Genomic DNA, 205,631 nt, shown 5'->3' with positions numbered 1-205,631 from the left:
ATCGATTTCGATGTTGAAGCGAAAAATTTAAAAAGTGACAAGCTTTAAGATATGTCAAATATACATGCTCAGTCGTGTTTAGAATCGTTTCTTGTGGTTCGGGACATTCGCCTGCGAATGTTACATCGATGTACAAAGCAGAATTTAAAAATTTTGAAATTCGAAAAAATTCATTTCTGACAGTTATTTTTAAACTGCTGTATTTTTTAAAGTGTGCGACTACAAGCGAAACGAAATTCACTTCACACATCTATAATAGATTCTTAATAAGACGGCTGATTTGGATTTGCGTTATTTTCAATTTGGGGAAAAACTTGAACTTTTGATTTTTCGACTGACGACGCGAGCGATCGACGTACTATCATTTTCGGTATTAAAAAAATTAATTCCTTATAGTCAGCTGTCAGATTAACATTAATATATATTAAAAACTAATTTTCATGTGCGTTCAAAGTCTTTAAGGGGATGCCGGAACGTTGGCCGAACTCCGACGGGTTAGCGCCCTCATTTGAGAGGAACTAAAATTGTCGATAATTACCGACAATTTTAATTCCGCTATTATCGACAGTAATATATATATGTCAAAAAGCCATTTTAGTGTGTTCAACATATTGAAATCAGACAACATAATATATTTTTACTGTCAAACCATTTCGCACACGCATCTAAGCGTGTCAATGACAATAAAACATACATATATAAATGTGTCTCTTTATGACATAGTTGAACACAATTTTAATATTGCTCTTTTATATATTTTGATGATATATGCATATTTTCATGTATTTTTCAAAGAAAATATACAATCTACTATATATATATATATATATATATATATATACAAGGTGGTTCAAAAGTCCGGCAACGGTCAATTATGTCCAAGAAATAGTGGTCTTATGAATAAAATATAAAAATTGCAGGGTTCAACCCGGGAAAAATTTTTTATATATAATTATATCTAAATAATTATATAATTATACATAATTATATGTGAAATATGTTTATTTTATATATAATTAAATTTATTTATATATAAATTATGAAGTTCATGTATAATCTCATGTCAAGTTATATATGAAACATTATATATATTTATATATGTGAATACTTATTTATTATATATACAATATATATATATATAATATATATTTATATAAGTATATGTATATAAAAAGCTCTTTTATCTAATTATATATAGACATATTTCATATTTAATTTTGCAATTATATGTATAATTTTATATATTTCTATATAATTTTATATTGTTATATATAAAAATTGTTTCTAGGAAAAATAAGATATTTTATGGTGACCTTGACTTTGACGTAGGGGTCAAATTTAGAGGTCATTTCAAGATCAACTTTTATTAAACAAAACCCTCTATTTTTATTAGATATTCTTGTAGCTTATCTCGAGAATTTTCCAAAACACTAATAAAATATTTTTTGATGTACTTATTGAGTTATAAAGGTTTGAAGTGAACAATTCTTTTATAAAATTGACAATATCTTGTAAAACATTCAATTTTCATTATACATTTATACTTTTTATGCACGGAATAATAAGACCAATCAATAGGTAAAGAAAACACAGTTGCAAAAGACGTATGTAGTTTTCAAGAAGCAACTGCCCAGCAAACATTATAATTGCTATATAACACGTAAATAACATGCATGTAACATGTAACATACACGTTAGTTGTAATTTCCCACTTATGGATTCTATTATTTATTGTAATTATAGATAGGATAGTGACTTAGCGAAAGATTATCTTTCGGCATCCTACAATATCGATGCTATCTGGGATGTAATTACAATATATAAATAACATATGTCATATTACAAATGTTACATCTATGAATGAGAAATTACCGTATATGTTACATGTAACATGCACGTTATATAGTATTATATACATGTAACATAGCAGCTATATTTTGTGTTTGCTGAGTGCATTTTCTTTACACCAAATTGGTCTCATTATTATGTGCATAAAAATAAAAAGTATGATAACGTAAAACTGAATATTTTACAAAGATATAATTTTATGTCAAACAATTGTTTCGAATCTTTATAATTCAAAAAGTACTTCATGAAAAAATGTTTTATTATAATGCTTTGGAAAGCTGTTGAGATAAGCTACAAGAATATCTAATAAAAAATAAAAGTTTTTAAAAAGTTGACCTATAAATGATATCAAAATTTGACACCTAGGTAAAAGTCAACACCTTTAGTATTTTTTTCATAAGACCACTATTTTCGGAGATAATTGGCCATTGCCAGATTTTTTAATCACCATGTACATATTATATATATGTTTATGCATGGATATATGCATCTATATACATGTATATATATGTATATATTTCTTACATATATAAATGCATGCATAAATGCATACATATACATATACAAATACATATACACATACATGTATACACATACGTGTATGGTATAAGCATACGTATATTGATATTACCTGTAATTTTCTATAAATTACAATGTATGCAGTACGCACAATTCGCTTTTCTTCTCTTATCAATAATTGAGAAAATAGCAAATATATTCAAATAACTAGCTGTATATTTTTATATAATATAACAGAATATTATATAATATACAAAACATTTTTATGCATATATAGAATGAAATGGGCCCCTCCATCGCCCATTCCCGTGAGAACGCAACCATAATATATGTATTTTTTTCGTCTCTCCGATTTTTGCAAATGAGACATTTGTATTAGACACTTTTTTGCAACAATATTTATTAGAATTACACATTTCTAGTATAATGATAAAATTTTATTAGTTAGGAAAAAGTGACAGTTTATTTTCTGCTATTATTTTTAAGAAATGTTGTCTTATACGTTTAACATCAGCAGAATATGTCTCATTACAAGGATTTTCTCCTAAAGCTATAGTTGTAGCAAATGCGGCAGCAAAGATTCCACAACATATACCATCAGGTTGTGTTTAAACGTTTTCAAATATTATATTATTTTTATTTATTTGTGGATAACGGCAATAAATGTAATTTTTTTCTTTAGCCTTCAATGTTTCGTATGTACAGCTAGATAGATTGTCGTACACTCGAAGCTTGGTGCCGTCAAAAGAAATACATCGCCAGTGATTACTGCAATTTTCTCCAATAATTTGTAAGCTTTTGTCGTTACAACTTGCTTCAATTATATGAGGATATAAAATATCTTTTTTTAATAACTAGAACGCACATGCAAATCGTTCTGGGAGAAGATATTTTAGAAACAACTAACAGACGAATAAATCGTCTCTGATATAAAATATCTTTTTTTAATAACCAGAACGCACATGCAAATCGTTCTGGGAGAAGATATTTTAGAAGCAACTAACAGACGAATAAATCGTCTCTGATATAAAATATCTTTTTTTAATAACCAGAACGCACATGCAAATCGTTCTGGGAGAAGATATTTTAGAAGCAACTAACAGACGAATAAATCGTCTCTGATATAAAATATCTTTTTTTTAATAACCAGAACGCACATGCAAATCGTTCTGGGAGAAGATATTTTAGAATCAACTAACAGATGAATAAATCGTTTCTGATGTAAAATATCTTTTTTTAATAACCAGAACGCACATGCAAATCGTTCTGGGAGAAGATATTTTTAAAGCAACTAACAGACGAATAAATCGTCTGTTGTGTGCCTCGGGAGAGACACTTAAGGGTCGCGCCAAATTGGGATGGGAATCGGGGGCGTCAGGACTTGTCGGGTGTTTGTAGAAAAATGCACTACACTTTTTGTATTAAAATTCTTTATTCAACTTCAACCACTTGGTCTTTATTTTATTTCACTATCAATACACTGAGGCTTTATGAGTGGGCGGCACTGACTTTATATTACTCCGCGTATCGCGCACAACTGCGAGTCGATGCTAAGTGCGCGCGCGGTTAGCGAGATCGTGGTTAGAGCGATTATTTGTGTCTGCGACTGAGCGAGTTGTCGCGTCTCTACTCTCTTTTTATATCGTTGTTTTTTGGAGTTTTTCCCGATCGGAAGGGGTGCCTGGCAACAGGTTTCCCCGGTCGAGAATCTAGGTGCAAGCGAAGCAGATTCAAAGTCCTTCTGCTTTGCTTGCACGTTGACCAATTTCTGTTCCGCGTATATCTCGCATTGTATGCGTTTTTAACGCGGTCATTATCTGTCGTAATTCTGATTTCGCGTATACCTCGCATCGTATGCGCTTTTTAACGCGGTCAGTGTCTGTCGTAATTGCGGATGCAATACGAGTACCCATTTCTTAATATTAGTTAACTTTTAATAGTTATATCTATTGTATATCTTTGGGGGATATAACACGTCTCTGATGTAAAATATCTTTTTTTAATAACCAGAACGCACATGCAAATCGTTCTGGAAGAAGATATTTTAGAAGCAACTAACAGACGAATAAATCGTCTCTGATATAAAATATCTTTTTTTTAATAACCAGAACGCACATGCAAATCGTTCTGGGAGAAGATATTTTAGAAGCAACTAACAGATAAATAAATCGTCTCTGATGTAAAATCTTTTTTTAATAACCAGAACGCACATGCAAATCGTTCTGGGAGAAGATATTTTTAAAGCAACTAACAGACGAATAAATCGTCTCTGATGTAAAATATCTTTTTTTAATAACCAGAACGCACATGCGCGCAAATCGTTCTGGAAGAAGATATTTTAGAAGCAACTAACAGACGAATAAATCGTCTCTGATGTAAAATATCTTTTTTTAATAACCAGAACGCACATGCAAATCGTTCTGGAAGAAGATATTTTAGAAGCAACTAACAGACGAATAAATCGTCTCTGATATAAAATATCTTTTTTTTAATAACCAGAACGCACATGCAAATCGTTCTGGGAGAAGATATTTTAGAAGCAACTAACAGACGAATAAATCGTCTCTGATGTAAAATATCTTTTTTTAATAACCAGAACCCACATGCGCAAATCGTTCTGGGAGAAGATATTTTAGAAGCAACTAACAGACGAATAAATCGTCTCTGATGTAAAATATCTTTTTTTAATAACCAGAACGCACATGCGCAAATCGTTCTGGGAGAAGATATTTTAGAAGCAACTAACAGACGAATAAATCGTCTTTGATGTAAAATATCTTTTTTTAATAACCAGAACGCACATGCAAATCGTTCTGGAAGAAGATATTTTAGAAGCAACTAACAGACGAATAAATCGTCTCTGATATAAAATATCTTTTTTTAATAACCAGAACGCACATGCAAATCGTTCTGGGAGAAGATATTTTTAAAGCAACTAACAGACGAATAAATCGTCTCTGATATAAAATATCTTTTTTTAATAACCAGAACGCACATGCAAATCGTTCTGGGAGAAGATATTTTTAAAGCAACTAGCAAACGAATGGATCATCTTTGGCATGAAATATCTTTTTTTGTTACTACTGCAACTTTATAACTATTATTATTACTATTGTACTATTGTAACTACTATTTATTATTACTATAATATTTCTACTACTAACAACTATTTAAAATAAGCAAGAGACTGCTTTATTTTTCAGAAATTGTTACTTTTAGAAAATATGTATATATATATTATGTAAAAAAAATTTATAACAATTGAACCTCATAAATATTGAATAAGAATGAAGGAGGTGTCATTAGAATATCGCAAAAATTTTATAGATGGAGAAAATCTTGCAAATTTTAGAATCATCTTTATTTTTCGAATGATCTCAAGAATACAAAGTTTTACTGTGGATATCACGTTGCAGGACATCTTGCGTATATATACACATACATACATACATTCATATACAGGGTGTCCCATAATTCGCGAACCACCGGGAATGGGCAGATAGAGCGTGTTAAATTGAATAGAAAAGTCCTGTATCATTTTGCGATATTCGCAATAATTATTAAGTTATTTATTAAAATATCTAAACGAATAAGCAGGTAGAAAGCATTATTTGATCGAGAGGCGGCGTCATGCAGCAAGCGGCGACCAATGTAGTGGCGCCGAAAAGTAAGATGATACTTTTGATACTAAGCGGCATATAACAAATAAGTGCACCCCGACGTGAGAGGCAAGGGGACTCACAATAATCAGGCACCCCGACGTGAGAGGCAAGGGGACATACAATAATCAAGCACCCCGACGTGAGAGGCAAGGGGACTCACGATAATCAGGCACCCCGACGTGAGAGGCAAGGGGACTCACGATAATCAAGCACCCCGACGTGAGAGGCAATGGGACTCACGATAATCAGGCACCCCGACGTGAGAGGCAAGGGGACTCACGATAATCAAGCACCCCGACGTGAGAGGCAAGGGGACTCACGATAATCAAGCACCCCGACGTGAGAGGCAAGGGGACTCACGATAATCAGGCACCCCGACGTGAGAGGCAAGGGGACTCACAATAATCAAGCACCCCGACGTGAGAGGCAAGGGGACTCGCAATAATCAAGCACCCTAAAGGAAACAGAACTTACTACGTCCACGTCGTTGTTTCCGGGTAACGCTAAAAGTAAGATGAAAGTGCTTTTGACCTTGATATGACCTTCAAAAGGTCAGGTCGAAAAACTAAAAAATCCTTATGCTCATGTAAAAAGTGCCATTGTTTAAGAGTCCATTGTCAAGAAACGGATTCTGCGGTCAAAAATAGGGTTTACTAATAAAAAAATGCGTTATAAACCTCAAACAACCTTGAAAATTGACCACAAGGTCAAGCTAGTCAAAGTGATTTACACTTTTACAATTCATTGACTTTGTTTAAGCATTATGCACATTGTGTTACCCAGAAAACCACGTCATTTCAGAAAAAGTACACCAGATCGTTTTTCAGGCATTTCATCTTTATTTTTGACCTTTCCAAGGTCGCAAAAACAATTTTTTTATAAGACAAGTTTGATGTAAAATTTTTCGCTCTTTCAAAATCCGCAGTCAAAAATAGGGTGTCCCATTTAAAAAAAACCATCGTGACCTTAAAATAACCTTCAAAATTGACCTCAAAGTCAAAACCAATGGTACAATTGAATGACCCTCTCTGTCCTGGTCAACTTTTATCTAAACCATTTTTTCGTAGATACCGTAATTTGGAAGATATTCGGGTCCATAGATTAAAATGACTCACCCTGTATACGCAGGATGTCCTGCAACGTGATATCCACAGTGAAACTTTGTATTCTTGAGATCATTCAAAAAATAAAGATGATTTTAAAATTTGCAAGATTTTCTTTATCTATAAATTTTTTGCGATATTCTAATGATACACCCTTTATTCTTATATATATATATATATATACACACACACACGCGCACACACACACACACACACACACACACACACACACACACACATACACACACACACACGCACGCGCACGCGCACGCACGCACGCACGCACACACACGCACGCACACACACACACACACACACACACACACATATATATATACAGGGTATCCCAAAAAGATCGGAACACTGAAAAATCTCGAAAAGTATTCGTTTTACAGAAAAAAGTTTTAGACAAAAGTTATAAAAAATCTATTCATTGATCTGATCAGTTTGACCTTGGACAGTGTTACCAAGGTCAGAATAAGGTAACCTTAAATTTCTTAAATGGAATCCTATATTTTTTATTACATATTCTTTTAGCTTATCTCGAGGGCTTTCAAAACACTATAATAAAATTATTTTTCATAAAGTGCTCTTTGAGTTATAAAGGTTAGAAGCTAACAATTTTTTGACATAAAATATATCTTTATAAAATATTCCATTTTCGATAATCATACCTACTTTTTTGCACAGTATAATAAAAAATCAATTTATTAAAGAAAACAGATAATTGAATATGTAATATTCAATATGCAGCAGCATACTTTTTTTTATAAGCAACTATGTGTTTTTTTACACCAATTTATTGGTCTCATTATTCCGTGCAAAAAAGATATGATTACCGAAAATGGAATATTTTACAAAGATATTTTACATTTTATGTCAAAAAATTGTTAGCCTTTATAAATCAAAGAGTACTCCATAAAAAATAATTTTATTAGTGTTTTGGAAAACTCTCCAGATAAGCTACAAGAATATGTAATAAAAATTATAGGATTCCATCTAAAAAATTCAAAGTGACCTTATTCTGACCTTGGTAACGCCGTCCAAGGTCAAACTGATAAGATCAATAAATACTATTTTTATAACTTTTGTCTGAAACTTTTTTCTGTAAAACGTATACTTTTCGAGATTTTTCAGTGTTCCGATTCTTTTTGAGACACTCTGTATATTTATATATATATATATATATATATATATATATATATATAATATATATACACATACCTATTGATTTATTTAGCAATCTATCTATCGAACTATCTATCATCTATCGATTAACCTATCTATCTATCTATCTATCGATCTATCTGTCTCTTCTCTCTTTTCTACATTGCATTCTTTTATACCTGTATATGCACACGTATATAATAATTTTTTTAAAATATTGTACATTACAAAAGTAAAAATAATTAAATTTATAATCTAAAAATATATAAAAATTTTTTATGAATATAATGATTACAAAGATTTAGTAGATAATTTTTTGTAATAAATAAATTATTTATATGATTTAGTTGTATCTAACTACTGCTCTGTTTTGATAATAATAGCATTATTATGTATTCAATCTCTAAAATACTTTTATATAAATCATTTATTACAAAGAATTATTTACTTTATAATCAATTATAATTATTATAGATAGGCCTGTTTATACACATACACACACTTACACACAATATATATGTGTATGTGTATAAACAGGCCTATCTATAATAATTATAATTGATTATAAGTAAATAATTCTTTGTAATAAATGATTTATATAAAAGTATTTTAGAGATTGAATACATAATAATACTATTATTATCAAAACAGAGCAGTAGTTAGATAAGAATAAATTATATAAATCATTTATTTATTACAAAAAATTATCTACTAAAACTTTGTAATTATTATATTCATAAAAGATTTTTATATATTTTTATATTATAAATTTAATTATTTTTACTTTTGTAATGTACAATATTTTTAAAAAATTATTATATACGTTTGCATATATAAAAGAATGCAATGTAGAAAAGAGAAAAGAGACAGATAGATCGATAGATAGATAGATAGATAGGTTGATCGATAGATGATAGATAGTTCGATAGATAGACAGATTGCTAAATAAATCAATAGGTATGTGTATATATTATATATATGTATATATATATATATATATATTTATATATATATATATATGTATGTGTATGTATGCATATATAGAAAATGTATATAAATAAACTAACCTGTACATCCAGCCCTTCTTGAAGGAAACTCTACGTTTCGAAAGCGGCAAATGTTTGGCGTCATATTTTCGTCCCATGGTGTGGACAACACACAAACTCAAGTATACGCTGCTTTTTACGCGTATGAACGTGCATAGCACCGCGCGACATGAGTGAGGCGTCGCACAGTAGATCATATCAACGTATAATACGCGCGAATTACTGTGGTACATACATACTATTGATACCGCGCGAATACGAAAGATCTGACGCGCATTTTTACGTACATAATAAATCGGAATATTTGATAAAAAAATATATATATAAAATATATGATGAAAATATATATATATATATATATACACACACATATATAATATTGGCATATTATATCTACATACTTTTAGAAAGCATATTTTCTCTCTCTCAAATCACTCGCATACAATTATGAACGAGCAATTTGAGAGAGAGAGAGAGAGAGAGAGAGAGAAAGAGAGAGAGTGTGTCAGAAGCACGGTCGTATACACACCGTGGTCAGAAGACAAGACAGCATGAGAGAGACGAAGATAATATGACTGTCTGTCCTTGTCTAACTGCACGATTGCAGCTCCATCTATCGCGACATCGCGCAACTAATTTTGTGCTCTGTATTATTCCCAAATGTCATTTCGCACATACACATGTGAATGAAATATTCCATAACCAAGATCTTTTTTATTAGACTTCTAAACTTATTTCTGCAAGCTCACTAATATTCCTTTATGCAATCTTTTCCGCGAAGTGGTCTTATTTTGTACGTATAAATTGTGAAACTTTTATACAAGCAAATATTGTTATGACGTGATGCGAGAAGCCAGAAAAAAAACTCGTATTTAAAAATTTTTTGTCTTTTTATCACAAATTGAGACAGCTTCGCAGTTTATTATTGTATTAACTTTAATCGTGGAAAAGCATTTGTTATTCTATTAACGCAATAAAAACTTCTTGGTGTTGGAAAATATAATCGGTTCGGCCGATAATAGTAGACCTCCGGCATCCCCTTAAGCGAAGATAGATCGATTTCGATGTTGAAGCGAAATATTTAAAAAGTGACAAGCTTTAAGATATGTCAAATATACATGCTCAGTCGTGTTTAGAATCGTTTCTTGTGGTTCGGGACATTCGCCTGCGAATGTTACATCGATGTACAAAGCAGAATTTAAAAATCTTGAAATTTGAAAAAATTCATCTCTGACAGTTTTGTTTAAACTGCTGTATTTTTTAAAGTATGCAACTACAAGGGAAACGAAAATTACTTCCCACCATTAAAAACGATATTAAATAATACTGCGTATTCGGATTTGCTTTATTTAAAAGTTGGGTCACAATATTAATTTTCGAATTTTACATTGACGAGGCTTGCGTTCGAAATACTGTTGTTATCCGTATTAAAAAATTAATTCCTCTAACTCTGGTGCCACATTTAGGTTAATTTATTAAAGACACGTCATTTCGAAGTGCGAATAAAAATCTATAAGCGAAGATAGATCAATGTCGCTTTCGAAGAAAAAAATTTAAAAATTACCAACTTAAAGAAGTTTTAAATTTTAATGCTCAGTCGTATTTAGAATCGATTCTTATTGTTTAGAACATTCCCAATCGAAAAATATATTTATGGAAGTAGCAGAATTCGAAAACCTTGAAATATTAAGAGAATCAATTTTGACAGTTTTGTTTAAACTTCTGTATTTTCTAAAGCGTACAATTACTAGTGAAATGAAAATCACTTTGGAGACATAATAAAAATTCGATGATTTGAAATTATGTTCAGACATAATAAAAATTCGGTGAATTAAAATTATGTCGAGACATAATAAAATATGATGAATTAAAATTATGTCGAGACATAATTATAATTCAAGTAGTCCACAGACAAGAAAGTATAGAGATTTTTAAGGGAATACCTGGCTTTAAGATCACGTATGAGCTGTTTGCTATCACCTAATATTAAAGGTTATAGTTGTTCACAATTAAATAACGATAGTTTGCATTCTGAATTATGCAATGCAAAAACTTGCTTTTCGAGTAAAATACTTGCAGAACTTCATAATTTATTTGATGATTAGGTATCCAATTTTATGTATTATATTAGTCGATTGTATTATTTTAGGATTATTTCTTAAAGACTAAATATTTTTCTTGTTTAATATTTTTATATTAATAGCATAAATGTGCAGAACGAATATGTTATACCTGTTATTTTTCTATTGTTTATTTTTTGTTTATAAAGCTGTGTAAAGGAGAATTCTAGTTGTAAATAAAAAAAATTAATTTATAATAGAGCAATTGTAGAAAATAGAAAATGTTTATTAATAATATATTAATTATTGCTTACATGAGTTAAACATTTGATCTTTATAATTCATTTTTAGGCGTATATTAAGTTTTATATTTTAATCATTATCGATTTTTTCTATTTACTAAATTTCTCTATTTCATATTTATTTATTTTTTTTCATTAACAGTTAGAATTTCCTTTACACAGCATTATAAACAAAAGGTAAAGAAAAGAAAAACAGAATATATATATTATTAATAATATATATTTATTGCTTATATAGGCAATAAATAATATATATAATAATATATACATATAATACTTATTTTTTGCACCGTTGTGGGCTATCGCGACTGGGAAGCGTTATTTTTATTTTAATTCGCCGAAATTTTATTATGTATATAATTTTAATTTGCCGAATTTCTGTAATGTACATAATTTTAATTCACCAAATTTTTATTATGTACAAAATTTATATTCGTGAATTTATATTATGTTTATAATTTTAATTTGTCGAATTTTTATTATGTACATAATTTTTATTTCCGAATTTTTATTACGTACATAATTTTAATTTTCAAATTTCTATTATGTACATAATTTTAATTCATTGAATTTTTAATTTCTATTAAGTACATAATTTTAATTCATCGTATTTCTTTTATCTAAATAATTTTAATTTGCCCAATTTCTATTATGTATATAATTTTAATTTCTCGTATTTATTTTATGTAAATAATTTTAGTTTGCTGAATTTCTATATGTACATAATTTTATTCTTGAATTTTCATTGTGTACCTAATTTTAATTTTTGAATTTCCATTATGTTTTAAATTTTTATTCGCCGAATTTTTACTATGTACAGTACATAAGTATTCTTGAATTTTAATTATGCGTTATAATTTAATCATTTGTTTGGCGCGCGCAAAGCGCGCGCTTGTGTTATCTAGTATTAACGAAATTGTCATGCAATGATTATATGTATAGTAATTATGTAATTAACAAGAGTTAGTTATGTTTGTATTAAAGCCAATTAAAGTTACACTATAATTTACGACTTATAATGCAAAAATTTTATGTTCTATTTCTATTGAGTTAAATTACTATATAAACTTTGTTAATATAAAACATTCCACAATCATTATTATTAATTATTAATTAATTATTAATTAATTATTAATTACTTATTTATTATTAATTTATTATTATTATTTATTTATTTATTTATTATTATTTATTATTATTATATATTTTATCGAATTAATACATACCGAAAAATTAATTCGCATCATTTCTATCATTTTGAATTTCGTGACATGTAATGTCGATTATTGTTGCTTGGTGGCACTGCCGCAGTACATCTCGCGTCGCGGTTGCACGTGACTATCTCGCAATCAGCTGATCTCGGACTCTTTCCCGTAATGCCGTTGCGATCTGAGCAGTCAGCTGTTGTGTCACAAGTGAACATCCTTAACCAACAAATTGCACGGATATTCGTCTAGTTCTGGGCGATCTGGGCATCCAGGAACGTGTCAGCGGTGCCGAGGCATACCTCGGCAACCCAGCTGACTAGATAATACGACGAAGGTATGTTCTCGCGTGTTCTCGCGCTGATCGCATTGTTCATCAGTCTCGAGAGACAAGTCGTTTCTCGGCTCGTTTTAGCACCAAGGAGAGTTAATTATTGACGCGCGAGATGTTCGCGGCACAAGATTAAACGCGACGAAATCCACCGCGCCTTATCTCTAATATTCTTGTCGTGAGACCGGGAAAAATCATTTGTCCTTGCGCTCGTTGACGTAGACAGACAGAGAGCGACAGATATAATGCGCCTTCCTACTGGTAAACAGAATCTCAGCATATTATTCGTAGTACGCATCTGTCCTTACTCGCCTGTCACGCGTATTTGTTTGTAGACGGTTTGTGTATCAGTAGTAATTATTCGACATCCGATGTGTGACGAGAGGATTTTTAACGTTTCTATGACAGTTATGTGTGACGGATCTTTTCGTCGCGGAGATTTACTGCTCTGCGTCTTTTGTGCTTTTTCACGATGGACGATGCCACGTTTTTATAAATTATGCACGCAAAGAACATCTAATTAACTTGCAGCATATTTAATAAATTGTTGTGCTATTTATTAATTCTAACTAATATCTTTTAATTCTATCTATTAATTGGTAAAATATAACACGGTTTTTGTCAATCAATTAATTTTATTTGATCTCTTTAAAGAATTTGCTAAAGAAATGCGTATAATATTACTGTAATCTGATAACAATTTTGTATTAATCTTAATTTATTTATATAGAAAAGACTTAATTTATTAATATAGAAATACTATATAGATATTATATCGAAAAATTTTGTCATAGAATATAACTTTGAATATAACTTTCTCTTTCGTGTATATGAGAAACTTATATTTAAATTTTATATATTTATGTTATTATATTATATATATTATTTATATTGATATTTCTATTTTATATTTCATTTATATTTTATAATAATTAAACAAGGTTTATAAATTATTTGTTCAAAACATTACAGCTTACAAAAATAAATTACAAATAATGCATTATTTAATAGATAACAAAATCTTATTCTTTAAATTATATTCTCCTAAGAATGGACTTTGCTTTAATTAAATATATCTTTTTTAATTATTGATCGTTACTCAATCGTAATATAATACAATAGATGAATAATTTATACTTATAACTTACAATGACACATTTTCCGGAGCTACTTTAACATAAGAGAGATAATATTAAAAAGAATGACATAATATTAAAAATACTTATTGAAAGTACCTTACACACGAGAAGATACGATCTTTCTTCCTCGAATCGCGTGTGTCGAAACTGTGCGCATTACATGACTTTAAGATTTTGCAACACACACACTGATTATTCATACATTCTATAGACGCGGTGAAATCGCCAATGATCATCGTGTTTTGTGACTTGTATCATTGCTTCTTGTCAGAGAAATCAGTGAATTAATTTCGACAAAAAACTGTTAAAGATATGATCGAATTCGTAGTTGACGTGCAATGTCGTAGCTAAAATAAAACTCTGTCGCCATTATTCTAAAAGTATTATATCAAATGTGCATTGTAAAACAGATGAGATGAGGATATAGCAGCTATACTGCGATAAATCTAATAAAATAAAAAAATATCTTAGAAACGAAATCTCTTTTTTAACATTTTTCTCGAGAAAGAAACATTCTCGATATTCTTGCCTCTATATCTTTCGTGTTACATATTTTTATTTTAATATATCTTAATATATATATATATATATATATATATATATATATATTAATAATTTTTATATATTTTCTCTTTGATGCTAAGTATGTGTATTTTTTAAAATTTCTATTGAAAACCGTAATTTTAAACAAGATAATTTATTCAATTTATACATGCTTGATTTTAATTTGTTGTATATTAAATTTTCTCAAGGATTTTATTTTTGCAACATACCATGTCTTGGTACCCCAGTAATAAATATGAATATTTTTTTCAACATTTAATGAGAAAACATGATTATACGTTTGTCAGGTTTTTAATTATCTTTATAATGTCACTTATTCATGTCTTTATAATGAGTCATTGAGCTGACAGTGAATAAAAGCAGTGAAAAGACTGTTATTAATACGATACATAATTTACAAGTTTACCAGAGTTTTTATTTTATTTTATTAACATATTCGCGATATTTTTCGTGTATTACATAATTATATATATTTATATCCATCTATAAATTTATATAAAATATTATGTATAAAAAACGAAACGTATTCTCTAATCAATTTATCTTATTATTAATAAAGTTTTGTTTAATCAGCTGTACATTTTCTGAAATTCTACAACGTACAAATTTTAACTTACTTCAGTTTTTGATTGAATTATTTTCACAAATTATTTTCTGAAATTCTGTACAAATTTGAACTTACTTCAGTTTTTGATTGAATTATTTTCACAAATTATTTTGATTATATGACGATTATATAATAATATAATGATGCGTTACACAATGTGATATTTTCTTAAAAAAATTTTTTTAATATAAATTGTGTATTGATTAAAACTTCAAATTATTTCAAATCTTCATTTATTTGTAATTGTACAGTTTGATTGCAAAACGTATTATTTCTCTCTTTATAATTGCGAGTATGAGTCTATAATAACGCTATGTAATATTTTTCAGTTCTTTTTAGGATGTTTAAAGAAAACGATAATGGAACAGGAGGATGCAACGGCGGACCACCTCGTCCTCGGAGACTATTTCCCCGATTTTCCCTGCGAAGATTATTGTATTCCAGTCCTCTCATCGGTCGCCGCATCACGAGAACGCCTAGCGCAAGTAATAGGAATGCAAAAGGTAACATATGGACCCTATTAAGTTGCAAATTACAATTGAAAATAAACTTGATTTTTTAAGATGGAATATTTTTGCGCAGCTAAAGATCAAACGAGCGGCAGGATGACAGATGTTGAGAAGGGAGAAGCCAGAGTAAGCAATGGATCGAGCCATTTTCAATTTCACAACATAGATCTACAACGTGCTTCCAGCAAAGGCTCTGTACTTTCTTCTGCAGGAAAGGTATTAGCCAAATCATATTTATATAGTATGGATGTTGAAAAAAAGTCTTTCAATAGACTTATTTATCTATTGATGTGATCTGATATGATAATCTGATGACGAACCATTATTGTTAAGTCTTTGTTGCATAATGCTGCATAATGTAATTTCACTATATGTCATTTCAGAGTAATGAGAATGGATTAATGGAATGTCCATTGTGCTTGGCCGAGCTACCAATAGAATTTTTTCCTGTTATCCAATCTTGCCATCATCGCAGTTGCTATGATTGTTTTCAACAATATCTGAAAGTAGAAATCTCTGAGTCCAGAGTCAATATTGCTTGCCCTGAGTGTTCTGAACCGCTACATCCAAATGGTGAATATATTATATTTTAATTATATTTGTAAATCTTATATGTTTTTTTATGAGATTTGTAAACTCTTGATATTCACGATTCTCTATGTTACTTTTTCATGTATACAGATATTCGGATGATCCTGAATGATCAAACACAATTAGAGAAGTACGAGGATTTTATGGTTCGAAGAGTCCTCGCAGTAGAACCCGACGCAAGATGGTGTCCTGCTCCAGATTGCAGTTTTGCTGTAATCGCCAGCGGTTGCGCCTCGTGTCCAAAATTACGTTGCGAGCGACCTGGTTGCGATTCGTACTTTTGCTATCATTGTAAAGCTCGCTGGCATCCTAATCAAACGTGTGATGCTGCAAGAGCGCAACGTTCTCAATATTACGAACGTAGTTCTTCCTTAAGTTTCAGCCAAAGTGATTCACAACATAGTAAGTAAATATTATACATTACAAAAAGTAATATTTATTAAACTTGGATATGTAATAATTATAATTCGTGATCCGTTTAGGAGATGATATAAAACCATGTCCGAGATGTCAGGTTTTGATTGTCAAGATGGATGATGGAAGCTGTAATCACATGACATGTGCAGTTTGTGGCGCAGAGTTTTGTTGGCTCTGCATGAAGGAAATAAGCGATCTTCATTATCTTAGGTATTGTAGTTTAATAAAGTTGTGAGTGCATATGCAACTTCTAAACAGATGTTTAAATAACAGACGTTTAAATTCTTTTATTTTGCTTGCAGTCCTTCTGGTTGCACATTTTGGGGTAAAAAACCGTGGTCTAGAAAGAAAAAAATCCTTTGGCAGCTTGGAACTCTGGTGGGAGCACCAATTGGAATCGGTCTCGTCGCTGGTATAGCATTTCCGGCCATGATCATAGGTTGGTTGTAATATTTTAACAAATGTTACAATAATATAGAAATATGTTAACATGAAAATCACACTGAAAAAAGAAAAACATGTTATTACAACTATATCATATATTTTATATTCAAGGTATACCAGTGTGGGTAGGACAAAAATTGTATACAAGATACGAGAAAGCTAACAAGCACAAGAGAAATGCTTTTATCGCTGGGGGAGTTACTGCATCGGTAAGTTTATTAAGTACTTTATATAATCATTGAAGAGAGAAAGTGAGAAATTTAATATTTGAACAATATTATATATCTAGATAATTACGTGATTTTCATAATTAATTAGTATTGCCTATTATTCTAAACATTATAATGTTTCTCTTATTCTTTGAAAAGTTTTTGAAAGTTCAGTAAAAATATAAATAATTCAGCATGTAAATTTTTTGAAAGAAGAGAAGAATAAAAAAAATTTGTTATCTGTACTAACTAAAGTAAAAACTCAGTTTGCTATTCGTGATAACATCAAGGTATATTTTATCCATATAGTTTATACAGAGAAAATGGATAATACAATAATTGTATATAGCGTTAACAAAACAGCGCGTTCTCGCTGAAATAATTGTCGGAAGAAGTTTATCACGGGACGTATTCGGGCAGATGGAACATAACTTTTATGTTTCATGTACATTTCGAACATACTCTACAACTGTGTTGCATGTTCTATAACATTATAATCACAAATCTAATTGATTTCATCTTCGTAATTGTATCACAACTACTTGCCTAAATCTTTAATGACTTGGCACAGCGTAACGTCCATCAGCAATTTCTGTATGAGCAGAAAATTGAATGTGAAAAAATTCATACAGTAAAAATTGATACTTATTGATAAGAAATCAATAATTTTATAACGTAGTTTCTCGTAGAATTTGCTTCCGTATTTATCTTTACTTTCATCAAATTGCAGGTGAACTTTGCACTAGTAGTTAAAATATCATTGTAACTTTTAAAGAGTAATAATCGATAAGTTGTCAAAGCTTACACTAATGTATAATCGAGACATTTAGTACTGTTGAAGCATCGTTTGATCTTGATTAATTCGTTTGTCCTGCTTGTCTATAGTAATCTCGTCGCAAAGAGAAGAAACCGAGAGAATAGCGCAAGTTTCTAATCCATTATATTCTTCCGACGTGCCCTTTTGCAACTATCTTCTTCGTCGCCCGCGTTATTGCTGGCTTAAACCTCCTTCGGAAACACAAAGATTGCATCTTCTACATACATGGGCTATTGAAGTATCTATTGCTTCATGTGAAACTCTTCGCTTCGAGTCACAGCCCTGATAGAAATATTAATTCTTCGGTGCATACGCTAGTGTTAATGGTGGCAGCGGTGATTATGAATCGGCTACGTTCGTCGCAACGATAGCTTCATCTGTCAGTACCCCATCATTGTATAAATCTTCAAGGACATCAATCAGTCGTTGCTCCGTGAGAGGATCACCGAGCGCGACGTCCACCGATCCGATACAAAGTAAAAGCGCCAGCAATTGTGACTTTCTGTAATCCTTGTCAAGATCCTCTCTGGTGTAACCCAAGTCTTTGGGAATATTTAGGCCGAGCCGCGAGCACGTCCAATTCAGCTTGTCCCAGTAAGTGTTCAAAAGCGATTCAGTGTGTTTGCGGCGCAACTCGGTGGGCACTGAACTCACCAACAACAATGCGACATCGTTCGTCGGTCGACTGTAAGTAACCATCTGCCAATCGAGAATGTAGCATTCCGCACTTCCGCAGGTGTCCCTGAAGAGTAGATTATTGCTCCAGAAGTCAGTGTGAGTTATCAACGCCAGTGGACCCTCGGGAGCGAGAAGAGCCGAGATGATATCTTTGGTACGGGGTCGTAGAATCAGGAGTGTCTCGAGGACCGCTTCTAATCCAGGTCTGCTCTCGAGAAAGTGCGCCAGCTGTGGTAAACCGCGCTCCACCAATTGCTGATACGAATCTGTTGCTTTTGCCGTTTGGAAAAGGAACGGATAACGCTCGGATAGAGATTCCCCGTCTACGACTTTTATCGATAGGGAATGAGCGTGTATACGGGCGATGGCGTCCAACGCGACCGTCGCTTGGTCCAACGTCAGCCCTTCCGAGAACTTGACGCTCTCAAAGCGCGAAGCTCCCAAGTCGTCCAACACTAGGATCGATTCCGGCGGCACTGGACTGTCGTCAGTTCCGCCTGCAGGACTGTAATGAGCGTGATAGCATTCCGGAACCGGTAGTATAATCGGTTCCTCCGGACTCGGTCCTAGCTGTCTTCGATTAAATTCTTTCACATCTGGCATCACCTGAAGTACAAAGTACGCAATATGAAGAATACATCAAGCAGAAAGAACAGATTCTAGATTATCTTATCGCTTACCTGTGTATAAAACTTAATCTCTCGGAGGTCGAATTGACCTTCCGTCACGAAGAATCGGCTAAACGGATCTCTAGGAAGTTGTTTTATAATAATGGACAGTCTGCGCTTATCTGACGGTTTATTCGTTGGATCCGTCGTCGGTGCTAACAAATAATTCCCTGTAACGCTGGTGATAGCGCTCAACACGCTCTCGCTGGTCGTACATCCGGGGCTTACATTAAACTTCAATACTTCGACCTGAAGAAATCATTACTATCATCTATCCTCGAATTGAACGTTAACGCTACATCTAAGATTTTCTAAAATTATATTTAGATTTCATATCATTACGTATATCGCGTCTAATGACTAATGTCTCATGACTAACCGCTTTTCCATCGTGGTACTTCGACAATATGCTCTCGAGCCACTCCTTTTGGACCTCCCAATCCGAGACAATTTGCTCCTCCCCGCACGAAGTATCAGTTTCATCATCCAAATCGGACATGATGACTCTTCTAGTTCTAGTTGTCCTTTAGTAGTTTTCTATTAGTTTTTCTTTACAATCAGCACAACTCGACGTTTTTTTTTTTTCACTTGTCAGCCAACTGCGGTCTGGCCTCTCAGCCAGCGTTAACAAGGCATGTGCGCTGCCGAATGACGATGCCCCACCGATGTGCGGCGGACTATATATTATATACACATCTACTCAATTACAATACGTACACATATATAAACGCGTACGTATATATACGTGTGTCTGCCACACCGTGAAATCACCGTCGCTGAATGAAACCCTCCTCGTTACGTGTCGCTGCCTCTTCCCGGTTACGTCCGCCGTCGCCGATCCTGCGCCGATTCGCGACGGATCAGCATAGTTCGACGACCCGGCATGAGAAGAGGAGTGCGGCGGCTGCTTCGGACTCGACACGCCCTCGGAGGGGGCTGCTTCCTCGACCTAGGCTCACCGGGAGCGAGTTACCCTTAATTGCCGCGGCGCGACGTGGACCTCTGAAGAAGTACTGGCCGACGCGACGCATGTTCCATTGTCACTTACCTCGGCCACCGCCGCTGCAGGGTGGAAAGAGGAGATGACGGTGTACGCGCATGCCTACTCCGGATCAATATCCTCTTCCTTCTGCCCCTCCCGGATCTCCTCTCCGCCCCGCGTACTCTCGTCTACGATCTGCGCGTCGCTCCGTTCCGGAATCTGTCAGAGAATCTGAAAATCGGCGCGCCTTTGCCTACATTTCCCGCTATCATCCCTCTATGTCGATGACTGCGCGAGCTGACAACCCTATTGTTCTATTTCTATCCAATTTAATGAGAGAGACATGACAAGAGGGAAAATGTATATCCACGCAAATGCAACGTGCATACACAATGACTTAGTTTTCCGTTCTTTTAGTCTCTGCGCATCTCGCATCTGATAAATAAAATTCTAAAAACATAAGGAATGCGAAGTTAGATATGAAGTTGTTACATCTAGATAACGATAAGATTAGTTATCGTTCCGATAAAACCAGATAAGACCGGGTATTATGTTATGAATGACCTATTTAAATCGATCATATATTTTTTGTCAAGAATACGATTCATAGTTTTATCAAGCAATATTAAATTTTTATCAGTTCTCGCATTTCTTTATTTTCTATCGTCGTAAAACTACATCGTATATGGCCTTCGATGTATCTAACTGCTTCTATTTATATTACTTGACAGGTGTCGGCTACATTTATTTACAGCACAAAAGAAGGAAGCCTTAAAGACACTAACAATATTATCTCTTCTATATAGACTACACTTTGATCATAATTTTTTTTGTCATGACAAGTGACGCGTTATGAGAGATAAAAGTTTTCCCAACAAGGAGAGACACTTATAATAATAATAATTATAATTTTCCGCAGGTTCTAGTGTCACCAGTATTGGCAGGATTAGCCGTGGGTATCGGCGTACCAATCTTATTGTTTTACGTCTATGGAGTGGTGCCGGTGTCTCTCTGCCGAAGCGGAGGTTGCGGTGTCTCCACGAGTGGTACCGGAGTTCGTTTCGATTTTGATGACGAAAACGAGCTGATGGGGGCTCTAGGCGTGCGCAACATAGGTAAACACGCAACATTCGTGCACGCACGTGTCGTCGATTAAATCCTTCTTCGCCACGTGCGAGTCTCACTCATGACTATTCGTACCTCGCATCGAGGTCAATTTTTTCTACGATCGAATCCCATTTATCAAATCACTGTGATGTTGCAGACGCGGCATCGATAGACGTCGCGAGTCACCGGGGCGGCAATCCTTCAATAGGGGAGGCCTCGCTTTCGTTGGGTAGTGGCAGTCAGTTGGAGAAATTGGGTCGGGAAAATGATCGCGAAAGCGCCAGCAACGTGGCCCTTGCTGGCACTAGTCTTGCGGGAAGTATAGCTTCCAGCGTACTTCCCGGAGGTCAAAGGTACATTATTAGTCTTTCGTGCGTGGATTGAAAATACGTCATTTTTTCTGTGATATATCACGCACAGCTATATCTTTACATACACAGGCTGGAGGTCCAGGCTGACGTTACGTCCACGCAACGCTTCAGTTCGTGTAGCGAGACAGCTTCCGCGGCTACTAGTTTGTCAGAAAAATCCGTAAACGCTTCCATTGCTTTAGACGATGGTGCGGCCTCCACAAGAGCATTGGCTGGCTCAGTTCTCAACTTTAAGGTTTAATTAAATATTTCATCTTCATATGTTGAATACATTTTTTATTTTTTTTTGTTATGTAAATAATAAATTTGATTAATTTTAATTGACATTAATAAATTTTTATATTAACGATTCTCTTTTATATGTATATATAGATTGATGGTAGTTCGATCAGTGGTGGCAGAAGTACAGAAGGAGAACAAGCAGCCAGCTCTACTAATGGCGGTCACATGGACTCTGCTGGACAGGCAACTTCTTTAAGTTCATTAGAAGAAGTGGCACCTGGTTTAGCAAAACGAACTCGTCGTAAACTCACATTTGATCGTCAATGTAGCGACTCAAGTAACTGGACTATGTGCGGGGAGGACGGTGGTTCGGAACGAGTACGATTCGATGATCACGTCAGTGTAATCGAAGCAGATCAAGAGAGGGTGGTGGGTGGCAAGTTGGAAAGCTGCGGAATGAATAATCGTTCAACGGGAAGCCGTAAACGAAACAAAGATACAGAACCAGAAACGGAATCTCAAAAGTCTAAGTACGAATCATGAAACTAAGTTAAACTCGTTAAATTATTGCGTTTGTTTATTAATAAATTATTGTGTTTGTGTGTTTAGGAATTTGAATGGCGAGTTGAATGTCGAGAGCCCTGTAGATGAAACTTCGCGGGAGCGCATCAATGTGGCCACTTTAAGAAATGTATTTTTTCACACTTCAGTGGTATCTACAGATCGCGAGAAACGATTGTCTGTTATAGAGGAACCGATACCAACAGTGTCACAGATTTCCGGCAATCAAATATTCACGCCTTGTGACGAAGGCCAAAGCCTTACTAGTACAGACGAAAGCTTGCATTGCTAAGAAATTTAAGACTGAGCCTGTGGATGTCGATGATAGCACGTGTCTCTCAAAACGACGTATGTATAGATGCGTATATACATTGTTGAGTGTGTATATATGTATTAAATTACATAATACATAATGTATAATGGCTGAATGAGCGCGATGATTGTACATAATGACATATATATATATATAACATGCATATACTTTGAATATTACAAGGGAGGAAATAAAAGTACGGTAAAGTAATTTTTAGTGATTGTGTGCATTTGCGCTGTGATTATACATATATTGGAAATTTGTGAGCGTATTATATAAATATATATGTATACGTACTGGCCTCCAATACGTTATAAACAATGAGAGAAAAAAAAGAGTCAAATATACAAAATTTTCTTTTTGTGATATTTCATGTACCGATATTATTATTATAATAGATTAAAAAAATAATTCTATTATATTTATATTTAGAAAATTCTATCTAGATTATTTTCGAATATTATCAAAATCCGGTTTGTAACGAGCGGGCGGGCAATACAAGCTAAGAAAAACTATACACAAAAATGAAAGTTAATGTCGCGAATTATCGTTGCATTTTATAAGTCGAATACTGCTCATTACGTCTCTAAGTATTACATGTTGTTTAATCTATTGGCTAATATACATATAAGAATATTTGAATATGCATATTTCGCAAAAAACCTATCTGTCCTTGCTGTATGAAAATATATGTAATATGACAAATAGTCTTATTTCTATCAAATGTCCTATCATACAAATATCAGTTTTATATATTTTACTCTTTTAAATTGAAAAGATTATAAATTAATCAGTAGTTTTTACAAAAAAAAGAAGTAACTTTATATAATACACACATACCCAAGAAAATCAGATTTTAAATTTACACAAATTGCAGTAGCTTCTTCACACATGTATATATATAAATATAGTATTGATTATATTTAAACAAAATTTATATATATTAAATCAGTAATGCATTTAAATAATAAGTAAAAATATATTAATTTGTAATATACAATATTACATATTAATCGCATGCATACTGATTTAAAAAAATTATATAATTAAATTCTTGTTTTTCCAAAAGTTATGATTTAGAATATCTTTACAAACTTATACAAATATCGTAATTTGAAGAAATATCCAAAAAATAAATTAATTACACATAAGTATGAATATTAAATTTCTAGTCAGACTTTTTGTATGCTTTATGAAAATTTTATAAAATTTTATAAATGTGTACAAATGTATCATGACTCAAAATTAGATCACGCAAAGAAAGATAATTGTAATTTTTAATTAAATTTCTCTTCTTTTTTTTGCAAATATATGTATATTATATACTCTATAATATATGCATATATTATACATATATAATTATATGTTTTATAATATACATTATATAATTTCTTCTTTCTCTCTTAACATACGCTATAATCTTGCTTAACTATATATTCTAATATTCTTATATATTTTTATTACTATAAAAGTAATCTTGTTCTTTTTTTCATTAAAATAAAGTATGTACAAAATTCATCAAAAAAATTTTAGTTTTAATTTTATTATTTAGGACATTCAAGCATGAATGGCACTTAAGTATATGTATGATTCTAAATGTTTATTATACGATTTTTATTGCACAAAAAACAAAAATGTTAATTAGAATTATAATTTAGTTTATTTAGAATACTGGCATATACAAATTTATAAGATTATATAATTTTATTTGCCTGTATTTGCCTATCACTAATATTTAATAATACTAAAATACTTTTTAAATATATATTGTTATTTTACATATTAAATATTGTAACAATTGTATATAATTCTCCAAAAGGCAAAATAAACTACTACAAAAGATTAAAAATAAAGAGAAAATAAAATTTCTTTCTTATAAATAAAAGATTCAGAATATTGTTCTAACTTAATATTAAAGCATCATATATATTTTTAAGAACAATGTGTAAAAAAATTTAATTTTTTATTATTATGTACAAACAATTATATTTGATATTTATTTTTAAAAATCGTTTTTGCATATAAAGGCTTTATATTTTTATTATATCGATCTTAAAAATAAAGGAGATTTTTTAAATAATTCATCTACTTTTATTTTAAACAATTCACTTTGTATAGGTTCATTTAATTGGCAGAGTGGATTTTTTACTACATATTCCAAATATACCTAAAATGAAAAATATACAATTATACATATATATAAATATATTGCTATATTTCCATTAAAGACAAACATAAGTATAAAATCTTACTTCTCTGTACAATTGTTGCAATAATTCTCTCACATTCTGACTGGCATTATCAGTATTTAAAACAAATTTAAGACCTGATGGTGTTTCAAAATAATGAAGAGTATATTTGCTTGTCTTGTAATACAAAAATCCTTCCTTGGGATCCAACGGTGAGATTTTACTCACAAACGATTTTATAGAAAACAACATTCCATACATCAACTTTGCTTCCTAAATTTTGTAAATATATCTTTCATAATTATTGATAGAATTACCGCATTTATTAAATTTTGCAATATTTAATAATATCTCATAATTGATACTTATAATGTAAATACATTATCTTTTACATTTATGTACCTCTTTATATTATTGTTTAGAAAATGCTTCAAAATTTATGACTTCTAATAAAAAATAATGAATAGGTCGTCATAATAATTTATTATCACCAAATATGTCTATAATGTAGTAAAAATTATATTTTACAACTAGATATAATTATTTGCATTCTTGATTACCTCTTCTTTCGTTATCCCCGATTTATTTAACCTGTTCCACTCAGCATAGTACAATAACATTCCAGTTTTCGAAAAGATATACAAGTTATGAATTGTCATGACTGTCTTTTTTTATGCAAAAATTCATCAACAATCGTTTCACAATCGCTTCTCACAATCGTTGTTTTGACGTTTCGACGAGTATTTATTTTTCTCCGCTTAGTAAAGCACTTCCTTAACCTTAAACCTTAAACCATGAAATATGAAAACACCTAGTTCGGCCATCGACTAACAAGCGTGCAAGTGTTTTCAACAGAAGTGCACAAAGTACAAATAATATGTAGTTTTTCATAAAAATTAATTCGAAATAAAAGAAACAAAATATTCGGCATACATTTTTTTACTATACCTTCTACGGTGAGACTAAATATAAAGACGACATTCAATATATAGTCATACATATATGTACATCGTTTACGCGCGGCTACACCATTTATCTACTCATTTGCACGGTGACACTTGAAGAGACAGGCGGCAACGCGACGTGCTCCGGTAGGTTACGCATTCATTTTCAAAAAACAATTATTTAAAGTTCAAAGTATTAATTTAAAATCATTCCCTCTGTCGAGAGATTATATTGAATGTCATTTCGTTCAACGTCCAACTTGTACAATCGATTCAATAATTTGTATAAGAATATATATAATTATACATATTTTGCTCGCGAAAGTGTATATTATATTTATATATAGATATATTGATAGAAAATAGAATGATAAATAATAAAAAAAAACGTATATATATATATATATATATATATATATGGAACGTTTATTGATGCATCGATATTGTATTTCATTGGTATATTTTATTGAATTGTTTAGTGATAAATTTCTATAAGAAATCGAGAGATCATAAACTTGAATATTTTTTTATAATTAGTTTAGTTCATATCATAATCATCAACGCAAATCATTAATTAACTCTATATAAACGATTCATAAGATTCGCGGTATCTATTTGTTAAAATAATACTTTTTAATCTTTATATATATATATATGTATATCTCTTTCTGACAGCTTTGTTTTTAAAAAAATTTGTGCTTATAATTATATAATTCGACACAATTAAAGAAACAAATAATATTAATATACGGCTCTTATCATATATATAATAACAAGATAGAAAGAATATTCGCTGCGAAAGCCTATATAATGCTTAGTAATTCGCTAAGACAAGTCGGCAAACAAAGTTGGCTGAATCGGGAACCGGTTTTTCGGATTGATATATTTTTCTCGTTTACATCAATTTAGGGGGGTAAAGGAAAGGAAAAGGAATTCAAATCTCAATTTCGAAATTGTTCCTCGACTTGTCTCAGCGAATTGCTAAGCATTAGGCTCTCGCAGCGAAAATTTTTTCTATCTTACAATTAAAGAAAATTTAAAAATCGCAAAATTCTTTTTATTCCTTTCTTTTCTTAAAATAAGTTTTAAACAATTTTCGCGATTATCTATATCTTTTTATTTGTTTGTCCCTTCTAAAATTAGAACAATATAACACAATTGAAATAATTTCATAAATATTACAAAATGATCTATTTATTCTTTAATTTTCATATTTGAAATTTTTTTTAGCTGAATATAAAAATGCATTAACAATAAGATCTTTTTAATGGCATAAATTTGTCAATTTATCTTCTGTTTCCAAACATAAGTTTAATCATGAAAAAGTATTAGATTACAGTAATTTAATTTTTAAAAATTTTTCTGTATTAGTTTTACATATTTATCTGCCTTTACAACACAAATAAATGCAACCTCTGCAATTAAGAAACATTTTTAATTCTGATCTTATCAGAATTTATCATTGTGTCTTCATACACATGCGCATTTACTCTTTTATAGATAAATCAGACCTAGCATAATTTTATGTTTAATATTTTCTTTCTTAATTAAAACTGGTTAAAACTGGTTTAAAAAATCGATTATGAATGTTGCGTAACAAACTATTTTATATATTTAGGACACTTAGTTATATTTTTAAATCAAGAAAATACTTGGATATTGTTCTTGCTAATTATTTTGAATATTATTCTAGTTGAGTTAGTTAATCGCTTTAAATATTTAAGGCATATAGCATGTGTGTCTTTCTAAAAATAGATTGTCAAAAATTAATACAAAGATTACTATAATTGCATAATTTCTACTTGAATATATGAGAAAAGATCTTCCTTTATTTATTTGTAAATAAATAAAAACAATATTTTATATAATACTAAATTTTCTTTCTTGATTTCAGTAATAAAAAAAATTATAAAATCAAAAATGCATATTTCTTCGATTTTTTACAACTACGATTTTTTACAAACTATCGTTTTGCATGCATACTTAAAAATTTTACAAAAATTTGATTTTAAGATAGGAAAGAGTAGGCAACTATACATATGTATACATATAGTATATATAACTACTGCTCACCTTTGCACTCAAGGCCAGTAACAGGATGTTTGGTAAGCTGTGAAAAAAAAAATTGTTTTTTAATCACTGTATCTCATTTAGAGATGAATGAACTTTTACGAATATTAATTTGCGAGATCCTGTTATAGGATATTCTCCATAAGATCATATATAAGTTTATGGAAATCACAAAGTGAATGTGATAAATAAAAAGCAAAAAAATAAATATGCGAAACAACACGATGTCTAAATGAAATGGCATTCCGTGAAATCTTCGGCGCGGTATATTTCATTATAACAGTTATACATGATTAACGTTTCCTAATACCATTATCTACATCTTAAAACCATAAAAAATTGGCTTTTAATAACAGATTTATTCGAGTCTATTGATTTGAAGTTTACTTTTCTTTAGTTAAAATAAGAAATTAATTACTTATTTATTGCAGCTGTTTTTTATATCAAATATCTTTGTTAACAATTGTAAGATCTTTGCTAATAATTGTAAGATTTAAATTAAAATTCTATTGTGTGTGAGTAAGTGTGTATAAAGTAAATTCTATCTGAAATTAAATACAATACAGTTTTGTTCTTATTCTATTTTTATTCTTATCTTATCTGGCTTTTATGAATTTAATTCAAGCATAATTCTTTTGTGGAATTTTCTTATAACTTATTAATTTTCACTAAAAGAATTAAATTAAAATCTAAATTGGCTAAGACAAGATGCATGATCCTGCGTTCTGGGAAACACAAGTTGTTTCTTGCGTAATTTTGTGCGCAGAGTCTGAATAATATGAATATAACAAAAATAGCTGTTTTTTTGGGGTATTTTAATGCATTTATGTTGAAAACCTGAAATGATAGAGTCATTTTGTAGCCAGTTTTGGATTCTGCGCACAAAATTACGTAAGAAACGACTTTTATTGTTTCCCAGAACGTATACAAAAAAGTTAAAATTTTGCAAATCTATGGAATTATTAAAATACTTCTGCAGTCGAAAGAATATTTCGAACTATACAAAATTTTTAAAAACTTTTCTAAATTTTGGCGTAAATTATTTGTATATATTTAAGCAGTAAATCATTATTAATCAATTAAAATATGGAAAACAAATTAAATTGTTTTTTCATTCTGATCTTATCTGAATTTATCATTGTGACTTCATATACAATATGCGTGTTTACTCTTTTATAGATAAACAAGAATTTCTAAATCTACTTCTGTTGCTTTTAGCTTTAGCTTATTCAACCGTTAATTTTCCACGAGTATTTTATCGATAAAGAAAGATAAATAATCAACAAGTTTCCTCGTACAAAATACAATAATATTAAATGATAGGAACAGTTTAATTGTAATAAAGTATTTATTACTATAATATGATAAATGTAAGAAATGAGATCAAATATATATAAATATATATTCAAACAACTAAATGTAAATCTGCCGAAGATAGATTTTATAAAATGTCTATTACGAATTTAATCAGGCTACAGATATTTTAATAAATATAATTTAGCAAAATGCTGGCAAAAGCAAAACGTAGAAGATAAAACAAGTGTGAATATAAAATATGGTTATAAATTGATGAAAGAAATCAAGCAGACCTTGACATATAATTTGATACAAATTATATAATTTGCTTTAAATTCGAGAGCTCTTACAGTTTTTTCCGTGAATTTCAGTAGGTTCTGCTAACAGAATGTAAGTTTAACATAATTGGTGTCTGTCTGCTGTAATTATTTTTGTTCCAAACCGGTGAACAAATATTTTCCTTACTACTACTAGGATAATAAAATATTAAATCTTAGCTAGATATAATTTTTTCACATATAGCGCGAAGGACATGCATTCATATCTCAATTAACGGGATAATATCGCGTATCATAAAATTATATAAGATTAATTAAGATAATGTAGTATAGTAAATATAATCACATCTATTGTAAAGGACTCTGAGAATTAATTTTAACTAGTGTAATTACAATATTTCTAAGAATTCCGATTATATTATATACAATTTTTCTTGTATTAGGTATATTGGTGATTTCCGCAATAGGTAATATTTATTGTTAAAGTCAACATTTATTTTAGGTAATTACAATACAAACATGATACTTATTATAAAATGAAAAATATTACTTAAAAGTTTTATTTTTAGAAGACAGGAAGTAAATTTTCCTTAATGATCACCGCTTATTAAACTTTACTTCTAAAAAAAACAATTATTGCGGTTTTAGTGTGTGCATATTGAAATAATAATGAGATAGAATTGGTACTCATTACACTTATCATTTTCTCAATGGATGTTATTAAATGATGTCAGATTTTAATTTTTTATTTTACACTGTACCGCATTATTGTTACATAATCGTGGTCATTATATGTATATTACATCTTTCACTTTATTAACATGCTTCATGTTTCTTCATTGTTTAAATAAAATTTTATACGTATTATCTTTCTTTTTGAATTTTATACATAATATATGCGCGAAAAATACAATATTGTTAGAAAAAAGTAGTCATCAATATATATATGTATATGATATAAATAAACAGTCAATGCATCAAATGAGAAACAGAAGAATATTAAATTAAAAAATCTGAATTTTTGTTTCCTAATCAGATTAATTTGACTTTTAAGTCGCTATTTACTAAATGCAAATCTGATCAAAATTACAATATAACACTAAATAAGATAAATAATTATAGGTATATTTAACTACAATACAATAACAGATCCAACATTTAATCTCAAATACTTTATTAATCAATATTTATATAATATGTGTGAATTTCTTTTGAGAATATCAAAAATTTGAACAATATAATTAATTTTAATAACTAATTTCTTCTTTTTGGATTTTTTTAAAATTGTTAATTAATAAACTTTTAAAAATTAATATAATAGCTTATTATGCAAATTATTTACAATAAATCTCGAGCGATCTATCATTCAAGTATAGTAAGAATTTTGAAGATTTCATAAAGTATATTTTGAAAACAGAATGTGTTTTCTATGGTAATTATATGCCATTAGTATTCCATTAACAATTATAATATAATATATGTAACTATTATAATAACATATGTGAGAAATATGACAAATGTACAAACTCCCGAGTGATTCCCCACTTTAAGATGCGTATAAAAAAAAATTGAAGAGAATGTATATATGTACATATATGTATATATCTATACATAGATCTGTGTATTGCGTCATTATATCTCAATCAACCTATAAAAACTCAAGACATCTCAGGAATATATTCAGTAACTATTTAGTCGTAGGCTTCATCACATTGAAGAAACAGAAATCAAATATGAAGGCGATTGTTATTATATTTGCTTTCACCATTGTTACTGTTCTGGTAAGATTATTTTTTATAATATAATATACATAAAATATAATAATAAAACAGAAATGTATATGTACATGTATACGTATATATATATATATATATACATATATATACACTGATCTTTGTGAAAATTGCAACACAGAGCTAATGTCATATTTATTCCTTCATGGTGTTGCAATTTTTACAAACAGCAGTATGATATATGTGTGTATGCAAGGTATTCCAGGGCCACATTGCACTTACAAAATAATGGCATTCTTGTAGTTATTTGAAGACGATTTTTTTCTCGAGAGTGTCAAGGCATTAATAATTTTCAAATAATAAACAATTGAAAAAGAAAAGCTTCTTGAGTTTTTTCATTTATTTTATTTATATAATATACTTAATTTTTATATATTGTTGCAAATTATTGTAAACGAACGATTCGCACAAGTAATATTATTTGTTTCGATATATACTGTATCCATAATTCATACTTTTATTTTATATCATCTAGAGTCATAAGTGCAGTTTGTGATAAACGATTTTTATATATACGCATTTATTTTTGCATATTCCTACAAAAATAATCTAACTGTTGTGAAGTTATTTATCAGAGAATTGAGTTATATTGGATCATATCTATACGTCTAATTCGATTTGGAAGTATATAATTTAGATTTTGTTTCTGTGTAATTATAATGAATATTATTATAATGGAGTATGTCATATTGGAAACATATGTTATATATACATATTCAAAAATTAATTTTTATAGAAAAGAATTAATAGTTATATATATATATATATATATAACTATTATATATATATATAATATTCCACTAAAAATTATAAAATGACTTTAATATAATTTTGAAAAATTAAAGAAAAAGTTTTTTTGCATAATTTATAGATTCGAATTATCATTGCATACACGCATTTTCTATACATCATTTTCTATAGATCATTATATCTAGATTCTAAGTAAAAAGCAAAAGAAAGTCAGAGTTGTTTTTGATATCTTTTTTCTCATTAATGTTAACAAGATTTATCTGGAAATACGCTCATATGTATATAACATAAAACTAGAGTTTTTAATTAATCAGTTGTTTCGTTTGCTATAATTGCGCGAAACCATATGAGTATATATACATATATATATCTATATAGATAATCTTGAAATTGTATTTATATTTCATCATTTTCACGTTGTCCATCCTTTTTTTATTTGGCTTTTAGTATATTTATTAAAATCTAGTAATTATATTAATATATCTATATATAGAGTAGTTATTAAATATATTTTTATATCTATATATAAAACACTACTCAAAAATATATTTAAAAATGTGTGTCTATGTATACATATATACAGAAAATAATATTAATAATATTAATAGGCAAATGATTATTTTTAGGGTAGTGGTCTCACAGACGAACAAAAAGAAAAGCTAAAACAATACAAAGAATCTTGTATCGCTGAATCTGGCGTGGATCCAAGTAAGCAAAGAATAATATAAGAAAATAATTAAATAAGCACACACATACACACATTGTATATATATATATACACAACATGTATAACTATATGTACGTGTATAACTATATGTATATATATATATACATATATAGTTACATGTAGATGTAATAAATCTACATTAAATATATAATAAATATATAATATATCATAAATCTGTTCACAGCTGTTGTAGAAAATGCGAAAAAAGGGGAAATAGATGTAAATGACGAAAAATTAGCCTGCTTTCTTAATTGCATAGTAAAGAAAATCGGAATTGTAAGTGCGCAATAGTGAATCTCATTATGTCGAAGTGCATTAATTAATAGATAAGTATCGAATTTATTTTTACATACATTTTAGATAAATGCAAATGGAGACATTGACTGGGAAGTAGCTCGTGCAAAAGCACCGTCCAGTTTATCACAAGAGCAAATCGAGCGCATACAAACTAATTGCCAAAATGTTGGTAAGTGCAATAATGTTGATTTAGAAAGATAAAATTGATTTTTATTTGTTTGCTAAATTAACGTCCTGTGTAATCTTACGATATTATGAGCAGTCGTTTAAAATGGAAATAGAGTAAAATAGATTGTTAATATAATATATTGTTTTAGCTGGAAGTGGTTGTCAAAAAGGAGCCAATTTGGTTAAATGTTTCAAGGAAAACAAGAGTTCTGTTTTACATTAACGGATGAGGCCAAACGTTACACAATTTAATTGGATTTAATTAAATTTCTTTTCTACTTTAGATAACATTAAAATGTTATTTTACATTTATGCATTGCTGTAGAATTATGTTAAGAAACAAATAAATAGACGTTCTGCTTTAGCTTAAAAATAAAAGTATTTCTTATTTTTTCAAACCTTTCCGCAAATATAGATTTTTAATTTTTATGGGATGAATATCGAGTCAAGCAATGATCTAGAGTTATTTTTATATTGATAAATCAAAATTACACAATTTATATTTATATAAGAAAAATACCTATTTGATATTTATTGAGTATTGAGATTTGATTGTATTATGAGTAAGAAGAGATAAAATCAGAAGGAAATATAATTATTGATATTAAAATCTACTTATGATGACATTTATGATTATATATTACCATATGAAATTCGTCAGTTTTTTTACGATCTTTGAATCTTGGAAAAAAGAAGATAAAATATATGTTATATTTATATAATACATACTATATATATATATATATATATATATATATATATATATATATAGCGCTATATATTAACAACTCGTGTAATTATAACTCTTTAGAGTAAAGTAGAGACAAACTTTTTTCTACAAAAATTAATACGATATGTGGTATATTTTTCAATTTTAATTTTAGCGATTGTAAATATAATTTGCATTAACTTCGAGTAAATACACTTTATAAAATATAGTTGAAAATAAAAGATTTTTCAACTATTTTTTAAATTAACTTGCTACATGCCTTTAATCTTTAAATATCGATATTTATTTTACAATGTATATATAATTAAAAATTGTGAGTTTTAATATTTTTGCGACAAGAATTTGGTTTTTACATATAATACAATAATTATAGAATATATTTACAAATATAAAGTAAATATAAAATATAATAAAATATAGTGATAAAAGACAGTGATAAGAAATGTGATTGTACTCGATATTTTTTAAATATATGTCATGATTTAAGGAATAACATTTGCACATGATGCATATAAAGTTAAAATTAGTTGATGTTTTGTACATAATTCGGATTTTTGTTGGCAGTAAAATTGATCAATCTCAAACAAGCATATTCTCGAAAAATGTATGTATTTTATTTATAAATATATTAATTCTATATATATATAGTATAATAAAATCTTAAAAACTTAATTCCTCTTCATAGTATTACATAGTATAAAATAAACTTTCCATAAATAAACTTAAGAATATGAATAGAATTTATAATTCATCTTTAATATAAGTCCTTAATTCACGCACACTTCCTAAAAATAATGGCAATTTAGTTGGTTTATGTTCAATTGCGAACATAAATGAACGATCTACGAACAAGTCTACTGGTGAGATGGCACTTCTTTTTAATCTCACTTCAACACCTGCAATCAACAATTTTTCATTGTAATGCTTTGAATATTAGCATCGAATTTTTTTATTATTCGCTAACAGAAAAATTACCTGTTACACCAGCGGCTTCAGAACCTCTTTCATCAAACTTTATAAACACTTTTTGTAACACAGTGCTTACACTCAGAGATAAGTCTGATGAGATACGTGTAAAATTCGCACTTTTTTTCAGAAACATCGTCTTCAAGCCAATCTGCAAGAATTTTAATTTTTAAAATTTAAATAAATTTTCTCTTCCCCGTATAAATTTAAGATTTTACAAATAGCTTACCTTATTTAGAACATCATTCAAATTAATGGTATTTTCAAATTCAAACTTAGGTAAATATAAATTAAAATGGTTAGAAGATCTGTGTGCATTTACTACTGTTTCCCAATTAAAATTTTTTTCTACATCCTTCAGTTCTGCCTCTTTATATGGCAATAATATTACCATTACAATGTTCTCATTCTGTAATATTATTTTTATTGAATTTTATTTTTGAAATTTTTCTAAAAACAATAATTACTTACCAAGTAGGGTATTTCGATAAATTGTGTATGCATAGTTGGAATTTCACCATGAAAATATGTTGCTTTTTTATACATTGTTGGGACCATATATGATGTTTGTGAATCATGAAACCAACGTGGCGTAGTATCATTTTCATTAAACATTTTTTGCCAAGCACATTGAAAGTAAATAGCATTTAGCAACAGAAATCGTGTATCATTATCGATATCCTCTATTCACAAAACGTTAATTATTAAAAACATTTAAAAAGCTATATTTATATTTAAATCTTAATTATTTGTGAGGTATAAGCAACATACTTGCAGATATTACATTCCGTATCTTATGATTTGTCGCTGTAAGAATCCATGAGTTAATAATATCCACAGTACTTGGTTCTCCAAAATCTACTTTTGAAATCAAAGATTCAAAAATATTCATGCATACTGATAAAAAATCTCCCTCTATATCAACTTCCTCTTGAACATATGCTGCATTTCTTAAATACAATGTGGCCTTATTAATATTCTAAAAAATAATTAAATGTGTCATTTTGCAGAAGAATTATATATTGTAATATTATTGTTTTTTATCTTACATTTAATTGGGCTAACAGAGCTTTATATTCACCAGTCAAAAATTCAGTATCGTCTAAAACAGATCTTAGCTCATTCAATGTGGATTCTGCAGCGCCATGAGAAAGTAAGGTTAATATTATTTGTAAACTCAGGGGAGAAATTATTATATTCTCGTCTGTATTTGCTGATAAATTCTGTAATAAAATATAAATGACAAATTAGAAAATGCGAAGCTTACATAAGAATTGAAGATAAAAGTACATTGATTACATACCCTGTACAATTGATTTATAAAATTATTAGATGCAGTAAATAAAGTAATTGACTTATTATCACTTGACGACATTGCTAGTGTATGAAAAATAGTACTAGAAATGATTATCACATACAACGCTGCAATGAATACATTAAAAATTTAGGATACTATGATTATTCAGATAATACTAATAATTTATACACAGTAAAAAAAGCAGAACAAATATATATATAACATTAATGCATTAATATTACCTGTCTTCTTAAACATTGTGGCAATTGTGATTTCATGAGTATGTGCAAAAATAAATATAATACACTGAAGGAAGAAATATTTAAACTTGATATATATCTTATTGTAGCTTTCTCTAATGCTTCCTATATTTTTAATTAAATGCTAATGATTAATTAATATTTTAAATGACTAACTATAGTAATATTTTGAAGAAGCATAAGAATCCAAAAATTCCAAATTAGCCTATTATATTTGATTATTCGATCAAGGCTTTTCTCCATTAGACTTTTCTAGGTTAGACTAAGTGTGCCACTTGTCAGCTGTTAAAAAAACTGTCAAAAAAACCGCGCAAAAAAATATATAATTTTTGTACAAAATTTAAGTGAGTCTCACCTGATTTTTAGAGATAATCTTGAATTTGTTTCAATAGGATTCTTTTTGAACTGTATCCGGAAAAAAAATTTCATATATATTTTTCCAGGACTTTTTCCTTGCGAAACACTTGACTCTACCGATAATATGCCAGCTCATCACTACTATATTTTATGTGTTTTACACACACAATTGTTACAATAATATATATATATATATATATATATATATATATATAATGATGAAAAGTTATATATATGTCTAAAGATTTATGTCTAAAGATAATGTTGAACCGTCTATATATATTATGGCGTATAATTGTGTTGAATTTTATGTGTATTATGTATATACGTACAATTATAAAAATATTTAACTTACATTTAAATAATATAATGCACAACATGAAACGCGACATTCGATGTAAAACATATATACTTATTATATATACGTAACACAACGTTTAAAATTTATTTTTTATAAATGATCTCGAAAATATCGATCATCATATACATATGTAAATAATGCATTTGGTATTAAATATTTATTATATATAATTATATATTATTATATATATATATTTATCGTTAAATATTTATTGCTTTCTGTTTTAATAATAAATTTAAACATTTACAAAAATAACAGAGAATGGGGCATCAAAAAATACAAGATTTTAAAAAATCTAGATTTAATCATACAAAATACATAAAATAATATAAAACTTTTTGTGTGTAAAATATTTTTATATTTCCCCATATATTCCGATATTCAATTAAAATTATGTGTATGAATAAAATGAACTTTCAAATTTATTTCCAACTATAATATATAACAGATTAATACATATGATATGCAGTTTTTTTGTACATCATTTTTTTAAACGTTTTATTAATACAAATAATCAAATAATACAAATTCACATACTACAATAATATCACACATATATTGATACAATTTAATCCTTATATTAATATGTATTCCGCAATATTACCGAAAAAAATTTATTAAATTCGAATAAATATTTATTTCAATACTGTCTAATAAATATCATTTATTTGAAACTAATAAAATTTTGATTTGAAGTGAAAAATATATATAAGAAAATCCTTTCCAGAACAGAGATGAATATTTATTTCAAATAAATTATTTTTTAAGCAGCATAAATAAATATTTATCAATTTAATAATATTTTTTCAGTGTACAAGAAATTCAAAGTGGTTGAAGAAGTCTTTTCTGCAAAACAAATCGAGATTCGGTATAAAATGAAAAATTTTACTCGGTTCCATCTGATATTATTTTTAATTTCTAAAAAAATATATAAACGTTAATGATTCAAACGATATATATATAATACATGGTGTCTGGCGACTAATTTGTGTAAAGACCGGTTTTTAAATAACATTTCCTTGCCACTGACATTTTTATTTCTAAGCGTCTTTTTATATTTACTTTCTATAGAATAAAGTAAAAATATATGTATTAGTAATTAGAACGTCATAATACAATATCAACATATGTAATACGTACATATAGGTATAGGTATAATACATTAGATTTATATATTTAACTTTATTATTTTGCAAATTATATATAATTACCGACAAATATATATACGTAATTATCAATTATTTTAATAAATTTAATAAATTTTATATATGCAGATATACGTATAATTTTACTTGTAAAAATTTGATTTATGTAAAATTACCGGTTTTAAATTAAAGATAAAGATTATTTTGATGGAAATTTATTGTACCAACTTTATTATTAATACTAATAATTTTTTACGTATAATTAGCGATTATTATGCATACTAACCAATTACTTATATTTATATGATAACATTATAATTTCTACTTTTATTAATCATATGTGTTTTGTAGCCCAAGACAACAAATCAAGATTTCTTTTGCTGTCAGTATAAATAAAATTTCTCCTTGAAATTATATCACATCGCATTTATTGTATTTCGGAAAAAACTTATTGACCATGTAAAACATTTAGTATATAACTAAATATTTACTAAATAGAATTAATATATAATTAAATATAATATAATATAAAATTTAGAATATATATAACTAAATATTTAACAATTTTCATATTATTTTATCATTATAAAAATTACTATAAATTTAATTTCCGTATAATTTATTATAGTTTCAATAATGGATTCTTAAAAAACATTAGAATTCGTGCCTAGACGCCGATCAAATCATTAAATATTAAGAGTTAAATGTCTCTAAAATGGTAGCTGAATCAAGATATTGTCTCTAGAATTCTGCAGAAATATTTTGGTGAATCATCTTATATACATAACTGGCTACGGAAATAGATATACATGTCGTTTCTTCATCAATGCCGACGATTTCAAGGTATCTGGTAGATTTAATTCTCAGCTCAAACGAATACTAGCTATTGTACGTACATCTTCTACGTGTTTTTTCTGAAACATTTCGAAAAGAAAAATCATTAAAATCGGATACATATTGTTAGTTCCATCGAACCTAGTAAGATAACAAAACATCGAACGCAATTAAATAAGTGATAAAAATGTTAAAATTGATCTATTATAATTAAAAAATTTTATTGTCGTAAAAGTAAATAAAAATTATAAACAATTTTTATATTTACACTTAAATATATATGTTTGCACTAAATTATTGTTGTTTAACTTTATCATTTATTTAACAGAAATAATAGATATATATTATTGTCAATGTGAAAACTCTGAATAATTTTTCATAGACTTAAGTCATCGCATTGCTATTTATTAAAAAATATTAACAAATAAAAATGTAAGCAAAGTAATACTTAAAATAAGTAAAATATTAATACAAAATATGTATATGTATAATATGGAACCTCTCTTTTGAACACGAACATATTTTTAAATATCCAGCATATAAAGAATTTGTGTGTTTATATGTGAAAATAAAACTAACATAAAAAACATTTTTTTAAAAATAAATTTGACGTGCCAATGGATTGAAACAATGTATGAAAAAAATCATGTGTTTTGGTATTGTGCGTTTCTGCTCGTCGCATCGTCTTCGCAAGACTTGACAAATGACAACAAAGATATCCAATATGACGATATGCAAAATGAATCCAGCACTATGAGTAACTATTGGCAGAATGATAATTTGAAATTGAGGAATGAACTCACAACGCAATTTATAGAAAATCATTGGAATGAGAATCTATTATTGATGCAGTCTCAACAGAGCACACATGCAATCGAGATCAACGATAAAAAGAACTTCACTACACAAGAAATCCACGAAAACGGGATGAAAATTGAAGACGAGAATAGTTCTATGCCCCACGATATTTTAAAAAATTTTAATACAAATAATAAAAATAATTTTGTTCCACTTGAGATGTGCGGCAATATTATCTGCATTCAACTATGCTGTCCTATTGGTAAACATCTAATTAATGGAAATTGCATTGCTGAAGAAAATGAATATATTTTCTCGAATCTGAACAGATATATAAACAATTTGTTGCAAAATAAAAATGAAAGGATGGATGGACTTTTTTACTGGACCATTCGTGAACCGTATGATGAAACTGAATTCATTAATTTGGGTCATTTGAACTATAATGAGACATGGTACACGATTTTTGCTAACGGCACTCTGTTTTTTTCTTATACCAATGTTTCGATTGAATCAACAAACTATTGTCTTAGTGCTCTGGATCAAAATAACTTTGATACAAGCATCCGTTCGAAAGCTTTAAAGAAAGCATATAGAGACTTACTCGACCATGATAGTGACAAAGCAAGAGAACTCTTAAACATTCATATTATAATACTGATTTTGCGTTTGGTATCTATGCTGTTCATGTTAATAACATTTTTAATATACTCTATACTGCCAGAGCTTCGTAATATACACGGCTTTATACTGCGTAATTACTGCGCTTTAATGTTTGTGGCATATATGGCCGATATGATGAACAATGAAGTCAGTGGGCTATATGTGGAGTACCCCATGTGTATTACAATCGGTACAGTATATATTCAAGTCATGCAAAAATATATTTGATGCATATACATTTATAAGATTTCTCAATGTGTATCTGCGAATTAATTTTTTAATAATAAAATTTAAATATATACAACTTGTTAAAGCTTTAAAACACAAGGATTTATAGTGAGTAAATTTGAAATTTTTTGTATACAATCATATAATTTGATTTGTCCGAATATATATTTTTTGTTGTTAAAATATATATAGTTACTTTAAATAAAGTATTATTTATTGTAATATTAATATACATTTTTGTATGAATTATGTTTTTTCATTGTAACTTATCAATAAATTGAAGTAAATTTTTTCATACGTATAGATTATAGTACTTAATAATTTTAAATAAACTCACTAATTGAGACATTGTTTATTTCGTTGTTGTAGCTTTAGCCTGTTATTTTTGTTATTTGGCCACTTGTTTTTGGTTAACTGTGATGAGTTTTGACATGTGGTGGACATTTAGGTAAATTATAAAATATATATATTTATATTCTATATATTCAGTTATTTTTTATACGTTTATAATATATTATGCAACATAACATATACATATATTTATAATATTAACTGATTTATAATACTAACTAAAGCAGACTTTCAAGAGAGAAATATTTTTTTCAATATGTATTTAAAATAATATTTTTTCTGTTTCTTATGGTTAAAAGTATAATACAAATGTTATTTTGCAGAGATTTTAATTCGTTACAAAGAAGCGGAAAACAACAAGAAAGAAAGAAAATGATCTTGTATTCCTTGTACGCGTGGGGAAGTTCCTTCATTTGTACTATAATCTGTGTTATCATAAATTTCATTCCTAACGTGTCGGAATACTTGATTCCGCCAAAACTTGGTATATTTATTTGTTGGTTTAATGGTAAGTGCACACTCTGCTAATAGATAACTTTATTAAGAATGGCATAATTAATTGCAATTAAATTATATGTTTGATTCCAATAAATTATGTGCTAAAATAAAAATATTTATGTTTGCAAAATATGATTTAATTTAAGATTTTTTTTAGAAAATGGTGCAGAATTCATATATTATTGGCCACCTATACTTATCTGCGTTTTTAGTAGCATTTGCTTATTTATCATTACAGCGTTGAAGATTACGCGCTATGAGAAGGATACAGCTCAGCATATGAAAGACTCGGAAAGTCGACTTTATCATAAAAATAAAAAATGGTCTGTATTTAAACATCTTTGCATCACAATATGTAATAATCTGTTTTTATTAATGATATGTAATTTATACTCTGTTTGCTTATAATATTACAAACTTGATCATTTCTTATTCTCGACATGAAAGAGAAAGAAAGACAGGTGATTATTTCTGAATGATATTTTTTATATACGCCTTAATTTCAACTTAATATATATATATGTATATAATTATATCGTTCAAATTTTGTTTAATAAATAATGATTTTCTTAGTCAATACTCAGTTTTTCAGAAAGTAAAATATTAATTAACTTGCAGGTTCAAATTGTACTTCAAGTTGTTTGTCATAGTATTTATTATGGTTGGAGTAACGTGGATTATGGCGATATTATTTTGGCAGTTTTCTGGTTCAATAAAAAGATGGCATCAGTTTCTTATCTATTCAATGGACATGATGCAAAGCTTTGGTATATTTATCATATTCGTGTGTAAGAAGTCGATCAAACAGCTATTGTTGAAGCAATTCGACTGTCAAAATTGCAATGTGTTTCCAAAAACTAGACGGCTTACATCTATTACCGAACAGAATACCAGCACCACTACATTAGGAACAACTTCTTTGTAAAAAAAAAAAAAAAAAAAATTTAAACAAATCGCGCGAAGAATTTGTGTGATCGAAGAGAGACTGACCTTTAATTTTAATTTTACAAATGCATAGAAATGCGACCGTTCAAATATTCTGTAAGCAATTTATGTGTATATATATGGAATAAATTCATTTATCTCACTCAAGCATATTCAACTCTATGTACTTAATATTATACAATCTCAAAAAATTAAATATTCTTTATGTATGTAGTATGAAATAAACTTTCAATTAACTTAAAAATATAATAGAATTTACAATTTATCTTTTATCACTGAAAAAGACTAGTTCACGCACGCTTCCCAAAAATAATGAGAGTTTAGTTGGATTATGAATGTATAATTCCAAACATGAATGGACGATTTACCACGAATTTTTCTGGTTTAATTACTATTCTTTTCATCCTCATTTTCATAACTGCAGTCAATAATTTTCTATTGTAATGATTACAATATTGGCATAAAGTTTTGCTATTATTGATGAATAGATAAATTACCTGTTTCAGCATCGACTTCAGGATTTTGTTCGTTAATCTCTATGTAATTTTTTTGTAACACATTGTTCACTTTCAGAGGGAATTTTGAGAAACGCGTAAAATTCGCGTTATCTTCAAATATTGTATTTAAGCCAATCTGCAAGAAATATTTTAATTTTTAGATTTATCTAAATTCTTCATTTCGTATCAATTTAAAACATATTTTACTAATTGCTTATACCTTATGTGAAACAGCTTTCATATTAATAGTAATTTCAAATTAAACTTAGGTAGACATAAATCAATATAGTTAGCAACTCTGGGTTGATTTATCAATATTTGCCAATTAAAATTTTTTTCTAGATCCTGGAGTTCTATCTCTTTGTTTAGCAATAATATTACTATTACAATGTTCTCATTCTGTAATATTATTATGGTTTCATTCAATTTCATTTTAGAGAGTTTTTTTTAGAAATAATAATTATATATATTTATCAAGTATGTTATCTGTATAAATTTTGTATGCCAAGCTAGGATTTCGTCGTAAAAATGTACCCCTACTTAAAACATTCTTGGGACAAGATATGATTCTGTTTTCGAAACATGAAATATACATGGCTTTGTATTTTTTTCATTAAACGCTCTTAGCCATTCACTTTTAAAATAAAAAGCATTGAGCAACACAGTTTTTATTCATATCGGTTTCATGTATTTATACAAAGTATTTAATTATTGAAAATACTTTATAAAATTTATAATTGTTTTATATTTAGATGTTAAGCATATATATATATATATATATATATGTATATATATATATATATATATATATATACACATAATGTTACAATATATAATGATGAAAAGGTATATATCTAAAGATTTCGGTAATGTTGAAATTATCTATATATTATGGTGTATAATTATGTTGAATTTTATGTGTACGCATGTGCAATTATAAAAATATTTAACTTGCGGTCATTTAATAATGTGCAACATGAAACGCAACATCCCAGTAAACACAATATGTAACTTTTATGTAACTGTTATGTTTCCGAAAAGTTACAGGTAACGTTTATGTTAGTTGTTATTTCTCATGAATGATCTCGAAAATATCGATCATCATACATACGTGAATAGTGCATTTGGCATTAAATATTTATTGCTTTCTATTTTAATAAAATTTTAATACTTACAAAAATAACAGAGAAAGAGAGTATATCAAAAAAATATAAGATTTTAAAAAATGCAGATTTAATTAGAAAATACATAAAATGTTATAAAACTTTTGTGTCTGAAATATATATTTTATATTTCCGCATATATTTCGATATTCAATCAAAATCAAGTGTATGAATAAAACAAACTCCCAAATTTATTTTTAAATATATGTATATAACAGATAATATATGATATACATGCATTTTTCTTGCACATCATTTTTAAATATTTTATTAATACAAGTACTACATTCACATACTGCAATAATATCACACATATATTGATACAATTTAATTCTTATTAATATGTATTCTTCAATATTGCACCGAAAAGAAATTTATTAAATTCGAATAAATATTTATTTCAATACTGTCTAATAAATCATTTATTTGAAACTAATAAAATTTTGATTTGAAGTGAAAAATATTTAATATAAGAAAATCCTCTTCAAAACAGATAAATATTTCCCGCTTCAGCGACTTTTCGGACCTATATTTTTCGCGCCTATTTCTCCATATGTAAGTTTCGAGATTAATTTATATATGGAACTTTGTGATCTCAAACCAAGAGATACAGTTCCGAATAATTAATTTTTCGTGCTTTGGCTCTGTTGGCCGATTTAGAAAACATCATATTTATATTCTTTATATTGAGAGCCGATACAAATATTTATTTCTGAGATAAATATTTATTTCAAATAAATTATGTATTAGGCAGTATTGAAATAAATATATTTATTAATTTAATCATTTATTTCAGTGTACGAGAAATCAAAAGTAGTTGAAGAAGTCTTTTCTGCAAAACAAATCGAGATTACGTATAAAATGGAAAATTTTACTCGGTTCCATCTGATGTTATTTTTAATTTCTAACAAAATATATAAACGTTAATGATGCAAACGATATACATATAATAATACATGGCAACTGGCGACTAGTTTGTGTAAAGACCGGTTTTTAAATAACACTTTCTTGTCACTGTCACTTTTATTTCTAAGCGTCTTTTCATATTTACTTTCTATGGAATAAATTATATAACTAACTATTTAACACAATTTTCATTACTTTGTCATTATAAAAATTACTATAAATTTAATCTTCGTTTAATTTATTACAGTTTCTATGGATTCTTTAAAAACATTAGAATTCGTGCCTAGACGCCGATCAAATCATTAAATATTAAGAGTTAAATGTCTCTAAAATGCTAGCTGAATCAAGATATTGTCTCTAGAATTCTGCAGAAATATTTTGATGAATCATCTTATATACATAACTGGCTACGGAAATAGATATACATGTCGTTTCTTCATCAATGCCGACGATTTTAAGGTATCTGGTAGTTTTAATTCTCAGCTCAAACGAATACTAGCTATTGTACGTACATCTTCTACGTGTTTTTTCTGAAACATTTCGAAAAGAAAAATCATCAAAATCGGATACATATTGTTAGTTCCATCGAACCTAGTAAGATAACAAAACATCGAACGCAATTAAATAAGTGATAAAAATGTTAAAATTGATCTATTATATTATAATTAAAAAATTTTATTGTCGTAAAAATAAATAAAAATTATAAACAATTTTTATATTTACACTTAAATATATATGTTTGCACTAAATTGTTGTTTAACTTTATCATTTATTTAACAGAAATAATAGATATATATTATTGTCAACGTGAAAACTCTGAATAATTTTTCATAGACTTAAGTCTTCGCATTACTATTTATTAAAAAAATATTAACAAATAAAAATGTAAACAAAGTAATATTTAAAATAGGTAAAATATTAATACAAAATATGTATATGTATATAATATGGAACCTCTTTTGAACACGAACATATTTTTAAATATCCAGCATATAAAGAATCTGTGTGTTTATATGTGAAAATAAAACTAACATGAAAAACATTTTTTTTTAAATAAATTTGACGTGCCAATGGATTGAAACAATGTACAAAAAAAATCATGTGTTTTGGTATTGTGCGTTTCTGCTCGTCGCATCATCTTCGCAAGACTTGACAAATGACAACAAAGAAAATGATTCGACAGTGCTATATGAAGTAGATATAAATTCTATGAAAAATTTGGACGACGACATTACAACAATGCAATATATTTTGCGCAAAATTTCTACTAAAGATATCCAATATGACGATATGCAAAATGAATCCAGCACTATGAGTAATTATTGGCAGAATGATAATTCAAAATTGCGGAATGAACTTACAACGCATTTTATAGAAAATCATTGGAATGAGAATCAAATATTGATGGAGTCTCAACAGAGCACACATATAACTGAGATCAACGATAAGAAAAACTTCACTACACAGGAAATCCACGAAAACGGGATGAAAATTGAAGACAACAATAGTTCTACGTCCCACGATATTTTAAAAAATTTTAATACAAATAATAAAAATAATTTTGTTCCACATGAGATGTGCGGCAATATTATCTGCATTCAACTATGCTGTCCTATCGGCGAACATCTGAATCTTAATGAAAATTGCACTGCTGAAGAAAATGAATATATTTTCTCGAATCTGAACAGACATATAAACAATTTGTTGCAAAATAAAAATAAAAGGATGGATAGACTTTTTCACTGGACCATTCGCAAACCATATGATGAAACTGAATTCATTGGTTTGGGTTATTTAGACTATAATGCGACATGGTACACGATTTTTGCTAACGGCACTCTATTTTCTTTTTCTGAGAATGTTTCGTTTGAATCAACAGACTATTGTCTTAGTGCTCTGGATCAAAATAACTTTGTTATAAGCGTCCGTTCGAAAGCTTTAAAAAAAGTATTTAGAGACTCTCTCGATCATAATAATGACATATCAAGAAAAATTTCAAACCATTATATTATAATACGGAGTTTGCGTTTGGTATCTATGCTGTTTATGTTAATAACATTTTTAATATACTCTATACTGCCAGAGCTTCGTAATATACATGGCTTTATACTGCGTAATTATTGCGCTTTAATGTTTATGGCATATATGGCTGATATGATGAACAATGAAGTCAGTGGGCTATATGTGGAGTACCCCATATGTGTATTACAATCGGTACAGTATATATTCAAGTCATGCAAAAATATATTTGATGCATATACATTTGTAAGATTTCTCAATGTGTATCTGCGAATTAATTTTTTAATAATAAAATTTAAATATATACAACTTGTTAAAGCTTTAAAACACAAGGATTTATAGTGAGTAAATTTGAAATTTTTTGTTTACTTGAATGTATACAATCATATAATTTGATTTGTCCGAATGTATATTTTTTGTTGTTAAAATATATATAGTTACTTTAAATAAAGTATTATTTATTGTAATATTAATATACATTTTTGTATGAATTATGTTTTTTTATTGTAACTCATCAATAAATTGAAGTAAATTTTTTCATACGTATAGATTTTTAGTACCTCATAATTTTAAATAAACTCACTAATTGAGACATTGTTTATTTTGTTGTTGTAGCTTTAGCCTGTTATTATTGTTATTTGGCCACTTGTTTTTGGTTAACTGTGATGAGTTTTGACATGTGGTGGACATTTAGGTAAATTATGAAATATATATATTTATATTCTATATATTCAGTTATTTTTTATAAGTTTATAATATATTATGCAACATAACATATACATATATTTATAATATTAACTGGTTTATAATACTAACTAAAGCAGACTTTCAAGAGAGAATTTTTATTTCAATATGCATTGAAAATAATATTTTTTCTGTTTCTTATGGTTAAAAGTATAATACAAATGTTATTTTGCAGAGATTTTAATTCGTTACAAAGAAGCGGGAAACAACAAGAAAGAAAGAAAATGATCTTGTATTCCTTGTACGCGTGGGGAAGTTCCTTCATTTGTACTATAATCTGTGTTATCATAAATTTCATCCCTTGCGTGTCGGAATACTTGATTCCGCCAAAACTTGGTATATTGAATTGTTGGTTTAATGGTAAGTACACATTTTATTAATAGATAACTTTATTAAAAATGGCATAATTATATTATATGTTTGATTCTAATAAATTATGTGTTAAAATAAAAATATATATATTTGCAAAATATGATTTAATACAAGATTTTTTTTAGAAGAGGGAGCAGAATTAATATATTACTGGCCACCCATACTTATCTGTGTTTTTAGTAGCATCTGCTTATTTATCATTACAGCGTTGAAGATTACGCGCTATGAGAAGGATACAGCTCAGCAAATGAAAGACTCGGAAAGTCGACTTTATCATAAAAATAAAAAATGGTCTGTACTTAAACATCTTTGCATCACAATATGTAATAATCTGTTTTTATTAATGATATGTAATTTATACTCTGCTTATAATATTGCAAAGAAAGATGTTAAAGAGGTCGATTTCGCGATTATCGATGGAACTTAAAATTTGAGTTCCATGAGTATCTATGCAGCATATGAGATATAAAAATGATAGCCTTTTTTCCTACTTATGGAATTCGAATCTTTTTTAACATTCTCCTTTGATCATTTCTTATTTTCGACATGAAAGAGAAAGAAAGACAGGTGATTATTTCTGAATGATATTTTTTGCATAGGGCTTAATTTCAACTTAATATATATATATATATAATTATATCGTTCAAATTTTGTTTAGTAAATAATGATTTTTATAGTCAATATTCAGTTTTTCAGAAAGTAAGATATAAATTAACTTGCAGGTTTAAATTGTACTTCAAGTTGTTTGTCATAGTGTTTATTATGGTTGGAGTAACGTGGATTATGGCGATATTATTTTGGAAGTTTGGAATAAAAATATGGCATCAGTTTCTTATCTATTCAATGGACATGATGCAAAGCTTTGGTATATTTATCGTATTTGTGTGTAAGAAGACGATCAAACAGCAATTGTTGAAGCAATTCGGCTGTCAAAATTGTAGTGTGTTTCCAAAGATTAAACGGCCTGCAGCTGTTACAAAACATACTAACACTACTACATTAGGAACAACTTCCTTGTAAAAGAAGTTAACACATTTAAACAACAAATCGTGCGAAAAATGTGTCTGATTAGATAGAGACAGACCATTAATTTGAATTTTACAAATGCGTAGAAATGCAACTATTCAAACGTTCTGTAAGCAATTTATGTATGTAAAGAATAAATCGAACGAAATTGTTTGTCAAAGTAGAGACCTTATCCTTTAAAACAAAAAAAGATGTGAAATACGATAATTTTTCGCGGAGATGCGCTTATTTGAATTTACGCGAAATTTTGATATTAATTGCGTGTTGCGATAATTTTTTTGACCAATGTATATATTTAAATGTGTAAATTTTCATAAGAAATATGTATCAAAGCGTTTTTGTTTTTCATATTACATCTAACAATTAGAGCTTTATATTCGTCAATCAAAGATTCATTATTATTATTATTATAGCCTAAAACAGATCTCTTCTCATCTCAGAGATCTCATCTCAGTGTGGATCCTTTAGCGCCATTAGAAAACATGTATAAATATTATATGTAGGTTCAAAGGAGAAATCATTATATTCTTGTCTGTATTTGTTGATAAGTTCTTTAGTAAAATATAAATGACAAATTAGGAAACTCAAAGCTTATAGAAAATATGAATACATTTTGATTAAATATCGTGTACAATGTACCGTGTACCGTGTAGAAATACAAACATTTACATAACTGGTTCCGGTAATAGATCCGCATCGCTTCAATGTCGACGATTCATCCTTTCTAGTAGTTTTAATTCTTCTCTCGAACGAATACCATTGTATATATATTCTCTGCGCGTTTTTTTCGAACGTAATTATAAGTGATAACAAAACATCGAACGTAATTATAAGTGATAACAATAAAAAAATGAAAATTGATTTACTATAATTTAAGAATGTTTTTATCGTTGTAAAAATGGTAAAAATGGTAATAACTTAGATAAAAGATATATTATCAACGTTACTAATTCTTAAATAATTTTTATAAATTTAGTTTTGTTATTTAAAAAATTATTAAATAAAATGTGTGTAAAATAAAATTATCAAATTAAAACATTTGTATATCAGTAGTTAATATAATATTATTCACTGTATGTGTGTGTTTTTTTGTGTTGTATGTAACCATACTAGAGAAGATTTTTATATGAAATGTTTAAAAATTGTAAAAAATGTTAAAAATAAATATGTAAACCAAAAAGATATTTTAACACGATTTAAAACATTTGCAGAAATGAGATCTACTTTATATCACTCGGTAATTTTAATGAAAAACGAGAGACGTATATAATTTTATATTTATTTTATATATTTACATACTTATAAGAATAAAAGAGATTATCTTATATACATGTTTAATATAACATATATATTTTTAATATAGAATTTTTCAATTATTATTTAATTAAGTAACAACTGTTTGATTATTTAATTACTCTAACATATTCTTAGATTTGTAAATTTTTTGAATTAAACAAAAATTATACGCTTGTCAGACTGAAAAAGCTTTAAAAACTCTTAAAATTATCATGTCAATCTAATAATTATTAAGCATTTATTACATATTTTGTACACATTATAAAAACATTATATAAACTAAATTAAAATGATATTCTTTATTATTCTATTACAGAATGGTAAGCAATTAGCGAAAGTTGTTACAAAAATTATATAATTAAACGAGAAAATAATATTCTTTATTATTCTATTACAGAAGTTTAGATTTCGCTACAAATGGAATACTAGTATGAGACTATGAATTGATAATGAAACTAATGAAAAAAAATATTTTTCTAAACAAATTCAATGTTTCAAAGGATTGAAACAATGTACGGAAAAAATCTTGTTTTTTGGTATTGTTGTGCGTTTTTGTTCGTCGTTTCGTCTTCGAAGCAACAGCAAAACTTGACAAATGACAACAAGAAAGATGATTCGACAATGCTTTATGAACTAGAAACGAATTCTGTAAAAAATTATACCAGCATTATTACAACAATGCGATATAATTTGGATGACAATTTTACTAAAGATATCCATTATGATGACATAAAATATGAGTATAGCACTATGAGTAACTTGCAGAATAACGATTCGATGCGAAATGAATTTGCAACGCATTTTATAAAAAATCATAAGAATGATAATAATCAAATACTGATGGAGTCTCACCAGAGCACAAACTCAAGCGAGATCGACGGCAAAGAAAACTTTACTTCACATGAAATTTATGAAAACTGGATGAAAATCGAAGATAAAAACGGTTCTACGTCGCACAATTTTTTAAACAAATTCAATGCAAATAATAATAAAAATAATTTTGTTCCATACGAAATGTGCAACAATATTACCTGTATTCAAGTATGCTGTCCTCGTGACGATCTGATTAAAGAAAAATGCGTTGCTGAAGAAAATGAATATTATTTTCTGAATCTATACAGATATATAAACAATTTGTTGCGTAAAAAAAATAAAAAGGCGAACGAACTTTTTCGATTGATTATTCGCGATCCATGCGATGAAATTGAACTAAGTTTTTCGCTTGATTCATACAATAATCACATCAAATACATAGTTCTTGTTAATGGTTCTTTATATTTTCCTTATTATAAAATATCGATTGAACCAACATTCTATTGTGTGACCATCGTGGACGAGAATAAGTTTGATATAACAGTCTGTTCGAAAACTATAAAGAAATTTATGAGAAAGGAAATTAGTGATCCTAATAATGCCGCAAGTCAGTTGGTATATAAAATCATGATATTTTGGATTCTACGTGTCGTATCCATGCTGTTTTTGCTAATAATATTTTTAGTATATTCTATACTCCCAGAGCTTCGTAATATACACGGCTTTATATTGCGTAATTACTGCGCTTTAATGTTTGTTGCATACATAGCCGATATTATGAACAATCCAATCAACTCGATATTTCTGGAGTATCCTATGTGTATTACAATTGGTACAGTATACTCAAATCATGTAACAATAAATTTGATGTAACAATAAATTTGATATATACATACATTTATTAAGTTTATCAGTGTGTATTTACGGATTAATCAACTTTTCAATTATAAAATTTGAAAATATACAATTTGTTAAAGTACAAGTTGTTTAAAATACGTAGATTGATAGTGAATAAAATTGAAATTTTTGATGCACTTTAACGTACAATTATACAATAATTCGATTTGTCAGAAAAAATGCCTTTTATATTATATTATTTGAAATATATACACAGTTGAAATATATTATTTGAAATATATACACCTCATAAATAAAGTATTATTTAATATACATATAATATTTAATATACATTTTTGTATGAATTATATCTTTTTTTGTTAAATTCTTAATAAATTAAAAATTAATTTTTTTACAACGTATAGATATATAGTAGTCACAGTTATATTTTAAAACAAGTTCTCACTAATAATTGAAACATTATTTATTTCATTGTTGTAGCTTTAATCTGTTATTTCTGCTATCTGGGAACCTGCTTTTGGTTAACTGTGATGAGTTTTGATATGTGGTGGACATTTAGGTAAATTGATTCTTTTCAATAAAAAACTGTGTTAAATAAAAATTAATCTGTCTATAAATATAAATATAAATTGCGAATTATATTGCATTGTCGCAGAATTGTACTTTACATTGTGTTGTGATGTCGCGCATATATATTTTTAATTAATTTTTATAATTACATAAAACAGACTTTCAAGAAAAAATATTATTTTTTCAATTTGTATTTGCATCGCGCTTTCTTTTATTTACTATTAGTTAAATGACTAATGTAAACGATATTTTGCAGAAGTTTTCGTTCTTTGCAAAGAAACATAAAACAACGAGAGAGAAAGAAATTGATAATATATTCCCTTTACGTATGGGGAAGCCCTTTCATTCTCACTGTAATCTGTATTATCATGAATTTCGTTCCTAGCGTGTCGAAAAATCTAATTCAACCGAAACTTGGCATCTTTATTTGTTGGTTTAATGGTAAGTGGATACTGCTAATAGAATAACTCTATTAACAATGGCATAATTAATTGAAATTAAATTATATGTTTATGATTCTAATAAATTATATGCAAAAGTAAAAATATATCTTATATTTTTCCAAAATATGATTCCAAAATGCGAGAAATTTATTTTTTATTTTAGAAGAGTGGGCGACTATGCTGTATTATTGGCCACCCGCGCTTATTTGTATTTTTAGTAGCATTTGCTTATTTACTATTACAGCATTGAAAATTGCACGTTATGAGAAGGACAGAACCCATCATTTGAAAGATTCGGAGAGCCGACTTTATGATGAAAAGAAAAAATGGTCTGTACTCAAACATCTTTGCATCACAATATATAATGATAATATTTTTATTAATGAGATGTAGTCTTACAAGTAGTATTAATTATCATCGATATTTTTGTTTATCATAATTTTTTATAGTCGCAATACGCAATTTCAGAAAGTATAAAATATAAATTAACTTGCAGGTTTAAATTGTACTTGAAGTTGTTTATCATCGTGTTTATTGTGATGGGAATAACCTGGTTTATGGCGATATTATCATGGCAATTTCCTTCGTCAATAAAATGGTATCTCTTATATATTGTATATTCATTAGATATGATGCAAAATTTCGGTATTTTTTTCATATTTGTGTGTAAGAAGACGATCAAGCAGCAATTGTTGAAGCGATTCAGCTGTCAAAATTGCAGTGTACTTCGAAAAACTGGACAAGCAGTAGATGTTGTAGATTCGACTATCTGTTCCCCTACGTCAGAAACAATTTCTTTTTCGAAAAAGATCAACTTCTTTAAACATTCATATCATACAAAAAATTTGTCTGATAAAATAGAAACTGATCTTTAATAAATAATAATTCGAAGATTTATTATATTATAGCCTAGAATAGATATCAATTCATTCAGTGTTGATGTTTCAGCGTCATTAAAAAGTATGAATAATATTATATGCAATCTTAAAGGAAAAATTATTATATTCTTGTCTTGTATATATATGATGATAAATTCTGTAAAACAAAATATAAATAAATTAGAAAAGCTATATAAGATATGAATACATTGATTTACATACTATATACAATAAATTTGTAAAATTATTACATGCTCTAGATATAGGAAAAGTATTTTCTTTGCTCGATGACATTACTATTATATTAGAAACAGTGCTAGAAATGATTGTCACATACAATGCTGCAAAGAATACGTTTGATTACGAAATAAAAAAGTGCTATTATATTTAGATTTTGCACATATTAATATTAATTTATGACACGCACACGCACGCATACCAGATCGAATATAGCTGTGTATACATATGAATATAATTATATATGTACGTATATTACTTAAAATTATACATAAAATTGAAAATATTCTTCTATTGTAAAGTTATAAATGTTTTAATACATTTAGAGATTTCAATATTGAAATAGAATATGTTGAAAATTTTGTTTATTATTATAACGTATATTATCATTATGTCATACATTATTTTTGCATGCAAAATTAAAATTTAGCTTGTGGTTACTTTATAATGTGAGACACGAGGTTGACAAAGAATTCTTAATTCTATATTATAACAACTTAAGTTGTTATAATATAGTGCATAAACGCGACATAGACGTAACGAATATAACACGACGTTTAAAAATTTACTTTTCAAAATTAAAGTGATTTTGAAAAGCATTGTGTATCAAATATATCCCAACATGTGCAAATATTTTTGCATTAAATGCTTGTTTTTTAATATAAATTTTACAATTTATAAAAATAATAAAAGAGGAGATAAGGGTATATTGAAAAATATTCAATTTTAAAGAATCCAGATATAGTATATTTACAAAGTACGTAAAATGGTACAAAACTTTTGTCTGAAATATTTTTTTATATATCACATGTGACTTCCATGATACATATTTAATCAAAGTCAAAAGTGTACTGAATTAAGTTCAAAGTATTATTTCAACCTCTAAACGTGCGAAAGATATTATATTTAAAAAATATATATCTTTTCAAGCTTTTGACGTAGCAATAATGAATAGTTAATAAAATAGTTTGGCTAAAAATGAAAAATAATTCCGAGTGTTTGACAGAAATTGTATGTAAGTAAAAATAATGTTGGAATTTACTGCATACATTTCGTATGATAAAAAGCTGCGAAAGATATATATATATTTATGTGGGTGGGGATACCTTTGCGGGCAACGAGCAGTGACGGTTCAGTCTTGCTCACAGTCTTATTCTGGCCAGTTCTGGATAGAGTTACAGAAATAGTGGTGTTTACATCGGTTCGATAAGAGTTATTTTTAATAAATTATCCATTTATGAAGGCTAATATAAAAAAAAGTAAATTTCGGTGGGGATAATTAAACAGGTAAACAGTTAATTAATATTAAGGATTCTCATGAAGTTAAATCTCTGTTGATTTTACTTCATTGTATATTTACAAATTTATAAATTATAAATTTTGATGTTAAATTATTACAAAAAAATCGTGATACTTTTTTAAATTTACGATATCAATTATTTGTATGTAGAACATACGTAACAGAGACACAAATAAAACAAAATTCCAGCATTTTGCGGAGATAAACATATAAAAAAGCTGAAGAAAGCATTTAGGAAATGGTATGTATTTAGAACGGAAGTTATCGAGTCGTATTTGTATGCAGAAGCTATTTTGACGTACATACATACCTACACAAGGACTTTAAGAAATATCTTTTATTATGACACCAAAGTAGAACTATCGCAAATGGCATTGTATATATCACAAAGTCAAGAAGAAATTTGAAACGTGGTTACGCCAACTTTATATAAAACAGCGGTGGATTTTGGCACTCTAGATGCAATTTGTTTTGGAACCCCTATATCATACCTAGAGATTTGACTTGAAGGTCTCTTACAACAGTCAAGGTTTTAGATGAGTGTCTAATGAACAACCTAATGTGATTGATGAGTAACAAAAAATGCAAATGATATCATTTCAAGTCATGACGTGTGGATTTAAAGCAGATTTTGCACTTATATATCTTCCTCAACAATTTAATAATAAATAATGTTTTTCACCTCTCATGAAGCATAGAGTGTCGTTTCACTTATTTATATGTTAATTTACTTTTGTTAAGTTTCGTTTTAGTTGATTTATTTTCTTCGTACACATCTGCATAAAATGTTGAATTCTCTAACTTGGAACCAGCCGGATGAATTCGGACGAATTTGACGTGTGCAATTCTCTTCCCTCGTTTCGACAGGAGCCGCCTGGTGATGGAACGCAGATTCAAAGATGCGGGAGGGTGACTATGTGCTTCCCGGGGCGAGAAGATCGATAGAACACATGCGCGTCTGGCCGTGTCGCGAGGCGCACGAGTTTCTCCCAAACGCAACGCAACGGAACGCAACGCCACGCACTCTGCGTTCGCCCTCGAATTTGTGCGCGTAAAAACAATAAGCAAAATCGTGAGATACACTTTTGTGACAAGGGAACGAGGTCGTACGAGATGCGCTAATTTTTTTTCCCTCCGAGTTCGACGCTACTCCGAAACGTCATCGTCGCCTGACGTCTCGTCGTCTACGACGGAATTAATATCAACGCGCATACTGACCTAGAAACGCTAAACGGGTCGTCATCGTTGCTTCTCCCCCAACAGCCAACAGACGCGGTGAGTCTATTATCTCTGCCGAACTGCGGAAATAATAATATATATGCATATAGGTAAGCAGAGTTGCAATTAAATAATTATTTTCAAGTATGTGGATGTAGAAAAAAAAATACGCCCGTCGAACACACGCAGGTGTTGTGTTATATGGTGGATGGCATCTTCAAATTTTGACATTCGATCGCGGTGCTATTGCTTAATCAAATGTCGCACTTTGACTGACCGATGACGTTAATTATGTTAAATGACGCTATAGTAATGCCTATTTATAGACGTGAAACACCGTTCTTCTCACACACACACATACACACTGTTTTCCTGCGCACAGTGTTCTGTCATTTTGACAGACATTCACGCTTGCATTTATTATACAACACTTTTTTCTGTTCGCACGTTAACATGTATTTCCTTTCCATTAAGTGCAGACCTAATCGACGCATTATCGCACGTTCGTATATGTATGTATATAATCTTTATTCTTATTTTAAAACTATATAATATAAATTGTGAGGGTTTAATAAGATATTTGCACAAATAGAAAATATTACGAAATATTACGAAATTATTGTCAAATATATAATGTAAACGAACCCCTTAAGAGACATTTTGTTGTATAAATGCGGAGTAGGTAGAGATATTTATTATGCAGTATCAGTCTTGGTCGTACATGCATGTTTACAGCGTGCAATACAAACCACATGTTGACCCTGAATATATTTTTCTATAGTAACACTAGACTCTTCTTTTTCTGATGATCTGCAGTTATTTTTAAATAGATAAAAACTAAGCGAAGTTTTATTTCATGAAATCTCGTGGAGTGTAGATATTTCATTGATTTTTCTTTATACATGTATTTACGCGTGTAATTTTTATCACTATTGTTCGATAAATAAGATAAATTGTAGAAATTATTACTATTTCAGAGAGAAAGAGAGAGAGAGAGAGAGAGAGAGAGAGAGAGAAAGAGAGTTAACTAATAATTGCAATTTAATGAATATTAATTAATATTAACAATAATTACCATGAATTATATATATCATCAAAATTATGAAATATAAAAACAAGTTCTATTATTTTAAATACTACAGCAATATAATATAAACATTTAAAAAACCTGAAATAAATAATAAAATGCATTGCTATATTTGTTGTATATTTTATAAATTTAAAAATACAAAAATGCAATAAAATTGATTAATCGCGAATTGTATTTACAATTAGTCATTATCAGTAATAGACTTCAGTCTCGTAATGACATATATGTGATTTTTCATCAATCTTGTAGAGATATATTTCAGATAAGTAATTCCGCTGATGACATTGATAGAATAAATAACTTTATCGTACATTTCTTATTGTAGCTCTTTTTGCAACAAATACGCGAAAGATTATTGCTCGATGAAACGAAAGTTATGGTTTTCCTTACAATTGTAATGTCGATCAGTAAAACGTCGATAGTAACCCTGCAAAATATGTATAATGAATGAAGATGCAACAGTTGGATACACGCTGGCTCATTGATTATATTATCTAGTGATAAACGAAAGAAATAGAACACAGTTCTTTTAATAAAAACTAGTTTATCGAAGAAAATAAAATTGCAACTTGTGAAAAATTACAAATAATAAAATAATTTTGATTTTATTTTTAATCAATTTTTTCTCAATTTTCGATAATTGTGTATAATAAAAATGTTCACAATATAAATGTTGCCTTTAATATGCGACAGTTATGGCATATTTAAATGAATAAACGATCAATGTCTATTATAGTGATCACAATGCAAACGGAAAAGAGTGATACCGGTACTGAGAAAAATAAGGTTGTCAACGATGTCACGAATGACGTTACGAATTTGAAGATCGAAGACAGTTCAACGAGTTCAACACCAAGCAGTCCCGGTGCTACTGAATCGGGTAGCTTTTTAACGAGCTTCAAAGCGTTCTCGAAATTCGGCGATTCAAAGAGTGACGGCAAACTGATTACTTTAAGCCAAAGTGATAAATGGATGAAGCAAGCAAAAGTAATCGATGGAAAAAAGATCACTACCACGGATACAGGAATTTATTTCAAAAAGCACAAGTAAGTCTTAAAAAAATTTTAATTTTGTTTATTTTATTATCATCATTGTTCTGAAGTAATGTAACTTTATCTCAAATTAATACATCATTTACTTATATAATTAAGTTTATTTTTATATTTTTGTTATCATTCACAGATCCCAAAAGCTCGGTCTTGAACAATATAAAACATTTCTCGACGAACTGGCCAAAAATAAGAAAGTGGAATTAACAGAAATAAAAAAGAAAATGGCTAACTGTGGACCACCCGGAGTTACAGCTGGTGCCAGTGGAGTACGTATTATACTTATTTATTTGACATTTTAATATCATTTTAGTGATATTGAGATTAACGCTTAAATTTTATTAGATTCAATATTAGAGATATACAACTCGTCTTTTTTTTATTCTTGATTTAACCCTTATTAATGTTGCAAAATTTGTTTTAAATTATAAATATTTAATTTCAAGAAACATAATTTAATGTATAACTGGCCGCAAAAATCACTGATTTAGAAACGTTAATGTCTTGCAATTTTAGTGTATAGAATATTTTCAAATTTTCTCGAATCATGTCATTAAAAAAAATATATAATTATAAGTTTTCTATATACAATTATATAATTATGACTATAAATTGCCAATTTTTGTACGGACAATGTCTTGTAATCTAATCGCGTATTTTTTTCAAAAAATTATAAAACAATTTTCCTCTCTATTTTCTTTCTCTGCATAAACAAAAAAAAGAATTAAAAATAATGGATTCAATATAATAATATAACATTAAGTAAATAATTTTGTGCACACAGTTATAGGTATGCCGAATATGATATATTGTATACGTTTTCGGGATTGCTATGGTTACACATTAAAAGTCAAAATTACATATTTAAATTACAACTTTAATGTACGATAAATTAGAATACTTTAATATTTAATATTAATATTTATTATTTATGAATATTTTTAATATTTAATTATTTTAATCCTTAATATTTTTTTGCCATATTAAATCCTCTATCCTAAAATTTATAATTCGACGTTCTTAATTTCAGATTCGTAGTCAGCCAATATCAAAAAATGTACCAAGTACAAAATAATGCAGATCGGTACATACATAATTATACTTGATGCTAACTATATTGGATCCACTATTTTTAACTGACGTATCGTAGTTTCGTAAAATGAGTGACAGTAAATTATAAAAAATAGATTATCTCTCCAGCTCTTTAAAAATTCATCTATACATCTCAATTTGTCATCTCAATTTGCCTTTAATCTCGTTTTATACAATTTATTTAATTCAATTTATAGGCCGGAAAGGTAGCATCGACAGTTGACAGACTAACCGATGTTAGTAAATATACCGGCTCCCATAAACAACGTTTTGACGAAACGGGAAAGGGTAAAGGCATAGCAGGCCGCAAAGATATAACAGATACATCCGGATATGTACAAGGCTACCAAAATAAAGATACGTACAAGGGCCAGTAGTACTCATCTTTCGATGATAGATATCTTTAAAAACACGCGTATCACAAACATTCGCTGCTCGTTATAGTGGCCTGAATTTTTTAACGTATCGTCGATAATCTGGCAGATATTTCAAAAATTGTGCATTTGGTAAAATTTAAATTTATCATGTTTGAAACGTATTAAGATAGCAATATTGCGCTTAACGATTTTTGCCAGATCGCTGATTATACGTTCGCAGCAATCGTACTCTTATAATACTTCCACTATTGATATTATGTTGCAATTATTTAATTTTCCCGACACAACAGTTTTTGATGAGAATATTATTTTTTTACTAATTAATTTATTTCGTTAATTAAATTGACTTATTCTTCGACAGTTCGTCTGTTATTTACAGATATTCTTGTTATTTTTTTCTGTTTATTTTTGTTAATCACTAGATGATACGAATAATACTATTTTTTTGTATTTAATTTATTTTGTTGGAATTTTACGAAAATGTAGAATATATATAACTTAATATATATATAGAAACTATCTATATATAATTACGTATAAGTCTATACGTAATATAATATGTTTATTATCGTGTCACATGATTTTTTCATTATTTTGTAAAAATGGATTTATTGAAATTTTGCACAATATAATAAAGCAAATGGATACAATCAATTTTGATACAAAAATATGTTTGCCGATACGTTGTATGACATATATAAGACAAAATTATATGGCATTCATTATAAATTTATTATTATTTTGCACAAACTTAAATCGATTATTTTTGCGTTAGAATAATATATATGCAATCTATTGTATATAAAAAAAGATATAAATCTCTTTAACTGAAAAACTAGTCATGTTTAATTCTCTCAATTGTACCTACATTGATTAACGATTTTATTTATATAGAGAATATAATATACTTTCGCGATGAATAAATATAAACACGAAAATTATGCAAAGTAATATTGAAAATATTGATATATATGTATACATGATTGTGGCAATATATATAAAAAATATTTAATATATAATTGGACAAATTATTTTCTACTATGTATATGTAAAAAGTAATATTTTTCTGCATATTAAATATTAATTAAATGTATTAAAACATCATCTTGTTCGCTAACAATATATCAAACTACACATATATAGAATGGAGAGTGTGTAATATTAAGTTTTATAGCGCCGTTACTTTTAAATGCTGAACATTAAATGTAATATCTATATGTAACTAAATGAAGTGTACTTACTGTATCTTTAATTACTGGTGCATTCACCTTGACACGCACATTTGAGACCAAAAATTTTGTAATTTATTAAATCTTATACAATTATTATTATAGAATCAGCTCACATTTAAGTGTACACGATCAAACTTTGTTTTGCTAATTATTTTTGAGTATGAATTATATGTATATGTATATATATATACATACATATATAATTGCAATCGCGATTTCCTCTTTTTTAAATATTTTTTCTTTATTATATATGATTTTTTCTCTATCCCAATTCAGCTGTGTTTTTCCAAATTAGCCTTTCCTTGCTGCTTTTCTAATGTTCTCATTTGTCAAATCATTTATATATTTAAGTAAAAAAGATAAAGGATATTATACGTATCTCACTTGTTAACATAGACATATATGTGAATATTATAAAATTATAAAAATCTTTTTATTATTGCAATGGTAAATAAAAAAGCATCATATTTATATGTGTCTTCTTAAATTATTTTATTTATTTATTATTTATTTTTAAAATTTATTGCAACAATGTCTATGTAATCAAATTAAAGCAAATAAAAAAACATATGTTTTTAATATTTTTCTGTTTATATATATTAAATTTTTTGTACAGAAAATAATTTAATGAATAAATTACTTTACTTTACATAGATCCAAAATACTTCTAGTTGACATTAATTAAAATCATAATCTCGAATCTATAAAAAATTTTCGTCGTCGCGTTGTTTATTAAAAAGTTTTATTAAGAAAAATATTTAAAAAACAAAATTGAACTAAAAAATATATTTTTGAGCATAATTTATGTGGATAATTATTTCTAATAATAAATTCGTTTTTGAAACATCGCAATAATGAAATCCCCTGGATCCATAGTTCTTAATTTAACTCTAAAGTATTAAAAATAATTTGGAAAAAATAAAACATCTTTGCAGTTTCTATTATAATAATGATTCTATTAATAATGTCTTATATTTTACTTTAAAAAAAATTTTTAAATACTTAATTTTTAGCGATTATTTAATCAATTTTTAAAAAGAGATTTGTAAAAATTGGTATCTGACATAAAAAATTATAACTTTGCGAAAATAATTTTGGAGAAAAATTTTTTTACAAGATATGTAATTTTGAAGAAAAATTTCTTTATAAGATATGTAGTATATGTAGCTTAGAATTACGAGCAAAAATATTTTATAAACGTAGCTTAAAAAAAAGTTATTTATTTATAAGAACAAAACTATATTATTTTTAAATAATACAATATCGGTTTCTGTAATGAAATATAATTTTTAATGTTTTAAATTGCATTTTATTTTATAAAAAAAAGATATTATTATGATTTAAAACTAATAATATGTTTATGCGTGCATTTAACTTGAATAACTCGTTGTATTAATATGATATTCAAACTTTACATAATATCGTTTCGTCAAGATATGTAAGAAATGGTATAAAAATAAAGAGACCCATCTCAATAAAAAGTTAATTTATTTGACACCATTGTTTATTCTGATGGGGTCAATAACATTCGATATAGCTGTTTTTCAAATCAAATCAAGGAACTCGCGATTTCTGCGACCTTACATACGCTTGGCAAGATGCGAATATTATAAATAATCACTGCGAGGTTAATAATGTTGGATTTTTCTTATGTTCGGAGTACAAATATATACTAAATATAGCAAAATTTAATAGTATTATATATAATTTATAATTATACATATGCGCGCGTTCTACGTTCAATTGAATAATGAGAATGTTGCACTATAAATTGTTTATAATTATTATATAAAATACTGATATAAAAAAGCAAATAATGAAACAATTCATTTAAATTAGAATGTTTTATAATGCTTTATAAGGCCAATTATATTAATGTATTATACTCATATAATACACACGTGATTATATATATACAAAAAACCTTCTATAAAACGTATTTCGATAACATGAATTCTCTTCTATAACACGCAGTAGATAAATTTCAAATTTTGCGAAAAATTTTGTATTTCTTTTCTAATGAACAATATATTTTTTATGAACAATATATTTTTTAATTTTGTACAATCTATGTGCGAGTATTGTATAACGTGGAATCATAACACAGAACATATTCCCTGCATTATACGAAGATCTATTGTATATATTTTTATTTGATTTGTATAATCAAATAAAAATCATACAAATATTTCACTCCACATCATACAATACTTTATGCTCGCGTCAGAATACGTTGGATATCTTTTGTACGTTAAAAATTAATGTTGAAACAAACTACTTTTTAATCAGTGTTTTGCCAACTATAATAAATATCAAGTATCCTGCATATACTAATAATTGACAACGTCGATGTATCATCGATTGATATATTACAATTTGTTTCTAATAAATCGATGATAAGTATAATTACGATGCCAATTTGATTAGCGAATTTTGCCGGACAATTAAATCGGCACGCTTTTATTACAGCAATTTTCATAAATTCTAAAAATACTTTTACGTGGCAAGATCAGTATATACTGTAAGAATACTGAAGAAAGAATTTTTCCACGTACACAATGTACAGGATAACGCATAATTCATAGTAATATAACTCAACCATCGTAGAATTTTCATTCAAAACTAGTTTTCAAGCTTATAATTGTATCTTGCATTAAATATAACATAAATATACGTGTTAAAAGATTGTAAAATATGATAATTTAAAAGCAAGTTGCGAATGATAAAAATCCGTGTGCAAATCGTTTAACACTTTTATGTCTTTGATTACATTTTCGATAAAAAAAGAGATGTTCTTTCTCTTTTTTTAATACAGAATGTAAATTTGATCAAATCAAGTTTTTGTGTTAAATTCTCTGAGCAACAAACTAAGGATAAATATCTATATAATAAGTTATTCGAATGTATATAGTATATAGTAAAAGTATATAAAAGCCGCACGTCAATAGCGCTATTGTATCAGAAATGATACAGAAGCATCTCTAAAAAAAGATATAGTTTTTTAAATTTTCACAAAATTATCATTTCTAGCACTCGATAAGCACAGAAGCGAAAGACCTCGTTTAGGTCTTTAGAAAAGTTTAAACTCTTGGATAAAGCTTTTGTGGCCGTTCCTTTAAATACGGTCATAAATTAAATCATGGATTATAACAAGCGTAAATTATTATTATTGCGTTTTTGAGAATCGAATCGATTTGTATAAACTTAACATATTCGAGTATCTTAATCAAGTAACATTACAACTCTGTAAGAGTATCCACTGATGCTCGAAGGCGAGATCTGGCGATATAATCTTCGTGCCCTTTACTGGTTCCAGTACCGTCGATCCGAGAGACGATCTCGTCTTTTAAGGCTGCGAGTACTCTACGATCTTGTTTATTGTTAGCCGGCGCATGTTGAAGAGCTTCCTGAACGTCTGACAAGGCGTCCTCAAATAAGCCTAAGTCTACGCGCGCCTTAGCTCTGGCATAGAACGCTTCGTAAGAAACGGAACGGATGTCCAGAGCTTCGTCGGCGAGTTCGATAGCTTCAATACATTCCTGGAATAATCGCGATATTAGAAACAAGAATAAATTTGTAAAAAGTGAACATTTAAGCAACATCAAAAAATCCTGTATTATACTAACGTTCATCTTGCGCTTGCATCGGCTGAGATTTAGAAGGAAATTTAATCGGAGCTGCGTAAAAGTTTGGAGCTGCAGCATCATGTGACCTTGTTCTTGCCCCTGGTAATCTTCTTCCGGGGAGACTGGAAATTTTCTAAGAGCATACGCGTATCGATGCGACGCCTCCTTCAATCTGTTCTTCCGATACAAGACATTGCCATCTTCTAAAAGCTTATTCAGCAAGATTATTAAAACGTCCGGTTTTCCTGCCGCCATAGCCCATGTGGCGGGACCCAATTTGGCACCACGACGCAAGAAACATTGGACCACCGGTATATTGCGACATCCGATAGCACGGTCCAGAGGTCGCATGCCATGAAGATCGACGTGTTCCACCGCGGCTCCCTTGTCGAGTAATAACTGTACTAGTTTTGGATTACCCTGTATACATAATTTTGTGAATATCAGAGATCGCGAGCAATACACATGATAATGATATACTTGTATACAAGAAAAGTGGAACTTTACCTGAAATGCGGCCAAATCCAAAGGAGTTCTACCAGTATTGTCATTCGTACCAACATTGGCGCCGCGATCGAGCAACATCTGTGCGACAGCTACGCGTCCTCTAACGCAAGCCCAGCCAAGAGCAGTGAGTCCTTCCTTGTCTTTCGTTTCTAAAATCGAGCCTTTATCGAGAAACAGCTCGACAAGATTGGTGTGGCCTTCGGAAGCAGCCAGCATTAACGCAGTGCGGCCAGTGGGATCGCGTTGTTCCAGGAGCGATATAGTTTCGTCTGATATTGTATCAGTGCTGGTGGATAAATTTTCTGGGGAACGATTTAAGAATTATAAAGCTAATCCTTCGCGAGTGCAGTTTGACAATTTAAAAAAAAGAAACCAACTTTGCAAGAGTCGTTCAGCAGTACCCCAATGTCCTTCCTTGGCGGCGAGCATGAGAGCAGACAGACCTTTCGCGTTTACAGCGATTGGATTAGCACCACGAGCCAAAAGCGCAGAGACCGTTGCGGTCGAACCATTCGCGGCAGCAATCGTTAAAGCGGTTTCACCTATCAATGTATCGGGACGATCCACAATCACTTCGGCCATATCTAAGAGATACTCCACGACGGCTTCATGACCTTGCGAAGCGGCCGCGACAACAGCTTGCTGAGCGGCTTCCTCTCTGCCTATTTCTGAGGCACCGCTTTCCAGTCTATTCTCACCGGTTGGCAGGACCCAGTCACAAGCAAGAAGGTACCCAACCACTGACAGTCTTCCGTACCTCGCCGCGTGTACCAGAGGACATTGGCCAGCCATGTCAACATGTCCTAACAAGGCTCCAGCAGCAGCCAACCTGTCAAATGCATAACATAAGCAACTACGTTGAAAGATCAAAGTCTATATTAAATAGCCTGCATAACAAAAATAATCATATATGGATATTAAATTTTCATAAAATATATTGATAATAATATCTTAAAATATTCTACAAATGTCCTGGGCCATCCTGGACATTTCCAGGATAATCCTGAGGATGTCTTGTGCTGTCTTGGATATGAAGCTCTTACCTTCTGACAACGTCGCAATGTCCTCGGGCAGCTGCCAGTGATAATGCAGTACAACCTTGGCTATTAGTCAGTTCGACATCGGCGCCGAATTCGAGAAGGAGGGATACCATCTCGACGAAACCCTCGTGCGCGTACATGCATAAAGCCGGTGCGTTACCCAGATACTCGGTGATGTGGTTCGGCGATGCGCCCGCCAGCAGGAGCAATCGCGACACCTTCACATTTGGACTGTAGATATTCCGAAGAGTGCATAATGCCGAGGAGATACATTCGGTCGACAGGGTCAGCCAGAGAGCCTGCGGATGAATGCAATGTGGTTAAGCTTTTATGTTACATCATATATATATATAATAATTATATATATATACCTACTTGTAAATCGCGCGAAGGCCAGCACGGAGCTACGCCTCTATAAACGTGCGCTTTCAATACGTGATGACCAAATTCCAAGGCTTTATCACCGTCTAACGGTGCTTGAAGACGAGATAGTCTGAACGCAATCGCCGCGTGTCCGAGTCTATAGTCACACAGGAATTTTGTCGATTCCCCTTCGTCCCTTCTCATCAACCATTCCCTGAACGACGGATGGAAGAACATGTAGGTATTGTCTAGACGTTTCACAAGGAAACCAGAGAGCATCTGATAAAAGAGGAGAATACTGTTACATTAAATGGGCGGGCGGACACGCTGCGAGAGCTTATATAACGTTTACAGTACTCTCTATAGTTAAAAAATACAAGTAACTGTTAAATCATAAGTCAACAAGTAATCATGCAAGAATATTTAGTAACAATAAAATAATTATTTCTCTTATATTTGTATCAAATATATATTTTTAATATTCAATTTTTAAAGATTTCTATTGTGTTAGATTATTGCAAGACTTACGTAAATTTAACATCATCGAAAGAAAGATAGAGATTGAGAAAAAGAGAGAAAATTATATAATCATATTAGTTAAAAAAAATACAGAATATATATTTTTATACTTAAAATATACTTGCCTTGAACCTCTGTAAAAAGTCTTCCCATGAGATAAAATGGTCTACATTTAGGGAATTTACGGAATAAAAAATTTCAGGTAAGGTCAGTGGATACAGAGCTGCCAAACAGACGGCCAAAAGAGGTTGCACTTTGTCGAACGAGGCTACCGTAGGAAATCTTAAGTTAAAATGCAACTGAAAGATCTGTGCGAGAGAGACCGGTAGTACCTAAGGGAATAAAACATAATATATATTATTTATTTATTATAATATATATATATTATATATATATATATATTATATATATTTTATTATATATATATATATTGAATCGTTATACATTTTATTTTTTTTGATATCTTTTTATAATATAATAAAAAAACAAAATAACGATTTGTATAATTTGTAATTAAATTATGATTAGAAAATATGTTCATATGTTTACCTTATAGCTTGCAGATTTAGCGACTAAATGTCCGCTCTCGATAAGATCAAGTGTCAGTTTAGCGAAGAGGAAGCTGCCTTTAGCCAGCGCAAGTAGATGCGAGGCGAATCTCGTCTGATTCGCGTTGTACGATGATTCCGTCTTGCCGTTTATCGATGCAGTCACGTTTGTCTGTATATTGGGACTTTGCGCGAGTCTGTAACCGATGTAATCGGACAGATCTTTCGCGATATTGTTGCCGATCGCATCATTCGGAATCTTGTCTAACGAAATCCTCGTGTATGGCAGTTGCTTCGCACAGTCGAGCAACTGCGTTCTTACTGTGCAAACAATCTTCAACCAACTCGGAATGTTCGGTGCATGCCTCGTCAGGAAAGAAGCTATAGTATCACCTCTATCTGGCCTGTGATATTCGGCTTCGCAAACGGCGTCGATTAATATTATCTGGAAATAGGATACATCAAATGACGTTCATGACATAATAAAATACAATATTCATCAGCATCTGTTCATAAAAAATAATTATAGTTTTAAAAAAATAATATGTTCACTTGTGTCAGTTTACTTACCATATTCGAGACTGGTAATCTATTGGCTTTCTTCAAGACCAAAAGCGGTTCGATAATACCTCTAGAGAGCGCGAGATCCGGATCAACAGTGCACTCCCTTTGCGATAGCGAACCTTGAAGATGAGGTTCGGACAACAGATACTCCCTATACGAGATTAATTGAGGTGCCTGGCAGAGTTGCGCCGCTAGCGAATGAATTAAATCTGGCACTAGACAGGTACTATTGTTGTCGGATTGGCAAAAGTGATACGCCACGACGTGCGAAGCTAATTCGCGAACCTGTAATACAACGTGATCGATTTGAACCTTTCCTATAAAAATAAAAAAAAAATATTAAAAGAAAAATGCCCGTAAATGTTCCTCACCTTTTCGTTGGTATGTCGAATATTAGCTTGAAGAGTCGCGTTACTTTGCCTCTCTTTCTCGTCGCATTCCTTGTTCATTTCCAAAGATCGCCCCAGCTGTTCGTTCCTTCTCCCGAAACAACTATGTTCCACCAGTTGCAACATAAGTGCGGTCTTTCCCGTACCTGGTGATCCGGAGATCAGAATGCCAGGACTAGAGCCATTGATCACAGATTCGAATTCGTGTAACAGCCATTGTCGTCCGGCGAAGAGCGGATCCTCTTCTAATAACGGCACTTCGAAGAACAACGGCTTCAAGGTTAATTGCGCCATGTGATGCTGAATGTAACGCACTAGAATTTTAATGTACAAATTTTTATTAGATTACTGCTTGAAAATTTAGTTATATATAGAGAGTGTCTGACATAAAATGTCACATCAAAACTATACATGTAGATCTCATTATTCGGAGACGATTTTTCCTCAGCAAATATGTCGAGGAAAACTATAATTTTTTGCCATCATGTATCTTTATAACTAAACCTTAAATTAAAATTTTATTAAAGTAAACTACTTGAAATTAGTTGAAGAATGTGTGGTTTTGTTAATATTTTCTTTCTACACGGTTTAGTTTGCGAAAAACTCTTTATTTTCAATCACTTATAACTCGAAAATGATTGATGCCTCAATATTTTTGTTGAGGAAAAATTGTCTTTAAATAACAAGATGTACTTGTATATTTTCGGTGTGGCACCTTATGTCAGACACTCTGTATAAAGAAGAAATGATATATTATATACGTTTAGCGTCCACCAGACCCTTAACGTTGCCGGCTCTCGCTGATCTCCGGGCGCAGGACCGTCTGGTCCTTAGCTGGCCAAGTTCGTCGGTCTGGCCCGCTTGCGCGGCATTAGCGGAATGTCTCCTGAACGCGAGCGGACTCGAGCCACTACCATTCGACAGACCAGAGACGGACACCGACATAGACATGGACATAGACGTGGATATGGATAACGACGTGGAGATGGACGCCAGGCTACCGGCGCTGTCACAGTCCCTGGACTTGACCTTTCCCTTGGCCTTGACCTTCGGCTTGACGGAACATCGCAGCGCTGCTGCGGCCTCCGCTTCGCTCGATGTGCCTGTCAATGTTGAGACCGGACTCGTGTTCGTCGAGGCCAGCGTCTGTGTTTCGAAGCTGGTTAGACTGCTGAAGGAAGCTGCCGAGCTGTCGTGTCCCTGGACCGCCGGGGCTCTCGAGGAAGGACACGCATCCGGTTCCGTGCTCGCGTTCGTTCGATTTGATCCCAATAGCAGGCCCAATCTCATATACAGATCCGACTGCGACGATTTTCTGGTTTTCGAGGATAGCGGTTTCACGCAACCGCCTTCATCATCTGCAAGAAAACAAATTAATTAGAAATACTTTATTGATATAAAACCTGATCGAGCCAAACTACGAATCTGATGTTGATCCGAGGCAAATGCTTTATATTCAATATACAAATAAAAATCACACTCTACTAAGCACATTTAGGCAAATACGTTATTATTATATTCATAAATATTTTTATATTGTTCAATTATTATTCTTCGTATCTGCCTAAATATTTCATTGTGCTTTAATACAAAGAACACGCTGCAAAACATAAGAAAACAAATGCTATGGCCAGGCATTTAAAATACACAATGATACAAATAATACTTTAAGGATATTTTGAAAATATCGCGCATCCTGTCGAATTATTATCCAGTTTTCAATTTTCTATTCTTCGATTAGGAAAAATTATAATTTAACATTAGTAAAAGTAAAGAAATGTTGGCAAATTTGGATTTCAAATCAGTGCAAATACTAATTATGAAAATCTCATTTAATTTGAAAATTAGTCATGAAAATAGAAAATGCGAGGAAAATAATATTTACATATTATTATCATCTGGATCGACAAAAGGACAAAAAGTCCTACGGTTCTAAAAGCGTATTATAATGAAAGATAATGGCAAACTGTGCGTATCATGCTTCTAAAGTGTTGCGTTACGAGAGATGTTATCGCGAGAATAAAATATTCGCGCGAGCGAACACCTCGTGACATGTGAGAAACTCGCGCGTGATAGCTCTTATAATGTTCCCTCGCATTCATTCGCAAACTCCAAGCATCGCGATATGTTTCAACAGCAATACACATGGAATTCGAAAGATATTCTCCCTGCCTGCGACTTTGCCCGACGAGCCGATGAGTTGATTCAATCCGTTGTTAGCCGTGCCTTGACTGCTGTTCCACAGAGACTTGATCTTGCCCAGGACGACACCGGGCCACGTCGCTTTTCCCTCCAAGGACGAGGTCATCCAAACTGCGTACGCGCGTGTGGGTTTTTTTACGTGAGATTCATTTAAAATTATTCCACACGACTTCAATCGCTAAATTTTCTCTTCGAGCAAACATGACATGTGTAAATCTATATTTTATTAAAAAAAAAGAAATAATTGTACCTGATAATGCGGAAGGATTATCATTCATGGTCGGCTCGGGCGAGGATGCGGTACGTCTCGAAGATTTCTGAGCGGCAAAGGAGCTTCTGAGTACTTTCGGGTTGAGGAAGAATCTTTTTCGTTGATTCGGCGGTGTCGGGCAACCTATAACATCGAGTTTATATATATATATATATATATATATATTTTTTAATAATAAATATTTCACGAAGATAGAATAGATATTAGATTAGATTAGATTAGATTTTATATGTATTTCAACATACTTTGTGTCATTTCAGATTTTTGTTGACTTTGAGAAATAGAAGAATCTGGAAGCGCCGAAGGTTTACTTCTCAAGTTCTTCGTCATCGTCACCAACGAGAGATTTTCTACCCCACCTCGCTGCTGAAAATAATGTAATAAATGATTAACAAGATTGGAGACTTTATATTTAAAGATGTATAAGATACATATATTAGGAAAATTGTGTGAACTGCTTCTTCTAAATATCTATTTAAATTTTTAGCAAGATTTTTAAGTGATTTAAAATGTAATTTTTAGGTTTGTGTTTCGATTCTTATAAAAAAATCACATACAACAGCAGTTATCAATCGAATCAAACGAAGAAGAAATATTAAAAGATAAGTCAAATTTGTATATATTAACATATATACAAAAAGTATTAATAATACAACACACATAACTTAATAAAACTCTAGCGTACATTTGTACAAAATTTCAATCGGATTTATTGACCATTGATCCGTTTGAAAGTTATTTAACTAAAAGTAACAAATACGATAAAGTATCCGTAATAATTAAAAGATTTTTATGTTTAATCATAAAAATGTCAATTGTTTGTTTTTACTTTTTCCATAAAAATATTCATGCATATTTAAACGTCTTGAAAAATCATAACATTTCATGTATAGCAGAACAAATTTGTTCTTTTAATATCTTCAACTTATTTAACACAGCACGTCATAAAAGATAATCGAAGATCTGTCTGCATATTATTGTTTCTTTTCATCGTCGCGCCAATATACTTACGTGCATAACTCGTGACGATAAATGAGCCCTCGTGGTGATTTTGGTGCGTGGTAGCCTGGGGCTGCCGCAGAGAGAATTCACCGTCGATGACTCATCGAGCCAACCGTCCGTGGGTGCGAAAACGGACAACGGAGCCGCGGAAGCATCCCTGAGAGTCGGTTCCTCCAGTCCGTCATCGTTATTGACATCGTAGTCGTGTAAGCAGAGCGGACAGGCCTCGCTGCGAAACAGGCAGGAGTAGCAACGTTCGTGACCGCAGGAGTCGATCAGGCGACGTTTCTTGCCCTTGTCGAACGGCATCTCGCAGGACGGGCATGTGGATCCACCCAGCATCCCTGTCGACTCGACCAACGCTCGTATCTGCGCCAGGTCTGCAAACGAACGTGCGATCGGTTCACATTCTGTCATCTCGATTATTCATCCGAAAATTGTGTACGATTCTGACGATTCAATGATCAGTTTTTTTTTTTTTCGCATGTTGTAAGTTATGTCCTGCTGAACAAAAAGTGTAACAGCCTCAAAGCTAAATATTGGATAGTTACTGAGTTACAGCCAGTCAAACAACTCGTAGAGTCCATGCAAGTTTTTTGTACTTTACTGGCTGTAAATTAGGTAACTATCTATTATCTGACTTTAAACTTATTCTATTTTTTTGTTCAGCTGATTTTACCAAGATGCAATTTTATACGATTAGTACGGGATTTTTGAATCTATATAAAATTCTAGGAGAAACTGAATCAGCTGATTTTCTCACATGTTCTAACTTAGGACTTGCTTTGAGGCTATTACATCTTTTGTTCAGCAAGTCATAAGCTATAACATGTGAAAAAAACAGCCAGTTCCATGAAAATATATATATATTTGATGCAAAATCCTTTGCTAAAAGAGATGTATGAAGAAGCATAAGAGAGACATAAGCATGGTTCTCGCAGCGAATGCATCTTCTGTGAATCGAATCGAATCAGTGTGCAATTTTATGAGACCGCTGGTCGTTTGACAGTAGGCCCATCTGTCATCCTGAGCAACTCGTTTCGAGCTCGGTATCTCGGTTAGCGGACACGATTCGTGTCGTGTCGAAGCAACGACGCTCGTTCATCACGAAATGCACAGATAAATTGAATAGAACGCGGATCGAACGCCACATATACTCTAAAGCATTCTAGAAAGTAAGGTCAAAAGGGGATCCCCGTTCGCGTATGTATATACATAATAATAAAGTGTGCTCAACAAGTATTCTTCTAGGTATTCTTCCGGATCATTATTTCCGTTATCACCCCAACTGACAAATGCAAGGTAGCAAAATTAGCTTCCGGATTTTCGGACGCGTACACAGATAGAAATATAAATGTTTAACGATTTGATTTATTCCGGAGGATCGGCAACGAGAGAACGAGAGATAAAAGAAACACACATGTGCATGAAAAGTTAATCTGTGTCTCTCCGCGAACACATAAAGATCGTGGACAAAGTGTGGCGAACAGGGAAACGGGAAGAGAGAAGGAAGTCGCACGACCCTTTCATGCCGGTAACTCCGCGTGAGGCAGGTGCAACTCCAGAGCCCGGGTTACCGTAAGCTGGGTCAACGCACTTGGGTCTGGTGCGAGCCGCGTGCAGAGACCTCGCTTCCACTTGTAAACTCGCGCATCGGTGTCGTTTTCTCCAGACTGACTCACAATCAGATGCGTCCCCAGTCTCGTTTAGTTTAGTCACGTGTTGATAGACGCCAATCGATATCTATTAGATATACGATATCGCCCAGCGATATCTGATCCATTTGTCCTTCGTAGCATTGTTAGTTGCACTTGATTTTTTTTCTATTTCGCGTATAGAGGAAATGAATTAAAATTACTTTAGCAATATGAACATTTATAATAAAATTACTGAAATTTTAAATAAAAATTTATATCCATTAAATACTTAAAAAATGCTCTTCATTCTCTTCAGTCTCTTACAAAAAAAAGTCATTTTAAAAAACATATCAAAAACTATGGAAACATAATAAAAAATAAAATTATTCCAAAAATTTATCAATAAAAGAAAAATTTTTTTAAAAGAGAAATTCTCCATTATTACTTATTATGCCACTTAAATTATGTAATTCATCGAAGAAAGTCGCAAGGAAAATGTTTAGACGTGAAGAGTTTACGTTCTCCTAATCCTCGAAGAAAGATCTAATAATATGAATCGATGATTAAGTAACAATAAAAATTCTTAGCTCTCTTTTGCACGAACGAATATCTGTCTTCGCGGTGCTATCATAAATCCTTTTCGGACATATAGACCTGAAAAGAAAAAAATCTTTTTAATCGCAACATGATTTAGCGATTAAACTTTCTATTATTCCATTATTCTCGTTATCGCAATCGATCGTATTCGTTTTGTCTTTCAATCGAGCTAATAAAATTGTTGCTAAAATTAGGTCTACATTAAAAAAAAAAAAACGACAAAACATTGCATTGTATTCTATTAAAAATGATCTAAAGAGAACCGGTGATCTCTCTCTTATTGCCTTCTATAAATCGTGCATAGAAAGTCGCTTCCTTTCGTCGGTGTGTTATTGTTAAAGCGGATCGATTCATTGTGCTGGCGCCAGTGAAACACGATCACGATGCCATTCGACGATTTTGCAACGGCAACTCCGTGTGAATACTCAGCAGAGGTAGACCTTTTCGTGTAAGAAATATATTCTCCAGTAATAAATTTTTTTGCACATACCTATAAGAAAAATTACATATATTCGAACGTCTCGTTCGTTTGATTCATTCGTGATGATATACGACGTATCCAGTCGACCGACATCGACTGAAGCGAGAACGGGGGCGATTAAAGCCTGTTCTCCAAGTGAGAGAATCAAGCGGAACGACATCCACACCACCAGCTACCTGCTGGACCAGCTTCCCCATCTCCGTTTCCGTTCCCTTTGCGCTCTCCCTCTCTCTCTCGTTCTCTCTCGCACCGCAAAGAAGTGAAGTCGGGCCTCGTAAATTGGGTCCCACAGACGACCTGACCCGAATCAGTGCCCAGACTTACTGCCGGAAGCCACTGTTTCTTTCTCATTCGCCAACAGAAGCGATTACTGGCAATTTCAGCGTAACTTCAAATTCGTGTCACGTTTTCCTCTCTGTACCCGGTCATCTTTATCAATTTAGTATATGACTTTTAAATTTTAAATTATTACTATTATATATTATCGTTTTTTTCATATTTTTTTGTATGGTGTCCTATGTATACCTATATATTGATTCAGAATTATTAAAATACTATTGAGCAAAAATGTTTTGGACGTTTAGCAGTATTCGAGAAAAATGACATGATTGTCAAGATACGTGTTGAAAAAAACCAGACACGTTCGATAGACTTTCGATAGACACTCGTACAATAATAACTGAAAACAGTAGGGGATTGTGGACCATAAGACGAAAAATGGCAGTTACTTGTTCGTTTTGGTTTCGACAAGTCACGTGTGTTAATCGTTATATTTGGTGCGCCCAGAAGAGTGAGAGAAAGTTACTCCATCGAGATACTCTCACCTACGGTCCTGTCGTATTTAAAATCGATGCCTTCGATATATATACCGGGAGGTTACGAAATTTCATACTCGATCATGGCTTCATAATAATGTTTTTTGAAAATAAATTATACTATAAGTGTAGGTCATAACGCTATAATATTTCAAATTAATGTAAGTATAGCTGTTTTCGTCAAAATTATTATTATCAATATTAATTGCTGTAAGCGTCTTTTAATCGCACAAAATTTGCGTTAATAATACTTATAAAGAATTTAATGATACCTTTTGAAATCTCTATTATTTTAACAGATTTATATATACATCAAATTCCCTATATTTTCCTGATATAAATCATAAAAATTTTGGAAACAAACTTGCGATCTGAAATATTTTTGTGAAAAATAGATTTTCAAATTGTTTACTACGGTCAAAGTTAAAATTGAAAAATTTAGTAAAACTATTATCTGTGCTGAGTGTGCTGAATTATGTACTTTGATGTCAAACATCAATCAAAAATGGGAACATATTTATTTTATGTGATATAAAAAATTAGCTGTCGGTGACGTCATTGCTGATAAAGCACATTAGATAACTTGGGGAATCTCATGCATCTCGCATTCATGACAGATAAAATATTAGAAAAACTTGCGCTTATCACTCAACTGCGCTCTTTTACGACCCGAAATATGGCGCAACGTGACACACACACACACTTGTTCTCGCAATTATTACCGTATTGCACAATGCGCGGAAATTCTTTTATTTTAATTTTATTTGCACTCGCGCGCGGACTGCGATAGAATCATTCTTACATTCACACACGCAAATATATTTTTAACAATATGAGTAATATCCATAGATTCTCGACCACAGATCTTAATGCCTTTATGTATGTATATGTATGTATGTATATGTATGTATATGTATGTATATGTAACGTTTACACACATGGCCTTCGAAAGCTTTTCGAGCTACATGTTCACACCGCAATTAATTTAGATAACAGTGTTATACCTGTCACGAAGGCTCAAATGCAATTCCTAGATAAATACATTTCGCAATCAATACATGGCACAAAAATCTATAAATCGCAGATTGAATGAAGTCGCTGTCGTAATAATTATGATCCAAATTATTTGATCCGAAAGAGAAAGCAGAGAAAATATTTATTATGTTTTTCGTAAATTTTTTTAAATCAAATTTATGTTCTTTTTAAGATTGATGCACATGCGTGCATTTCTAAATTCTTTGAATGATAATGATATTTTATTCTATTTTCTGTTTTCGTAATATCATAATATTCTTATATAAATAAGAAAGTATTTGCAAAGTATTTGTGCAATTATAATTAAACGTAAGTTTTGAAAAGAATATTAAATTAGTTACAGATAATTAATTCAATTGATAAATGCTAAATATAGTTGTGATTTAATATTATTAAAGTCAAAGAACAAAAGTTTCTAAATATACTTTGTATAAACAATCACGCCTAAAATCATTTGCATAAATCAATCATTTTGTTCACCGGATACCTCGACTACTTGTAAGAGTTTTCTTTATGTCTTTTACGTTTCCTCTATTTAGTCGTGTTTTTTTGGAGCAACGGGTTTTATTCGAGTGTCGGGTCATCTATGAATGAAACGATACCCCAAGCTTTCGCTGTGTGGTGTAACCGCAATGAACATTTCCCATTTGCAAGCAGGTTGAACACGTTTACGATTTATATAAGGCTTGGTAAACCAGACGATTCAGATTTTATGACACTATCGCGGATTTGTTTCTCGAAAGTAGCAATGCTTATCACTTGCTAAAATCCTGGCCCGATAATATCGTCTTGATAAATGAACTGAATGGCGTCAATTTTATTTGAGTCAGCAATCAGCCAAAAGTCAGAATTCTCGAGACGCGAGTAAATCATATTTTTATTTCAATTTATAAATATATAATGTATCGTATGATAGTTATTTCATTCTCTCGTTACATAAATCAAGAAATATATCATTGTGCAGGCGTATCTGATCGTGCTCCAGTTTTCCCTTCACGATTCACACGATTTCGTCAAATGCATTTAAGAGTGAGAAAGAGATCAATATATTTCGCGAACAATTTATATAATCATTTTTTGTCTCTACTAATATCAGAGATCAAAAAGAAGAGAATTGTTGCTTTTTATGAATATACTATGATTATTAAAATGTTTATAATAAGCGTGTCAGACTGGCTGGTTGTTGCTCCGTTTTCCTCTTACTCAAATTACAGTCGTTCACGCATGGGTTTGCATGTACTGTCACTTTATTTCGCAAAGAATTATGCGGAGACTGATAGAATTCTTTAGTAGTGAATAAATATGTGTATCGCGAGTTAGAAATAATTATTTAAATAAATCACAATCAATTGTATGCATGCCTAAGAAGTTTTAGATATTTCAAAGAAGATCTAAGGAACGATCGACATGGTGACAAGTCAAAAAGAGAATGTAAAATGTGAAGAAGCTGACACTATCGGCTATTGTTGGCCAAGTATATTTTCGGAGTACTAAGAAAAAAAGTAATGCGCAAATCGAATACCTTTGCGTGCTACGATATATGTATATATAGTTGAAAAGAAGCTCGCAATGATCGAAATTTTTTCTAACGAAAATTGCCTCTATTTTTCACATATTATTTATTATTTACTTATTGCTCTTAAATAACATAATTTACAAAAATATTTACGCTATATACAAAATATATGTTGTATGAGGGGTGAATTAAAAGAGAAAAAAAATATTTCTCATCAATTCCTACACTGAGTTCAAAAAATAAAATTTCTTGTGCAAAGAAATGAGTCAAACAACTAATATCGCGTGTGAAGTCATCGCGTATGTACTTTCTTCAAAGCCTATTTCGCGCTTACATATATAAGTTCGACATATTCAATGGATGCGCTATTTCTTCAAAAAAAGAAAAAAAGAAGAAAAAATGGCATCAACGACAAAGAAGTAATTTGGATATCTTTGTGCAACCGGATATTTTTCACGTTTGTGTTGGCGCCCGGAATGACAGGTTGCAAGACACCCTTCATCCTGTCGGGTCTTTATTCGCATGCTGCCAATACCGACTCGCGTAAACAGGTGTACGCGCATTTTGCACACAGGGATGCGTTTGCACAATGAGTGCACAATTATAAGTACGAGTCATGTTGAGAGTGTTAGAGAGCGAATTCGGGTTTTTTTTTCGCAGCCGCACCGTTTCTTTTCACGAGTTCTACCTCTCGAAAGGAGCCACTTCAACTGACCTACTTATTGATGTGATAGTATATTACAATATAAAGAATATACCTCTCTCTTCTCTCTCGTTCTCTTTTTTTTAAATAGAATTATGTACATATATATATATATATATATAATATATATATTTCTGTATTTAAGAAAATACGTATATATATTTTCTTCATGAAGGAAGAACGGGACATGTGTGTGATTTTAAAATGAATGTGTATATGTGTGCGTATAATTATAAAATTCAAGGCCATATACTCTCGATGGGAGATAGATGAGCGCATTTTAAGTGCAGGCGACAGGGAAAGTTAGACATCGTATACAGGGCAAGATGTGTGTTACAGGTGTGCACATTTCGCAACGATACAGGTTGTCATGAAATATCAGCGGATATAGCCTACTATAATTTTTCGAACTCAATATATATGTACATATATATTTCAATAGCGTGAGAAAGATTTATTCAGAGTTTCATAAAAATATATTTACGTTGCATATTATTTATAAATCTATAATTTTCTTTGTTATATTTCTTACATCAATTTTTATTATGTGTTTATGACATGATATAATTTAGAGATATTAATATATTAACAAAATATTAATTCTTTTTCAAATTAGTAGAATTTAAAAAAAAAATATAAATAACTACATTACAATTATCCAGGAAGACCAATGTAATAACTAACTTATATAATAAATTCTTTTCACGATACTTATGTTTATTAAATAATAAGGAAATAAAATCTCATGTGTATGTAATGTCTGCTTCATTCATACGTAATATCAAATGCTCGTGTGTATCTGCGATATATAATTGCGAAATATTAGCTAACATTTTTATTTATCTGTTCTTCTTGTATTTATAACATATCTCTTTTCTTATCATTCCAAGAAATTATAAAAATTGTTTAATGTACTGTAATAAAAATAAATTAGCATTTGTGAGAGACACACGCTGTCAAAGAAATATTAATGATAAATTGAAAACTTGTTAAGACTCAAGAGGCTGGCTCCGCTTTATATAGTTAATTCTGTCTCCTGATAATGACATCTTATCTACGACTCGACATGTGTCTCCATATGATTCAACATAACTAAATATAACGAAATAGAAATATATCGAGATTAATATGTTTCCTTTTTCTACAAAATTATTTCTTACGTTAATTGCATCCCAAATTTGATAAAGCATAGAATATTATTAATATAAGTAACGATTTGCACATGTGACGATAGAATGAAAATTGAATCATGTCAGTCGTGACACTTTCAATGTTTAATCACGTACGTAAAAGAATCTTTTTTCTCTCTTTGAGTTAAAATACTGTTTCAGTTACCGGAATTTCTTTTTATCGTAATGTTTTCTTTCGCGTAACATCAATGTTTTAAATCCATGGATTTTTGGTCGCCTTTTTATTCTTAGACTATATCTCTAATTTCGCAAATCTCTTTTGATACACGAATCATACCTTCAGCTTTCTCAGTATTTTAATTCGAAGAGTGAAAAAAATGTTCACGTACGTGATTAAACATCGGAAGTTTGCTTGCAATGAAACAAGTTCGCATTGTCGACTTTTGTTACGCCCAACATATGGTCGATAATAAATACGACGTTTTCGAAATAATGCATTCCATGGGAACCAGTTCAGCCGTCGCAGGCAGATCTACGAACATGTACGCGTATATACTTTAATAACGGAAGTTCGTCGTTCCACTCCGTGGCGTCAACCACCTATATAGAGACAGTGTCTTTAGTAGAAAATATATTCCAACTCTCATCAGATTCCCACCTTGAATTCACACTTTGTTCAACACTGACAAATCTCCGTGTCGTTCAATCTAAAGCTGAAGATTATTTCACTGAAAGACTAAATAAGATACTGAACTAACGCCGACATTGACTAAAGAACGAGACTGAAGATATGATGTGATGACTGACGGGATGATAAAGAAATTAAAAAACTCGGAAAAACTGCTTTCGTATGCACGGTTCTTATCGAAGAATATCGAGAAAAAAATACTTTAAGGTGAGAGAATTTTAAAGATATTTCTTTCTATCGTAATGTTTTCTTTCACGTAACATCAATTTTTTAAATCCATATGATTCAACATAAATCCATGGATTTTTGGTCGCCTTTTCATTCTTAGACTATATCTCTAATTTTGCAAATCTCTTTTGATACACGAATCATATCTTCAGCTTTGTCAGTATTTTAATTCGAAGAGTGAAAAAAATTTTCACGTACATGATTAAACATCGGAAGTTTCCTTGCAATGAAATAAGTAGAAAATTATCAAGTTAATTTGAGTTAAATAGTTAACGTTATTCATCTATCAACAATTCAATTTTGACGTCTGTATATGATTAAACTTATGTCATTATTTCATTCCTCTTGTGACATTTACAATGTTATCAAAACACTTCCCAAGAAAAAAACTTCAAAAATTGTATATCAATGATTTCTTATCTTTATAAAAAGAAACCATTTATATTTATACAATATCTTCTCTCATAATATCGCTTATCAAGCGTGACGCGTTGAGAAACGTTTGAGAAGACTTATTCACATAAAATTTAATCGCGTCTCTGATAATAAGCGACAGCACGCGATCTAAGCGCCAGGGAATCAACACAATTGCATAGTGCACGCGGCTGCATTCTCGTGGCTAGTAGATCATAAGCTCGGTTTTTTTTCCTCTCTTTACTTTTTCACAATTAGCGTATTGTGAATGCACTATGGTGCATCTCATTCATTAATTTAAAAATCGCACATTCCATATGCATAACAGTTCTCTATTTCATTAAAGTTGTCGCAGAATACACGGCCAAAAATACATACCGTGCAAAATTTAAAATGGAAATTTGACTGAAAGAATTTTATTAAAAATATGCAATTTGTCATTAGACTAGAGAAGGCTCATTTTGTGGTATTCTTCGCGGGTTGTTAAATAAATCTAATCTGTACTCGCGCGAGTTTTAACGCAAATGATTTTTGACGAAAATGATTTTTGACAAAGTGACATTAAAGATAAATTGCAAATGAATCCTGTGAAGAAGAGGAGACAAGGAACAAGCAATCTTCTTCAATCGTTAACTCACCAAGTACGGAGAGGCTGAGACCGGAGCCAGGGCGAGGCGGTCTGTTGGGGGGCGCCATGTCGCTTCTCTCTTCTCCTTATTTTCTCCTCTCTTTCCCTTTTTTCTATCTCTTCTCCGTTATATGGAAACGTCTCTTTCTTATTCTCCCTCACGTACAAATATGTATTTTAATCCGATAAAAAATCGCACAGTGCAACACACTCGAATCATATACATATCCACACGCGAGCGAAGCGAGTAGCTTATGTAGAACAGTGATGCTGAAGAGATGAAATCCCTTGAAGAGATGTAAATCCCGAAGCGCGCGGTCTCACACCTGTGACATTCACCGCCAATTTATGTCTAATTACGGAGCGCGATAATGAGCAGTGAGAAGAGGCATTCGGTCTCGCCGGGACTTTCGACGCATCTTGATCATTTTTTTCTTTTTTTTTTTAAACCATCGATGAAACGTCAAGCACACGTGGGCGTGCGAGACCAAGGTTCGCGGCGCACTGACTGACTGACTCGCGGCTAAGCTCGAGCGAAGCGCAGCGCAGCGCAATACGGCGTGTTAGCGTGGTTGTCTGATTGGCCAGCAGGTCGACCGACTGGTTGACTGGTGGCTTGGCTAGCTGGTGGCTCGCTCCGACAACTTCGCCGATCCTCACGGTCGTTCTTTCACGACGAGAGCTCTCTCTCTCTCTCTCTATCTTCATTCGTCTCTCGTCCTCTCTCTTTCTTTCTCTTTCATTTTTCGTTGATCTCTCTCCCGCGTCTTTTTCATCCTCCGCCACGCTGAAGCCGGCGCATGCGTATCTGCAAATTGTTGGGATTGCCGAAGACCCTTCTTCTGTTCTCGCGCCTTGTACATTCGAGTCTTATGGAACGTGCAATATTCTCTAATCGGTGGACATTTCTTCAATGCATACAGCATTTCTTGTACAAAAGGTTAGAAAAGTGACAAATAAAGTGTGATTAGAGAGAACCAGTTGAACTATAGAAGATACATGTTGCGAAAGAGGATAGTTTTTCGCAGGTCACCAACTATGAAATGTCTCTAACAAATCGTTCATGAGTATTACTATTTTTCTCCAGATTTCCTAATGAATGATACATAGAATAAATTGTGATCGGCAATGAAAGAATTGGTGTTATTAAATAGATTATTATGAATTTTTGCACGTATTTGCGGATGCATCAATGATAGAAAAAATAATATTCGATCAGCCATTCACCGTAACAGATGTATCTGTATTTTCTAAGATTCCTGTTTAGCGTTTATTGATTTGCGAATCATTACTTTCTACTTTCACATCCTAACTTAATACCTGTTTGATCTTCATGTGCGCACTAGCGCGCTTTTTTCCTCCGTTGCATCGGAAGGTCATCAAGGAGTCCGTAGGAATCCTAGGATGAACAGCTCCGATGATCGCAGTGAAGAAGAGAAAGGATACATCAAGAAAGCCAATGTGCATCCACTATATATCTAGTCTTGGTCTAGTAGACGATACCCAGCAAATCTTACGCGATTTCATATTGCTTCCAGATCGTTGACTTTTCTTCGCGAATCGCTAAGAAGCCAATTTTTTTCGAAACATTCTTCAATTATTATAATTTCTAATTTAAAGCTTTGTGCGAATTAAAAAATTAAAGTATCAACAGACATAGCATTAATTTTCCTCAAGTCATCCACCTTATTCTGTTTATTTTTCTGTACCAGTCATGTTATATGCTGATTGGCAAATTTTCATCTCGTCTAAGCGACTTAAGACTGCACATTTCAAATTTGCAGTAAAAATCGCATTCTAAAAATAAAATAGAAAATTTATAAAATAGACGTGATTTACTTTAGAATGATATTTTTCGGAGATCAAATTTTTGTTTCTTAAAAGCCTGCATTAACAAAAACCAGTAGCCTAATCGCTAAATTGGTACCAGCATATTTATTATGTCATTTACGATAATGAGTAATTTAAATGCAACATTGCGTGAATCCCGACAAAACACGTATTGATATTAAAATGGTAATTTTATTTGTAAAAAAAAAAAAAATTTGCGGATGAATAAGATTCCATGATAAAATCTAAGCTAAGTAATGGTTTGCTCTCTATTAATGACATGAGTAAGAGAGAGAGAGAGATACGCAACATTAAACATACATATGTCATTTTTTGCAATTGCAAGATGCAACGAAGTTTTATAAAAGAAACTTGATTATAAGGAAGGGTGTAACTGCGAATTAACGAATTGCCGCAGTTAGTCTCCGACGTGCAAATGTATAGAAGTTGTACGTCGTTGCACCTTTCTACGTGGGTTAGTGCAGCGGATGCGGGTGGGCGGACCGGGATCGGTCCACGGTGGTGCGACCCAGGCAGGCAGGGGCCCACATTGAAACGAGCATCGGTAATTAAACAAGCACCTCGCTCGACGGACTCGTCATTAAAAACAACGACGACGTTTCGCGTCACGCTCTGCCGGTTTTGCTTCTGCTCCATGTGTAGAGACGTCATGCGATAATATTCTAATATACATAAATAGGTACACATGCTGTCTAATTAAATATTTAGTAAAGCCAAATTTTTACGTCAATTTACGTCAATGATTTTAATTTAAAAGTGATTTTAGACAAAACTATTTATAGAACAAAAAACGATGAGCAGATTTGCAGAACTTTGTCTTTTTTGAAATTTTATTTCTCGATAATACGACACCAAATTGTATCAATTTTTTACTTTATCTTTGAACGATGATTAAAAGTTTAAAATAAATTATTAAAAACTTTAATCGGAAAGAAACGTTATAACAAACGTAGTAAAGTTGTAAAGTTGTATACAAAGAGTAAAAAAAAGTCATGCCTCGGCCAGCTCGTTTCAAGACGGACCTTATACGGACCCCGACATAAGGCTCAGTCCTGAACAAAAAGAACCGTTGCATATAACACGCGCTGTATAACACGCGTTCGATAGATTTTATTGGCAATCATCGAACCCAAGTACATTTTACTTGGCTTAATCTTTGCCTAACGGATTCCAATTCTGTTCCCTTGCAAACGCTCTAAATACAAGCAAAGATGTCTAAAATTTGTAACGCTTGTGCAATAGAAAAAAACTACTCTATTTATATTTTTCTTCTTTAAATTAATTTTGCAAAACAAGAACTTGAATAAAGATGATAAAATAAAAAATAACATATTTTTTCATTCAAAGATAAAAATAAAATTCTATTATGACCACAAATGGATTTGATACCCGCGATGCGGTTAGCGGTTAGACGATCCGCAAGTTCGAGGAGAAATTGTTTTACAAGCGATAGTACATACTAAAACTCAAATAAAATACACAATACTCAACTAAAATAGGTACACAATATTACATACATTCTAATAATGAAAAAAAAAATTAAATTTTATTCCGGAGAAATAAATATACTTTTCTTTTTCTTTATTGAATGGAATGCAGTACCATGCTGTAACTGTAGGATCGAAAATTATTCGCGTTAGTTGAAGCTCCACCGCCGTATTAGGTACAATTGGATGTGTGGGCAATGTTAAACGTTAAATCGTTCCGCTAATCGTCACGATAAAACACGATGCGACGATTGTTGTTCGCCCACGACCGAGTTTCCTGCGTAAGACTAATGAAAAGAATGCGATCTGGGATTAACGACGGATTAAATAATAATCACGGCATGATTAAATGGTGCGATGCAACAAATAAATTGCGATAAACAGTCCTCGTAATTTGCAGTGGCTTTTTATTTTTTTATTTTTTTTTCTCTTTTCTGGTAGACGACAAACATAACGATTAAATCTTGGTGTACAACCTATTAGTATATATTGCAAGCCAGATATCTGAGAATTCTAAAACAAAAATGTATCTCGATTGATAAAAAGAAGAAAAAGAAGAAGAAGAAATATAGTCGCTATTTATCTCCATCATGAGAGCTTATAAATCGCGGCAATCTAGAAATGAATAGGTATATTAAATCGGTGTCTCGCGCGTTTATAGCTTACTAATAAACATCATAGTTGCAACCACAAGATTTCTCTCTCACCGAAAACATTTGTCATATTTTTACCGCGATAATGTTGTTAAATATAAAAATTGAATGCCAAGAATAACCACGGAGTAACCATTATTCGAAAACAAAAGACTCAATGTTTCCTCAGTATCCTCAATGTCCTCTTGTGTCAACTCGCTATCGCATCTTAATCATATTTCGTAATATATTTCGTGGTTTCATAATGTAAAGTAACAAAATATGTTTGTATTGTTCTGGTCTATTATGACGAACTTAACCATTAAACATTTACCATAATCTATAATATTGAAATAACGTTTTTAAGTACGTTTTGTCGTAGCATTTATTCACGGATCTCTCATCAAATAGAATCTATTTTATATTTACAGTCTGAATTTTATATTACAGGATGTCCTGTAATTAATGATATAATCGCGAAAATATTTCTATATGATAAAATAAGTCGAACATTTATAAGATAAAGTGTTTTTATATAAAGCTTTGTTTCCAAGAAAAATAATTTTAAAATATACAAAATTAATAATATATATGTATATGATTTTACACAAATGTCAAATAAACAGTAAAGGTTTTACGATAGCAAAATACCTGCTGACAGTGTGAATCAGTTGTTTCGCGCAGTAATGGCACTTGTATAAAAAACATAAATTGTTCCAATCATTAAGAATTTCACGTGTCATTTCATATTTGCACGCAGACATGAATTATTAAACCACAAATTATCAAATATAAAATGACAGGGGTTTCTCAGACTTTTATAGTAAAATACACTAATCGAATTTAATCGAATTAAAATTGTAGGAAAATTAAATCGCTAGAATACTTGTCATAAGTCGCGATAATGTTTAATCTATTTTAATAAAGAAATAAATAATTTCGTATATCAAACTGATCGACTATACCATAGAACGCATCGCGTGCTTCGCATTCCCGACTAGTGGTCTAAGAACGGAGCAATTTCTCTCCCTACCTAAGGGTTAATCACAGAAAAGGGGAACGAAAAAATTTCTTGGGCCCGCGTCCTTCGGTAGGTAGACACGTTTTGGGGAGCTCGTCGACTCTCGCGGGAACCTTCTCGCTCTCAGGCCTGTTCCCTCTCAAAGAACTCTTCATCGAAACCATTCCAAGAGTAGGGCCAGCGGAGATTGGGCTGAGAGAGAGAGAGAGAGAGAGAGAGAGAGAGAAAGAGAGATTCAAATGTTTGGAGAGGATAATACTTAAAGAAGATTATCTCTTAGAGAAGAAAGGAAGAAAGAAGTGCTCGCAAACCTCTGTAGTTGTTACCGCTGAATGTTTAACATTCCTAAGATTAATGCTTTGATTAAGCTTTCGGAGTGATTACATTGATTTGACTTGCGAAACTTACTGGAGAGATAAAAGAGCTCCGTGATAAATTCCTGCTCATGTTCTGCGTCATAAAGTCTCCTGTATATCGATTCAGTTCATTGGCGTGGTGCGAGAGACAGCTTGAGGACCTTCTGAAACACATACCGCGGAATCGGCGGACCAACAACGTGGGGATACACCTAGTTCGCCCACACGCGAGTGTCCACACGCGTGAACGTAATTTTACACGCGAGTGTGCGCGTATACAACAAACTCTTGCACGGGCAGGGAGAAGGGAAAGGAGGAAGAGGGTCCGGTTCTCCATCAGGTTGCTACATTCATACCGACCAACCGTGCATGCGAATTAAGCACCCGTCGTTGGAAGAGTGCGCATCTCCTCCACTCTGCACGAACAGTCGCTTACGTAGATATAGTCACGCAAAGGCAGCTATGACACTGACAGATCATCGTCACGTGTCTAACTGTAGTCGAAGAATTTTTCAAAAGTTGCATTTTTTCATCTTTCCCGACTTACGCCTCTAATAGCACAATATATCCGATAAATACTTAGAGTATATCCACAGGACATTCGAACATCCTCAGGATGTTCGAAGAAACGTCTTCGGGATATGTGTGCTGTTAAGGGCGTAACTATGCCAAAATACAAATGATAAAATAAAAAAGTCATCTGCAAAAAATGGTGACATTACTTTTGATATTTTGACATGTGAAACATTTTGATCAGTTTAGTCTTCGTGGATCGTATCTTTTACGTCCGTCCCTATATACGAAGCGCCTCATTTGCAACATAATATATGCGGAAGTACGTCTGCATTTGGTTTTGAATGGACGGCTTGGTATTTATAGGCGTCTTAAAAATTACCCGGTCTTTTTAAGCTTATACAAAAATTGTCATTGGCACGTATATCGTCTTAAAATAATTTGAAAATATTATCACGCGTTCCTTTAGATAAGTAAAAGTTTTTAAATCCCTGAGAGAAGAAAGAAGGCAATCGCTCATGTTATCCTAGAGGTAACACAAACATATACGCAGAGTCGCCCACGCGTCCGGCAACACTCTCGCCTGTTCATTCATTCGCTCTCATATCCCTCTTTCATTCAAATATACTTCGATATACTTTGATCGCTCGTATTCACCAGGTCCCTCTCGTAGATAGCTCCGCGTGTAAGTATGCACATGTGCGTTATCGTAGTACAGAAATACACGATGCGTATATCGAGCACCAGTTTGACGTCTTACGTCTTGAGATTATTGTATCTTAAGAGGCATGTCATCATGTTCCATCTACGCTCTTTGCTCCTGGCAATTGTTCGTTTATTTGTTGATTTCCTGCCTCGTTTAAATATCTAGCAAACATCTTGACGACGCGTTAAATCTTCGAAGATTGCTCGTGAAAATCTAGCAATGTCGGCGCTCCGTTATCAGATAATATTAATAAGAGAGAATTTCGCCGAATTTCGTAATTATTTTGAAAATCTGTCATATGGAGACTAGAATACTAAAATTAAATTTTGATAAAAATTACTTTACTTTGTCGATGCGTGATTACATTTTATTTAATTTTCTTTTTCATTCACATGCACATAGCAATGAATTCAACATGTAAAAAAAACAAGCAACCCAGACAACACTAAGTCCAAAATTAGCGCATAAGATATCTTAAAGATATCTTTAAGATGTCTTTTTGAAATATCACATCATAAGATCTCTTACAGCTGTTTTAAAAATTTTTTAATGGTATCTTATGCGCCAATTTTAGACTTGGTACTGTCTGAGAATTTATTTAAAGAAAAGAAAAATTATGCATAATTTGCTAATTATGAGAAATAGTTTTTTCCATATTCTGTGATTTTCTCAATTGAATTAATACAATGTAAATAATTGATTTAATATGTTTATCTTGAATTATTTCTTTGTAAAATAATAATACCGTTGATTCAATCATATGCATATTATCTCGATGAAAGTGTCATGATGCGAGTAAAGGTTTCGAGCTGAGGCAGCGTATCGCTTCAGGCCAAATTAACACAATCACGAAAGATTGTATGTATGTATGTACATGGTATTTCATATATATATTTCGATAATCAAGAAGAAGTTAAAAAACTACGGTCATAAAACAATTAGAAACTACAGAAGAAACTACAGAATCTATAGCCTGTATCTAAAAAAATCTTGATATGAATTACGAATGTTTTAACTGCGAGAACTATGGGAATATATATGCATTTATGTAGTTGTATTTATTATTTTCCGTATCATTACTTATTGTAGTTACACACACTGACATGTATATATAATAACTGTAATTACCGTAAATCATATTAATATGAGTCAGTGTTAACATAATCAAGTTTGTATTTTGGATTATTATAAATAATGATGCATTTCAATAATTTTCACGTCTCAGAAATGCATAAATAAATAAAAAGATTTTATAAGGCTATCCTCACTGTAACCATATTAAATTATGATGTTAGAAGTGAGAAATTATAGGAATTTTATTTTTGCGAAATACATTAAAATAAATAAAGTTTTTAAATGCTTATTGAATCACTCATGTTTGATAATGTAGATTAAAGTAGGCTAAAACTCCCTTTTCGTCTCTTATTCAAATATTAATTAATAATTGTCTAAATAACTCTGCATTTGTTCTACATTTTTAGCGAAAATAGATCTTACAACAATTGGCTAAAATTGATTATTTATTAAATGTAAACCTAAACGCGAAATTGCCCTACGTACACATTACGTTTCCAAAAATGGAGTTGAACGTGGCGATCCATTCAGATGCATATGTCTTACACCCACGTGCATGCTGTACTTACGCGCGATCTTTTCACGTTCAAATTCGGAAGTTGCGTAGGTACATTTCAGGTGTGATTCAGAAGTTCTTGACTCATTTTCAATCGCATTTAGCTTGACTTGAAAGTAATATTTATAATCTTATATCCCTCTAATACAAATCTATACTAATCACCTTCGTCAGTTTGTTTTTTTCACGTCTTTATCCGATTAATAAATAATTAAAAAATTAATTTTCGTAAAGCGTACTTTAGTATCAAATTTTATATTGTTGCCGCATCAATCAGTGTTTATTTTTGAAAAAGTGATGTAGAAAAAATAGATATAGAATTATCACTCGGGTGATAATTCGAAACGTCTTATCGTTCGCCAGTACATTTGCATCGACTGCTCGCATTTATTCCATTTTAAATGACAACAATCTACATGGTCGACGAGAAATTGCGGAATATTGACAGCCCAGTGTCTTACGTGGAAAATTTTAATTTTAATTTTGTAAAGACTCACCATTATTGTAGACTTCGACATTGACCAATGTCTCCTCATCGTCAGTGTCAGGTCCGAGGGACACCGGAGTGTATACGATAGAATCTCTCGATTTCATTTTTCGCTCTTTCCCACTTCAATTGGATTATATTCTTATTTCGCGGTACATTCGGCAACAGACTGAAATGCAAAGTAAATTTATTAATTTTTAATTTTTCTCTTAATATTTTATATAAAAAATATAAAAAAATATTCGTAATATAAAAAATTTTAATCTCTTTTAATAATAAATAAGAACCCGAAGCTAGAAAAATAAAAAAATCACTCTAATAAATAATAAATAATAAATAACTATATATACATACATATTGCAATGAAAAATGCAATAAAATTTTGCATCCGCATATATAAAATATGCAAAAATCGTATGATAAAATTAAAGTTCGCGTGACTCGAAATGCCAAATATAACTGTACAGCAACTGTAGGGATTTCCGCAGATTTTTCTTTCAACTCTATGTTTCGCGTTTTACATTTTATAAATATCATACATGAAATTGCATTTTTTTCTAAACTTATAATTCTGCTTGTTTTATTATCAATTATTTGACTATTTATAATTTATATCTTAACAAGTCATCTGGTTTTCATCGTTAAAAGCCTAGTTCAAGGTAATATTCTGCGAATCCATATGATTTTATTTTATCAATTTAATTAAATGCCTTTCCCCTCTAGAAATTAGATAAGGATATCACTAGAACCAGTCTGCTCGTTTTATATTTTATAAGTATAAGATGATAAGAATGTATAGTAGAGAATAAAATCGTGAACAAAAAGTCAAAGTATTGTATATTTGACTATCTTCTAAGCTTGTTTATTTGTTCTTTGTCCCTTTTAAATAATCACTAAACTTTGATACGTAACATGCGCAATATATACATATGTGTTACATTGTGTGTGTTTCGTTTTTGTATCCAAAATATTTACTTTAGATGGAATAATTAATGTTTCAGTTTTTCTATCTCCACTTTTGTCTGTAAATTTTTTTTGCGTTCGTTTAAACATCTTTAATCAGGAGACAGAAATATCGACAACTCTGCTCACCAAAAGAATTTAAAATCAGATTTCTATGATTATTAATAGTTGATTCTAGGTTTTATATTTTTTTTTATTTATTCTTGTTGTTAAGTAATATAGAAAGGTAATTTCATTAATTAGAGGTAATTAAACGTGATCTAATTAAGTATACATGTAAAGTATATCATATCTATGATAAATATATTAGTCGACCTTTGAATTTTCTCTTCCAATATAATTTACTAATATACAAGACAAAAATGATTTTAAAAAAATTAATTATTTCATATATGCTTTTTTATGCTGAATACAATTCTAACTTTCAAATTGTAAATAAATTTAATAAATATTTTATACTTTGTTTTTATTAATTTAATCTTTAATATCATTTCCTCTTAAACCTTGAAAATGCAAAAACAATATGTTTAATTTTAAATAAAATTTTTCCAGTACCTACATCAATCCGAAGTAGCTGTGGTGTCTCTTTTTTACAATTTTAATTTCTCGAAATTGTATAACGCAAGAGAACAATTCTGAAACCAAAGTCACATATTTGAGCCTCAAAAAGATTACAATACAGGGATTAAATTATTCTCTTAGAATTTTTTTCAATCGAGTTACTACGTACCTATATAATATTGCAAGAAATTTCGTGTATTACAAATCGATGTATCGATGCAAATACATATATATATTTTTTTCTTTTTGAACCCCATGGCAACCGGTTCCTCGTGGCTACGTACGCGTGGTTCCTCCTCGAGTTCTAGACGCGAGAGCTATTTCGGGAGACGCGATTGCCGCCGTCTCGACGTACCGGTAGACGCCGCCATTCTTCTGGGATTTGATCACCGGAGGAAAGATAGTCTCTTGGGAATGCATCTCGCGAATACCGTCGGTCGATATTCTCGTTTCGTGCGAATTTGTCGCAGCAAAGACGCAACTACTTTGAAATCCATTAATCCCATATATATTCAGAACGAAGAAAAACTTGTTTTCGCGTTTTATTTTTATTCTCGACGAATATTTTATAGAATTGCGGACATGTAACAAATATAAACGAGATAATTAATCGAGAAAAAGTGAAGATAAGATTGATTCTATAATATTTGCTTTGTGCAAATAGTCTCTGTCTATATACTTTGTCTATATTTCTGCCATAAGACGGTGGATGTAGATTTTCATCCCGAATGGCGGTCACGACCACGCCTTTATGTTCGCAGGGGGTCCCTATACTTAGAACAAAAAGGACGAAAAAGAGGGTGAGATCTTTCGGCAGTCGTTGCTTAAAACGTTTTCAAAGAAAAACTGAAAAAGGCGGTGTCTTCTTTAGAGGAAGAGAGAAAGAGAAAGAGAGGGATCACTGTTTGTGAAAGTAAATTTATATTCCCGCATACGTGACAACAAGGACACTATCGGATAAACTGTATTTTTCATGTTTATTTCATTATAATTATTTATTTTTCAATTTACGAATATCTAAAAATATCTCACAAACAGGTAAGTTAAAAAAAAAGTGGGTCTCTCTAACAATTATATCCGGCGGAAGAACAAGAAAAAATTGTTCTATTCTTAGAGTGCATCTTTACTTCTCTTTCTTTCGCTGCAGTCTTCTCTGTCTCCCTCTTTTTCTCTTTTTATCTTATACTATATAGAGTATCTATCACGTACTTTTGCGCAAATGATGAAGTTTAATTTCTAAGTTTCCTAAATTTTCTGTAATACAAGTTTTTTCTAGATATCGATTACAGTCGATGCATATCGTGCAAGTGAATTCATTTTAAAAGGTCGTGAGTTATAAAGCGAATTAAGTAATTAAGTCACGGAACAAAATAATTTGTATAATTACACACCGACGTTAAAAGCGAGAAAAATAACGTGGGATAGCAGTGGCAGGATATATGCGTTGACATCCGCTTTATACTCCAAATCCTGTCAACGGGTTCTCACATGATGTATCCATTGAAATAAATGTCAATACTCATATGATAAAATTTTGGAAGGCGCCAGTCTTCTATTCGATCATATCTGTATATTCTAATTATTTCAAAAAAAATGTCGTGCAAACTTCTTATTGTTACTTGACGTAATGTAAATTGAAAAAAATATTTTACGTTAATTTAATTTCATGTTACAAAGGGAGATCAATGACCTCGCGACGAGCTTGCAATACATCTTGTCTTAGGTATCCTCAATCAGGACATCTCCGAGGGGGAGTTGTACCTTGACACGACCGTATGTCTCAAGTTGAACGAACTTGACTTCCCTAATCGTAGACTTCCGATTCTCTAAGCACACGCACGTGCCACCTTACTTGCGCCATCGATGTGAACACAGGGAGGTCTTGTATAAAGACTAAACCCTATTTTCCACGTGGTTTATGCGCCCGATAATCCCAAGAGATGACGTACCTAAATCGCTACCGAGATTATTCCTTAGCTATATTTGGCTTCGAACAAACAACTTTTGGCAAAACATTAGCGTTATTATATTTTTTGAATCGCAATCCATTCGATTAAAACTCGCGAGTTTTAGCATAATTAAAAAATTGCATCTTTATCATATATTATTCTGAAGTTATAATTGAAACTAAAAATTAACATTTTTTTTATTCGTATATATATTTAAGAAAAAAAAAATAAAAAATTAGCGTTCTTGAGGTTAAAATCTTTCTGTGTATTTATTTTATATAGAACTCTCTTATCAACAATCATTCTTCTCCCCTCATTTTGAAATCTGTTCTGATTACAAAGCGATATAATGCGAGGCGAACACGTGCGCGTGCAATTAATGAAGAATTAATAAACACACGTATTAAAATTCCGAGAATACTTTCTGACTCAATATTTTGCATCTTGCAATCAGCTGTATCAAGTATTTTTCTTAGAACAAGTTACACATTATATCATTAAAAAATATGACTTAATTCATATATAATGAAAAGATCAATATCAGCTTATATAAAAAATTAAAAAATTATAATTATATCATGAGATTAAAAAATAGCATTAATCATAATTGAATGAAATAGGATTTTCTTAGGAAACGAAGGGTAGAATTGAAATGCCATCGCATATGTAAATTACGTAAAAGCTATACATAGTACAATCGTCGCGTCGTAAGAATCGTGCGATAAGAATGACGGCATCTTGAAGAACGATCGCGAGGGTCGAGTAGCTGCGCGAAGGTGACAAAAGCTGAAGATAAAGCTGGAGCACGCGCGCACAGCTTTTCGAGAGGGTAGCTACATGTCCTTTCTTGACGGGTGGCTGTTGAATGCCGATAAAAATAGCGGCGCGATGGCATTACACACCTATGGATACAACGAACGTCGGCGTCAACCAAACGGAAGGAAGAGTCCACGTTCCCGGTCGAATTGCGTGTTCAGAGGAAGCTCTATTTCCGGTCCAAATCCTTTCTTCCTCTTTTTCCCCTTTCTTTTTCACTAATACTTCTTCTATTCTTGAAATTGTCACGTTGTTAAGAAATACAATATGTTAAACGTATCTTTTATCAAATTAAAAATTAAACTGCAAAATGGAATGCTAATGTAAGTTGTCGCAAACTTGTTTATGTAAATGTATAGCGAGATATATCTGGTTCTTCGACAAATTTAATTTCTTGAAGAACGTAGAGCTCTGTGAACTTTGATCTCTCGTCCGAGTCACGCCCTAATATAAATAATTGCAACTTCGAGAGATCGATTTAACATATCTTAATATATGTATATCAACGCATTTAAATGCATTTAACGTACGTATGCACTTTTTATATATTTCTAGATTCTTTGGCTGACTTAAAATCGTTTTGTTTATTGCATTCGATTTTTTTTTTCATATCTTTGCCAAAAAATACATTTAAACTTGATTTAATATTTTTTTCTTGTTTCTAAAATGTTGATAAAGTAAGAATTTAGCAACAAAAAATATTTAAACATTTCTATGTATGCATATATATAAGTAATCAATAATATATATTTATATAAATAAAAATAAATTCATAAATAAAATAAATTTATGTAAATTTAAAAATAAAAATTTTAGAATTTTTTGGTGATATGTACGATTGTCTATATATATATATATACTAGTTAGAAATTGTCGCGAGAGTAACTTACCGGTGTGTCCCAGCCTGGAAATAGCAGCGACGTCGGGCCGTCGACTCCTCCCGAGATTCTCGTGTTCTGTGTTGCACGATGATACTTTTCTTCCTTTCTTTTCCTTGGATTTCTTTGTCGCGGGTGCCACCGTTCAAACAGGACAAAAATCTCGTCGCGTCGCGAATAAAACGAGCAAAGAATTAAGATAATTGGATGCGCGAAACTAGAGGTGAAAATTTCTTGGCTGCTCGCGAATACGTTTCGAGACGTACGAATTATTTTAACGATATAAATAAATAAATAAATAAATAAAAAATGTCGTCTAGAAAAAAATAAATAAACCGTCCGGTCGGATATGTCAGATTCCGCGAAGAGCTTGCGCAAAGCTCCCTTGTTTCCTCCAGGACTTCCGAACGAATCAGCGCGCTCCGACCGACTGCATCGCGCTGCTTTGACTCTCTGAGATGCGAGAAAAAGCTCACTTTCGGTGCGAGCTTTCCTCCGTCGTACTCCACCCCGCCAGACGTTAGCTACTTTACAACTGGATGCAGTCATGTCGCTTTACATCGTTCCCTCTAATGCACCGTGTGCTGAAAAATACATCATTCAAATAGATTAATATTTTATTAACCATCTTAAATGCAAATATGTAAATTCTTTTAAAACTCTTCAAACTAAAATTTTAATTTGAAGAAATTTTGAATAAAATTTAAATGAAAAAATATTAAATGATCAATATAAATTGTATTGATCATTTAATATTTTTTTTTCATTTAAATTTTATTCAAAATTTCTTCTCTGACACCATAGTTTTTTAAATATTTTGCTAGGATAAAATAAGACATCCCATATACATATATTTATATTTGATTATATATGGACTTTTCTCCGGAATGTTTGACTCGTAAGAGAGAGAGATGACATATTAAAGTTAATAAAATATAACAAAATACAACATAAATATAACATAATCTTTTTATTTCCTACTCGACGATAGCATTATTACCAAGTATTTGAGATATCCATTGCTCAAGTATGTGGATTTTATAAACGTTTTTTTAAACATATCTAATAGTAATTAAATTAGGTTTAAAAACTTTTTTTATGAAATCAACATATGTATGTGCTACCTCGAATAATCATGATGCGTATCGGATGTAATATATCCTATCTAAAAATGTCGAATCAAACAATAAAGTTGAAACATATTATTTTTTTTTTAATCATTTGTATATTTCTCAAACATAAATTTTATTAGCAAGAAGTTAATAAAATTTTTAATACAATTTTTGAAGATTACATCTAAATATTACAAATTAAGACATATAATTTACATAAGAAATAAAAAATAATAAGAGATGATATATACGATGCAACTTACAGATTTATTTATCTGATATTTTATCACTTTTACAATTAGATACAGTTAGATCAAAATTATTTTCTTTGATAGAATCATTAGCTCGAATTTTTTTTTTATGTCAACTGATCAAACAAGAAATAATGTGTCGGGATTATGATGCTAATTTAGATTCAATATTAAGAGTTTAACAAGGCTCTGTAATATAAATATAAATTTAAAGTGTAAGACAGACAATAAGAGCCAAATCGCGGATGACAGTGCGTTATCCCAACGAAACTAAATTTTTTTCCCGTTAGAATTAAATACCTGTGCACAAGGCACCAAATTTTACTTGGTCACGGCCAAGATTTAAAATTGGAATAATCTCTACAAGAGATTTAATTCCATACATCCTCTCTTCCCCCCTAAGCAAATAAATGCGAGAGAAAAATATAGATCCGAAAGTCACTGATCGGGAATCGATTTTCTCTTACACTTTAAATTTATATTTAGATTCAATATATTATAAAAATATTCGAAATTTTTATTCTAAATATTTCTGCAAAAAATTTTATTGCATCTTGTTTCAAGATTATTATGTAAATTTATTAATCGTAACATAATATATGTATGAAAGATACATTCTTGAAAGACTGATTAGGATATATGCATGTCAACGAAGTTGTCCTTGTTTTTAAAGATTGTGCCCCATGAGCCGTATTTGTCATTTTTCTTTGAGGCTTGCTGTTGTTGATATTGTTGCTGTTGTTCTCTCGACGATGTATATTTTTCCTTGTCTTTCCTGTAATTAACAACTGGATTAAAATATTTTCCTTTTTTTTACATTGTTAAGTTCAAAAAATTTCCAATTGACACGTATTATCAAGTTCAGAATTCTAATTAATCTTTCAAAGATCTCAATCACTTAAGATTTATTTAAAAAATATTAATAAATAAAAGTTGGAATGCTTTTCATAACTTAAACTGACTTGATTTAAATATTAAGTAATTATTAAAAGTAAAATGCAAATATGAGGAAGAATCGCGACAGAGAAGAAACTTCGCCGCTCCTTCTAGACTCTTATTTTATATACAAGTTTTTCCAATTTAATCTGTATAAAAATTTTTTTGAATATTTTACAGTAAATATATATATATTTTTACAAAACTAACTCACATAAATTAAAATTCACACATTTATTATTTTTAATTAATAAGTGTGGATATTATACATACTTAATTTCTTGATAAGGTCCTTTAATAGTGGACCCGCTTACATCAGTGTACACCATTTTTTTTGCACTGATGAACTATTTTATTCCTTCTGGTCTTTAATTAAACCACTCAAGTAGATATTAAAAGCAGTCTGTACTGACAATCTGATAAGCGATCGCTTAGAGATAATTCGTTGGATTTTCTTTCGAGTACCACTCGGAAATTCTTGTTCACCACAAAGAATTATCTATCGTTTTTATTGCTGTGAAATAACAGGAGTAAATATTTTATTTCTATTCTAAACGTGAAAATCTGCCTTTTACAATAAGATATTTGCAATTATTATTCTATATTTGTAATTACTCTATGGAACGTGATGTAAATGAACCAGGACTAATAATTCAAGCCGATTTCCAGAGTTGCCTCGTCGACTTCCTTTGCGTGTTCCAAGATTTTTAGCCAGTCTGCGAAAAAAATAGAAGAATTACAAAAATCATGAATAATGTTTTTTATTATTTTTAATAATTAATTTTACACGCTGATAATATAAGCTTTCAAAATATAATTGCAAAATATATAATATGAATTGACGTACAATCGAGAGACAGTCTATTAATAGATATACGTATGCGTCAGTTAATTAATTAAAATATCTGACTTTTATCTAAGATGGCAGAAATTAAAATATGCAATATTTCTGTGCGACATGAACTATATAATTAATGACTCAAATTTATATAAGAGGAAATGTGGAAAAATAATGGAAATACCCGATAATGCAAATTTCTTTTATTGCAACATTCTTCTTTTAAAAAATCAAAACTTCGATGTATTATACATTAGTTCCTCAATTTTTATTACATTATACAATTAAAAAAATACATTTTTTAAGTTTATGTTTTATATTTAGGAAAATAATTAGCAGATATAATTTTAATAATATTTATCAATGCAGAAAGAAGACAGGCTAAAACAATGACTATATATAAAAATAAAAGCACGAACTTTTTACAATCATTTTCTTATCATATCATGAATAAAAAAACAAGTATAAAATTGCAAAAAAATTAAAAATGTTTTTGAAACTATATTATTGAATAGTCAGGAAAGAGAGAATTCACGTTCTCAAGGCAATCTTGTCTAATGAAAAATAAACGGATAAGTAAAACAATATTCTCCGAAAAGCATGTAACATATGTTATTATCTCTGTAGAAAAGATGATCGATCCAGTAACTAATCGACAAACTTTCCTATTTCTTATGATTTTCTGCTTACCTAACACTAGGTAGAAATGTTGGGGAATTGCCTTGGCAATCTAAAATCTTGCACCTCATGGACACATAAGTCTTCGCAGCTGTTGTGGAATTTATCTTGATAACGTGTGATCGAGAAGCGCTGCTCTCTATTTAATATTCATACGCATTCTTCGTTGATCAGATTAATCGAACAAAAAACCGGATTTTTACTTGAACCTTGAAACTTGAAAACAAACGTTACAATCTTTGAAAGACTGAAGAAGACTGTTGGTTCTCCAGCAAACTTGCTGCTTTTACATAGTCACCAGCATTCCCCTTCTTTGTTCATCGATCGCCATCAGGTGGGGATATTATGGTTATTTGATGGACGTAAAACGATGAACACTCGATAGATATTTACATTTGTTTATTTAAATATTCTATTGTTCATATAAGCATATATTTTCGGTTAAAAGTGAACAATAAATTATTGATCTCTCGATTCACCGAAAATAATGTGGGAATATAAACATATTCACAAAACAAAATGAATCAATTCACATATGTATATTAAATTTATACAATTTTGTTGTATTGCAAATAGATGTAAATAAAAAGATATAAATAGATAATATAAGATTCTTTCAAGGAACAATTATAGTTTTTTATTGTGTCATTTTATTGATTCAGAATTATCGACTTTTTCTATCGATTCTCATCGAGTTCTTCAGTTGCTAACATCCATTATGACATGGCAAGTTAACTCATTTACATTAATAAGACATTTCATATATTCTCATTACATTCATTAATAATTCATAAAATCATTAAAAGAGCTTATAATATCTCTAGAAATTCTTGTTTAGTTTATAGCTTAATCTGCTTTTAAAAACAATTTTGTATTATATGACACAAAAGTTTAGTAGATTTGCTATAAATTATATGATCGTATAATAATTGTATTTATCTTTTGTTAGAATTTTAATAACACAAAAGAAAAAAAAGTAATAATTTAATCTTGTTACAAAATACGCTGGTTAATGGATAACAAAGTTAGACAAATTTTATTTTAAATAACGAATTACAAATAAAAACTAAAACTAGAAAATTTATTTGTAACAAATTTTTCGCAGTGAAATTGTTTGTTAGCAAATAAATCTTTGTTTCTAATTATATCAAAATTTGTTTAAATAAAATTTTATTTTTTGTTAGAATAGCAAATTTTTTAAGATATTAAATACATGTCATAAGTAAATTTATAAAGAATATTTCTCTCACTTCTTTTTCTCGATATTTACTAATAATTAATTTAAACAAAATTTTTTTTTGAAAAAAATTAATTTTTCAAAATTCTTGAATAACAAAGATATCCTTCTAAAAAACAATTTATTTTATTAAATTTAAAAAAAAATTAATTTTTTTTAATTTAATAAAGTAAATTATTTTTAAACGGATATCTTAAATTGTTATTCATAAATAATTATTTTTATTTAAAACTGAATTTTTCTTTCAATTTTACATAAAGACAAATATATATAATTCTTTTTGTAAAACAAACTATATATGTGTTACCCATTTTTTATCATTTAATTATTCAAATATAGGAAAAAAGCAAAAAAAATTGTTTTTACAATATAAAAATTGTCATCTTTATTTATAGTTTAGTATTAAATTTTGTTTGCTATAATTATAAATTAAAAACAAATAAATTGTTAATTAAATTAAGCTGAATCAAGTTGAAACTGTGTCTTCTTATAGAATTAGGCATTATTGTATTTAAATAAAATTTTATTGAAAAATAAAATCGCGATTGGCAGCAATATAAAAAACAAGAAGCAACGTATCCGTAGTCAATGATCTAAAAACACGGGTGGAATCGCGTGACTGTGTTAAAAATACATTTTGACGCTTGCAATCCAAGCACGATCCTTAGAGACACATTCGCTTCCGTTTCTATACTTTTGCAAGAATGATTCACAGCATAAATATAAATTTTTACAAGATTATCCCCTCTTTTATTCTTTATTGTCATTTCTTTCAGAATTAACTTTCAGAATTTTTCAAAAATTTTTTATCTCATTGAACACATGTACACCGTTCTTCAATATAATATAAAATAAAAAAAAATTAAGTCTTTCTTTTCTTTATTGTTGAATATGATAACAATAGCAAATTTCGATCAGAAGAACGTTATTAGTTTGCGAGAATCAGCTCAAATTAATTTCTTCGCAAAAGTGGATAAAATATTATTTATACTTATACAGCTAGTACGGATGTGTAAATTATGAGAAAAGTATTATCATTTTTCCAAAAACAAGGCCAATTATTTTTTTTAAAGAAACAGATATTTTATAAAGATCATGTCTGATTAAATTAATTTTATAATGAGGCATGAGCGCGATTATATTATAAAAAAATGTATCAACATATAGATTTTCTCTAAAACGACACATTCCTATTTCTTTGCGAATAAAGTTATACTTTATTAAAGCTATAATTAAAGCTTTAATAAAGTTATACTTTTGTTAATATAAAGATAATTCATTATTAGTTTACTCATTAAAGGCCTAATTTATGTATAATAATTTGTGCATTTATTGCTTGTTTTATATTGAATCGATTGATCAATTTTGAGATTTCGAAGTTCGAAAATTCATTTCTTCTGTAATTCTTAAATAAATTACATAAATATAGTGGTATTTTTTTATAATATATTATTTTATTTATTTGTAAATCCATTTTATTTTGAAAATTTTTTAACCGTAATTTTCATTTATATGTCAATTACGAGTGAATTCTTCAAATAACAATATATGTATATATACATATATAGGTAACGAAATGTAGTGTAAAATATGCATAAATACATAAAATATGTATCATACATATTGTATATTATATATATATATATATATATATAATATGTATATATTATAAAAAATATATATAATATAATACATGTATATATTATAAAAATATATTTATATATTATAAGTAAATATTTTTCACAATTTCTATAATTTTCTAACTGCTACTTCTTTTTAAAATTAGTAAAAATAAAATTACACATACACAAAATCATGAATGTTTTTAGCGAAAAATAATGCGGATCAACAAAAGAAAACGCACTAAATCAGATTAAATCTGATATCGTGTAAAAATTTATTGCAGAACGATTCTGCACGTGTAATATAGTTTTTATTTTCACGACGAAGTAGTCGTATCAGCGCCGTGCCCATTGAGCAGAATAAATTATACTTGATGAGGGAAAATAAGAATCGGTGAGTGTAGCTTGTGTAGTTTATTAAGGTAAACTAGAATCTGATGCAATATCGACTCACCATGTCGTCAGGATTCACGTAGCATCGTAAAATTCTTCTCCGTCAAGTGTGTGACATTATTTACGCATGGAAAAGTTGGCGAAAGAAAGCGAATATATCGAATATCTCAAAATATATATGTATCGAATATATCGATTATATTGAAATACAAATGTCAAATTCAAGGAGCACATTCTCAGCAAGATTATTATTGAAAATAGTAAAGGAATGAAGTAAGATAATTAAAACTTGAAATCTTTATGATTTATCTTTTATAAATCTTAATCACTTATTGTTAATCTCTTTATCAAAATTTTAGCGCGGAATTAAAAATTAAAAAATATATATATCTTAAATATGCATGATTAAACTTTAATTAAATTTTAGAATTTAATTTTTCTATAAAATTTTGATAAAACTAGTTATTATTATGATTTTCATATACATATATATATATATATATATATAATAGATAGAAAACTGAATCTCCTCTCCCCTCACACACACACACACACGTGCACTTTGAATCACGTTATGAATTCTTCTAGTTTCTGAAATACTTTAAAGAAATTGCATATTTATTTCTGACTAGATTCAGTTTTTATACTGTGTATTATTTATACCTCTTTGTTGATATTTTTGTTATGTATGTTAGCTTTTTTGTCTTCATTCTTACACTACCATTAATAGATTTTATCTATTTCTACTATTATCTATTTCTTAAAAACAGGTTTCGACATGCAATTACAGAAGTTTTTGAGTGCAAGAAAAACTTATGTATTTCATTCTTTTACTTTATTATAAAGTAAAATAATAAAATACATCCTTTTTTGAGTAAATTAAAACTATTTTCTTCTAATCCTGTATAATATTCGTTTCAAATAAAGTTGCACTTATGTTTAATTATATAATTATAATACTAAAACTACTAACATTTTTTAACATGACAGGTAAAAGTATTAAATATAATTTTGATAATTGAACTAATTACTTTTAGGATAAAGTTGATAATTGAACTAAAGATATTTAGGACACATTAAGTTTAAAAAACAGTAAATTTTAAAATGATCCATTTCAAAAATAAAAAAAGAACATGTGATTCAAAATGCATGTAAGTTAGGATTCAATCCATCTATATATGAGAATTGAAGTGAGATGTAACTTTTATATTTCAACAAAAAATAATAATTAAAATAAAATCCATGTGATAACTTTACTTAACAATGTTACAAATGTTTTATAAAATCGAAATAGATCATTAGAAAATATTTTGTAATTGATTTCATTATAATTCAATCAATAATTCATTTAATCGTAATTATGCATAATATATACAAATAGAGAACATCATAATATATATATTTGTCTAACTAGCTGAAACACTACAACTATTTGCAGGAGTCAAATTGATTAAATTATTCGAATATTCAGCTAATTCGGTAACACTAATTCTACCACGTTGTCGTACAAATTTAGCAACAGATTGAAGTTCATCTTCTGATATATAAATAAATTTCCCTCTATCATCAATTACTCCAGTCAAATTACCATTTGCTTGCAATTCTTGAATTCTTTCTACCACACTAGGGGTCTTTAAACCAAAATGTGCAGCTAGATCTTCTAAGACTAGCACTTTGTTCTGCTTTATATATGTGAGAAATTCTTGCAACAAATTTTCTTCGTGCTCTTTGTCTTCTTGTTCATAACCTTCTTCTTCGATGTTAAAGGCTTCTTTCATCTTTAAGTATTCCTCATATTCCTTTTTTTCTTTCTCTTCTCTAGCTTTCTTTTCTGCTTCCTCTATTCGCAGTTCCTCCGCACGTTCTTTCTCAGCCTGTTTGTCCCTCTCTTCTTGCAAAAGTTGTTCTCGTTTTTTACGCTCTTCTCTATCTCGTTCAGCTGCCTCTCTCTGTAGCTTTTTTTCAGCTTTAGCTGCTAGCTTTGCCCGTTTTTTCGCTCCTACTTTATGATCTGGTAATTCTATTTTGTCATCTGCATCATCATTATCTTCATCGACTTGTCTGTTATCTTCTTCATATGATTGGTGATTAGCATTTCCTTGCATACGATGTCTAACATTTCTAACACCAGCTGCTCTTCTTATCGGCCGACCTTGTACTGCAGCATTTTGAGCATTTACAGGTGTTTTCTGGACATCTAGAAAGTAAAACTGGTTAGTTTATTGATTAACATATGGTAATCATTTTTCTTTAACAAATAAGATCTCAAATTGTTGAAGCGACTTAAGTCAATGTACTCTGATTAATTTTTCGTGAAAAATGTATCATCGATTTGATATAAACTGACAATTAATCAACTATAAAAAATAAAAAAAAAATAATTTCAAGATTAGTCTGAGGTTAAAAGTGACAGAAGTATGTATTACAAGAAAAGCGTAATTTTATACATAAGCATAAAGCAATTTTTGACATTTAAACTTAAACTGATAATTAATCAACTATAAAAAAATATTTAAAAAAATAATTTCAAGATCAGTCTGAGGTTAAAAGTGACAGAAGTATGTATTACAAGGAAAGCGTAATTTTATACATAAGCATAAAGCAATTTTTCATATTTAAACAAAGCTATCGCTAAATAACGTACTTTCGGATCTACGTTGTAGGAAAACGATGCATATGATAATTAATAAAACGATCGTCGATGAAATGAATATCAACAGATTCACATCCATTTTTGCTCAACAGCCGACAGGTTATAATTCCGAATTCCGACAGGTGACTCGATAGCGAAGATCGACAAATCGCGCCGTCGAGAGTATCGATAATCGAAGTTGGTGCCGCCACTATCGATATCTATCAATGTCCGCCTATTTGTTGTCACCTTATCTCTCTGACGAAAGGTGACGTGTATTCCGTCTGTTATGCGTACGAACATTTATTCGTGATTTAATACTGTCATTCTGTCATTGATTCTACATTGCGCGAAACATGTTAAAATACGGGAGTATCTTCGTTATTTTTTTATGCATTCTTAAATTCGGAACCGGTTTGTATTTCCACATTGGCGAGACGGAGCGAAAATGCTTCATCGAGGAGATTCCCGATGATACTACTGTCTTAGGTGAAGTTCAATGCTAACAAAATAAACACTTTGCTATATATTATAATTTTGCAGTGTCATAAAATAGGATTCTTTGGCAAGAATCTCATTTCACTCCATTACCACATGTATGAATATATGTAAATTATATTGCATAATGCAGGTGGTCTCCTTCGAATGCTTAATTACCTTCCAGGAATATTAAAAATTTGAAGTGATTACCTCACTGTAAAGTTTCATTTTATTTTATTCTGTCTTTGCAGTCAATTACAAAGTGGAACTTTATGATCCAAGAAGCGGGGGTTTTATGCCGAGTAGTCCTGGCATTGGTATGCATGTCGAAGTAAAAGATCCTGACGACAAGCCTATTCTCTCAAGAGTTTACAGTTCAGAGGGTCGAATTTCCTTCACTTCGCACACACCAGGAGAACATGTCATTTGCTTATATTCGAACAGTACCTCATGGTTCAGCGGTACTCAATTGGTAAAGCATATATATATTTATTATTAAACTGAATTGAAATGTAAAATATGAAAAATGAGACAAAAAGTAGATCACAAATTGAACAATATAATTTAACTATCTTTATTTGCAGAGAGTACATCTGGATATTCAAGTAGGAGAACACGCAATTGATTATGCCAATGTGGCACAGAAGGAAAAGTTATCAGAGCTTCAATTAAGAATACGTCAACTTTTGGATCAAGTTGGACAAATAACTAAAGAACAAAATTATCAAAGGGTATGAAACAAATTGCATAATTTCCATATAAAGCAATGTTGTATAACATAAAAGAAATTAAGAATTATTATAAATGTATTTATATTTTTTTTAGTATCGGGAAGAGCGCTTTAGGCAAACCTCAGAAAGCACTCATCGTCGTGTATTTTGGTGGTCTTTGACTCAAACGGTAGTTGTCCTAATTATGGGCGCGTGGCAAATGAGGCATCTGAAGAGCTTTTTTGAAGCAAAGAAACTAGTTTAATTGTTGCAGCAAAACATTAAACTTATCAACAAGAATATCATTGTTTGTAGCTTCAGACAATTTCCATCAACATTTTTTCAGAAGACCTCTTATCCACATTACATTTACATAAAATTGTTGGTTATTTCCTGCAATTGAACTTGTGATTATCTAATTGTGTAATATGTAATAAATTATAATATATAAAATATATCTTACATAAGATATATTTTATTTATTCTTTCTTTGTCTTTTTTATAGAATTTTAATTTTTTTCAAAGTTCTATATTAAATATCCATATAAACTATGCGAAATAAATTAATTACATATATAAAATTAATTAAATAAAATTTATTATATATATTTTTTAATATAAAATAATTAGTTATATATGTATATTGTAGTTTTTTATAGTAGAACTTTTGCAAATATTTAGCTATGTTGCTTATTGACATGTCCTGAGTATTTACCAAAGTCTTGAGATTTAAAAATATTTTCATGCGTAAAATGACAAAAAATTTATATATTTACTGAGCCTTTAAAAAGGGGAACTTAGAACATTATTATTCATCATTACATAATAATTATAAATATATAATTAATAATACTAATAATTATTATTATTTGTAATTATATATTATTTATTATATTAATTATTCATTATTTATTTATTTATCCATTATGTATTTCATGTTAGAAAAGGATAAGAAGAATGGATTTTCTTCCCCCTCTTTATCAGGGATTCGCTGATTGGTTGATGCCATTCTAATATCATGGGCAAAAACATTCACGTGATTCACGTCACGGCAGTTAGCACGTGTAGTACGTTATGAATTGGAAAAAAAGTATTTACTCTTTTACATCATAACTATTTCCAAATTTTTTATTTAAATAAATAAAACATTTCCTGGAAAGTTGCGTATCGCTTTTATTGCTAAATATTTAAATATATAAAATATAAATGTTGCACGTGTATGTATACATACAGTGTTTTCTTGTGATAAAATTGCGTACATTATTGTCAATTGTTTTCGGATAATAATTGTTAAAGAAAATGCTGCAATGCGCAGTTTGCGGTTGCACCGAATTCTATAAAGCATCTGGTTATTCCTTTTGCTCAACATGTCAAACGCAAAATGAGGTAAAGTCAAAAAAAATATGTATTGAAAAGAAATAATAATTTCTTTTATTATATATATATATATATACATATATATATATATATATGTATTAGATAAATATTATTGATATATGCAATTTATTTAGGATGCCGGAGAAGAGTTAGAGCTGGAACTGCCTATGGAAAGTAATACAAGATTGCGGAGAACAAAAATCCGTTATGTGAAACATAACAAAATAGGTTTATTTTTTTTCATTTTCTAAAGGAATTATTCATATAATAAATTATGTACAGTAGACTGTGTAATGAATCAAGTAAATTTTGATTATTATATTATTGATGAAGTGTAAATTTGATATTTTTTTATATGTAGATGAGGAAGTTGGATGGACATCATGGGAGTTGTATAATTTTGTCTTAATTGGTTTGACAAATGAGCTTATCGAACTTGGTGTATCAGCTGACATAAAATTAACAGTGTTACAATTGTGGGCACGATACCTAGGGAAACTGGAAATTGCTTTCATATCTACAAACAAGAAACTAGTACCAAAACTAGCTAGGAGATATAAGAAAAGGTTATTATAAAGTTTATTCTATGTATTTATATTTAGTTTTCTTGTTTCATTACAAACAAAAAAGAATTTATATTTTTGAATTATTTTATATATATTGTGTTTGAACACTTAAAATCTTTGAAAGAGAGATAATTTAAAGAGTTTAATGTTGAGAATAGTAAATTATAATGCAATTTTTTATAGGGATGCTGACATTATATATGGCAAGGTTTTGTCACAAAAGAGAGTTAAGAAACAGAGAAAAGCTGAAGAAAGTAATGTGACAGATTCTGCGATTTCTACTTATTTAAGCGAAGAAACTTCCTTAAAAGAATTAAATAGAAATAAGGTATGATTTGACAAATATATTTGATCTGTAAAAATCTAGTTTATAAATTATAAATGTAATGTTTTCTCTACAGAAACTTATGATCACTGCAGATTACGATAGATTTATGCAGTCACAAATGAGTTCAGAAGGAGATACGCTAAGTACATTTAACCAAAGTGTATATAGTATGCAGTCTAGTACACACACACAACACACAAGACAATCTTCTGTAAATGAAAGGTAAATAGAAATATGAATATAAGCATAAAAGAATTGAAATATACATTATTATGAATACATTCTCTATTTTTCAATATATATATATAAATATATATTTCTCTCTTACAGAATAAAATTTAATTCTACTGCTAAGAAGGAGACAAGAAAGATAAAAGATATGGCAAAGAAAATACCAAGACACAAACGCAAAAACTATAAGCAAAAGCATATAACAACTCAATATAAAACAGGACCAGAATTAATTACACCCATGAAATTGTGGGCAATCTTATATTTGGCTCTAAGGATTCATGATCAGAATATACATTTAGGTGACATGTTAAGGTAGAGTTTGTGAATATTTTATTTAGTCTTCAACCTTTTTTTCAAAATAATATAAAACTTGTTAATACATTATTGTGCTTGCATTATTGTAAAAGTAAATATTTCTTTTATTAATATTATAATTTTTCAGTAGTTTGTCTTATTGTATGTCCATATTTATCTCATATTTTTATCATTATTAGCGTCTTTCAACATTTTATTTTTGCAGATATGGTAGAGAAGGACATTTATCTTATTACAAATTGGATCGATTGATACCCCCTGAAATAACTTTAACAAAAACTGATGTAAATTTCTTATCACGAGCTGCGGAGATAACGCATAAAGGAATGAGAAGGATAGTTGGAAGAATGGCGAAATTTCTTGGAGTCACGAAACTAATTTGTCCTGATTTCTTACCACTTATCAATCGATATTGCAATGAATTGAATTTACCAAGTATGTGCACTATGTAAATCTAAATCTTAATCTTATAATTTTATGTGCATACATATATACAATTTATACAAAAATATTATATTTTCAGGAGGTATATCGTTATACACGGAAAGATTAATAGCTTTATCCCCACCAGAAATGAAGTTTGATAAAAAGTCCTGCATTCCCAATTATGAAGCTCGAGCTATGGCATTTATTATTGTAATATTGAAAACCTTATTGAATCTAGATGGTATTACAGAATATGAAATCAGTAATGTTGCTGACAAGATTAATAGGTATGTATCAAATTGAATTTTGCATAATTTAAATAATATAAAGTAATAATATAAAGTATAGTGAGAAGGAAATAGAGAGAATATTTTCAGATTTTTTACATTATATTATAATATTATTTCATTTATTTGATATGTACAGTCGACATATAAATTAAAGAAAAAATGAATAAGAGGGAATAAATCATTGTAACAGTTGAATACATACATATGTATGTGTAGTAACATGTGTATTGAATGTAGTCGATTATATTTATCTTGAAATGTGTTAAATTTGGAAAAATGTTATGTAGATTTAAAAATTATTTCACAGATATTGAAATATTTTGACAACTATTTTAAATTTAAAATAATATGAATTAAAAATAATGCAATATCAATACGGAAATTTTAATGCTCCATGTATATTAATACATGGTAGCATTGGAAATTTTGATGATAAGCTCATCGTTGAAAAAATGACAAGTTGTAAAAAAGCAGCATCTACTGGATATCAAAGTTTATTAAATGGTGCAAGTTCTATAGAAGCTGTAGAGACTGCATTGTGGTGGTTAGAATGTGATGAAATCTTTAATTGTGGTTATGGGTCGGTTTTAAATAATATAGGTATATAAATATAAAAATAGTTATGTTCCCGAATACAACCAAATAACACTCTAACACACTACATTATATTTGATTATTAGGAAACGTACAAATGGATGCATGCATAATAGATGGCTTTAAGTTAGAATGTGGATCTGTGGCAGCAGTGTCAGATATAGAGCATCCGATATCACTCGCTAGATATGTTTTGCATAATTTTCCAAACTCTATTATAGTAGGAGAAGGTGCAAAAAAATTAGTAGAATGTGCAAAATTAAATTTGTTATCTAAAGGAAATATGATTGCACCCGCACCATATTTAGCTCATAAATTGGAAGAAACTGGCAGTTGTGATATTGATCTGGATATTGGAGATCATTGTTATGCGAAATTATTAGAAAGTAAATTGTGCATACATTATTTATAAGAGAAAAAAAAATTATTTTTATTTTTGTTAATTTTATAAGAGAAGTCTTATAGATGATTTTGATAGAATTTTCACGCACACAGATTATGGGGGCACTATTGGCTGCATAGCTTATGATGGATATGCTATTGCTGCAGGAACTACAAGTGGTGGTTTAAATAGAAAATTAATAGGCAGTGTAGGCGAGTCTTCTATACTGGGTTACAGCGCGTATGCTAATAGAAATGTAGGATGTTCATTAACAAGTCATAGAGAATCTATTACAAAATTTGGTTTATCAAGGGTCATTGTAAGCGATATTGAAAGAGGATATTCTCCATGGAAAGCTTTGAAAAGAAATCTCGAGTGCACGAACGATTATACATCAACTAAATATAATTATATTGTCGGTGGAATTGTATTTAAAAAATGTGGTGAATGGAGCGTATATTTTGCCTCTCATAAAATGCCTTATGTCGTAATTATGAACAATTGCATGACATTCGGTACAACTTTAAATGACAAAAAGATAGAAAAATACAGTGAATATCAAAAACGTCTTTCATATGATTGCAGATTCCCTCTTGTAAATAATTTTACATCGGAATATATATTATTCTTTCTCCAATTATTTAAATTTGCTATGTCTTTTTTTCATTAATTTAATATTTTTTTTCAGTGCCATTAATGATGAAGGTATTAGTGATACAAAGCTATTTAGTTTTCGAGAATGGCAAAAATATATTGAATGTAGAAAAGCTGTCTTAGCTAATGCACACTATCCTACCAAGTTAAAATATAGTCCTCATATACCAGATGTAAATGGTTTATATGTCAAATTTTTGGAGACCATTGAGTCCAAAATAGACAGAGAAGAACCTGAAATAACTACATATAAACATCTAATACCACGTGAACTTGTTAATGCAATGAAACAATGTATGACTAATATAAATTATGCTAATTTACCAATAGATGAGGTAAACGAATTTCCTCCTTCACTAACGGCACATCACTCGTATCTTCAACAATTATTAGAACATCCATTATATGATCTGCCAAGTATACTTCGAAATGATTTTTTTTCTACAAAAATTGGATACATGACAAAACTAGAATTGTAAGTGTTGTATCAAAAATTGTAGCTTATTTATAAAATGTTATACAAATATAATATATTGCATTTTTTCATTTTAGCATCTGCAAATTGATTTCGCATTACAATATACAATTAAATTTTATTGATTCAAATTTGCATTTCATTGAGAAGACCGTACCACTTTTTGAACAAACAAAAATGGCTAGTATACAAGATTTGAAGAATAATACAGAAATACAGGACTTTTTGGAGAATGATATTGAGAAAAAAGAAAATATTATCGATTATTTACATAAAAAAATGTCTTGTCATCTTAAAATCGATTTAAGGAAAAGATATTATTATGACAACATTCGAAATGCAGTTATAAAGGATGACCCATTAGTATCATCAAATGAATTTATATTTAACGAGACTCTCCCGAATGGAAAATTGTCAATCCCAGACATCAATGATGAAAATATGGAAGAGGAAGATGATGATGAAAATGATACATGTTTAAAAAATGTTGTTCCTGAAGAAACAGCATTATTATTGTCCAAATTCTGTAAAGAATACGATATAAATCTTTCAACTATAGAAAAAAAAGCTATATTTAAAGATTTAAGAAATAAAACACAAAAGAAGCAACTTTTTAGAAATGCACATGGTAAATTTGTGAAGCAAAGTGATATCGACAATTCAAATAAAGATTCTTGTACAGAAGAATCTGAAAGTATTTCAAAAGAAACTTTCGAAATAAAAAATATACTACCAAATATTTCCGATATTTTGAATGTAAATACTAACGCATCTATTTTTGATGATCTCATGAAAAATGAAACTGGATATGATGCGTTTAATCAGTTGGAGAATAATTGTAAAGAATCAGTAATTGATGATACTATTTTTACATTAGATGAAATTTTTAATGATAACATTCTCCGATTGTTCAGACCTTTTAAAGATTATTGGATGTACCATTGCAACTTTAGCCGTGTGAAACCGAAGAATTTTGAATTATTTGAAAAAATGCTGCCAAGAAGTTTTCGATGGTTACTAAATGAATGTGCAAGCATCATTGAAATGTCAGTGGAAGACCTTTATGAAGAAGTATGTCTTGTTGAAGCTTATTATGCTCATTTCTCAGAGCAATCCGATGCATCAAATGAAAATGCTGAAAATAACAACAAAGCTTATATTAACGCAATTTTAAAAAAATGGTAAAATGGAATAATGAAAAATATCAATTCACCTGATACTGTGATATTATAATTATACATATCTATATGAAAATATTATAATATTTTTCGAAGTATATGTAGGGTGTAATTGAAAGATTTGTATAAACTTTGAGTGTAAGTTTTACATCAGAAAAATTAAAAAAGATATCTATAAAGATTCTAAAAGGCTCAATTATAAAGATACAGCTCTTCAAAGTTAGTAAAAAGAACCATTAAAATAGTCTCCACATTTAAGATTTAATATACATTTAGTATATTTATAAATTTACTAAAATTTTTTACGTGCTATAAAAATATATCTAAAACAACTTATTCAGTTCTCGTTAATAACATAAATAGTCTTTAATAACGAATTTATGACAGTTGTAAATTTTAACAATGCATCCTTGACATCTTTATGTGTGATAATCAATGTGTAAATATGCAAAAGCTGTAAATTCTCAAGATTACTCTAAAAATCTGATTAAAAATTTAAAGCTGTTATTATATTTGTGTTAATGATAAAAAGTTATACAATTTTCTATTTCTAAATAATTGTCATCCTTATAATGAAGCTTTTCTGAATCTTTCTTTATATAATCTTTTTTTATTATTTTAGTGTGTAGAATTTACATTCACTAAGTTTTTTTAAAGCTCTTTCGGTTACATTTCTGCATATATGTATGGTATTACATTAGCATTATATTAAAAACGTGTTATGCAAAAATATTTAAGAATCGAAAATATTCTTCCTCAAAAAATAAAAAAATGCTAATTTATAATAATATTTTACGAGTATTTATTTAATGTGTTATTTAATCAAAATGAATAATTTTACCAATGACTAGTATTTAATATATAAATTATATTTTAAAATATTTATTGTAAGGGATTTTATGATATTTAAAAATAATTATATATTTATTATAAATAACAAAATTAATATACCTATTGATGAATGAGAAAATAATTATAAATATATATTATTTATGTTGTATATGAAATAATTGCGATTTATATGTTTGCAACATATTTAAATATTAATAATTAAGTTTTCTACATATATGAGCATTATATTTAAAGAGATATACATAAAAAATTAGTAATTTTTCATTAATTTCAGCTTTTTTAATGAAGTAATTACCTAAACGGTATATCAAATTATAACTTGTATTATATATATATATATATATATATATATATATATATATATATATATATATTATGTATATATACTATAATATACAAATTATATAATTTTATATATCTTTTAGGTAGTAGTTCATTGAAAAAAATATATCTATAATGTGTATTGTATATAATTTTAAATATTTTGCTATTTTAAATAAGTAATTTTATTACATTTCTATGTAAATCTTAATAATTAATGTTGATTAATTATAACTTTTATATTGCAGCTCATACGTACAACTTTTTTTATGAAATAATATAGTTAAATATATGTAAAGGATATGGCATATATAATTTCTGTTGCAATCTTTGATTATAAATATTGAATCTCTCTTCATGCACAGGCAAGAATCTGTATTCATCATAATTGCAAAAAAAAAACAAGTATATCATGTATATCGTATCCGTTCTGATCTGACACGCGCCAGTATCAAGGAAATATATAGCATCTCGATCAATCTCGGTCGAGTGCAACTATCAGCAGCTATTGCCCTCGGTGAGGGCAACCGCGTCTCGTTTCATCGTACACACACGAGTATATAGGGTGTCTCAAGCTTACCATACTATACGTTTATGAGAGACTCAGTTTAAGGTTTTATTTGGAGACGATTTTTTCTCAGCGAAAATGTCGAGGAAAGTCATCATTTTTTTAATGTTCTCAATTTTTGAAATCGTGTATCTTAATGTAACTAAGCCTTAAATTACAATTCTATTAAAATAAACTTTACCTGAAATTAACTAAAAAAATGTAATTTTGTTAATCATTTATTTTCACATGGAAAATGTCGAGGAAAGTCATCATTTTTTAAATGTTCCTAATTTTTGAAATCATGTATCTTTGTAACTAGACCTTAAATTAAAATTCTATTTAAATAAACTTTACCTCAAATTAAAAAAACTGAAAAATGTAATTTTGTTAATAATTAATTTTCACAAGGCTTAGTTTACAAAAAAGCTTTTATTTTCAATCGTTTATAACTCGAAAATTATTGGACATTTTCGCAGAGAAAAAATTTGCAAATCGCTTGAAAAGTGGTAGAATAAGTCTGGGACACCCTGTATAAATTTACGGAAGGCGACGCGACCGGGCTCGCTCGGCTCGGTTCGGCTAATCTCGGGCGCGCTCGGCGCGAGCGAGTGTATTGTACGTACAGCGAAGTGCTCAGTAGTAAACACGAGTTCGTGTGAGACGAATGGTGTCGCGCTGTCGCGACGACATACCCGGCACGTCCTGCACGTAGTAAAGGAACGCTGTCGCACGCGCGTGTGTATATGTGTAGATGTGTGCGTGCGTGCACATATCCTTCTGAAGTCACCTGCGATTGGCGCAAACCGGCAGTGGTGCAACTGCGAGAAGACGCGGTTTACCCTCGTGCTATCGTCGAGCCGACACGTTTCACCAGTTGCGGCGAGACGTCGGTGACGCTTCGTCGAACGTCATCGTCCTGCAGGAGAAAGAAGGTCCTACGAGCGTGCACGACGAGGTACAGGACTCGCTAGTTTGACGGATAAGTCTCTCCTGCAAGGTGAGTTCTCTATTCGGAAGTTGTTCGGGTTTATCGCGACGGCGAGATATGCCGTTCAACCCGTATATATGTATATATATTTTTTTTTATGTACTTTTCCTGCCCTACCTATGTTAGGAAGGAAGAAACGCAATCTCCCGCCAATTTGTAATGTCTATTACTGTAACAAAGACAGATAATGCGCAATTGTGACCTTTGACTCTTTATGGCACACGAAATATCAATAGCCTTCCCCTCCGAAATAGTGTTTCAAGAAGCTTCTCCAAATTGAATAAATCAAATGTCAAGTACTCTTCCAAGTACTGCGAAAAATATATCAACAGAGAGAGAGAGAGAGAGAGAGAGAGAGGCGGAATAACTTTCGCTCTCGAAAAAGAGCGTTTTTAATTGCTGCTTTAATAGCGCGATTAAAGATCCTGGATTCGCGTCATCTCGATTTCGCGTGTGTCGACAGAGGATGGCGCGAAAACATTCACACATGAATTCGGTTCCCCTTGTCCCCTTCCGGTATATGCACGGCGTGTCTTTTCCCTTGCACCTGCTGCACTTGGATTCCGAGAGGGCATTTATGAAAACGTAAAAATATATTGTATAAGTTTATTATTTTTTTTTACTATCGGGAAATAGGCTATTATTATTTTTTTTCCGTAAAATTTTATATGTACCATTAAACATTTCTTATACTGTCTCATTTATGCCATGATTATTGCGATTTATCGATAATTTTTGAAGAGAATAATTAGAAATTATTAGAAAATAAATAGAAATATATAAAAGATATAGAAATAAATATATAATTAGAAATATTAATAATTAGAAAAAGAGAATTTTCTATTAAATTTTTTGATAAATTGAGAAACATGTACGTATGATGATATCTTTTTGAGAAAAAAATTTTTAATTTTGCGTGGCAATAAATTAATTTTGTAAAAAAATGCTGTCTGCATTTAACGCGAATTTAGTTGGATGAAACGTCAGTTATCTATCGTGACATCGTGATACGCAACGTGATGACAAATTGCGCGGTCCAATTCGATAGCCCAACACCATATTCGATGTATCTCTCGTTGCATAAATGATAGCTGAAATCAGATATGCGAGGGGGAGAGAAATAAAGTGGTAGTATGCCAGTCGTAACAAAAATCAGAAATTATATTGTACCTAATAAAAAATCGTTTAATAATATTTGAACGAAATGTTATTTGCTCGATCTGGACTAAATTGCATATATTCCGATAAATTGAAAAAAAGTATACGTCAAATCTATGAAAATTGCGTATACATACCGTAATAATTTAAAATCTATAATAATACCTAATTAATAATAATGATAGGTAATTACCGAGGGTCAGCATGACGCAAGCACCTATTGCTACCTCGTAAATTAACTTAATATAATAATAATTTTTTAATAAAGTAATTTAAAACCTATATAACTGTTGTGAATGAACGAAATGTTTTCTCTAATCAAAGAGCTAGAGGAAATTAAAATAAATGTTAAAAAACATAAAAGAAGAGAGTAAAAAACAATTTTATAAGATATATTTATTACTTTGTGCACGTGCGATGAAATAAATCGAATATACACATCATACATACATAAAAATAGTAATTTTATCTATATTTTACGCATATTTTACATTAATATGTATTTTTTCTTAAAAAAATATGGAAAAAATATTACAGTGATAATGAAGTAATTTTTCCAGTTTTAAACAAGTAATTTCCATCTAAAAATACATGGATTTTTTTCAGTGTATTTTTCCGTAATATAAATTGTAATCGAATAGTTCGGGATTCTATTAAAAAGCATGCAAAATAAGTATATACCTGCTGCATTATGATGAATACAATTGTCAAAATGATAGTTAATTACCGAGGGTCAGCATGACGCAAGCACCTATTGCTACCTCGTAAATAATCCCTTCCGGTTACGTCTTCATCATTTGCTTGCCGAAGACGTCCTTGCACAGATAGAAACGGTATCGCTCTGAATACGCGTATGCGATGATTGTAACACGAGCTATACAGGCGAGCTGCGTATATTTGACACTTCATTGTTATCAATTAACTAGCGAAAGTTTCTTATTGTCGATAGACGAAGGGAAATAATCTATTTCATTCAGACGTAGTAGGGATCATTGATTTGGGCAAAAATAACTCTCCCTCTCTCTCTTTTTTTTCTTATATAGATTATGATATAGCTTGATTGCCTTTTCATTTTACTTAAGGACCATTCACTTAAACCTTCGTGGATGGAATATTTTTTGTATAGCATCTCTGCCCTAAAAAACTGGAAAAATACAATTTACACAATTAAGGCAAAAGTAATTAATTACGTACATAAATATTTTTTTTTATTATGATATTTCTATACGGTTTTCTGAAAGTATGTATTCTTTTCTGATTGATATGCGCATATAATGCGAAATACAAAGACAACTAGACAAGTTACATTTCATTAACAGTGTCAATTTTCAATTAAAATGAATCGAAACATGAAATTCGTCGTAATCATATTAATGCCTAATTAATTAACTCTAATTTAAAGTCGATTCTGTAGATCATGCCGTATATTGTTGAATTTCGAAATATCACACGAAATTGTCATAATGAATTATCGTCGAGGATATTATGATATAAAGAAATGCTTTTTATATTTTGTAGGTCTAAAAATTATTGTATAAAAATATTGCTTTTAATGATTATTTTATTGTTTGTATTATTAAAATTCTTTTTCAAACGAAAATAATAATTTAAGAAAAATGTGCTAATTGAAAAAAATTACGCATATTACAAAATTTATATATTATTATATAAAATTAGTATATCTTATAAAATACAATATGGATGTGCCTTAAATATTTGTGCATATGTACTTTAAAATATGATTATGAAATTTACAAGATATATTTTCAAATAAAAATATTTTCAAGCATAATACGTACTAAAAATGATAAAATAATTATAAATGTAAAAACCTTAGTACAAAAAAATTTAGTATTGCTATGGATTAATTTATTATACGTATATTGTATTTTAATTATTTAATAATTGATATCTATATAAGAGATAGAGAATTATTAATAATGATTCTTCATTATTAATCAGAATATTATTTTTTCCGCATAATTATTTTATAAAACATGTTAATAAAAAATAAAAAATTTTATATTATATGCATAATTTTGTTTCTAATTGGCACACTTTTTTATGCTGTAATGTAATATATATATATATGCATAATTTTGTTTCTAATTGGCACACTTTTTATGCTGTAATGTAATATATATATATATATATATATATATATATATATATATATATATATATATATCAATACGAATCAATTACAACAAGACTATATAAATGTATTCTGTTTGTCATTACAATAATTTCGAATTGATTGACCAATTAGATTGACGAAAGATGCAATGATTTCCATATTCTGATTTGTTGGTCAATCATATTCTTTGATGTTTTTGTAACATCAAACAGAATACACCTATATATAAAATACAAAGAGTAATATTTTAAAAATCTTTTTATATGGAATTTTTTTCTTTTTTCCTCACTTCTTCTCTAGTTGCTAATGAGGACAATTACTGATTATTAACTCAACATTTAATAATTTTCCCATTTTATCGAAAAAAAATTTAAATAAATCATACTGATAACTGTCCATTAAATTACGGCATGATTGATGCCGTAAGTAAATTTATTTATTTATTATAATAAATTATAATTTCTTAATCTTGTATATGTATATGTACTTAAATATATTTATAAAACCGGTAATGTAATTTGCAATTCAAGGTTTTTTTATATGAATAACTTATGCATATGTACGATTATATGATTATAGATTTATAATTTATTATTGGTATTATAATAAATAAGTAGATTTATTTTATTATTTTATTACTATATTATACTATCTAACATGTCATTTATATCGGTTCCAGAGTGCTGCTTAATATATAGCGCCTCTAAATAGTGCAGATTTATGATGAAAATTACATAAAAATGTTTATGTGTGAGAGTATACTTATATCTCTTAAATAAAAAATTTATATATAATATATATTTATTATATATATATAGTATATATAATCATATAAATCTTCCAAAATCTATGAGTCTATTTTTTGTAGTAATTGTTTAATTTTAGAGAGGCTAATGGGCGATTTTATTGACTGTATGAGATTTCAATACTATTCTGTAACTGGGACAGAATGCTGAAGATTGATTTAAGATTAATTTTAAACTTTCGCGAATCTGATGTCAGATACATAAAAATAGGTGTTCAAATTTTTCGCTAAAAATATCAAATAAAGTAAAATGCAATTATCATTTACACAACGCAAAATAATGTAAAAATACAACGTTAATATTGAGAATAAATCCTATACATGAGAATCTTAACCGAATATCTAAAACATTAAGCATCTTTACGTTATCATAGTGATATAACAGTTTTGCATTTCTGAAGTATTGTATTCTATTTAAAAATATTTATTAACATCTTTCTTTATTTTTGTTTGTGTTTTATAATCATTGGTTCTTGTTGAATCGAACATTTACCATTTTAAATTGGTTTTCGAATGGCAACATCGATTAATATCCGCCCGCAATTTGTCATACTTAAGATATTCTTGCATCCCTTACTAAAGTCATATCAAATTATCAGAAGCGACAAGTCGTTCAGATTTTTATCTTGCGAAATATACGTCAAAATAAATTAGTTTTCTTCGTACGTCTCTATTCGCCTGTTTGATAGTATAGATATAAACTGAAAATAAAATATACCAAAGATTCTCATTTCAAAATTCGTGAATTATTAATAATTTAGTAATTGTGTTTTAAAGCCTAATTTTACTGTAAAGAAATGTAAAAAATATTATAAATATAGTTATATATAGTTATAATTATAGTTATAAATATAGTTATAAAAATATGCACTTGGAAATGAATTATATATGCATTTATTAAAACATAATAAAAATGGAGTTTTTGGTATATTTGACTAATCCATATTGTCGAATGCGAGCAGTGACTTTATGAAAAAATTAATTTTAATTTCAATGTATTTTGTAAGAAAAAATTTACGCAATTTCTTGCTTTTAACGTCATAATTTAATACGGCTGCATCGCGGAAGCCTTAAAGTCACTGGACTAACACTTGAATGATCTTTCGAAAAGATGCGTTATTTACTGAAAATTAGACGTAAACATCGTAACGAACAAGTATAGAAGAACTCAATTTCCCTCAAAGTTGTATCTCTCAAAGTTTTCAAACTCTTGTATCTTCTAACTTTATATATACCATCTCGTGTACAAGAAAAGTAAAATGTATCAGACTGCTGCTTTTTACCTTGAAAGAACATTGACCGAAATAAATGTACATCTTCTATTTTAGTGCAACTTTTGTCAGCACCCTCTGTGTTTGACTGTTATATATTGTACATTATTAAGTATCGTCTTTAAATATTAAACATACAGGGAGTAGACAAAATGTGAATAGATGTGAAAAATACACTATATTTGTTTATTATTGAGATGTTGAACCAGAACCACCATTTGTCTTTAATACAGCTTAAATTCTTTTTGGAATAGAATCACATATTTTTTAATAGTCTCTAGTGGAATGTTGTTCCATTCTTCTATCAAAACATTTGCCAATTCCTTCATAGTGGTTCGATGATATTTAAATTTGGTAATTGTGCTGGTCAAGGAAAATATTTAAACATCTTAATAGTTTAATATCATCGGATTGTAGGCAATTTTGAAAAAGAGTAAGAAGCAGATTTCCTCCTTCAACATCTCTAAAGCAATTGGCAGATAGAAGAATGAGACAACATTCCACTGGAAAAAAGGCAAATGGTGACCCAACATCTATTAATAAACAAATATCAATATTTTTTTTCACATGTGTTCACATTATTTTATTTAAGTACCCCCTGTAAGTATTCTTTCGCGTGATTAATACATAAGTAAAATGATCAATTTTATGCTTTGTTTTAATAATTCAATAATTGACTTGTCGATGATTGCGCATATTCGCAGCTAATCGTGAAAACAATTGTTAACATGTAAACTGTTAACATGCAAAAATTGTTAACATGAATCAAATTATAATGATATATTTAAGTGAATGTCGTGAATATAAAACATATCATCGTGTGAAATTAAAATATCATTGATTTTTTGAACTGAAATTCGTTGCTTTTCCTGTTCGTATAAATTAGTGATAAATTTGAAGACACGCGTGGAGAAATCGACAAAAACAAGATAATATCCACAAAGAGATTATCGCTTTTATATATAGTCTAGTAGATAAATCGATACTCGTAAATTGTTCCTGATATCGTGTTTCCTATAGTTGTGTGTGAAGACTTGCAATTCCGTTTCCACCCGCTCTCACGAATCTTAAATCACTTGAGTAAATGTATTTTTTTCCTTTGAATGTTTGCACATTTTTCTCTATATATGCGAACATTTAAAAATCAGAAACATAAGTAGATAAAACAGTTAAAAATTAAATTGTAATTATATTAGATATTATTGTGAAATTAAGAAGTTCCAAATTACTTAAAATGTGTAACTGCTTATATGGCGATGAAGCGTTGCTTAATTTCTCTTACAAATGAGGCTTAGCTATATCCTTGATCATCAATTGAGATTTCGCGCAAATATTATGCCAATAGTATGGCATAGAATCACATCACGTACTAATGGCAATGTTAGCGTAATCGTAAAAAATCGTACATCGATAGCTAGCCTTAAAACCCCGCCATATTTTCCCATTTATACGCGCTTACCTTACATTAAAAGGTCACACCTGTTTTCGATTCCGGGCTTTAATAATCTAAACACGAATGTCCTCCTCGTTTATATTGCGCACATGTTCAATGATTGCGCAATGATGGTGTAAACGATTCGATGGTAAATGTTCGTTCGATCAACAACCTATATCATGCTTTGATGGATTAACGATCATGTAAATATGTCATCCTGTGTGTGTGTGTGTGTGTGTTGAAAAAATCGATTCAAACATTTCTGCATTGTCACGATTAAACATCATAGAGAAATATTTTTTCAAGAAAATTATAAAAAGGTGTAATATATTAAATATCTTACTTTTTTATATTCCTCATATATACACAGAAAGAAGTTTTTTTTAGAATTTATCCTGAAAGTCATAGTAATCGTGGTATTGAAAGAATTTTATAAGAGTTTCTCTGATTAATATTTATCACAATAAAAAATATTAATATCTACCACAACAAGATATAAAATAGGTTCGATTAATTTTACTATGTACATACTAACATTTTTTATTGTAGTAAATATCAGAGAAACTCTTATAAAATTCTTCCAGTATACCATAATATTGTTCCATGATTAGCACGATTTTCAGAGAATTCTCTGTGTACATTTCATCAAACGCTCTTAACTTGAACACGGGAATTAATGCGTGATTATTAATTTCATTCGTCTCAAGGTGATCGGTACCGTCATTATTGGTATGAATTTCGTACATGGTATGAGATATTCGAGCAAAGATAAAAGCGAAAGTTGACGCAATATGTGTCTCTGGCGTCGAAACACACCGATAATTTTGCACAACGCCGAATATGCATCTGCGTATCCTTGGGGTTTAAAATATTATCGCGAACGCGCCCTTTTTCTCGATGATTAATCGTTATTTGCTTATTATTCGCGAGCTGCTTCGCATAACTCGCCCTGGGCACCCACACGTCGCAACATGACAGCATTCATACAAATTAAATTCCGAATGTAACCGGTACTCACCTTGACCCACTCGTTATCCATGCTTTTGACCGATAAATATGAGCCATGTAAGAGTTTTCGCTTCGATACAATTTATATCCGCGAGATATTTCAGAGAGCGAATCGATATGTCAATATCACTCTATACTGTTGCATTATTTAGAAGGGATCTTGTCTGTGGTTGCTTTACCAGCATCCAACTATGCGGCGAGAGACTAGGTTCATCTCTCTGGAGTCACGCATAATCCGTAGCGCGGATTTCTCGTACTGCATCCATTGAGCGAGATTTCAACATCGCTCTGAAGTCGTATTACTGTGTTAAAAGTGGCATTAAGGTCTGAATAGCTCAGTTGCTCCTGAAGCGAAAGACTCGAGCTTGATTCAGCCACTCGTGTATCTCATATATTTGTATAATCCGCAAATATAATTTTCTAGCAATTATTTGTTGAGTTAACAAATATGCAAACATATGCCCTACACAGTGGATACATCAGTGCCTCTGTCACGAATAGATAATTGCTGCGTGTGTATGTGCCTGAACTGTATTCACTACATACATCTCTGTTTATTTATTTGGACGTATAGTTTACTTTGTTTCAACGCTAAATTTTATTTCTCTGAATTTGGAAAAACAATACATGTGCGTGATATGAATAGTAAGCACTGCCAGTTCATTTGAATGCACCGACCGACCGAGAATTTTGTCAGATTTAACATGATTTTATTCGGTAAAATTGTTAATCTCATGTGTTGTTATTATGATTGTAAAGACTTGTTATATTATACAAATAATGCATGAAATTGTCATATATAATATTATCAACAAGTTTATATAGGACTAATTAACAAAAGAGATATGCTACACTCTCTTTGTGTAATATATGTAATGTATAAACGAGTATAATAATTATAATTATTAAGCTATACATATATTTAGCGCGAGATATTGCGTTTCTTGACATAATATAAGTTTAATAAAAAATAACTTTTTTTTAATACAAATAAAGAACAAGATAAGTTACTTTCCGTAGTTTTTTAAATATTAAATACGATTCTGGGTTTTACATGTTAAATGTTCCATTATGTCACAACTTTGAGATATTTGAAGTTAATGTTGCGAGAAAAAGCTATTTTTATATATTTTGTCACATTATTAGTTAGGTATATGACCTATTGGAAAAGATTTATCACAATCATAAAATTAAGCATGTTATTAGAACTTATAATTTTTAAAAAGGATTGTGATTATAATTAATAAAATATTTCTGTTAAATATAGGATCTTATTGCGGCAAAGTTGCAAATTAAATCAATGAGCATCTTCTAAATAGTTTTCAATTATATTTATTTAAATTAAAAATTTTTTTTAATTTTTTGAATTTGACGTAAAAATTGATAAATTTGATAAATTTGAAATATATACGTATATACATTTTTACTTTTATTTTGAGTTATACGAATGTTTGCAAAAATTCATTTTTATCTATATTCCACAATTTTAAATTTATCCGTTTTGACATCAGAATCGTATATTCAGCATTTAAAAAAATGCATGAAATAATTTTTTAAATGACTTTTTTTTGATAGTCGAAAACTTATAGAAATAGTAATAGATAAATCTTGGAGAAAAATAATTGTTATTTTGTCATTGTCAAAAATGTCACTTGGTTTTCGTTTTGGAACTATTTTGCATGTGTATAGTGTAACGCGTAATGTAATGAATTAGTATTCTTTCCTGGTAAACTTAGTCTGTGGTTTCCTTTCACTAGTTGCGGTATCTAAATACTCGCATGGAATACATGCTTATAATTTTTCTAATAAAACTTGATTTCGTCGTGAATTTCTCTACGAGGTAAACAAATTTATGTAGTATTTGCTTGTGTTGTTCCAGAATGTTTGGAGAATAATGCACATAAATTTTGGTATCTTAGAACCATTAGTTTGCACATCAGAAATAGATATTTAAATTAAACGCGTAAGTAGCCTTCGGCGTTATTATTGGAACTGTTTTGCATATTTGTGCACTCTCGGTTGAATCTCTTATCGAGTCATAAAATCTGATGCATTTCAAACATATGTAGATTTCATAAACATATAAGTATATCATATTTGCTGCGGAAGTAACACATTTCGATAGTGCAACTAACTCGCAGAGTAATGCAGTTGTTAATTATTTATTTAATCAGAGAAAGCTTTAGCTTTTGCGACTGATATTTCTACAGTTCTATCGGTGATATTTAATAGAATTATGGAAGTCAATACATTTGCGCGTGCACACACATATATGTCTTGGACAATTTATGTTCGAGTAACATGCAATTGCGGGAAACATTGTGCTATTTGTTCAGCCATCAATTCATTATTAATCATTCGCTATTTATCGGAGAAAAGAATCTCACTAATCTGTCAAATCTGATTTTGAATGAATTTGTATACACATGCATAAGTAGGATAAATAAATAAATTTAAAAAATTTCAATTAATGTCTAAAATTGTAAAAGTACGATATGTCAATAATCGATGCAACGTTTTTTAAAAAGAAATTTTTGCATTGGTACTTTTCATCGGGTAAAATTTCTGTTCCTAATGGAGCAATAATAGAGATACTTTCCTTATATAATTAAGATCCAAATGAACTAAATCGATTAACCTTATTAAAAATTCGATTGGCCTAGTCATTACTGAACCGATAATTTAAGATATTCGCAACTGAGTGACTTACATATAGATACACTGTCTCGCTTTTACTACTCGCAATTTGGCATCAGATACTATATCTTTTAATTCTTAATAATTTTCAAATTTTAACGTAATAATTATCTATTTCATTTTTTAATATTTTATGTTTAATTGTATTCCAAAACGAAAACCAAGTGACATTTTTGACAATGACAAAATAACAATTATTTTTCTCCAAGATTCATCTATTACTATTTCTATAAGTTTTCGACTATCAAAAAAAAGTCATTTAAAAAATTATTTTATGCAGTTTTTTAAATGCTGAATATACGATTCTGATGTCAAAATGGATAAATTGTATCCCGAGAATTCAATTATTTAAACTATGATTTATGGAATGTTTGAAATTTGTAATTAAAAGGACATATTTAATTACATACTACAAATATTTGAAGAATATTTACATGTAATATTTTGTTTCATTCAGATTAAGATTTTATTTATTTGAACATTAAATCTTCAACAATTTTTTACACTTGAATTAATCGTTAAATTTAATCGTTAAATTTGCATTTTATAGTGACCACGTGCGAGATTTTCGTGATTTATGTAGCAAAGTCTCCTGAATATGAAATATCTTTCGAAATATTTTTTCAATGCAGTTGTATGTATGTAACATGACTAACTCTTATTGATACTCCTACTTCTTTTATTGCAGAGTTATTACGCAAAAATAAATATAATATTAATATATATGATATGAGAAATATGCAATATGTGTAATGTTTGATAATTTCTCGATGCAATAATCTTTTAAATACTATTATGATACAATCAAAAAATGTTTATAAATAAATAGATATATTTGGAATAAAAATATATTTATAATATTATATCACAGTAGATATTATTTCATAAAAGTGAATTTTAGAAAACAGTATTTTTCAGATGTTATATTAAATGTAGTTTTAAATAGAGATATTTTTATCATACAATTTTTTGTTATAAAACATGTTTTAATATCTTTTTAAATCGTTTTTGAAATATATATCGAAAGAAATAGAAATGCCGAAAACCATTCTACATATACAGGACATATATGTATAAAGAATAGTTTTATTATTTAGAATATCTTTTTGGGCACAAAAAAGTTTAAGAAAATTTTTTATTTTTAAAATTTACATATATATAAAGTTTTATTAAAATCACAATTTGCAGATTGTATGTATATGGTTTCTTTATTAATCAAACATAAAATTATTATAATAAGAATATTTTTAAGTCGGCTCTCCAATTTTTAATCATCGTATTTATCTCGACTAAAGAGCCAAACGCGATGTTATTGCGTCAGATTAAGATAAGAAAATTTGGAAACTAAGGAATTTGAATCCTATGGTTGGGATCTCAGAAATTCCCCTTGTTCCTTCTCCTAACATCCCCTGTAAAGAATTAGACGAGAAAAATATTGGTCCGAAAGTCGGAAGGTCTCGGGTTCGATTCCCGATTCAGCCGACTTTCGGACCAATATTTTTCTCGTCTAATTCTTTACAGGGGATGTTAGGAGAAGGAACAAGGGGAATTTCTAAGATCCCAACCATAGGATTCAAATTCCTTAGTTTCCAAATTTTCTTATCTTAATCTGACGCAATAACATCGCGTTTGGCTCTTTAGTCGAGATAAATACGATGATATAAAATTATTATATTATTTTCATATCTTTTTTTTTTTGCAGCATTTTATTTTGCTTGGAAAATTAATCAGGAAAGAGAAATAATAATTTGACATAGAGGGAAAATTAAAGCAACTTTTTATTACTAAAATTTTTTTGTTAAAATCGCGTGCTATCGAAGAAATAACTGTATACTTTCTCTAAATCGTTATAATCGAATCTGTCGATTATAAAATAAATGACATACATGTGTGCAGTTCGCGGTTCTCATGTGATTCTTTATTCTTTTTTATCTCTCTACTTTTTATGTAAAAAGTTAGTCACGGGGCTAATAACGATGACAGAAAAATTCGAACAATTTTTCATTATCAGAACTTCTTGCCCAATTTCTATAATGATCGAGCTTGAAGACAACGCTTGGTTACCCTTCTCGATAGAATCGCATACCGATTCGGAATGCAATCGACGTATAAGATTCTGGGTCTCCAACCACTATGTTTCTTAGTGGTTTTCCAAGTCAATAAAGCCACGACCTATTGATCCGAAAGTCCTCTCTGCTTCTTTTTCTTTCACTTTTTCTCTCTCCAGCTCTTCCTTTCTCTTGAAGTGCCTTATCGCTTTTTGTCGAAAGTTTACTGACATGTACTACAAAAGATAGGCAGATAAAAAAATTTACAGACATTTTTTACTTTCGTAAAAACGCTGATGTTCAAATACGGATTATATTTATAGCTCTTATCAAGTTCTAATCTCTCTCTCGCACGTGCCTTTACCTGTAAAATAATGCAATCTCTCCATTGACAAAAATGAAAGCTTGATTGGTTATAAAGATATGATCTCTTGATTAAGAAAGATATGATCTTTCTATTCTCTACTTCTACAATAAAATATAGAATATAGATGCTATAAAAGTGTGAATTATTTATTGGGAAAAAAATAGAATTATCGAATTTTAAAGTTAACATTTTACGAAAGTTACGAGATAAACAAAAATATATGCACAGAAAATTATTTTTGAAAATTACTTTTTAATTAGAAATTTATAAATGAATAACAAGAATATGTGTGTGCACAACAGGTGGAAGAGAAAAATGGGGAAGTAGAAACGATATATAGATATAATTCATTTTATTGTTGAGACATCTTTTTTGCGATATAAAAGCGGAAGCGTTTAACAACGCGTCTTCCTTCGAAGCTAGCGAATCGGAAATAATTCCTACTGTCTAAAATCACGATCGATGTATAGGAAAGGAGTTGGAGATGGTTGCGTATGCACACTCAATCCACAATTTTCACGTAGAATTTCGTAGTATGCGGTTTCGTGACGTTTTGCAATTCAATTATTATACTTGCATGTGTCCATTGTACTATCTAGGCCAGCCGCAAAGTAATTGCCAAACGACGTAATACTGTTACAATTAACTAGTTAATAGCTTTAAAACGCGTTTTCTTCAAAAAAGAAAATATACGCAACGATTTGCCTTGCAATAATATAGCGCTTTGTTTTTTGTCAATTACTGACAAGTACACATCTGTAGAGAAAATACCAACTTTCAGCAAGCTATTTGGCATGGCAGGGTCAACTGAACAGGACAGTACCAACCTAATTGTAAGTACTTATCATCTCGACTATCTAGGTCGGCGGTATTGCGCAAGGCAATTGTATTATAGTTTGATGACAATATGTATGCGTGTCTCTGTGCATCAGAGTGCTAGTCATTAACCGTATAACATCAGCCGAAATATAAGGACACCTGCGACAAAATCTCCAGAGATGATTATTTCGCGGAAAGGAGGAAGGTCAATAAGGCCGATTTTTGGACCAAAGCGTCGCACGTTTTTGATTGCATGTTTGTATAGTCGAGGCCGAGAGCTTTCCAAAACACCCTATGAAAAGCTTTTTACGTTAGGGAAAGTGAAAGTTATAAGTCCTCAAAGTTTCAGTCGATGATAATCCTCATCAAACAATTGACAGTACAACGCGTAAGCGATTATCTTACATTCTGTTTCTTCATGCAATTCGGTATGTTAAGACCATAAACATGTCTATAGTTAAGACTAGCAGTTTTGATAGTTATATATTTTCAATCTGTCACACAAATTAAGGCAGTCTACTTCATGCATATGTTTCTTTAACTTTGAGGACTTATAACTTTCACTTTCCCCAACGTAAAAAGCTTTTCATAGGGTGTTTTGGAAAGCTCTCGACCTCAACTATACAAATATGCGATCAAAAACGTGCGACGCTTTGGCCCAAAAATCGACCTTATTGACCCTCCTCAGTGGCAAATCTATGCGCAAAAAGCTCAGGATCGAAAGGTCGACAGAACCTTAATATGCACTATAGCCGGAATAGACTATTTATGTTGTCACGCTATACTTTCTGATGGGCGCTGTCTATTAATGACACCGTTGTGTACATTTTTAATAGACTATTAACGTTAGCGTGATACATATTTTCTAACGGCTCGCCGATAGAAAGAACTTTGCTCGACGATACGTGAAATGAGTTCGATTATATTTTTAGGGTAGACTGGCTTTCTATTTGTGACAAAATAGATTGCGTTGGCATCTACATGCAATTTTGTAATGTGCAATTATGTATACACAACTAAACATATTTATCATTCATAACTGAAATCGATATTTGCTTTGCGAAAATCGATATTATTTGCTTTTAATTTTTGACGTTTCTTTAATGAATTTTTCTTTATTTTTATATTTTACGTTTCCATTTATTCTACTTAAAATTCCATTACGGCTGCAAAGACGGTATTGGAAATGTTGTCGAGAAGTGTATGATATAAATATATACGCGTTAATATTACTTATTGTCAGAGTAAATATTCTTTTTTAGATTTCTGATGAAATAAATCATCCAATAATCCGAACAAAGACTATCGACAAATAATAAATTTGGATTCTTTGTGAGATTAAAAAATAATAGAATATGCTACTCTTGAAAAAGATTGTAAAAAAGTTCGAAGTCTTATAAAAGCATAGACAACTATATAGGGATTCATCAGGATAATCTAATACTACTCTCCTTTTTAATCTCTTGAACATTGACTTACTATTACGTGCATTCAGTTTTACGACGGCTAAATCACCGCTTTTGTCACTTACTTTTAACTTTATATTGAAAAAAATTATCATTAAAATCTATTGTTACCGTGACATTTTTTGCATAAAATTTTTATATATTTAAAAAATTAATTGCTGTATAGATATTAATTATGATATTTGTGTGAAAAGTATTTCCTCTTTTATAATAAACTTTTTATAAGATTAATAATAGTACAAATACAAGGAAAATTTAATGTTGACGACAACACGAGGATGAATATTAGGAATGTGATGTGGAATGTGTGGCTTCAATTTAATAAATGAAAATTGCTGGCAAGCCGTGAATATGAGTTATGTGATGAGGATCTTGAAAAAAAATAATGACTATCATTCGATGACATTTGGTACGTAATCTTTAAAAGGTATAAAATTATAATACCTAGAAAAAATAAAAAAATTGTTGGTACAGGGAATGAGAATACTAGCGTGTGTAATCTTGTTATTACGATCTACGCATATGATAAATATTATGATATACAACAGTTGTTCCATAATTGTGTTTTTCATTCTCTAATCCGCTTTTTATATTAACATTTTAGCTGCTTTTATATTATTATATGTTTTCCTTCGAAGTAGTATGATATCGATTAGATAAATATAAATAATGACGTATATAGAAAAACATAAATAAAAAAAAATTTATTGCATTATATTATTGCATTAAAACACATTAATACAAATTATTATTGCATTAAAACACATTAATACAAATTATTATTGCATTAAAACACATTAATACAAATTATTATTGCATTAAAACACATTTACTTAAATACGTTTCTATGCTATTTCGAGCTTTAAACTTTCTGTAACCAAAATGTCTTTGACGATTAAAATTCGAAAAGCTTTTAATCGACGAAAATATCCAAAGCTATCGAGATCAAGACAGAATTGCTCATATAAAATTTTAAATCCGTCTTTCTCCGTATTATTAACGATATATATGTATACGGAAGGGAATAAATTCTATCTTAATGTCTAACTATACGATTCATTGCTAGCACGTGCAAATGCATACTTATTCGTATAGAGATAGATCGATGCATGGAACGAACAGAATAGTGTACCGTAAGAGTTGTTACACAAATTTAATTATACCTCAATGGATATGTTATATCTCTTACGCTTTGTCATGCTAAATGTGTGCACAAAGATTTATCTATTTCAACAGTGCTCGATCTCGTGTATTACGTTCTGTTTGTATGATACTCTCATTAATGTAACTCGATAATGTAATTCGTTTTAATTGCACCTTTTATCACCAAATGTCACCAATCTGAATAAAATGATAAATCGCAACGCATATTTTTACCGTGACAAAAATAAAATATTCTCAATATGATTACGATTTCTCTTCTAAAAATAAGAAAAAACTGAAAATAGAAATCGCTATCGAACCGATGGTTCTTGAATAATGTAACTTGATTGTTATTCAATCTTTAAGTTTTCTATAATAAGCACCGCGTAATATCTACCTTTATCTTTTGTTAAAATAGAGAACGACCCTGAATGTGATCCATTTGCAAATTAGCCCATATAGTAATCTTGCCACTTAAACGAGATTTGTCGGGATAACAAAAATTAGAGTTAAACATCGGATCCTATTCTCTTCTCTAGCAACAGTATTTTGCTCTTAAATTTCAGTTTTTTATTATTATTTTTTTTTTATTTATTTATTTTTTTTTTTTTACAAGACAATATATTCAAGCATTTTCTCTATTATATTAATTATCAAAAATTGCTATACTAATTGTTTAGTCTAATTATTAATTATACTCAGAGTGTCTCGCGCGTATTACACTGAAAAAAAAGATCAATAAATATTTATTTCAATACTGCGCCTAATCAATCATTTATTTGAAATAAATAAATAAATATTTCTGTTAAAAAATTTTCTTACATCAAATAAATATTTTTTGCATCAAATCAATATTCTTATAGTTTCAAATAAATGATTTATTAGGCAGTATTGAAATAAATATTCGTTTGAATTCAATAAAACAATAGGAAGGTCTCGAATTTAATTTTTTTTTTTTTTTTTTTAATGTGCAGTGTAATAAGTAATAAGTTTCAATCGATCACAAATCTAAAAAAAATCTAAAAAAAGCCATCTCGTTTTCAGCGACCATAAGGTGACGAAAGTGGAAGCTGAAGCGGCCACGAGGATAACAGCTGGCAGGAAGCTGAGATTAGCGAGGTGTCACCACGCGTCACGCCGGTGTCGTGGGTCTATGGGGGGCACCGCCTCAGCGGTCCCCCGGCTCAAGTCCAAACGGCAATTGCCGGAACGGCAGTGCCATCCTGGCACGAGCCAAGACTGCCCCGATTCCGGTACCACCGTCCAAACGGATGAAGAGCCCCTCCAACATCATGAGGCAGTCCAGCCTCACGAAACTTGGTTCCATGATCAATACGGCTGTCAACAAACGTGCCGGTGAGTCTCATATATCACACCTTATCTCTATCTTTCATTTTTTTCAGACACGCAAAATTCTCATTTTTGCTCAACATTTGATTGGTATAATATATAAATTTGCTTTAATATATAAAATACAGGGTGTCCCATAGGAAATTATGCTGAAACTAATCAGCTGTCATTTTTTAATGCATGCAGTTATTGAGAAAACAAAAACTGTGTTAAACAGAGGAAAGTCTGCAGTTTTTAATGGATATAAATAAAATATTTGTATAATAGTTTATTTTATTGATAAAAAGTAATGAAAAGTGCTAATAATTACATATAATCACATAAACTAATGATAAATATTTTCAACAGTGCTAGATTTAATAGCAGCTATTAAAAGGATTATCAATAATATTAAAAATAACATGTCAGAAAAAGTTTTTACGAGTTTCCATAAAAGAACAGAATTTTGTACCAATTCAAATGGTGCGCATTTCGAAAATATTTATCATTAACATATGTGATTATTAGCACTTTTTTAATTACTTTTTTTCAATAAAATAAACTGATATACAAACATTATATTCATATCCATTAAAAATTGCAAACTTTCCTCTTTTTAACACAATTTTTATTTTCTCAATAACTGCATGCATTAAAAGATGACAGCTGATCAGTTTCAGCAATTTTCTATGGGACATCTTGTATATTAATACATAAAATATATTAATATGTACAATAATATATAACATTAATATATAAAATATATTAATATACATATATTAATATATAAATTTGCTTTATCTCTGAATTAAAATTGAAACTTTTATGCTTGAATCAATGCACACAATATTGCACACTTATAGAATATTTCATAATTATCGTACAATACTTATTTAATATCCTAAATCTTATGAAAATTCGAAGTCAGAATTTTAAATTATAAAATCAAAGTTGTGACCAACGATATTGCGTAGAACTCGCGTTCAGGTTCGTAACTACATTTATACAATGCATATACTAACTCATCGTATATTTTATTGATTTTCACAAGTTATGTGATATTTATTTTTACCACATAGCGAATTTTAATTTGCTTTTTATATGTACATAATATACACTGTGAGAATCAGTGGATATTGATAAATTGATTAATAACAAATTTTAACATATAGATTTAATAAATTAAATGGCATAATTAATTAACTATTTAAATTGTTATTTTTAAAAAATTAAATAGTATGCATTAAAATATGTTATTAGTAATTAACTAATCAATATTAGCTAATTGTCATACATAGTACTCACGCATATAAAAAGCGATTAATTACACACGTAAAATTACACACGCAAGCACGAAAGTATATACATACTATACATATATACTCCCAGTTAATTGAGAAGCATAGTATAATTTAAGAAAATATAATTTTTTATGCTGAAACAAACATTAATTAAAAAATTATTTATTTCGAAATTATAAGTCAATAATATATTATAAAGAAATAACATAAGTTAAAAAAATTAAAGAACTTACAAATATTAAATGGAATACGTCATTAAGATGGGGCAATTAGAGCCCGAAACGCAATAATATTGGCATACAGTATATTTATCTGCAACATAAATTAATTTTATTTATGCTGTTTTATATATTTTATATATATTTCGATTATAAATTCGGTACATTATCCATTAAAGATCGTATGCAAAGAGAGATTCCAAATTTATCTCTTATACAACAATTTTTATTATTTTAATTCAATAAAGATGTAAATTGATTGGCAACACATACATAGCTTTTGAAATTATTTTGATATGCATTATATATTCTTTATGCATCCTCACATATAAAAGTCTAACAAATTTAAATCAATTCCATCTCCGGTGAAATGTCAGTAAATAAAAAATATCAATTGAGAAGTTAATTATAAAAAAAATATTTTGCTTGAAAATTTTTTATAAAAATTTGAATGCTTAAATAATACATATATGATAATAATCAACAATTATACACGGTGCAATTGCTCATATTTTCTTACAAAGCGATCTTTTGACAAGATGCTCTAGAATTCTATTTTTATATATTAACCTTTTCCTTTTAATTAAAAATATAATAACGAATCGTGATTTACCACAGTTTAATAAATTGGACTTAAATTTCTCATTGTTTTATAAACGTTGATGAAGTTTAGAAAACATTTTCCTGTTGTCTGCCGTTCGGATGAGCTTCTTGATACAAGCGTACTGTTTGTACAACATTACCATTTGCTTTGCTATATATGAAATGCATATCTGTTATTTTAGAATTTGTGTAAATATTAGCCATTTCTCGAATAACACACATATACAAGATAGATTAATATTTTATCGCTTTAGAAAAAAATGACAGCCAAAATAAATGACAATGGAAATAAATGAATCGAGGATAATATATATATATATACCGTATTATAACAGTAAAAATGAAAAAATACATTATTTATACGGTTATTTTCTGTAAAAAAATTGAATAATTTATAACTCATTTATACTATAATTTTACTTATTTTTATGTAAAAAATTGTATGACTTATAATTCCGAAATAAATAGTTTTGGACCAACATTATTATTAAGTTGTATTTATTTTAATGAGTACTCCTGATATACTCCTAAAATATTTAGTACATTTTTTACTTTATTACTAACTTTATTATTATAAACAATTTTGTAAATTTATTTATTTTTTAACTTTGGAGAACTTTTTATACGTACGATTTAATTAACTACACAGCGAAAGTCTTAGACAAATTATTATACAATAGTTTTGCTCAAGAATGCAGTTCCAATAATTTTTATCGACATTTAATTTTTATGTGATATAAGTGTATGTACATGTAATTATGAAATAAGAAATACAATATTCAAAATTTTGTGGCATATTTTTTAAAACTTCATATATTTCATATAATTATTAAAACCAAAAAAAAGCATTTCTTTTCTTAAACAATTATTGTATTTTATATGGAAGATGTGTAAAACCACTTACATATATTATAAATATCAATTCTGTAATTTAATAGACTATTTCCATTCATTTAAACATGCACTAATACAACTTCAATAATATTACTTGTTTCTTCATTATTCTTTTTTTCTTGGCTTGCATATTTAGCATTTAATTTTCAAATAATCTATCATACAAATTAACTTGAAAAACGTAACATATTAGAAAAGAAAATAATTTTCTGTATAAAAATCAAAAATATAAAATGATATTTTTTCATACAAAGCCTTGTTTTTGAAAATATTAATTTTGAAAATAAAAAATGTATAACTATATTGATATATAATATATTAATATATAATGTATTGCTATATAAATATATTAATTTATTTTGATATAAAATGGATTTCGAAATTAGAAAAATTGATGACATATTAATGCCTTTTTAAGTTTGAATGATTTCTAGTCTTGTATTGTACATTATCGAGTATTATACATTATTTTGAAAGTAGTTACTAAAATATGTATTTTATAAAAAAATATATAATATATTCTGTCTAATAAAAAAAAATAAAATTTATCTCCATGCTTTATATATGCATATAAATTCTTTAAATTATTTTATTAAATAAAATGTACTTTTATATATATATATGTATTATTAATCGCTGTCAAGATGAAATCGAGAAAAACGATGACGCGATTATTAAAGGTCATTCAAGTTTAAAAATGAGTAAATCTGCATGTTATTAATTTTTCTTTCACAGTTTATTTTCTCAAAAATAAAGCTTTGTATAAAAAATATTTATTGTATAAATTTTTAATTTATTTTTGTACGAATTATCTTTCTTGTAGTTGCACTGTGTTTGTCGATCTATCTTATATGTAGAATAGTATATGTATACACGGAGAAAAATTTCTCTTAGAATTTACCCTTAAAATCATGGTAATCGTGGGACAATATGATATTAAAAGAATTTTATAAGAGTTTCTTCTGATTAATATTTACTACAATAAAAATATTACTAATAGTAAAATTAATCGAACATATTCTATATATCTTATATATATCTTATTATGGTAGATATTATTTTTTTATGGTGGTAAATATTAATCAGAGAAAACCCACGATATTACCATGATTTTTAGGGTAAATTCTAAGAGAAAATTCTTTCTGTGTATAATATATACCAAGGAGAATCCGTTCTCCTTCCTCAGCTTCTCGTTAATAAAAACGTAAATAAATAAAGTCGTATATGTATATTTCGCCGATGAGGTTTCGTATTTGGCAGCCGATTAGTAAACTTCTTCGAGATCGGTATTGCACGGCGAAAACCAAAAACTCGTTAGAACTGTGGTGAAGGAAGATTTAAACGTCGCGATTATCGCCGAAGTAAAAAGTTGCTAATACGAGGATGTACACACCAGCTCGTCTACGTATTAAGAGAAAAGCCGCTATCGTCGATTTAAATCAAACTATAGTTCATTACATGGCGCCCAGACGAAAGAACACAAAGAATGATTGCGATGATCGCTATTATTTCCGTGAGTAATAAGATCGGTTGGAAAATTTTTCAAAGACAGAAGATTCATATTGTAGAATCATGACGCGTACAATATATTTATTCTGCAAACGTCTTGATATAAAGTGATTTACTTTCACGATCAGTCGCTACATTTGCTTTGACGTTATTTGAATAGGTATAAGGGGACAAAGAACTCTCTCTCCAAATGTAATTCTTTCCCTTCAAGTTTAAGCATTTTGATCAAATTATTCGAGGACAGTTTTATTGTATTGTTTGTGTGTAGAAATATGTTTAAGCAATTTATACATACATACATATATCCGAGAAAACCACCAATATTTTTTTAATAACGAATCTTCTGGTCAATTTTTTTTAGTGTATGCACACGCATAAAATATTATATAAAATAATATATATAATAATATATTTAATGTCGCTTGTTAAAAAGAAATTAATACATTGCATTTTACTATCTTTAAATACTGATGACAATAAGTTTTTGTGAAAACTTATTGAATCTATCGATGATTATACTTCTCTATGAAAACTTTTTCCAATTATTTTTTACGTTTAAAAATAATGTTGTAAATACAAATTGAAAGGTTGGATTCTATGTGATTTCAAAATTGTTTCTAAATAGTGTCTAATAATAAACACAATCTGTATATAGATTGCATTTGTGTATGGCAAAAATATCCCTTTCTGGGTTATACCTTATTCTGAATGTGTGAAATGTTATCAGTGCGTGCGTGTTGAATTCGAATGGAGATGCAATCTCGTTAGTGCAAACTTATTAACAGAACACCTCTAATATGTTCCGTAAAGAAGCTCCATGCCTCATACAAGCTTATGCACTTGGTACCATTCAGAGACAGTCTCGTATGGTATTTTGCTCGTGAAAAATCAGTTGCTGAGCGCCGGAGAGTCGTTATAATTGATTAATCGATAAACTCCTTTCGGTTTTGGTGGATGAACTTGCGAAAGTTAATCAGCCTCTCAGATTTTTCGCTCATGGAGAATGGATCGATCGAGGATTCGTCCTTCGAAGACATTCACGTACTTGCGAAGGAATACGCCTTTGTTTTCCTCCCTTGAGGAATTGCACGACAAGTTAACGGAGCTTTTAGGTAAATGCTTTAACATCATTTCGCGAAAGCTCTTCACGACGACAAGCTCAGAATCGTAATCAAGTCTCTGCAGAGTTGAGATAATCTCTCTTGAAGAGTTGTATGTTAATATTTGTATATTAATAAATATATCAACAATTAAAAACATATGTTCATCTCGTGTGTATACATTAATTGATAATAATTAATCAGGTGCAAGCTTGTGCAACATACTTTTGCGAAACTGTCTCTCTTTTGATGTATGTTTGATATTATGCGAAACAAATTATTGTGAGGATCATATTTGGAGACCCTCTTGATTAATTATATTATGAAAAAAGTAAAAGTACTATAATTGAAACCTATTCAAACGTTTTGAATTTCTTCAAAGATAATTTTAATATTTAACATGCATATGAACAATCAAGCGCAATCTCTTTATCATTGTATTGTATTTTAATTAATTATTAAGCCTTTGTTTGAATTGAAAAGGAATATCTTGATATACACATTCGTTCTTCTTTTTTCTCTCTCTCTCTCAGCACATACAAGATATAATTTTGTCAACAATTTTTTTGTAATTCAAATTACATTATTGATAACATAAAAGTGAAAAATTTTAAAATATTATTTTTGTGAATACGCGATTTTTAACTCGCATAAATTTTACAGTAACAACGAGAAAATGCGAACAAAAAAACGCAGATACATTGTGTGTAAAAATGTATGACGAGTTATTCGACGACGCATTTCGCTGAATGCGAAACTACTCTTAAAATGAACTCCGTGACAAAAGAAAATATGCATTGCGCACTTTAAGTCGTATAGACTTATTTACTTTGGTTAGTATTTTTTTATGAAAACATCTTATTTTTGAATGTTTTAATTTTCTTTGCTTTTCGCTAAATAAAAAATATAAAATTTATAATATATAAGATGCCTTAAAATTCATAGAATCCAAATATATAATTATAGCGGGAAAGTTTAAAAAAAATTAAATAATAAAAAGTATATTTGTGACTTTCTATTTTAAACAATTTTAATTTTTGACATATAAGGATTTAGAACTGGCCAATGATAGAAGATATATTTAAATAGTTGCTTTATTATTAAAATAATTTCTATATTTCGAAAGTTTTTTTAGTACAAATTATTTTTATATCCATATATAGTATAATTTAAAAAATTCTTATTAAAAGTATAATTTATGATGTTCTATTGTGAATAAATATTATGTATATATTTTAATAGTTAAATATCTTAATCTAATATATTGAACATAGAGAAAATATTTACAATCTAAATAACATAAAGAGATTGCATTTTCATGTAATATATAATTGAAAATAATGCCTTCTTGCATATGTTCTCATTTTTTATTACAATATTTCTGTAATACAATATTTTCTATAGAGAAAACTTTTTCTTAGAATTTACTCTGAAAATCAAGATAATCTTGGGGCAATATGGAACAATTTACAAAAATATTAATATCTACCGCAATAAGATATGAAAAAAACATGTTCGATGAATTTTGCATGTATATAATAAAAAATAAAAATTTACTTTATATACATAGATATTAATATATTAATATATATTTAGATATATATTAATATTTATATATAATTATATATATATATATATATATATATATATATATACATATTTTATAGTGAATTTTTACTATGTACATAGTAAAATAAATCGAACATATTTTATATCTTGTTGTGGTAGATATTAATATATTTAATTATATGGTAAATATAAATATATATTTTTGTGCAATTTTTATATAAAATACATATTTTATAGTAAATTTTTCCTATACATATTCAATGAATCGAACATATTTTCTGATCGTGGTGGACATAAATACATTTGATCGCGACAAAAATACGCGAATTATAAATTAATCGCGAAGGGAAGCGGCACATCTTCGAAATATACATACATATTTTATATCCTGTTGTGGTAGATATTAATACATCTAATGATGGTAAATATAAATATATATTTCTATCCAATTTTTATATAAAATACATATTTTATAATAAATTTTTTCTACACATTTAATGAATCAAACATATTTTCCGATTGTGGTGGACACAAATACATTTGATCGCGACCAAAATACGCGGATTATAAATTGATCGCGAAGGGAAAAGCGGCGCATCTCCGAAACAGCTATAATTCCAGCGCGATTCAAACGTTCCCGCGTCGCGCTCGCTCGGGCCCGCTCGGGCGTTTCCGTCGCGCCTCGCGCTCGCGTTTCGCGCACACTCCGCGCGTCCCCAAGCGGCGCCGCATGTAAAATGGTGGTTACCGCGAATACGATAGGAAGACAGGCTGCGCAGTGACGTCACTCGCCGTGTTGTGCGGTTATGCGCCTATGAACTTCCGCCATTGGGAAGACCGCGTTACTCCGAAGGAGCGTTTTCACGGCGAAGTGCTCGGCGAGAAATATGTGACAGGGACCTCTCGAGCGGCCTCCCTCGTCTTCTCCGCGTAACGAACGGTTCACCTCGTCGTATCGCCGGCGTGCGCGACGTACATGCCTATCCTGTGAACCCATCTCTCTCTCTCTCTTTCCCTCTTTCTCCCCGGGAGTGTGATACGTAAAAGCCGCGTGCCGAACGATATACCTCCGTGTTTGTTCCCCCTGTCGAGATGGCCGGTAAGTAACGAGGCTCCTCTCGATTCTATCGCGGCTGTTTGAAGACCGGCGCGAGTGTGTGTGTGTGTGTGCGTGCTCTCTCGCGCGCGCGTGTGTGCTCTCTCTCGCGCGCGCGCGCGTGTGTGTGTGTGTGTTGTATACACCCACGCCGCCGATATATAAAATATACACGGTGCGGATTTTTCTTACGACGCGTCGCCGCTCCTGCCCGGCAGCTCTCGATCGCCTCCTCGCGCGGCCTCATCGTCTCGCCGCTGGCGAGAGAACCTTGACCCAGATTAGAGAAAGACGTAGAGAGACGATATCGTAATATATATATATATATATATATATATACACACACGTCTCCGACTACGCTCGCCTACGCCTCCGATCCTCTCCTCGAATAATAAAGAGCGCATCCTTCGCGCCGCACTCCGGATTCTCTCTCCTCCTCGTGGAGAGACGCGTGGGGGGACCCCGGACACGCACACTTCTATGTGCCCGTCGCCGGCGACGGCGACGACAGCAGCGGCGGCGACGACGGCGGCCTAGAAACACGATGGATTACGCCGAAACTTCAAGTAGGCTCACTTTCACCTCTCCTCCGTCTGTTTTGTTCTTTCTCTCTCTCTCTCTCTTTCTCTTTGCATTCCGTAATCATATCGCGACCTTCGCAGGAGAACTCCCTGCCAGCCATCTTCATTCGTGTCCTCTTCTTCGCTTCCCGCCGCTTACCCTGTGTAATATGTAACAGCGTGTCTCAAAAATACGATTTGCATAAGAAACTATTTTTTTTTTATCTTTATGTAAAGCAGCCTTTTTCACGTTTTTATAATTTTTTTTTTTTTTTTTTTGATTATTTTATTTTTTTATTTATTATTTGTTATTTTTATTATTTATTCTTTTCTCATTAGCAGCCTAAAAGGATCGGTGAGATTGGGAAACGAGCAATGCGTTGGATGCAGGTGCATCGGGACGACGACTCTTTTTGTTCGATTCTTTTCCGCAGAATATATTAAATTGCATCGCTTTCTTTCACCTCTCTTTTTTTCTGTCCCGCTTCAATTCGGCCGCATAATTTTTACGCGTGAATTTTTTGATTTTCGCCTCGTCTAACCCTGCTTTGCGAAACAACAAGCGACGCTTGCGAGAAGTCGCTGTGTTTTCTTTGTTTCGTGCGATATTTGCACGTGGAGAATTCGGAGTATTGGGAAAAATGCTTGCACACTACTTTGAATATTATAGATTATAGATGGAAATATTACTTGATATACGCATAATTAAAGTAGAATATTAATAAATTAAATCGTTTTGCTATTTTTTCAAATATATTGTACGAATTGATTATTTAAATATTTTATATGTATGTTGTAGCTTATTATTTTGAGAATAATATTCATTTTTTAAATTCTGCATAAATTAGAAGTAATTTAAAAAAATTAAATTTATTATAAAATAATAAATTGGAGTAATGTATATATATTGCATTGTTAAAAAATTTCTTTTCACAGAGAAAAAAGATCAAATCTATCTGTATTTAAAAAAATTTACAAAGAAATGTACATATAAGAACTTGTTAACATATATTTTACTTGTCCAAAAAGTTGTCCTCTGCTTTAATGCATATTTTATTATAAAATAATGAATTGGAATATACATTGTATAAATCTTTTCATATCCTATTCTTGCATTTCTTTGTTTTGGTTTCTTTTGTTTGTCTGTCATAACATATTGCAAGCTTTTATAAGTTACTAGCGACAAAAGACTCAAATGCACTGATTAAGATATTTATATAATGAGTATTATACAACATTTTTTACAAACACTATCATATATTAATGTCTAAAACAACTGAAAAAGGTGAATTTTTTATAATATCTTTATATTTTATATTACAGGCAATGGTGACATACAGTGGTGTTTCTCGCAAGTCAAGGGAACTTTAGAAGACGATGTTACAGAAGGTAAGTTTGACCTATGTTTGTTTAACTTGAGAAACAGACTTTTCTCTTATCTTGCCTTTTATCTTATCAGTTTACACATACTAAAATAAAGTAAAGAACTAGTTGCGAATCAAAGCTTTGCATATGTCATTGAGGTCTAAAAGTTTTATTTTGATTTGCTCATATTTTTAATTCTCTATTATTAATATGCTTATATAATCACAAAATATATATGTTGCACAAAAACTGTTTACATATATAACAGTTATATTTATATTACAGCTGATATAATCTCGTGCGTTGAATTTAACCATGATGGCGATCTTCTTGCAACAGGGGATAAGGGTGGACGTGTGGTCATTTTTCAGAGAGACCCCATTGTAAGTGCAATTTATTGCGAAATTAATATAAATTTCACATAGATATTTCCTCTATTCTATTTATTACTCTATGTTGTTTAAAAAATCCAAATAACAGATATTAATAATTCTAATACATTTTAATATATGTTAATTAATATATTACATTAATATTAGTTATAATATATCTCATTAATGACGTTTGATAGTAAGAAAAAATATTATTTATATATTTATATCAATAGATCTTTTATTAGTTTCAATATTTATAAGCCAGTGCTAGACATGAGTTTGTATCATCCTTACAAAGCTTATGTAACATTTAGTAATCTGGTATCTGTCCTATCTTCTATTGAGTTGAAATAGCTCTTCAGTAAGCCTATTAAAGGTACACACTATCATTTGAGCTTGTAAGATGACATTGATAAAGTGGTTAGATATATAAGATATTTGACAATTGTAAATTTTCTCAAGTTTAATAATTGAATTATTATATACAATAGATATTATATACAAAATTAGATGATCAAACTTTCAAGCATGATATTTGAAATATAATTGTATCAATTAGACAAAATATCTGCTATTAAAATAACGAATGTATAAACAATAATTTTATTTGTGCAGAGTAAAAACAGTATACCACGAAGAGGCGAATACAACGTGTATAGTACCTTCCAGAGCCATGAGCCTGAATTTGATTACCTAAAATCATTAGAGATAGAAGAAAAAATTAATAAAATTAGATGGCTAAAAAGAAAAAATCCTGCCCACTTTTTACTCTCCACGAACGATAAAACAATCAAGCTATGGAAAGTTAGTGAGAGAGATAAAAGAGTAGAGGGGTATAATACTAAGGAGGAAAATGGCGCGATCCGTGATCCTGCCTGCATCACTGCCTTGAGGGTAAATATATTTTTAGTTTATTGTATTAGTAATTTTTTTATACATTATATATATATATATATATATATATTGCAAGTAGTGTAATTTTTAATTATAAAATATATTATAGATATTATAATAATATAATTATGAGAAATATGAGAGGTGTATATATAGAGAAAAGTATATAATATAATTTTAAGATTTCTAATGGTTTATAACTTTATTATATATAGGTGCCAACCATAAAACCAATGGAGTTGATGGTGGAGGCATCACCAAGGAGAATATTTGCCAATGCGCACACCTATCATATAAACAGTATAAGTGTCAACAGTGATCAAGAGACATACCTCAGTGCTGATGATCTTAGAATTAATCTTTGGCACCTTGAGATAACTGACCAGAGTTTTAGTATCCTTTCTTTATACACGTATACATAAGTTTGTGTATGTATATTTTAATATTTTTTTTATAATGAAATGTAAGATGAAATTTTCGGATATAATTTTCTTAACCATAGCATACAGATATAGTAGACATTAAACCAACTAATATGGAAGAATTAACGGAAGTTATAACTGCAGCGGAATTTCATCCTGCAGAATGTAATGTGTTGGTATACAGTAGTAGCAAGGGAACTATTAGACTTTGCGATATGAGATCTGCTGCTCTTTGCGATCAGCATAGCAAACTCTTCGAGGAGCCGGAAGATCCAACTAATAGAAGTTTTTTCTCCGAAATTATTTCAAGCATAAGTGATGTAAAACTCAGTAATTCTGGAAGATACATGATTAGTAGAGACTACCTCAGTGTGAAAGTGTGGGATTTACAAATGGAGACGAAACCGATCGAATGCTACCCTGTAAGTTTGTGATATTCATAAGGAAAGCGATATTTTTTATATCATTATCGATGTATTTCGTCAAATTTTATTTCATATCATTATACATAATTCATATCATTATATAATTCTATTTTTTATATAAATATTTTTATTGTATAAAATATATATCGTTATCTTCATATGTACATATTCACTAATATAATTTTGTTATGATAGGTTCATGAATACTTAAGATCAAAATTATGTTCATTATACGAAAACGACTGCATCTTCGACAAGTTTGAATGTTGTTGGAGTGGTAATGACTCGGCTATCATGACGGGCTCGTATAACAATTTCTTTAGAGTATTCGATCGTACGACCAAACGCGATCTTACTTTAGAGGCAGCACGCGACATTGCCAAACCAAAAACACTCCTCAAACCGAGAAAGGTTAGTATATTCTTAAGATGTTGTTTTATTCATGAGGAACTTGTACATTCGAGAATTTATATTCATGTGTGCTATATAGGTGTGCACTGGTGGTAAGCGCAAGAAGGATGAGATTAGCGTTGACTGTTTGGACTTCAATAAAAAAATACTTCACACCGCATGGCATCCATCTGAAAATGTGGTGGCTGTCGCTGCTACGAATAATCTCTTCCTATTCCAAGACAAACTCTAGCACATCTGTATGCAAGTACGTCTAAAATTTGAATTAAGGTTCCTCATCATTCATGTTGGAATTGTAATGTTAGAGACGAAAAACAAAGATATTTCGATGAAACAGCACGTCATATGGCCTTATGACACTTTTAAAATATTTTGAAAACTATCCTTTTTCCTTTATAATCATTCAACAGCTGTAAAATGATTATAATATGAGGCCCATTCCTCTGACGTCACAATCTAACATAATCGCAGCGAGGACCAATATTACATACCAATGAATCGAAACTTTTATTATAGTCGATTTGACATTAATCAATTAATTTGTCTATTGAAGATTATACAACGGTACATATTGACGTGAGCTAGGCACGTTGAACTGAAAACTCCCAATGCAACCACGGGTGTCCGAATACTGACGATAGTTGACTGCTAGTCTGTCAGTGGTTGACTGACCGAGGAGTGGTGTACGTAGCGCCGTCCACGCAGCTCACATTCATACATGCTATATACACATAAACATACAGGATTGCACCTCATACTTTGTCGCGCACATATTGTGCATATTAAAAAAAAAGGGATGCAAACACGGAATATACGCATAACTCTCCAGGCTATTGAGTTCGCTAGCTCAAATATATTTGCAAATGAAAGAGACGTACGCATTTGGCAGAATATGTGATTCACCTAATTCGCAGACTCGTGTTGGCAGTTAATATGATTTATAATACTAATACTTAGTAATTTTTGCTTGTATTATAGAGAAAGAAATTGTGCCATTATACGGTGCAGTCTATACGTGATCACTATAGACCACAAAGTGTTTGATTATCGCATTGGTGAGGCGGACAGCGATGTGAATAGGGCAAGGATGAATTACAAATTACTTACTGGCTCGTTTAATGTATAATCAGTATGAATATGTGGTATCTTGAGTTTTTCTTAATTAAATGCCTAACTAGCGTGAGAAAAACAAAAGATCGTGCCAACGAGATTATCTGTAATTATTATATTATAATTTTATATTATCACACGGCATTTCCCAGTTAACTATAAACAAAAAAGACAATTGCAAAGGCAAATTTTTCTTTGCTTTGCAATTATTAATCGATCTTAAAGTACGAGGATACAAAGTAATAATATTTACGAATATAGTTTTGGCTTGCAAAATCGAAATAATGATAGTCGCCAATACAGTTACCATTTTCAGCAAGATCAATTTTATTAATTTGTCTAAATTATCTACAGTTTAATGTAACGACATGTTAAAAACATGTATATAGGCCTATTTTCTTGTTTATTACTCTTACAAATCAATCGTCTGTCTCAGTCGCCAATACGAGTCACAAATAATGGAAAGTAATCTTTCCTTCCATTATGTATCTAAAAAAACTAAATGTTGCTGCATTAAATGTATCGAGCAATAAGTGGCGCCGATTTAAAACAATGTATATCAATTGTCATTTTCTAAAATTGCCCGATCGGGAGTAAATGGAAATCGAATAGATATGGAATACAGATTTTTTCTAATCTTTCTTATTAATAATTTATTGACACTCTTATACTCTCCTACAGATATAAGCAGCAATTTCATACATGAATAAAATAAACCTAAAAGTGCATTTGACGATGGTAAGCTGGGCTTGCAAAGTTTATATAAATAAAATATATATTTGCTGAATAATATACACACCAGCATAATGTAACTTCGATAAATATTCAAAACATAAAACTAGAGTGTTCATATTGAAAACTCACATGCTGAATTTTTAAATTGTTTGAGATTTTTTTGAATACATCAACTTATTATATAACAATTATTTATTATATTTTGAAGGTATATCAAAGATCAATAATAATATATGATGTATAAGAATATTGAAATAACGTATACAAAATATAATAATAAAATGCTCTACAAAATATATTAATGCAAAATACAATATACACAAACAATTGAAGAAACTAATATAATAGATAACACTAATAAAAAAATATACATTATAAACTATTTTAATTTTTAATATCAAAAATCATTTAAGTATCGCAATATATGCGTCAAAAGTTATAAAAGACTTGCTATACATTAAATTACGCTTCATAGATAATATAATTTTCCAATATTATTTACATTCATATTACGTATAAAAACATGTTTTTAACCAAAATTTTTAAAAATAAAAATTATGGATATTTCTTTATAAGATGAATATATTATGTATATGAGTAAAAACATTTGCGTGTGAGTTTTAAATATGAAAATTGTGATAGCATAAATCTATTTCTAAAATAAATTATATAATATGAAAAAAACAGCTTCGTGATAATGTAATAAAGTTACAGATTTATAAGAACAAAATTGAAATACAATGAAAAAATATATATGCACACAAAATGTAATTTTCTATGTTAAAAGTAATGCAAGTAATGCCATTTCTTCATTAAAAAAATTGCTTTGATGATTACCAATTTATAAAAGTGATCAAAGTTTGAAATTAATAATAAGTTTGATATACAAATATTATAATTTTCAATATTGAATAAATTTTCAAGATCTCTTATTTTTTTGACAAGAGCAAATATAGATATTAGCTCTTTAAAGGAGGAATACGTATCGCGGCAATTATACCTAAAATTGATCCAATTTATAATTTTATTGCGATTAAATTGTTAATAATTTGTCGAAAATTCTGCATAATATTAGTAATTTTAACAAAATTCTTATTTTAAATTATACATTCTGACTATGACTTTTATTATATAATCATGCTATTATTTAAATGATTTTACATAAATACCACTAAGTTAAAATCGAAGGCTATGCTTCGGATATTATGTGCGCCGATTCCTAGAGTCAATAAATGGCGTATTACGTTCTTTTTGCAATACAGTGTTTTAATTCCTCAAAATGGACGAACAGAAATACATAAGTGTGATATTACAAAAAAAAATTGGAAGTGTGTACGAGACACGGTCATGAACATACAAAATTGTATAATCTGTAATATGTCACATTAAGATGTAAGATATACAGTAAAATCGTGAACAAGTTGTTTTATACTTGAACAAAATGCAGTTTCATTTTTTTACAATGTGATAATAATTTGCTGCTATTGACATATAATTATAAATTATTATATAATGTTTTTTTTTTACAGAGACACTATTAGTTCTTTTTTTTAAATTACTATATATATAGATTACAAAATAATGTAATAATCCGATTCGACAAAGTAGATAGTGCGATACCTGTGATGCTTGACTATATATTAATTACTGAATTAAGCGATTAAAATGACATATTGCGCGACAGTCAGTCTTGAAGACAAGATAAAACATTCCAAAAAGAAAGATCGCTCGATAAAAAAATCCATAATAATTAAATATAAATATATATGTATATAATGATATATAAAAAACGTTTATAAGTTTTTTCTTTTATATAATTTCTATATGTATGTACATAAAAATAATTCGATTTTACTTTTTTTAAAGAAAGAGACCTGAAAACAAACTTTAAGAAAATTATTCTAATTATTTTTTCAGTACATACGGATAAAGAGTATATAAGAAAAAATATATATGAACACATTTTATATATAATAATACATATTTTTATATGATGATATTTGATTATATATGAATTTTTAATATCGGATAGGGCGACTTCGATCAAAAAATTTCCACGCAAAATTTAAGTTCATTAACGAAAGTAAAAAAATTCGAAAAACTCACAAAATTATAAAAATGCCTTAAAATTATTGCATTCGTACACGAAATAATTTCAACCAACATTCATTAATGCTATAAACAAAATAGAATCTTGACACGCGAGATCTGTCTCGATGTGATAATAAAAGCCGTTGCACTCTTAGCAAAAAAAAGATTGAAGCTCTATTTTTATTAATATAATCACGGTATAACCCGGATGTAAGATTTTTTATAGCGCATATAGTCGAGTCTCTCTTCATATCCGCGTTGCACGAGAAGCAACGAACATTTTTTCGCGTGCATACCCGAAGAGAATACAATCATCGATCTTATGTAAAAAAAAAAAAAATAAAACAAAAATAAAAATAGAACGTGGACACGAAATTAGAATATATCACGACATCGACGTTACGAGACATGTCATCGATGTAAACTGAAAAATATATATAACACCAGAGGAAAACAATAAATTTTACCGTACAAATTATATTTTTATTTTATACAGCTCCCCATAGGTATATCACGTTCAATAAAAAAGAGTATGTGTATAAAGTGATATATAAAGCAATAATTTTTTTCTTTGTTTTTTTTTCCTTTTATTTTTCAAAAAACCGCTTCTAATCGAGTCTTCTGACAGCTGATAAGAATACAGGTGACAGAAAACCATAGAAATCTATGGGTGTATCACGTTCGATAAAAAAAAGTATGTATATATATAAAGAGATAGTTTTTTTTAATTTTTTCTTTTGTTTTTCAAAAAAACCGCGTCGCGGCTTCTGACAGCTGATAAGAATACAGGTGACAGGAAACGGCCGAGCGATGGCGTCGTGAGATGCTTTATAAAGGGTCTTTATTTATCATAAGAACAATACATGGTGAACGCCAGGAGGATGTGTGCACCTCGCATTTCGAGTTATTCAAAGTCATTCATAAATGTTTGTCAAGTCATTGCGGTCAAGTGCACAATGTTACACGATTATGAAATGTGATCTGTGAATCAGCTTTTCTTTCTTCGATGTTTCGCTGCTCGGTAAGTTTTTGTCGTTTGACTCGCGCGCAGATTTTCCTGTGATATCAAACAGCTTATGTATTAATTTTGTGGAAAAAAATTATTATCCCATATATTTTTCTGCTGGCATCGTGTTAAACGCAATGTGCTTGCAAAGCTCATATTCATTGCGTTGAGAATATTTTTATTTTGAAAGATGCAGCTTTGAGGTTATAATTATCCGTTACAATTTTATTTACGTTTACATGTTTTGCTTTGCTGTTTCTTGATTTGATTATACAATATGATGTATATTTAATAAAGATGAAACGATTTTTTTCTATTTTTTTTAAATATATTATTGCATTTTGCTTTAATTATTGGAGATTTGTCGTGTTTTTACTACATAAGCAAGAATCTGTTTTTTTTAAATTAAAACTATTCATATTTTATATAATACTCATCATTAGCAATGTTGTTTGTTTTTAGATTGAATTAAAATTATATTGTACATATGTTTTTTTTAGTAAATCTTGAAATTGGAGTAAAATTTTATTTTAATCTGTATATCATATTATGTACATATATGTATGAGTATGTGTATATTTAAGAATTTCCCTACATATATATATATATATATATATATATATATATATATATATGTCACAATATCATAATAATATAATCAATAAGATATAAGATATTTATTTTAAAATCAATATTAACGACAAATACATGTAATAAAATTAATTTTGCAAATTAAACTTATCAAAAGTACATTAGTATGTCTGTAACACTTGATAATTTTATACAAAAAATATTAAAGATTTAAATTGATGAGAATCAGTTTTTATTAGACAAATTTTAATTTTACAAATGTATGCATTAACATATGAAATATTAAACTTTAGGAAAATCACTAAAAAGTTATACAAAAATTGTTCGTATTTGTAATAATAAATATTACATATTAAGTATTAAAGATTATATTAAATATATTATTTATTTGCAGATATATAAATTGTGTACAAGAGACATTAATTTTTATATTTATTGCACTAGGTGAAACTTTTATATCCGAATTCCGGAATGCCACTTCCATATACACTACTAAGGCGTGCATAAGAAACGTGTCTTCCTTGAACATTTTTCTCGGAACAACATTAACAAAATGGAGACTTCAATACGAGACAGGGTTCTCAGCTTTGCTGATGTTATAATGAGAGTGCCACCTTTATTTATTATCGATGAGTTACTCAGAATTGGTCTTGGATTACCTAGCGATAACATTGTACTTGACAGTACTGAAAATGGTTTCAAAACCAGCAACGTAGGCACAATTGTTAACTCCATTTCTGCAGTTACGACAGACTCGTTTCTGGTGGAACAGTTTGACTTAACTCATTTTACTTACAAAACTTATTTGATAATTATATTCAAATTTTTATCATGTTGTTTAGGTAAGTAAAAATTTTTCTATACAATTTTAAATTTGATATTTTTCAACAAGAGATCAAAGCTGCAATCAGTAAATTTACAAAGTTACTTTGTGTATGATTTATTTTCATTTTATTGGATCCTTGTTTTCGTGACAATATGCAACTTTTTTCAAATATAAACAATATACAAACGTTTTTTTTTTTCAAAAATTTATATAGCAAGAAATACTGTGCCATATATTTTTATATAATTTTATCTCTGATTATTGTTGAAATATGAGATAAAAATCTGATTTTTCTCTTTTTACATTTTATTTAGATAATTATATATATATATATATATATAAATTTTAGATGAATGTTGCAGTTTTATGCAAAAATTTTTATTAGATGTAAATTTGTAATTGCAGCTCGTCTTTTATCAATCATTTCTTTTATCAATGATGTTTGTTATCAATAGATTATGATTAACAAGAAAATGATTATCAATCTTTAATCTCAAAAACAAGGAAAATATATATGTACAAATTCAGAGAATATATATTCCTTTACATTTAAAAATTGCAAGTCGATAAAATTTGTTGTTTTTTGATTTACACAAAATTTATATTAAAAATAAATTATATTTTATATTTTTTATATTTTTTTCAGGATGCCTTGCTGCTTTATACACATTTATGTTATCTACTAGGCATTTAATAATTGTGTATCTATATCTAATATCTGTTGGGGTGATATTTGTATCATATTGGTCAAATGTTAGTACAATGAAAGCAATCATAACTTACATGAATTCCCACGAACCTGCAATCAGCATACTTGACAATATATTATCCCTGAATTTATCAGACGTTCTGTATAATGGTCCAGGCTTATTGATTATTCAGAACTATATACTGCAATGCCTATTAGCTAGTATCTTTTGTTATATTCATCTTGCTCCAAGACATCCTGTGGTTCAAAAACTACTGGTGCTGAGTTTTATGTCACCATCTATTTTGGGCATTCATCCCTTACCGGTAAGCTTCAAAATATTGAAGTTAAAAATAATGAATGCTTTATATTGTCATTATTTTTTTTTATTAAAGTATAAAAACTAGAAAAAGCTCTTTGCTTTGTTAATATAATCTCAAATGTGTATATTTTTCTAGGTACAATATTTATACCACGCGCCAGTATGTGCAACATTGATTCCATTAGCTGTGTGCAAATTTATCATCTGGTATAACGGCATCTCTATGCTAAAAACGATCTATGTAGCCTATCGACATGCACGCAACTTTATAATCAATTATGGTTTATCTGCTCTCGCCGAAACGGAATGGATGCGTTTGAATGTACCATGCGTCCTCCGTACATTTTGGATGTTGCGAGTCGGAGAACAAGTAATCCAAATTCTCGGAAATCACTATGGTGAAGAAACATTCAATTATTATGTCATGGTCAGGACACTACTGGTAAATGGTTGTGAAACTTTGACAGCTGTTCTCGGTATGACTAGCATAATTTCATTTATTTGTCACTATATTGGCTGTTTCTTCCAATGGGTATTGCTGACAGAAGATGAGGATGAGAAGAGTATCGGCACGGTATCCGCTATATTATTCTATATTCTTGCATTGCAAACCGGACTGACAAGTCTTGATAGAGAGAAGCGTCTAATACGATTGTATCGTAATTTTTGCCTATTATTTACGGCAATTTTACATTTTGTGCACAATATAGTGAATCCACTTTTGATGTCACTCAGCGCTTCTCATAATCCGGCTCTACATAGGCATTTGCGGGCTTTGGCCGTTTGTGCCTTTCTAATATTTTTTCCGGTATCATTACTTGTATTTCTCTGGTCTCATTTCACAGTGAGTACATGGCTATTGGCTGTATCGGTTTTCAGCATTGAAGTAATAGTCAAAGTACTGGTCTCGCTGGCAATTTATTCACTCTTTCTGATCGATGCGTACAGAAGTGCGTTTTGGGAACAATTCGACGATTGTGTGTACATTATAAGATCATTTGGCAATACCGTAGAATTTGCTTTTGGCATTATACTGTTCTTCAATGGTTTTTGGATACTAGTCTTCGAATCTGGTGGAGCTATTCGTGCCATCATGATGTGTATACATGCCTACTTTAACATCTGGTGCGAAGCGAAGGCTGGATGGAGCGTGTTCATGAAACGGCGCACGGCTGTGAACAAAATCAACTCTTTACCGGAAGCGAAGGCCGAGCAGCTTGAAAAACTAGACGATGTCTGCGCGATTTGCTATCAGGAAATGCAAAGCGCCAAGATCACTCAATGCAATCATTATTTTCACGGTGTATGCTTACGAAAATGGCTGTATGTTCAAGATCGATGTCCTCTTTGTCACGATATATTATATAAAGTTGAAAATGTGCAAAGTAGAGACAATGATAATCTTGAAGTTAACGAAGACAGAAGAAACGACATTGAAATATAGAATTTGTTCTTTCGAAATTATATCGTTCTTCGACAGTTTCTGGAGATTAATTTTCAAATTTGATCGTGCCATTATGATGTACATACATGTCTATTTTAACATCTCATGCAAAGTAAAGGCTGGATAGAACAAGCCAGAACAACTATGAACAAGACTCTATCAAAAGCGGAAGCAGAGTAGCTTGAAAAGTTTGACAATGTTTGCGAGATTTACTAGAGAGATGCAAAGCTCCAAGATCATCTAATATCCAGTAATCATTATTTTCATTGTTTACGCTTACGAAAATGGCTATACGTTTAAGATTGATGTTCTCTTTACCAAGATATATATTACACAAAAGTGAAAACATGTAAAACAATGACAGTAGCACTATCATAGTTGAAAAAAACAAGAAATTATATTGAAAATAACGTGTTTGTGCACGCTGGACAAAATTTGAATGTTCAGTTTTATCAAAATAATCAGAGATTATTAACAACCAGATAAAGCTATATGTAATGGCATGTAAGCTTTTCGTTTTGTGATATATATAAAAAAAAAATATATATATATATATAGATTCACAACTTTTTAAATCACAAAGCACCGACGCCTAGAATCTCGGAAAAATTTCACTTTTCGTAAATCGTTCAGATGATTATCACGAAGCATCGTAAATTATAAGTAAGTATTGTATAAGAACTCAAGTCTTTCGTCCAGTTTCATGTAAAATCTTGTAAATAAGTTAGAATAATTAATTTAAAAAAGAAAAATTACATGCGACGATTAATATACATATATCTTGTTATAAGAAAGTATTTGGCGTATATAATCTTAAATCTTTGGCTCTTTGTCGATTCAGTGGGTGTCCATCGCTAAATGTATTTTTGGATCAATGTTATGTCGTGATCGTTGTGTACACACAACGCGCGCGTGTGTGTATATAGTGTGCGACGCAATGATATATAAGCTTCCCTGTACATGATGTGTACATGTGCTTCCATTTTTCTTAATTAGGATCTGTTCATTTTGTCCTACTTCCGAAAATTTCAAACCAGATAAATATATGTATATTACGGTGCTGACGAAAGAGAGAGCGAAGAATCTGAATGTAGAAAAAATGGGAGCACAAAACGAACAGATCTATAATGACATACTGACATATGGTTTTCTACTGAAAAAAGATAGCTCTTTAAGATTTATTCTATAAGAGATTTAAATTAAAGAAAGAGGAAAAGTGTGAATAAATCTTAATTTTATTACAACAAATCTTTTATTGTAATTATTATTATAACAAATTTATTTCGTTTTCATTATAATTATGCTAAAATTAATGCTAAAATTATCTTTTAGTGTAATTTAGTATTATGAAGTATATGATAAACATAAGGCTCAAAATTTTATATAATTTTTCCCTTACAAAATCATAATTTATTATGAGTGTAATGAAGAAAGAGGAGCCTTGTGAAGTTGTTCAAACTATATTGAAAATTGAAATTGTACAAAACCTAAACTAAAGTAGGAAAAGAAATCTTTATTTTTTTATTGTTTTTATTTTGATTGAGTCTCTGCAATTTCTATACTTTGACCTTTATGGTCTACAAGTATAAATAAGGATGTATGAGACAAAAAATAGCAAATTAAAAAAAAATATTAAAAAGTCTTAAATTAATTCCGATTCCACAAGCAAATTGGTAATTTAATAATAATAGAAATATTCGAAACGTTCAAAGGAACAAAGATATCCATTTTCTGATCTGTCCGATGATATATGTCATGTTGGAATGTTTTTCATTACGAATGCTTTGCACTATCTTTTCTTAATATTTTTAAAAATTAATATGAAAACAGAAAATTCTGAAAACTTGGAGTCGATATATGGATAGGTCAAAAACCATCCAAATATAATATAATATAATATAATATAATATAATATAATATATATATATATATATATATATTATACATATATACATACATATATATATATATGTAGGTATATATGTATGTATGTATTGATATCCTTTTTTACAATATTATTCTCTAGTTTCTTTCCTTTTTACAATATTTTTAATATTTTTATGTGTCATACATCCTTAAAAAGGATTAGAGCAAATTATTCTTTTAACTTGAGTAAATGATAATTTTTCTTTCTATAAAATTGTAGTTAATAATAATTTTAGATAGATAAATTTCTATTCATTCCTCTGTTTTATTTTATAAAATAGAAACATTATGTAGGCAAAAAATTAGATGTTTCCTTAGTATTAGAAACAAAATGTTGAAGTATAAAATAATATATTTTGTCGGTTATATGTTCAAAATTCTGATAGATATAGGATATATCAAATCAATCATTTATTAATTCCTTATCACAATCCATCTCTTAAAAAAAAGATGAGAAGAATATATTTAAACATGTTGAAAATTAAGAAATTATTTAAAGAAGTTAAGAAAAAAATTAATTAAAACTAAATACCCCTATTTTATTTAATAATATAACATCTGTTCCAAAATAGCTTTCACTATTTTCATTATATAGTAATAAAAATTTTTTAAATACAAGTAAAAAGATATATTTTTAAATTAAAAAATGTATTTTATTTCAATAATCAATTTTTTTTCTTAAACTTTATGTGTAATCAAATATATATGCATATATTTTATATTTTGCAAAAACATGTACATATATATATAATTATATATAAAATAATTATATATATAATAAGATATATAATAATATACATAATAAAATATATATAATTATATATTTTTCAATCTTTAATTTATGATTATTAATATTTTACATAGATTATTATTTAAATAAAAGTTTAAGATATTAGTTTGATTATTTATTATTTATATCAAAAAATGAAATAAATATATGATGAGTTTGATTTATTCTATAAATTGAAGTCAATATATGTGTATATAATAATATAATGAATGTACAATAACTGAATATTTATTTCACTGATTTTAATCACAAAAATTTTATAAATTATTTTATAAAATTATTATCTTTACTTTGTTCTTCACTTTAATAAATTATCTTTTATTATTAATTTTATAATAGTGTATAAAAAAATTGAATTTGGAATATTTTTCATATTAGATTATACAAAGATATTTGTAATGAAAAGATCTAAAATATTTAAGCATATTATATGTTTAATTATCAGTGAGTCTCTCTGAATCAGTTTATGTATATAATTTTATTAAGAAATGATATATATAAATTTATACATATTTTTAGAGTACGTTAAATAAAAATTATATTTTTAAGCTTTTCTATAATTTCTTCGTTCACTCTTTTTACATATGTACAATCCTAATTCCTAATGTTCCTTCTAATATTCTAGTTAGAAGTATAGATGTCAAAGGATTGCGAAATTTTGTTTTTAAATTACAAGTATGTGTGTTACTTTTCATCTAAATTTGTTTAAAGTACATGAAAGAAAAATGTAATTTTTTATCGGAGAAGTTTTATATATATATTAGATACAGTATGCCTTCATATAATGTGCGTAGAAAATTATACATCGTACTTTCGCGCGATTAAAGTAACTCGGCTGACAGTGAAGCTATCGGGTCAAGGATGGATTATCACGCGAACCCATTAGCGTGTCCAAGCTTAGATTTATTAAGAGTTTGCGGTATGCGAATGCATATTTTTGCATCTATGCATTTTCTTGAAAATTATAAAATATATTGCACGTGCTACGATATGTAAATCTTTACAGAAAACTTCTTTTTCTGTAAATGTTGACTATAAGCTAACATATTTCTCATCTGAATAAAAACTAATTAAATTTAACTCGATCTGTTCATTATCGGAATTTATATAAAATTTAAATTTCTGAGAACATCATAGAGAGATGTAAAAATGTGTGTATATTATATTGCCTTCTAAAATTCGCTAGATTACATATGTATTTCTAAAGGAAGAGAAATATTCACTATTTTTTAAAAATATGATCACACAATTTAAGATTTCTTTATAATTAATTGTTACTATGTTTATATCAGTTTCTGTTATATATATATATGCATTTAGAATTTCATTGTCAAATATCTTAAAACATCAGCATCTATTCTATATGTACATACAAAACAGTTTCGCCTCCCACTCTCTGCTTCGTATTTTATAATACAGTATTTTGCTCCATCCCAGAAAGCCTCGTCAGTCGCCTGCGTACCGTTGTCGGAGTGTGTTGTCTACTTTGGTTACTCTACTACCTACGCTCACGTCGACTTCGAGGCACAATAAGTAAATATAAGTAAGCCAATTATTTTCAAAACGTTTTTTCTGTCTTAATTTTTCATGACACAAAGTGACATTAGCAAAGGAATGGCAGAGAAATTAATATGATTCTGATATGCGCAACTTTTTCATTTAACACAATTGATTATTTTTCTTGTCCGAGGATTAGCAAACACATGCAAAAATTCATTATTTAAGAGTTTAATAGTTGTATTTAAACAAATTATTTGCGAGCGATGTTTGAAATATTTGACAAATTTAGTCAGTACTATATAGTATACTATAAACTCGTGCATAAATGCAATTCTGAATTTATTATTTTTTATAATAAATGCAATTGTGCATTTCGATATTATTTCGATCACACACAATGTATAATATTCAATCGAGCGAATTATATTTTTATTCCAAAAATATTGCGAAATTTGAAATTTATACTAGTGACAAATGGCTGATGAACGACGCATATTGCACGAATGTAATTTAATATGTTTGCGCGTTGAGAAAATAGCTAATATAGGACAATTTTAGGCAAAACTTGCTTCATTTCTCAATTTCTGAACTTTTGTTTTTCAACTATTTAATTGTGAAGACCATATGCCAATGTGACATATGACACAACAGGTCTTATAATACTATAACGCTATTAGAAATTCACTGTAACGCTATTAGAAATTTACTGTACAAATAATCTAAAAAATATATATAAAACACACAAAAAATATATAAAACGCGAAACGAGGAATAAATTGGAAAGATATGAATTTAAGAGCCAGTTTTATTTTAACTACGCGCAACATTTTATTTCTATCTGAACAAGACGCAACACTTGCTCCACATGCGCTATCATTATATCAATGGTGGGGATAGTGGAGCAACCGGGAAGCCTTTCTTATACTGATGAACACGTGAGAAAAGGGCCTTTTTTCATAGCATATGCAGAGAGTGAGAACAAGAATGAGTACATTATACTGGCACTTACGTAAAAAAATGAATGATATTGATTCATAAAGCGATTTTCGCGCCAATTAATTAATTACACCTGATATATATCAAGTCGACAGTAATTTATTGAAAAATGGTTATTTCGAAATTTTTATATCTCAAATTTTCAGATATTAACTTTTAGAGATACCAAAAAATTAATAAAAATTCATTGTTGCATACGACATTTTTTTATATACTTGGTAATTTTATTTAATTCTAAAGACGATACTTTGCAGTAAAAGATCTGTTATATATTTTTTTTTATTTTGAGTTTATGTCTGCGCAATTTATTACTCATCAGTTCAAATATATGAATAGCATCAGACGTAAACATGCATTAGTTTGTACGTTTATAAATTCAACTGAAATATTGAGATCAAGATCAAGTTCGAGTTCTTGAACTGTTATTCATAAATTATATAATTACAAATTGAAAAAGATCTACGATCTTTAAATGACCAAACAAATTTTTTATTCAAAAAATTTTTAGAGCAAGCTTTTACAAAAATTATATATATTTTGAAGACTTATTTTTTTATGTCAACATCAAAAATTTCTTATATAGCACATCATAATTCTACACATTGCATGACGAAAGTCATTATCATAATAGTTCGAAAACTTGCTGTGAGTTAAAGAGATAGTTAATAATCGACATTGATAATTTTCTCAACAACCGAGAAAAACAGAAGAAAAAAGATAATATATCTCAAATAATTGAGAAAATTATATATGTATATAAAATAATTATACTTTCGTAGAATTCTTTCATGATTTTTTTCATGAGTAAAATTCTAATTTTCTATTCTTAAGTAATTCATTTATTGGAATAATTTTATTTCGTATTATTTTGAACTCCTCAACAGGGATTGAAATCTACAAGTCAAATTTAAATGTCATCAGAGTAACTAGTGCGCAAAAACAAACAAATACAAGGAAGAACTTGTCCTGAAACGGTACTAAAAGTAGCTCGGCTCGTTTCGAGAAAAAAGAAAATATGGAAACTGCAAAGTGTCGTGACGATTGCCGATTTCTGCATGCAATGTCACATTTGCATTTACAGTATATACGGTATTATATTTAGTACGAATAGCTTTTACGCGTCGTATTTTATGAAAGTTCCTTCTATAGATCAATTCTACGAGTCAGTATATAATCTCTTTAAATTTAGCCACATTAATTTTTCGTACTCTTACACACGCAGTTTCACGAGCACTAATATCACGTGTCCTCTATGTCAAAATGACAGATCACGGCACGCGCAATTGCATTCGCGCAACTGCATACATTTTTGTGCAGTTTGCATTATAGAGAGAGTAATAGTTAATTTTTGTTTTCCGAGAATTTTTCGCTTCTACCTCCTAAACGGCCTATTAACGAGACTTAACTGTACTTGCTCAATGTGATGTGTCATTCGTTATTATTAGACAACTTAAAATTAAAATGTGTAGTCAAAATTATCAATCCAATTATTTAAATATGGAAAGTAGAACTGAGATAAAACAAATTTTATATGAAATGAGAAGTATTAATCCAAATTTTCAGGCCGTATATTTTTGACGGTAAGGATTCACGGCTTGTGTGAACTATCCAACAGAAGTCGCTTGTTAGAAGTGAAAAGAAGCTGGGTGCGAGAGGCAAGAGGAGATTGCGGGAACGAGAAAGCAAAGCAATTACTTCGCCTCTCCGTTTAAATTGTTCAAGGAGTTTCGTTATTATACCTTTTTTTTGCGGGCGTTAAAAACGATCGAGTCTGTACGGTCCGATTAACTTTTCCCACGATCAGTCGACATTCGATAATTTTATTTGATCTTTTCTCTCGTAACTGTTCGCTCCGAACATTGACAATTGTCAATTAACCAGGCTCGTGCTTAATATCGTCAAGCGCAAGAAAAAGCGCCTAAAATAAGAGGAAGATGAGAAATATATCTTGATAAAATAAAAACTGCTCATTTTAATTCGACAAAGAGAGCAAAGTTGAAGAAAAAAAAGTGAAAATCGCATTCACATCAATTTCTGCCAAACGTCTTTTCAAGATGTCAACGAAAACTTTGGTTAACGACCCGAAAAACAAACACTGTTCACAGCGTTATGTTGACAAATCGCCTAGTAGAATCTCGGGATATCGTCGTGCCGAATATTCGGATTTACCATACTTAGAACGTCTTCTACGTTCGACGACTTACGAAATTTTTGGAGACGTAGAATTGGAACGGCTCTAGTACTTAAAGCGAGTTATTTCAGAGCTTGCTCGTTACTTATATACACATCGGTAAAATATAAATCGTGTTTTAAAGTACCGTTATATCAAATTTGCAGCGAAACTTGCTGTCTCTTCGTGGTCCAATATAACGAGAGAAATGATATCGTTTCGGGAATATGTCTCTGCAATTATCCCAATGTTCCATCTGTACCACCGTGCGATTGGTTGACTTGGTTGAAAACAATTTATGGGTAATCGTCCTCTTGTCAGCACTTTGTTGGAAAATAATAAAATATTTATATTTATTTTTGGAATGAATATCTCGCCGGGCGAGCTTTCTTCAACCTACGTTTCTTCCGAAAAGGATCTTTTCTGCCACTGAAAGAAACACGATGTTCGTACATTTACTGGTGTGGGATGAGCGTTACTCGAACAATAATTTCCTCAAGGAGCTATTATCCGCAACCTTCGACATCACTATTTATTGCCAACACGTGATCCTGGTGGTACCTCCTCGGGTTATCCTAGGTGATCCTTTCTGTCGATCTATGTCGGCGAATCTCTTTCGAACGACGCGTTAATAAAATGTACTTGGATAGTTTATTAGTTCAAGAGTTTCGTGTCATATTTTTTTCCAGCGGATATGTTCGAACAAGAGATGACTAGAATTCTGGCTAAATACGCGCGACGCACAGACGCGTTCCAATTTTTATATTTAAGCGAACGGCAACGATTACGTCCCAAATTGAAGATACGGAGAGTCGTGTGAGTCGATCTGATTTTCGATCAATCATATTTTGCAAAAACTATAAAGGACCCCGCACTAAATAGGATTTTGGCTTTTGGTGGAATGGATTGTTTTCTTTTTCATGTGTTGTTCTGCTGAACAAAAAATGTAACAGCCTTAAAGCTAAATAGTAGATAGTTATTAAGTTACAGTCAGTCAAATAATTTGTAGAGATTAGATATAAATCAGTATAACTGTCTATTAATTTAGCTTTGAATATATTACATTTTTTTGTTCAGCAGATCGTAAGCTAACATATAAAAAAATCAGCTGATCTTACCAAGATTTAATTTTATATAATTAGTGGGATTTTCAAACCTATTTAAAATTCTAGATGAAATTGAACCCCAGTAAAATCAGTTTTCTCACATGTTGTAACTTAGGACTTGCCGAACAAAAAATGTAATAGGCTATTACATCTTTTGTTCAAGTTATAAGCTCAAATATATGAAAAAAGCCATCGAAAGTCAAAATTCTATATATTTATTATATTAATATTTTATTAAATTATTATTTAATAATAATAATTTTATTGTCATTTTGCATAAATACCTGTATCTATCTGTGACAATGACGATGTATAGCGAGGAAGACAACGACGATATAAGAATGATTATTGATAATGAAAATACGCGTCTAAGAGAACTTTATGGGGAATATTACGTCAGCGAGATGATTCGTAATCCGAATAGCTGTCGACAATTAATTATCGGTGAAGATATCGATGGCTCGGTGGCAGGTGTCATGTGTCTCAACTGCACAATCAATGTTGATCTGTTGAATGAGAATTTCGAGTTAACCCCGTATAATGGTTTAAGAAAATCGCACGAAAATGATAAAACGCCGACTGACGTCGAAGCGACTGATTCGAATGAATCGCTTCAATCTTCTAAATTTTCGCCGCAATTTGATCGGAATTTGAATGATACGTCACGACTGATCAAAATAATTCGGGATGAAAGAAACTCCGAAAAAAAAGGTCAGTGCTTTATCAATAATTTACACACTTACACGTGACTGAGAACTTTCAATAAAAATAATTTAAGAGAGCCATAACTTCGAAGGATCGGACAGAGAAGACAGAAGATAAAATTTTCTCTCGTAAATGCGCGGATAAAAATAATCATGCAAAGATTTGTCGACGAGAAAATTCTTTTAATATGATATCACGTCAAACACGATTAACACTTTTATTCGAGAAAGAATGTAATAAACAAACGGGTATTCTTGACTATAAAAAATCTGCCATGACACTCTCAATCTTACTTTCTGAACCGAGAAAACATAAAAATGTGTTTGAATTACTTTTTAAAACTAAGTATGCTGTTAATTCCCAGTCGTTCAGCTATCTATACTACTGTTACTGTTCGATTACTATGGCGGCATTTCTAATGAAAAAAATGAGGACAACTATTTTTACTGATAAAACTGATGTTCGAATTATCTTGTCACGTAAGTCATAAATCCGAGATGCTATAGAGAAATATTATCTAGACGTTAATTTTATTGCAAACGAGCGATTTTAATTTTTAGAAGATCAAACCAATTTTTTAATATTCTCTTTCCATTTTTTTCTATTCCAATCATCGACTTAAAAAATAAAATATTTAAATATATTGCCCCGATATAGATAATTAATTGACAAACCACTAATTTCTACTTCGCGCGATTATAGGTTCAATAATAATTCAGTTAATAATATTTGAGCTTATGTGAATATGTATAAATGTTAACACATTGAGAGTTGCTTATTACGAACCGCGCCGATATGATTACCCGAAGTACACCAAAGTTAAAGTACTGCCTCTCTTATCGCTATTATCAGTTTCCCCGTTAAAGACTCCGTCTATAAGTTTCTTTTTATGATTGTAATATCATATGTGCAAAATGAAATATTGTTTTCATCATACACAATGATGCATTTTATTTTAAGTAGTAATCATGACATAAGAAAAGCAGCGCAAAAATATGCTAAAAATACGGAGATTACCAAGTACCAAGAATAAAGACGCTAAAAAAGAAGATTAATTGATTAATTAGATAATTTAATTGCATTTCTCATTTTGATTTTCTTTTATAATATTCTTTAGAATTTTTAAGAGATAAAAACGCGAGAGTATGAATTAAGAAATTGCGATAATCGTTTCAATGAGCATTTATATAATGCATATATTGTTGCGATAGTGCATGTAAAGTTTCTTTTACAAAAATTCTCTACTTGTTGTTAAAGACGATGCAAACAAGATGATGCAAACGCAACTCATTCACGATGTTCCAACATATCACGATAAAATAAATGTCTTCGTTTTGGAAATTTTTGCCACGCGCGAGGAGATGAGGCCCCATTGGTCCTACGATTTTTTGGAGGCTGCTTTTGATTGTTTTCCGCATTTAGAATATTGTGCGATTGTCCTCCCTTTTTCGCATCCGTACTATCAGTTTCTTCAACATTTTACGGTATTTATCATTTTGATTATTCATAAAAATATTGTATGAGAAGGAAGAAAAGATGGTATTTATTTTACATGTTCAATCGAAAACAATCTTGTACGATATAGTGCGTACCATTGAGATGTAATAAGGATTTTCCAATGACGTTATACATTGTACATCGAGCGCTTCTTCACGAAGAAATTAAGTGTCGTTGCGCCAAAATACAAGACCGAAAATCTATACAGGAACTTTTATTCGCTATACCAAAACACAACGAAATTTTGACTGACTTCGATTTTGCGATGGATCCTTTGCAGCTCGACCTAAATTGTTTCGTCTTCGAATGCAACGATACAATGGTTGGACTCGCTATAATACGGTTATTATTTTATATCGACAGTTCTTTTTTAATGAAAATTATTCAAATATTTATATGAAAAAGGGCAAGTAGGAATATTGTCGTTTTATTTCATTGTAGCGCCGAGAAGCAAATTAATTTAATTAAAAAACATTATCATATAGAAGATTACGTGTCCATGCGGAGTATTCCTCAAGATAATTACGGACACCTTTTGCATTTTGTTCTCATGCCGATTTTCTCCGCTTACCATCGCTTCTTTTTCCGCGAGATTGCTCGTTTAAGCGAGTTAACGGTAATCTTCTATCGGCTTCATCACGAAGATGAGAGCGTCTTGGTGAGCTTTACGATAATATTTTGATTCGTAAAATATTTCGTAAGCAAAATCGCCAATTAAAAATAAAATAAAAATATTAAAAAAAATAAAAAATATTACACATTAATATTAATATTATTATATTAATATTAAAATGTTACTTGCAGACACGAATGCATCCTTTGGTGTCTTGTTTGGATGATATGATTCCAGTTAATCCTCGTAGGCAAGCTGAATATAGATTTCCCATCATTTCTGAAAATCTTAATAGCTGCGAAAATAACGTAATAAATCAAGAAAATGGCGATGATAACAACAGGTTCTCTTTATTCGTTACGTCACCAAGATTGGCAATGATGCCACGTGTAATTATTGATATGAGGATCGTTATTGTTGGAGCATCGGAATGTGGAATTGCTTTCGCGGAATATCTTGCTTTACGGTAATTTTTTTAATTATAACGATATTCGACAAAAATATATCACTATACATAATAATTTTTCAAAAATATAAAAAAAAATAGATTCTCTTAATCATTGATAATATTAAATTTTGATAGGTCGATGCAACATTATATACAGTTTACAAATGTCACATTGATATCGCCACATGGTATACCTTTTGATAATAAACCAAATCGTGCAGAAACATGTCTACTTCCATTCAAAGGAAAATTTTGTTCAGAATATCGTCGCTGTATGCCTGCGAGAGCTTGGATTAATATTGTTTATGGCATTATGACAAAGATCCACAGGTGATATTGAAGTTCCTTTAATTTTTTTAATATGAAAAAGATGTATTTTTATATATTTTTCCCTCTTCTATCGCTTCAATATATAAATCAATACATATGTATTTGCATTAGGAAAGATAAATACGTAAGTGTAATGAATGAAGGAAATATCGCTTACGATTATTTGGTTCTAACATGCGGCTTGCAATATCAAAAACCGATATTACACAGAAAAACAGAAACGGAAAAACAAGAGTAAAGTGGTCATTAATATCGAATCAATATAAAAAGATATTTATACATGACGGTAATTACATTTTATAGAAAATACTATGTATTATATATATTTTCCAAGGATGAATGCAGAAGGGACACCGTGGAATTATTTAACTATAAACGATGACACAGAAGCTTCTAATTGTTTGAGAAAAATTCGGTTGTTAACAAAGGATCTCAAAGAAAAGAGTGAGCAATCGCAATACAATGAACCAAGTTGCTATTTTGTAATATTTCATAATATCGTCTGATTCTATTAGAAGCAATATTCTTTTATGGATGTAATATCGATTGCTACTGCGCACTCGGCGGTTTAATCAAGTTTGGTATCAAACCTTCGTGGATTACATTAATCAAGCCGATCCTGAATCCCTGCAACACGCACGACTTTTTTGACGATTGCGAAGTATGGTTAAAATAATATGCCATGTGATTTTTCACTACTTATTTATAGTTATATATTTATATAAACAGTGTCCCCATTTTCTTCAAGTAGGTCCCATAAATTAAGGGACATTCTATTTATAGAACTAATAGCGTAGTTAAAATTATATATATATATATTCGTATATAAGGTGAACGAAGCAGTGATGAAAGCTATTTTGCAAGATAAAGTTCAAGTTTTGTGCGAATGGAACATGATCGATTGGGTCCTGACAAAAGATAATGACGGGAAGCTGATGATCGACAGTGTCATAATCGAAAAGAAAGGCGAAAAAAGCAAAATAGTTTGCGATGCTCTGTTTAACTTCTACGAGAAAACGATTAATTTAAACGCATTTTGGGGTAATTTTTACTCATTAATTTTCATCATTGACATTTCAAAGCTGCATTTAACCGATATGATTTTTTATATAGTTTTACGGTTTCAGCAATTCGTCGTGCCGATCTCGTTTTCGATGGTCTGTTAGTGATAGATTCCGAGTTTCGCACGAACGATCCGTTTATTTTTGCCGCCGGTACCATGACGAAATATTCCAAAAAGCTTTATGCTAAATCCTGGCGACACAAATATTATAATAGTGTGGAAGTCGGAGAGAGAGTTAGTGTATAAAATAGAACTCTTGGTTTTTTTTTAATGTAATATAATGTCAATTATATATTGAAATGTTCGCGTTTTATCTGCATTTGTTTATATCCGAAGCTTGCTCAAATTTTATGAAGAGTGATCGATATTCATCGTCGAGACGAGCAAGTTCCTGCTTTTTCGAAAGAGGAAAATGTACACTTGACACTTCCGGTATTCCGTGCACCCATCGTAATCGCTTGCATTTTGCCGGGCAATTATTATTATTTGCATGTACACAAACCCGGCAAGAAAATTCGAGACCAGGTGACGAGTAGAGACAATTTTTACGTGAGTTTCAGTTGAAAGAATTATTTGGAATAATACGCGAATAAAATGTTGCTATTTCGGCATTAATAAAATTTAGTCAAAATATATCGAAGAAAATATTCGTACAAATAATTGCATTAATGCAGTTGATTTTTAATGCGCAGGGAGAAGTGCTTGTGACTGGTTCTTGCACATCCGAAATTGGCTATTTCCGTATTAAATTAAACGTGTACGACTCGGTGGAAACTATAACTTGTATTAATAGAAAGGTGACCTTAGTTTATGTGCTGCGTATATTTGTCATTTAAGATAGTGTTAAGAAAAGGTAAAATGTTTTAAGGAGATTTAATATACATCAAAATAAATTTAAGTTTTAATAATCATGAAATAATCTGCAAACAAGTCATTTTCGAAATACTTGTAATATCATAGACATTGCTTAGACATAGGAATATTTTGACCATCTTCTTTAAGATAAGATACCAACTGTTATTTTTGCATAAATTATAATGAAAATAAAAACTAAAAATTAAAATTATAGAAGTAAAAAATATATTAAAAAATTCAAATATCTCAAAATCGGTTTTTATTTCCAAATCCAAATGTTTATTAAAACTTTTCGACTTATTTGATGATCCCCCTTAAAATATTTTACCTTTGTTTTCAATATCCCGTAGATGCGATTTCATAATGCGACTTATAATTATTTTCTAGATATTTCGAGTACAAAATATGATCTCTTTGTATGGAAAACACGAGAGTATGTTAAACGAGTTGAAATTCGGTTTTCGAGTAAGGACTAATGACAATATAAAAAGCGATTTATTAAATTTCAGTATGCTTCATATTTTCCACATTTCTTATAATAATTATTTATTTGTTCTCGATCGATCAGAATTCATATATTGCGGATTTTTACGCATACTTTCGCGAACCTTGGGCTGAAGCGATTTTTCATGATAAATTTGAATGCCTACGAGTTGAAAATCGAGCTACTTTGCTGTCACAGACGGTAAGATGCCGTTTGTTTGATACACCTACGTTTAGCGATATTTAGTCCTTATTTTTTCGATATATAGGATGCTTACGGCGATTTCTTGATCGATGATTGCATGCACGCTTTAATCAAATCCAAATGGAAAGATGTGAGTTTTTTTAACTAACAGATTGCATGATCAAAAATATGCATATTTTTCTCCCTGTAGGTATAGCTACTAATAAATGTTACAAATTGAAAGAATTCGCTATTTGTATAGATATCTGAAAAAGATCGACGTTACATCGAATATAAATATGCTGGCTCGATTTATCATCGAAAACTCGAAGACAATCTTTTAAATTTTTTGGAATTTCACGAAGATGATTTACCGATGTATTGCACACCGCAAAAACAACGCCAAATGTATGTGGACATAGAAGAAAGTCCATTATATTTCAAACAATAAAACATTTTTACGAATTTAATAACGTATGAAAAATACCGAAAAATATATTATTTAATTATAAAAATAAGAGGAGATTTTCTGAGAACTTTGGCGACGTATGAAATATTTTCTGAAGATATTTTCGAAAATTGAGATTGATAGTAAAAAAGAAAAATAAATGTAACTATTTTTTTCCGAGTTATTAATAAAAATAAGACGATGTAATGAAATAAAGAAATTAAATTAATTTGATATTATTTTTTATTTTGCATTTATATCATGTAGCAGAATTATTTAATAAGTATAAAGTTATTAAATTTTTTGCAAACTCAAAATGAGAAAAACTTCGTCTTTTCTTTGCCCATCTTTGATTGGAAGTGCATTTCGACTGAAATGTGAAGCCAATCTTTTTGAAATTTATTTTTAGTAGATTTATCAATTTAAAATAAGGCGAAATTTGTATGTTGTTCAAAAAAAATTTATTGTAATTAAATGTAGAGATTTATTAATTCCTGAAAATATTTAAATTTTATATTTAATTTTTCACAACACGTAATTTATTTTCAATTTTATAATTAAATTTTATAACTTTTAATTCATAATTTTATTATTCAACAAATATAATAAACATTTATATATTTAACATTTTTGTAACACACACATAATGTTTATATTAAAAAAAATAAAAAACAATCACGCTCTTAAACTTCTTGCATTTTGTGTTTTGTTACAGAGAAATATAGAGTATATACGTATAAATTATAAAAAATAAATTATTAAAAATATCTATCAAATCGTGTCGTCAAAGTTATCGGAAAATGACGAAGAAAATAAAGCTCCGTTATAAAAAAAAATATACTAATCAAGTTGTTTGCGGCGATGGCCTTCTTTGCGTATTCGTTAAAAAATTAATCGCTATATAGAAAAAGAAATAGATTAAAGTGGCATTATGCAAATTTTTGCTCAATGTTCAACTGCCGTTGTTTGTATATGCGAAGGTTGCATATTCACCATCGACATGCAATAATCGATGATAAACGGTCACGCCTTATTTCTGCATGCAAACATTTCTGAATTAAGATAAAAGCCACGTGCGATCGTAGAAGTCATCCTCGGTAAACGAGTTCGCATCTACTTACTTGGTATGCGATTCGATCTGTAGGTCAAGTTTAACATTCCGCTAAGTTGTAACTAGCGCGGCGTCTCAAGGCATTCGTAATGTCACATCACCTACGTTTTACCTTACGTTATACATCGTAGGAAGGTTGTTTTAACACAGATACTGTCCAAGAGAGAGAGAGAGCCGATAAATAATATTTTAATATATATTAATCTGCACGTTTTGCTCCCTCGAAATAATTTAAGCGCTGCAGAAATTATATTATAAAATAGCAAAACAGGAGGAAATATTTAGAATAAAAAAAAAATAAAGATTCTACGTGTGATTCAAGATTTTCTACTTTGTCTGTTTACACTTTGTACAATCTTGATTTATTTAAAAAAAATGGTAAATTTTATTTTTTTATTGTGTCTTCTCTTTGGCCACCTATACGCGTGATACGGATTCATTACGGATTATTACAGATTTCATCAGTCTTTTTCGTGTCTCTTTCGTAACTTATGTCGCCACGTTTTTGAAACGTATCCAAAATCTCGCAGACCCTGAGATGTTGGGTCAATGTCGTGCTATTCTTACCTTCCTGGCTTATTTACCGTGACTTTCTAGCGGGTCTCTAAAAATTTTCTGTAGTTTATCACAAAATGAATAAAAAAATACACAAATAAATTTCTTTCGCGGCTACGTAGATGCTAAAATAAATCTATGTTTTGGAATAAATATAGCTCAATAGCTACAAAAAAGAAATCAATTCGAAATCTTAGAAAAATACGCGAATTTGAAAATACATATACATGATATGCAAACTTATGTATCGATTACTTGTACAGATGCCAATTCTGTTGTAATATAGAACCATTATGTAAGAAAAGGTGAACTGACAGAACGCAAACACATTTTACGACAGAACAGCATGTTCGTCGTTCTAAATCTAAATGATAATATAGAAGATCCATATTCGCGCCATGTTAATGAATCATTTCTATTTGTTGCTGTATAATTTGTTTTTTCTTGTGTTAACATTCATGTTTCAAAGAAACTTTTTTAGATAATACATATGAGAGAGAGAACCAAAATATATTTTTTAATTAAAGTAAAAATTTAAAAATTAAATTTAAATTAATTAAAAATCTTATTTAAGACAATTGTCTTGTTTGTTGCTGAATTATTTTAGTAGCTCATTTTCTTCTTATGTACAGAATAGAATATATCATTTCAATGGATTTATTAAACAAAAAGGAAGTTGTTTTTTTAATTCACGATTTCGCACTGACAATGAGAATAAATTAATATTTAAAGTAGCAATACCAATATAGAAGTCAACTCTAGTTTTGTATTACACTATGTTATATCGTAGAGTTTATTTTCTATATTGATTGCTTTTTCTTATCAATTTATGTTATATATTTTCTTTTCAGGAGGGAAACATGCTGAAGTCTTACCCCACGCGATTTCCCACTAGTGGAACTGGTGGTACCCGGGTGATTCGCTTGACAGTAGACCAGGAAGCGGTTCTTCAAGAACAGTTTAATAGGTGGCCAAGAGCACCTTATACCGCGGACATTGTACTGCTCGCGGCTGAAACTGGTCTATCCGAGGCTGATGTTGAAGTAAGTAAACATATGTCAAGCTACAATAAATAATGACATTATAACACGAATAAAATAAAATTTGCATATTATTCAATGAAACAAATGAAGTGAAATAAGATGAAATGTGATAAAGTAAATTGTGTTCCAGGGATGGTACGCTATCAGATTGGCTCAGTGGCGGAAGGAACAGGGTCTTGGCGGAAATATTGGATTACACTGATTGTTACTGGGAGACGCGACAATGTTATTTCACTTTGTACCTGAAATTCTGATTTATGTACGCACACAGGAAACTGGACTGATGGCAAATTATGCGCCTTAATGTACCTTATACTTCATATTCATAAAATCGATTATTTAGCAATTGAAAGTTTTTATTAGATTGAATATGTAATTGAGTTTAAAATTTTGTCAAATTTATAAACGTAGTTTTTTTTATTTGAACATATATAGTTAAACATTTAGATTAATGCGTAAATATATACATATATATTTATTTTTTATTTTCTTTTTAATGACAAATAGTCTTAAATAGTATATACAAGCATACATACTATTTAATTATTTTTCATTAACAAAAATAATTAATTTAAGAAAAAATATTATTTATTGCGTAGTTTTAATAAAATTATATTGTTATATTAGAGGAAGTCCAAGGTTCATTATATTAATGGCCAGTCTATGTACAGAAATGTTTTATTCTTAAATTATGCACAAATTGCAATCAATACAAATGTATCTGAAACAAGCAAGTTGGGGGATATCTCAGTTTTTTTTGGCTGCCATAAGAATATTCAGATAAAATGGCAGCTATTTTGTGTTAGGTGTCAATATATTGCATCAACCACCATGTGTGTTTTTGCAAAATTCATGAGACACGTCCGATTAGTTGTTGTCATATCCGGAAGAAGACAACTGTTTTAAATTGATAACTGATTTTTAATAATATTGATAATCAATTTAAAACAATTGATCATATCTATTTTATAGCTTAGTATAGTAAAGCTAGTTTATTTGTTCAGACATCCACATTTCGACTAAGTAGTATTATAGTAATAAAGGTATGCGCTAAGTCTGCACTTTAGCTAGATATCATAAAACATGTATCATTCCTTCTCTGGCACATCATACATTGGTATTACTAAGTATACGTTTACTTTCTTTTTAAATCATGAGAAACAATGCAGAAACGAACTTGATATCAAATCCTAAAGTTTGATATAGTATGCTTAGACTGTAGTAAAAGTAAAAAAAAGAGAAAAAGAAAAAAAGACTAAATTATGTGAAAAGTGTATTCGGAAATAAAAACCGACTCCTTGTGCACATCTGATCGTGTTACATTCGAATAAGTCATTTTTTTCAATCATGATATTATTACTCAACACTCAGGCAATTGAAACATAAAAATCTAGTGTTGTTAAATATAATTAATAATTATAAATCAAAAACTCAATTTCCTCAAGTAAATAGAAAGGAACATCATTGGGAATACCTTTGAACCAGAATTTTTTTACAGCTGCCGCCTACCATTGTTATTAATTAACAACGGAAATTCATTTTCCTTGCACATCGAGTTGCATCTTAGTTATGTCGCATTCATTTTGCAGAATTGCTTCTATATAGAGCATCAATATCGAAGTTGTTAGAAAAGGAATTAAAGTATTTCACTTTAATATAATGTAATTTAATTTAAAGTTCATTCGAAAAACACTGAATTTGTTTATCGGATATTAATAAAGATGAGAGCCAAAATAAACCGAAAATTACCGAATTACATTAGAAGTACTAAGCGCGACATATCTAGATGAAACCTACCCAGAGCGATAATTGACGTACGAGCCGCGATTATCCAGCCTAATATCGGATCATTAAACGTTAATAAGTGACTAAGGTGTACTTGTACAGTACATCCGAAGCACTGCCACATAAGTTAGGAGCTCGGTATAAAAATGAGGCACAGTTTCACAATCAGGGAATCCTTCTTACCAAATGCTATCCTCTATCTCCCAATGAATGTATCCATATATCAAACATGACAGTGTAATTACCATCATTAAACTAAACCATGCATGGATATTAATATGTGTCCTTAAATGTGTTTAAGGAGAATGACGATTTCTTAAACTGTCGTATTCTTATCGGTAGCAAACAGTCTTAACAACGAGCGTAGACTAATCATGTCGCGTTCCATAATCGTGTAATCCTTGCGTCGGTATGCGTCATGTTACGTGCTGGGAGTTAACAGCTCTCATCAGGTGTAACGTAGCAATGTTGGTAGCAATTGTCAACAACGCAATGGTTGTTTAGCCACTGGTACCGTTAACTAAAGCTTCCTTAGGCTTATTGCTCTGTTGCATACGAGGAGGACGAGACCGATGTTCTCTCTGGCCTTTAGGTCCTTGGGAACTGTTGTTAGACATAGAAACGTCGTTCGCAGGTGTTCCTTCCTTGCTATTCATTGTTGATTGGTCGCACGGGCCGGCATTACTGCCTAAACAAATTCATAGATTAACTCTGAATGTTTTCGTATATACAAATGTGTATGTGTATGCGGGCATGTATCAACTTAGAAACTAAATGTGTGTAACCAAAAAATATCTAATTACTTAGAAATTATTATTGCACTTCTCTTAATATAACCAATCGTCCTAAAGATAAGATCACGTAAACCTGCTACCTAAAGATAAGATTACCTGTTTGATTATTACTTGTTGGCGTTGAACTTCTATGTCGTGAGCGCCGAAGTCGTCTTCGTCTTATTCCTTTAGAGCCTCCTTCCACACTTGATACTGATTCTACAGATACACAAACCATTGTGACCATCTATCTGACATGTGCAATAAAGTCTAATATTTAAAAATAGAATTAGCCTTCCCTTCAACAAAAATATAGTAGAAGATACGCATACGTTAGTAGCATGCATCAGAGTAAAAACTCGATAATTAGTGTTAGATGGTCACAAGAGTTTGCTTGATGCTTCATGCTAATTTCAAAGCATTATATAACAAACGTCATATCTTTAGGACGAAATGATTATGATTGTGATCACAAATGTACACACACACACACGCACTCATATATCCACACACATATATGTATATTTATATACATATGTACAGGGTGTCCTAGAATTAGCGGATCATCTGTTAATAGCAGATTCCTAGGATTATTTCGAGACGATTTTTTCTCAGCAAAAATATTGAGGCACCAATAATTTTCGAGTTATAAGCAATTGAAAATAAAGGGCTTTTCGCAAACCAAGCCTTGCGTGAAAATAAAATATTAACAAAACCATATTCTTCAATTAATTTAAAGTAGAGTTTATTAAAATTTTAATTTAAGGGTTAGTTATAAAGATATATGATGGCAAAATTTAATATATAATTATATTAAAAATAATAAAGTTCAGGATTTATTAATTATATATAAGATATATCTTAATGCTGTTAATTTTGTTTTTGTGCGAATATACGTAGTTTTATATATGATGTATTAAATTATAATATTTATTGAAAAAATATGCAAAAAAATGATACCTTTCCTCGATATTTTCGCTGAGGAAAAATCGTCTCTAAATGATTCCAGGAATCTGCCATTAATAGATGATTCACAAATTTCAAGACATCTTGTATAAATATATTCATATACTGATAAATATTATTACCTCTATCAATACTTGAAACGTCTTGGCTGTCTAAAACAGTATCTTCGTCATCGGTAGTACGACGACGTTCATCTCTACGATCTCTACGTTGGGTTGGAGGACGACCTTGCCTGCCACTCATATACCCTGAGTTACCGGCGCCTCCTTGATGACCACCTCTTGGCGGTAACTCTCGTACACGATCTTCATTGCTATCTAAAGCATCTCTACGCAATCCTAAAAATCGCGTAAAATTTTTAATAAATGCAGACTATTATTTATAATAGATATTTGCATTGTTTATATTGCCCACTGACTAATTTATAACTTTCAAAAACTAGGTTCGCTACAAAATAAATGACGTATCACGAAATATTCTTGCAAAAATACAATTTAAAAAAATTATATTAAAAACGATAAAGTTCACATTTAATATCTTAACGATAATCTTATATGTTTTTGTGCGAATACACGTGGTGTTTTATGCAATGTGATGCATTAAGTAATAATTATATTCTTACAAAACAAATGATCACGAAATATTCTCACAAAAATATGGAATTTAATATAATTTATAAATTATATTTAAAAAATGATAAAATTCAGGATTTATTAATGATATACATATAAGATATATCTTAATGTTGTTAATTTTATATATTTTTGTGCGAATACGTAGTTTTGTACGATGTATTAAATAATATTACCGGCGTTATGTCTGGTGGGAGCTCTACCCCGCGAACCACGTCCTCGAGATTGACCACCACGACCTCCACGGCCGCTGACACCTTCTTCCGGTCCCGCAACCATTCCTCGTCTTGTAGGTGGAAAACTAGGCATCGGTCCTGTAGTCGACCCATGCATGCTTCGTAATTGTTGATCAATTTCCAATTTTTCTTGTCGAAGTTGCTCTACTTCCTGCAATACGAATCATAAAATAATCCTTCAATATTCACATTTATTTTGTAATTTTATTGAAATGACTTAGTTCTATATAAAATATATTAGAATTATCGACACATATATCGACATACCTTTAAATGTGCCAAATGGTACTCCAACAGAACTTTGGCATTGGCGATGCTTTCAACAGTTCCAACAAAAACAAAGGGGACCTGACCCTCCTCCCGTGGAATCGTTGGCTGAGGTTCGTTGTCTCCTTCTATTTTTACCCTTACCTGAAATTTGTAGTTATTAAAATTGCGCTTTTTTAAACGCATGTAGTAATACAGATTACCAATATGAGACATTTAAAATCGTATTTCATATCCATACCATCAGTTTTCAGTCACTGGCGTTTGTCATTTCCATCAATAGACTTGTTGACTAGTCTGTGAAAATTTGCTTAAATATTCTTTACATCCTTTATATCCCAAAAGGATTTTTGTTTTTGAAAAAATAATTTGTTGATACTTTTACCTTTTCTTAGATAGGATATTTTTTTAAGTAATATATGTATTGCAATTATACGATTTTACATTAAGCATGTGGCAATTATATTTATATCATGTATTTATAATAATATATATTTTTTAGAGATACATAAAAATACATAAACAAATTAAGAGATTTTCTTTTTTTTCTTTTTTTTTATGTAGTAAAATATAACAATATAAATATTCATGTTACTGTAAAGATATTTTTTTTTTTTTTTAATATCACCAATTACATAGAATATTCCGTATACAATTCACAAAATTTGTATTTAATTGAAAACTGATAATTTCAGTACAAAAAATCCCACATGTATTAAGTAATCCCATCCATTTAATATATTCCCTATTATTTGACAGGAGCAATGCCATGTCAATTATTATCCTCCAATTATTATTAATCAAATTTTCAACAAATTAAATGGATTGTGAGCATATTTTTAAATAATATTTGTTTCAAAACATAATCGATGACAAAAAACAAATGCATGGACATGGAACGACTTATGCATTAAATACTGCTTATAATGCACATGTACATTAAGAAGGTCCATATACACAATGCACATTTAGCGTCAAATGCGGCCATATAATTATCAGGCCATATGATAACGCTGAGTATAACTCTGATATTTAATGCTTAAGGCAAATAGCATTCAGAATGAGACAATCACATTTAGTGCTAAATGTGAAATATGAATAGAGGCCTGATTGTATAAAAAGAAGATAGTTATTTGATACAATTTAAAAGAACTGGCCCGAGTGGTTCATGTAAGATTTGCGAGTGCTTCCAGACATCGATAGATATGAATGACTGATTAAATGAACTGAATGGAATAAAATCACAAACAATAGAAAATGACATACTTACTTTATCAATATGTATATTCCCACTCGAGCCAGTTGTTATCTACCGAGAACAGACAAGGTATATCATATATAACCTAACACCTCGTGAATAAAAGAAACTTCCATTTTCAATTGAATATTACGTCAATTTTGAGCTATAGTTTTTAATATAAACCCGACGTTAACAATCTGAGAATTTGTTGTATATTGTAATATATATAAATGGAACTATAATAATCGCGTTATACTTAAAACGCATGTTAAAAAATTTCGGTTAATTGTTACATACCCTGAGAGATAAACATATATCAGTAGATGTAGAGGATCTGTAAAGTATTACATGTAATCTATGTATTAAATTTAACAGTTTTAATAAAAAATTATATTGTATCAACTGAAAATGAAAATTGATATGCTTATATAATATCTTCAATTATTTTCTCAGACACTGTTAAATCAGATATGAGAAATCCTACCTGAGATAATTACTTCTGAAAGTATTAATTTAATACATACATTCATACACACATATGTTCATACATACACACATACTTATATATACACATACATACACATGAACATACATACATTAAATGTATGTATGTATGTAGATGTGATATGTTATTACATATGATATTGACTAATAATAAAAATATACTTACAACACCACTTTTGTCGACAATTTCTTGGATAATGCGACCATTTTTGCCAATTACTTTTCCTACCAAAATTCGTGGGACTTGTATAGATTCTTCACTGTATTCCAGCATAGATCGAGCTTTTTTAACAGCTTCATGCGTCTAAGATTAAAAAAAACATATATATATATATAGTAAGTTCAAGTATTACTATTATCAGTTCAATATATATATTCAGGTATCAAACATTTTTCAAAAATAATTTATCTTAACATTATAAACATTACAATTTTTATTATTACCTCTCCATATATCTTAAATGTGCATGAATTTTCTTCTAATTCTATATTTGTAATGCCATCAACTTTTCGTGCTTGTTGAATATTTGCACCATGAGCACCGATAGCTAGCCCCATAAGATCTTCTCGAACATTAAATTCGTCAGTATATCTAAAAGATAAAAAAATAAAATTTTTACATTTTTTACAAATTTATTTGCAAAATAAAAAATATCAAAAAAAACTTAAAAAATTAAGAAATATATTATAGCAAAACATTAAAAATTTATAACAAATTGAAATTTGTATAAAAATTTTTATGTATATATATTTTCCTCTTTAACTATTTCTCGATTCTAATTAAAAAATTGTTTTTTAATTAATATAATTATTTACTTTGTAATATAATTTGTACACATGCTATATAATTAGATCAATATTGTGAAAAGCAAACCAATGTGGCATATCTTCCTAACAGTATCCTTGTCAATGGCTTGCATTTTGGCAGATACAAATTAATTATTTCTATTAAAGCTGTAAAAATGGCAGTTTTGCATTGTATCTGATATACTCAAAATGATACAAGTCATGCAATATATGTAAATGTTTACAGTTAGAAGCGAGGAACAATTTGAAAAATATTTTTTAAATACAATTTATAATATAACAAATAAAACTCTGATTAAAAATACCAAACATAATGTTAAACTATACGTTACATGCATTCATTAATTACAATCACATAATCTAATTACTTTATTATTCTTTTTAATATAAACAATGTAGAAATATACTTTATATAATACCCAGTTATTTCAAAGATAAAAAAAATAAAAATAATCTGAGATTACAGTTTATTTATATTTATAATATACTTTCATTATATCATTGTATTATACTAAAAGATATAGACAATTTTTATTTTCAAAGGAGGAAGCTATTGTATCAGATATACAATTAGTAGTAATAAAACATTATTTAACAAAGATCATTTAGTTAAGATATGCTAAACCAAAGTACCCTAACATTAATACTTATAATTAAAAAATATATATTCTTAAAAGTAAAACTGTTCTAATGAATACTTTTCCACAATATTTTTAACGTGTATGTTATACACAGTTTTCTAAGAACACATGGGATAGAGCCACCATTTGCATAAATATATGTGCAAAGATATAGGATATATCAGTGTTTCTCAAACAATTGGCAGGCCAAATTCCGGCGCGTTCTTGATACGAGATAAATAATAGAATTAAGAATCTACTTAATATATAAATAACAGAAAATGAAATCGAGAACTGATCACAGCTACACGTATATATCTGTTGGCTACTTCACCAATCACGCAAGATTTTACTACACAGCACATAATAAATGGAGAAAGATATAAATCATTGTCTTATATAGTCAGTACACTTGAAGCACATGAATTTCAGTGAATATACTACACAACGCTGAAGCATGCACGTTTAAAGTGTAGATTTATTTTCCGTTTGAAAAAATGTAAGTGTATCTTGTCATACAGTAAGCTAAACTTAATTCTAAACCACGCTGCTGTGATCTCACCTTGAATTTGTTTTCACTCCTGCCTCAAAGTCTGAGACACGCTGATATATAAAGTTTGAAGATCTAAATTTGCTGAAATGAAAATGGTGTAACTCAGTGAAAACTCATTATAAGATGGCCCTATCCTATGTCCCTGCCATTCTGTCTGTTTGTTGTTAATTAATGCATGCAGACACTAGTGTATAAATTTGTTTCAATTTTCAAAAATATTTATGCAAAATTTATTGTATTTTATGTACATATTTTTATATCTGCATTATATTTATAAAAATTTAGAAAGAAAATAATAAATAAATAAATAAATAAATATATATATATATATATATATATATATATATATATATATATATATATATTTCATAAAAAAAATGAATTGAAAATTTTCTATCACACAATATATTCTAATTACATCCATGTTAGTATTTTCTCAAAATGATTAATTTATTATATATATATATATATATATATATATATATATATATATATATAACAAATTAATATAAAAGCATTATATAAAATATGTACAAAATGTCTCATCTGCCATGCAGTGTTTGCACACATTATGAATTCTTTAGTAAATTACTCTAAAACTCTCACCTCTCTTAAAATATTTTCTACAAAATTTATATTACAATATTTTATGAATATATTACTTTTTTATATTTTTATATTTTAAAGACAACATCTTTCATCTTTTTATGTTTCACTTGCTAATAAATGTTTCTCAAGGTGCATGTCTATTATAGACAGTTTCTTCTACCTAATATTATAAGTAAAAAGGCAGTATAAATTCAAGGAGTGATCAGAATATTTATACAAATAACTCTGTAAAAATTTAATAGATTTTGATTAATATTAATTCATTAGTTACTATGTAAAATGTTTAATTAGCATACTTAAAATAGCATTCTTTCTTTAAAATAAAATTTTAATAAAATAATAATGATTGTGTCTGCGATGCATATGATCATGCTTATGATCTAATGTTGTTTTAGCGGAAGGTATCTGCCATAACGCAAGGGAAAATGAATTATAGTGCACATAGAATTTCTTATTGTACTTGCACCTGTTTTGTTATAACAGAAGAAAAATTTGAATAAATACAGTTATATATGCGAACCTCAAAAATGTTAAATTTATTGATATTCTACCTATAATCATATTCGTGACAGAAGAGATGAAAGAAAAAGAAACAAGACGTATGTATAATAAACACTATTTATGATGTGCCTATATATAGTTACATTCACGAAGTTATGTGATGTTAAAGCGAACATATCAATTAATGATTAGAAATCTTGTGATCTGATTTTCTGCCAGTAAATGCAAACCACAGACAGGATGGTAACCAGGACAGTACATGGACAAGGGCAGGTAAACAATCTCACAAGATTTTTTTTTTGTTATTTACAAATATAAAATTTTAATAACTTACCCGCCTATTGTTTGAAGTTTGGTAGATTCAAGTTGACGCGCTGCTTCTTCTGTTCTCTTCAATAGCAAAACCTGTGAAATATATGTAAAGCAAAATAATATAGACTTAATTAACTTTTTTTAAGATTATAAGATTTATTTATTTTTATTTCTCTATTTTCTTTAAATACTTAAAAATTAGATAATGTAAGAACGTATTATACACAGTTTTCTAAGAACACATGGGATAGAGCCACCATTTGTATAAATATATGTGCAAAGATATAGGATATATCAGTGTTTCTCAAACAATATACACATATAACTTTAAATACATAAAAGCGTTTTTTAATAATTTGCTAACAGCTTCTACATACACACGAAGGCTCAAAAATTGTAAGAAATTGCTGAAAACTTTTTTTACTAATAGAAAAATAATTTACCTTTTGCGATAAGTTTCTAAAATGCATTTCTTGGAGCATGGTACTGTGACGATGTATATTTTCATGACGGGAGATGGCCAGCAGTACTCCTCGTTCAGGCACATATCGGCACACTGCCGCCCCTATCGCCTTTTGAAATTCCTTATGTGCATTTTCCATCTTTGCACTGTAATATGTAACATATGCTTGATGTTAATAATTTGTTTATAATAATCTAATGAGATACAAATATCAAAATAACTGAGTATATATATATATATATATATAATTATTATTTATAAGTAAATCAAGATAATCATGTACAACAAATTATTTTTTCTTTTTTAAATTACTTACAATTCTCTGAGCTCTTCAGGTACTTCAATTTCGATCTTGTGAAATGTATTCTTGTCAATAGGGGAATTTGGATTTTTGGCTCTCAGTCGCTCGCTAGCTACAATTTCAGTATATGTATATTCCCATCCCAAGTATTCAACTACTTGGAAACCTCCTTTACTCATCTAAAAAAGTCATATAGTTAAAAGATAAATAATTAATAATAATATAATATAAAAATCATATTTAATAATGTTTAACTCATTCTTTTAATAATTGTTTATATGTACAAGTATATATTGAACTTTCAAGTAATTTTTCTCGCAAAAAATATGTATATATATCGTAACATATTATAACACGCACATTATAGATATTCATATATAATATAGAACAAGTCTTTATAATCATATATAATATAGTATTATACTTGTCATTAATGCTAACAATTGCATTGCGCACCTTAATAAGTGCTTTCCACCAACCCCATGCTTCCTGATCATTAGATCTAGAGAATACTTCAATCTCTTGATTCTCTTGAAATTCTGTTTTGGAACCATCTTTTGGAGGTAGACGAACTTGAGCAAATGGAAATTTCGATTCGGGTTGCCAACTAGAATGCGTTACAAATTTTATTAGAATGTAAGTTGTAGAATTATTTTATTTATATTATTTTATTGCATATAATATTTGTTATAAGCAGTGTAAACATATTGTATTATTTTTATTATTTAAAGTTTTAACAATGAACAAGTTTTTTTCTATGTAATAGCATAGTAAAACTATAAAAAATGTATATTTGTGTTTGTTTAAATAGTATATATTAAGTTATTATATATATTTATAATTATATTTCTTAATTTGGTGCAATCTACAACAATTAAAAGAATGGTAACTTTATTCATATATAAATGTGGAGCGACTTTTATTTTATTGTACGTTTCGTATTCAAATATTTGTAATCATAAAATTTTAATCGTTGCGAGAAAATTTCTTATTTTATCTACATTGATTTTACATATATGTTTTGTCTACAATCCTTGTTATCATTTAACATTTATAAAAGGAAAAGAATAATTAATATTTTGCAAATTGGTAGATCATATAATTGCAAATATTAAAAAAAGCAAGATTTCAACAATAATACATTCATAGAAATACAGGTTTCTTGTATGACTATTGAAACTTATATCTTTATTGAATGACTATAAATAGATATTTAATAATTATCAAGTGCATTTGAAGAATATTGCAATATTACAAGAAAGTTACTAATAAAAAAAAATCACCTCATTAATGTAATATAAAAGGAAAGATATTCAGCTTCCGAAATTGTAATAAATTTATCAGTACACAAAATTTCACATTACGTTATATAGAAAGAAGTATAAGCTATCTTGTCAAATTCATAGTGAAGAGTCAAGAGGAGAAAACTTACTCATTCTCGAAAGTTACCAAAACTTCGTCGTCAAAGACATCGGTGACAAAGGCCTGAAAACAGTCGTACACGAGGAATATAGTGAACAAGCTTTATAAGAATCAGGAGTGTAGCGAGCAAAAGTGTGCGAGGCAAGAGAACGTAAAATCGCGACTCGTCGAGGGAGGGGGGCGAAAAAGATGCACAAAGGGACACGCAGCCACGAAAATTGTCCGCAATCGAGATTTCAGGCGAGGCCGGCGAACGTTCCCGCGGATCCGTTCGTGGGTTCGTGCGAGAACGCGGGCTACATCGCGAACCAAAGGAAAATCACGCCCTGTCAAACGAGACATGGCGTCGAAGGAAGCCGCGTTACCTCGCCAACATTTCGAGGGCCGTGCATTCGCAAAGTACGGGCTCCCGTTTCGCGAAATTATCGCCGTACCGCAGCTCGTGACACGGCCTATCCGCCGCCCGAGTTCTTCCCTCGCTTTTTTCTATACTTTTCACAGAACGAACCTTATAATATGCTCCGTTTTCGCCGCATACTTCGACTGTGAGATCCTCCATCTTGCTTTTGTGTGACGGTTCACCTCCTTTGCGGCAGGCATGCTGAGAAAGCGGGTGCTCGCACGAGTTCGGGGCTGCGAATCTCCCGTCCGCCAATCACGGCGCTCCGTTCCATGATGCCGCAGTAGGATTGGCCAGCGCGAGCAGTGCTGCCATATATCGAACTAATCGATCTCTCGCGCGCGAAAATCCTAATTCTTTTTCCCACTAGCGGCCGCAAATCTCTAATGGCTAAGCTCTACTTTTGCGATTGCAACGATATAGCGGAATTATTTCATTCCTTCTATTCACCGAATAATCGCTTTATAAGAATTAATGTAATAATTAAAAGTATTAATTGTCAATACTCTTCACGAAAAATATAATAGTTAAAAATTATAGTAAAAAATATAATATACTCTTCACAATATAAATCTTCCTATTTCATTCCTTCTATTCACCAAATAATCGCTTTATAAGAATTAATGTAATAATTAAAAGTATTAATTGTCAATACTCTTCACGAAAAATATGATAGTTAAAAATTATAGTAAAAAATATAATATACTCTTTACAATATAAATCTCCTAATGTCCTTCGCAAAATATGTTCCTCTAATTATTTAGAAATAATTGATGAGAAAATATATTGCGCGAAAAAGACACGATATATATGTTATTATACGTACTGCTTCTAAATTGCATATATCGATTACTTTAGAGATCGAGATTTTTCGATATCTATTTGATACGCAATCGCGATCGATGAAGAAATTATTTCCTAATAGATTAATTAATTATTAAAAGAATGATCATCACGGAGCTAATCTTTATTTTAATAATAACTTGATTTTTCGAAAATCGAATTGTTTGTTCTCAATTCGAATCGTATTAAGATCTTCGATTAATCGAACAGTAAAGAATCGAACGATAATATTTGTGACTCTAACAATAAGTGTTATTAAAGAAGAAAATAATTATTATTCCTATAAGTTGTTACAAAACAATAATTAATAAAATTTGAATTTCTGTCACTTTGATTCTTCATTCTAAAAGTTTAAATAAATATATGAGTGTATAAAGTACGAGGAAAAAATCTCAGATAATTCCTGCTGGATAAGCCAGCAAAATAAAGTTATTAAAAAACTATTATTTCTAAATAGTCCTATATAATCATCCTATACTTTTGTATTATATATTAAGCCTAAAGAACACATCGCTGACATATATATATATATATATATATATATAGTGTGTCTCACTATAAAATGGAAATTTATTTGAGAGAAAAGTTGGCAACATTGTTCTTGGTGTTACACTCTCTCATCGTTACACATACAGGTTAGAGAAATATAAGACCTTTGTTTTAATTTATTTAACTATCATCACTGTGATAGAAAAACTGACAGAATCATACAACTATTTTACATAATTAAAAAAAAAATCATAATTTAACTATTATGTAGAAACATTACAATAACTACTACAAAAAATTAATTTAACTCTCTAGTATAGAAAAAAATTTATTTATTTATTATAGAAGCATTAAGCTATTTCGCACTGCATATACTACAATATGATGCGTTTTGCTCCAAAACAGATGAATCCTACATGTCGATCGAGCCCATTCATTGCTAAAAGTCTACTCTGTGCTCGACGGCATTTGTCAATACAAAAGGACAACAATGATGGGACTGATGTTGCAAAAAAAACTTCTACTGATGATCTAACAGAACCAACCACTTGCTGTATGTCGGGATGTGCGAACTGCGTATGGATCGAATATGCGGAAAAATTAAGTAGTGTATTAGAAGCATCCAATGTGGATTTACAGAAGACCATCATGGAAAAGATACAAGATCCCAACATGAGGACATTTCTCATGATGGAACTGAAATGCCGAAAGCTGATAAAATAGCGCACATTATTATGAAATTATGATACTATAAGAATAATTCTTTAATAAAAATGACTGCTAGATTAAAATTGAATTCTATTGATCAAAAAATTCACAGATTAAAGTAAATTGTATTTGAGATCAAAATATTCTGTAGAGATTTTAACATTAAACATTAAACATTAAACAGTAACGAATATACTTTCAAATTTGTAAATAAATAATGTAAAGTATTTTATATAATCACGTAATATTATTATATTATAATATATTGATATGTATATAATGTAGTATATGTAATATATAGATAATGTATGTATTATTCATTCAAAGTTTCTAATTATAACCAACTAAATTAATTAAGTAATAAAAGATAATAATGTAAGTTAATGATAAATTAACGAAAAATAAAATTGTACATATAATTATATATAAAATTATAGATTATAGTTACATATCAATAAAATATCTACAGAATATCCATATATATTTTTCTTTTATTATGTAGTCTTATTTATACATATAGAAAAAATAATTTAAAAAATTGATAGAAAAATAATAATTATTTAAAGTATAATTTTTTGTATTGTTTCTTTTTACAAAGTAAAATTTGCAATTTAATTATATAATATATTACACTCGGGGAAAAATCCATATATGATCAAATGTAACTATGTATAATTATACATATAAAATATATTAATATGTCTTCTTTTTTGTGTCTGTATATACAGAAAAAAATAACAATTAAAAACTTCATATATAAATAAAAAGACTAATAAAAAGAATAATTAAAAATTATGAAATAATTTTTGCGTTATTCTTTTTTGGAAAAAGTAAAATTAGAAAAACTGAGAAAAGGTTGCCTGTATATAAACATATGTAAATTAATATCACAAATCAATTTATATATATGTTTGATATAAAATTTTTATATAATTGTATCTATTGTATTTTGTAGGAAAGTTTTATAATTATTCTTCATGATATAATTTATATTGATATATTGTATTTTAATGATAATTTAATTTCAATCAATTTGGGAAACTATTTCCTATACTCTATACGAGAAACTTTGTTCATTTTTGAATGCTTTCCAAACGAGGCTTGAAATAGATTCTTACGAGAATAGCCGCTCTTCCATTGCTCTTTATTCTCTTTTTTGCAATTTAAATTTAATTCTGTGAATTATTTGACACCTGCCCTTTGCAGTAATTCATTCGATAAAGATATATACTCTATAAGGATATATAAATAAATAAAAATAAATTAATTAAATCTAAAATATAGAGATGTATAGATCGAAAAAGATCGAAGCAATAAATATTGATAACCATGCATATGTGTATTTACTAATAGATTAATTAATAAAATCTATATTTTTTTACTCCATTACTTTAGCTAATCAAATACAAAGTAGACAGTAGACTACATAAGTTATTACAAACTATTTTCACGTGAATTACTATAAAAAAAAGATAAAATTTTTTATAAATATTTTACGATCCTTGATAAAACAAATAAGTTAATTAGATCTTTCAGACAAAAGCAGGTATAATTTTTTTATATATTATATAATTACTTATCATTTTTCAAATCTCAATTATATTTTCATTTTCTGAATCACAATTCCCTAATTGTGAATTACCGATGAAACATCTTTTAACATCTTCAATTTCTAATTTCTAACTTTCAATTATTGTCATTATACGCAATTAATATACAATAATAAAAATATGAATTATAAAGAGATTGTTGCGTTTTTGATAAAACAATAGATTTTGGCCAGTTTAAATGTTCACATAAAAATTGTGCATTGATTTTAGGCCTGTTATTACGAGTACATTTGCAAAATCGGAATTGATAAAACCGCGCTGCAACCTTATCTACTTGCGTAGTCACACGTCACATCACGTCCTTCTTTTGCGATGACGTGCACGTGTATCGTGAACATGCTCACGCTCACGCTCGCCTACGCGCACTCTTACGATTTATTTTCACTTGGCGGATTCTCGCGACGATCATACTTTGCCGCAATCTCGGCAGAGGCTTAATCAAGCGCGCAAAATGACGGCTGCCGATTCTGAACGAACTGCACATCAATAGTAGTGAATCTCCATTGGATGCAATTAAATTCGTGATTTATCCGTGTTTATTGTATTGTATTGAAAGTGGTAAAAAAGAACTTTAATTATAATTCAATATAATATTCTGATAATATGATGATCTTCCGTGACGTGGTAAATGAGTTTGTGTTGAGTGATGAAAACGATCGTGAAATAAGCAATGGCAAAATTGGATTGATAAAATACTCATGTAAAAACACTTAATTAATTATTATATGTGTGATGTAAAGAAAATCATAACGTTGAATAAATTATTAAATTCAGGAAGAATATTAAGTTCTAATTTTTAAAAATAGAAAATACCAATAAGGTAAATAAATTGTAAGTAAAATTTATAAATATAAATATATAAACATATATGTATATATTAAACCTTTTGTATAAGATATAATATATTGTACAATATATATATATATATATATATATATATATTTTTTATATATAACATATAAACTTACAAAACAGATTTACATACACACACATATAACAAATTATTTTTAGAATAAACAAAATAGAAAATCGAGAATTGTACATATTAACACAAACAACAAATATTTTTGCATAAAAAATTTAAGTTAGATGTTCGCAAAAACATCTTATAAAGTATTATAAATTTCTGAATTTGCATTTGAAATTTCGCAGAATAAACAAGTAATGAATAAAACAAATCTGCCATTAATTCATTAATATTCAATTAAATTTTCAAATTCTACTAAATCTTGAAACGTAAAACATTTTATTTTCATTATAATTGAATTTTGCAGATAAATTGCGTTTTTGAATTAAGATATTTATTTAGAATAGAATTTTTTTTCATTACACACACAATTTAAAGTTCAATTATATTTTTAATTATACATATATAATTTCAGATACATTAAAATTTAAATATAAAAAATAATTTTTATTGTACTAATTTTTTACAATTTTATTCAAGTATTAAAGAGAAATCATTAAATAGAACAAAAAAATATATTTTAATTAGAAAAGATAATCGACTAATTGTGACTAATTTTAAAAAGATTTGTATTTACAAATTTGAATTCTAATTAAATTATTAAACTATAAATCGTCTTATCAATTATTGTTCTAAAAATTGGACATTATAATTGTAAATTGATTAAGAGAAGATCAAAGAAGAGTGGTTGATGAGGATAAATCCTCAGTATCATAATAGTACTTTCGAATAAAATATTAGTGCATATGTCGATGCCAGCAACCACAGTCGCAGTAAATTTATGCGGTGAAGATTCCGCAGAAGAGACAGGTGAAACCATCAATGAGAAGAGGCAGGATATTCTGAGCACGTTTAAAAGAAAAGCCTGTAACAGGATTAGGTTTAAGGGCGAGTCGGGTCCTCTGCTAAGGTGAGAGATTGCGCAATTCAAAAGTAAATGATCTAAAATTAGTTTTATTATATGATATTTTATTCTCGAATCACCACTCATATAATTGATATTGTTATAATTTTGATAGTTTGAATTTTATAAAATATTCTTATTACATACACATATGACGTTAAAACAATATAATTCTTTATGTTTTTTATTTTATTTTTTCGCGCTCTAAATATGCTTCGACTAATATCGATTGTCAAATTGTAATAGTTCGGAAAAAAATACCATAATGAACTCACTATTATAATTGGAATTCATTTTCGCTTATCGCAAACATTTCTTAAACGGAAAATGCCAACGAGTTGGTCAGTAGGTCGATTACTACTTGTGCTGTTTAAAATATAAAATACGCCATTACACAATAACATCAGATTAATTAATAATAAGCGACAATGGTTCATCTTTGTTGTTTGATGATGCTGTAAGTACATAGTACATAATTTGTTTTTTGTAAATATAAAACTATTGAAATAAATAAAAAATTTGTTCATTCGTATAAATTAAATTATTAAAACTTCAATATATTCATTATACTGTAAAAAAGAAGAGAAAAATTAAATTCTAATTTGCATTTTGTGTGTGTGTGTGTGTGTGTGTGTTACGATTTTAATTATAATACACTAATTTCGAAAGATTTGATACAACAAAGCCAATAGAATTAAACTGATTTGAGTATTATTCTGTAAATATGTAAATTAAGAATGTAACATACTTTGCAGTCAATATAACGATAAAAATATAATATATTGTCTCGTTTACAAAAAATTTTTTACTTCATTAATAAGAAGAAAATTCAAGTCATGTGTCTTACATGAACATTTGTTGACATCTGACAGCTAGACATCAGACATTCTAGCTTTGACATTAAAAATTATTGTTTAATATTATTATTTTCATTCATTTTTATTTTTTTTATTTGCCCTTGTTTTCCGTCTCATTTTCATCTCAATAAACTGTTGGAAATTATTTATGAAATTTTTTGGAAAGTTCACTGTCTTATAAGTGGAAACAATTACGAGCATTTTTCTGAGACAATACCGTGTTTTAATTTTCAGTTTTAAAACAATTTTTTCCCTTTTCTTGCCTTTTTACAATATAAAAAATAATAATATTTATATCAATGAATTAAGATTATTTGTAATATTACACGTAAGATATTTTTTGTAAGATTTAATATCAATTTTTATTTATTTGTTGCAATATTATTATCTAATATTAATATGTATTATCTCTTTTTTATCGAAATAATGCATAATATAACTTATGTATTAAAATTTATATTATAATTTTAATAATTTTTGATATATATTATTTTACTTAAATTTTGCAATTTTAATATATAAATAAAAAAATATAAATAATGTTTTATAACATTAATTTTTAATGTTTGTATATCAAATAATTAACATTACAAGTATCAAAACTTTATATATCTATAATAATTATTTATATAATAATATTTATAGATCTAAACATAATTTAGCTCTTGTTTGATATAAATAACTTTTTTATAAGAATCAATGTTACTAATATCTTCATAGCAATAGTTCTCCAATAGTACATCCTTGTGCAATTATGTATGCATTGCATAAGCTAATGCCGATAGGAAAAAGCTTATCGTTTTTTGCGTGCGGCAACGTCGTGAGAATGTCGTTACATACTGATCGTTTAAACTGCATTTGCTGTTTTTCACCGTGAAGAGCAATAATATACAATATCTTATCAAGATTATAAAAAAAATAAATTAGATAAAGTAGTTATTTATAAATTAGTTAGAATCAGATAAAGTAATTAGAAACTTAATAAAGTGTTGAGATATCAAAAAGATTATACTGATATCTAACGATGAATGAAAATGATAAATAACTTAATTTTCAATGTTTGTTCAATAACTTAATTTTAAACGCTCGACATGATGTATTTACTAACAGTATCATCTTAAAATAATTTGGATCATAATATACACTATTATAAGACCTCAAATATAGCGAATCCCCAGTATTATTTCGCCGTTGAAAAAAATGATTTGGAAATTTTTTCTTTTCCTCGATCAAAATAAAGGTCTTATTCTGATTGGTTTATTAAGAAGAAAAGCCTTTAATATTTTTTATGCTATTAGTGACTTAATTACTGTACTCTCTATTTTGGGAACAGACAACTGATCACTGTAAATGAATGCAGATTAATTAGTTCGTTAAAAAACCAGGTTGGCTGAGCATTACAAATGCAATTTCGGTGGACAGAGCGATGATCTCTTTGTCTTTGACACAATTCATTAAACTGACGCAAAGAAAATCAATAATGCTAAACTTTTTGTTATAAAAGTGAATATTAAAATTGAGAAAAAGAGAAATATATTCAAACATATAAGATTGACGACAACATAAAAATATTATAATTAAAACAATTAAAATTAGAATTGTACTTTTATAAGCTTTTAAAAAATCTTTTCATGTTTAGAGACTTTTGGAATTTTTAACGATTTGAGTATTTATGACTTATCATTGTTCTACACGCAAAATTTGAGGCGTATAAGACGAATACAAATATATTCCTGTTCTGGAATGATAAGGTGTACAAGCAAATAAAGCAACAGGCCTGCAAGTATTGTAGAAACAAGTGAACACTTTAAATTGATAATTAAGATATTAATAAAAATAATGCTATTTTGAAAAGTTGAAACGTCAATAAAAGTAAGAGAAATATTAAAGTAAATCATAATTTTATTTTGATATACGTATTTCTTAATTCAATAATAGAGAAATTCATAATGTGTGTATATACTTTTTATCGAAAAATATCTCTAGAATGCATTGTTGAAATTTGTTAGTTTCTTCGCGGAATATTCTGAATAAAATCACATTTAGCGTGTTGAATGCTTCTCTGAGTGTTAAAAGATTATTTAAATAAAGTTTTAGAAATTAATTCTAATTTTAATTATATTATATTTAATTATTTTTAATTATATTTGGATGTATTTCAATTTTGATGTCTACTTTTATTACTTTTATATAATAGAAAGTTTAACGTTATTGATAATAAAAGTTTAGCGTTAATGAATGATAACTCCCCTCTTCTCGTCAGTTCAACAAATACAATGGATCGTGCCAAAGACAAAGAAAAACCGTTCTGTCCGCCAAGAGCCGAAATTGTATGTGCAGTGTTCAGCCAACCTTGGTTCTTTAATGAGCAATCATAATTAATCTGTGTGCATTTACGGTCATCAATTTAATTGTTTAATTTGAATTTAAAAATTACTACTATATAATAAATAATTAAATCAAAAATATTTCGCGTAACCATCATTGTGATACATAATAAAGTGCATTTACCATACAAGTATATTTGTACTTATGTATACATACACAAATCGTCTCATGATCTTATAAATTTAATTTTGATTGAGATTCTAAGCAATGGCATCAATCTTCAATGAGAATAATATAAAAAAAAATTAGCATTTTGTCAAAGTTATAATTGTCGGATAATTTTTCAACTTTTAATATATGTAAATATAATAGCTTAATAATAAAATATATTTTATAATTTTTAATATAAATTATATTTTGTTGTATAGTTATATATATATATATATATATATATATAATTTTATAAACAAATAATATAGTAAGTGTTTATTTTATTGATTAAATTCATTGACTATGAATAAATCGTTTATTTTTACAATATAAAAAGCCTGTGTGATCTCCAATATTTTCAAATGGTTACTGTGTAATTTACACCGATCGCGAAAAATGAAAACGACAAAGTTGGAACGACGACGCGCATCAGATGTTGGGAGAATCCATCATTTGGGCGAAAAAAGCAAATTATCAGAATTACGACGAACAATGTCCCAAGTGTCAATGATGATCATTAAAGCGACGACTTCCGGCGAGACAGCCTGGAGCGAAGAATTACTCAAGTAATCGTTTTCGAGAAGCTTTCTTTCTTATTTTTTCTTTCTATTTTGCATTGATTATATGCACCAATTATATAGCATGTTTTAATTTTTTAATTATATCGCATATATTTATATATATAAAACGTTTATATAAAATGTTCGATGTTTTTTCGTTAAAACATTTAATAAAATCTTTAAATAAATTTTTTTCAATAAAAATTTCCAGGTAATCTTTAAATAGTTTTTAATGGTATACTATTGTGTAAAATGCTGTATTTCGAACATTTTATAGAAAAAAACACTCTTGTAAGCTAAATATCATGTAATAATTATATTGTACACACACACACACACACACACAAACACACACACACACACACACGTACATATATATATGTGTGTAATGATGAATTGAGTATCCGATCTTCTAAATCGTACTAATTGTAAGTTAAAAATTTCTTGCTCCTATTATTCAATATAAACAATGTCTAATAAAATAAAAATATAAAATAATAAGAAATACAGATAAAAATTATTAGAACTCTTTTTGTGCATATATTACAAACTTTAAAAAATTAAAAAAAAATTCAAAAAAATTTTTTTAAATTAAATACAATGATTTAATTTTTGCATCAATGTATATAGTTGAATCTCATCTTATACGAATTTGAGAAAGCCATTTTATTCTGATAATTTATGTTTTTTATAGATAAAACAAGTATATATATCATAGAATATTTTACATTTATTTGATTTATATATTATTATTATTAATTATGTCTCCTAAATCTACAATAAGATTTTTTAAATCGTACTAGTATGATTTGAGAACTGATGCTTAACACGCATGTGCACTATCACGCATTTAGCTTATCACATATAAATTATACCTACATTTATTATTCATAAAATATGTTAATATTAACATAATTAAATGTTATTTTACTATTTATTTTATATTGAATTTTTTTTTATTTATTAATATATAGATTGTATTTGATTATTGATATACAAAAGTATTAAGAGTCAAGCGGAGAAAACAAAGTTTAAATTGTTAAAAAAATGAATTAGTCTTTAATTAATACTAATTAATAATACATTAATATTTCTTCATTAATTAAAATATAATTAATGTTCTTCAAATATAAAATTATATGTGCTTTGTTTTCTACGTTTAGCTCTTGTTAACTTGTTGTTTAATCTTATTCTTTAATCGTGTATAATAATAAATAAATAAATATAAATCACATATTAAAATATCAAAAAATTGTCCAATAAAAAGTAATTAGTAAATTAATAAATAACATACATATGTATATTATATGGTTATATTATATTATGTGTATATCAGAATCTTTAATTTTTGTTTATATAATATATATATTATAATATATATATATATATATATATATATTTTTTTTTCTTCTTTTAATCATATTTTTCATCATTTATTAATTTATTTTTAAAAAACCGATTTTCGAAACCGATAGATATGATAAATATTTAGAAGACCGGTTGCTTAAATTGTTCCTTTTACATATTATAAAAAAATTTATAATAAATGAATTAGCAATAAAATTAATTTTTGCAATAGACAACCGACGCAAAAGACATCGCGTTAGGCTCCTACAGCCGACATATTTATAAAATTATAAATTAATTCGTTTGCAAAAGGTTAAACATATAATGCTAGATATGTGAAACATCCAACAGTCATTTACGTATAAATTTTAATATTAAATAAAAAATATAACAAAAATATTTTATATAAGAATGATTTCTTCTATATATTATATATATATCTTGAGTGTGTGTGTATTTTATGCATAATATATGCATATAACATTTTATAACTTGTTTACAAAAGTAGACAGAAATATTTATGCAGCCATCTATTATTATTATGTGGTTTTAGTCGAATAAGCAGAATTCATAAATAGCCTATATTTTATTATGGAAATACGGCGTGTGAGAAGTTATTTCTCGTTTCGAAATAACTGCCCACGTTGTCGTTAAAACGAGAAAGTATTCGCGATTATGGTGACTAACGGCAATAAATCCATAATATAAGCGTAGAAATTTTTTTTACTGGAAGAGTATATCAGGCAGATTCAATTCTTTTCATGTTTCCGACTACACGCGAATTTTCTTTTACATTCAGCGTATTTATTTATCAAGAGAGAGCACTGTTATACAAATATACATTTTTTAATATTATTTAATTTCAAACAATTTATTTATTTTAAATTTTTATTCATAAAATAAAAATCTCTTTTCATCAAATTATAAAAATAATTCATTTAATTAATTATATCATATATCATTTTTTATTATATATAAAAAAATAAGATATAAAAATATAAAATTGATGACATTTGTCTCATTTTTCTTATGTTATATACATATATTACATTTGCATTTTACCTATATAGAGAATGCAAAGAGCAAACAATTATTAAAAGACTGTTTCTGCAATTGTATTATATCTTTGATGAAACTAGATCTCGAATTAATTGGCTATCTTTTAGTTTCAAATGAAACATCGTTGTCTGGCAAATGACGTTCTAAATTTGCGTGATTTCGCATGGCTCTCAACCTTGACACATTGACCCGTGATGCAAATAGATCGACGACGACTTTACACTACGCGCTTTTTGGCGTTTAGAAATGTCGTTAAAACATACTTATTCACAATTTACAGAAAATAGTCATTTCACTCAAATTTGCAATCTCGATTTTATGATATCATTTATCAAATATATATAATATGTATTTATGTATTTACATATAAATTAAATTATTTATCTCTTGTTTGTATTATTACATTATTTTGTTATTCATAATACTTATTTATATATTATATATAGTAAGAAAATTATTAATATGTGTATGTATTCAATAATTAACAATAAATACAGACTGAGATAAATGCAGTTCTCTTTAAATTTAAAAAGATAAAATTGCGCGATAAGCACATATGTATACATAATCTGTAGCATTAGATTCAGAGTCTTTAATCTACAAACTTCTGCGATTAGTTGATAGGAAAACAGATTTTAAAACGTCAATTTTCTAACTAAAATTATATATATTTTAAAATAATGAAAAACATTTTTTGTTATTTAATTAAAATACACTGCCCATTAATAATCCTTATTTTAGATAATTAAAATATTAAATATAGTCATTTATAATCCTTATTTTAGATAATTAAAATATTAAATATAGTCTAAAAAAATTTAACTTGATCAATTTCTCTTTCAAGGTATCGCCAAACCAGATTTAGTTCCAGAAGAGTTCGAAAAAGAGTTGTTTTTAAACACGGTGACTGTAATGTTGTACAAGGAAATGTTGCCAAACGACGTCGGCGATATCTTCAGGTAAATATTTCTTGTAATATTTAGATCAAAGAAATTAATAAAATATATAAATACAAAGAGTATATACAAAAATGCAACGTTTATTTTTTTAAATTAATTATTATTATTATTAACTGCACGTTATTGATAAAGTAACTGGATAATTATTGAAAAAATTATCAGATAATTCATATGTTAATGAAAAAATAATGACTATTCTTTTCCATTGTTCTGACTTTTTTTCGTGCAAGAGTTCCACAATGAAAGAAAGATTCATCTTTTGAAGAGTTAAACATCGACTTCGTATATCGTTAATATTTTGAAAGCGCTACTTGAAAAAATTACTCGTTGTTGATGCAAACAAATGATAATTTAAAGGCATTATGTTTAGTGAATAGGCTTAGTAAAGAGAAGTAGAATTTGTTATTCTAATTTTAATAATATTTGCGCGACGTCATAGCAGTGCAGTCTCATGTTGTTATAAAAAGACATGACTTTACGTCGATTATTGCTGGCTATTTGCTGACTATTTGATTGTAAAAGTTCAATAATAATATAATAAAACATTAATAGAATACTCTTTAGTTCATGCATTTAATACTATCTAAACATGGTGGTCATTATTTATTTGTACATTTCATAAAGAGTTGTATCTCTTTAAATGGCTATTATTTTAAATATATTATTAAAAGAAAATTTATAAATATATAATAAATATTTCTTATTATTTTATTATTTTTATTACTATATTATTTAAAATTTTTATAATAAATTGTGATTAATTTTTTATAAATATATATAACGTGCTAAACTCATTGTAATAAAAATTGTAAATTATTTTGCTTGCAGGATATTTTTACAACACTGGTAGATGCGCAATGGCGATGGACACTCTTAGTATTTTCTATGAATTTCTTATTATCTTGGTTGGGGTTCGCACTTATATGGTGGTTAATCGCATACAGTCATGGTGATCTGGATCTCAACAATTATAATAATCAAACATTCATTCCCTGTGTCATGGATATACGCAGTTTCACTAGTTGTTTCCTTTTCTCCGTCGAGACACAGCATACAATCGGGTAAATTACACATATATTATCACATAAAACATCAATATAATTAGAATAACTTATTCATCAAATCATTTGTCGAGAAAAAAATAATCGTATATAGAGATTAAAAATAAAGAAGACAGAGATATCATCGAATAGCAAAAAATTGAATTTCTTATGATTTAATTGTGACTAATTGATGCAAAAACCTGAGAGATTGATTTATACACAGAAAGTTCGAAAAAATAATAATCTGAGATAATTCTTGGGAAATTGTCGGTGTCGGTTTAGAGAATTGATAATTGATTTTAATCTCAAGTTGCGGTCGAAGAAATGGTTACATTGTACAATTGCTTGGAATTGCTTATGAAGAAATAATAATAGAAATGACTAAAGATTATTTATCTTGACATATAAGAAATCAAACGCGATAATAGTGAATGCACTTCATGTGAAAATCATTCTGCATATATATGCATGCGTGTGTTTAAAAAATCTATAAAATTTTTCCCTTTATATTATAAAACTTCAAAATCGATCAATTTTATTTCTAATAGCTGCAATCAAAAGATCGCATCGACATTATATGCTATTAAAGTGTCGTTAAGTTATAATTGGATTGAAAGTATAATTGATAGAAAAATTCCGAAAGTATAATTGATCCGAAAAATAATGATTATACATATCTTTTTATTATAAATTTTTAAAAAATAAATTAATGTATACAGATACGGGGCGAAGCATATGACGGACGAATGTCCTGAAGCAATTTTCATCCTATGTATCCAATCGATGACCGGAGTAATTCTACAGGCGTTTATGGTCGGCATCGTGTTTGCCAAGCTATCGCGCCCTAAAAAGCGCACACAAACGTTGCTCTTCTCGCGCAATGCTGTTATCTGTCAACGAGACGGCCAGCCCTGCCTCATGTTTCGGGTTGGTGATATGCGCAAAAGCCACATCATCGAGGCCCACGTTCGTGCCCAGATGATCAAGAGAAAAGTAGGACTATAATTCCACCCTACATCATTATATACCCTACCTATATCATTTCTAAAATTTAGAGAAGAAATTAATTGCATATGTATATTATTCGTATGTGTACATTTTATTCGATCATTCTAATTCTAATGTAATGTTTCAGATTACGAAGGAAGGTGAATTATTGCCATTTTTCCAGACGGAATTGCAAGTAGGAGGCGACGGGGAGGAGGATAAGATTTTTTTCATATGGCCCACTACGATTGTTCATAAGATCGATCAACATTCGCCACTTTATAAGATATCAGCCAGCGATATGTTGCAAGAGCGGTTCGAGATCATCGTGATGTTGGAAGGTTGTAAAAATGTCATAATTTATTAGAGTGATATTTGAAATATTTTATGATATGATAACGATAATTTTAATAATATTGACAGGAGTGATTGAATCTACTGGCATGACAACGCAAGCGAGAAGCTCGTATTTGCCATCGGAGATTCTGTGGGGTCATCGATTCCAATCCATTATTTCCTTTCGGAAAGACACCGGCGAATACGAAGTCAATTACAGCCTTTTTAATAACACTTACGAGGTGGATACTCCACTTTGCTCTGCTGCCGATCTCGATCGTATTCGAACAATACATCGCGATATAAAAGCTGGTAAAAATCTATTATTCTCTTTATTATCCAATTATATATATATTTTTTTTTTAATTTCTAATGCAAATAAAAAATATGATTGAAAAAATGTTATTTACACGTACACAAAACTGAAACATTGTTTCTGCTTTTTACTATATATAAAATAAATTATGACTTTTTTCTATAGTTTATCCAATTATAAAAAATAAGAGAATCGAAAAATAAGAATAAAATGTACAATAAAAAATAAAAAAATAAAATAAATTCAAATTCAAATATAAAAATAAAATATAAAAATTTAAATTTATTTTATTTCTATTTGTACTTTTTCTTTTCTCTTACTTTTTATAATTGGATAAAATATAGAAAGAAAAGTTGTATTTATTTTTATTTGATATTACTTCTTTATATTAATCAGTATGAAATAATTAATTAATTTGTTAATTATTTTAATGGACATTTATAGAACGTCTTAACTCAAGTCCGTTTCCGGAATATCGTGACACTTCCAGTAACAATTCATTAACTATGACTTCTGGATCGAGTTTGCAATCTTCAACTGGCGGGTTACACATACAAGTGTCAACGCCAACATCTATCAATCCGATTCCGGTACTGATTACCGCACCAGATGGTTTTTGTAGACGAGAGAGCATCAACGTGCATTCCGATATGCCACAATCACATTTTTACGCTCAAAATAAGGTGAGAATTAATGAACAAATAATAAAGATATATATGCAAGATGTTACTATTTTTGTTACATGCCATTTAGATATCAAAAAATTTAGAGATATGTAGATACTGTTTTTTTATATTTTAAGATTCGTTGGGATACTTCATCAGACAAATGTGACATTGCTGCTTGATTCATAACAAGCTTATTATGTAAACATATCCGATAAAAACTGTATCATCTCTTGTATGCAAATGCAGAGTGAGGAAAACCAAGTAAAAAAGTTCTTTATCGTTTTGCGATTATTATAATAATTATGGAAAAATTAATTTTTTTAAATCGGTCAATCACGGTATGAGTGCGTGGTGGAAAAACACAATCCAGTTATGCGATGTAGCATTGAGATTATAATAATCAATCGCGTAAAATTGTCTCTCATACTCGCGCCTTATTGATTTCTTTTTAAATTAATTTCTCTTTTATTATTTATTTTATTATTGTGAAAATTGCAAAACAATAGAACACTGTTGGTCACAATCAATTAAATCCGCTCTATCAATATACTGATTGTGAGAGATGATACGGTTATTTTACCGGACATCTAATAATTATTATAACAAATTTTTATTTTTGAAAATGTATACATATAACAATAATAATAATAATAATACATGCAGTACGCGAATTGTAATTAATCTCCTTTTTTATATTTAGTTAATAAAAGAGGAACACGATATCGAGAACTCAAAGGATCAAAATCACGATCCTGTTCTAGAAAGTATTAATGCATCCTCAGAGACAAGCATGGAACAAAACGAGAAGGAAAACAGAATGCAACAAAGTGAATCAAAAACGACATTAGATTCGAGAAGGAATGAAGAAGTAAGCTTCAGATCACTCACAGATCACTCCAGATCAATCACAGAAGAAGATAAAAAAAGCGATCTAGTAAAGTTTTGTAAAAGCAATCCGGATATTAGGTGAGAAGCACGATATTTTCTAGAAAATTTTATTTGTTTTTTAATTCAGAGATCTTAAATCAATGATAATGTAAATAATTTAATTTCTTGAAATAGACAAAGGAGTTTTGCGGATTTTACAGAGATACAGTATCCTAGTACATTTAGAAGATCCAGTTTATGCGATGACTATAAAGAAAAAAATGTTTGCAAAAAGACAAGCTTCGTTTCTAAGGAGAAAACGCTTACAAATTGTACAAGTCTAACCGAGCAAAGATAGGTAAGAGTTACCTAATTTATTATTTTTCTATAATAAAATATTAAAATTATATATACCAATATTAAAAAAATATAGATTAAAAAGAAAATTGTAACTTAAACAGAGATAACAACATATACACACTATAATAATTATTTAACTTTGTTTTTAATTTCTATTTAGGATTTATGCATAGGATATATGAACCCGAAATTTTGATATAAGATTTAAATCTTATAAAGGGTGATATATATTAAGTAAAAATAAATAAATTTAGAATACACTTTATTTATATGAGTCTTTGATTTCGAAAAAATCAACTTTGAAAATTGGAAATTTAGTAACATATTTATATTGTTTTAAGTTTAAATAATCTCTAATTTATGAATCTCTATAAAAATAATAAGTTACTGAAGAAGCTATATGCGAAATATTAATATCATTTAAATTTTGTAAAGTAATATAATGTAATATGGTAAATTACACTAACAAAGTTAATGTAAATATGTTATTAATTTACTAATTTATAAAGTTATTTTATTCGAAAATCAAATCTCTATATATGTATAAAAACAAAAAATTCTTTTTTAATTTAATAATGCATTACATGTATAAATATAAAATAGAATGTGATAATATTGTAATAAAGAGTTGTAATAAACAAAACTTTTTTATAATTTTCAACATATGGGAATATAACCTTTAAATGATCCTCAGTTTAATAATAAAAAATATTGAAAAATGACGTGTCGATACCTAACATAATGATTCGTACATTGGACCTAAAATTTTGAAAAATTAATTTTTGATTTAAATGACTAAAACTAATTAAAAAATCAAAGATCGAGCTTCAAAATATGGGAATACGTTCTTTAAATGGTCTTCAGTTTAATAATAAAAAATATTGAAAAGTGACGTGTCAATACCTAACATAATATCATTCGTATATTGGGTTCTAAAAGTTTGAAAAATTAATTATCGCTTTAAATGGCTGAAACTAATTAAATAGCAAAGATCGGGCTTCGAAATATGAGAATATGTCTTTC

The 205,631-nt window shown here is 29.4% G+C and overlaps 21 protein-coding genes and 1 long non-coding RNA gene across 57 annotated transcripts; 15 read left to right on the top strand and 7 right to left on the bottom strand.

The window, feature by feature from the left end:
- Nucleotides 1–13,197: 13,197 nt before the first annotated feature.
- On the top strand, nt 13,198–24,149 carry LOC114929666 (E3 ubiquitin-protein ligase RNF19A). The gene is made up of 13 exons (XM_029301274.2): nt 13,198–13,249; nt 15,883–16,056; nt 16,136–16,278; nt 16,446–16,635; nt 16,744–17,055; nt 17,136–17,280; nt 17,373–17,509; nt 17,626–17,723; nt 21,788–21,983; nt 22,133–22,328; nt 22,416–22,581; nt 22,719–23,098; nt 23,178–24,149. Exons 2-13 carry the CDS (start codon nt 15,894–15,896, stop codon nt 23,419–23,421), a joined length of 2,370 nt encoding a protein of 789 aa, XP_029157107.2. The 5' UTR covers nt 13,198–13,249; nt 15,883–15,893; the 3' UTR covers nt 23,422–24,149.
- LOC114929667 (putative oxidoreductase dhs-27) lies at nt 17,997–21,121 on the bottom strand. Its single transcript, XM_029301275.2, has 3 exons — nt 20,266–21,121; nt 19,899–20,135; nt 17,997–19,824 (listed from the first exon to the last, which is right to left on the bottom strand). The coding sequence occupies exons 1-3, from the start codon at nt 20,383–20,385 to the stop codon at nt 18,880–18,882; spliced, it is 1,302 nt and encodes a 433-aa protein (XP_029157108.1). The 5' UTR covers nt 20,386–21,121; the 3' UTR covers nt 17,997–18,879.
- A 1,239-nt stretch (nt 24,150–25,388) lies between the features above and the next one.
- Nucleotides 25,389–26,447, bottom strand: Bet5 (blocked early in transport 5). Its single transcript, XM_029301325.2, has 3 exons — nt 26,192–26,447; nt 25,695–25,904; nt 25,389–25,609 (listed from the first exon to the last, which is right to left on the bottom strand). The coding sequence occupies exons 1-3, from the start codon at nt 26,288–26,290 to the stop codon at nt 25,484–25,486; spliced, it is 435 nt and encodes a 144-aa protein (XP_029157158.2). The 5' UTR covers nt 26,291–26,447; the 3' UTR covers nt 25,389–25,483.
- A 5,442-nt stretch (nt 26,448–31,889) lies between these two features.
- LOC114929673 (general odorant-binding protein 56d-like) lies at nt 31,890–34,332 on the top strand. The gene is made up of 5 exons (XM_029301287.1): nt 31,890–32,000; nt 33,389–33,470; nt 33,674–33,765; nt 33,850–33,955; nt 34,104–34,332. The coding sequence occupies exons 1-5, from the start codon at nt 31,953–31,955 to the stop codon at nt 34,175–34,177; spliced, it is 402 nt and encodes a 133-aa protein (XP_029157120.1). The 5' UTR covers nt 31,890–31,952; the 3' UTR covers nt 34,178–34,332.
- Nucleotides 34,333–35,276: 944 nt separating this feature from the next.
- LOC114929682 (neuroserpin-like) lies at nt 35,277–37,707 on the bottom strand. Of its 4 annotated transcripts, XM_029301307.2 has the most exons (10): nt 37,563–37,707; nt 37,364–37,489; nt 37,190–37,253; nt 36,954–37,072; nt 36,700–36,873; nt 36,422–36,629; nt 36,122–36,333; nt 35,880–36,059; nt 35,660–35,801; nt 35,277–35,580 (listed from the first exon to the last, which is right to left on the bottom strand). In XM_029301307.2, the coding sequence occupies exons 2-10, from the start codon at nt 37,448–37,450 to the stop codon at nt 35,426–35,428; spliced, it is 1,341 nt and encodes a 446-aa protein (XP_029157140.1). In that variant the 5' UTR covers nt 37,451–37,489; nt 37,563–37,707; the 3' UTR covers nt 35,277–35,425. The 4 variants fall into 4 exon arrangements, with proteins under 4 accessions (XP_029157140.1, XP_029157144.1, XP_029157141.1 ...); XM_029301311.2 differs by lacking the exon at nt 37,190–37,253; XM_029301308.2 differs by lacking the exon at nt 37,364–37,489.
- A 2,190-nt stretch (nt 37,708–39,897) lies between these two features.
- On the top strand, nt 39,898–43,539 carry LOC114929679 (G protein-coupled receptor Mth2-like). 2 transcript variants are annotated; one of them, XM_029301300.2, is made up of 5 exons: nt 39,898–41,555; nt 41,963–42,041; nt 42,268–42,452; nt 42,681–42,765; nt 43,061–43,539. In XM_029301300.2, exons 1-5 carry the CDS (start codon nt 40,535–40,537, stop codon nt 43,365–43,367), a joined length of 1,677 nt encoding a protein of 558 aa, XP_029157133.1. In that variant the 5' UTR covers nt 39,898–40,534; the 3' UTR covers nt 43,368–43,539. The 2 variants fall into 2 exon arrangements, with proteins under 2 accessions (XP_029157133.1, XP_029157132.2); XM_029301299.2 differs by having other exon boundaries at nt 42,600–42,765.
- Nucleotides 43,540–46,153: 2,614 nt separating this feature from the next.
- LOC114929680 (G protein-coupled receptor Mth2-like) lies at nt 46,154–50,274 on the top strand. Of its 5 annotated transcripts, none has more exons than XR_003819308.2 (5): nt 47,702–47,767; nt 48,588–48,666; nt 48,892–49,076; nt 49,214–49,655; nt 49,811–49,871. XR_003819308.2 is itself a non-coding variant. In XM_029301302.2 (5 exons), exons 1-5 carry the CDS (start codon nt 47,758–47,760, stop codon nt 50,106–50,108), a joined length of 657 nt encoding a protein of 218 aa, XP_029157135.2. In that variant the 5' UTR covers nt 47,702–47,757; the 3' UTR covers nt 50,109–50,274. The 5 variants fall into 5 exon arrangements, 4 of the variants coding, with proteins under 4 accessions (XP_085344809.1, XP_085344808.1, XP_029157135.2 ...); XM_029301302.2 differs by having other exon boundaries at nt 49,295–49,379; nt 49,811–50,274; XM_029301301.2 differs by having other exon boundaries at nt 49,214–49,379; nt 49,811–50,274.
- An 891-nt stretch (nt 50,275–51,165) lies between these two features.
- On the top strand, nt 51,166–55,169 carry LOC114929677 (G protein-coupled receptor Mth2-like). 4 transcript variants are annotated; one of them, XM_029301297.2, is made up of 6 exons: nt 51,166–51,351; nt 51,808–53,055; nt 53,562–53,640; nt 53,908–54,092; nt 54,258–54,423; nt 54,591–55,169. In XM_029301297.2, the coding sequence occupies exons 2-6, from the start codon at nt 51,900–51,902 to the stop codon at nt 54,967–54,969; spliced, it is 1,965 nt and encodes a 654-aa protein (XP_029157130.2). In that variant the 5' UTR covers nt 51,166–51,351; nt 51,808–51,899; the 3' UTR covers nt 54,970–55,169. The 4 variants fall into 4 exon arrangements, with proteins under 4 accessions (XP_029157130.2, XP_085344807.1, XP_029157128.2 ...); XM_029301295.2 differs by lacking the exon at nt 51,166–51,351 and adding an exon at nt 51,505–51,730; XM_085488681.1 differs by lacking the exon at nt 51,166–51,351 and having other exon boundaries at nt 51,504–53,055; nt 54,339–54,423.
- Nucleotides 55,170–56,342: 1,173 nt separating this feature from the next.
- ringer (tubulin polymerization-promoting protein ringmaker) lies at nt 56,343–62,691 on the top strand. 6 transcript variants are annotated; one of them, XM_029301315.2, is made up of 6 exons: nt 56,343–56,496; nt 56,699–56,750; nt 57,377–57,784; nt 59,554–59,863; nt 60,000–60,135; nt 61,156–62,691. In XM_029301315.2, the coding sequence occupies exons 4-6, from the start codon at nt 59,562–59,564 to the stop codon at nt 61,333–61,335; spliced, it is 618 nt and encodes a 205-aa protein (XP_029157148.1). In that variant the 5' UTR covers nt 56,343–56,496; nt 56,699–56,750; nt 57,377–57,784; nt 59,554–59,561; the 3' UTR covers nt 61,336–62,691. The 6 variants fall into 6 exon arrangements, with proteins under 6 accessions (XP_029157148.1, XP_029157146.1, XP_029157145.1 ...); XM_029301313.2 differs by having other exon boundaries at nt 56,660–56,750; XM_029301312.2 differs by having other exon boundaries at nt 56,660–56,750; nt 56,864–57,784.
- Nucleotides 62,692–64,038: 1,347 nt separating this feature from the next.
- On the bottom strand, nt 64,039–97,752 carry rols (zinc-RING finger and ankyrin repeat domain-containing protein rolling pebbles). Of its 6 annotated transcripts, XM_085488707.1 has the most exons (17): nt 97,333–97,752; nt 92,164–92,322; nt 73,608–73,978; nt 72,842–72,962; nt 72,576–72,719; nt 72,296–72,436; nt 70,885–71,481; nt 70,106–70,437; nt 69,741–70,019; nt 69,172–69,615; nt 68,748–68,954; nt 68,116–68,382; nt 67,744–68,039; nt 67,078–67,529; nt 66,701–67,002; nt 66,194–66,613; nt 64,039–66,106 (listed from the first exon to the last, which is right to left on the bottom strand). In XM_085488707.1, the coding sequence occupies exons 2-17, from the start codon at nt 92,258–92,260 to the stop codon at nt 65,804–65,806; spliced, it is 4,773 nt and encodes a 1,590-aa protein (XP_085344833.1). In that variant the 5' UTR covers nt 92,261–92,322; nt 97,333–97,752; the 3' UTR covers nt 64,039–65,803. The 6 variants fall into 6 exon arrangements, with proteins under 6 accessions (XP_085344833.1, XP_085344828.1, XP_029157122.1 ...); XM_085488702.1 differs by lacking the exon at nt 72,296–72,436; XM_029301289.2 differs by lacking the exon at nt 72,296–72,436 and having other exon boundaries at nt 72,842–72,959.
- Nucleotides 97,753–98,680: 928 nt separating this feature from the next.
- LOC146720428 (uncharacterized) lies at nt 98,681–100,133 on the bottom strand. The gene is made up of 2 exons (XR_014926068.1): nt 99,893–100,133; nt 98,681–99,458 (listed from the first exon to the last, which is right to left on the bottom strand). It is a non-coding gene; the product is annotated as an uncharacterized LOC146720428 (long non-coding RNA).
- Nucleotides 100,134–105,707: 5,574 nt separating this feature from the next.
- Nucleotides 105,708–107,198, bottom strand: Ddrgk1 (DDRGK domain containing 1). Its single transcript, XM_029301334.2, has 2 exons — nt 107,032–107,198; nt 105,708–106,584 (listed from the first exon to the last, which is right to left on the bottom strand). The coding sequence occupies exons 1-2, from the start codon at nt 107,117–107,119 to the stop codon at nt 105,794–105,796; spliced, it is 879 nt and encodes a 292-aa protein (XP_029157167.2). The 5' UTR covers nt 107,120–107,198; the 3' UTR covers nt 105,708–105,793.
- Nucleotides 107,199–107,234: 36 nt separating this feature from the next.
- Nucleotides 107,235–108,704, top strand: eca (transmembrane p24 trafficking protein eclair). The gene is made up of 4 exons (XM_029301336.2): nt 107,235–107,508; nt 107,751–107,971; nt 108,084–108,230; nt 108,325–108,704. The coding sequence occupies exons 1-4, from the start codon at nt 107,376–107,378 to the stop codon at nt 108,472–108,474; spliced, it is 651 nt and encodes a 216-aa protein (XP_029157169.1). The 5' UTR covers nt 107,235–107,375; the 3' UTR covers nt 108,475–108,704.
- A 460-nt stretch (nt 108,705–109,164) lies between these two features.
- On the top strand, nt 109,165–115,711 carry TAF1B (TATA box-binding protein-associated factor RNA polymerase I subunit B). Its single transcript, XM_029301322.2, has 10 exons — nt 109,165–109,595; nt 109,721–109,814; nt 109,948–110,152; nt 110,336–110,480; nt 110,554–110,702; nt 110,811–111,026; nt 111,235–111,464; nt 111,553–111,742; nt 113,410–113,850; nt 113,928–115,711. The coding sequence occupies exons 1-10, from the start codon at nt 109,509–109,511 to the stop codon at nt 115,033–115,035; spliced, it is 2,865 nt and encodes a 954-aa protein (XP_029157155.2). The 5' UTR covers nt 109,165–109,508; the 3' UTR covers nt 115,036–115,711.
- LOC114929689 (isoaspartyl peptidase/L-asparaginase) lies at nt 111,749–113,403 on the top strand. The gene is made up of 3 exons (XM_085488565.1): nt 111,749–112,345; nt 112,426–112,725; nt 112,835–113,403. Exons 1-3 carry the CDS (start codon nt 112,108–112,110, stop codon nt 113,389–113,391), a joined length of 1,095 nt encoding a protein of 364 aa, XP_085344691.1. The 5' UTR covers nt 111,749–112,107; the 3' UTR covers nt 113,392–113,403.
- A 1,677-nt stretch (nt 115,712–117,388) lies between the features above and the next one.
- On the top strand, nt 117,389–149,914 carry tws (protein phosphatase 2 regulatory subunit tws). 4 transcript variants are annotated; one of them, XM_029301283.2, is made up of 10 exons: nt 117,389–117,748; nt 135,138–135,449; nt 145,596–145,661; nt 145,923–146,020; nt 146,627–146,905; nt 147,121–147,298; nt 147,415–147,749; nt 147,948–148,163; nt 148,243–148,410; nt 148,717–149,914. In XM_029301283.2, exons 2-9 carry the CDS (start codon nt 135,365–135,367, stop codon nt 148,393–148,395), a joined length of 1,410 nt encoding a protein of 469 aa, XP_029157116.1. In that variant the 5' UTR covers nt 117,389–117,748; nt 135,138–135,364; the 3' UTR covers nt 148,396–148,410; nt 148,717–149,914. The 4 variants fall into 4 exon arrangements, with proteins under 4 accessions (XP_029157116.1, XP_029157115.1, XP_029157118.1 ...); XM_029301282.2 differs by lacking the exons at nt 117,389–117,748; nt 135,138–135,449 and adding an exon at nt 139,711–139,951; XM_029301285.2 differs by lacking the exons at nt 117,389–117,748; nt 135,138–135,449 and adding an exon at nt 143,346–143,715.
- A 2,997-nt stretch (nt 149,915–152,911) lies between these two features.
- Nucleotides 152,912–157,429, top strand: Trc8 (TRC8 ring finger protein). The gene is made up of 4 exons (XM_029301321.2): nt 152,912–153,120; nt 154,141–154,538; nt 155,169–155,536; nt 155,669–157,429. Exons 2-4 carry the CDS (start codon nt 154,250–154,252, stop codon nt 156,974–156,976), a joined length of 1,965 nt encoding a protein of 654 aa, XP_029157154.1. The 5' UTR covers nt 152,912–153,120; nt 154,141–154,249; the 3' UTR covers nt 156,977–157,429.
- Nucleotides 157,430–161,124: 3,695 nt separating this feature from the next.
- Nucleotides 161,125–175,865, top strand: LOC114929701 (homeodomain-only protein). 2 transcript variants are annotated; one of them, XM_029301349.2, is made up of 3 exons: nt 161,125–161,225; nt 174,608–174,799; nt 174,930–175,865. In XM_029301349.2, exons 2-3 carry the CDS (start codon nt 174,617–174,619, stop codon nt 174,999–175,001), a joined length of 255 nt encoding a protein of 84 aa, XP_029157182.1. In that variant the 5' UTR covers nt 161,125–161,225; nt 174,608–174,616; the 3' UTR covers nt 175,002–175,865. The 2 variants fall into 2 exon arrangements, with proteins under 2 accessions (XP_029157182.1, XP_029157181.1); XM_029301348.2 differs by having other exon boundaries at nt 161,127–161,235.
- On the top strand, nt 164,243–172,645 carry LOC114929657 (cilia- and flagella-associated protein 61). Its single transcript, XM_085488530.1, is given in 21 exon segments — nt 164,243–164,260; nt 164,320–164,660; nt 164,774–164,937; nt 165,048–165,174; nt 165,781–166,175; nt 167,427–167,653; nt 167,755–168,008; nt 168,108–168,324; nt 168,471–168,745; nt 168,863–169,057; nt 169,169–169,291; nt 169,392–169,501; nt 169,573–169,718; nt 169,888–170,098; nt 170,185–170,354; nt 170,457–170,669; nt 170,813–170,917; nt 171,363–171,440; nt 171,544–171,660; nt 171,728–171,793; nt 171,905–172,645. Coding segments are annotated over 21 exon segments (3,741 nt in total). The 3' UTR covers nt 172,094–172,645.
- On the bottom strand, nt 175,462–187,403 carry Fmr1 (synaptic functional regulator FMR1). 8 transcript variants are annotated; one of them, XM_029301338.2, is made up of 15 exons: nt 187,299–187,402; nt 186,801–186,853; nt 185,810–185,975; nt 185,384–185,547; nt 185,048–185,213; nt 184,627–184,697; nt 183,192–183,263; nt 181,647–181,794; nt 181,369–181,506; nt 180,729–180,767; nt 179,459–179,602; nt 179,132–179,342; nt 178,446–178,661; nt 177,475–177,576; nt 175,462–177,272 (listed from the first exon to the last, which is right to left on the bottom strand). In XM_029301338.2, exons 1-15 carry the CDS (start codon nt 187,347–187,349, stop codon nt 177,085–177,087), a joined length of 1,929 nt encoding a protein of 642 aa, XP_029157171.1. In that variant the 5' UTR covers nt 187,350–187,402; the 3' UTR covers nt 175,462–177,084. The 8 variants fall into 8 exon arrangements, with proteins under 8 accessions (XP_029157171.1, XP_029157170.1, XP_029157172.1 ...); XM_029301337.2 differs by having other exon boundaries at nt 185,825–185,975; nt 187,299–187,391; XM_029301346.2 differs by having other exon boundaries at nt 177,175–177,268; nt 187,299–187,403.
- A 1,179-nt stretch (nt 187,404–188,582) lies between these two features.
- On the top strand, nt 188,583–189,707 carry LOC146720427 (oxidoreductase-like domain-containing protein 1). Its single transcript, XM_085488569.1, has 2 exons — nt 188,583–188,668; nt 188,928–189,707. Exon 2 carries the CDS (start codon nt 188,928–188,930, stop codon nt 189,243–189,245), a length of 318 nt encoding a protein of 105 aa, XP_085344695.1. The 5' UTR covers nt 188,583–188,668; the 3' UTR covers nt 189,246–189,707.
- Nucleotides 189,708–192,190: 2,483 nt separating this feature from the next.
- Nucleotides 192,191–205,059, top strand: LOC114929685 (ATP-sensitive inward rectifier potassium channel 12). Of its 4 annotated transcripts, none has more exons than XM_029301318.2 (10): nt 192,191–192,717; nt 199,917–200,031; nt 200,860–201,092; nt 201,794–202,067; nt 202,210–202,402; nt 202,485–202,709; nt 203,158–203,396; nt 204,082–204,347; nt 204,444–204,606; nt 204,769–205,056. In XM_029301318.2, exons 1-9 carry the CDS (start codon nt 192,554–192,556, stop codon nt 204,604–204,606), a joined length of 1,872 nt encoding a protein of 623 aa, XP_029157151.2. In that variant the 5' UTR covers nt 192,191–192,553; the 3' UTR covers nt 204,769–205,056. The 4 variants fall into 4 exon arrangements, with proteins under 4 accessions (XP_029157151.2, XP_029157152.1, XP_029157153.1 ...); XM_029301319.2 differs by lacking the exon at nt 192,191–192,717 and adding an exon at nt 193,009–193,168; XM_029301317.2 differs by lacking the exon at nt 192,191–192,717 and adding an exon at nt 196,417–196,672 and having other exon boundaries at nt 204,769–205,059.
- Nucleotides 205,060–205,631: the final 572 nt, after the last annotated feature.

This window comes from Nylanderia fulva, unplaced genomic scaffold, assembly GCF_048542155.1.
Source record: "Nylanderia fulva isolate GAGA-0341 unplaced genomic scaffold, ASM4854215v1 Scaffold7, whole genome shotgun sequence".
In the NCBI taxonomy this organism is placed as follows: domain Eukaryota; kingdom Metazoa; phylum Arthropoda; class Insecta; order Hymenoptera; family Formicidae; genus Nylanderia; species Nylanderia fulva.
The sequence above is the reverse complement of the archived record's forward strand: the minus strand, read 5'-3'. Positions and strand labels throughout refer to the sequence as shown.

Bases quoted from the DNA above. Each gene is read 5' to 3' on its own strand.
- LOC146720427 (XM_085488569.1), top strand. From the start codon at position 188,928: ATGAATCCTACATGTCGATCGAGCCCATTCATTGCTAAAAGTCTACTC.
- Fmr1 (XM_029301338.2), bottom strand. From the start codon at position 187,349: ATGGAGGATCTCACAGTCGAAGTATGCGGCGAAAACGGAGCATATTAT. The intron at 184,698-185,047 runs GTAAATTATTTT...TATATTTCACAG, and splicing joins TTAGAAACTTATCGCAAAAG to GTTTTGCTATTGAAGAGAAC. The intron at 181,507-181,646 runs GTAATAATAAAA...TTTTAATCTTAG, and splicing joins CATTTAAGATATATGGAGAG to ACGCATGAAGCTGTTAAAAA.
- LOC114929701 (XM_029301349.2), top strand. From the start codon at position 174,617: ATGCTGAAGTCTTACCCCACGCGATTTCCCACTAGTGGAACTGGTGGT. The intron at 174,800-174,929 runs GTAAGTAAACAT...ATTGTGTTCCAG, and splicing joins TATCCGAGGCTGATGTTGAA to GGATGGTACGCTATCAGATT.
- rols (XM_085488707.1), bottom strand. From the start codon at position 92,260: ATGAAATCGAGAGATTCTATCGTATACACTCCGGTGTCCCTCGGACCT. The intron at 68,040-68,115 runs GTAGGTATATAT...ATTCATCCGCAG, and splicing joins GGCCTTCGCGCGATTTACAA to GCTCTCTGGCTGACCCTGTC. The intron at 67,530-67,743 runs GTAAGAGCTTCA...TGCATTTGACAG, and splicing joins CATTGCGACGTTGTCAGAAG to GTTGGCTGCTGCTGGAGCCT.
- LOC114929677 (XM_029301297.2), top strand. From the start codon at position 51,900: ATGTTTCAAAGGATTGAAACAATGTACGGAAAAAATCTTGTTTTTTGG. The intron at 54,093-54,257 runs GTAAGTGGATAC...TTTTTATTTTAG, and splicing joins CTTTATTTGTTGGTTTAATG to AAGAGTGGGCGACTATGCTG. The intron at 54,424-54,590 runs GTCTGTACTCAA...ATTAACTTGCAG, and splicing joins TATGATGAAAAGAAAAAATG to GTTTAAATTGTACTTGAAGT.
- LOC114929666 (XM_029301274.2), top strand. From the start codon at position 15,894: ATGTTTAAAGAAAACGATAATGGAACAGGAGGATGCAACGGCGGACCA. The intron at 21,984-22,132 runs GTAAACACGCAA...GTGATGTTGCAG, and splicing joins TCTAGGCGTGCGCAACATAG to ACGCGGCATCGATAGACGTC. The intron at 22,329-22,415 runs GTACATTATTAG...TTACATACACAG, and splicing joins GTACTTCCCGGAGGTCAAAG to GCTGGAGGTCCAGGCTGACG.
- ringer (XM_085488684.1), top strand. The intron at 59,864-59,999 runs GTAAGTCTTAAA...TATCATTCACAG, and splicing joins ATTTATTTCAAAAAGCACAA to ATCCCAAAAGCTCGGTCTTG. The intron at 60,136-61,155 runs GTACGTATTATA...TTCAATTTATAG, and splicing joins TTACAGCTGGTGCCAGTGGA to GCCGGAAAGGTAGCATCGAC.
- TAF1B (XM_029301322.2), top strand. From the start codon at position 109,509: ATGCTGCAATGCGCAGTTTGCGGTTGCACCGAATTCTATAAAGCATCT. The intron at 109,596-109,720 runs GTAAAGTCAAAA...CAATTTATTTAG, and splicing joins CATGTCAAACGCAAAATGAG to GATGCCGGAGAAGAGTTAGA. The intron at 113,851-113,927 runs GTAAGTGTTGTA...TTTTCATTTTAG, and splicing joins TACATGACAAAACTAGAATT to CATCTGCAAATTGATTTCGC.
- LOC114929679 (XM_029301299.2), top strand. From the start codon at position 40,535: ATGTATGAAAAAAATCATGTGTTTTGGTATTGTGCGTTTCTGCTCGTC. The intron at 42,042-42,267 runs GTAAATTATAAA...GTTATTTTGCAG, and splicing joins GACATGTGGTGGACATTTAG to AGATTTTAATTCGTTACAAA. The intron at 42,766-43,060 runs GTCTGTATTTAA...ATTAACTTGCAG, and splicing joins TATCATAAAAATAAAAAATG to GTTCAAATTGTACTTCAAGT.
- Trc8 (XM_029301321.2), top strand. From the start codon at position 154,250: ATGGAGACTTCAATACGAGACAGGGTTCTCAGCTTTGCTGATGTTATA. The intron at 154,539-155,168 runs GTAAGTAAAAAT...TATTTTTTTCAG, and splicing joins ATTTTTATCATGTTGTTTAG to GATGCCTTGCTGCTTTATAC. The intron at 155,537-155,668 runs GTAAGCTTCAAA...ATATTTTTCTAG, and splicing joins TGGGCATTCATCCCTTACCG to GTACAATATTTATACCACGC.
- LOC114929673 (XM_029301287.1), top strand. From the start codon at position 31,953: ATGAAGGCGATTGTTATTATATTTGCTTTCACCATTGTTACTGTTCTG. The intron at 33,766-33,849 runs GTAAGTGCGCAA...CATACATTTTAG, and splicing joins TAGTAAAGAAAATCGGAATT to ATAAATGCAAATGGAGACAT. The intron at 33,956-34,103 runs GTAAGTGCAATA...ATATTGTTTTAG, and splicing joins AACTAATTGCCAAAATGTTG to CTGGAAGTGGTTGTCAAAAA.
- Bet5 (XM_029301325.2), bottom strand. From the start codon at position 26,290: ATGACAATTCATAACTTGTATATCTTTTCGAAAACTGGAATGTTATTG. The intron at 25,905-26,191 runs GTAATCAAGAAT...TACAAAATTTAG, and splicing joins CGGGGATAACGAAAGAAGAG to GAAGCAAAGTTGATGTATGG. The intron at 25,610-25,694 runs GTAAGATTTTAT...TTTTCATTTTAG, and splicing joins TGCAACAATTGTACAGAGAA to GTATATTTGGAATATGTAGT.
- LOC114929667 (XM_029301275.2), bottom strand. From the start codon at position 20,385: ATGTCCGATTTGGATGATGAAACTGATACTTCGTGCGGGGAGGAGCAA. The intron at 20,136-20,265 runs GTTAGTCATGAG...TGATTTCTTCAG, and splicing joins AGTACCACGATGGAAAAGCG to GTCGAAGTATTGAAGTTTAA. The intron at 19,825-19,898 runs GTAAGCGATAAG...TTTGTACTTCAG, and splicing joins AGATTAAGTTTTATACACAG to GTGATGCCAGATGTGAAAGA.
- LOC114929685 (XM_029301317.2), top strand. From the start codon at position 196,503: ATGAAAACGACAAAGTTGGAACGACGACGCGCATCAGATGTTGGGAGA. The intron at 201,093-201,793 runs GTAAATTACACA...TAATGTATACAG, and splicing joins GAGACACAGCATACAATCGG to ATACGGGGCGAAGCATATGA. The intron at 204,348-204,443 runs GTGAGAAGCACG...TTCTTGAAATAG, and splicing joins AAAAGCAATCCGGATATTAG to ACAAAGGAGTTTTGCGGATT.
- eca (XM_029301336.2), top strand. From the start codon at position 107,376: ATGTTAAAATACGGGAGTATCTTCGTTATTTTTTTATGCATTCTTAAA. The intron at 107,509-107,750 runs GTGAAGTTCAAT...CTGTCTTTGCAG, and splicing joins CGATGATACTACTGTCTTAG to TCAATTACAAAGTGGAACTT. The intron at 107,972-108,083 runs GTAAAGCATATA...CTTTATTTGCAG, and splicing joins GGTTCAGCGGTACTCAATTG to AGAGTACATCTGGATATTCA.
- LOC114929689 (XM_085488565.1), top strand. From the start codon at position 112,108: ATGCAATATCAATACGGAAATTTTAATGCTCCATGTATATTAATACAT. The intron at 112,346-112,425 runs GTATATAAATAT...TTTGATTATTAG, and splicing joins GTCGGTTTTAAATAATATAG to GAAACGTACAAATGGATGCA. The intron at 112,726-112,834 runs GTAAATTGTGCA...TCACGCACACAG, and splicing joins TTATGCGAAATTATTAGAAA to ATTATGGGGGCACTATTGGC.
- LOC114929680 (XM_085488682.1), top strand. From the start codon at position 47,037: ATGTACAAAAAAAATCATGTGTTTTGGTATTGTGCGTTTCTGCTCGTC.
- LOC114929682 (XM_029301307.2), bottom strand. From the start codon at position 37,450: ATGGAGAAAAGCCTTGATCGAATAATCAAATATAATAGGCTAATTTGG. The intron at 36,874-36,953 runs GTATGTAATCAA...ATTTTATTACAG, and splicing joins TTATAAATCAATTGTACAGG to AATTTATCAGCAAATACAGA. The intron at 36,060-36,121 runs GTAAGTAATTAT...ATAATATTACAG, and splicing joins TTATCGAAATACCCTACTTG to AATGAGAACATTGTAATGGT.
- tws (XM_029301282.2), top strand. From the start codon at position 139,822: ATGTACACACCAGCTCGTCTACGTATTAAGAGAAAAGCCGCTATCGTC. The intron at 146,906-147,120 runs GTAAATATATTT...TATTATATATAG, and splicing joins CCTGCATCACTGCCTTGAGG to GTGCCAACCATAAAACCAAT. The intron at 147,750-147,947 runs GTAAGTTTGTGA...TTGTTATGATAG, and splicing joins AACCGATCGAATGCTACCCT to GTTCATGAATACTTAAGATC.
- Ddrgk1 (XM_029301334.2), bottom strand. From the start codon at position 107,119: ATGGATGTGAATCTGTTGATATTCATTTCATCGACGATCGTTTTATTA. The intron at 106,585-107,031 runs GTACGTTATTTA...TTTACTTTCTAG, and splicing joins CCTACAACGTAGATCCGAAA to ATGTCCAGAAAACACCTGTA.